Source organism: Amphiura filiformis, chromosome 4 (assembly GCF_039555335.1).
Source record: "Amphiura filiformis chromosome 4, Afil_fr2py, whole genome shotgun sequence".
NCBI lineage: Eukaryota > Metazoa > Echinodermata > Ophiuroidea > Amphilepidida > Amphiuridae > Amphiura > Amphiura filiformis.
In genome coordinates, this window is record NC_092631.1 from 7,224,201 (window position 1) to 7,512,558 (window position 288,358).

The 288,358-nt window shown below is 37.2% G+C and overlaps 4 protein-coding genes and 2 non-coding genes across 7 annotated transcripts; 3 read left to right on the top strand and 3 right to left on the bottom strand.

Annotated features, from left to right (window-relative positions):
* Window positions 1-32,860: 32,860 nt before the first annotated feature.
* LOC140149663 (uncharacterized) lies at window positions 32,861-91,087 on the bottom strand. Its single transcript, XM_072171741.1, has 15 exons — window positions 90,788-91,087; window positions 89,124-89,249; window positions 88,559-88,702; window positions 87,052-87,246; window positions 85,775-85,930; window positions 84,165-84,294; window positions 83,807-83,982; window positions 83,387-83,467; window positions 82,031-82,247; window positions 79,113-79,151; window positions 77,729-77,851; window positions 76,349-76,450; window positions 74,689-74,868; window positions 72,064-72,306; window positions 32,861-33,720 (listed from the first exon to the last, which is right to left on the bottom strand). The coding sequence occupies exons 1-15, from the start codon at window positions 91,046-91,048 to the stop codon at window positions 33,515-33,517; spliced, it is 2,379 nt and encodes a 792-aa protein (XP_072027842.1). The 5' UTR covers window positions 91,049-91,087; the 3' UTR covers window positions 32,861-33,514.
* Trnat-ggu (transfer RNA threonine (anticodon GGU)) lies at window positions 56,751-56,824 on the top strand. The gene has a single exon. It is a non-coding gene; the product is annotated as a tRNA-Thr (tRNA).
* Trnat-ggu (transfer RNA threonine (anticodon GGU)) lies at window positions 57,048-57,121 on the top strand. Its single transcript has one exon. It is a non-coding gene; the product is annotated as a tRNA-Thr (tRNA).
* Window positions 91,088-91,531: 444 nt separating the features above from the next.
* On the bottom strand, window positions 91,532-152,248 carry LOC140149664 (uncharacterized). The gene is made up of 19 exons (XM_072171743.1): window positions 152,150-152,248; window positions 112,585-112,905; window positions 105,656-105,879; window positions 103,953-104,082; window positions 102,862-103,037; window positions 102,097-102,297; window positions 100,846-100,972; window positions 99,387-99,549; window positions 98,593-98,699; window positions 97,152-97,237; window positions 96,662-96,725; window positions 95,761-95,840; window positions 95,001-95,082; window positions 94,545-94,594; window positions 93,951-94,016; window positions 93,376-93,441; window positions 92,734-92,853; window positions 91,811-91,903; window positions 91,532-91,567 (listed from the first exon to the last, which is right to left on the bottom strand). Exons 2-19 carry the CDS (start codon window positions 112,898-112,900, stop codon window positions 91,532-91,534), a joined length of 2,187 nt encoding a protein of 728 aa, XP_072027844.1. The 5' UTR covers window positions 112,901-112,905; window positions 152,150-152,248.
* A 54,110-nt stretch (window positions 152,249-206,358) lies between these two features.
* On the bottom strand, window positions 206,359-219,321 carry LOC140150525 (membrane protein BRI3-like). Of its 2 annotated transcripts, XM_072172555.1 has the most exons (4): window positions 219,110-219,321; window positions 213,229-213,428; window positions 208,927-209,121; window positions 206,359-207,812 (listed from the first exon to the last, which is right to left on the bottom strand). In XM_072172555.1, exons 2-4 carry the CDS (start codon window positions 213,353-213,355, stop codon window positions 207,748-207,750), a joined length of 387 nt encoding a protein of 128 aa, XP_072028656.1. In that variant the 5' UTR covers window positions 213,356-213,428; window positions 219,110-219,321; the 3' UTR covers window positions 206,359-207,747. The 2 variants fall into 2 exon arrangements, with proteins under 2 accessions (XP_072028656.1, XP_072028657.1); XM_072172556.1 differs by lacking the exons at window positions 213,229-213,428; window positions 219,110-219,321 and adding an exon at window positions 212,533-212,639.
* A 12,920-nt stretch (window positions 219,322-232,241) lies between these two features.
* Window positions 232,242-282,923, top strand: LOC140150526 (tectonin beta-propeller repeat-containing protein 1-like). The gene is made up of 23 exons (XM_072172557.1): window positions 232,242-232,495; window positions 253,856-254,044; window positions 255,185-255,313; window positions 256,216-256,338; window positions 257,956-258,136; window positions 258,994-259,091; window positions 260,852-260,974; window positions 262,780-264,062; window positions 264,625-264,812; window positions 268,527-268,660; window positions 269,113-269,268; window positions 269,683-269,836; window positions 270,760-270,901; window positions 271,524-271,651; window positions 272,936-273,038; window positions 273,664-273,760; window positions 274,490-274,569; window positions 277,821-277,883; window positions 278,314-278,488; window positions 279,263-279,491; window positions 280,200-280,306; window positions 281,941-282,048; window positions 282,665-282,923. The coding sequence occupies exons 1-23, from the start codon at window positions 232,250-232,252 to the stop codon at window positions 282,824-282,826; spliced, it is 4,398 nt and encodes a 1,465-aa protein (XP_072028658.1). The 5' UTR covers window positions 232,242-232,249; the 3' UTR covers window positions 282,827-282,923.
* The last annotated feature ends 5,435 nt before the right edge of the window (window positions 282,924-288,358 follow it).

A 288,358-nucleotide genomic window follows, 5' to 3' on the forward strand; every position in this document is an offset into this window, starting at 1 on the left:
ACGGCCCCTAAATAAACCAAACCTGGGTAAATGTGAGCTCTCTCCTGAAGTTGATATGATTCATTTAATATATGGCCTCTATTGGGAGTACTTATGACAGGACCAAAACATACACCATTCAGTTGTAAACCAGTTATTCTAACCAAACCTGGGTAAATGTGAGCTCTCTCCTGAAGTTGATATGATTCATTCAATATGTGGCCTCTATTGGTAGCCTTGATTCAAGGCTTCTGCCTTTTTCCTCTTCTTTCTTCCTTTTTAAAAATTACTTTACTTTTGCTCGAAATTAAACATAAAACCTTTAAATACCCAATTGACTATAAATGCTAGGGTTTATATAGGCCTATATTGCTTATAGATCAATGTTTTTTCTGAAGTATTTCCAAATCATTCTTGGATGTCATTCTATCCATGCATGCACTAAAACATGCTGGTTTTGGCCACAGAGGGGCCTGAGGGTTCATGTGTCTGACCATGGTCTGCCTTCCCTGATCTAACCTGGAAATCCCTGCTGGCTGCTTACAATAGCATCAAGCACACTGTATACAAGAGACAGTGTATTCTCACACTAAAGGACATTCCCTCCAGTTTTGGCAGAGGCATGGGTGGATGATGTTCTGTGCATGTTGTGTGGCCATGGTTTTAAATAGGTCTATATACCAATGGATATAAATGAACAATAATAGAAAAATGCATCAGTCTATAGAAAGCCTGAGGACTTGGAGCAAGTCTATCTATTGGGAGTACTCATGACAGGACCAAAACATACACCATTCATTTGTAAACCAGCTATTCTAACCAAACCTGGGTAAATGTGAGCTCTCTCCTGAAGTTGATATGATTCATTCAATTTATGGCCTCTATTGGGAGTACTTATGACAGGGCCAAAACATACACCATTCAGTTGTAAACCAGCTATTCTAAATAAACCTGGGTAAATGTGAGCTCTCTCCTGAAGTTGATATGATTCATTCAATATATGGCCTCTATTGGGAGTACTCATGACAGGACCAAAACATACACCATTCATTTGTAAACCAGCTATTCTAAATAAACCTGGGTAAATGTGAGCTCTCTCCTGAAGTTGATATGATTCATTCAATTTATGGCCTCATGACAGGACTAAAACATACACCATTCAGTTGTAAACCAGCTATTCTAACCAAACCTGGGTACATGTGAGCTCTCTCCTGAAGTTGATATGATTCATTCAATATATGGCCTCTATTGGGAGTACTTATGACAGGACCAAAACATACACCATTCAGTTGTAAACCAGCTATTCTAACCAAACCTGAGTAAATGTGAGCTCTCTCCTGAAGTTGATATGATTCATTCAATGTATGGCATCTATTGGGAGTACTCATGACAGGACCAAAACATACACCATTCATTTGTAAACCAGCTATTCTAACCAAACCTGGGTAAATGTGAGCTCTCTCCTGAAGTTGATATGATTCATTTAATTTATGGCCTCTATTGGGAGTACTTATGACAGGACCAAAACATACACCATTAAGATGTATCTCAACGTGTGTATATATAGACTGCATTCTACTACTTTTTGCAGTTAACAGACCTTTAAAGTACGCATGCTAGCACCAAAAATGCATCCTACCTTACTTAAACCATTATTGCATTCAACTACTATTACAGTTAACAGACCTTTGGAGTACTCCCAGCAAACACAAAAACGTTTTTAAAACGTTTTAAATAAGTTATATTTTGGCTTTTGGTTTAGGTAAAAACGTTTTAATAACATTAAAATGTCGGGTTATATAAAGGTCATGATAATGTTTTAAAACGTTTTGTATGAAAACACACCACAACAATATTTTTAAATGTTTTCAAAAAATGTTATTGTAAACTATTTTTGCAAACATTTTTGCCAAATATTGTGTCAACACTTAAATAACATTATGTTAAAATATTTGAACCAAGCAAACACAGAAATGTTCTTAAAATGTTTTTATCAAAACCTTTTAATAACATTTAAATGTCGGGTTATATAAAGGTCATGAAAACGTTTTTAAAACGTTATTGAAAATATTTTGGGCAAACGTTTTTCGCAAAATATTTTTTCAACCCCAAAATAACATTCTGTTTAGAATGTTGTGTATCAAGTTTTCAAGAATGTTTTTTGAATGTTATTAAAACGTTTTTATACCCTTTATATAACGCGACATTTAAACGTTTTCTGTAAAACATTTTTGTTTGCTTAGCAGTAGATTATCAAAAATGTTTTTAAGGTTATGAAAACGTTTTATACTCTTAATATACCCTTTATATAACCCGACATTTAAACGTTTTCTGACAACCTTTTATAACCTTTTGCGAATGACGTCGAAATCGTTTTGTGTTTGCTGGGCTCATGATAGGACCAATAATGCATCCTACCTTATATACACCATTAAGATGTATCTCAACGTGTGTATATATACACTGCATTCTACTACTATTTTGGAGTACTCATGATAGATACATGTACACCATTAAGATGTATCTCAACACATGTATTATATAAACTACATTAAACTACTTTTTGCAGGATTATATCGCCTACAGCAGGCACAACTTCAGTTAGGAGTGTCCTACAGAGTTGGTTTAAGGCCGTGTGTCCTGAACTCGCCACCCTTAGCGTTACATGACAAATATTATGAATTTTTACACCAACCGGGTTTCTAATTAGATTATCTCCACAATCATCAACCCTAAACTAGCAAAAGTATACATTTTTGGAAAGCTGAAGGCATAAGCAATTCAAATATATACATTTCAACTCATTATACAGGGTGACCTGCAAGTTATACAGGGTGGAATAAAAAAGATTTTGATAAAAAATGGGCCACTCAATGCATTGCTTATTACCAACTTTCAGTAATAAACTGGAAGTAAACAACATTCATTTGGTTAGAGGATATAGAGAGCCAACTGACTTTGGAAGAAACCAAAATCACATCTGTTTGGTATTCGGAATATAGGGTGTCCCAAAGTATGTTAGATTTTTTTACAATTCAACATATTTTGAACCTAAACATTTTCCCCTAACCCATACAGAAAAAATATGTCCATATTTAGATTCCTCGTCAAATTTCCCTTCAGAAAATCTATACTTTGACTATGATAGGATAAGTAATTAAAATTTTACAGTAACTTTTAGATTTTGAAGACATCTGCATTACTTACTACAGTGTTTAATATGACAACGGGTAGTTTTGTATGGAAAAGTTTGTATTTTCTAGACTAAACCAATCATAAATGATTAAAAACAATTAGTAGAATTGTTTAGCTGTAAGGCCATTAGTCTTTTAGATGCTAAATAGAGTCCAAATTAGAGTCACGCGGTAGCTTGACCAGCAAGTTTTAAAAAAAACGACTGATAAAGAAGAATAAATAGATGCACCGCGAGACTATATTTACACGGAACAAAACGCTATTAGAGTCACGCGGTAGCTTGACCAGCAAGTTTTTAAAAAAAACGACTGATAAAGAAGAATAAACAGATGCACCGCGAGACTATATTTACACGGAACAAAACGCTATTGTTCTATGATATTTTTCGCTGGGTACAAAATATATCTAAAACCATGCTAAATCGTATTTACTGTCCAAAGTGTCATATTTTAATAACTCTTTATTTCAAAAAGTTACACGAATCTTACAGTCAATCCGATTGTTTGATAATAAACAAACATTCTTGCTTTATTTCACGCGGTATTTCATAGCCAAAATTAGTGGCAAATCATAGCTAATCATACTGATATCCACAATCTTTCGACACTGCTACAGCCATACATGGCTGTCACTGTCGCACTAATTTTTCAGATTCACTTTCAAATATACCCAGGCATTTTCCTGGATACCCTACATACAAATTCTGGACCCCATTCGCCAAAAAATCAAGTTTTTCACAATTCTTTTATTCTTTCCGGACCACAGCATATATTCATATTAATAAATACTCCACTTTCACACATCGTAATAACGGGACGTCAGCGTGGCGAAGTGGTTAAGGCCATGGACTTCTAATCCATTTATGAATTTTTGCTCAAGTTCGAAACTTCCCACCACTTTTTTTTAATGTTTTATTAATCAATTTATTGTCGTAAATCAAGAATAACACCATTTCGAACATCCATTGCTATTGTGATATTATTATTTTTTTCATCAAACAAACATGCTTGATTTTTTATTCACATTTAGGCCTAGGCCTTGGGCCTACTTTCACCATCCAGATGCTATCACCATGCCTGACTATCATGGCATCTTCGTCATTTAAAACACCGAAATTTATTTATTATTTATTATTTATTTATCAGTGGCTCTGTTCACAGCTCAGACTGAAATTATATTTGATATAAATATTATAAATCACAAACCGCGAAAGATCGCCAACAACTGCCGCTGAATATTGATATCCAACTAGATTTCCCCACAGGGCTAAAGGGCAGGACTTAATTAGGGGAATTAAAATCACAAACCGCGAAAGATCGCCGACAACCGCCGCTTAATAGGGGTATCCAACTAGATTGCCCCGCAGGGCTGCAAAGAACTACAAACCGCGAAATTTGGATATCCAACCAGATTGCCCGCAGGCATATCGATTATATGGATATCCAACAAATTAAGACCACAAACCGCGAAAGATCGCCAACAACTGCCGCTCAATATTGATATCCAAGTAGATTGCCCCGCAGGGCTATAAAGAACCACAAACCGCGAAATTTGGATATGGAACTATTGCCCCACAGGGCTTCAAAGAACCACAAACCACGAAATATGGATATCCAACAAGCTTAAACTACAAATTAGCTCCCGGTAGAGAGCAGGACTTGATGAGGGAAATTAAAACCACAAAACACGAAAGATTACAAAGAACCACAAACCGCGAAAGACTAGATTGCCCGCAGGCCTATCGATTATAAAGAATCACAAACCACGAAATACGGATATCCAACAAGCTTAGACTATAAACTAGCTCCCGATAGAGGGCAGGGCTTGATGAGGGAAATTAAAACCACAAACCACGATATTCAACTACAGGGTGTATCAAAATTAAGTATACAGTTTGAAAAATGCCGCTAGATTAAAAAGTATGAGGTCTTTGGTCAAAATTATCTAGTTGATAACTTAATCAAGATCTTGTCCTCCTTCAGCTGAAAATTCACTGGCGTGTGACCAATAATAAGGATTTGGTGGCTACTTTTGTGAACTGAGTACAAAAAGCAGTTGCGCGAAGTCAATTAAAATCAAAACAACATGCAAATCCCAATCAAAGTCTCACCGCTTTCTCCACTGTTTACAGTTATTGACAGTTTTAGTCTTAGTCTTCCACATGGCCACAATTCTTCTGTATGCAGATTTCGGCTCTTCTCAACATGGCGTTCACACCACGTCTAATGAGGGGTCTGTCCTGCCTGAGAATGTCAACATGTGCAATTATGCGTCTCTGAAGTTCTTCAAGGTTTGGAGGAGGACATGTAAAAACATTTAATGCAAACACTGCTTCATCGCCAATGATGAAATCTTTCAGGAAACGTAGAGGACGGGCAAGAAGCCACTTACAGAACACAGTGCGACGTTGGTGATCTGCTTGCTGAAGTTGATGTCTCCTTATCATCTGATAGGAATGAAATCGCAAGTCTAAACGAGTTATTCTGTTAAAGGTTGCAGATGGTATTCCAAGTCCATTTCGACGGCAGCTAATTTGACCTCCAGCTTGCCCCGCCTGCAAAGTGTTACGGACTGCTAGGATATTAGCAGCAGATCTTCCAATTCGGGGGGCGTCCACAATGTTCTCTGTTCAGATTACGACTCGTTCCAGTTATCTGATACTTCGCAATTTTTTGTAAATAGCGCCACGTGAAGGGGGACGTGCATTTGGGTACTGCTGACGGAATCTCCGAAGCACATCTGTTGGACTCTGGGTGCGTTGGTACTCTGCAACAAGGAAGGCCCTTTGCTCTGGCGTGTACTGTGGAGTATCCATATTAATGTTGCTATTCTCATTGTCAAGTAAAACCTAGCATATGTAAGGAGATAGTTGCCCAGATTTACCAAAGGTCACGTGTTGTGTAACTCACTCATGCACAGGATTGGAACCCTAACAATGAAGACAAATGATCTGTACACCTGCATGTTTCTCTTGGCAGCAAAACAATAGCAAGCACTGGGCATTTAAACCCAATTGACTTCGCGCAACTGCTTTTTGTACTCGGTTCACAAAAGTCCCCACCAAATCCTTATTAATGGTCACACGCCAGTGATTTTTCAGCTGTAGGAGGACAAGATGTTGATTAAGTTATCAAGTGGAGAATTTTGTCCAAAGACCTCATACTTTTTAATCTAGCGGCATTTTTCAAACTGTATACTTAATTTTGATACACCCTGTATATTGCCCCGCTGGGCTACAAAGAGCCACAAACCCCGAAATTGGGATATCCAATTAGATTGCCCGCAGGCCTATCGATTATTCGATTATAAAGAACCACAAACCGCGAAAGATCAACAACAACTGCCGCTTAATATTGATACCAACTAGATTGCCCCGCAGGGCTATAAAGAACCACAAACCGCGAAATTTGGATATGCAACTAGATTGCCCACAGGGCTACAAAGATCCACAAAGCACGAAATATGGATATTCAACAAGCTTAAACTATAAATTAGCTCCCGATAGAGTGCAGGGCTTGATGAAAACCACAAACCACGAAAGATCGCCGACAACCGCCGCTTAATAGGAATATTCAACTAGGTTGCCCCGAAGGGCTACAAAGAACCACAAACCGCGAAATTCGGATAGCCAAGTAGATTGCCCTGCAGGGCTACAAAGAACCACCAACATTAAAACACGATTATCTGGGGCATTTAGACGCTTCCGTAGTATAGGCTTAAATATATGCGCATTTACCAGTTCCGACATGAAGTAGGCCTAAATCGGATTTACTCTATGTGTGTCTCTCTGGCATTGTCAACATTGGGTGTGTGTTGTTCATATTTACATTTTATTTACATATTTACGTAGCCTTGAATAATTAAAGTATATTAAAATGTTTATTGATCATTGTGTACGCCTCTGGACATTACAGTCACGCGTGACGAGCAAGTTTTAAAATAAACGACTGATAAAGTTTTGTTTAATTATTTATTGTCATGAATCAAGAATGGCAACTTCAAACATCCATTTTTCGTTTTATTCGTTTTATGGTGCACTTCATAACCTGACTTTCCAAGCTTGGAGCTGCTTGGCTACATTCATAAAAAGAAAAAAAATATACCAAAAAAACGTTGACAACGTAAAGAAATCAGCAATTTTAAAAAAACCCACCTCGGCTCACTTTTTGAAACTTGGTCCCATTTGAACACCAATAGCAAATCAGTGTTTTTATTTTATTTCAACAGAAGACGGCGTTTCCTAAATTAGCTAAAAATTTAGGACATGTTACAAAACTATATTGTCTAGAATTTTAGAAGAGTACTTTTAATATTGGCCGGTTATTTTTCACACAGCGACGTTAACTAGGCAATGTACTATTACCTATAACATTAACTAAAACACCAAAGTACGAATATTTCCAAACATCTAAATTAGCTAAAAATTTAGGACATGTTAAAAACTATATTTTCTAGAACTTTAGAAGAGTACTTTTAATATTGGCCGGTTATTTTTCACACAGCGACGTTAACTAGTCATATCCCCATACTTTTAACGTAGGGCTATTTGTAAAGGTCACGCGTCAATGGGAAAGAGCACTGTGTATTGTGTATAGGAAAACGGACAGTAACTGCAGTATGTTTGGAGTACTCATGATATGACCAATAATGCATCCTTCTTTACATACATGTACACCATGAAGATGTATCTCAACACATGTATTATATAAACTACATTAAACTGCTATTTGCAGGATGTATAATATGTAATTAAGGATCAAAAGTCACTTAAAGACATTTTAAGCGCTTTTTACCCCATGTTATAATTAATCAGACATTGGGTTTAAAAGTTCTGATCAGTTTTGTTAGGACCTTTAGTTCAAACGTTGAAATGTCAAGAAATTATATCGCCTACAGCAGGCACAACTTCAGTTAGGAGTGTCCTACAGAGTTGGTTTAAGGCTTAAATTAAAGCTTTTCAGAAGACCAGCATTTTAAATCAAAAACAAAATCATAGTTATGTTACTTAGGCTCATGAATATTAATTAGCGATGTGCGTAACACAAAGTTTTTTCAAAATATTGTTTCTGCCATTACACCTATGTAACAATTTAGAGCTTTAAATCGATTTTCACTGTCTAAATCAATATATAATTGAAAAATAACACTTTGAACTTTTGCGACAGTTCATTCTGCAAATCATATACTTTAACAACTTGCTTGATTGTTGTTAATGAGTTATGTACGTTTTACAAAAGTGTTGTTGTTTCAGCCCTCTTTACCACAGGACCTACAAATGTATATCTGTGATATTTGAATTCTTCTACACACTGGCTATGAAATGATCAATGCAATTTTTGCCAAAGTTCACTACCATTCGCAAGATGCTGTGAACTACCAAATCGCAACAGTTTAAAATAGTTGCTAACTACACATGACACTCCTAACTGAAGTTATGACTGCCGCCGTTTTCAATGTAACACGGCACCGTAAAAAACGGTTTCCATGGCAACCGTGTAATTTTTTTTTGAAAATGTGCATTTTTTCATGCATGTTGTTAAAGCCATATTATAACATTTGCTGAGGAGGACGCCCTCACTGAATTTTTTTAATTAATTTTTTTTGCACGATTAAATTATACTTTATTAAACCAATATAGCCTGCAAAAATCAAGACTCTAGGTGCTGTAGTTTTGTTAAAAACGCTGGATTCGGCGCTTTATTATTACGATGGAATTATAAGTCGAACGCATACACGATGTTCATAACACACAGTACGTACACGGCGTGCGGGACGGTGATATACACAACAAAAGGTCGTAGGGGAGAGCGGGGAGTGTTCGCCCTATTTTTTCTGACCAGCCTAGCGATGTCAATTTTAAGGTTAGGGATGACATGATTAGCTCATGTGAAAGCCCAATGTCTTAGCTATATACTGCCACAATCCCAGAACTATAGGCCTTACAATAGCAACAGGACAGAGCAAACAAAAAAGTTTTGCAAAGTGGCGAACTTGCCGCATATTGGGGCAGGTTCGCCCATATGGTGGGGTAAGTTCACCCTAATCACAAAAAAGGTTTAAACATTGCATAACAATAACATATTCAATGCAAACATTTAGCAAGAGTATACAGGGCATTCATTCTCTTCTGGGGAGTCACTAAATTTGTTGCAGGGGTCGGGTCAGGGTAAAATGTAGGGGTCTAAAGTGAGCTTAAACGTATCACGTTTACAACTTCGGGGAGAAATGGATTAGGACATAAACGGTGGTATGAGTAATACCGATATCACATAACTTTAAAAAAACATGTTTTCAGTAGTTTTACCTTGTTTAATGGTTTAATTATCAATATTTTGCATAATACGCTGATGGGGCAGGTCCGCCCTCCAGTTTGGGGGTAAGTCCGCCTGGGGAAGATATAGGGCGAACATGCCCCATCCTCAAAAGGGCGAACGAGCCCCTTGTGCACATTTTTGTATTTTCTTCGGGGTATGCAAAACACAAATCGAATAAGGAGTTTATAACTGCATTAAATCTTTGACAAATCCCATATGTTCCCAATACAGATTTCCATTAAAACCATCTGTATTTATGTATCAATGATAATACAACATTATGAATGCAAGAAAAAATTACGTTTTGGTGTAATTTTTTTGGTTTGGCTGCAGTTCGATGAACAATTCCCTATATGTCGCGTAGCTAATATGAGAAGTTTACAATGACCTATGTCACCTAATTTTGCCATCACCAAATTCCCTGCTAGCCGTAGTGCTGAGAAACAAAGGGTGGGCGAACCTGCCCCTAGGGCGAACACTCCCCGCTCTCCCCTACTATAACATGACCGAAGGAGTGGTACGTATTGGCGACATGTGCGCTGGTAGTAAATTCCAATTTTCTTTGCTTTGCCGTAGTTGTTGGGCTCAAAAATAAAAGGGGATATATCTGACAGTAAAAGCTAACATTTTATGGCAAAGAAATGCTAATCTATTTTGTTTGAAAATGTTATAATATGGCTTTAAATCAACAAGTTTCAACCATTTTGGGCAAGTAGAATTGGGGTAGAATTGTGTAAACCTGAATTACATATGTTCAAGATATGCGGTGCTGCTGTTATTTGAAGATGTTTATATCTCTGAAAATGCTATAAATAAGTACTCTGGAAATGTAAGATATGTGGTAAAATGTGGTAAATAGACCTATCAAAGATTTTCTATGTGGATTATGTAAAATACATGATCTTGTAATGCGATTCCTGTTTCAGGTGACTGTATTAAGCCATAATGTATGATGATATTGTGTGTTTAGTAAATATTATAAAATAACGATTTACAATGTCTTACATTATTAAAGGGGCAAAATTTCCTGCAGCAGAATAGGCCTACACCATTTAGAGTGCCATTCTGAGGTGCTTAAGGTAGCACTAGGGGTGACCATCCGGGGACTGTATTACATAAAAGTGCTGTAATTTCTTAATTATGCATGTAAGATATATAAAAGTGCGTCATAAAGGTGTGGGTCATAGCTGCACTGTGGGAATCCTCATCAATTAGTGGTGTTCAAGGTCATATACTGAGTTTAAAGGTCATTTGAGGTCAACTTGTAAATAGGCTGAAAATACAAATTCTGGTCTCACATGAACAGTTCACATGCACTTATAACCAAACTTGAGGAAAAGCTGCATGGGAGCTTTCATGGTAGTGTAATGGTAGTGTAGTGGTAGTGTTCATAGTCACATGCTGAGGTCAAAGGTCATTTGAGGTCAAATTGCAAAATTGGCTTAAAGTGAAAAAAAGGTGTTTCACAACCATGCACAAATATTTGTCACATAAATATTTACTATGTGTCGTGGTCACTACCCATATCTTCGGACGACCTATCTGGCACCGCCGTCCCTATTTTTGGAAATTATATTAGCCAAGAAATAGATTTAGAGCAAAAACAACAATTGTGGAGAAGATCACAAAAAACGCACCTCATTTTTTAACATACTAGGCCAATAGAACATGGAATACCCAAAATTTGGCTTCTGTGTGTATTTTAAATCTAAACACTTCATTCTAGGGAGAGTTGTGTTTCTTCATTTTTTTTTAATATTAGCCATATTAAAATATAATATTATATTATTTGGATATTTTGAATTATTGACCAAATGAGGCAATTTTTTTACTTTTTATCCAAAAATGGTAAAAATTATGGTCTTGCGTTTCAAAAAGTACCGTGAGCATATTAAAAACTCTGTAAAATAATATCAAGAAAGTGCACGGATAATCAAAACACATGATTCTAAGTGGTAGAGGCACCATTTGTAACAACTACAAACATAATCCTTCCAAAATTCCCCCCAAACCTGGTTTAGCCTCTAAGGGAATACAACTTTCTCTTTCTACCAGTAACCTAATTTCAGATGCATGTAACAACAGTCATATTTCAAATAATATGGCAATGAAATAAAAACAAAATAAAACATTTGATTCCAAAAGTGTACTACATACCGTATTATTTTGTATTATAAATAATATTTTTTACAATTAGTAAAATCTGATGATTTCATTTCAGGTATTCATATCACACAAATGGCTTAATTACACAAGCTTATTACTGCACAGGTTTATAAATCAATAAAATGTTACAAAGTGCTGATATTGGGGTTGATGAAGTTGTGTAGCGTCAATACATCTTTGTACGTGTGTGGGGGTGTGGGGTGGGGGTGTGCGTGTGCGGGGAGGGAGGGGGGTTATTTTGCCTATATTACCACCAAAATGTGGCTGATAAGAACAAATCAAGGCTCATTTTGTGAAACAGTAGGGTGGAGGCTTATTAACGCCCATGAGTGTAGCTATCTACTGCTGATATCTGTGTAAATTAAGGTGTGCAGTATATGAAATGGAGTAACCATCTACTATCTACTGCTTGCTGATATCAGTGGAGCTAGAAGTGGTGTGTCTATCTACTGTTGATATTGTCAATTACACAAGTTAATAAAATCAATAAAGGAGTTACAAAGTTTCAAGTTGTAATATTGCATATTATCTTAGTGTTTTATTGTGTTGATATAACTTTAGCTATCTACTGCTGCATGATATTGGTATTGATGAAGTAGTGTATCTATCTACTGTTGATATTTTGAATTACATAAATTTATAAAATCAATAAAGGCGTTATAAAGTGCCGATATTAGTGTTGATGAAGTAGTGTATCTATATAATGTTGATGTTGTGAATTACACAAGCTTTTAAAATCAATAAAGGTGTTACAAAGTTTCAAGTTGTAAAATTGCATGTTATCTTGGTGTTTTATTGTGTTGATATAACTCTTGCTATCTACTGCGGAAGTAGTGTATCTATCTACTGCTGATATTGGTGTTGATGAAGTGGTGTAGTATCTACTGGCGATATTGTGAATTATACAAGTTCATAAACTCAATTAAGGCGTTATAAAGTGCCGATATTAGTGTTGATGAAGTACGGTATCTATCTACTGATGATACTGTGAATTACACAAGCTTATAAAATCAATAAAGGAGTTACAAAGTTTCAAGTTGTAAAAATGGCATGTTATCTTAGTGTTTTATTGTGTTGATATAACTCTAACTATCTACTGCGGATATTGGTGTTGATGAAGCAGTGTAGCTATCTACTGTTGATATTGTGATTTATTTATTTATTTATTTCTTATTTAACCTGGGTTGACCTTTCAATGCACTGGCATTGTTTACCCATGATTATTTCCACAAGCTTATTTAACTACACAAGTTTATAAAACCAAAGGCGTTTCAAAGTGCTGATATTGGTGTTGATGAAGTAGTGTAGCTATTATATACTGCTGATATTTGTGTTGATGAAGCAGTGTAGCTATCTACTGCTGATATTGGTGTTGATGAAGCAGCGTAGCTATCTACTGATGATATTGATGTTGATGAAGTAATGTAGCTATCTACTGCGGCTACTTGTGTTGATAAAATGGTGTAGCTATCTACTGCTGTTATTGGCGTTGATAAGGTTGTACGAAGGGTGGTCAATATATAATGAAAGTTGACCTGTGACACCATATATGGATTATTTTGATGAATTTTCTTCTTGATCACATACAGAATGAACTTTTGTCTTTCAAACCATACATGTATGATACCGCATACTTGAAGTAGTATAGCTACCTACTGCTGATATTGGTGTGGATGAAGTAGTGTAGCTATCTACTGCTGATATTGGTGTTGATGAAGAGGTATAACTATCTACTGCTGATATTGGTGTTGATGAAGTAGTGCAGCTATCTACTGCTGATATTGGTGTTGATGAAGTAGTGTAGCTATCTACTGCTGATATTGGTGTTGATGAAGTAGTATAGCTATCTACTGCTGATATTGGTGTTGAACAAGTAGTGTAGCTATCTACTGCTGATATTGGTGTTGATGAAGTAGTGTAACTATCTACTGCTGATATTGGTGTTGATAAAGTGGTGTAGCTATCTACTGGCGATATTGGTGTTGATGAAGTAGTATAGCTATCTACTGCTTATACATACAAAAATTTCTTATAAGGCGCTTCTTACAGAGCGCACAAAAAAAAAGAGAAAACAAAAATAAAACAAAAAATATCAACATTCTGGATACAAATGACATTTAAGCATTTTTTTGAAAGAGTGAAATTATGAAGTCTCCCTGATGTTACGTGGGAGGCTGTCCCACAATGAAGGTGCCGCAACACAAAGCGATTTGTCACCGATGCATTTTTTTACCAACACGAGCTCTTAGTAATGTGGTGTCTTTGGAAGATCTTGTTCTACAACCAGTTGAAGGTATTTCTCTATGAGAGAGTAAAACACATAAATATTGGGGGGGCATTACCTTGTAAACATTTATAGACATACATGCAAATCTTGAACTTGATTCTATCACGGATAGGCAACCAATGGAGGTTATGCATTAGAGGCGACGGGCTTTCATGTCTACCAACTGAGTGAATCACCTTATATTGGTTAATTAGTATACACAGTGTTACCTTATATTGGTGTTCATGAAGTGGGAGTAGTTATCTACTGCTGATATTGGTGTTGATGAAATAGTGTAGCTATCTACTGCTGATACTGGTGTTGATGAAGTAGTGTAGCTATCTACTGCTCATATTGGTGTTGATGAAGTGGTATAGTTATCTACTGCTGCTGGTATTGGTGCTGATGAAGTAGTGTAGCTATCTACTGCTGATACTGGTGTTGATAAAGTAGTGTAGATATCTACAGCTGATATTGGTGTTGAACAAGTAGCGTAGATATCTACTGCTGATATTGGTGTTGATGAAGTAGTGTAGCTATCTACTGCTGATATTGGTGTTGAACAAGTAGCGTAGATATCGTTATGAATTCGGCAGAGTGATTCAGGCGATCTTTCATTTCCACCAAAAATTAATGATAAATATTACTTCCCGACGTAGATATTGAAATTGTGATTTGGACGAATCGCGCCTAAGTGCGATTAATGAATTTGACCAAAAGACGAATCGTATACTTAGCTGTACAAAACATGCTGATAAATTGTATAGTATAGCTGGAAACTCAGAATTTTTTATATTACATGTCATATACTGTTATTTTTGATACCAATGGGTAGCTATAGGTATCTTCTATCCAGTGATAGCAAAATAAGTACAAACATTCCCCACATGATATCGCTATGGCGTAATTATGTCAGAGCGCCGTCGCAAAATTGGGAAATCACAGAAAATTATACACAAAATATAGGCCAATATTGTTATATCTACTCTAAAATTCTTGATTTCAACTGGAGTTTTCACTAAATATTACGGGGATTACTAATTATAACTTATATACCAAGTTTAGGAGCTATAGCCTTAGGACAACCAGCAATTTTAACATAAAATCCCCAAATCAAGGATGAGTGCTATATTTTACACGTAGTTGAATGCGGATTCAAATTATTTGGCAAAAGTTGTTGAAATAAAATTTTGAAAACATTAAAAAATATTGTTGTAGTGTGTTTTCATACAAAACGTTTCAAAACGCTTTCATGACCTGTATATAACCCGGCCTTTTAATGTTTTTACCTAAACCAAAAGCCAAAATATAACTTATTTAAAACGTTTTTGTGTTTGCTGGGATAGCTATCTACTACGGATATAAGCGTTACTGAAGCTATCTACTATTGTTGTGTTGAGGAAGTAGTATCCCAGCAAACATTTTTTGCCAAATATTTTGTCAATGCTTAAATAACATTATGTTAGAATATTTTGTAGTAAGTTTTCGAAAACGTTTTATACCCTTTATAATTATTTCCTTTATAACCTGACATTGAAACGTTTTAGTTACCTTTTCTAACCTTTTGTTATTGCTGGGATAGCTATTTACTACTGATATCAGTGTTGATGAAGTAGTATAGCAATATACTGCTGATATTGGTGTTGATGAAGTAGTATAGCTATCTACTGCTGATATTGGTGTTGATGAAGTAGTATAGCAATCTACTGCTGATATTGGTGTTGATGAAGTGGTATAGCTATCTACTACTGATACTTTTGTTGCTAAAGTAGTGTAGCTATCTACTGCTGATATTTGTGTTGGTGAAATGGTGTTGCTACCTGCTGCTGATATTGGTGTTGATGAAGTAGTATAGCTATCTACTGCTGATATTGGTTTTGATGAAGTGGTGTAGCCATCTACTGCTGATATTGGTGTTGATGAAGTAGTTCAGATTTTTACTGATGATATTGGTGTTGATGAAATAGTATAGCTATCTTCTGTTGATATTGGTGTTGATGAAGTGGTATATATATCTACTGCTGATATTGGTGTTGTTGAAGTAGTATAGCTATCTACTGCTAATATCAGTGTTGATGAAGTAGTATCCTATCAAACACAAAACGTTTTCGTTTCGACATCATTCGCAAAAGGTTATAAAAAGGTTGTCAGAAAACGTTTAAATGTCGGGTTGTATAAAGGATATATTAAGGGTATAAAACGTTTTCATAACATTAAAAAACATTTTTTAATAATCTACTGCCCAGCAAACACAAAATGTTTTACAGAAACGTTTAAATGTCAGGTTATATAAAGGGTATAAAAACGGTTTAATAACATTCCAAAAACATTTTTGAAAACTTGATACAAAACATTCTAAAAAGAATGTTATTTTGGGGTTGAAAAAATATTTTGCGAAAAATGTTTGCCCGAAATATTTGCAATAACGTTTTAAAACGTTTTCATGACCTTTATAGAACCCGACATTTAAATGTTATTAAAACGTTTTGAAAAAAACGTTTTTAAGAACATTTCTGTGTTTGCTGGGTACAAATATTTTAACATATTGTTATTTATGTGTTGACAAAATATTTAGCAAAAATTGTTTGAAATAAAATTTTGAAAACATTTAAAAAATATTGTTGTACATGTAGTGTGTTTTCATACAATACGTTTCAAAACGCTTTCATGACCTTTATATAACCCGGCCTTTTAATGTTATTAAAACGTTTTTACCTAAACCAAAAGCCAAAATATAACTTATTTTAAACGTTGTTGTGTTTGCTGGGATAGCTATCTACTACGGATATAAGCGTTACTGAAGCTATCTACTATTGTTGTGTTGAGGAAGTAGTATCCCAGCAAACATTTTTTGCCAAATATTGTGTCAATGCTTAAATAACATTATGTTAGAATATTTTGCAGTAAGTTTTCGAAAACGTTTTATACCCTTTATATTTCCTTACAACCTGACATTGAAATGTTTTTAGCTACCTTTTTTCTAACCTTTTGTGATTGCTGGGATAGCTATCTACTTCTGATATCAGTGTTGATGAAGTAGTATAGCAATCTACTGCTGATATTGGTGTTGATGAAGTAGTATAGCTAACTACTGCTAATATCAGTGTTGATGAAGTAGTATAGCTACATACTGCTGATATTGGTGTTGATGGAGAAGTATAGCTACCTACTGCTGATATTGGTGTTGATGAAGTAGTATAGCTATCTACTGCTGATATTGGTGTTGATGAAGTGGTATAGCTACCTACTGCTGATATTGGTGTTGATGAAGTAGCATAGCTGACTACTGTTAATGAAGTACAGGGTTCAAAAGAAATACCCTCAATAAAATTACAAAACATTTCTTTGCATAACTTGACATACATTTTGTTGATTTGAAAAATTCAAAAAGCTGTGAATAGAGGAATCGTTTTTCAACCCTCCCAAAATCTTTTCATTTGCAAAAACAATATTATTGGTAAAAAATAATCACATTTTCCAAAAAAGATGCTTTCAGAAAAAGCTGCACTTCACCACATTATGTACAAAACGTTCTCGATATTAATGGTAAGGTTGATTTATTTCTTAGTTTTTTCCTTCACCTTTCTGTTTCTGATCCTTCAGGCACCCATGCAACCATCATTCAGTGCAAAACAAAGATTTGTTGAACTTCATTTTGACGTAAAATGAGATTTTCTTTGAAGTTTTTAATCAGCAGTTGTTTCAAAATGATAAAATCACTAGGAAAGAGAAACGAGCTTTCCACGCACACATGTGACCAAAAGGGTGAACACTTACATGTATTGGGTCGGTTGAGGCATCTTGCATTTTGATTTAAAATGATGGCTTTCTTGGATAAAGGTGTAACACTCATGATGTTGCCACAAGAGATTGGCTGCATGCAGTTTTAACTGCATGCAGCCAATCTCTTGTCAATTAAAATTGACTGGATGCTGCCTTCCAACCTCCAATCTCTCTTGGCCATTTCTTCTTTGTCGTGTACGCCTTTATTTAAGAGAGCCGTTGCTATAGATCTTTGCAACTGTTTCAGTCTACCATTTGCAAGTAAATTTCTCATCTCTTCTAGCCAACGAAAGAAATAAGCATCACACTACAAACCTTATTTCTACCCCTATAGTGATTTTACCATTTTTATAACACCTACTGAAAACCCAATTCATGTCAAAATTCATGTCAATCAATCATTGTTTTATACTGAAAGATGACTGCATGGGTGACTGAGTAATCGGATACATAAAATTAACAAAAAATTAACTAACAATTAAATCAATCAAAACATTGATCACGTTTATATTGAGAACGTTTTTGTACATTACATGCATAGAATGTTGAAAAGTGCAACTTTTTCTGAAAGCATCATTTTTGGAAAATGTGATAATATTTGACCAACAAAAATCATTGTCAAAAAGAAGAAGATTGGGAGGGTAGCAAAAAGATTCCTCTATTCACAGGTTTTTAAATTTTTCAAATCAATCAAATGTATGTCAAGTTATGCAAAGAAATGTTTTGTAATTTTTTATTTGGGGGGGGGGGGGGATTTCTTTTGAACCCTGTAGTATAGCTATCTACTGCTGATATTGGTGTTGAAGTAGTACAGCTCTCTACTGCTGATTGTGTGTTGATGAAGTTGTATAGCTATCTAATGCTGATATTGGTGTTGATGAAGTAGTGTAGCTATCTACTGCTGATATTAGTGTTGATGAAGTAATATAGCTATCTACTGCACTGCTGATATTGGTGTTGATGAAGTAGTGTAGCTATCTACTGCTGATATTGGTATTGATGAAGTAGTACAGCTATCTATTGCTGATATTGGTGTTGATGAATTAGTGTAGCTATTTAGTGCTAAATATCAGTGTTGATGAAGTAGTATAGCTATCTATTGCTGATATTGGTGTTGAAGTAGTATAGCTATCTACTGCTGATATGAGTGTTGATGAAGTAGTATAGCTATCTACTATTGATATTAATGTTGATGATGTAGTATCACAGCAAACACAAGCGTTTTTAAACTGGTTATATTTGGGGTTTTGGTTTTGGTAAAAACGTTTTAATAACATTGAATATCGGTTTATAAAAAGGTCATAAAAAGTTTTTAAAACGTTTTATTTGAAAATACATTACAACAACATTTTTCAAAAATGTCAAAATGCTACTGTAAAATAATTTATGTAATCATTTTTTGCCAAATATTTCGTCAACACTTAAATAAGATGATAATAGAATATTTTTAGTTAATTCTCAAAAACATCTTTTGAATGTCATGACAACGTTTGATACCATTTTTATACCGACATTTATTTATGAAGTAATATAGTTTAGTATCTACTGCTGATATTGGTGTTTATGAAGTAGCATAGCTAATCTAGACCTACTGCTAATATTGCTGTTTATGAAGTAGTTCAGCTACCGTAAAAACTCGATAATTAGCATATGTTCTTACTATCGAGCGCTTTTGAAAACATGGAATTGTACCAAAGTTCAGTGCTTTACCAACTGAGCTAATGGGGTTGAGACACACATTTGCAGGTTTACTTGTTTGTATATAACTACAGGGTGTCCCAGGAAAATTACTGAGTGAATAAAATTGAACGTAAGTCGAGAAATAGACATCAGAATCATAAAATTTAAAATGTAGCGCATAGCCTATTTTGTTGTGCATCACATATGTAAATTTGATTTGATTCGATCGACTGGTTCCCAAAAAATGGACGATTGCATAATGCAGTTCATTCCAAGTTTGATCAACAGGCGCTTTTTTCACACACGCTCACTGCTTCCTAAAGTTTGTGTATCTCATTAAATTTAGTCCACATTATCTTTTAAAATCCGACGGTGCTATGTCATTCATGCTTTTGCTGAAGATGAATAACAGTTTGTCCAAGAAAACTTTGATTTCTGTAGTTGGAAGCTTTCCAACTTTAATTCTTTAGGTTGTGCAAATATATTATATTTTAACTTCACAAAAAACATTTCTGCCAAGAATGACAATGATGAAGCACTAACAGTTTTATGTGTAATTTTGATATCATGCAACATTAATGTTGAAGTTTGAAAAGATTTCAACTTTGCATTACAACTTCTTGGAAATATTCCGAAAACATCAAATGTGTGTGAGAAATTATTAAGCCAGCTGGAATTCTTTATGTAGTTATTCTTTATGCAACATTTATATCAACATTTCGAAAAAAGATGTTTACAAATACCGAGCATCATCTTACATGCAAGTTTTCATTTTCAATATCGTGCAGGTTTTCAAATTTGAACAAAACCTAATTAAATGTTTTTCAAGAAACATGTTGTTTAAAAAGAACAAAAAGGATTTCATAGAACAAAAACAAAATATGAAGCACATTGACAGTTTAACCACTAAGTGCGCAATGTGTTGAATGATCTTTCTTTCAAACTTGGAATGAAGTGAATTGACACATGCGTTATGTAATCGCTAATTTCTTTGCGATCAGACAACCGATTACAGTAAAATTAGCATATAAGATGCAGATTAAGATGGGCTACACGCTGATGTTTAGATATTTGGATTTTGATGTCTATTTCTCGACTTACGTCCAAATTTATTTGCCCGGTAATTTTTTCTGGGACACCCTGTATGTGTATCGATGATTTGCTCAAAACCCTTTGGGCTCATCATGTTTGCATGTTTTAAAAGCGCTCGATAGTAAGCACATATGGTAACTATCGAGTTTTACGGTATCTACTGTTGATACTGCTTTTGATTAAGTATTTCAGCTATATGCTGATATTGTTGTTGATGAAGTAGTGTAGCTATCTACTGCTGATATTGGTGTTGATGAAGTAGTATAGCTATCTACTACTGATATTGGTGTTGATGAAGTAGTATAGCTATCTACTGCTGATATTGGTGTTGATGAAGTAGTATAGATATCTACTGCTGATATTGCTGTTGATGAAGTAGTTCAGCTATCTATTGCTGATATTGGTGTTGATGAATTAGTATAGCTATTTAGTGCTAAATATCAGTGTTGATGTTGCTGTTGATGAAGTATTCTTATTCAATGGGTGCGTCTTGTAAAGAATTCACGTAATTTGATTGGTTTTCAGGTGTATAATATCTCACAATAGTTGATAGTGATATTAGTCAGGGCGCGCGCCGCCACGCAACGGCGGCACGCTTGTTGCTCCTCAATGATCGCGCGATAATGCGTTCGCGTAATACACGTGCGAGAACTAAGAACGCGATTCGGCGGCTTAGATGTTCGTGATGGTTTCGTTCATTTAAAACAAAAGGGATGTCCTTACAAAAGTAACTTTATTTTTTTCTGAAAAAAGGCAGTTTTTCTCGCAAAAATTACATTAAAACTGAATAAGAATGAGAATAAATGCGCCGGCATCCACTACTCAAAATATTGGCCAGCCCATCCATTATGACACGATATTGGATAGGCAAAAGACAAAATCCTATCATTTATTATCTAATTTCAGCTATCTCTGCTGATATTGTTGTTGATGAAGTAGTGTAGCTATCTACTGCTGATATTGGTGTTGATGAAGTAGTGTAGCTATCTACTGCTGATATTGGTGTTGATGAAGTAGTGTAGCTATCTACTGCTGATATTGGTGTTGATGAAGTAGTATCGCTATCTACTGCTGATATCAATGTTGATGAAGTAGTATAGCTATCCACGCTGATATTGGTATTGATGAAGTAGTATAGCTATATACTGCTGATATCAATGTTGATGAAGTAGTATAGCTATCCACGCTGATATTGGTGTTGATGAAGTAGTATCGCTATCTACTGCTGATATCAATGTTGATGAAGTAGTATAGCTATCCACGCCGATATTGGTGTTGATGAAGTAGTATAGCTATCTACTGCTGATTTTGGTGTTGAAGTATATAGTATAGATATTTACTGCTGATATTGCTGTTGATGAAGTAGTTCAGCTTTCTATTCCTGATATTGATATGGTATAGTCCATGTGGTGAATATTGATGGTTTTTATTTAAGGGAACTGGAATGAGCGTTTTGAGCGTTTCGACAGTATTTTTTGTGGGACATGAGAGCACATCAGACCTATCGAATTTCATTCTGAATACGAAGAATGTCTTTTTGATATCAAATAATTTTCATTTTATGAAATTCACGATATAATACAAATTTTAAGACAAATTATTAAAATTTGATATTTTTCACATTTTTGAGATATAACAGTCCTCGAAGTAAATTTTATAAATTTAATGACATAGTCTTAAAGTGTATGTAGCTGGGAGGAAAAGCCGATGATCAATTGAAAATTTTGACCTTTCATATTGAAGATATGGATTTTTTTCCCAAAAAGACCTAATTTTTTTTTGTGTTTTGGGAAAAAAATCCATATCTTCAATACGAAAGGTCAAAATTTTCAATTGATCGTCGGCTTTTCATCCCACCTACTTACACTTAAAATATAAATCATCAGATTTATTAAGTTTACTTCGAGTACTGTTAAATATCCAAAATATCAATTTTTAATCATTTGCCATTACATTCAAAATATCAGAAGGACATTCTTCGTCTTCAGAAGGCAATTCGATACGTCTGATGTGCTCTAATGTCCCACAATAAATACTGTCCAAACGTTCATACCCCACCCCTTAATGAGTTCTATTGAACAACATTGCAACATCTTAAGTAATGAGTGTTAAAGTGCTTTCAGAATTAGAATACATTGTAGACAAATGATTAGGAGAAAACTATATTCGTTTAATGAGGGTTTTTAGCAACTACTACTGTTTCAAACGAAATCTGAGGGATTAAGTAATGGAAATCCTACCACAGGACTCATATGCACTTTAACATGGCAGAAGCTAACATGATTACTATCTCCACCATCCCCTACTAACCTCTTCAATTTACAAACCGCTCCCTTTTACATAAGAAGCGGGTACTCCCGCTAGTCACTGCAAATCATGAACAATTTTAACCATTGATAAATCACAGAAAATTGCGTTAGGCCTACATTTTACGAAAATGCTTCGAATTCTTATCAATCTGCTCAAATCGCCGTGAGTCAATTTCCCCGGGCTTTAGACATCGACCAAAAACAAGTTTAGACCCGCCTATGTTATTTTTTGGCTAAAATGAGTTGAAGCCACTATTATGCCAATGGATGTATACTTTCTCTGCCAGAAGTGTGTATGCCTAATACTGTATTGAAAATGGAGGGTACCCAAGGTAAATTCAAGAGTGTTTATGTCCATACTTAATTTGAAAGCCAAAACGGGCTATATCCAGCGTGACAAATTTTACACTGTGAGTTCAGTGGTGTATTGTGTGCACTAAGGAGGTTGATATGCATAGTATTTGACTAGCTACATGCAGCTAAATGTAGGCTAATATACATAACTTTCACAGGCACATTGAATATAGCCTCGTTTTGGTTTTAAACATATTAAATTGTAGGTTTGTGTTAGACAAACTTGTTTCTCAAAATGTCATTTTTGATGTAGTCGGGTCTGGATTTAAGGCCTCGACATGATAATACCGTCTATCTACTGCTGATAGAGGCATGGATGACTGAACGGTATTGCTACCTACTGCTGATTGATGCATGGATGACATACTAGCATTGCTATCTACTGCTGATAGAGGCATGGATGACATACTAGTATTGCTATCTACTGCTGATAGAGGCATGGATGACATACTAGTATTGCTATCTACTGCTGATAGAGGCATGGATGACATACTAGTATTGCTATCTACTGATGATAGAGGCATGGATGTCATAATAGCATTGCTATCTACTGCTGATAGAGGTATGGATGACATACATTACTAGTATTGCTATCTATTGATGATAGAGGCATGGATGACATACTAGCATTGCTATCTACTGCCGGTAGAGGCATGGATGACATACCAAACTCAACCAATAAAGTATCGAAACGATTATAGATGGTCAGATTTATCGGGAACTGAAATATATAGCAAAAATTTATTTAATGTATATAAAGCGCAGCTTTCTCCTGCGCATTTTGATACCTCATTCGTTGCTCTACGATATCATTTAGTCGAGTTATGGGCGCTTGAGTGGCTTCAAGTCGGATTTTGAAAGTTGCACTTAGCTCCTATTCAAGCCAAACGCGTTCGTCGTGTACACACACACAACCCCACACACCATCAAGACAAAGGACACCGATGTGCTATGTTTAATTAACCATGAACTTTACTTTATTTTACTCCTTCGACTTCCAACTTCAATACTTGCTACCCTTTACTTATCTCTGACTTATCTCATGAACTCTTTCTGCTGACATCTCAATATTTGGTGTGCCCACCATCACTGTCTATCACTGCCTGGATTCGTCGTCGCATGCTCTGAACAAGATGTCTTATCTTCCTTGGTCAGTGTCTCGCCATTTCCTGCGCAAGATGCGCCGAAGGTGTGAGGCTTGATTGATTTGTTAGCTTTGATTTGAAGTTGGAAGTAAAGTAATGTTCATGGTTAAGTAAACAGAGCACATCGGTGTCCTTTGTCTTGATTTTGTGTGTATGTGTACACGAAGAACGCATTTGGCTTGAATAGGAGCTAAGTGCAACTTTCAAAATCCGACTTGAAGCCACTTAAACGCCCATACCTCGACCAAATGATATCGTAGAGCAACAAAATCTGACCATATATAATCGTTTCGATACTTTATTGGTTGAGTTTAGTATTGCTATCTACTGCTGATAGAGGCATGAATGACATACTAGTATTGCTATCTACTGCTGATAGAGGCATGGATGACATACTAGTATTGCTATCTGCTGCTGATAGAGGCATGAATGACATCCCAGCAAACACAAAAACGTTTTTAAAACGTTTAAAATAAGTTATATTTTGGGTTTTGGTTTAGGTAAAAACGTTTTCATAACATTAAAATGTCGGGTTATATAAAGGTCATGAAATCGTTTTAAAACGTTTTGTATGAAAACACACTACAGCAATATTTTTAAAATGTTTTCAAAATGTCATTGTAAACTATTTTTGCAAACATTTTTGGCCAAATATTTTGTCAACACTTAAATAACATTATGTTAAAATATTTGCACCCAGCAAACACAGAAATGTTCTTAAAATGTTTTTTACAAAACGTTTTAATAACATTTAAATGTCGGGTTATATAAAGGTCGTGAAAACATTTTAAAAACGTTATTGTAAATATTTTGGGCAAACATTTTTGCAAAATATTTTTTCAACCCCAAAATAACATTCTGTTTAGAATGATTTGTACCAAGTTTTCAAAAATGTTTTTGGAATGTTATTAAACCCGACATTTAAATGTTTGCTGTAAAACATTTGTGTTTGCTGTGCAGTAAATAACCAACAAATGTTATTTAATGTTATGAAAACGTTTTATACCATTAATGCACCCTTTACATAACCCGACATTTAAACGTTTTCTGACAACCTTTTATAACCTTTTGCGAATGATGTCGAAAACGTTTTGTGTTTGCTGGGATACTGATAGAGGCATGGATGACATACATTACTAGTATTGCTATCTACTGATGATAGAGGCATGGATGACATACTAGTATTGCTATCTACTGCTGATAGAGGCATGAATGACATACTAGTATTGCTATCTACTGCTGATAGAGGCATGAATGACATACTAGTATTGCTATCTACTGCTGATAGAGGCATGGATGACATACTAGTATTGCTATCTACTGCTGATAGAGGCGTGGATGACATACTTGTATTGGTTTCTACTGATGATAGAGGTATTGGTGACATACTTGTATTGCTTTCTACTATTGATAGAGGCATTGGTGACATACCAGCATTTCGGATGAGGACAATCAAACAATTTTTTTTTGGCCTTAACAAAACTGGAAGTGGGCAAAATTAACATCAATATTTGGAACATCATGTGTGAAATCATAGATCATTATTAGATAATCTATGGTGAAATGCATTTAAGCATAGATTATCTATGATTTAAGGCTTGAGGAATACTAATAACTTATTAAAGGACAAAATAGTGTTATAACCTAAATTCTGAAACCAAAAAGGGAAACCAAAGGGAATTAACTAGCAGCAGAGAGGTATAGGATTCAGAGAAACAATTGGTGACAAGTAAATAACAAAAGGAATCATGGCTTACATTTCTGAATTACATTTATTTAATATATTATATCAAGATGAACAAATGTATATCAAGTTGGTATGAAATGTAAAATTACCCGATGGGTAGAAAGGAAAAAACGCATTGATTTATTATGCGCTACGCACAGGCACAATGGCTAGACATTGATCAACATACAGGTTTTCACTGACCACTACGGCCCATTGCAAAAACAATGAGTTTATCTCCATTCGAAGAGAATAATTATTACATTACAAGTTCACACTTGTTGCAATTTTTTTATGCGTATTTCTCCTGAAAAAAGAGAAATTGTGTGGGTAAAGTTCGGGCTCGTACGTGTTCTTCCCCCGTTTGAAGCAAAATTAATTTTCAAGGCTGCGGTTGATGACGTAAGTAAATGAAGCGGACACTATCATGCTCTCATTTACTTATGTGATACAATCACAATCATTTTGACAAGTTTGACATTAGCAACAATGAGTTGTACTATTATTTACCATAACAATGCTGCATAACAATATGCAGACTATTGTTCTCATTTGGGAAACAAAGCCTCACACAGTATTGTTACTGTGCGTTTACTTTGTAAAATTTCATCCAACTGAAACTATAATACCTATATCCATGGAGCTAATATAGAAAGGAGAGGAAATAGATTACTTAACGCCTATTGTTCCTTTGTGCCGATTTGAGTTTCCGAAACGCTATTCATCGAGAGGTACCTTTTGTTCGAGACAAAGGGCTTCCGCCATTAATTCGGTAACTGACCTGACAGTTTATTAACGCTATAATAGGCAGGCTACTGTCAATAAGTGATGAAACGAAAGTCACGTGAAAGCGCCTACACGAACGAGAGGTACCCTTTGTTCTAATCCAACCCAAGGGTGTGCTTGAGTTGTCGCATGCACACTAAACAGAGGTTCGTCTACAATACAAACCTATTGCAGCGCCCAAATTGGTTTGGGAGCTCATTTGATTATACTCAGTGAACACGCTTTGATCTACCATTTCGCTATGGACAGTTCAGCAGCATAGGCAAAGTGAGCGCTCTGTGTGGCGGATAAGAATCTACACAAGTAAGTTGTCTACATTGTTTGCCAATACAATAGGCCTACATATAAGGATTTGAAGTAATTATGATATCGCTCATACTGTAGTATTTTTAAGGACATTAGCCGCGGTCCACATCGTGTTTTATTATGTATAGGCCTACCATAATAATTGACATAAGCACCGCGTATATAGGACTGGCAAGCGAGTCTATCCTGGACCTCAAATGTGATATATTTGCTAATAACTCGAGAAGCATATAGCCATACTATTTCTGAATCAATCAATAAAGCAAAGCAAATCATACTTGTAGGCCTATAATACTATTATTAAATATATATAATTGTGGACCAACCGATGCAGCTCGATACGCCCAATGTATGAATAAAAGCATCTAACAATAAAGTCCCCCAATTGAACAGTTGTAGGTGTCGATCGCACGACTTCATGAATATTGATTGGCAACATTTTCCAATATGTCAGCACTCAAATCGGACACAATAGAACAATAGACCCTTCAGTGCGTTGCCTATAGCATTGCAATATCACATGAGTTTGTGAACTTAACACGGTTTTAAGTTTCAGATTGATCACGCTGAAGTTCTAAGCTCAAAATATTTTATTATTTTTAGTCCAAATAGTTCTCATGATATTGATATACATATGAACTGTAATATCACAATTTACTAATATATAAAAAAAGAAGCGGCTGATTTTATCCATATGTTTAAAAACCTTGTAATACTAAATTCAGAGTTTTTTCTGGGAACAACAACAGTATACATTCTGTGCATTGAGAATGTTTATAGTCCCTTCTCTCAAAGCAGGCACATCTCATTTCATGACTTCAACTTTTTTCTAGGTCAAATCTGTCTCATTCGAAGGAACTCATCGCTTTAAGTTGGTTTTTGCAGAATATCAATTTTAAACGTCTTATTTTCTCAAAAAAGGAGTCATTTTCATTGTCCTCATAATATTAGCTTGTCAATGATATGATGTTGTCCGAGCAATATATATGACCTTTAACAACAACTCAGGGACTTTGCTGCTTAGACGTGCACACCCTAAACATTACACAATTGATCATGGCAACCAGGATGAAAGGACGATGAGGGGGGAAGTGGTGTGCTTACACATACCGCCTTTCTATTCATCACTTATTATAATAATAAATATTACACAATTGATCATAGCAACCAGGAGGAAAGGACGATGAGGGGGGAAGTGGTGCGCTTACACATACCGCCTTTCTATTCATCACTTATTATAATAATAATCTCTCTTTATTGAGGGCAATACCACTTCAGTGTCAAGCACTGCTTTCCAATCAGGCCCTCATACAATTATAAATACATGCCATGTTTATAATACTGTAATACATATTGGTAAGTGGTAAATTTACATTTTATACACATGTTAAATCAATAACATATTGGTTACATGGCAAAGGTTATACCAAATACAAGCCAAAATTAAAATGCCTTTATAAAAAGAACCATTTAAGGGAAAAGAAATCCCAAGTTATTTAGCAGAAATATTTGTTCGTGCTTTAAATTGATACAAGGACATATTATTTAATTCTTTGTGGATTTGGGGTGCAATTCCATTCCAAGTATTAACAGCTCTGGTATGGAATGTACGCTTGCCTGAATTTGAATAAAATCTTAGCACAACTAAAGTATTTGATGTATAATTCCTGGTAATATGCATGACTATCATGAACAAATTCAAATTGAGATGATAGATAAGATGGACCGAGGTTTCTTAAACACTTAAAAACTAAAATAAGAAGTTGATTATTCCATCTATTATTTAGTTTTGTCCACTTTAGTGCACTCATTAAGTTACTTATTGGTGTTCTGCAGATAAATGGCTAGCTAATTTTGAAACACTTGCAGCCTTGTTTGAAATTCACAATTACTCCATACAGAACCACCATAATCAAATTGAGGCATAACAAGTGCATTTGATAACGTAACAATAGTTTCAAGGCAGGAATTGTTTAACACGCCAAATAACACCAAATTTTTAGAAACATTTTTACATAAATAACTACATGAGCTCACCAAGAAAGTTTAGAATCAAGTTTTACTCCAAGATATTAACTCTTTCAATAATAAAATTATACTCATATGTTAAATTGATACCATTAAACTTTTCAAGCATGTGGTTGGTACCAAAGATCATAAACTTGGTCTTATCAACATTTAAAGTAAGTTTGTAAGCATGGAACCAATTTGCTACACTGTGAAGACTTGACTCTAATTTAGCTTGCAATTCCAAAACACTCTTTCCTTTACATATTAAACTTGTATCATCTGCATACATAATAGTTTAACAATTAACAGCATTAGGCATACAATTTACAAAAATAATAAATAACAAAGGACCCAAGATTGATTCTTGTGGAATTCCAATATTAACATTTTCAATATTGACAGTCATCTGCCAGGTAAAGCGTTATTATCTGTTCCAATTCCAGTGACATCTCATGCATATTGTCCTGGGGAGGATTAGGCCAATTAATGTTCACTGGAGGGGCATGAAAACTAGCACTACGGCCCTATTATATTGATATTTCAAAGTAAATTGATATTTCAATGAACCCAAAGGTCCCCAGAAATTAACTAGGTGTTACTGGGGCTGGAATAGATAATAATATGCTGCCGGGTCAATTACCAACTTAATGGCGGAACCCTTTTGTTCGAAACAATGGTACCACTTTTATGAATAGCCTGTCGGCAAATCAATTTGGCACACATGACAAACTTATGTTCATACATTCTATTCTTTAACATGTATGCATGTACATAGGTAGGGCCTATAGTATATTTTAAACTCACATATTCTTTACACAAACTATTTCTCCAGGATCAGCTCCCTGAGTTTCATATGAGTTACAACAAAACAAACAATTAGCAGTAATTTCCTTGTCCAGGTGAATTTCAAGTTAACTCAATTTTTCCATGAGAGTGTACTAAACCACCGCCAAGGGTTCAAACCCACAACCTCTCGTACCATAGTCGAAGGCCTTATCGATTGAGCTAACTTGAACCTAAGAATATGACTAAAATCTTTGCTTTGCTTAAGGAATTAGCTTTTTAGAGGTATTGTGGACATAATAGGATGGCGCTGCACGAAGTGGTTCAAATTTTTTGTATTTGGTGGGTTTTACCCATATTGAATACTGCCCTCCTATTGTGTACGCCATACTTCGAAAAGGCTAATCGGATTGCAATGTTTGCACAGTATTTTTTGTTTGACCTGAGAGCACATCAACAGAGCTAATTCAGTTGAAATGGCTAGGAGTGAGATTCCATCAATTATGACCTTGCTTGCGGTCATGGCAGAACATCAGAGACATGATGGGTGGGTGTAGGATGCACCCCATGTCGCTTGATGCAGGGGGTGTCTGAGTCAGAAGACATGATGGGTGCGTGTAGGATGCACCACATGTCGCTTGATGCAGGGGGTGTCTGAGTCAGAAGACATGATGGGTGGGTGTAGGATGCACCACATGTCGCTTGATGCAGGGGTTGTCTGAGTCAGAAAACATGATGGGTGGGTGTAGGATGCACCGCATGTCACTTGATGCAGGGGGTGTCTGAGTCAGAGACATGATGGTTGGGTGTAGGATGCACCACATTCACTTGATGCAGGAAGTGCCAATTGTGACTTCAGAAGTTTTTACAGTACTGTGTAAAAATATGTTTTGATGGGTTTCGACCACACAACATGGTCATCTACTGACCAATGACACTGACGTTGACAACCACTCACTTCATCAAGCAAGTAAAACATCTCAGGCTATTCAATTTTGCACCGTGTGATCCGATTGAAGCTGCAATTTTTCAGACTGCGCCAACTTAAAATATGATCACTGAAACAAGTGTGGACTTTCTTTTTGTGCTTTGTTTAAAACAAACTGTATTCTGCACAATTTTTGCACCACATTTACATCCAGTGACAGCAGCAGGATTTTTTCTTGGTGGGGGATGAGGGAAAAGTGAAATCTGGGGGAATAAAATGTAAAAAATTGCCAAAAATTTCACAATTTCAACCAAAATGGTGCAGTTTTCAGTGATTTTTTTTGTTCTGATGGGTGGGGGGGGGTAAACCGGGAAGAGAACAAGTCTTCACAGAAAATCCCCCATGGCGCCGCCTGTTTTCACTTTTGCATCCATCAATAACTAAACATTTCAAATGATTCATTAAACAGTGCCTACATAATAGTACTCCATTAATACATTCTCAATGCATAAACCATATTATTTTCCACAATTTCCAAAAATCAACACTTTAGGTGCTGTAGTTGTGACAACATCCGATTTTTAATAATAGTAATAATAAAACAGCATTTATATAGCGCATTGTGAATCACAGATTCCTCAATGTGCTTTACAATATTAAAACTACCAAACTAAATCAATTTACAAAATATGAATATAACATAAACATTAAACCAACATTACCATATGCATACAAAGAGCAGGCCAGCTGCAAGCAAATCAAATAAAAAGTTGTATAAGAGTAACACCACTGAGAGGTCCACCCGGGGGCTCACCCACAAAATTCCCCAGGGGTCCGTCAGTGTACCTCATACAAGCATCGTCGATACACCAAAATTACTACAAGATAAAATCACAGACCAATATTGGAAACCTAAATACAAATTTATAAAAGTGAGCAAGAAACGGTACACAACCATGCCAGGGTATACACAAAGTATGTAGGAGATATAAACACATCCATGCAGCCAGTGGCGTAGCGTGGGTCATCACATTGGGGGAGCACCGACCATGATTGGGGGGCACCGGGTCTGATTGGGGGGAGGGCACAAGCCGTTTTTCGGCACTTTTCCTATGGGATTTTTTAAATTTCAGATCGATTGGGGGGCACAAGCCCTCCCCCCCTTTGCCCATATGCCATGGCAGTCACTTCCCCAGCAAACAAAATGTTTAAACGGGTTATATTTTGCCCCTATGACACTACGCCACTGCATGCAGCCTCCCACACATTCAATACAATACACAACATCAACAAATGCATAAAGCATAAAACCTCTCAATAAGATGTGCAGGCCTAATTATTATGATCAAAATATTAGTGGTGTACGGAATGGTCATAACACATCAAAATGACCGACCTCAGTCACAGCTGACGGAGTGACATGCATTGACGACATGCTGGTGCTGGAATTAAATAGGGATTTTCTTTGTTTTGCCTCAAATTAAAAGGCAGTCAGGGGAAAATTATGGGGTCACCAATTACAGCAAATGCTAGTGTTGCTGTCATTACACAGCATAATATGAAGTCATTTATAGTGTGTAGATTACCACATCTTTACCCCCCCATATTTTTCATTCTCCTTTTTGGGATGTAAAACCTCGCCCCCCCCCCGATATTTTTTTAATACCTTTATGTGATGTCAAACATTAACCCCCCAGATTTCCCTTTTGGGGAAGTAAAATAATTTGACCCCCCTAAATTTTGGCCCCCCAAAATTTATATATTCCCCTTTAAAGGATGTAAAACATTACCCCCCCATATATATTCCCATTTTGGGATGAAAAATATTGACCCTCCTATATTTTTATCCCCATTTTACCCCCCCACCCAACCCCACCCCACCATATTTTTAATTCTCCTTTATGGGATTTACAACATTTACCCCCATATTTATTCCCTTTATGTGATGTAAAACATTTGTCCCCCTATATTTTTACCCCCCCCCCATAATTAGCAACCTCCACCAAGCTATTATAAACCCACAGTACTGCCATCCCCTTTAATGGCTACTTGTAATTAATTTGATGTTGAAATATAATAGTTGCATTTTGCCTACTGTAATTTGTATATCCTCACATTCCCCCCTTGTCCCACAGCAAGGAACCCATCAGATGTCACTGATAAGTTCCTGTAACCCACAAACCCTAAACCATCAATGATACAACCAGAGTTGATATACTCTGGCTTGCCCACCCCATCCCATGTGTATTTGTACACACAACCCTTGCTATAACCCTGATCACAAGCAGCATATATTTGCCTGGCATTATTCCTAAAGGAAACAGCCTGGAATTCCCACCCATCAGGTCTCTCTACCCTGCATACATCCTGCATCACATCAGATAATGCCCTCACTACCATCACGTCATCACCCATTACCAGCAAATAATCTGATGTCATACTCATATGGAATGGATAGAAATCTATTTGTACACAGGATTGATGTGTAAATTGTGGCAATCTACACACTATAAATGAATTGTCACCAGCCATTCCAATAACAGCAACACTAGCATTAGCTGATATACACAATGGGTATTTATTATTACCCTGAATTTCATATTTATTGATTTTTTTATTAGATTCCTTGCATTTGAATTGATACACATACGATCTGTCTTGACATATCACCAGCATGCTGTCTGGCATGCACTCACTCACTGGCGACACCAATGATGATCTTCCCTTTCCATTTCTTAGATGACACTGTGTATGCCAGAGTTGAGTTGTTAGCAGACACAGTGTACACCTGTACACGTCCACGCAGACACACAGCCAGCTGGTTGTGACTTATCATGTGACATGCCCACACACCATAGCCAGCTGTGTCTACTGTATGCAGATATTGCCATGTCATGCCTGTAACAGAAAACAGATAAATGAGATAAAATGCATTATTTCACATTAATATTTGTATTAAATCATGAAATGTGTCAACTACATTATTGTAATACTCCTAAATGATTACATTAATGACATCATATTAATTATAATTATGTTAAAATAGTAATAAAAACAAGAAAATAATTGGGTGTCTGATAATAATAAATACATATTACCAGACTGCCGTCCCCTTTTTTTTGTAAAGAAGAAACTAAACAAAGCTTGTATAAGGATGCAATAATAATACAATGTAATAACAATAACAACAATGTAATCAACATAAACAATAATGTAAACAACAATGTAAACAACAACAACAACAACAACAACAACAACAACAACAACAACAACCATAAATGTAAAAATACTACTAAATTACTGCATGTGCTAATAATTATGTTAACATACCCTCTAAATGGAAGCAAAGTATTTTTAATATTATTTATTATTTTTATCTGAAGATTTCTTTTATTTATTTTTTTATAATAAGAATGATTGGCTGATCATTTGAAATGTCACTTTTGAAATGCTCAATGTACGTATGTACCAAAAGCCTTATCCCCAGTTTTCTATATGGGTCTATGGTATTGCAGCTCAGTCACAGTAATGTTTTCCATGGGGGGGCAGGGGTATTCAGGGTTCCAAATTAGAAACAAGTCAAACCATGTGTCTCGCCTGCTTTCGAGACCGCCTGCTTTCGCGATTACATTTAGTAGAAGTAAATGAACCTGCAACAACCCATGGTGATTTTGCCTGTTCAATTTGAGCTTGATTGGACCAATATTGAAATTTGACCTTCGACCCCTAAATTTAGCTGGGCACGATTACCTGGCTGATGTGACTGTACCCACCAAGTTTCATGCCCATCTGACAGTTTTTACTAATTTGCCCTCAGATGACCCCTGGTGACCCCAAAATGACCTTCCAAAAATGTGGCTCTAAATGTTGACTGTACCCACCAAGTTTCATGCCATGCGACAGTTTTTAGTAATTTGACCTCAGATGACCCTGGGTGACCCCAGATGACCAGCTTCCAAAAATTTATCTTTTAATGTTGTGTCAAGGTCGCAAACTCTTTTGGTGGACCTAGATTGCCTTCAAAATGAGGCTAAAATGAGGCAAAATTGAATAGAAATGGAGTTAAAAATTAAACTCTTGAATTTCTTTGAAAATTTGTTTAACTATCTTAAAAAAACAATAATCTAAGCTAATTGAACAAACAGTAGGCCTAGTGTAATACCATTTCGCACCCCGTCTTTAAACCTGGGATTATATGCCTACCGGAAAATATACCTGCAAAAAAAAAATCACCCCATTCTTAAACCAAAAATACATGGAAATCAGGGCCATCAGTAAACTAAAATGACTGAAAATGCACCCCATAACCATGATAACTAAACTAAATGACCGAAAATGCACCTGAATCTGTCACACATCCTCATACACCTATTTCCACTAAGAACCCCCTGGGTCTTGTCCCCATGGTCATTAGGCTGATTCCCATACACCTATTTCCACTAAGAACCCCTGGGTCTTGTCCCCATGGTCACTAGGCTGATTCCCATACACCTATTTCCACTAGAACCCCCCTGGGTCTCATCCCCATGATCATTAGGCTGATTCCCATACACCTATTTCCACTAAGAACCCCCTGGGTCTCGTCCCTATGGTCACTAGGCTGATTCCCATACACCTATTTCCACTAAGAACCCCCTGGGTCTTGTCCCCATGGTCACTAGGCTGATTCCCATACACCTATTTCCACTAAGAACCCCCTGGGTCTCGTCCCTATGGTCACTGAGGCTGATTCCCATACACCTATTTCCACTAAGAACCCCCTGGGTCTTGTCCTTATGGTCACTAGGCTGATTCCCATACACCTATTTCCACTAAGACACGCCGCGGGAGCGTGTCCCCATGGTCACTAGGCTGATTCCCATACACCTTTTTCCACTAAGAACCCCCTGGGTCTTGTCCCCATGGTCATTAGGCTGATTCCCATACACCTTTTTCCACTAAGAACCCCCTGGGTCTTGTCCCCATGGTCACTAGGCTGATTCCCATACACCTATTTCCACTAAGAACCCCCTGGGTCTCGTCCCTATGGTCACTGAGGCTGATTCCCATACACCTATTTCCACTAAGAACCCCCTGGGTCTTGTCCTTATGGTCACTAGGCTGATTCCCATACACCTATTTCCACTAAGAACCCCCTGGGTCTTGTCCCCATGGTCACTAGGCTGATTCCCATACACCTTTTTCCACTAAGAACCCCCTGGGTATTGTCCCCATGGTCATTAGGCTGATTCCCATACACCTTTTTCCACTAAGAACCCCCTGGGTCTTGTCCCCATGGTCACTAGGCTGATTCCCATACACCTATTTCCACTAAGAACCCCCTGGGTCTCGTCCCTATGGTCACTGAGGCTGATTCCCATACACCTATTTCCACTAAGAACCCCCTGGGTCTTGTCCTTATGGTCACTAGGCTGATTCCCATACCACGGCTGTTTGATGTATATAGAATTGGCTTCATTATTAACTAAATGCAAACTATAGATGGCGCTATTTATCATAAATCATACTTCTCTATTTACAAGGGTTACGTGATTAATACTTCCATTAAAACAGTTGGAATTGGTGAAATAAGCAACAAGGACATTTTAAAAACATATTTTATCATACAATAAAAGGACTTATTTGTATAAAAAGCTGGAAAGGGTAATTTCCAGTAACTAAATAGCGCCACCAATTTTGTCATTAATATATACATTTTATATCCGAAAAAGCTTTTAAAATATACTAAAAAGTGAATAATTTTGTAAAAGAGAGGAAATTAAAGTTGAGAATAACTCAAAAGCATCTGAATACATTAGCATGATATCACTTTTAGCTGTTTAGGCCTAAAATTTGGTTGCACATGATGTTTTGTTTGAAAAATTAATAAATGATCCCATTAAACAACCGTGATACACCTATTTCCACTATAAGAACCCCCTGGGTCTTGTCCCCATGGTCACTAGGCTGATTCCTATACACCTATTTCCACTAGAACCCCCCTGGGTCTCATCCCTATGGTCACTGAGGCTGATTCCCATACACCTATTTCCACTAAGAACCCCCCTGGGTCTCGTCCCTATGGTCACTAGGCTGGTTCCCATACACCTATTTCCACGAACAACCCCCTGGGTCTCGTCCCTATGGTCACTAGGCTGATTCCCATACACCTATTTCCACTAAGAACCCCCTGGGTCTCGTCCCTATGGTCACTAGGCTGATTCCCATACACCTATTTCCACTAAGAACCCCCTGGGTCTTGTCCCCATGGTCACTAGGCTGATTCCCATACACCTATTTCCACTAAGAACCCCCCTGGGTCTCGTCCCCATGGTCACTAGGCTGATTCCCATACACCTATTTCCACTAAGATCCCCCCTGGGTCTTGTCCCCATGGTCACTAGGCTGATTCCCATACACATATTTCCACTAAGAACCCCCCTGGGTCTCGTCCCCATGGTCACTAGGCTGATTCCCATACACCTATTTCCACTAAGAACCCCCTGGGTCTTGTCCCCATGGTCACTAGGCTGATTCCCACATGCACTTATACCAATGTAGGCTAGCAGAAGTTTGGATCTGCAGGTACTGTGTGTGATAATAATAAATAGGTCCGAATCGGGAGGGATCTGTCCAAATTGTTTAGTTTTTCATTTTTTGTTTGTCAGGTCAGGTTATTAGGGAAATGCCAAGAAAAAAATCTTGCCCAGCGGGTGTCAGGTCAGGTTATTAGAGGAATGCCAAGAAAATATCTTGCCCAGCTGGTGTCAGGTCAGGTTATTAGAGGAATGCCAAGAAAAAATCTTGCCCAGCGGGTGTCAGGTCAGGTTATTAGAGGAATGCCAAGAAAAAATCTTGCCCAGCGGGTGTCAGGTCAGGTTATTAGAGGAATGCCAAGAAAAAATCTTGCCCAGCGGAGTACAAATCCACACACACTCATTTGTAAATACCTGCAACCTTGGAACTAACTTTTCAAACTTGGAAAGCTGAATACTTCACAGCTACATGTAATACTACGGAAAATGCACCATATTAGATTGTCACTCATAGGGACTAAAATAGTGTACCTCTGGCATTTTACAGTAAAGGCCTGAATTCAAATTGATGTCAGCTACATGTAATACTATGGAAAATGCACCATATTAGATTGTCACTCATAGGGACTAAAATAGTGTACCTCTGGCATTTTACAGTGAAGACCTGAATTCAAATTGGTGTCAGCTACATGTAATGCTTTGGAAAATGCACCATATTAGATTGTCACTCATAGGGACTAAAATAGTGTACCTCTGGCTTTTTACAGTAAAGGCCTGAATTCAAATTGATGTCAGCTACATGTAATACTATGGAAAATGCACCATATTAGATTGTCACTCTTAGGGTGTACCTCTGGCATTTTACAGTGAAGACCTGAATTCAAATTGGTGTCAGCTACATGTAATGCTATGGAAAATGTACCATATTAGATTGTCACTCATAGGGACTAAAATAGTGTACCTTTGGCATTTTACAGTGAAGGCCTGAATTCAAATTGGTGTCAGCTACGTGTAATGCTATGAAAAATGTACCATATTAGATTGTCACTCATAGGGACTAAAATAGTGTACCTCTGGCATTTTACAGTGAATGCCTGAATTCAAATTGGTGTCAGCTACATGTAATGCTATGGAAAATGTACCATATTAGATTGTCACTCATAGGGACTAAAATAGTGTACCTCTGGCATTTTACAGTGAAGGCCTGAATTCAAATAGGTGTCAGCTACATGTAATACTATGGAAAATGTACCATATTAGATTGTCACTCATAGGGACTAAAATAATGTACCTCTGGCATTTTACAGTGAAGGCCTGAATTCAAATTGGTGTCAGCTACATGTAATGCTTTGGAAAATGCACCATATTAGATTGTCACTCATAGGGACTAAAATAGTGTACCTTTGGCATTTTACAGTGAAGGCCTGAATTCAAATTGGTGTCAGCTACATGTAATGCTATGGAAAATGCACCATATTAGATTGTCACTCATAGGGACTAAAATAGTGTACCTCTGGCATTTTACAGTGAAGGCCTGAATTCAAATTGGTGTCAGCTACATGTAATGCTTTGGAAAATGCACCATATTAGATTGTCACTCATAGGGACTAAAATAGTGTACCTCTGGCATTTTACAGTGAAGGCCTGAATTCAAATTGGTGTCAGCTACATGTACTGCTTTGGAAAATGCACCATATTAGATTGTCACTCATAGGGACTAAAATAGTGTACCTTTGGCATTTTACAGTGAAGGCCTGAATTCAAATTGGTGTCAGCTACGTGTAATGCTATGAAAAATGTACCATATTAGATTGTCACTCATAGGGACTAAAATAGTGTACCTCTGGCATTTTACAGTGAATGCCTGAATTCAAATTGGTGTCAGCTACATGTAATGCTATGGAAAATGTACCATATTAGATTGTCACTCATAGGGACTAAAATAGTGTACCTCTGGCATTTTACAGTGAAGGCCTGAATTCAAATTGGTGTCAGCTACATGTAATACTATGGAAAATGTACCATATTAGATTGTCACTCATAGGGACTAACATAATGTACCTCTGGCATTTTACAGTGAAGGCCTGAATTCAAATTGGTGTCAGCTACATGTAATGCTATGGAAAATGCACCATATTATATTGTCACTCATAGGGACTAAAATAGTGTACCTTTGGCATTTTACAGTGAAGGCCTGAATTCAAATTGGTGTCAGCTACATGTAATGCTATGGAAAATGCACCATATTAGATTGTCAGTCATAGGGACTAAAATAGTGTACCTCTGGCATTTTACAGTGAAGGCCTGAATTCAAATTTGTGTCAGCTACATGTAATGCTATGGAAAATGCACCATATTAGATTGTCACTCATAGGGACTAAAATAGTGTACCTCTGGCATTTTACAGTGAAGGCCTGAATTCAAATTGGTGTCAGCTACATGTAATGCTTTGGAAAATGCACCATATTAGATTGTCACTCATAGGGACTAAAATAGTGTACCTCTGGCATTTTACAGTGAAGGCCTGAATTCAAATTGGTGTCAGCTACATGTAATGCTTTGGAAAATGCACCATATTAGATTGTCACTCATAGGGACTAAAATAGTGTACCTTTGGCATTTTACAGTGAAGGCCTGAATTCAAATTGGTGTCAGCTACGTGTAATGCTATGAAAAATGTACCATATTAGATTGTCACTCATAGGGACTAAAATAGTGTACCTCTGGCATTTTACAGTGAATGCCTGAATTCAAATTGGTGTCAGCTACATGTAATGCTATGGAAAATGTACCATATTAGATTGTCACTCATAGGGACTAAAATAGTGTACCTCTGGCATTTTACAGTGAAGGCCTGAATTCAAATTGGTGTCAGCTACATGTAATACTATGGAAAATGTACCATATTAGATTGTCACTCATAGGGACTAACATAATGTACCTCTGGCATTTTACAGTGAAGGCCTGAATTCAAATTGGTGTCAGCTACATGTAATGCTATGGAAAATGCACCATATTATATTGTCACTCATAGGGACTAAAATAGTGTACCTTTGGCATTTTACAGTGAAGGCCTGAATTCAAATTGGTGTCAGCTACATGTAATGCTATGGAAAATGCACCATATTAGATTGTCAGTCATAGGGACTAAAATAGTGTACCTCTGGCATTTTACAGTGAAGGCCTGAATTCAAATTTGTGTCAGCTACATGTAATGCTATGGAAAATGCACCATATTAGATTGTCACTCATAGGGACTAAAACAGTGTACCTCTGGCATTTTACAGTGAAGGCCTGAATTCAAATTGGTGTCAGCTACATGTAATGCTATGGAAAATGTACCATATTAGATTGTCACTCATAGGGACTAAAATAGTGTACCTCTGGCATTTTACAGTGAAGGCCTGAATTCAAATTGGTGTCAGCTACATGTAATGCTATGGAAAATGCACCATATTAGATTGTCACTCATAGGGACTAAAATAGTGCACTTCTGGCATTTTACAGTGAAGGCCTGAATTCAAATTGGTGTCAGCTACATGTAATGCTATGGAAAATGCACCATATTAGATTGTCACTCATAGGGACTAAAATAGTGTACCTCTGGCATTTTACAGTGAAGGCCTGAATTCAAATTGGTGTCAGCTACATGTAATGCTATGGAAAATGCACCATATTAGATTGTCACTCATAGGGACTAAAATAGTGCACTTCTGGCATTTTACAGTGAAGGCCTGAATTCAAATTGGTGTCAGCTACATGTAATGCTATGGAAAATGCACCATATTAGATTGTCAGTCATAGGGACTAAAATAGTGTACCTCTGGCATTTTACAGTGAAGGCCTGAATTCAAATTGGTGTCAGCTACGTGTAATGCTATGAAAAATGTACCATATTAGATTGTCACTCATAGGGACTAAAATAGTGTACCTCTGGCATTTTACAGTGAATGCCTGAATTCAAATTGGTGTCAGCTACATGTAATGCTATGGAAAATGTACCATATTAGATTGTCACTCATAGGGACTAAAATAGTGTACCTCTGGCATTTTACAGTGAAGGCCTGAATTCAAATTGGTGTCAGCTACATGTAATACTATGGAAAATGTACCATATTAGATTGTCACTCATAGGGACTAACATAATGTACCTCTGGCATTTTACAGTGAAGGCCTGAATTCAAATTGGTGTCAGCTACATGTAATGCTATGGAAAATGCACCATATTATATTGTCACTCATAGGGACTAAAATAGTGTACCTTTGGCATTTTACAGTGAAGGCCTGAATTCAAATTGGTGTCAGCTACATGTAATGCTATGGAAAATGCACCATATTAGATTGTCAGTCATAGGGACTAAAATAGTGTACCTCTGGCATTTTACAGTGAAGGCCTGAATTCAAATTTGTGTCAGCTACATGTAATGCTATGGAAAATGCACCATATTAGATTGTCACTCATAGGGACTAAAATAGTGTACCTCTGGCATTTTACAGTGAAGGCCTGAATTCAAATTGGTGTCAGCTACATGTAATGCTTTGGAAAATGCACCATATTAGATTGTCACTCATAGGGACTAAAATAGTGTACCTCTGGCATTTTACAGTGAAGGCCTGAATTCAAATTGGTGTCAGCTACATGTAATGCTTTGGAAAATGCACCATATTAGATTGTCACTCATAGGGACTAAAATAGTGTACCTTTGGCATTTTACAGTGAAGGCCTGAATTCAAATTGGTGTCAGCTACGTGTAATGCTATGAAAAATGTACCATATTAGATTGTCACTCATAGGGACTAAAATAGTGTACCTCTGGCATTTTACAGTGAATGCCTGAATTCAAATTGGTGTCAGCTACATGTAATGCTATGGAAAATGTACCATATTAGATTGTCACTCATAGGGACTAAAATAGTGTACCTCTGGCATTTTACAGTGAAGGCCTGAATTCAAATTGGTGTCAGCTACATGTAATACTATGGAAAATGTACCATATTAGATTGTCACTCATAGGGACTAACATAATGTACCTCTGGCATTTTACAGTGAAGGCCTGAATTCAAATTGGTGTCAGCTACATGTAATGCTATGGAAAATGCACCATATTATATTGTCACTCATAGGGACTAAAATAGTGTACCTTTGGCATTTTACAGTGAAGGCCTGAATTCAAATTGGTGTCAGCTACATGTAATGCTATGGAAAATGCACCATATTAGATTGTCAGTCATAGGGACTAAAATAGTGTACCTCTGGCATTTTACAGTGAAGGCCTGAATTCAAATTTGTGTCAGCTACATGTAATGCTATGGAAAATGCACCATATTAGATTGTCACTCATAGGGACTAAAACAGTGTACCTCTGGCATTTTACAGTGAAGGCCTGAATTCAAATTGGTGTCAGCTACATGTAATGCTATGGAAAATGTACCATATTAGATTGTCACTCATAGGGACTAAAATAGTGTACCTCTGGCATTTTACAGTGAAGGCCTGAATTCAAATTGGTGTCAGCTACATGTAATGCTATGGAAAATGCACCATATTAGATTGTCACTCATAGGGACTAAAATAGTGCACTTCTGGCATTTTACAGTGAAGGCCTGAATTCAAATTGGTGTCAGCTACATGTAATGATATGGAAAATGCACCATATTAGATTGTCAGTCATAGGGACTAAAATAGTGTACCTCTGGCATTTTACAGTGAAGGCCTGAATTCAAATTGGTGTCAGCTACATGTAATGCTATGGAAAATGCACCATATTAGATTGTCACTCATAGGGACTAAAATAGTGTACCTCTGGCATTTTACAGTGAAGACCAGAATTCAAATTGGTGTCAGCTACATGTAATGCTATGGAAAATGCACCATATTAGATTGTCACTCATAGGGACTAAAATAGTGTACCTCTGGCATTATACAGTGAAGGCCTGAATTCAAATTTGTGTCAGCTACATGTAATGCTATGGAAAATGTACCATATTAGATTGTCACTCATAGGGACTAAAATAGTATACCTCTGGCATTTTACGGTGAAGGCCTGAATTCAAGTTGGTTTCTTAAAGCAGCATTGTAACATTGACTGAGGAGGACACCCTCATGTTTTTTCAAAATTATGGTTTTTACTTGATTGGAATGTACATACATTATATTACAGAACTAACATACTTTGCAAAAATCATGCTGGATTGTGACAAAATTCAATATTTGAAATAAAATAGTCCAAAACAGAAATGTTTTGTAGACTCATAACCGGAGCGATCTTACCTTTCCGATGTTGATTAAGATACTTCTTGCATCGATCCGAGATGCGGAAAAAACAATAGTCATTTTGTCCCACATAAATGAATAAATAACAAAAAACCCGATCCCCGGTGGACTCACCCAAATTGGTGACGCCACACCAGATGATCTTCCTTATCCGACTTGGGATCCCCTACCGAACTTGTAGGGGTGGCGGGAGTCCGGGAATAATCAACATCGGAAAGGTAAGATCGCTCCGGTTATGAGTCTACATAACATTTCTGTTTTGGACTAGACTCAGTACACCGGACGATCTTACCGTTTCCGATGTTGCTTAAGATACTTCTTGCATCAACATCTGAAAGATCGATCTAGCAAGTAACCGACGGATGGAGGTACAAGATTGGTCAGCATCTGATCAGGGATCGGGAGCGGTAACGATGGTTTTCGCGAGGTCAGAAAATATTTTCCCCCAACGGCCGGGAAAACAAAAAAGACCACGCGATCACAGACATAAACCTCCTTACTTATTAAGTTCGGTGGTTAAGAATAGAAACACTGGTTCTTACCATGCTGAGTATTCTGTATAGTCTGAAAACCTGGTACCCGTACACCACCGTATTATGATCGCCCGAACAATGTCCTGGTAAACCTCCCGCCCCGCCTCTGATTACTCACGTAAACGGAAGTATATCGTAGAGAATGGCGAAGGTGGCTTCCGGGACACCGCCTGCTAGATCTCCTCAAGGGACAACCGAATGGTATACTCAAGATGATGAGATTGCTGCGTGTCGAGTGGGCCGTGGGACGCTTGAAACCTTCGCGATCGCCGGACTCCACCAATACCTGGACCAGCCATTGCGACAGCGGCTGGACCGAAAGGCTCTGTAAGGGTGATGAAATGCGGTCGTGAGTCCCTCGCAAGGCTTGTGTTCGTAAGAAATAGTGCTGCAGCGCCCTATCGGACACCCCAGCCTATCTTCGGCTTCAGACGAACCTTGCCCAACCCTGGGGATGGAGAGGGGCGAATGTCGGTATGCACCGCGCCCGTTCAGAGTCACGAGAACAGAGCGCCCGAAACAGTGTCGCTCCAGTGTTTGTGAACACGGAAGCAAACTTCGAGACCGCGTGCAACTCAGCACCGCCGTCCCAAAGCCAACGCCAAACCGGAAAGCCATCTTGAGAGTTACGTTTACGTATTTAAGCGTCCCTTTTTACGGAGGCTCAAAAGGGTGACCCTTAAAGTAATCTAAGACTGTGTTGGGATCCCTTAGGAGGATCACTTTCCTTTTCGGCGGACACTCGTTGAACATACCATCGAGGCGTAGACTGAGGTAACCATCGGCTATGATAGTCGACCCGTCTCGAAACCTCGGTGAATGGAGAGGATAGCTGACTTATAGCTGGCCCCAGTGGCCCGCTGAAGTCTTGCTTGGAACTTTTCTGTCAGAAACTCCGGAACTAGCAGCACAGAGGCTCTAGCGGGAGAGCTATTTATCTCATCGCACCAAGCGTAGTATGGAGCCAGACGCTGGCTATACGTATGGAGGGTAGACTTCCGGCTAGGCCGGGCGGTGAGAAAAAGAGCGTGGGATGAAAAGTATCCCGCCGCTGCGTGTCCCCTGGGAAGGGCCGTGCAGCTAACTGCAGGTGCTCTAGTGATAGACTGGGTACCTCCCCTCTCCTCGGGGAGTGCCCGCGGCCTTGCCGCTAGCAGAATGACAATGCAGTCTTCCCACCCGATCTTGGCCACCACCCTCATGAGTAGTGAGATCGGAGGAATGCATAAGCTGTCATCCTCCCCAGTCTATGGACAGAGTGTCCACGGTGAATGCTTGGGGGTCCGCGACCCTTGAGCAGTACACCGGCAGTGGATGATTGCGATGAGATGCGAACAGATCTATCGAGGGGTGGTACATCCCCTTGAAGATCGTCTGAGCGACCTGCGGAGCAAGGGACCATTCTGTTGGTCCCGACACCCTTCCTCGTGACCGATCGTGCGCGAGGATGCTGGTGACGCCCGCGATGTGTATCGCTCTCATCGTAATCTGCCTGAACTTGCACCACCCTATCAGGTGCCGTGCATGCAGGCACAATCGTGGTGGCCTGGAGTCCCCTTGTCTGTTGAGGTAGGCTACCACGGTTGTGTTGTCCGTCTGGACAACGATATGTGATCCCATGATCACCTCCTCGTAAGCGAGGGAGGTTGATGTGAAACTCTGTCTCTATGGCCACCGTAGGCCCGAGACGGAGTCTCCGTGGATGTGGACCCCCAGCCCCGTTTTGACGCTATGGTCGTCACTACGTGACATACCGGGGGTGCAGGAAAACCTGACACCCTGGGTCAAATTGGGCTGATGGGTCCACCACCAGAGTTCCTCTCGCGCGATCTCCGACAACGGAACCGCGAGGGATATTGGGTGACGACTGGGCCTGCAAGCAGGCTAGAAGGTGCAGTTGGGTAAGCCTAACGTAGAAAGCGGCAGTACGGCGAGGTCTACCATACTGGCCATTAGGCCTACCACCTTCATCCATGCCACAGCGGGTATTGCCCGAGACTCGGCCAAGAGTCGGGCACACCGCACCATGTTCATCACCCGCTCGGGTGAGGGCACCACGATCCCCTCCGTGAGGGTGATCTGGGCCCATACAAATAGTGGTGTCTGCGTCGGGACCATGCTGGACTTTTTGAGCTGATCAAAAAATCCAAGGTCCCGCACCCTACGGACTATCAACCCCACGAGACCCTTAGTCTCCAGTAGAGTGCGTCCGTATATGAGCCAAACGTCCAGGTAGCAACCGATGTTGACACCCCTGTGCTTCAGGTACGCTGCCACCGCTCTGACCACGAGTGTAAACACCCTGGGAGAGGTGGACAGGCCGGGTGGCCGGAATCAAAACTGGTAATTTTGATCCTGTACCTAGAAGCGCAGATACCTCCGGTCTTGAGAGGCGATTGGCATATGCAGATAGGCGTCCGAGAGATCCAGTGATGCTGTTCCCATACCCCTGATGGGGCAGGCTAGCACCGAGGCGAGAGTCTCCAACCTGAACCTCTTGGGCCTGAAGAACTAGTTCAACAGCCTACGGTTCCGGATGGGACTCCCGTCAACGGTCTTCCTTGGAGTCAATAGCTCCAAGATCACCCGTAGAACGGGGGGGTAGACCGGGACAATCGCCCGCTTCGTGAGAAGCTGTGTGATCCCTGTCAGTAGTGCCCGACGCTGGGGGCCGTCTGACGGCACTACTGTGGACCTCTGACATGTGCAGACGAATGTGGGGAGACTGGGCTGCCAGTCTGTAACCCCCACTCACCACTGACCATACCCAGGCGCCCAAAGAGATGGTTTCCCACCTCTGGGCGAAAGCCATAAGCGGTCGTCCACTGGGAGAACCCCCTGTGGACAAATCCAGTGCCTGTCGGCATGGACCGTCGACCGCCGAGCCCCCAGGAATGCTCCGCCTAGCCTCCCTTGGAAGAGCGCTTGCCAGCTGTTCCTGTGCTACCCTTGCGCCTCCCAGAAATGGGCGCTGCAGAGGTAGTGGGCTCGGGTACTGTTGGTGGTGCACGGCCTGCTGGAGTCGGAGTATTCGAAGCCGCATTCTCGCTAGAAGACCTGGTCTCCCTGCGCTTGTGCTTCGACTTGCTGCTCCTACCCATGGTAAGGGCAATGTCCGACTCCTTCAGAGTGCTCCCGTTGGTAGCTTCTTTGCACGGTCCTACACCGTATCGCAAAAGCATCCAACGAGAAAAGGACCTTGCCTTTCCATCGCGTTGAGCGATTGGAGTGGCAGGCCCCCCCGGGCGCTGAGTGGACACCCTATGGGCTAGGCCCATGGAGCTCTCGTTGAGGCTAGCTGTTAGCACCGCTAATAGGCTCACCTCGCGGAAGAGCTCAGATGTTGCCTGAGCGTGATACGCTTGACGACATCTGGGTCCCTCTCGGATCCCCTCAGGTAGGTCCCGTGGTCCTCCCGCGTTACACGCAGAGGAAGCGTGCAAGCACGCGGCGTCATAGCTCTACTGAGCTCGACAGCCCCACGATATCTACCCTGAGGTTTGCCGGGAATGAGAGTGCAGGCGTCCCCTGTGAGGAAGCAGCAGCTGAGCATCCTACTGAAAGGATCCCCTGGTCCTCCTCAACGGACTCCCCCTAAGGGGGGTGTCTGGAGGAAGATCAGTGCTGGTGCTCCCCTCGTGGGGCAGCGGGGGAAGGAGATTGTAGTGTTGTCGTTAGACTCACTACCGGACTCAGCTTCCGACTCCTTTCCCTCGCCCACAGTATCCGTATCATGCTCCGATGATGACGGTAACTGGGGACGGGCATCTGAAAGCGGGTAAGAAGGCATAGCCACCGTGTGGCTCGCCGACTACCTGCCAGCAGAAGAGGAGTACTCCCGAAGACCCTGAGGTACCCGCCATGGCACCACTGGGTCCGCATGCTCTCGCAGCCGTCGCCCTAGCGCTAGCAGCACGGGCCTACCCTGATCAAGATCTGGGTTAGCCCCACGCCGGCCGGCCTGGTCAACAGCTGATGGTACTGCGTGGCCATCACTAGGCGACACTTGCCACGTTGCTAGACCGTGGAAGAAAACACCCTGCGGCGGGTACCACGGGGCAGATGACCCTGAAAGGATCCGCCACCAGGGTAACCCCATGGTACTGCAGTACCAGCACCCCCCCTGTTGTCACACAGACTGTGGCGACTAGGGCGGGTGCTGCGGTACCGGTGCCGTACCAGCGTGGGTACCCGTAAGGGTTCCCGGCTGTGGACCGCTGTACCCTCGCCACACTGCGTTCCCTACTGGGGGATCAAGCTGTGTGCTGGCGTGGTACCGGTTCGGTACCAGCGTGGGTACCCGTGAGGGTTCCCGGCTGTGTACCGCTGTACCCTTGCCTCACTGCGTTCCCCGCAAAGGGATCAAGCTGTGAGCCTGGGTACCCCGTGTTACCGGTTGTTCCTTGGCTAGAGGAAACCTGCCGTGCTAACACCGGCAGCCTGTCGTGTATACCCGCGGCCAATAACCTCGTCACGCCTATTCAGTGAATAGGGTGCACTGATCTGTGAGGACAGACCTTGTTGATCAGAGGGTAATTGAGCATAACGGGATAACAGGTCTATTGACAGCGTCAATTAACCATCCACGCAAGGCTGGTTCTCGAGAACAATGGAGGTCGGTGAAAAGGCTAGCTGTTCACACTACCCTCTCAATTCTTGACAGCAAATATCGGTGCGTGCATAGTGGATACTACTGAAGTATGGCCATGGCCTACCTCGGTTGTTACCACAGTATGCACTGGGTTCGCTGTCCCGTGAGAGACTGCTGACCCAACCCCTGAATAATCGCTAGCCAGTCCCGGAGGACAGCCACGGTTGTTTGATGGGATCATTTATTAATTTTTAAAACAAAACATCATGTACAACCAAATTTTAGGCCTAAACAACTAAAGGTGATATCATGCTAATGTATTCAGATGCTTTTGAGCCATTCTCAACTTTAATTTCCCCTCCTTTACAAAATTATTCACTTTTATAGTATATTTTAAAGCTTTTTCGGATATAAAATGTAGCTATTAATGACAAAATTGGTGGCGCTATTTAGTTACTGGAAATTACCCTTTCAAGCTTTTAATACAAATACTTCCTTTTATTGTATGATAAAATATGTTTATAAAATTTTCTCGTTGCTTGTTTCACCTATTCCAACTGTTATACTGACAGTATTAATCACCAAACCCTTTCAAATATGATTTCGAATAAATAGCGCCATCTATAGTTTGCATTTAGTTAATAATGAAGCCCATTCTATATACATCAAACAACCGTGCAGCCAGCATCTACCCTGGGGCCCGGGGTATCACTCAGAGCTCCCGCTACGGGACGGCCCTGTGTGAACACCCCAGTTGGTTCTGCACTGGCTAATACCACGGTGTTAACCATAGTTTCGCCTATGCTGAACCCTTGTACGCTCCCGCTCAACCCGTGCCCTTGTAGGCTCAGGGAATGAGAGGCGTACTGCGTGCTATGGATCAACCCAGGCAAGCCCAGGGTTCCATTGGCACACTGCGTGCTATGGATCAACCCAGGCAAGCCCAGGGTTCCATTGGCACGCGCTATGCGTGCTATGGATCAACCCGAGCAAGCCCAGGGTTCCATTGGCACGCTGCGTGCTATGGATCAACCCAGGCAAGCCCGGGGTTCCATTGGCACACTGCGTGCTATGGATCAACCCAGGCAAGCCCAGGGTTCCATTGGCACGCTGCGTGCTATGGATCAACCCAGGCGAGCCCAGGGTTCCACTGGCACGCTGCGTGCTATGGAGCAACAGACGGGTGTCCTCCTGTTAAAAACCCGTGAGGATTTTCGCTAAAGGACTGGTATCCTCCTGCTACAAACCCGCTAGGTTTTTCGCCGGTGGTTACCGCTCTGCTGCCTGCTACTTGCTACGACGTAGAGTCAGTGCTTTCGCTGGCTGCTGAGCCTTTGGACGCGCTTAGCAGTCCCCAAAGGAACCGCCTGCTTGTCCGGGGACCGGAGCCCCCTTAAGCAGACCTGCCATGACCCATAGGGGCTGTCACAGCAGAATCTACCGAATCGACCTTACCAGTGCCCTTGTCACTTTTTCGCCAGAAAATGTCGTCAAAACTATCCTCAGCCGAACAAAACCGGTTTGGTTTTACCTAAGGTGTGAAACTACAACCGTTTATCTCGCCTTGGTCGAGAAAATGATACTCAGTGCTATGAACAATCGATAGGCACGTCTGTGTCAGTCGGAGACCAAGTTGGATAAGGGACGATCATCTGGTGTGACGTCACCAATTTGGGTGAGTCCACCAGGGGATCGGGTTTTTTGTTGTTATTTATTCATTTATGTGGGACAAAATGACTATTGGTTTTTTCCGCATCTCGGGATCGATGCAAGAAGTATCTTAATCAACATCGGAAACGGTAAGATCGTCCGGTGTACTGAGTCTGATGTATCCCGTTGTTTAATTCATGCGATCGAAATATTAGTTGAATGATATGCAAGGTTGAAAACACATACATGGCGTCCGTGATGGACATAACCAAAGTCATAGCACATCAACAGGACCAGCCTTGCTGCATGACTGATGGAGTGATACATGCATTGGCGACATCAGCACTAGAATGCGAGGTTGAAAACACTGTACATACATGGTGTCTGTGATGGACATAACCAAAGTCATAACACATCAACAGGACCGGCTTTGCTGCATGACTGATGGAGTGATACATGCATTGGCGACATCAGCACTAGAATGCGAGGTTGAAAACACTGTGCATACATGGTGTCTGTGATGGACATAACCAAAGTCATAACACATCAACAGGACCGACCTTGCTGCACGACCGATGGAGTGATACATGCATTGGCGACATCAGCACTAGAATGCGAGGTTGAAAACACTGTGCATACATGGTGTCTGTGATGGACATAACCAAAGTCATAACACATCAACAGGACCGACCTTGCTGCATGACCGATGGAGTGATACATGCATTGGCGACATCAGCGCTAGAATGCGAGGTTGAAAACACTGTGCATACATGGTGTCTGTGATGGACATAACCAAAGTCATAGCACATCAACAGGACTGACCTTGCTGCACGACCGATGGAGTGATACATGCATTGGCGACATCCGCACTAGAATGCGAGGTTGAAAACACTGTGCATACATGGTGTCTGTGATGGACATAACCAAAGTCATAGCACATCAACAGGACTGACCTTGCTGCATGACCGATGGAGTGATACATGCATTGGCAACATCAGCGCTAGAATGTGAGGTTGAAAACACTGTACATACATGGTGTCTGTGATGGACATAACCAAAGTCATAGCACATCAACAGGACCGACCTTGCTGCACGACCGATGGAGTGATACATGCATTGGCGTCAGAATTAAATTGTGATTTTCTTTGCTTGTTGTTCGGCTCAAAATTAAAATGTGACATATCTGACAGTAAAAACTAACATTTTGTGGAAAAGAAATGCAAAATCTACTGTGTAAATATATTATGACTTTAATTACCATCTTTTAATAGACTGTACACTCATGCTTTAAAAAGCATGTGTGTACAGTGCTATTAAAAAGTGTTGAATGTAGAGTTGTAGGTTAAACATGCAGCAATTAACAGGCATGTCAGTCAGTGCTTGCAAATGGCATCCGATGCAGAGCTGCCAACCTTTTAAAACACTTCTCAGTATTCTCAAGACATAAAATGTTTTATACCGTAGATCAATAATTTCACACTTTCACAAACAAAATTATCCTTTAGCATTTTCTGTACTTATGAAGAGTGCACACCAGTAAATACAAGTCTCCTGGGAGGTAAAAATCATCAGTGTTTCAAACTAGGAAAAGTGCAAAATGACTTAATGTAATACATTAGAAAAGGTTTAAAAACCAACTATTAGGCCCTGATTCACCAGCTGTTGAAGATCTTGCTATCATCACTAAGCCCCCAACTCTTGAAGAAGCAGTTGAAGTAATAGCAGCCATGAAGACCAAACAAGGCAGCAGCATTGGACTGTACTATAACTGCTGAAGCACTTCAGGGAGGAGGGGATAGCATGATTGATATGATCCTCGAATTCTGTATGGAAGTATTCTCAACGCTGACACCGCCACGTCATTGGGTCACAAATGTAATCATTCCTCTACCAAAGAAAGGCAACCTCTCTCTCATGACAAACTACCATGGTATTTCGCTTATGTCCATTGCCACAAAAGTGTACAACAAGATCCTTTTGAACAGGATCGGACCGCACATTGATCCTTTACTGAGAAGCAACCAGGCTGGCTTTAGATCAGGTCGCAGCTGTGCTAGCAAATACATATTTTGAGGAGGATCATGGAAGGCTTCAAGGAGTACCAACTACAATTGACAGTCACTTTTGTGGACTTCAAAGGACTCCAATAGTGCCGTTATGATACATTGAAGTATCTCAGAGCCTTTCCAAGTAACAACTGGAGTGCTTCAGGGTGATGTGTTGGAACCATTCCTGTTCATTATCCTGGTAGACTAGCTTCTGAAGAAATCAACTTCTGGAATTGTTACCTTCCCACGTCGGGCAAGCAGGTATCCTGCTAGGATGCTGAATGACCTGGATTTTTCTGATGATATTGCCCTGTTGGAATCTTCCATAGCCCAGACCCAGTTGCAGCTTACTAGGACTGCAACTGCAGCAGCAGATCTAGGCCTTGTCATCAGCGCACCCAAGACAGAATATATGACTGCAAACTGTAACGCCAAACCAGCACTTGAAGTCTATGGTAGTACCATCAACCATGTCACAGACTTCAAGAACTTGGGTTCCAAGATGGGCTCTAGTGCTGGAGATCTAAAAAGAAGAAATGCACTAGCCTGGGCAGCTTTCTGAAAACTGGAACGCCTTTGGCGAAGCCCATCCCTGCCAATTGAAACAAAAATCAAGCTGTTTGAGACAACCTGTGTTACTGTCTTTCTGTATGGGTGCGAGTCATGGATAATCACAAAGGACATGGAAAACAAGATCAATGCCTTTGCAATATCTTGTTGTTAAACATCAAGCGTGTGGATTGGATTCCAAATGAAACCATCTACAATCGGACCAACCACTCCACTGGTTGTCAGAGTCAAGATTCATCAACTCAAATTTCTCGGCCATATACTGCATCTTGAAGACAACGAGTCTGTGGAAGAATATGCCCTTTATATTCCACCATGCTGCAGCCAAACAAAATTGTTTCGCTTGCCCAAGATCGCAATAATTGGAGAAAGCTTGTAGTCGCCTGCTCCGCAGCCGACTGATGATGATGAGGCCCTGATTCATATTTAGTCCTGATTTAGGCAGGCTGGGCCAGATCCAAAAATGGTCATCACTCAACCTAAAATTTAGAAATTGTTACAGAAGTGAATTTCTCCTCTGGTTTAATAGACCACTTACCAACGATTAAAAAAAAAAAAAAAAAAAGTAAAATTTGCCCGTCAATTTTGGAATACAAGCAATAAAATACACACGTAAGCGCCCTCTCGGTGTGGCGGGACGGAATTGTTAAATTTGATGTTACTGCGAATTAAAAAAAGATAGGATTTTTTTGTTTATGGTATTATAAAGGTCTTCTGTATAGACAATTTAATAAATAAAAAAAATGTCAGTGGACTTTGCAAAATAAAGAAATAAATTAAAATTAGGTGTAAAATTCCGTCCCGCCACATTTTGAGGTGATTTTTTATGTTCGGAAGGGACGAAAAACAAAATTTTAGTCAAAACTTTCCAAAATATCAACTATTATGGTAATAAACATTCCTGAGTACATAAAAATTGAATTCATCAACTTTGCTAGGCTCAAAACCATTTTAACTTCTTCTATTTCAGGCCTTTTGTGGTAGGATGCCAGCAATAATGCTATTTTCAGGGTCTTTGGTGTAAAACACGGCGCCGCCACATTTTGAGATGATTCAGGAATCTATGAAAAATTTCTTTCTCAGTCAATATTTTTTCATTGGAAGTGAAAGAAAAACCAATTTCGTCAGTTTTAAAGTGAATCAATTGCTTTTTTTCTTGATTTTGACATGGTGGACAAAATTCCGTCCCGCCACATTCCGTCCCGCCACATTGACATGATTTAAAAAAATTAATGAATTACTATAAAGAAGGGGTGAATTTTATAATTCCTCCCATAACAAAAGAAGGATAGTTGAAGTTAATACCAATGTTAGAAACAAATGTTTTATCCCAGTACTTTTGATAAAAATTCAACAAATGTACTGTGTTCTCAAATACATGAAGTTTATCACTCCGTCCCGCCACATCAATGAATTTGTGTTTCCGTGGCAACGTGTTGATTCTTAGGACTATTTTTCTTGTGTGTGAATGTAGTCTGTAACTTACTTGTTTATATTAAGAACATAAAGAATCCATAAAATAAACAGGCACAGAGCTACAATTTAAAAGGCCTATCAAAATTCCGTCCCGCCACAAACGGGAATTTTGGCTCTGGCCCGCCTGGGAAATAGATTGTCTGTGAAAAATGAGCAGGATCCAACTTTTTATGACAATTTGGCTAAACTTTCTTGAAACAACAAGTTATTTGTGAGGTGGCGTAATCTGTATGGGCTATAGGGTGCTCTAGTCGGCATTTTTCTGAAAAAAGTCCCTGGACTCCGTATATTTTCTCTACACTGGATGTCTGTATCTGACCTTCAGCTTGCAGAAAGTGTAAGTTTTGAAGAACTAAGTCGCTCCGGAGTCAAGAAAATGATGTTTTCCCGGACCCTGTTTGTATAGAGAAGTCAATGGAGGCTATATTTACTGGTGAGCACCCTGTAGTGTTCTTTAGTAATATCAGTACAAAATACTGGAATCAGTATTAGTAGACAGCTGTGCCAATGGTGTGTTTAGTAGCTTTTGTGTGACATTTAGTAATGTCACACAAATATACTGCGCACAAAAAGTATATGAACACTTAAAAGATACTCAATCTAAAGTACCAAATAAAGTGATCATTTATGGGTAATTTTGTTCTGTTATTTTGATTTGGCATGAGCCGACTTCATTTCCCCAAGTTATACCGAATTGAATGGAAAAGAGAGCTTTTCAAAAGTGATAAATTTGGGCTATTTCCTCCTTCACAGGGGTAGCGCTGGCAGGTTAAAACTAGGGTCACAGATGACCCCTTAACTGACTTTAAATAAAAAAACTTAGGGGTCAAATGATTTTTAAGGGTCAAAGTGAACAATTCTCATGATGTAACTATGCTTATGCTCCCCAACCTCTGGACCCCCACAAGGTATTTATAGTTGGATTTTTCATAATTTTTTTTATTGATTTTTGATTTTATCTATTTCATTTTAAAATTTATGTTATTTCCTTTGTTTTACTATTATTTATATCAATTTTGCATTTTCTTATTTTATTTTGGTTTTTGATTTTATCTAGTTCATTCAAATGTATTTCTTTTATTCTTTGTTTTAGTAATTTTGCATTTTCTTATTTTATTTTATTTGGAGCTTTCATAATTTCTTTTTTTATTTCATTTTTGATTTTATTAACATTTATTTGCTTTATATTTTTTGTTTTACTCTTATTTATTTTAAGTTTGCATTTTCTTATTTAATTTATTAATTATTAGGTTTTTACCCGGGGGGACACTTCAATTTGAAATGGATATAGGTGTTGGGCTGGCGCTTTCGCACTAAGGGGCATTCGGTGAGAGCAACATGTAAAAAATATGGGGTCATGCGGCGGATGACATGATCGAGCCGGCAACCCGTGAAACCGCCCGGCCGTATGGCATTTTCCATATACTCGGTTAGTTTTGTGGGGTTCATTATCGAACCCCAACGGTTTTAGCTTGTATTTATATTATTTATCAACATAGGCCTATTTGTTTGTGATATTTCAAGCGTTTTAAAATTCCAAAAAACCCCTTTTAATTACACGGTTGACGATGAAAATTTACTGAATTTAGGGACTGCACGTCATACACCACCTGATTTTTGGCATTCGGTGAGAGCAAAATGTAAAAAATATGGGGTCATTGGGTGAGAACATGACCTTTTTTTAAATGGAATCTTTGGGTGAGAACCAAAACAGCGCCACAAAAACCTTGAAAATCGAATTTCTAGTTCTAAATGGCTTCAAATTTCTTTATTTTTTCAAAATAAGTAACAAAATCAGTGATAAATGAAAGTTACTGTTCAAATTGAACTTGTAAGGGTCTTTGGGTGACAGATCAAATGGAAAAATAGGGGGTGACAGAGCGAGCATGTGTTCCTAAAAAAAATATGGGGTCTTTGGGTGACAGCGATGCTGAAAAGGGGGTCTTAACAGCCCTACATACGCGTCACCTCCAAAGTTGAGAGTACCCCGGGGTTTTATTTTCATTATTTATCTCTTTAATATTGTTTATTTTATTTATTTACAAGTTTTCAGCACTTCTGATAGAATTATGAATATTCATTAGCTGTTAGCATGTAATGAACCAATCACTGCCCGTTATTGAGCAATGTGTGCATTATGGCAATAATGGCATACAGGCTTGATATAGCAAAGTCTGAAAATGGTCAAATTTTGCTCTACCAACTGAGCTAATAAGTCATGGGTATTGAACTGAAGGCCTATAGATACTAATATCACTGCTCTTCTCCATCTGACTTATTAGCTCAGTTGGTAGAGCATCGGTCCGGTGATCCGAAGGTCCCAGGTTCAAATCCTGGATAGTCAGTGGATTTTTTTCACTGGCTGTCATTTATGTATGTGTTGACTTGTGTTAAAAACCTTTCTCATATTTAATTTACCACATAGATTAAATTTTATTTCTCCGTCTCGAATATGATTTCGGAATGATTTCCAAACCTCTTTCTTAAAGCTTCTTGGATGAGAAGATGATAGAGGGCGGGTATTGAACTGAAGGCCTATAGATAATAATATCACTGCTCTTCTCCATCTGACTTATTAGCTCAGTTGGTAGAGCATCGGTCCGGTGATCCGAAGGTCCCAGGTTCAAATCCTGGATAGTCAGTGGATTTTTTTCACTGGCTGTCATTTATGTATGTGTTGACTTGTGTTAAAAACCTTTCTCATAGTTGATTCTTAATCTACAGTAAAATCAAGCGCGTTCGTCAATATTGATGAAAACCAAGCTAAGAATGATGATAGTTTTGACATGGTTTCATTGTTTACATGTTTTATTTGATACAGTCGGCCCGGAAAGTCTGCGTTATTCTTTGACGCACAGGTTTTACTGAAACAAATTTCTGTGCGTCCGAAGCTCCAGAAACGCGTCCAATGACGCAGGTTAGTGCGACCCTTGCTCCTTCAGGGGGATTCCTGGCGGCTATTCTAATGGGCTCATTATAGCCTGATAGATCAACACTCACTCGCCATGCTCATCATGTTTTGAGAGAAAGTCCTATGTAAATTTTGTCACTTTTGAAATTGCTATTTTGTATTCAAATTGGTATAACTTGGGTAAATAAAATTGCATCATGCCAAATGAGGTATCATAATATGCAGAACAAAATTCTCAATCCATTGAATACTTCATTTGGTAAATTAGATTTAGTGTCTGAAAAATTTTGCCAGACCTTTGCCACTAAATCATGTCAGCTTGCCAGCGCAGAAGAATCTGCTCCTGAAGTTCAGCATTCAGCAACTGCTCAATGGAAAAGATAGCCTTCAAGGTCAAAGATGTTAGGAAGCTTCTCAGGGATCTAAAATCAAGTAAAGCTATTATGACCCTGATGAAATCCTTGCAAGAGTCCTGAAGGAGTGCAGCATAGAAAATAGGAAGTGAATGGGTGGTGTGCGGTCCACTTGCAATTCGCTCTCCTAAAATTTTGTGCCAATTGACCCAAAATCTTATCTTTTTGGAAGCATTTTTGAAGGGAAGGGTTTCTTGTTCATCAAGCCACCTTGCAAAGTGTCTTTTTTGGGAAGAAATCAACGCTGAGCAGACTTTTAGGAGCAATCTTGACCACCAAAGATGGCTACTGTGACAACATCAACATGACACTGCTGAATTTGGAAACCTTGCTCACTTCATGTACACATTGAGATTTGTGTTGGACATACTTTCTGTTTACAACTTTTTTCTGCAATCCCTCTTCACCAGCTGAGGTAGGACCTTTCTTTTTTATCAGTCACCATTCTCTTACTGATGATGGAAGACCTGCTGAAGATTAAGCTTATGTTGACAAGACTTGTGTTCTTTAATCTTTGTTTAGCAATTTACTGTTGGGCTCCAGCCACGCCCTGCCATGAGCTAGAACTAGCATGGGTTAGATCAGGGTCAGAATGTATTGCTGTTTCACTGTTACAACCAGAAACAAACAAGTTTACAACTTTTTTCTGCAATCCCTCTTCACCAGCTGAGGTAGGACCTTTCTTTTTATCAGTCACCATTCTCTTACTGATGATGGAAGACCTGCTGAAGATTAAGCTTATGTTGACAAGACTTGTGTTCTTTAATCTTTGTTTAGCAATTTACTGTTGGGCTCCAGCCACGCCCTGCCATGAGCTAGAACTAGCATGGGTTAGATCAGGGTCAGAATGTATTGCTGTTTCACTGTTACAACCAGAAACAAACAAGGAGGACTCAATACAATTTAAGCTTTCTTCACCTGATGTTTACGATTGTGTAGCAATTTATTGTTGGGTGCCATATGCCACGCCCTGCCATGATGATCTTGAACTGGCATGTGTAAGGCCAGGGTCAGAATGTATTACGGTTTCACTGTTTCAACTAGAAACTAGTAAGGAGGAGACAGTACAATATAAGGTCTCAACACCTGATGTTTACAATTGTGTAGCAATTTTTTTTGGGGGGCGCCGTCAACATTTGCCACGCCCTGTCATGATCTAGAACTGGCATGTGTAAGGTCAGGCACAGACTGTATTGCTGTTTCATTGTTACATTCACATACTAGCATGGAGGACACAATACAACTTAAGAGTAGTATTGCGTACCAATCAAAGAAAATCAAAAATAGTTGGCAGACTTCAAAAATGGAATTTCTTCTTACTTTATATCAGGATGCAACTTTGGTCAAAGTCTACAAAAATCAAAATTATTTCATCACTGCACCTTCGTTACCATAGCAACGGCCAAAACATCAAAATGACCGGTTTTAGACTATTTCGCACTTTTACAAGGCTAAAAAATAACAAGTTTCAGGATTCACCATATAAAGGAAAAATAGAGGTAAACCTTGAGAGTTTCACGACATAATTGGCAACATCAAAGCTTTCTAAAAATACAGTTGTTTTAACAAACAGTCTGTCCTACTTGGGATATTCCATTGTTTCAAATAGGGGTGTTTTTCTTAATTTTTGACTTTCTGAAATATAGCAATATTCAATGAGCTGTAACCCCCAAAGTGGTGCTTTTTATATGTTATATTTTTCAGTGTGGCTGGACCAGATAGTACTGTACCCAAATAAATAAAAAAAAGTTTTGGTAATTTTAATATAGACAAACAGTGTTGCCATAAAGATAGGTATTTTTCCATTAAATAAGAGTTAGACCAGGTTAAAAATGTTACCACACATGAAAGGAAACATTCTCACATAGTTTTTCTGGACCAGTTTTTCATGAGCAACAAGAATTTATGAGGTAAAAATAAAACCATGTATCCTGAGAACTTCCTGTGAGGGCGCTTTATTCAAAATGGCTGCCAAAATCCAATAAAAAGCTACTATACGTTTAAAAAGGTCGCATAAAAGATAAAAGTGACTAGATTTCGGATTTGTATTGATGAAAGTAATGTATAACTATGTCAAGGTATTAATAGAATGGTACCAACATGTCACAGTTGGGAGCGCTTTTTCAAAATGGCCGCTTAAAATCCAATGAAAAGCATATATATGGTTAAAATAGTCACTTATGAGGTATGATTGCAGTGGCGTAACATCATAGGGGCACAGGGTTACATGGCCCCCAATCGATCTGAATTTTAAGAATCCCAAAAAACGGACTGCCACCCATATTGGTTGGTGCCCCCTCCCATATGATAACTGGTGCTACGCCACTGTATGATTGACCAGATTTTGGTTAAGCATTGATAGCAGTAATGTAAATATACGTCAAGATATTAATAGGAAGGTGCCAGGAGGTCACAGCTGAGGGCACTTTTCTAGTACACCGTTAAACTTAAAATAGTCACTTAAAAAGAGGTATAATTGACCAGATCTTGAATTAATATTGATCCCAGTACAGTAAAATTAAGTCAATGTAATAATAGGAAGATACCGGGGTCACAGTTGAGGTTGCCTTTCAAAATGGCCACCAAAAAAGCGGCATGATATCAGCCACAAAGCCACAGATAAAAGTGTTAAGAAAGAAAGTTGTCTTTGATAAGAAAATGTAATAGTTGTCTTTGATGAATCATTCAATAGCTGTCTTTGATCATTGTCACCTCTAAGCAAGTGTTTCAGAGTGCTATATAGCGAGCTACAAAGTGCTATATAGCGAGTCAAGATGGCTAATATGATCACCAAATCTCCAAAATGACCACCAGAGAATTGTCCCTATGTATTGACAAAGGGCAGGATATTTACTTCATACTCTTCTTGGTTTCACTGAATTCTTTTATTGTGTGTTTATCTTTGAGATCACTCACATCGATATCACTACATTAAGAAAATTATTCTTCATTATCTAGCCTATCTGAAATCAAAGCGGCATATAGGTCATATATATCTTCTTTTGTGAAAGCGTTGCATTCTCTGAAAAGAAGATAGCTGCACTTTGAGTCTGCTAAAACCTTTTCCTTCTTTGACACCAATAGACTGCTTTGTTCTCGATGTTGGTAAAGAAACTGTTGAAATCACAAGACAACTGTGATTACCTGGCGATAACTTTGGATGTCATTATTGTCATACCTCTTGTTTTTCTCTCAACATACTTGATGCTTTATGTCAAGGAAAAATGCAACAATGATCAATTGTCTTGCATATAGGCCTACTGGCAAAAGCGAAATCCTCATACATGACTGGTAGGTGTAAATGTCCTGACTAAAGCCATCGGGTCAACGGCACATGCAATGCCAGTTGCCTCTGCTGTAACTTCAAGAAGCAAAGTTAAAAAGTGACACACTGGCCTATTCAAAACAACACGGACTAGACATCTGGTTTGAGAGTGGTAAATGGCTAATTTGTGTGTGCCTTTGATTTAAAAGAAAAGGAACAAAAGAAAACTGAAACAAAAGAGCTGACAAAAATACAAGTTATGAAAAGTACAGAGAAGTAAGAACTGAAATAAATATTGCTTTAAAATAAAGCTTCATTGAAGAAACTGTGTAGTCTCTTTGTTGCGTTTGTTGGAATCTTTTTGCACATCGTATAGGCCAATTTGTCACTTTTCAAAAAATTTCAAAAAATGGGTCATCGGGTAGAAATTTTTGAAAAAATGGAGCAAAATTTGAAAGTTTTGACATTATTTTGTTGCATTTTGATGACGTTCTTCTAGAAAAAAGGGGGCATTGGGTAGCCGCAACCAAAAGGGGGGTCATTGGGTAGCCGCAACTAAAAAAAGGGTGGTCATCGGGTATGACTTTAAAAAAAGGGGGGTCATCGGGTATGACTTTTAAAAAAGGGGGTCATCGGGTATTAGTCGACTTCAAAAGAGGGTTGACAGGCACATACCGTCGCTTCCAAAGTTGAGTGGCCCCCCGGTAAGGATACTTTCTTGGCGCAGTATATTTAGTTAATATGTTGCCCTTCGTGAACATAAATTATTCCTGTGGACATTTTAGTGGTCATCTTGACTTGGTGACTCGTTCTTTTGCACCCTCAAAACGATAACTTAGAGGTGACAATGATTGAAGACTACGATTACATCAAAGACAACTATTTCAATGTTTCAATAACATTATCTGAGGCTTTGTGGCTGATTATACTGTACTTTGATAAATATTAATCCAAATTCAGATTAATTATGCCTCTTAAGTGACGGTGTACCATATATATAAGCTTTTCATTGGATTTGGCAGCCATTTTGAAAAGCGCCCTCATCTGTGACCTCCTGGTAGCTACCTATTGAAATCTTAATTTAGCGTTACATTACTGTCATCAATACTTAAACCAAAATCTGGTCAATTATACCTCATAATTGACTATGGTAACCGTATAATGTTTTTCTTTGAATTTTGGCGGCCATTTTGAAAAGCGTCCCCAACTGTGACCTCCTGGTACCTTCATATTAATATACCGACTTATTTATACATTACTTTCATAAATACAAATCCATAATCTAACAAATTCTATCTTTTATCCACCTATTTTAAGAGCATAATTGCTTTTCATTGGATTTTGGCAGCCATTTTGAAAAAAAAAGCGCCCTCACAGGAAAGTTTTCAGGATACAGGATTTTTACCTTATACATTCTTGTTCCTCAGTTTCTCCTTTCATGTGTGGGACCTAGCTCATTTTTAACCTGGTCTATTTGGCCATTTTTCAGCATAGCTGTATGATAGGTAATAACAAGATGAGCAACAGCTTCACTGAGAGACGTTTTTCTGGCAACACTGTCATTAAAATTTTATCAAATCGTGGCTCACTTTACGGTGTATTGATGCCAATTTCTTTTGGTACATTATCAACCCTAATCAGGATTTTCAGTGCAAGTAAATGCTCAAAATCCCTATTTTTCCACACTACCTTATAATGTCAACAATCCTAAAAAGTTCAAAGTTTCTGGCAACACTGCTCTCCAGTAAAACAATTAGCAGAACTTTTTTTTTCTATCGATAGGTAGACCAATACCTTATCTACCTACCCTGCAAAAAATAATTTAAAAAAAGCACCACTTTGAAGGTTACGTCATTTTTAAAAAGATCATTTTTTTCATAATTAAATTAATGAAAAACACCCCTATTTTACAAAATGGTATCTACCATATTGAAATAATTAATTGTTATGTTTACTTCATTTTTGGAAAGGACAAGGATGGATACTTTATTGTATGGGAGAAGATTATTTTAATTCAAGTTCTTCATACAGAAATATGACCTAATATTTAAGCATTTTTCCAGTTGTGAATAGGGTAAAAATAGTGAAAATTGGGTCAATTCATATTTTGGCCGTTACCATGGTAACCATAGATGAAGAGGTAAAATTTTAACCAAATTTATACATGTTGACTCAATGTCTAACCATGTGCAATGTATAAAGAAAATCGATTTTTTGAAGTCTGCCACCACATCTTTGATTTTTATACACAAGGTCTCTTAAGCTTTCTCCTCCTGAGTTCGATCCCAGACATATGTTCAAACTTGCCTTGAGCCTGACACAAAGTAAAAGAGCATTCTACCAATCAATTTCGTATGACAATTCAAATCTACAAACCAAACCAATAAGAACTGGTATCTCAAGAAAATTTGTTCTTCTAGCATTACTGCTTAGTGGCCAAATTGAATCCAACCCAGGCCCAAAGTTCCCTTGTGGTGTGTGTGATAGGGAAGTGAAGAATACCGATCAAGCTATTTCATGTGACCATTGTGATTTGTGGATGCACTCCCGCTGTGTTGGGATGACAAATGCAATCTACAGTGCTTTGTGTAAGCAGTCAAGTTTTTCATGGATTTGCTGTAATTGTGCATTACCAAACTTTTCATCTACATTCTTCCTCACTAATTCCTCGTTGGAGATAAATAATTAATTTGATATTCTCAACGACACTCATGATTCTTCTGAAACCTATGAGGAAGATCTTGATGAGCCAATAGCAACTTCCACCCCATCCAAGGAAAAGAGTTCTGTTACAAGTAAGCCTGCTATCAGATCCAAGCCTAGAAAACTTAAGCCAATCCAAATCAACTGCAATGGTCTGAAGGGTATAAAAACAGACACAAATTTGAAGCTGAACTTGAAATGTATAAACCTGACATAGTATTTGGATGTGAAAGCAAAATTGATGGCTCCTTTCCTACATACTCCATCTTTCCGAAAACTATTCGGTTCTCCGTAATGATAGGAATGCCTCTGGTGGAGGTGTATTTGTCGCAGTAAAGAATGACATCATTACTGTCGAGAGAACAGAGTTTATTACAGACTTTGAAATTGTATGGACGTCTATTGAGTTTGTGAGAAGTGGTTGTCTCTACCTAGCCAGCTATTACAGGCCCCCAGGATACACAGCAGTAGCAGCTCAGCTTGCCCAATTACAGGATAGTTTTGCATTAATTGTGAAGAAACATCCTCATACCTTGCCTAATATCATTCTGGCTGGGGATTGTAACTTTCCAGATATTGATTGGGAGAACATCAGTGCCACTTCATCTAAGACTAGGGGTGCACACCAGTCTTTCATTGATTTTATCAATGAGCATGGATTGACTCAGCTGACAAATGTTATCACTAGACCAAGCTCCAACAGCATTCTGGATCTGATTATGACAACAAATTCTAGTCTCATTTCAAACCTGTTCACCACCACAGGTATCAGTGACCATGACTTTGTGCATTTTGACATTGATGTGTCTCCACAGCCTCGTAAGATATGGAACTACAAGAGAGCAGATTCTGACCAAGTTAAGTTATCTCTCCAGCAAGCTACAGAGAATTTTTTCTCTTCGTCACCTGATTCAAGATCTGTTGACGAGAACTGGGAGTTCTTCAAGTGTAGTATTTTCAGTGCTATGGAAAACATTCCACACAAATTTTCCAATGGGAAAATATCACACCCATGGATATCTCCTGATATCAAGCGCCAGATGAGTAAGCGTGACAGACTGTACAGCAAAGCTAGAACATCAAAGAACCATGATGCCTGGACGAAATATAAGACTCAACGTAACCTGGTAAAGAAAATGGTCTCCACAGCACACACAAACTACATAAACAATGTTGTAGGTTCAAGCCTTACATCTGACTGTAAAAAGTTCTGGACATACATAAAATCCAAGCGCAAAGACAGTAATGGTATACCCACATTGAGCACTAACAACAGAGTTCATGTCACCAACAAGGCCAAGGCAAATGCTCTTAACAGTCAATTCGCATCTGCTTTCACCAGGGTTGAGTCAAATACAAGTCTAACCAAGGAGGACATCCATTCACCCTATGTACCCATTGCTGACCTCGTAATTGAAGAGCACAGTGTTATCAAACAGCTTCTGGAGCTGAAGACAAATAAGGCGAGTGGCCCAGACGAAATTCCCGCCAGAATGCTGCACGATTACGCCAGTGATGTGTCTGCGATGCTGACAAAGATCTTTCAGCAATCCTACAGTGAAGGGTGTATACCATCTGACTGGTCCAAGGCGAGAGTCACATGAATCTTCAAAAAGGGTGACAAGACCAGCCCTGAAAATTACAGGCCAGTGAGCCTCACATGCATATGTTGTAAAATTCAATAACATATAATTCTCAGTCACCTTGCCAAACATCTTAGTAGCCAAAATATCATCATAGACAACCAGCATGGTTTTAGGGAGAAGCTGTCATGTGAGACACAACTTATCCAGGCAGTAGATGACTGGGCATATACCCTCAACATACATGGCCAGTCGGATGTCCTTTTCCTAGACTTCAGCAAGGCATTCGACAAAGTGCCCCATGAATATCTCCTTCACAAGCTGCTCTACTATGGTGTGACTGGGAAAACAAATGGCTGGATTAAGAGCTTCCTGACAGGCAGGTCACAGTGCGTTGTGGTAGATGGAGAAGAGTCGGACTGGTGCCCAGTGGTATCTGGAGTCCCCCAGGGATCAGTATTGGGGCCAGTTTTGTTCCTTCTATTCATCAATGATATCGCCGATAATGTAACATCTAATATCAGGCTCTTCGCTGATGATAGCATGATCTATCGAACAATCAAGACACCACAGGATCAGATTCTCCTTCATCAGGACTTGCTCACTGTGTTCTCCTGGGCCAAGACTTGGGGCATGAGTTTCAACGTCAAAAAGTGCGTCCATCTCACAATTACCAACAAGCGCCAACCTCTTGAACATGCCTATACCATTGATGAGGATGTTATCCCCAAGGAAAATTCCACCAAGTACTTGGGTGTCACCATTACATCAACCCTGTCTTGAACCAAGCACATAGAAACCATCAGAGCTAAAGCTTCTAGGACGCTGGGATTGATATCTGAAGAAATCTTGGGCCGTGGACGTCTCTGTCAAGGAGCGAAAGCGTACCAGAGCCTTGTTAGACCACAACTCGAATATGCACCTACCATTGGAAGCAGTTACAGCAACAACACACCAGGGCTTCAGTTCGGCAGCTTTACCAGCCATCCGAAGACTGCAGCCTCCTGCTTCCATTAACGGGTGGTAAATCCCACATCAAGTTTTTAGCAGCACCCTATGTTTTTCATCAGCCTTTGTTGTTCACCGTTTTTGTATATAAGTTGCACTTGGACCGCACTGCACCATTCAACATCCGGGACAGCAAGATTTGCTTTTAAGGATGATAATGAATCAAGAATCAAGAAAACTTTCATTACCACCCAGCCTGCTGTTTCAGCTTTGCTTCTGCAAGGGAGTTTTCCCAAGCCAATGGGAGACTGCATCTGTCATCCCTTCCCACAAGAGAGATTTGAAGTCTAATCCGTCTATGTACCACCCCATTTCTTTGCTCTGCATCATCAGCAAGGTCATGGAGGCTGTTGTACAGAACCAACTTCAGGAGTACCTCCTTGGAAACCAACTGATATCAGATGGACAGTTTGGATTTAGACCACACAGAAACACAACTGACATCCTCACCATTCCGACCCAAGAGTGGTTCAATTCCCTGGACAAAGGCAAATAAGTGCACCTGATTGCCCTGGACATCAAAGGAGCATTTGACAAGGTCTGGCATAATGGCCTTTGCTTGAAGCACATGGCAAAAGGCGTATCCACCAAGCTGCTCACCCTGAAGCTATTACTGCTAGACTGAACAGATAGAGACCTGGAGAAAATGAGGATCTGGGCAGACTGATGGAAGGTGACCTTCAAGCCATCGAAATGTGAAGCAATGACAATATCAAGAAAGAGGAATCCTACCAAGCTAGATCTTCTGTTTGGCACCACCAATCTGGCTGAGGAGGAGCATGGGTCTGGAGATCCTGGGAGTCACAGTTGATAGCAAGCTGTCCCAGACAAAGCACATTAACATCTCATCTAGAGCAGGACAGCTGGATACTCTGAGGAGAGTTGCAAATTTATTCCAGGATTACTAGACTCTATCAAGAGGAAGGCCCTTACGAATCATAGGCGTGAGCAAAGAGGGAGCAAGTACAGAAGCTGAACATCACATCTCTCCATCAAAGACATCAAGTGGCTGCAGCAACAGTCCTCTACAAAATGCACACCAGCTTGTGCCCATCAGATCTGAAGGCACTGCTACCAAAGCCATTTGTAGTCAGCAGAGCTACCTGCTCCTGCTTGTCCATGCCTTGCCATGCTCTCACAGTACCAGTTTCTAGAACCATATCTAATGGCATGACCTTCATCCACACTGCAGTACATGTTTGGAATATGTAGTAGTCGGGACATATCTGACAATGGCGCACCATTCTTCATGAGCAGAGTAAATAAGCGTCTTATTTCATGTGTCTGATGCTTTTCTGTACTCTTCACTAAGCTGCTGTGAACCACTGATAGGCCCTTGTGGTTCTCTTTTATAGTGCATAGGTGCCTATATAAGTTCTTGACATGTGTCACTCATCATGAGCTACTGGCATGACCTTCATCCACACTGCAGTTCATGTTTGGAATATGGAGTAGTCGGAGACATATCTGACAACGGCGCACTATCCTTCATGAGCAGAGTAAATAAGCGTCTTATTTCGCCCATGTGTCTGATGCTTTTCTGTACCCTTCACTAAGATGCTATGAACCACTGATAGGCCCTTGTGGTTCTCTTTTATAGTGCATAGGTGCCTAGATAAGTTCTTGACCTGTGTCACTCCTCATGAGCTACTGTTCACTATAGCATTTTATAAAAAAAGCTATTGCTTTTGTTATAAAGTCATATCGTAACATTTCCATAAAAATAGATTAGTATTTCTTTATTTCCATAAAATGTTAGCTTTTACTCTCAGACATCGCCGGCTGTATTCCATAGTGGCGTATAGTGATTTTTGGTCATTTTTTGAAAATTGGCACATATGTTTTTAATGATGTTCTCTTTCATTTTTTCTAAGTCTCATTAGTCATAATTAGCTAATTAATTAGTAATTAATTAATTAAATGTGGCGTATAGTTACAAAGTGACATTTTTGTATTCCATAGTGGCGTATCGACCATACGCCACTTTTTATACACATTTTATAATTATGAAATATCGGCAAAATGAAAAACATCGTATGTCATAGTGGCGACGCGTGATCGGACCTATACGCCACTATGGAATACTGAACGACGAAAAAGTAACGCCATAGGGATTACACGGCGACCGAGGTGGCGTCACGGTTAACGTAAGGTTAGGGTATTGCGTTTTGTTCGTTTTCCATAGTGACGTATAGTTTTATTGTCAGTTTGCCAGCAATAGTATGTATTTATTTCTTTTGAAAAATATATAACAATAAAATCTATTTAGTTTACTACAGAAATGTCACATCATTTACAAAATATAATGAATGTCTGATTTACACAACTCGATTTTAAATTGGCATTTCTTCAAACCCGATTTTCTCGAAAAGTTGTTTATTCGCGGCGCCCCACTATACGCCACTATGGAATACGGACGACGACATATCCTCTTTTAATTTTGAGCCGAACAAATGAGGTAAAGCAAAGAAAATTGGAAGTTACTACACGTGCCGATGTCGCCAGTGCGTGTCACTCCGTTGGTTGTGCTATGGTATGATCCTTTGATGTGTGTGACCATCCCGCACGCCATGTACGTACTGTGTTATGAACATCGTGTATGTGTTTGACTAATATTTCCATCGTAATAATTAAACAATGGTTCCTGCGCTTTATTCAAAATCTCGGATTTTGACAAAACTACAGCACCTAAAGTCTTACTTTTTGCAGGGCGTGTCAGTTTAATAAAGTACATTTCAATCGAGTAAAAAACAGAATTTTGAAAAACACTGTAAAACCGTGTTTGGTGTAGCGAGACAGAGGCGTGAGACAGAAGCATACCAGGATTTTCCGACAACAATGTTCATTTTGACCTGTGAGAATCTGAAAGAGCGGGGGGGAGGTGGTAGGGACAACAAATTATTTGGATGATGCGTGAGATTTTACTCATTTTCCAGCTTTTTATGTGAGATTTACTACCAAGGCGTGAGATTATACTACCTTGGCGTGAGACCGTGAGAAAGTGACCCAATGCGTGAGACTCACGGCCAATGCGTGAGAGTTGACAGCCCTGCATCAGCCCCCAGCATACATGTACTACTGATCCAGAGATCCAGATATACACTATTTGACCTCTCTATGAAGGATATAACCCACTGAGTGCACCAAATTAATCGGCGTAACTTACTAGTTTAGTAGCTTACTTCTTTAGTAGCTACTCCGCAACTGCCGAGTACAGGTATCTTACTAAACTAATATTTTTGGGACTTTAGTACAACTTCTTTAGTATCTTCATTGGAGCAGTAAATCCAAATCAGCACCTTTAATATCACATTTTTAACCACGCAGTCTTACGTCGACAATTGTTATTCAATATTAATAGACAGTGTTATGTCACGAAATACCCGGTAAAAACAAAATCAGTGTATTTTGCGTGCCTTGTGATTTTGGAGTAGGCCTATTATAATAGGTTTGATTATGATATCTATTCTATCACACCATGGCAGAAGGGCATAACCTGCTAGGGTGGGGGACAGTTGTAGGAGGGGGCAAAGACAAACAAAATTCTGGTGGGCATCAGTTTGTTCCTGTGTTATTGTGATAATTGCTTGCGAAACGCAAAAATAATTTTCAATTGTACACCATTTTAGCCCAAAATTAAGGTGCTATTTATTGTTTACTATGCCAATATTCAAGTTTACATTATTTTTTGCAAAAATAAAGGTAAAATTGTGTGTTTACCAGGCCAATTTTCAATTTTACACTGGAGTCAGGGGGTTGAAATTTCTAGGGTGTTTATATTTTCTTTTGTGAGGTTGGTTTTAGGGGTTGGAATTTTTTTTGGGGGGGGGGTAGGTTGTGTTAGTAAACCAACTCATTAAAAGGGGTTCAAAGACCACCTTAGTGCTCAGTTCAAATGACCATATGTCACAATAAGCTGCAAATAAGTGTCTCATTTTGGGGCCTCTTGTATAATAATGGCTCCCCATTTATATACAATTTTGCATTTTTCAAAAACATCACAAATTTCACTAAATAATTTTTTTTTAAATGATATTTGGTAACAATGTGGTGAAATTGTTTTCCATTTGGCCAAAATATCTGACAATCATAGGCATGGTACACTATTCAAGCATTAAGTGGATGGTGTGCCCCAGGGGTGGGATGGGGGGGGTATATAGCGTTTTGTGATATTGTATTGAAGTATGTAGGCCTATATTAGAGATAGAAGATATCTTGAGTTTTGAAAACATGTTTCCCCAGACATGAAAATATTTGTATAGATTCGAATTATTACTTAGTGTAGTAGAATGCAATTGTCATCAATATGTAAGGCATACAATAAACGCATAAAATAACAGGACTTTGACTCTATAGTGAAATTTAAATGGTAGGCCTACTATAACTCTGCTATCTACTGAAGATAAAAATGGAATCCAACATGCATTCGATAATCACTATGTGACACATCACAGGGAATGAATATTGATTGACTGATAATTGATTGATGGATGAGAGGTTATACTAATTAACAATGATCACCCCCTTCCAACTGCCTTGTACCCCCTTCCAGAATAAATGACATCACCGGCATTTCGAGAGATGTTTTTTCATGATGGCAACCTGGATCTCATCGCTTGTGATTTACCATTTCCTCAAGTGTTTGCCATTCTAAATATTTGTACTTGTATATAGGCCTACAATTTAGGGTGATGTCATTTTCTTCCGAAGGTGGGCTAAATATTTTTTCGACCCCCCTATCTTGGGTCGAAAATTTTTATGACCCCCCCTTCCGCCTACACAAACTCAAGACAAATGATACATTGCCGGAACTAAGGCGCGTAGCGCCCCAAAACTTTAGAGCAAATTAAGTGAGCGGAGCACATTAAAGTTTTGATTGTATGTGCAAAGAAGGCGTGCTGAGCGCGTAAAAATGTTGCATTATGTAACTAAAGATTGTGCGCACATTTTGATTGTTAAGGTAAAGAATGCGTGCACAGCGTGTCAAAATTTTGAGTCACCAGCCCTTTCTATAACCCCCCTATTTTGGGTGTTAAAAAAATTATAACCCCCTTATTTTTGGTCTTAAAATTCTATGACCCCCAGTATATTCATGACCCCCATATTCCGAAGAAATTGACAGCCCCCTTAGCAGTAACAAGGTTTCCATAGTTCCAGGGTTAAGACCAACCTTAATTTAAAATGTTCCGTCAGTAGGCCTACACGAACGACTTGCGGCCTTGCATACAATACGCTCCACACACAAAATATGCTCTATTGCCAAATATCTTATTATATACTTTCAAAATCTCATCAATATCAATGATTTTCTCCTCTATCTATGAATCGATTTGCGTACTCGCCAACTTACTCCTCAAAAGATGAAGAGTACGTTGCCTAATAAATAACAATAGCTGCGGTGTAACTTTACTAGTCTAGTAACTTACGCTCATTTGGAAGTCACAAAATTCCGAGAAACTCGCCAACTTACTCCGCAAAAGATGAAGAGTAAGTTGCAGAGTAAATAACAATAGTACTTACTAGTCTAGTAACTTACGCCGATTTGGAAGTCACAAAATACGAGATACTCGCCAACTTACTAGACTAGTATCTTACTCTGAAGTTATTCGGATTTGGTGCACTCAGCGGAAAATACTATAGACAAATGTAATAAACCAACTAGTTTTGCCAGTTGTTGGTGAGGCTACTTGACTCTACTTACTTTTTGCTGTTGTGGAAGCTACTGCTTTGTCATCACTGCCAGATTTGGCCCCCAAGCCACTGTCGTTTCCTGAAGCCAATGTATCTGTGGTTTTACTCCCTGTTGTAAGTGTAGGAGCTGCTGTTTTGTCCTGACCCCCCACACTTCCAGACTTGGTCCCACTGTCGTTTCCTGAAGCCAATGTATCTGTGGTAGAAGCTACTGTTTTGCCCGCATCAACACTATCCAGTCCAGACTGGGCCCCTAAATCAACAAAAAATAAAAATTAAATAAAAATTAAGCTACACATTACAGTATGTGATCTGGCAGTCCACATGAATAGTAAGGCCTCAAGGATTTATTTCTTGTAGATTTTCAAATGGATGTACACAAGTCACATTCATGAGGATCTGGTGCCCCTTTCACTCTCTGGTGATCATGATTATACTAAACAGCTGATTGTGGGATTGGGCAAGTAGCAACCATCCACGCTTTCAGATTGTTGATTATGATTTTTAGTTTACATTAAAGCCACTATACAGTGTAATTTTGAACAATGAAGCAATGATATGTAATGTGTGTGTGTGTGCTGTCTGTGATGACACATTGGCAACTCTTTTATCCCGACTGGGGAATGGGCAATTAAATATTGGGTGTATGTCTGCCGCATTCATGATGGTTTGAGCTCTGATATGGGCGCTGATGTGCATATTTTGTCTACATAACCGGTAACGGTGAGACTAGACTATACTTAGGTCAGCAAGCTTTGAACCAATCAGTTTTGATCAATTCAGAAACAGCAAAAGTGTTGCTGGATTTCAATGGCTCCCTCTAGGGTTGCCTGGTTTTATACTTATTATTGTGCATCGTTCCCTGCCAGGCTTTTTAATTGACGTTTTAATTGTATAATTGACTGAATCACTCATCATTGGGTGAATTGATGTTATGTATAAAAATTGAGTTATAATAATTATTGTTACAGAGAAAATGTTGTGTATTAATTTCTTTCAAATTCAAACAAACAAAATGTGGTTCAAACAGAGTGTTTATAATAAGATAAGAGTACTGGACCTATCTGCAATTCACAGTCATCTGACAATATTGTGAGTATTAGCATACTGGATCCGCTATGTCAAGTTGACTCTACACCCACGCAAATTTGGTATCTCATCAGCTGGAAAACTGAATGATTATTCCAAGGTCATTTTCCCTTTGTTACTTGAGCTACTGAGCAGTTATTTACTCTTTATCAACTAGCCTAATGGAAACAGGACACTTTACATCCGTGCACGATATGGATGTCAGTTATTTATGCAAGCAAGCAGTTATGATGGTTCTCCTTTGAACACATAACCGAGGATGATGTTGGCAGTGGAATTTCCCTCTTGAAAAATGGTAAAAGTGCTGGTATTGATCATTGATGGAATACCAGGTGAAATGTTTAAATGTTGCAGTGACATTCTGGTTCTAATTATCACTAAGATTTCCAGTGCTAATTTTATCATGACAAACATTCCTAATGACTGGAAAAGGGGCATTATAGTCTTTCACAACAGTTTTTTTGAAAGATAACTACCATGCAGTATCTATCCTTCCAATATTCAGTAAACTTTTCACACATGTACTTATTTAATTGAATTGGGCAAATAAGTTCAATGCTATCACGGAAATGCAAGGTGGATTTTGAAAAGGTTTCAGTACAACTGATCATAAATTCACACTTTATATACTTGAGGAGGAAACAAGATAAACTGTGGTTCAAATTAAATAACTCAAGTTCAGCTTGGAATTGCTGGTCTTTTTAAAATATACTTAAAGTCCCATTCAGTGATCCCAGCACAGATGTAAACAAATTGAATTGTTTATAAATTGCTTAAAAGTGAAGTCATTCAAATTGTCATTTGGTATTTTTAAAATGAAAAATTTGGCAAAAAACAGTAGTATTGACTAAGTTGAAGCCCCATGCAAATACATGTAGCTAATTTATATTACATTAATTACAGATTCATATAAATGCCTTATTTTGTCTTAAATACACAGCTTTTGACTGAACCACTAGCAAGCTATGTTAGCACATCTATGATAATGACAAAGGTACCAAAATCTGAATTTTGATGATTTTTACGATCATCCGGATGAGGAAATCACTGAGTGGGCTTTTAAGCAGTACTGCACCAGTATATCATTTTGTGTTAAAACAAGGTTTTTGGACCAGTGGGCTAAAGAGTTTATAAATAAACCACAGTGGGCATATTTTTGCTTAGGAAATTGTATTTGAGGTCATTCATTTCATTCGGCTGCGAAGCAGGCGACTACAAAGTTTCTCCATGTACTACGATTTGAAGCCAAAGTGGTAATGGCATCTGGCAGTAAAAAGTTGTCGAAGTCCCCCAACAGTTTTTGCACAAAAGACAAGTAGGATGTTCTTTGCCTTCCAGGTCTTGCTCTCGGATTCCTGAGGTCTTGGTCTCTGACTGTGAAGCCAAAGCTCCAAAACTGGTAAATGGTATTAGTTGGTTCATAAATGCCATGTGCATGCTTATAGTATTTTCTTCTGCAGCAAAAGTTCTAGTTGAAGGTATTATTGCAAAACCACATGTAGTTAGGCCTATTTAAAAATAATTAATACTTGCTGTTGGTGCCTACCTTCAGGATAGCTCTGGATGTCCTTTATGATGCCAGGCAAGTTTGCCGACATGGAGTTTTCAGTCTGTACATCATAATAGAGTAAGCTGCAGATTAGAAGTCCTAACCAACCGTCAGGACTGTGCTTGTCAAATTTTAAAGGAATTATTGGTTTTCCTTTGTACTTTGCATACTGGGCCTCTGTAAATAATAATAACAATAACAATAACTATAAAGATAATTGCAAAATATTGCACAGGTGGATTGAAGGAGACATGGGAAAATTCTATAACCATAACCCTAAACCTAACCCTAATCTAACACACATTGCAAATGGGAGAACTGGTTGAACCAGAATTCTGAAAGGAGGCAGTTTACATCAAAGTTAACAGGCCAGTACTCAAACAAAAAGGACAGGGAGATATTGTTAATACTTCCAGGAGTCTTGTCTGTGATCAAGTCTAAGGTCATTAACTGAGATCACATACACACGCTCTCGCTGATAAACTTATGTTTGTGTTTGGATCAAAAGTTTAATCCTCAATCAATAATTGATTTGTTTAATGGTGACAGGCACCTGCCACCATATGTGGACACTGTGTATTGCCGGACAACCGAGGATGTCTGAATCGATGTTTAATCACCAAGCCTAGGATCAAAATGGAGGACTTTTAGTGTATATATATATAGCTGTGCAATTGGGACCTACTGCAGACCTAAAACTAAGGAAGGTGCTCGTTGCAGGTAGGTCCATGGTTTGAATACAAAAAGTCTTGTTTGTGTTGCAAGTAAACATGCGCATGCACACACCACCACAAAAATAAATACAAACCAAACACACTGCAGGTATAAACCAATTATGAAATTGGCTTTACTTGCTGATGTAGTACAAAAGCTGAAAAACAGTGTGAAATTGGCAAAACTGACCCAACATTGGTCTGAAAATAACTAAAAACTTGTATATTTGATCAGTTAAGGGATCTAGAATGAGCGTTTATGGCGTTTTGACAGTATTTTTTGTGGGATTTGATATCTTTTCATACCTATCGAATTGCATTTTTAATATGAAGCATGTCTTTCTGATATTAAATAATTTTAATTTTTTGAAATTCACGATATAATACAAATTTTATGACAAATTATTGAAAGTTGATATTTTTCAAATTTTTGATATATAATAGTCATTGAAGTAAATTTTATAAATCTAATGATATAATTATTCTTAAAGTGTATGTAGCTGGGAGGAAAAGCCAACGATCAATTGAAAATGTTGACCTTTTATATTGAAGATATGGATTTTTTTCCCAAAAGACCTAATTTTTTTTGGTGTTTTGGGAAAAAAATCCATATCTTCAATATGAAAGTCAAAATTTTCAATTGATCGTCGGCTTTTCATCCCACCCACATACACTTTAAGTATAAATCATCAGATTTATAAAGTTTACTTGAGTACTGTTAAATATCAAAATATCAATTTTAATGATTTGCCATAAAATGTGTATTATATTGCTAATTTCAAAAATCAAAATTATTTGATATCAGAAGGACATTCTTCGTATACAGAATGCAATTCGATATGTCTGATGTGCTCTAATGTCCCACAATAAATACTGTCCAAAAAGTATAAAAGCTAGACCTTGTGTTAATACAAAAACCAATCAAATACTAGGGCTAGGCATACCTTTTTTGCAGCTTCCACTCTTTTGATAGTCCTTTGAAAAGCAGAGCAGAATGACAAAAGCACCATCAACAGCTTCTGCCATACGATCATCCATGTTCCCCCCTGTGGAACAAAAGCAACAATTTTTATGTTTATGCAAGGTCATATCTGAAATTCTGAATATCAAACATTTGAGTTACCCTTTGTAATTCAAATTGATTCACTGTGAAGATATGGGAGTAACTATAGAACAAAGCATAAAAGCATATGGTTGTAGACCAAGCACATAATTATTTACTTCGAAAATATATACTATCAAAATTTCAAACAAATATTTTAAAATCATTTATTCATTCATTAATGTACTATTAAATGTGCATCTTTAGCAATTTATTTTAGTTGTAAAGACATAGCATGTGAAAATTTCTATGAGTATGTGTGGCCTTAAAAAAATTAAGTTGCATTACGCATACTTTTAAAACCTTAGCAAAACTATGTTGGCTTGGAAATGCACATCTTTCTTTGATATTGCTTTGAAAGGAATAAATAAAGCTCCTGAAGTGACAATATTCTGTTAGATCATAGCATGTATTCTGCTTTTGGCATTTGGTACCTTGAGTCGAGAACCAAATCAAACAGATGGTAGGAATGCTTTTATTCTGTGTTATGAATGACTAGTCAATATAATTCGTCGGGTTCATCACATAGTGACATATCATCATTTTTTGCAATTTTTGTTATATAGGTTTTGAATATCGTTTTCTTCAATTACACCAAGTCCCAGAGCTAAAAGTAAAGTAATTAACCTGTAATTAACTAGTAATTTAATAATTAAAATGGCGTAAAGTACAAAAATTGTACACATACACAAAGTAGAAAAAGCCGCATCACATAGTGGCGTATCTACTATCGTGATCACATGACCAAGATACGCCACTATGTGATGCGCCTTTTTCGTAAAAAGCGTATCACAAAGTGGCGCATCTTGATCACATGATCAAAATATGCCACTATGTGATGCACCTTTTTCGTAAAAGCGTATCACAAAGTGGCGTAGAGTAGATACGCCACTATGTGATGCACTTTTTCCTATGTTTACGGCATTTTTCTGTTTCATATACTGACGTATAACTTTGGAATCCTTTTTACCTATTTAAAAGCTAAAATATGAAGTAAATATAGTACAATAAGGTGCTTTGAACACTTGGGAACAGTTTTCATACAATGAATTCAAAATTATCACAACAAAACAAGCTTGTTGCAAATCACCATTTTTTCAAAATCATTTTTCTCCGAAATGCACTTTACAGTTTTCTTTACAATACGCCACTATGTGATGAACATGATAATTAGAGAATATAGGTCTGTTTTGTTAGGAGAGCATTATAAGTTATTACTCACGCATCTCATCTACGTCAAGCCAAACTTGAAAACCGGCTGTCTGCAATTGATCTCTCAGTGTTATCATCCGTTTCTGGCATTCCTTTCTTTGACCCCAACTGTAGGATATCATGACATGACGTCCTGTAATAAAATATATAGAAAGGAAAGATATCACTTGATAAGACACATTGATGGGTGCTATATAGATGACTACCTGCATGCTAGTCATCTATATAGAAAGGTGTACCTGAATTTATTTGGCACTAGCCAGTTCAACAAGTACTAATAAAAATACATTTCACCTGCCCAACATAAAAGTACAGAGTCATACTAAACAGGTTGAATCCCTATTATTGCAATACTCAAACTACCAGCCAACATTTAACTTAACAGCCACATGGCTGACAGTTAAAGGTCAACAAGTTCCAAGTCACCCACCAAGACTTTTGCAAAGAAATTGTTTTTTTTAAGATATTTTATTAGATATTAAATAATTACTTGTTACTTTAATAATGTAGTTTTGAAAGTTGCACATGCCACCCAGTCAGAGATCTTGACCCCTCCTCCTGCCCATTTGACCCCAATCAAATTTACAATTTTTGCCACAATTTCACAGAAATGTCATGTTATTTCCCCCCTTCACTTCTCTTTACAGCATAATTCCCTAGAACAAAATTTCTGGTGTCCACCCTTCCCCATCTTTCAATGTTGGAGGGTCTCACAACCCTGTGGACAATATGGATTTGTCTAACATTGAGTGGGAGCAGAGACATATTAACCAAAAGACAATGTATGCAAACATTCCTTTTGCAAATATTCCTATGCAAATATTCCTTTTCTGATTGTAGTTGCCAGGCAGAAATTGTAGTTGCCTTGTAGTTGCATTAAGTATACCAGTAATAAGTATTCAAGAACTGTATGAATACCATTTGAAGCCTTATCAGAAAATGCCATACTACCAAAATCTAAATTCAATAACTCTTGAGGGAATTGGCCAAATAACACGAGTGGGTTTAAACAAAATAGCCTGGTCCGCAATCCAGGGACCTCAGAGTCGGCCAAATGAAGCATATAGAATTTTATGACAACCAAGTTGCCTTCAACATGAATGCACATCATATTGATGGCTGGTAGAGCTCTGAAGGTTATCGATGCTGGAGGTATTCACCAATGATCCATGAATGCACATCATATTGATGTCTGGTAGAGCTCTGAAGGTTATCAACGCTGGAGGTATTCCCCAATGATCCACTTCTCTCTCATGCAATATGCGACACATTCCATTTAAAAAAGTGAATCTTATTAATTTGCTTTACATACTGTTGCTTTTGTAGAAACTAAAAATAATAGCTTTCAACAGGACAAGGAACAAATTAACATTCATCCACTTTCATAATCTCACCTTGCTTTGGCTTTGGCTTTTCAGTTGAGGATGATACACCTGTATAGGTACCAAACAAAAAATGATCAGAATAATATCAGTGCAATGTCATATTCATGTTTCACAAATGAAATATTTTGGTAAGATGGAACAGACATCACTGTGAATATAAAGGCAATACCTTTGTCTACTTGGGCTGTATTTCCAGCAGGCCATATTGCATCAAGTTAAATACTAAAATTTTCTGGTGAACAGCCCATGCTTTATCTCACTATAAATAGGGAAATGTTGTATGTGTGTGTGTATGTATGTATGTGGTTTATGTAAAAGGCTCCGTCAGTTTCGATCCACATGTCGCCAAATTCATACGGGAGATCGAGAAATATACGGGAAATTGCCTCGACTTTATTTGGTTGAAATCGGTCAAGAATTGGCTGCAAAAACAGTGAAAATATGGGTAAAACGGGGTTTTTGTTATGAAAATCAGTTACCAGCCCTGGCGTCACTGCAGCTGGCAGGCAGCAGCGCTGGCGCTGTAGCAGCGCACTCAGACTACGCCAATGCGCGCAGAACGGCGCAGAGCCACGCGACTTGCGAGCCAGAGACCAGTGGACATGATAATACAGAAAGAAGGAAAAATAAATAAAAATTAGGCCTAAAGGACAAAAAGGTACATGGACGGGTCACGGGATTATGATAAAGATGAACATGTCCGCATACACGCTCTGAGAGGACGTATACGGGGAAAATATGTGTGCTGTATAAACAAAATGAAGCGGTAGACCTATACTATATATAAAGAAAAATGAAATTAAAATGACAAAAGAGGTACGAGTAATTAGGCCAACGGGTTAAATTAACTAAATGAAACAGGAACGAAACAAAGAAGGAAAGAAACTAATCAGGAAATGTAAGAAAAAAAAGAAGCTATAATAATGATAACAGAATTAAATAAAAAATGAAGCTAAAAGGGAAATGTAACAAATAACAGATTTAGAAAAAAATGGGAACGGGTTTAAATAAATAAATAAATAACATGGAAACGGAAAATCAAAATGTATCTTTTCGATGATTCTACCTGTCCAGTAATTCTTCCTGTTATAGTGAACGCTCCCATTTACTCATCTAGCGGGGACCCGCGCGAAGCGCGGGTATCCCGCTAGTGTTTGATAAATTCTCCTAAAACTGAAGCTATGTTATCTGCCTGTTTTGCCACCAAAGTAATTTGCTTATTGAGTCAACAATGAACAAGTAATATCATATCACAATTATATAACCTATTCACTACAGTTGTTTTCTCAACATGACACATTCTGTGCAAAGTCAGACCAATACTCCTTGTCAAAATTGTGTCATATGTCCCTAATATAATTCCTGTGTAGCATGGTGACCTTGTGAATCCAGTCACCCCACTAAATAACTTAAAGCCTTAATGTACGATCTTTTTAAATTTTTAGATTTTTCTTTTTTTCTTCTAAAATGATAATATGCAATCATTATGAAAGTTCCCAATACATTTGGACGCTTGAAAAACATTGGGAATTTGCAAAGAAACAACATCATAAACTTCACCTCTATCACTCGAAACATCTCGCACTATTTGGATTAGGACAGCGAAAAGTGCGGCTTCAGAGTTAGTCTCCCACGCCAGTTTGGTTACGCTCCCTCCACATGTGGAGGGAGCGTAACTAAGCTAGTTTTGTATGAGACTACGGTTTGCGATCGTGGCCGACATAAAGTCATAATCTAAAAAAATTATGACTTTATGTCGGACCAACAGAAAATCGTCCTGTTTTACGACAAATAGGACGAATTTGACAGTTTGCTCATAGATTTAAGTTAGAACATGTGTAAGTATTACAAATATGCCAAAAAATCGGTTTTGAAAAAAATAAAGGTAAATTTTGAAAAAAGATCGTACATTATGACTTTAACCTAGCAGGTGAATTGGCAGCAGTTGCCCTGGCCAAACTGAAAAAAATTACACTCTATGAATATATGTATTTTGGTGCAAATTCGTAATAAAATCATAAAATAAGGGCCTATTCCGCCAGGACTAAATCAGTGGACATTACTTTCTTAATTTGTTTCAAGATTCTGCTGCAAACATACAAAGCTCTTAATGGACATGCACCCAACTACATCTGCAACCTCATATCATTATCCACTAACATCTCTCTCCGTTCCGCTCACCAGCTCGCTTTAAAACCCGGACCGCTTGTCATAACATCTTCCTATGGCGACCGGGCCTTTGCAGTGCCTCTGGAATAATATCCCTTTCACCATTCGTTCTGCTGTCTCCATTGATCAATTCAAAACCAAGCTCAAAACTTTCTTGTTCAATTAATTGACTCTGTATTTATTGCTTATCATGTTCATGTCATTTTGTAGTAGTTTAAGTTGTAGTGTAAGTTGTAGTTAGCGCTTAGAAACCTTTGTATTTTGCGCTTGATAAATGTTGTTAATTATTATTATTTATAATTATAATTATTATTAATTTTCTGTGTTATATTTACGCAAATTATGTGGTATTTAAGAGATACAAATTTACTGCAGTAAGGTGGATTCAGGTCATGGCACTTACAAAACATTGAGCCCATTCGACGGTTTATCTGTATACTTTTTTCATCTTTTGTGACTACCTATATCTTGGACTTTAAAGCAACCAGTCGATTTACAAAATCACATTTTAATCAGTGGCATGTCCGGGGGCTTTTGTTAAAAATCATGTAAAATCAGCCGTTCTTTAGTGATTTTATCCATTAAGCCCCCGTATAACTCTGAAGCCCCTCTGAGCCCCCCGCAGGAAAAGATCCTGGACACGCCGGTGTTGATAGCTATCTTTTACACAGTAACATATAGACGAATGCATTAGTGGTGTAGACCCTTGTGGTACCATGGTTGGGAATCGCTGCATTTTGAATTTAGTGAGAACTCACCAGTGTCTGCTTTCCAGTACAGTTGTTTTGCAGGAATCTCTGTATCTGTATTCCTACAGAGATATGAGCCACTGCCACATTCTTCCATTGGTATTAGGTGAAGTTTTTGTTTCCCTTCTTCCCTGCAAGCCACACAGCCCACAGTCATTGTGTACTTGATGCCTTTGGCCCATTTGTCTCTTAGCTCATGCAATGTCTTGCTCATGAAATCAAACACCTGAATGACATGTACAACAACAAAATACATTTAATTTCAGTAACATAGATACTGCACACATGCACCCCTACCCACAGAAAACATGCGTAACAAACAAACAAATAACAATTCATATGTAATCATATGAATTGTTTATACAGAATTTCTTCCTGTCATATATTTGAAACAATTCATGCCAAATTGGTACCAACATAACTTAAATACAAATGGTTGAGAATTCTTACACCTGGTTTACATTACCCTATTCAAAGTGTTTCAACACTCTTTTCCTGTCATGCAGGTACCAAGAAAACACCTTGGAAAGATTTCAAAATGCTAGAGATTTCTAATAGAGTACTGGCACCATAAAATAATCTTGTTGGTTGCATCACATATACAGTTTTATTCAAGGTTTTTTTACTCTTTTGGTGTGTAGCAATATGATTTTGAGCTCTTCAAATCCACCAACGTACATACTTCAATTCTTTCTAATTAATCAGATATTAAACTTTGATTTGGACTTTTGCTGTTTTTTTTTCAATTTTGTGTTTCACATACAGCACTATTCAACGCAATAAGCTACATCTACCAAAGACATTGGTACAAAAATCAAATACAGATCTATACAGTGAACGATGCATCACATACAGATCTATTTACAGCTTATTTATGTTCATAACCAATACACTCATCACATAGAGATCTATACGTATAAAGAAGAACATAGCAAGACTGTAGCATCATATATGGCGACAGAGTTAATAAAAATAATCGTTTCACATACAGTCTACAGATCTATAAGTTTAATACCATATTAAACTATTTTACTTCAAAGATGTCAATTTCACCAAAATGAAACTTCCAAGTCACTTCTTTATACCCGGTCGAGGAAATTCTATTGAGAAATAAGTACGTATGAAGCCAAATCCAACAACAGAATTTTCAATAGTGATTTTCTCGAAAAGCGTGTTGCATCAAATAGAACTGTATCAGGCTAGGATATAGGGTTGGTGGTGGGGTAGGTTATGGGTGGGTTAGGGGAGTGAGAACTAGATCATGGAACTACCCCGAATATTCTTCATGCTGCTCCAAAATTACAACTGTCTTAAGATGGTGCTTTGCAGGCTACGGACTAGTCTATAGATGTATTAATTACTTACCGTTGTGCATACTTCTGGGTCTGGTTCACCTGTACTACTTCCTGACTTCTTTCCATGCTCAGCTACTTTCTTGAGCGTAATCTATAATGACAGAAATATGACTTTTTTTGATTTCACCCAATCATACCAATGATTCTGGTACAAGACATCTAAAAGAATACAAACATTTAACCATCAAATGGGGCCTGTTTGTAAGAAAAACCATTCAGCAAAATAACCTGATGCCAGCTTACAAATTACAACTATAAAAAATGATTAGCACCAATGAGTTAGCAATGCTTACTGCTTCTTAAAAATGTATATTTGGTATTTCTTTGTATCAAACATTTTGATACTTTTCTATTATACTAATTGTGATTAATTTGCAAAATCTCTCATAGTTTTCAGTTTTCAAGTTTTGTATGATTAATCAAAACATACCTTGATGCATGCACTGTTCTTTTCACTACTTTGAATCATCTGCAGAGAGCACACATGTCTTTTGTTCTCAGGGCCTACGATAGATTTACAAAATCGGTAGAACAGCTCGGGGGCTTTGTCTGTGTGTTGAGATGACCAACGTGCGAAGTGTACAAGTACACGATGAAAGAAACCATCTAAGAAAAAAACACCAATTAACAGTTCATAGATTATATAGTATAATACACGTTACAAAGTTCATGATGATAAAGTGTGAGGTATATAGAACTTCTCTTAGATGATATAAGATTTTTAAATCTTAAAAGAGTAAAAAGTAAATTTATCAGATAACTGAATTAATTACAACATCAGTGCTTACCAGGTAGGAAGGTGTCAAAGTCCACATAGAATATGCCATCAGTTATATCCACATTCCCTTCTGTTGGATGCAGACATGCAGGCACACAATATTCCTGTTGTCCTTTCTCTTCTGTTTGGCCATTCGTATCCTGTGTACTCACACAAACAAACAAACAAACATATCCTTATGAATAAGGCAGATTGACGAATCAAAAATTTTGAGCAAATTGAGTTAATGCATGCCTTTGTTGTTTTAGATCATCTTCCATTTCCACCAAATATTAATGGAAAATATTACTCCACTATTGTCTAGATATCGAAATTTGGATTTGGATGAATTGCACCAAACTGCAATATATGAATTAGACAAAGAGACAAATCATATACTTAGCTGTACAAAATAGGCAGATCCAGTGCATAGTACAGCTGGAACACCCAGATTTTCTATATTAAATGCTCTATAAATGCTATATTTGACATCAATGTATAGCTATAGGACTCCTCTATCCAGTGATACCAAAATAAGTACAACCCTGGGAGTACAAACATTCCCCACATGTTGCTATGATGCAATAATATGAGTGCGCCCTGGGAAAGTGGGAAATCCCAAATTATGCACAAAATATCTTTTTTTTTGTGATCCTGTTTTCTGCTTTAAAATCCTATAGGAAAATGCAACTGGATTTGTCACCTAAATATGACAGGAAATGACTATTTACCTTTAATGACAAGTTTACAGTCTATATCCATAGGAAAACTAGCAAATTCTACACAAAAACCCTAAATCAATGAGGAGTGCTATGGTTTATACATATTTGACCCCAAATACTACTTTAGGCACAGCAGTTGAGACTTTTTGGATTTGTCATAAGCCAAATAGCTGTAAAAACCTGTTTTCATGGCTATTTCATGGCTATATCAATGGTATTGTAATTAAATAATGTACATATACATTTCAAATGATTGCCACAAAGCGATGTTTATTAAACTGAGTGAGTTTATATTGATTGGGAAATTATTCAACACAACATTAACACACCAATCTTCACATTACCCTTGGTTAACTATCACTAATTCCTATAAAATATATATTAAGGTATATACATTTAAAATAGACTTGGTGATTTATTAAAGCATTATTTACAATATTGTAGACACAGGAAGAAGCATCTCTTGATCAACTACAACTGATCAATATATCAAGTATTGACTGCCTTCATGAACTTGAATTGCTTATATTATGTTATGTAACCATTTTTGACCAGTAAATTTATGCCAATTAAACTGTCTAAATATCTAGCACTAGCTCCGCCGCTTTACGCCGGTGAATGCACTTCAGCGCTCGCTGTCGCCTCCGCCACTTCAAGCGGCGTGAGCATTCCGGGCATCATAATCAGTTTCCAGTGATAAGCATATTCTGATGAGTGTAGGTCGGCTTCGGCTGGCTTGCATGAAACAATATTGTAAATAATGCTTTAATAAATCACCAAGTCTATTTTAAATGTATTCCAGCTCCCTTCTTGGTTGAGCACTTTACTGTGGATGATTTACCTTACTTGGATTTATTTATTAAGGTATAAATTTACTCTATTTTATTGCTTGTTTTCAAACTGAAAGAACTGTGCCTACCTTGGCAGGTTGTCTGAACAGCATGTCAAACCTTTCCATCAACTCCAGTAGTTCCTGCTTAATACCTATCCATTTCACCCACACATGGTCTATGAGTTTGTTGCACAGAATACCATGGTCTCGAAGTTCCTGCCACATCTTGACAAACTTAGGATCCTGTAAAATGATTAGGTTTTGATTAGCATTAAGACTTCACTTCCTCTTACCTATTTATAATTCAATATGTGCAAGAACTGAATGATATGAGATGAAGTGCAAGACACACACACACACCCCCACTTAGATATATGACCAACAAACATATGCATGCAGACACACACATTTAACCCTAACATGGCTAGACACCACAAAACACCACAGTGATGGCCATGGCGCATGCATGAATCCCACGGGATGCGATGACGCAATCACCCTAAGTGCTATTTGCTCAAGGAATCGCTAGCCGGTCCATCGCAACCCATGTGACTACCAGCCGAGGATCGTGTGCTTGGCATGCGAGGGGCCTAAGGTTAGAATCCCAGGGGTGCCAAGTGACTTCTTTGTTCATCTTCTCTCCTTTTTCGTTTCTGATTTAACTTCAATAGCAGTGTCTGGTGTTAGGGTTAGTTAACCAGTATTTTCCTAGATTGAGGCCTATGTTAACCCTAACATGGCTCGAAACCACAAACACCACAGTGATGGCCACCGCTCATGCATGAATCCCACGGGATGCAATGATGCATATTACTTTAAGTGCTATATGCTCAGGGAATCGCTGGCCAGCGCAACCCCTGTGGCTACCGGGCGGGGATTGTGTGCTTGGCATGCGAAGGGTCGAAGGTACCAAGTGACTTCTTTGTTCATCTTCTCTCCTTTTTCATTTCATTTTTTCTTTCTTTCTGGTGTTAGGGTTAATCACTTAAAACTGATTACTGTCTCTTTCTGTTTTAATATATTCTAGGTAATACCTACTTTGTATATACTAAGTCTTTCTGTTTTTATATTATGTATCCTCTTGTATCATCTTTTGATTCTTGGTGTGTTTTGTACCTTGTCCGTTGGAGACACTGTTACCTACTTTGTATATCTAAATCTTTCTGTTTTCATATATTGTAGGTATCCTCTTGTATCATCTTTTGATTCTTGGTGTGTTTTGTACCTTGTCAGTTGGAGACACCATTACCTACTTTTATGCATATTGCATTGTGAGAAGGAGTTTCGGTACAAATTGATTCTGAAGAACAAACAGAAAATCCATATAAGGAAGGTCGAAAACTAACAAAAGTGTCTTGACTTGCCTGTTTTTCATCAGGTAGAACTGTAATAACTGCCTTGAACACATCAATGAGCCACTGCGGGTCCAATATGACGGTATTCCTCAAGATCTTATCTTCTCCAAACCAGATGATGGTTCCCAAATCATGATACAGACCCAGCATGGTGGTAAACTGTGACTCATCTGTAATGTCACATTCAGCTGCTAACTTTCGTGTCTACATAAAATTCAAATATGAATGAAATCACATGAGACTTGTAACTTGTGTTGTGGATTTAGGCTGCAAATGGGAGGTGTAGGATATCGTTATGAACACGGCAGAGTGCCGAATACACAATAGCTGTTATGAGTAAACAGTGTTTGAAAATCTTGGTACCATTTCATTGGTCATTCTAAAAATTGAGAACATTCGTGAGCACTCACTTGAACTGTATATTATAGAAGTGAATGTGCACCAATTATTAATGTTATGAAACTAATCGATATATCCCTCAAAACAGGTATTTACAGCTATTCGGCTTTATGCTAAATCCAAAAAGTGTCCACCACTGCGCAGAGAGTTGTACGTGGGGACGAATCTGCATTTAACACATGTAAACTATAGCACTCATCCTTAATTTGGGGCTTTTATGTAAACATTAACTACTGGTTGTCCTAAGGCTACAGATTCTAAACTTGGTATGTAAGTTAAAATTAGAGCAGAAATATCAATATTGGCCTATATTTTGTGTATAATTTTCTGTGATTTCCCAATTTTGGGATGGCACTCTGACATAATTATGCCATAGCGATAGCACATGGGGAATGATTGAACTTATTTTGGTATCACTGGTATCAAATATAACAGTATAGGACATGTAGTATAGAAACTTCGGAGTTTCCAGCTATACTATACAATATAGAACAACCTGATTTATTTATATTCATTAATCGCACTTAGGTGCGATTCGTCCAAATCACAATTGCAATATCTACATCATTTTTTATGGAAATGAAAGATCGCCTGAAACATAATCGCAAGCATACAATAACTCAATTTGCTCAAAATGCTTGATTCGTTACTCTGCCGAATTCATAATGATATGAACTGCATGACCACCTTCCTGCAAATGGTAGTGTTTATATGATCTGTATGAGCACCTTGCTGCATTTGGCATAGCGTCGATATTCTTCCCCTTAAACTGATTGCTGGCTGTTTTTAAAATTGGACAAACCTGATTCCATTTGATCATGGTTGACTACAATGCCTGTGGCAGCGGAAGATTTTTTTTTGGGGGGTCGGGAGCATGGGAGTGGCGGGCAAATGAATTTCAGGGGCGTAAAATGGGTTTTTTTTTTGCCTTTTAAACCCTAAATCACCAAAAATTTCCACTTTCCAGTTTGGGAGGCAAACTTCCCCAGTAGTGCCGCCACTGTACAATGCGAACTAGCAACCACATGTTCCTCTCAATCAATGAGGTCCAATTAATAACTTGTAATTAATAAAATGTATATGTATACAGCAGAGAAATAATTTAAGTTTGATGTACCTTATCTAATGTCATGTAGGGTGTGTTGTCACACCTTTCAATCACAGCTTTATGAAACTGAAGCCACTTGATGGGGTACTTTTCTTTCATGTGAGGTGCGTTTATTGCTGCCTTCGCGACAGCAACTTTTGTAGCCTTAAATGCCTGAAAATACAAATTGCATCAAATATTTCATATTAAAAACTAATAATTTATACCAGTTTTCTCAACACAAAATGTCATGTTCAATTTAGGCAAAAAGTCATACAAATATTGAATGATTTTCCGATAATTAAAAATTCAGTCACTTCGGTAGGTCAGCTTGATCACATCAGCTAATTGTGTTAAGAAAGTATTGTAAGAAATGCCTGCAGATGCGAATGGTTATCCATCATTCTATATTCAGCATGGTTTCTGAATTTTATTACCTCATTGTAAATTGTTGACATTCAACTCAACTCAAGTCCACTCAAGTCTTGCCTGGATTATCAGTAAATAAAATCAAATCAAATTAAATCAAATCCACATCATCAGGGCTTAATTCCAATAAATCAAAATAAAATAAGCTGCATGTGTTCATATTTACCTCCTCATCAGATGGCTGCTTCTTTGTTGGGTCATTCTCTAGAAAATGAAATTGTCTTCTAACATATTTCTCGTATTTCTTCTCTTTTAATATGCCAAAGATTTTACGCTTCACAGCATCTTCCTCCTGAAACAAATACAGAAGGTAATCACAATAAGAAAACTTGCACCTAAATGGCTGGTAATGGAGGGACACAAATGTGAACATCTTCCTGTACACATTCAAAATATGCTGGTTTACACCACTCATACCAGCTGTTCCTAGCCTGAAAGTAGAATGGAGTGCCCACCAGAGTTTGGCCCTAAGTCCAGAGACCTCAGAGAATTGTTTGATGCCTACCCAAGACAAGGAGATATGCAGCTCAAGAAATACTTCCCGAGACAACTTCAAAGAGGCATTATAATGGAGTGCTTATCTAAGTAAGAGTGAAATAAGGGTATGAAGGTGACTGCGCTGATATCTACCAATGAATTACTTCTCTTCTTTCCCCTGCACATTATACATGTAGGGATCTTTAATATATCAATCCATACTAATTAGTCACCCCCACCCCCACATACAAATGACAACACAATTCCATTATACGTCACATGATACATCTTTAGTAAGGAAAAAGTTTTTCAAGTTCTGTTTTATTTGCAACAAGATAGTGATCTACATTAGGAAAATTATAATCTATCAAAACATAAATTTGTCAAAACCAGGAAAAATCTTTCTAACTTCATAAAAAGTAGTCAAATTCCCCACAAAGAATCCATAATAAAGTACACATTGTGACCAATGAAAAGAATGACAGAGTTATTAAATAGAAAAATAGCAGATCCACATGCAGGGACCCTAAATCTAATATAATACAGAATGAAAGAAAGACCTTCAATATTACAGATTGGGTCACTTAGTTTAAACAACAACAAACAAAAAGGACAACAAAAGTGGAAGCAGGAAGAGAAATACTAAGATTACAGCTATCTATGAATATTCTCAATCATCCAGGTAGTTGAATAAAGTTAGATTAGGTTATAAATCTTTGCAACTGCACTTACTGTTTTTGTTGACTACAGTATTACGTCATATCTCTGATGCTTCATCAAGATTACAGCTGCTCATCTATCTTGTGAGATGAATTGTCACAGCATTATCTAAAACATTATTAACCCTAATCGACTCTTTGGGTGCCACACCCATGCACGGGCCTACCTTGGCACAGGGGTGTAGCTTGCCCGGCCAAACTTTCCGTCGCCATATGACTGTTCGCATGATGACGCAATCGCATCATGTGGGATACCTGCTTGTGCCTACACTTTGTGAATTGAGGTTTTTTGATGTTTCATTTGGTTAGGATTAATATACACATATTATTATTTATTAGCCCTAACGTCCCAGTTGCTTTTTGGCGAGGGGGAAGGAAAGAAGCCTGGAAGAAAGAAAGCAAGAGAAGAGAAAACTTTTCTCGGGTGCGGTGTTGAACCCCTGACCCCTCGGTGCCACACCCGTGCACAGGCCTACCTTGGTGTAGCTTGCCCGGGCCAAACTTTCTGTCGCCATATGAATGTTCGCATGATGATGCAATCGCATCATGTGAGATACCTGCTTGTGCTTACGCTTTGTGAATTGAGGTTTTTTGATGTTTGGTTCGGTTAGGGTTAAAAGAAAGTATATCTTACAACTGGTGAATCTCGTTTGTGTGTCCCAATGATGAAGATTGGTGGATATCCTTTATCATCGGCAGAATCTTGTGCTGCATAAGTATAGATAGACTGCAACCAAAACTTGATGAAGTCTTCCCCATTGAAATCATGGAATCGAGACGTTTCCTCCTTAACAAAACAAAAAGGAAAACAAGACAAAGTGAACAGAATCTTGTGCTGCATAAGTATAAATAGACTGCAACCAAAACTTGATGAAGTCTTCCCCATTGAAATCATGGAATCGAGACGTTTCCTCCTTAACAAAACAAAAAGGAAAACAAGGCAAAGTGAACAGGACATGTCTTAAAAAAACTAGTTAGTTTAAAATGTAAACTTCTTTTGTTGTGATGCTCAAATCAAGTAAAAAACAGGCAAGCACTTTTATGAAGCATGGTCAAACATTATCATTATTTCAGTTGTCCTAAACAGCTTTATAAATGATGACATAGACTTGACAGTTTGTGCAAAGGAGAAATGCATATGCCATAGAGAAAATATAGGATAGACTGCAGGTGTGTTACTTCCCATAGTGGTGGGAAACAGAGGCTTGTACAACACATCATCAGCAATTGCCTGGCTTCCCATGGCAACCCAAATGGAAAGATAAAATCCATCATGGACAAAGCATCCAAAACTGCCCTTACAGTTAGCTACACAATCTCAGAAAACCAGTTTACCAAAATCTGGTCCGTAGTCTCAGAGCATGCACATAATATAATATTATAATTCATAGATGTTCTGTATCTTCACAGAGAACTGCATCAGGAGTTCTAATCAAAAATGTGAAAGACTGGCTGTGAAGATAGCTGGTGATCTATTAATTAATTATTCTCCCTCAATAATAATTCCATAGTGTAATTTTGACTGCTACTGCATATTTGAATTACACTTTTGATCTGTGAAAGTGCCATGACCATTACACAACTGTTGATCGTAAAACATCCTAACCCATTTCTTAAATACTTCAATAACAAAAAACTGTAAATAATTAATACTTACCTCTATGGAGAAATCCCGAACTTCACATGACTCTTCTAGTTTCTTGCTCATATCAAACACAAGGGCAAAGACGGCTCTTCGATTAAAGAACACCTGCAACAAATATATAAAAAGGTTAATAAGGATGAAGACAAGTCCTGAACTGTGTACAACTCTGCTTCCTTGTTGCAGACACTTTCAAGTACATCACATAATAATCGCTGTTGCCCTGTGGGAACTCATAATATTGTTGGAAGTGATTTTGTATAGAAAATGCAGACAGAAAAAAAAATATGTTGATCATGCCATACACCCACCTGCTTAGGAACTTTAAAGGCCCATTCAGTGAAATTGTGTATACATTATGAAAAGGTATTTTTGAAATGAAACATTTGGCAAGAAACAAGGAAAACAGCAGTATTGACACAATTAAAGCCCCATTCAAATACATGTAGTTAATTGTTCTACTTAAGTAGTGATATAACAATTTCATGTAAATTTAATTATTTTGTCTTTTAATATACAGCTTTTGACTTAACCACTAGCAGGCTATGTTAGTACATCTATGCTACAAACAAAGGTGCACAATACTGAATATGTGATTATGGCCCCTGGACCATAACTCACCTGGTGGGTCGTGTAATATAAGTCTTGCCTTGCGAAGTCCCAGAATAAATTGGTTCATAACTCACCTGGTGGGTCATATAATATAAGTCTTGCCTTGCGAAGTCCCAGAATAAATTGGTTCATAACTCACCTGGTGGGTCGTGTAATATAAGTCTTGCCTTGCGAAGTCCCAGAATAAATTGGTTCATAACTCAACTGGTGGGTCATATAATCTGTTTTTCCGTATCACGGAGAAATCGTGGCTTTACCCAAAAGTGAGGAAGAAATAAAGTGGAAAATTGGGGTGGAATACTTAAATAAATTGGTTCATAACTCACCTGGTGGGTCGTGTAGTATAAGTCTTGCCCTGCGAAGTCCCAGAATGTAACTTCAAGATCATCTGCTTGCTCCGTAGCCTTTCTGATATTTTCTGGAATTTCAGCTGGTTGTTCTTTAGCCTTTATATACAAAAAATATACACCTTTACTATATATCTGCTTTGCTGGACCAATAAATATAAATTAAAATTTCAAAACTGCTTATCCCACTATGCAATGATTAACCCTAACTGAACCAGGTCTCTCTCACTAATTCTCACATCGCATTGCCTAAGTCATATACACCCAGGGAATCACTGGCCGGGCAAACATCACCCATGTGGCTACAGGTCGGTGATCTTCTGCATGGCATGCGAGGGGTCCGAGGTTCGAATCCCGAGGCACCAAGTGACTTCTTTGTTCATCTTTTTTTTCATTTCTTCTTTCCCTTCCAAAAGCAAAAAAAAACCTTGTGTTCAGTTAGGGTTATCATACCCAAATATTGGAGACATACTTTGACTGGTCACCTTTTGTTCTGATCTCGGAAAATTTATTGATGATATTACCTGTCTGTTAACATGTTTCTCTTTGTTACTTTTAATTTTTTCACCCTAATTTAGTTCTTTATAAAATCATTATTAACACCCTCTGTAATGTACATACCTTGTTTGGATCTTTGGATTCTTCAATTGGGGTTGTCTCATCCTTTGCAGAGGTAGAGGCACTTTCCTGTTGCAAAATAAAGCCAATGAAATAGATGCCTTTTTATAAATATTCAAAATATATCTAGAAATATTTATATAGTTATATCTAGAAATATTTCATTCAGGTGGTAACCATCTTTACACAATTATACATAGTGTCTTAAATCTCACAATTCTGAATTATTGCTCACCTCACATTATATTATAATAACGATGAATGATTCTTCCCATTTATACAATTTCATGAAATTACCTTCTATTGAGTCCACTTATGTGATCCAGCAAATTCATTATACACTAAGAATTCTCACTTGATCATTTCTGTACATGTCTACTGTCTGTCAAAGTGACAGCCTCGTTCTGGTGAAGAGCATCAACTACTGATCAATCTTGATTTGTCTTAAAGTAGGTTGCTCCAAGATATGTAGCATGAAAGAGTGAAGCTATTACCTGTCTGTTAACATGTTTTTCTGTGTTACTTTTATTTTTTCAATCTAATTTCCTTTATAAACACCCTCTATGTAATGCACATACCTTGTTTGGATCTTTAGATTCTTCAACTGGGGTTTCCTCATCCTTTGCAGGGCTAGAGGTACTTGTCTGTTGCAAAAAAACACACCAAATAATGATATGTGCCTTATTTCTATTTTTTATAAAATTCAAACTATATCTGGAAATAATTCATTAACCATCTTTACACAATCATACATAGATTCTGTAGTATTGCTCAATAATATAATAATAAATTTATTATACACTTTAAATTCCCACTTGATCATTTGTGTACATGTCTACTGTCTGTCAAAGTGACAGCCTCATTCTGGTGAAGAGCAACTATCTACTGATCAATCTTGATCTGTCTTAAAGTAGGTTGCTCCAAGATATGTAGCATGAGTCATTCAGTTGGCAGGGCACAATTCTCAGGCTTTGATTGACCCATTTTTTGGACAAAGGGGCTGTTCTCGGATTTTGACATCAAGGGGTCAGTTGGGGGACCTGCATCCTTATCAGCTCTCTAAATGATTCTTTGATGCTACATGCCAATGTTAAATTGCTACAAAATGTCACTCTATCTTCCAAAAATGAAGCATTGTTATGATGCTGTGTTATCAAGCGATTCTTACTTACCGTCTTCGTCTCAGGCACTTGTTTGTCATCACTCTTCTGCTCTTCTGATTCTGTATACAAAATAATAATAGTAAATTAAATTTCTCATCATAATTGTCAAATTCAAAATGTATTATCTGGCTTCCCTAAATCACAACATTTGTAACAGTTTTACTTTCTTTCTTTTTCGGTAGTTCAATGCTACGAGAATGGGGATCTTATTGATTTATTGATTATCAATAGTAAAAAAAGGAACTTTACCTAATAATTGAACATTGAACTATCCAAATGAACTTATTCCAGAAAATTACAAGAAGGGTCTCTTGAATTGGCTCACATCTGAAAATGGATGACTATCTGGTGGTACATCAGCAAATACTCTATAATGAGTATAATGGTTCCCAGAAGAGTGAAAATTGGGAAGGGTTTAATAGGCCAAAACGGTTTGTCAATTAAATATGTTTTATGGCTGCATACCTTGCTTGGAAACTGTGTCTTTGTTCAAAGGTTCACTTGTTGGTGCAGTTGGCTGTACTGGAGTTTTTGATGATTCAGGTGTCTGATAGTAATAAAAACAAACATAAAAATACATTGACGTCACTAAAGCTCAGATTTCTGGCGTTTAAAAAGTAATGTGATTTAAAATATAACACATACTAGGTGATATAATGCAAGAAAATTGTATATTGTCCATAAATAATTATAAATTGTAAAACATCAATCTTGAGTTAGGTTAGAATACATTGTTTAGCTTATGTGTGAAAGACCCTTTGACCTTTATTTTAAAGGTATAACACATTCAAATAGGATTATAAAGTTCCAATAGTAAACCCTGCTCTTTTCAAAACTGACTACAAATGCAATAATACTCTCATGGTTCATTTAGCAAATTCTAAATACATCATGGAGTGAGCATAAGTCTGATCTAAAATTCACACTTCTTCAAAGAAAATATACCACATCTACTGGCCATTGATAAGAATTGAACCCGTACCAATGTATATGTTACATTGTACATAATGAACTTGAATCAAAATCTGGAAGGGCAATAGAACTGAGTTTGAATTAGTCAGTCATTGATTTCTTTAATAATCTCATCACACTCACTCACCCAAATCCTGCATGTACCATATCACTTATATATTTTGAAGGGAACACATTATACTGATGTCTCCTCTGAACTTGACTAAAAAGTTAAATGATTACAGAACATTACCTATTAAAACTTTTGACTCACCATGATTTTCTTTTCTTTATGACTCTCTTGTTCAGATTCCTGTGGAGGATGTTGGCTGACGTCCGTGTCCTCAGGTGGACCTGTTTGATGTATATTTAAAATTAAAGTAACCACTTTTAATAATCTGCAAGATTCTTATTGGATAGCTGTATGTCAGCCTCAATCATTCATTTCATTCCATGCAAGGGAGATTTGGCTATCATATACAAGCTCAAATTTTGGTAAGAATTTCAAGATCGTAAAATTTGTATGTGAACAAACATGAACTAAATATTACTGAACATTTTCCTCAGGACTGTTATTGATAACTAAATGAAGAGATTTCATCGTTTTTGACGATTTTCTTGGAAAACCAACTGGTAACTGCGTTACTAAGCAACCAGTATCATCAGCGGTAAACAGAAGAACGTCACAACAACATCAGTGTTGAGAAAGAAGTCTGCTAGACTTCGAAACGTCCACAGTGAGTACTGTTTTATTGGACTAGAAATATGAAATCTCTTCATTTATGAACTAAATATGCTACAGAGTTTAGAGTATACAGACTTATTTCCATTGTCATCAACATATGTTACTTTCCATTTGAGTTGTTGAATCACCCATATTAGATCAATCAGGTAACATAATAATGTAATACATTATGATGCATAATTCAGTAAAATGTGCATATAGCCTGCGGCAGAGTTTAGAGTATAGAGATATATTTCCATTTCCATCAACATATGTTACTTTCCATTTGAGTTGTTGAATCACCCATATTAGATCAGGTAACATTATAATGTAATCCATATTGATGCCATGATTCAGTAAAATGTGCATATATATATTATATATATATATAGCCTGCAGCAGAGCATCCTGCTCATTGAACTATTGGATATTACATATTACATTGTCTTACTTGGCGGTGTTCCTGCAACCTTTGGTGGTAAGTGTTCTTGTTCTTCCTCTGGGACAGGAGTTGACTGTTGTCAAATAAAACAAAAGGAAAATGCTGATAAACTCTCTTTGCAAGAGATTTAAAGATCAAAGGCTCTACACAATGCATGTGTTAAGGGGTGGTGCAATAATTATGTGTATCCGGGGTGAATTGGGAGGTGGAGCAAGCAGTTTTTTGGAAATTCAAAAAAATTCAAAGGGAGGCAAAGATTTTTTGGCACATCATAATTGGGGCCACACAATTTTGAGCGCAGATTTTGGTGGCATCGTTTCGATAATATGCCCAAAAAGGCATAGAAAAAGTAGTACATTATTTTTAAATATGCAAAATCTTGCTGCATTTGTACCACATATCCCTAGTCACTAACTAAATGTAACACCCCTTTACAAAGAATGACTTAACTTTATGTATCTCATTACTCGTATTGCAAACAATTCAGTTTTTCTCCTACCTTATCAGCAAGAGTTGGGTCCATCATGGTTGCAGCTGCATGCGCCACTCCCCAGTCATGCTTTTTATCAAGTTGTTTGATATGTTCTAAAGTAAAATTCAAATTCAAAATATATAACACCTAATTACATATATGCATGCAACAAAATGTTGTTTTGTTTTTCTGCATTAATTTTGAAAGTTCAATAGCTATGAACATAAAAATGAACAATTACAGAAAGTTTAAGGTACTGTTTCTGTCTATTAGGTTGTAATCTTACAAAGCCTACCTTCTACCTTACTTGTAGCTAACTGGGTATGGGAAAACCTGTATAAATGACCTACTTTGGGCCCTTTAATTTAAACACTGGACATGAATCAAATTTCTGGTATATAATACTCAGTAAAGTATCAATCAACATCATTGTACCAAAATATGTGTCCTGGTGAGTATTCTAATAAAGTCCATTGCATATGGTGATCCCAATGGGCCTGTTGCAGGTCCACCAATTTTCAGGGCATATGCTCAGCCAGTTTCTGAAATCATTAGGCTCCATCAGGTTGCATTTCAGATACACAGCTTTACCTTAGTTTTAATCCCAAGTAACAGGAGGATAAGACAGCTAAACAACTTAAGCTCACAAAATGCATTGTTGAGGTTTAATCGTGGATGCTTGAAAACAAGTTAAAAGCTGAACGACTCAAAAGCCAAGCTTTTTCTTGATTTCTTCTCTTAGATGTGCAGTTTCTATATCCTACCTTGACTTGAATATCGGAGGGTCTGTAATCACATTTGATTACAGACCCTCTGATGCTAAAATTAAATAAACCTTTTGAAATTCAAATTTCTCATTCAATCCAGAGCCCCTCTATGGGGTGCTACTCTGAGTACATAAACAGGACAGGATAAGAAAGAAAGGTTTGAGATTTCACCACCGGGACGTCCCTTTTTAATGATCAGTAGTTACTTAATCAAACCAGGAAGTACTTGTTAAATTTTGTTGTTGATTTATCTTGCTATCTAAGTGCAGTTCATTAGCATTCAGTTAAAGTTGCCTCTGTGTTACTGACCAAGACCAAGAACTGTTTGCTGAAAGTCTTACACAACAGCCTGTGCCTGCATATTAGCTAGAATTAATAACTGTAAGTGTTTCTCATTGACCAAATGGTCCATAGCAAGCTATAGATACCATGGAATAGTTTGCGAGCTTTAAAAAAAAAAGATCAACCTACCCCCTGACCCAAATAAATTTTGGGCTGAAAGGGCAAACAGACCTTTTATTTGTTTGGCCTTAAATGTACGTAATCAAGTATTCAACATCGCTAATACACATTTGTTTTGAAAGACAAGTACATAAGCAAATGTCATTAAAGTCATGCTTGAGTGGAGATAAATAATGATTGCGGGAACTTATTGACCATCACCCATACTTTCAATCTCCCCATGGTGTATGTATTCTAACCTTTTCGATTACGCTGAAGTGGCTTCCACATGCTGGGGTCTGCAAAGGCTACAGAACAACACTTAGAGGCATCAACACCATCCGTGATTTCTTCTCCTGATTCAAATCTGTAATGATTTGTAAGTTTTGTGTAAATTACTCTGGTGGAATTAAACATCTACACACATTACTTCATGTGAACTTCAGTTCCAATGAGTAAAATATATTTTGGACTTAATAAGCACCCCTTCCTTGTTAATTAGCACCCTGCGAACTTCTTAAACTTGAATCTGTTTAAATGCCCCTTGTAAATGTACTTTTAACAAGATAAAGGGTAAAAATGCTAGTTTTTCTATGGAAATTATTCTTGATTAAGTTTGACTCTCAACAGATGACTTAAGTCAGTGCCTGAGCGCTAATTAGGTAGAATACAGTCAGCAGCAGCAATCATTTGCATCATCATCATCATAATAATAATATTAAATGATTATAAGAGCAAATATGGGGCAATAAGGCAACTGGTTATTATGCTGTTCTCTCAAGCACTGGCATACCAACAAACCAGCTGCTAATGTTTGTTTGTGGTCAACTCATTTATAGATCAGAATGATTCACTTTGTAGTAAACCTACTTTTTGTGTAATTGTTAAGACTGCTATTAATTAAGTTACATTTTTTTGCAAATATACCTAGAAAATTAAGCAAAAACAATATGTCAGTTGCAAAGGGCCATGGTTATATAATATTGCTTTGTCATGAATCTTTAGCTCATGCAATCAATATTTCCCTCCTCTAAATAGTTTTACTTGTTCTTACCTATCTTCCATAAATGCTTTCACCAAGCTTGTCTTTCCAACTCTCTCCTGGCCCACCAGCATCAGTCTTATGCTCCGTATTTCTTTCTTTCCTTCTTTAGATGCTTCCAGATATGCAGCTAAGGCCTCTGCTCCTCTTAGTCTGATTTCTAGTGGTGTTTCATCTAGTAAAGAAAATGGTGAAGAGTTAATTATATGTACTGTAAGTGTGCAAGGCTCACAAAATGGCTATTGAATAAGCCTTTTGATCAATTTTGGCTCCACATGCTCTGAACTTCCATATCTGAACATTGATAAGTAATAAACAAGCAATTGACGGCTGTGTGAATGAACTGCGACTTTTTGGGGATTTCACTTTTCATTGACATTATTGAATTAAACATAAAACTGATCTACTGGACTCACATTTATTTGAGAGGCTACAGTATCGCACCTTATCCAAGGTGCATCTTCAGGCCGTCTGATGATCTGGCGGCAAAAGGTTGTTGACCTGTGACAAGGTGGTGTTGCCAGAGGTCGAGGATCTTGAGTCGAATCTTGAGAAGATGCACCTTGGATTAGGTGCGATACTGTAGCCTCTCAAATAAATGTGAGTCCAGTAGATCAGTTTTATGTTTAATTCAATATTTATTAAACCTGGATGAATGACAACCTTCACAAACGTTTCATTGAAATTATTAGCAACATTGTAAAGTAAACATTAAGTTGTAGTCAAGTTACAAAGGTGCACATGGCTTAGGAAAAGTTTCTTGATCTGTTTATCTTCATGCTGTCTTCATTATACATCAATATTTGTTCCCCAAGATCTCTGGTCCTTGGACAAAACTATATGTTGAGTCAAACATGTTTAATGAGAGCTCTTTAACCCATGTTCCTTCCCTTTTGTCAATATAATCATATGAAGTAACTGGTTCTAAGTGCATTTTGTGAATCTCTGACCATGTTGATTTATCTCTTGCTGATTAGGACTCCTTGAGCAGACAGGCATTTGCTGGGTGACTTGTTATAGCTCTATCTGCTTTCAAATTACAATTTAGAAATTAGAAATCATTAGGTGCACCCTCTAAAATTTAACTTGCACATTCAGTTAAGGTTTGAATATTGAGAATTTGCCAGAATAGCTTTATTATGTATGTACAATGTAAGTACATCAGATGGGTTTGCATGCTTGTGTATGTTTGTTTGTTTTCCTGTTTTTTGGTTTTGTTAGTTTAATTTTCATGTGTATGTTTAGTATTTGTTTATGACAACAGCTAGAATGGCAAACAAAAATAATATTTAGATATTTATTTAGATGGCACAGCTTGGTTTAATTCACAATAGAGCATTTAATTAATGTGCAAGTATAATCTCATATCTAGCTATGCAAAGTCTTTAACTTTCTCGGCACATCACTTCATTTGCAATAACTTCTCAAGTCTCTGTAGAACCTCATGGGAGCAATTAAAAAGAAACCTTACCTTCCGGGGTAATGCCTTCAGATGGTTGACTTGGTTCACTAAGCCCTAGCTTGTTCCTAGCACACACACGGAATTGGTACTCTGTGTCCGCCTCTAAGTCGTCAGCAGTGTAAGTAAGCCCAGGAACCTAGTGAACACACATCACATACAATAATTACTCATACAAATATTACTCAAAAGCGAATTCATTAATATATATCAGAAAAAAATGGTTAATAGAGGAGGTTATCATGATACATGACATTCCATATTTTACTGTGACAACCTGAGACAACTATCTGACGACAAATGGGAATAGAGCAATGGCAGTCAAAGCTTTTCTTAACACAAATCACCATCATGCTGATCCAGCACCAGTTCTGCTCTTGGATCACCACAAGCTTAATCATCAATCCTTAACTAAAAGATGCCACAGAAAAGGCTCTCTTCCCAGCACCATTCTTGGAAAGAGGTAATAGGTAAAAGGAAATACTATCCGCCGAGCGGGTCTTCATTGCCCTCTGGGATGATCTTTTCACAGTAAGCAGTCAACATTAATAGGTAAATTTTCACGGGAAAATTTTCTGGACACGTGACCATTGCGTATCAATGTGAGTGTAACCTCGAGCCTGATCTCTGACCCCCGGCGGTGACCTCGCTATTCAAGTCTTAGTAATTTTGAATTGGAATAGTATTTTTGACCATAATTTTGATAGAAATTTGTGCATTGCAAATTTATTGAATATTATGTTATCTTAATTTTTTCACAATATCATCAAAACGTAATTTCAAAAATATCTATCTCACGGAAAAAAATATTTATCACGGAAACCCTTACCATAACATTATTAACTTGCGACAAGTAACTTATTTTGCATCAAAGGAGGAATTCTTCCTATTCAAATACATTGGAAGAACACCGCTGTGCTCGGGGTCACATTCCATAATGCTAATATGTCTGCCCATGGGTGTCACGTGTCCAGAAAATTTTCCCGTGAAAATTTACCTATTAATTCTGACTGGTAAGGCAGTTATTTATGTACTGGGGAGAGAGCCCATTCAGAGATTTAAACACATAAAGCAATCCTCTCACTGACAGGGAGCCAATGAAGGAAGTTACATTTTGTGATGTGTTTACATACCTTTTCACACAGTACTGTCTGCCATTCACCCCACTGACTGTCTTTAGGTTTACTTCTGTACTCAATAGTATAGCCTGTAACATCTGACCCAATAAAGGGGCAAGTTACTTGTTGTGATGTGTTTACATACCTTTTCACACAGTACTGTCTGCCATTCACCCCACTGACTGTCTTTAGGTTTACTTCTGTACTCAATAGTATAGCCTGTAACATCTGACCCAATAAAGGGGCAAGTTACTTGTTGTGATGTGTTTACATACCTTTTCACACAGTGTCTGCCATTCACTCCACTGACTGTCTTTAGATTTACTTCTGCACTCAATAGTATAGCCTGTAACATCTGACCCAATAAAGGGGCAAGTTACTTGTTGTGATGTGTTTACATACCTTTTCACACAGTGTCTGCCATTCACTCCACTGACTGTCTTTAGGTTTACTTCTGCACTCAATAGTATAGCCTGTAACATCTGACCCAATAAAGGGGCAAGTTACTTGTTGTGATGTGTTTACATACCTTTTCACACAGTGTCTGCCATTCACTCCACTGACTGTCTTTAGGTTTACTTCTGCACTCAATAGTATAGCCTGTAACATCTGACCCAATAAAGGGGCAAGTTACTTGTTGTGATGTGTTTACATACCTTTTCACACAGTGTCTGCCATTCACTCCACTGACTGTCTTTAGGTTTACTTCTGCTCTCAATAGTATAGCCTGTAACATCTGACCCAATAAAGGGGCAAGTTACTTGTTGTGATGTGTTTACATACCTTTTCACACAGTGTCTGCCATTCACCCCACTGACTGTCTTTAGGTTTACTTCTGTACTCAATAGTATAGCCTGTAACATCTGACCCAATAAAGGGGCAAGTTACTTGTTGTGATGTGTTTACATACCTTTTCACACAGTGTCTGCCATTCACCCCACTGACTGTCTTCAGGTTTTCTTCTGCTCTCAATAGTATAGCCTGTAACATCTGATCCGCCATTACTCTGAGGAGCTTTCCAGCTGATTTCAATCTTCTTGATGCCAACATTCTTTACATCAGGTTTGGCTGGTGCATCAGGTTTATCTATAGATTGTAAAGAACATGCAATACATACTACTGTTACATAGCTGGGGGATCAGGGCCTATGATCGGACATGAAGCATATAATTGTTACAGTTTTGTTGTTGTAATACACGATTCGAAATAAGGTGGTTTGTAAATAATACAGCTTTGTAAATACAAAGAATATGCAAATAATGCATTAATATTCATAAATATAAAAATAATTTGACGCATGAACAATTTGAGACCATTTTGGAAAGACCAAGGTCAAAATATGACCTTTGACCTCATGTCTTATAACTCAAGAAATAATTAGATAATTGGAATGGGACCCAGTCAGTATCATTTAAATAATGAAAATTATTGGATTTTCCTGCTTAATATTATATAACGTTATGAATGTAATTAACACTTTAAGTGGCCAAACCGTCCACAGTGAGTAGATGGTAGTAAATGCCTGAATAGATTCTCAGGACTGTTTGTAGTCTGGTTCCAGATGTTTCTATTACATCAATCAATTCTGACTCCTAGAGCAGTGAATTGGGTGACTTGTTGTACTCTGCCTTCAAATGCAAATTACAAGAGAACTATCCTCTAGTTTCAATTTCATTAGTTTTGTCTTGAATATTGGAAATTTGTTTGAACAGTGTAAGTATGTATATAAAGTATTTTGTGTGTGTATGTGGGGTGGGGTGTGTCTATTATATATGTGTGCATCTGTTGGTTTGTTTCTTTGTCTTGGGAGTTAGTTTAAACAAACAATATTTATGGTCAGGCTTAGATTTCACATTGGGATGTTGAATGATCATGTGATATAATTTGGCAAAAAATTCACACATAACATACCTAGATTTCAATTGATAAACCACATGGAATTCTCTCACATTTTCCAAGTTTCTGTAGAACATTATGAGAGCAATTAAAAAGAAACCTTACCTTCAGGGATAATGCTGTCTGATGGTTGACTTGGTTCACTACGCCCTAGCTTATTCTCAGCATACACACGGAATTGGTAGTCTGTAGCTCTCTGCAGATCTCCAGTGGTACTGTAACTATGCGTAGTAACCTAGTGAACACACACCACATACAAACACACAAATATTACTCAGGAGCAAATGCAAGATTTATTAGACAAAATGGGAGGTTGATATTATGATACACAAAATTTTATATTTTACCATGTTTACTATTTCTCAGGTGCTGAATTCCTCTGATTTCCTATTGGTATGCACCTAATTACAACCCCTGATAAATATACCTAGCACTAGTGGACACATGTTTCTTTCTATGAGCGCAAACAGGCCAGCTAAAGGCAATCAAATTGATTCAAAATACCACAAAAGTGTGAGTGTAATCTGACAGGTTTGTAAAATACAAATCCTGAGATATTTGGAACTGTCACAACCAGATATTGTGTTTTCACAGAAATTCCATACCTTATCCTTGCTAACTTGTTTACCAACTACTAAAACATTAAACTTATCGCAGTTATCTAATATCCACAGTCAAGAAAACAATGATGCAATGTCTGACATATTTTGAAGCTCTATTTTGAAGTCTTTTTAGGTCACTAGCAAGAAGAACGATGTCATTGGTCCAAAATTAACAACCTTTTTTTGAAGATCAATTGGAAGAATTCAAAAAGAAAAATCCAATTCTTAAAATCTAAAATGCATAAATAGAAATGATATTCACAAGGTATCAAATGTTGCAGAACATAACTGGGGATTTTGCTGCTTTAGTTTGAAAATTGTACAGTTTGATACATAGATGTTGAGTCATATCTCCCAATAAGGCCAATAAAAAAAAATTCCATAGATCACTTTCAGAAGTTTGGTCGGTCGGTCCGAAAAAGTTTTACTTGTTATGTAAAACACTCACTGACCACAGAATATCCACCAAAAAGACAAATTCAAGGTAAACCTGGTTTTATTTGCATGTACATGTCTGGCAGACTTAAAATGCTGCATTTTAAAGTTCAATTAGAGCCTACAGCGTGTAGACGCTGAGGATGATAATACGAAATAGCCAGATACGACTAGGCAAGGGGAAACCGGCGGGTAGCACTAGGTTTTAAAAGCAGGGGTTCTGAACTCCCAGAAATCCAAAATACAGGGGTACAAACCAAAAACTAGGGGCTTTTTATTTGAAATCCTGTCTTAGGGGCTTTTTATCATGTTTACAAATGTATTTAGCCAGAACAGTGAGAACACCAACCCTTAGGCCTACCAAAAAAAGAGTCCTGACCTTCACCTAACCCTAACCATAGTCCCTTCCAGCCTAACCTCCTGAAAAACTTGCAGAGTTGAAAAATTACAATCACGCTGGATCTGACTATGTTGTGTAAAGTCAAACATTGTCAATGGTGCAGAATTCGGCACCCCAAATATCACACATGAGCCACTAATTTACTGCTATTTTATACCTACATTAAAATATTACCGCAAATTCTTTTATAACTTCAGTTTTTAGACGAAAAGCTCATGACTTTTTTGGGGAAATTAAAAAAAAAAACTTTAAAAAAAAAAAAAGAAGTTTTATGGTCGGGACTGCCGAGACGGTTGTCGGACGAGGACAAGCAAACAACTTTTATTTTGGCCTAAAGGGGGGCAGTTACTTTTTGTGATATGTTTACATACCTTTTCACACAGTGTCTGCCATTCACCCCACTGGCTGTCTTTAGGTTTACTTCTGCACTCAATAGTATAGCCTGTAACATCTGACCCACCATCACTCTGAGGAGCTTTCCAGCTGATTTCAATCTTCTTGATGCCAACATTCTTTATATCAGGCTTGGCTGGTGCATCAGGTTTCTTGATGCCAACATTCTTTACATCAGGCTTGGCTGGTGCATCGGGTTTATCTATGTATAGGCATTAGGTTGTAAAGAACATACAATACATATTACTACAGTTAAATAAATCCAAGTAAGGTAAATCATCCACAGTAAAGTGCTCAACCAAGGAGGGAGCTGGAATACATTTAAAATAAACTTGGTGATTTATTAAAGCATTATTTACAATATTGTTTCATGCAGGTCATGCCTTGTGCTCGGTCACACGCTTCGCGCTCGCCGTCGCCACTTCGCGGCGTGAGCGCTCCGCGCTAGAAATCGAAGCATCATAATCAGTTTCCAGTGATTAGCATATTCTGATGAGTGTAGGTCAACTTCGGCTGGCCTGCATGAAACAATATTGTAAATAATGCTTTAATAAATCACCAAGTCTATTTTAAATGTATTACTACAGTTATATAGCTGGGGGATCGGGCAGCATAAGAGGTGATCATACGCTATACCTTAGTTAGAAATTATAAGTTATAAGCTTCAGAGTGGATTAATTGGAATTTCAGGCACAGTATGCAAATACCTATTCATAAATATGCAAATAACATATTCATAAATATGCAAATAAACTGACACAGAGCTATACAGCACAAGAGGTGACTGTACTTAAGCATCTTAAAACGTTTGAAGTCAATCGGGTATTATATGTGTAGGCTGTAGAGTGGATTACTGAAATGTCAGGGAAATATGCAAATAAGCTCAAAAATATTAATAAATAGGCAAATAACGAGACACAAAACTATACCCTGCATGAATTCCCCATATTCTATCACCTTACCAAATTTGAAGTTAATGAAGTATTGTGAATAGGCTGCAGAATGGATTAATGCAGACGACCAACCATCTGAGTCATAACAACAACACATTCATTTGGGTTTGAAAAATCTGGCAATCAGCATGAAATAGATAATTGGAATTGAACCCCATTGAATCTGATTTCCCTGCTTATAATAATATAGATATGTATAACACTTTTTAAAGTGTTATACATATCTATATTATTATAAGCAGGAAAATCAGAGTGGCCAAGTCAGTTATTTAACTCTAACGCTACTAATAGAATAAAAAATAGGATTTTATCTCTTGTCTATCCAATATTGTGTCATAATGGATGGGCTGGCCAATATTTTTTTATCGTAGTGGATACTAATACAATGACACGATATTGGATAGGCAAAAGTCAAAATCCTATCTTTTATTCTCATTCTTATTCAGTTTAAGTATAATTTATATAAGGAAAAGTGTTTTTTTCCAGAAAAAATAAAGTTACTTTTGTAAGGACACCCCGTTGTTTATATGAACAAAACCAACAAACATCTAAGCCGCCGAACCACGTTCTTAATTCGCGCATGTGTATTACACAAATTATGCATTATCGCGCAATTATTGAGGTTTTACAAGCATCCCAGCAAATACAACACGTTTTTCGACATCATTCGCAAAAGGTTATAAAAGGTTGTCAGAAAACGTTTAAATGTCGGGTAATATAAAGGGTACATTAAGAGTATAAAACGTTTTCATAACATTTAATAACATTTGTTGGTAATAGAGAGTTCCTGTGTTTTCAAGCGGAACGGACTACAATAGTGTTTATAACGTGATTCGCACCGCCGTATTCCTCATTCCTTTGATTTGGTCAATGACCCTATTGGTGCTACATTCTACAAAATAACATTTGCTAATTATTGCTTGCGAGTGTTGGTATTCTGAAAATTGTAAACGGAGTTTAGGTTTCCCTCCAAGATGGCGGGTAACCCAAAACACGGGAACTCTCTATTTGTTATGCACAAAGCGTAAGAGGGGGAGGAGTACAAATTTTGTGCATGTGTGCATAAGAAAATCAGCAATTTGTTTCAGCAATAAAAAAAGGTAGTGAAAAATTATGGAATTTTCCAACATTTTATTCATAACTTAGTAAGCAATTAACATAATAAAATTTCAGTGGAATTGTTCCAATTTGTTGTATCATAACAAAGTCTATAATATGCCAACAGTGATTTTCTCTTTAATGTTTAATTTCGAGTCTATTGTGCACAGCAGTCCTATATTATTTGCTTAATTTATTTCATACCAGAATAGGCCTACATAAAGAGTGTTTCATATCCTGGAGGATGATCAATGGTAGCAAAGGAACGTCCATCCTGAAAATGTAGATTGTCACTGTTCGGCAACAAAAGACATGAAGCCCATAGTTTAATTGCAAGAACATTATACCAATAACATTTCCCCCCCCCCCCTTATATGATGTGATCCCAAGACGTTCCTGGTGAAAATAAGAGTATGGGATGTGCAACAAATTTGAGATGCATTTTCAGTAATTTTACTTAGATTCGAGCTGCATTTTGATTTAATGGTGGCTCTCATTTTCATGAAAATATAGGACGTTTCTCAAAACAATCTGTAAAAAATTAAAAAAATTAACAAATCCACCTTATCATTATTATTACAACACTTTATTATGGCAGTCTATACAGTGTCTTACCTTCATTTTCAACAAAAAATTCCTAAAAGTTAATATAATATTAAGTCTCTCTTTCGTCAAACACATTTTAAGTTAGGCAAAATAAAAAAATAAACATGTTTCACGTCCCCTCCCGCTTCCTTTTTTGAGGTTTCCCCAAATATATGTTTATTTTTTGAAATTCAGTTATAACTTTTCAAAAAGTATGTCTAGGAAGTTGGAATGCTTTCTATAGCCTTGATAAGATACAAGAAACATTTTAGGAAGGTTTTGTGATCATTGGAGGGGGTGTAATGCTCAGAACAACAAATAAAAAGGGCCTCCTCCTTTTTCCAGACATTATTGTATACGCTAAAACAGCTCTAAGTATGGGTATTTACACCAATTTTGCGATAAAAAAATAGAAAATAAAAAGCCCCCTCCTCCTCCTTTTTTTCGAAAACCCGGACGTGAAACATGTTTTATTTTTTACTTGGCCTTATGGGTTACAAGTTTTCTGAGACCTAGCCGATACCCACCCAAACCAAATTCGGGACCCCCTCACCAGGTTTGTGATGCAAAAAATGCAAGGATAGTTTGTTACACAAGTAATATTATTTTCTATATTTTTATTAATATGGAAGTCTTGTACCGAGAAAGAACTGCCACACATGCCATTGGGAATGAATTGGGTTTAATTTTATCCGAAAGTTTATCTGAAAGTTTATCTGACAGGGGAGGGAAGAAAATAACGTTTACAAGGAGACCTTCACATCATTCTTAGTTTAATTTTGATTTATACTAGAGGAGTAGGCTAAATGGGAGCGGTTAGTAAACGGGAGCGGTTAGCTTTAGTCGACATCTGTAACTGTATGTGGGTTTCTGACAAAATTAACCTCATATTTGGCCAAACTAAAAAGTGCCAATTTTTGCGGCCTTCTTTTGCCCGGCACTTTCCAGAAAATAAGTGCACACCCCCTATAGAGGAGTAAATTTTCAAACAAAGAAATGTTCGGATTTCCAAGTCTGCTTTCTGAAACCGACTGGAATTCCAGTTGCCAATGTCACTTGGAAAAGCTTGGAAATCCAATTAAATGAAGGAAAAACCACGCAAATGTCCAAAATGAGCTCTCACATTGAGGATTTCTGATTTTGAATTATTTTCCTGCCAGATTTTTTGCCTTTGGACACTTTAAAAGTCTGGATATCCAACAGTCACGATTGGACAAAAAGTCTGGAAATACGAACTCCTCTATAGGGGTGTGCATCTATTTTCTGGAATAGCCTCCCATATAATTTACCATTTTAGCTTCAATATGGGCATAAACTTATTCTGTCACCAAAAGGTGATGGATTCACTTTAGGCCTACTTCAAGAAATTGATTCCATCCCCATCCCCCATGTCAAAAGAAATCTACGCCAGTGTTGCCAAAAGGTGCCAGATTCACTATTAATATGCCTACTTCAAGAAATATTTTTCATCCCTATCCCTCAATGTCAAAAAGAAATCTACGCCATTGTTGAGATATCATATAGCGGTTGCAGTTACCATGCCAATAATGCCCCACCCTCCCCAAAAGCTTGAAATTCATCACAACATGACAAACAAATAAACTCAAATTACTTTCCAATTATATAGGCCTAGGCCTACCTTGAATTTAAAATCTTCGGAAAGTCATCACAAAGAAGTTTCCGAAAGTCATCACAAACGAATGCAGTTGATTTATTATATAGCGGTTGCGGTTACCATGCCGCATAATGCCCACTCTCCATCGAAAGTCACCACGAACGGATAAACTAATATCACTTTCAAAATATTAGATCACTTAAAATTTTTCAAAAATCACCTGTGTAGTGGTTACAGTACCATTGCAAACCGTTATACAATTTAAGAGCAAATACAAAATGTACGCCCTGAGCAGTGTGTTTGTTTTGAACATGCGCGTATAGTATACACGTATTAAAGCTTGTCCTTAAAGCAACACGTTAACAAACATATAATTATTTGTTTTTATTAATTTATCTATCTATCTACCGTATTGTTTGTAATAAACGCTCCCCCTCTAATAAACGCCCCCTCCAATTTTTCTGTAAAAAATTGACAAAAATGCAAACATTTCCATGCCATATCGTGTAGGTAAGCTTAAAACTTGCATCAGTCATGTCAGTCACGATCGCTAAATTGCATGGAAAAAACCTATTTTGACTCAACTCCCATCCATTTCATTGCCTAATTATGGTAAAATTTCACTAATTCCATGCACTTTACAGCCTTACAGGTGTAATTTTGTTGTATTTCCCACGAAATTGTAATTTTCAGTGGGCGTCGCCATCTTGTATGGTCGTTTTAACAGGAGCACCATCGGAAATTGAACCCGATTTTAAGCTTTTTCACTGACAATTCACTTCCAATAAACGCCCCCTTTTGAAAAATGCAACGCCCTCGGGCGTTTATTACAAACAATACGTACGGTATGTTATTAGTTTTAACTAGCGATCACCCGTCTTGCGCAGTCAGAGTCTTTCGCGGTTTGTAAATTTTTGTGAACATGTATTTGTTTTATTTAATGTGATTAATGGTATGAGAGGAGATTATCATTTAGAAATATAATATGTAGTATCCTTTCCATATAAATCAATGGCTTGAAATTGCAATTACATCGTGATCGAAGCAAGTCTTCTTGCCACCATATCATATCCACCGTGAGAAGTCTTGCCCCTGTTTGATGCTGGCCGCCCTGATATTTAAGATTTTGATGCATTTACAGTAACTTTATAGCCCATTTTGGACAAATTTGTTGTACCTTTTGGCCATTTTTTACCATTTTCGTCCAAGTTTGTCCCCCACCTTGAAATGTACCTTGATGCCCCCTGCAAAAGTCCTGGCTACATCACTGAGCAGATGAACACAATTTTATTCAATTCCCTCTTGGCCCCTGTGGTATGCTGGCTGACCTGATATTTAAGATTTGTATGCACGTACTTGCACGCCCATTTTGGATAAATTTGTTGTACTTTTTAACTTTTTAGCCCATTTGTGACACTTTGCCCCCCCCCCCATGAAATTTGCCTTGCCCCCCCCCCCTCCCTCTCTCTCTCTGAAAAAGTCCTGGCTACACCACTGTGCAGATGAAACAATTTTATTCACATTTCCTTACACTCTGTTTCATATTATTAAGTTATGATCATACAATGCTGATTCGGCGCCTTCGGCAGCGACAAAAATTTCTTTCCCCGACCCTAACTTCCTACCCCCGAGTATCAAATGGTGCGTCCGTTACAGGTATGAGATGATCATGATGGCAATCTTGACCTACTAAAAGGACATTATGAGATGTTGACGATCTTCCAAAAAGGACATTTCATCCTTTTGAGTAAATGTTGACTTTATTGATGTGTGACTAATTAGGTGTTCATACACAGTCCCTGGTAATATATAATACTGTGTGATTGTATAATAGGTAATTCAATGACCATCCAGACTACAGGCATAGTATCTTCACACCAATGCCAAAACAGAAGACCAATTTCAGGCTATTTCAGGCTATGTCAACATTAGTGTATTGTGTTGGCCTTGAAAGGTTTTAGCATGCAGTGCGCTGCCAGTGCTTTTCAAACTAATTAACATAATTTGACACCCTTAACGTAAACAAAAACAAAATTGGACCTTTTATTGGGGTGTGGACAACCTTACTCTCCGCAACAAAATCTGTTTTCCGAAATAATGTAAAACATAGAAGTTTTTAGCCTTACCAATTCGCCAAACTCAGTAATTTATTATAGATAATCAATACTTTGATTTTTAATCATTTGCCATAAAATGTGTATTACATTGCGAATTTCAAAAATTCAAAATTATTTGATATCAGAAGCTTAAGGACATTCTTCGTATTCAGAATGCAATTCGATATGTCTGATGTGCTCTAATGTCCCACAATATATACTGTCCAAATGTTCATACCCCATTCCTTAAAGCATTACAAAAATATGAGGATCATCTTCAACCCTGTGATACAATGATTGAATCTATGCTTTCATGGAAACATGGATGAAGCTTTTAGAAGTGCAGTTTAATAAAAGTGCACTTAAAAGTGCAATGTGGCAGTCAATATCTTACCAATGGGGTAGTTTTCAAAGCTTTGCTGCAACGAATAAGTAGTAGATAAATATTTTGGTTCTTGGTTTTAAACAAAATGCACCATTGTTGAATATAGTTTTTAAAAAGTTTGAAAATTCCTTGACATGATCCAATGACTGTTGGTATTTTACAATAATTTACTCACCTGGTGTTCCGCCTCTGTTATATTGATATTTGTCTTCAATATCCTTCACCTTCTGCCAAAGATCCTTGGCCTTTTTTTGCAGTACCTCCATAAAGTTCTCATATGATGATGCAGGTTTTTCCTCTAGTATGCGAAGCAGCTTTTCAACTTGATCATCTGTACCTTTTGTATTCCTGATGGAATCATATTCCTCTTTGCTTATAGCTCGCTTGACTATCATAGCTCGCAGTACTAGCTTGGGGTCTAATCCATTACAAAGGATCTCCCAGGAGTCCAACAGAATTTCCTTGATGATTTCCTGCTTGTCTTGTGCCATAATGCCTTAAGAAATGGACAATAAAAACAGATATCAATAAGTTACTATATAGTTCTATAAAAATGCCTTTCATCAAAATTAGCTCTTTAAGGTTAAACAAAATCTTTTATGGCTTTGTCAGCTCAAAAAATATATTATCATCTTACACGTAAGAAAACATGCATACCAATCATGTGAAATAAAAAAACAATTGAAAAAATGTGTAAAAATGGCCATTTTAGCTTATTTTGTCACCTTCAGTCATTTCCTATTGTCAAATTTGTTTACCGATGCTTGGTAACAAATTTGATTGACAGGCAATAGCTTGTCATCTGTCATGCGCAACACAATTATCTCTTTCAAACATACTATAAAGATGTCAGCCTCGTGCAAATTATACTGATCATTAGTTGCAAGCGCGGCCCAAGACGCACTTGGCCTAAAAAACACTGCCCTATTGTAATGCAGCCAGAAAAACCCGACCGACCCTGTCAATATTTTTTGAGGCCTGTGATTGGTTGGGTGGGAGTGGGGCACCCAGGGGAGTCGGTGGGGGAACGTCCCCCACAGATAATTTTCATGAATAAATGGGAACAGCAAAGAGTCCTTAAAACCGGGCCTTAAAATGACTAAAAATGGGATAAAAAATCTACAAATTGGGATAAAAATTTGTCTTTTCGGCCTATCCCTCACACTAAAATCATGGCCACGCCGAGGGGGCTGCACTGCTATTTGCCAATAACGGGCTGTGCTGGAGTTTAATTGACAGAATCACAGTGCCGCCGAGAGCCATTACGGGCCCGGGGGCAAAGCGACCTTAGCTTTGATCAGCGATGACGGTGTAGCTAGGACTTAAGTGTGGGTGGGTGTGGGGTGTGCGTGTGTGTGTGTGGGGGGGCAGCAGTGGCGTAAATTTCTTTGTGACATGGGGAGGGAGGTTGGTGTAAAATCCTTGAACACATGTTGAAGCGGAGCAAAAGTAGCGTGTTTAGCTGTCAATAATCAAATATGAACATTGAAGGAGACATATGCGCGCGAAGCTCGCACAAATTTGCAATAATTTGAAAGTGGCATTTTGCTCACTTCTCTTAACAGCTTCCATGCGAAATTAAAAATATTTGAAGCTAAAATGACCAAATATGAACCGTTGAATTGGACAAACGCGAAAATTTGCAATTTGTGTTCCCACAGTAACATAAAGTGAAATATTTATTAAAAAGTGTGAGTCAAAGGCTATCTTGTATTTTAAAAAAATGCGTCTCATTTCTTTGTTTTTTACGGGCCCACTACTTTCGTTTGCCGTTGAGCAGTAAAAGAGCAAATAAAACATACCTTATGATGGACCCGTAGGCCTAAACATGGTAAAGGCAAAGAAAAGAGACCGTAGTGGGCCCATAAAAAGCAAAGAAAAGATACCATAAGCAAAATAGACCTTAGTGAGCATGTAAAAAAAGCTTAATAAGCGAAGAAAAGACACTTGATAGACCCGTAAAAAGAAAAAAAAGAGACCTCAGAGGGCCCGTAAAAAGCAAAGAAGAGATACCTTGGGCCTAATGGACAAGAGGACCCGTATAGTACTAAGCAAAGAAAAGAGGCCTGAATTACAAGGTATCCTTTCTTTACTTTTTTACGGGCCCCTGAGGTCCCTTTTCTTTGCTTTTACTGCCCCAGAGTAAATTATGTTTCTTCATCTTTTACGGGCCCACTAGGACCCCGGCCCTGGGGTAACGTATCCCTTACTACCCCCTCCCTTGTCGGGCGGCACTGCTGAGAATCGCCGAGTAGGCCTATTACAATCATGTTTTATATAGCACGAACGGCCGACAGGCTTGCGTTTCAAGATGTATTTGTTTGTAGGGCTATTCATTCATTCATTTATTTCCATATATAAAAATATACAACTACATCAAAAATATATCAACTACAATAAAGTACAAAAGAAACACAATATGGCGGAAAAGGCAGGAAGGCCAATAAGGCCTGAGAATTGCCTTTCCCTGACGAAAAAAAGATTATGAAATCAACAAATATAAATAAAAATGACTAACAGACATAACAAATTACAGTGCTCGAGAATGGCCTAATTGTACTTGGAGATAAGTTTTTGTTTAAGCTGTTTGCGGAAATGTTTTATGGACTTTGAGTCTTTAATTTTTTTATCTAGAGAGTTCCAAAGTATGGGCCCGCTCGTTCGAATGGATGGTCGGAAAAAACTCTTTTTATTTTTTGTTAACTGGAGATCATTATTTCGTCTTGTCTGGTAGTCATGGATGTCAGAACGTTTTGTAAAATACTCATTAAATGAATTGGGTAACTCATGTATGGAATTCTTGTACATAAATACACCGAGTTCAAGAGAAAACATATCTTCTATATTTAAAACGTTGTATTTGGCAAATAAAGGTCTGGTATGACTTCTATAATGACTATTAGAAATTGTTCTTATTGCCCATTTTTGGAGTTTGGTCAGTTTATCTAAATAAAGTTTACATGTATTCCCCCAGATTAGAATTCCATAATTGAGGTATGGCAAAATAAAAGTACAATATAAGGTATGTAATATTCGATCAGGAATAAAGTGTTTTAATTTGTTCATGATGCCAATATTTCTCGACAAAGTTTTGGAAACGCAGTCAATATGACATTTCCAGGTGAGGTTTTCATATATTAAGGGGTACTACACCCCTGGCCAATTTTGTGCCTATTTTTGCATTTTTCTCAAAAATTATAGCGCATTGGTGACAAGTAAGATATGTATTTTATAGGGCAAGGATTACAACTACTGCACTGAAAATTCAGCAACTCAAGGCAAGTAGTTATTGATTTATTGATCAAATATTGGTTTTCCCTCATTTTTGACCGTAACTCCACAACTGTTGTATGTGTTGAAATAAAATTTCCAGTGCAGTAGTTGTAGTCCTTGCCCCTATAATAAAAATATCTTACTTGTGACCAAAGCGCTATAATTTTTGAGAAAAATGCAAAAACAGGCACAAAATTGGACAGGGGTGTAGTACCCCCTTAAGACACCTAAAAATTTGGTATGTTTCACTCGGTCCAAAAGTGTGTTGTCTAGGACGATGTTTAAATCTTTCTGCACTTTGACTGATGTCATATGAGGCGTTGCTAATAACATATAATTTGTTTTGCTTGCATTAACTGATAACTTGTTTGCTCTAAACCAATTGCTTACTTCTTTCAATTCAGTATTCACGACATTTGTTTGATTCTCAATATTTTCATGCGAGTAAAGGATAGTGGTATCATCAGCAAATAGTATAAAATCCAGAATATTAGAGGTACTAGTGATATCATTAACATATAATATAAAAAATAGTGGTCCTAATATTGATCCTTGCGGAACACCACATACAATATCTTTAAGTTGTGAGTCACACGTGTTGTAGGATACATATTGCTTTCTATTACTTAGATAATTTGTAAACCATTCCAATACCACACCACGAAATCCATAATGCTCTAATTTATGAAGAAGTATTTTGTGGTCAATTGTATCAAACGCTTTTGATAAGTCTAAGAAAATTCCAATAGTTGCTTTATTTTTGTCCACTGCTGTATTAATTTTATCCACCAGCTGTAATATAGCCATATAGGTAGAGTGGGTGGATCGAAATCCAAATTGTTTGTCATTAAGGACTTCGTGAGTATCTATGTAGTTAACACATTTATCAAATACAAGTCTTTCTAAAATCTTTGAAAAACATGGTAAAAGTGACACTGGTCTATAATTGGAGAAGACTTCAGCGTCTTGTTTTTTGTATATTGGTATTGAGATTGACATATTAAATATGTTTGTTAGAGGTTTTACGATTTCATAGCTACTCTTTTTATAATGAAATTTCCTATGTTATCATTACCAGCACTTTTATTTTGGTTAAATTTATCAATAATTTTTATAATATCCATTTCCACAATTGGTTTCATGTACATGCTACTAAATCTTGGATCATGAAGGTAATCATAATATTTTTGTCGGAATCTTGAATACTGGATGCAAGTTCCGGGCCTACATTTACAAAAAAATCATTAAATTGATTTGATATATCGTCAGAGTTTGTACATATGTTGCCATGACCATCCTTAAATTTATTCTGGGAAGATTTCTGCTTTCCTCGACCAAGAATATTATTTATTGTATTCCATGTTTGCTTCATATTATTCTTGTTATGTTCGAATTTCAAGAAATAATATTTTCTTTTAGCTTTACGTATAAGCATGTTTAATACATTTTTATAAGTTTTAAATTTTTGAAGTCCATTTTGACTTGGGGAGTGAAGATATTGTTTGTATAATTTATTTTTCTTATTGATACTTTTTAGTAGGCCTTTTGTGATCCAGGGAGACATTGGTTCCTTCTTTCTATTATTAGTGCATTTCTTAAGTGGTACGCATTCGTTATATGTTTAGTTAGTTCGTTGGGGTGGGTGTTTCATGTTTATTTTGTTTGTTTTAGTAGAGAAAATGGGGACATCTAAGGGAGTGTGCAATACTTATGAGCCCTGGGGAGGGTAAAATTAGGGGGGGATGACTCAGCTAGATGATGGTACTCATTTTTAAAACATGTAAATGTGGTCAAATCTTTTTAAGTTTTATATTATTGAGAACACCTTTTCATGCCCAAAATTGATGACTTTTAGTCCATTGTCGGACCAGCATGTTATACTGATTGTGTATGGTTTTGCATTCAAAAACTCATCTCTTTTTCCTCTATGAATATTACCCTAGTAAGAAGTATGCAATGTGTATTAATACACGATGACGTTTGAGATGATGCTGGATGCTGGACTGATCCCGTATAGGCCTATGTATACCATGTATACTCTAATATCAAGTCAAAAGTCTAAATGGAAGCAAACTTGGGTGAAAGGTTTGATATGGGCCTTTTAGCTGTATCCTTTCGTTTTGTGTGGCCGTCGGGGTGGACTTGGGGTGGGGTGGTGGAGGTTGGATGGGGGTTGGTGAGTGTGTGTGTGTATGTATTTTCCTTAGGATATTTAGTCCCAATTTGCAGTGACATCACTCTGTACATGTTCAACATACCGAATTTTACAAATTACTCTTATCATATACAATGTATTCTTCATGCATATTAGTACCCCCATGTGGGCCCCTCCCACATCCCGAAGGGGGGGGGGGTCAACAATTTGATGAATCATTGATTTTATATTGCGCATTATATACTATAAATTTCAGTCATGTAGGCCATGTTATTAGGTCAAAAAAAAAAATGAGGAATATCTCTCATGTACAAAAGTACCACTTTTTTTAGGATGAAGGAATGATTTTTTTTTTCAAAAAAGTCTAAAACACTCTGGTTTTTATGTCAAATAGTGTCTCTTTTGGGGTGCTAAATCTGCTAAAATGTTTGTCGTCTTGAAATTTTAACTAAAAGCACACTGAACGTGAAGGCCCAGGATGGGTGCCGGTTGGTGGGGTAGGGTAGGAGAGGCAGTGGATACCAAGCACAAAAAAGTTTAATTATTGCCTTATTTTTCTGCTTCAGCATCAGCCATATTGGTCATGTAATAAAACCAAAAAATATTTTTAAGAGTGTCTCTTGTGCATAAAAGTATAGGAAACTCGAAACTTTAAAGCATGTTTTCTGGAAGAAGGAAGTACTTGTTATTAAAAGTGTAAAACCAGGACAAATAATTGTGTAGCTATTTTTAATTTTAATATTATTACGGAAGAAAGTATTTAAAAGATTCTTAGATCACTTCCCACTGAAAAGGCCACTGGCCTTGATGGTGTCCATACTAAATTTCTGAAAGCTGGTGCTAGTGCTCTTGTTACACCTCTTGCTCATATTTTTAATCTCAGCCTTCAGACAGGTGTTGTTCCTGCAGTCTGGAAACAAAGTAGAGTGAGTCCTATCTATAAAGATGGGCCCCGTAATGTCTCCAGCAACTATAGGCCCATCTCTGTGATTCCGGTGATCATGAAGATCTTTGAAAGACTTGTCTATAATCAATTTTATGCTTTTTTGTCACAAAATAACATTTTATGTCCTGAACAGGGTGGTTTCAGACCCAAACACTCAACACTCACCACTCTTGTTGATGTAACAGATTACATTTTAAATCACATTGATCGTGGTAGTTATGTGGGGGCCATCTTTGTAGACCTGAAAAAGGCCTTCGGCACGGTCAATCACCCTATCTTGCTCTCGAGACTTCAGAGTGTTGGTGTTTGTGGACTGGAACTATGCTGGTTCTCCTCATACTTGGGTGAAAGAAAACAGGCTACCAAAGTGGGTAATTCACTTTCTGAACTTGCACCTGTGACATTTGGGGTACCCCAGGGGTCAATCCTTGGGCCTCTTTTATTTACAATATATATCAACAATCTCCCTACAGTTGTCAAGAATTGCAAAATAAACCTTTATGCTGATGATACTGCCATTTTCTTTGCCAGTAGAAACATTGATGAAGTAAATAATGTATTGAATTCTGGTATGCAAAGTGTTGCTAAATGGCTTCACCAACATAGGCTCACATTGAATGTTAATAAAACCAAAACTATGCTGTTTGGATCTGCTCGTAAACTTGCATCATCTGGTCCTCTTACTGTTCATATCAAAGATCAGCCCCTTGAGTGTGTCCCACATTTTAAGTATCTTGGCATTATTTTTGACCAGCGGTTAACTTGGGAACACCAAATTGATAAAATCTGCATGTCACTTTATAAATATATTGGTCTTTTTTACCGTATCAGAAAATTTTTAGCTGTTGACACCCTGAAGTTGTTGTATACATCCGTTGTTTTACCTAAAGTTGATTATTGTGATATAATTTGGTCAAATGCAGGCTTAACTCTCCTGAACAGGTTGGATCGCCATCAAAAACGCCTCGGTAGAGCAATCATTGGTGTCCCAGTGCGCACCCCAACTCATTTTGTCTTTGATTCCCTAAACTGGGAAACTTTTTTCTGATCGTCGTAAATATCATATCTGTCTCAATGTTTTAAATTTCTTGGGGGCTGGTACCCCAAACCTGTGCAATATTTTCACCAAGTGTATCGATGCTTATAGCAATTATACTCTCAGATCATCAACCTCTGGGAATCTGGTTATAAATAAGATGCGCACTGAGACTGGCAAGAGAACTTTCCTGTTCAGGGGGGCTAAGACCTGGAATGATCTTCCCCGAAACATTAAAAATCCCCTTCCTGTCAATGCAAATGTCTTCAAGAACATATATACTAACTTGCAATAATATCTGTAAATGTAATAATCATATGTTATTTAAATTTTTGTACCTAGTATGTATATAATTTATATGGTATTAATTGTATGACTTTTATGTATATTTTTAAATACTTTTAAATACATGTTTGTTGTTTATCTGTGTTGTATCCTGGGCAGCAAGGGAGAACAGTGCTGGTCACTGATTGCATGTCCCAGGTTAAAGAAGAAATAAATAAAATAAATAAAACAAGCCAGGAGCTTTGAAATGTTCTTTTTTAATAGCCTCTGAAATGTCCTTTCCTGTGGTGCGAAATGTGCAAAAACCATCTGGCTTACCCCCACCAGGGTCCTTGAGCGGGTCCCGAACCCCCGGCCGGCCGTGCTGGGCGAGAGCTCCACTTGCTACGCCCGCTACGATTTGCAAGTTCATGATTTTTTGGGGTCAGCCTGTGACATCTCTGAATTTTGTAACAATACAAAAAGTTGAGGGTCTCATTTTTTTTTCAACACCCCGCTTAATTGTTGGACTGAGATTGACAAGCCAGTATATAAGCTCCGAGTATTTTGGTCCATTTTTAATATCATTGAAACTTTTGCTCCATTCGTGCGAATTTGTGCTATTCCTGAATCCGCCACTGCCCTCTCGGCCTACTAAAAATTGCATGGTTTTTTTGCAATGTGGGTGGAGGGGGTATTTTTTCCAAAGGCCATAAACATTTTTCTCCATATTAGGCCTATTTCACAACCCATTAGGTACAGTTTTCACGTGTTTTTTTTTTCCTCATGCATTACTATTCATTAATCGTCATGTCCATTTTGACATCAATAGAATGAAAGATATTGATAAAAGAGCGATTTTGTCGTCATATATTTAATGGAGTGGCCGTAACTCGATAATTGAAAACCGTCACAAAATGACAGCGGAGTGTGCCTAAATTTTAGTCTTGGGTTTAGGGATAGGGTAGAAGTAAGGGTATATAGGTATGGTGGGGGTAAGGGGTCATATTAACATAGAGTGCTGGTTAAGGTTACATACAGTAAGGAGTGGGGATAGGTTTAGTCTTGGTTTTAGGGATAGGGTAGAAGTAAGGGTATATAGGTATAGTGGGGGTAAGGGGTCATGTTAACATAGAGTGATGGTTAAGGTTACATACAGTAAGGAGTGGGGATGGGTTTAGTCTTGGGTTTAGGGATAGGGTAGAAGTAAGGGTATATAGGTATGGTGGGGGTAAGGGGTCATGTTAACATTGAGTGATGGTTAAGGTTACATACAGTAAGGAGTAGGGATAGGTTTAGTCTTGGGTTTAGGGATAGGGTAGAAGTAAGGGTATATAGGTATGGTGGGGGTAAGGGGTCATGTTAACATATAGTGCTGGTTAAGGTTACATACAGTAAAGAGTAGGGAGAGGTTTAGTCTTGGGTTTAGGGATAGGGTAGAAGTAAGGGTATATAGGTATGGTGGGGGTAAGGGGTCATGTTAACATAGAGTGATGGTTAAGGTTACATACAGTAAAGAGTGGGGATAGGTTTAGTCTTGGGTTTAGGGATAGGGTAGAAGTAAGGGTATATAGGTATGGTGGGGGTAAGGGGTCATGTTAACATAGAGTGATGGTTAAGGTTACATACAGTAAAGAGTGGGGAGAGGTTTAGTCTTGGGTTTAGGGATAGGGTAGAAGTAAGGGTATATAGGTATGGTGGGGGTAAGGGGACATGTTAACATAGAGTGATGGTTAAGGTTACATACAGTAAGGAGTGGGGATGGATTTAGTCTTGGGTTTAGGGATAGGGTAGAAGTAAGGGTATATAGGTATGGTGGGGGTAAGGGGTCATGTCAACATTGAGTGATGGTTATACATACAGCAAGGAGTGGGGATGGGTTTAGTCTTGGGTTTAGGGATAGGGTAGAAGTAAGGGTATATAGGTATGGTGGGGGTAAGGGGTCATGTTAACATAGAGTGATGGTTAAGGTTACATACAGTAAGGAGTGGGGATGGATTTAGTCTTGGGTTTAGGGATAGGGTAGAAGTAAGGGTATATAGGTATGGTGGGGGTAAGGGGTCATGTTAACATTGAGTGATGGTTATACATACAGCAAGGAGTGGGGATGGGTTTAGTCTTAGGTTTAGGGATAGGGTAGAAGTAAGGGTATATAGGTATGGTGGGGGTAAGGGGTCATGTTAACATTGAGTGATGGTTATACATACAGTAAGGAGTGGGGATGGGTTTAGTCTTGGGTTTAGGGATAGGGTAGAAGTAAGGGTATATAGGTATGGTGGGGGTAAGGGGTCATGTTAACATAGAGTGATGGTTAAGTTTACATACAGTAAAGAGTGGGGATAGGTTTAGTCTTGGGTTTAGGGATAGGGTAGAAGGGTATATAGGTATGGTGGGGGTAAGGGGTCATGTTAACATAGAGTGATGGTTAAGGTTACATACAGTAAGGAGTGGGGATGGGTTTAGTCTTGGGTTTAGGGATAGGGTAGAAGTAAGGGTATATAGGTATGGTGGGGGTAAGGGGTCATGTTAACATAGAGTGATGGTTAAGTTTACATACAGTAAAGAGTGGGGATAGGTTTAGTCTTGGGTTTAGGGATAGGGTAGAAGTAAGGGTATATAGGTATGGTGGGGGTAAGGGGTCATGTTAACATAGAGTGATGGTTAAGGTTACATACAGTAAAGAGTAGGGAGAGGTTTAGTCTTGGGTTTAGGGATAGGGTAGAAGTAAGGGTATATAGGTATGGTGGGGGTAAGGGGTCATGTTAACATAGAGTGATGGTTAAGGTTACATACAGCAAGGAGTAGGGATAGGATTAGTCTTGGGTTTAGGGATAGGGTAGAAGTAAGGGTATATAGGTATGGTGGGGGTAAGGGGTCATGTTAACATAGAGTGATAGTTAAGGTTACATACAGTAAAGAGTAGGGAGAGGTTTAGTATTGGGTTTAGGGATAGGGTAGCAGTAAGGGTATATAGGTATGGTGGGGGTAAGGGGTCATGTTAACATAGAGTGATGGTTAAGGTTACATACAGTAAGGAGTGGGGATAGGTTTAGTCTTGGGTTTAGGGATAGGGTAGAAGTAAGGGTATATAGGTATGGTGGGGGTAAGGGGTCATGTTAACATAGAGTGATGGTTAAGGTTACATACGGTAAAGAGTAGGGAGAGGTTTAGTCTTGGGTTTAGGGATAGGGTAGCAGTAAGGGTATATAGGTATGGTGGGGGTAAGGGGTCATGTTAACATAGAGAGTGATGGTTAAGGTTACATACGGTAAAGAGTAGGGAGAGGTTTAGTCTTGGGTTTAGGGATAGGATAGAAGTAAGGGTATATAGGTATGGTGGGGGTAAGGGGTCATGTTAACATAGAGTGATGGTTAAGGTTACATACAGTAAAGAGTGGGGAGAGGTTTAGTCTTGGGTTTAGGGATAGGGTAGAAGTAAGGGTATATAGGTATGGTGGGGGTAAGGGGTCATGTCAACATAGAGTGCTGGTTAAGGTTACATACAGTAAGGAGTGGGGATGGATTTAGTCTTGGGTTTAGGGATAGGGTAGAAGTAAGGGTATATAGGTATGGTGGGGGTAATGGGTCATGTTAACATTGAGTGATGGTTAAGGATACATACAGTAAGGAGTAGGGATAGGTTTAGTCTTAGGTTTAGGGATAGGGTAGAAGTAAGGGTATATAGGTATGGTGGGGGTAAGAGGTCATGTTAACATAGAGTGCTGGTTAAGGTTACATACAGCAAGGAGTAGGGATAGGTTTAGTCTTAGGTTTAGGGATAGGGTAGAAGTAAGGGTATATAGGTATGGTGGGGGTAAGGGGTCATGTTAACATAGAGAGTGATGGTTAAGGTTACATACAGTAAAGAGTGGGGAGAGGTTTAGTCTTGGGTTTAGGGATAGCGTAGAAGTATATAGGTATATAGGTATGGTGGGGGTAAGGGGTCATGTTAACATAGAGTGATGGTTAAGGTTACATACAGTAAGGAGTAGGGATAGGTTTAGTCTTAGGTTTAGGGATAGGGAAGAAGTAAGGGTATATAGGTATGGTGGGGGTAAGGGGTCATGTTAACATTGAGTGATGGTTATACATACAGTAAGGAGTAGGGATAGGTTTAGTCTTAGGTTTAGGGATAGGGTAGAAGTAAGGGTATATAGGTATGGTGGGGGTAAGGGGTCATGTTAAAGGTGAACCTCATTGAAAATAAAGTTATATATCAATGGAAAGCTTATGGTGTCAGGAAGCAGAAAAGAATATTTCTTATTTGCCTAACGTACCAGGATAGACATAATCTCCATGCAAAGATTGGATATTGGCACCCCCCTAAATTACAAAACGAAATCGTTCGAATTGAGCGCTTTCGTTGATGACGTCAGCATGGGGACACACAGTTACTTCCGGGTTTGATTGTAAACACAATGTCTATGCATTACTGTGGCATGCAACGGGTCAATGTACGAATTCAGTCATTGCCAACTTACTTTACATGAAAAATATCTTCAATAAAATAAGAATAACATGAAGGAAACATTATGATCAAATCTAGAATGAAGTTCCTGAATAACGTGTGTGGATTCAAAAATGGGAAAAGTGCTGGCCGGGGTGATTTGGGATAGGCCAAGCCATCCACGATATGCAGGGAATATTTCAGTAAAGCACACGAAGAGCTTAAGATTCGCCAAGAACGGGTATGAAAACAGATCTTGCAAAAAATAACTGCTAGTGCTACCAGTTCAGATCGTCACACCAAGTTGAGATGAACTTATCACAATGCGAAAATGAAGGAATAGAATAAGGTATATGTACAGGATTTTTAAATTATTTCTTAACTTTACAACCGGTCATGTATGATAGGCGACATATGGGATGAACTCAGTGATTGACTCCCGGGGACTGACTGTATGACTGAGTCTCCTCAGTCGCCGAGTGTTCGGTATCCGCTACTGCATGTACATACTGTACTTGCAGACAAAATGACCGATTTGATATTCACATTCTGATATTTCCAACTTATTGCTACTTCATCAGCAAAATTTATTCCTGTAAATGTTCCAAATATAAGGGAACGATTGATCAAATCTGCTGAAACACACTCAGCGCAAGTGCTAGGACGAAGCGAGTCGCCGTGTTTGTGCATATCCACCTTCATCGGCTCCCTGCAATTTCTTCAGCAGCAATACGCATCGTGTTCGGTAATCCATAAAACATGAATGTTTCACTTTTTTCAGTACACTGATGGTACTATCATAAAAAGAATCGTGACACAAGTGACAATATTTTAATTTTATTCAGATTTCAGAATTCCATCAAATAACGGTCCACTAAGCCTAAATTGTATTTATTTTATAATAAAGTATCTGTTTCTTTCAATCGTGATTATGTGGAAAGAATGTATTACCGCACTGCGCTAAATATGAAAACCTTTACATGGGCTGGATTTGATGAAATCGGCGGTTTTTTTTATTAATTTTTTGATTACTACATGACGATAGTTTTAAAAATCAGATATTTTAAAATGAATCAAGAATAGGGAATGTCACAAACAAGTTATTTAATTTGTTATTCGATCATGTTTATTCAGCCCATGACATGAACGGTAGCAGCAAGCATTTGCGCATGGAATCGATCCCAGTGCGAAATTCAAACTCAATTACCCAGTTATACCCAGCCAGTTATGACTGATTTTGTTAAAAATTTACGGAAAATGTACGTGTTGACAATAATTCTATTATTTCTAATATATATAGAAGGAATCAGCAATTTGAAGATTCCTCTCATTTCAAGCTTTATTGTGAAAATCAGACTTGCCGGGCAGCTTGCAAAGTACAGGAAGCAAATCTTGTTTACATGTTTCCGAGTAGGATCACGTGACTGCGAACCCTGAGCTTATGTCACGAGCATTCCCAAGGTCATAGACGATTGATTTGAGTGCTTTTTGGGCGCCTTAAAAAAGACCAAAAATTCATTCATTTTTTTAATTTTTTCAGCTTTATTGGTCATCAAAAAAAATCGGAAAAAAATATTTTTAGTATCCTGACATCATAAGCTTTCCATTGATATATAACTTTATTTTCAATGAGGTTCACCTTTGACATAGAGTGGAAGTAAGGGTATATAGGTATGGTGGGGGTAAGGGGTCATGTTAACATAGAGTGATAGTTAAGGTTACATACAGTAAGGAGTGGGGATGGTTTAGTCTTGGGTTTAGGGATAGGGTAGAAGGGTATATAGGTATGGTGGGGGTAAGGGGTCATGTTAACATTGAGTGATGGTTAAGGTTACATACAGTAAAGAGTGGGGAGAGGTTTAGTCTTGGGTTTAGCGATAGGGTAGAAGTAATGGTATATAGGCATGGTGGGGGTAAGGGGTCATGTTAACATAGAGTGATGGTTAAGGTACTAAATGCAAAACTGAACCCAATCCAAAATGCCAATCCCTAAACCTAATCTTAAACTGAGAAGTATTTGAATGCTAAACCGTTATATCTAAACCAAATGCTAAACTGAATCCTTATCCAAAATACCAATCCCTAAACCTAATCTTAAACTGATAAGTATTCTAATGCTAAACCATTATCCCTAAACCAAATACTAAACTGAACCCTAATCCACAATGCCAATCCCTAAACCTAATCCTAAACTGATAAGTATTCTAATGCTAAACCATTATCTTAAACTAAATGCTAAACTGAACCCTAATCCAAAATGCTAATCCATAAATCTAATCCTAAACTAGAAGTATTCCAGTGCTAAACCATTATCCCTAAATCAAGTGGTCAACTGAACCCTAATTAAAAATGTCAATCCATAAACCTAATCCTAAACCAAATGCTAAACTGAACCCTAATGCACAATGCCAATCCCTAAACCTAATCCTAAACTGATAAGTATTTGAATGCTAAACCTTTATTTCTAAGACAAATGCTAAACTGGACCCTAATCCAAAATGCCAATCCCTAAATCTAATCCTTACCAAGAAGTATTCTAGTGCTAAACCATTATCCCTAAACCAAATGCTAAACTGAACCCTAATCCACAATGCCAATCCCTAAACCTAATCCTAAACTGATAAGTATTTGAATGCCAGACCTTTATTTCTAAGACAAATGCTAAACTGGACCCTAATCCAAAATGCCAATCCCTAAATCTAATCCTAACCTAGAAGTATTCTAGTGCTAAATCATTATCCCTAACAGAATGGTCGACTGCAGATCCGTCGGATAACGCTTTTTCAATGGGAAATGAACTTTGCTGCTTGAATGATGTCACAATGAGGTTAGCATTTATTCCGTATTGAAAAGCGTGTTCCAACGGATCTACACTCGACCGGCCTCCTAAACCAAGTGTTCAACTGAACCCTAATTAAAAATGTCAATCCATAAACCAAATGCTAAACTGAACCCTAATCCAAATGCCAATCACTAAACCTAATCCTAAACTGATAAGCATTCTAATGTTAAACCATTATCCCTAAACCAATTGCTAAACTGAACTCTAATCCAAAATGTCAATCACTAAACCTAATCCTAAACTGATAAGCATTCTAACGCTAAACCGTTATCTCTAAACCAAATGCTAAACTGAACCCTAATCCAAAATGCCAATCACTATACCTAATCCTTCACTGATAAGTATTCTAATGCTAAACCATTATTGATAAACTAAATGCTAAACTGAACCCTAATCCAAAATGCCAATAATTACATTACTCTAAACCATTATCCCTAAACCAAATGACAATCTAAAGCTTAATCCAAATGCCAATCCCTAAACCTAATCATAAACTGATAAGTATACTCATGCTAAACCATTATCCCTAAACCATTATCCCTAAACCAAATGCTAAAACTGAACCCTAATCCAAAATGCCAATCACTAAATCTAATCCTAAACTTATATGTATTCTAATGCTAATGATTATTATCCCTAAACCAAATGCTAAACTAAATCCTAATCCAAAATGTCAATCCCTAAACCTAATAAACTGATAAGTATTCTAATGCTAAACCATTATCCCTAAAGCATTATCTCTAAAGCAAATGCTAAACTGAACCCTAATCCAAAATGCCAATCACTAAACCTTATCATAAACTGATAAGTATACTCATGCTAAACCACTATCCCTAAACCATTATCTCTAAAGCAAATGCTAAACTGAACCCTAATCCAAAATGCCAATCCCTAAACCTAATCCTAAACTGATAAGTATACTCATGCTAAACCATTATCCCTAAACCATTATCTCTAAAGCAAATGCTAAACTGAACCCTAATCCAAAATACCAATCACTAAACCTAATCCTAAACTGATAAGTATACTCATGCTAAACCATTATCCCTAAACCATTATCCCTAAACCAAATGCTAAACTGAACCCTAATCCAAAATACCAATCACTAAACCTAATCCTAAACTTATATGTATTCTAATGCTAATGATTATTATCCCTAAACCAAATGCTAAACTAAATCCTAATCCAAAATGCCAATCCATAAACCTAATCCTAAACTAATAAGAATCCTAATGCTAACCCAAAATAAAATAAATAAAATATGCAAAATTACTTCTCAAAGCAAATTAAATTACCTGGAATATATGATTTTATGATGTTATAGTATGCAGTTTAAAGTGAATTGTAAAAATGTGAAAAAAAGAAATGGACCTCTTGCATCATATGACCACTGGGGTCACTTTTATTAAATTTGCTCCTGATCCTCCTCCCCTCCTGATCCTCCCCACCCGGCACATTATGCTAATTAAGTGATAATTATTCAAATGTCAATATAATTTTATAACATTCATTGTGTTTATTGTATTGGATTCATCACAAACTTTAATTTGACACCAAATTTAACTACATAGCCTGCATATTAATCGAGAAAAAAAAAAAAAAATGCTTGCAAATTAAAAATGCTTACCCATCATCTCTAAACCAAATGCTAAGCTGAACCCTAATCCAAAATGCCAATCTCTAAACCTAATCCTAAACTGATAAGTATTCTAATGCTAAACCATTATCTCTAAACTAAACCTAATCCTAAACTGATAAGTATTCTAATGCTAAACTATTATCTCTAAACCAAATGCTAAACTAAACCCTAATCCAAAATGCCAATCCCTATAATAACCTATTCCTAAACTGAAATGTGTTCTAATGCTAAACCATTATCTCTAAACCAAATGTTAAAGTGAATCATTAACCTAATTCTAAACTGGTGAGGGGGGTGGTGATAGAGTTACGCAATCTAATGTTCAGATAACGGTAGGCCTATATTTTTTAGAGAATAGATTGGTATAGCTATATACTTTACCTTCATGCACATTAATTGCTTTGTTTTAGGTAAAAAGAAGCTATGCAAAAAATGCGTATAGAGGTTGTACTATGGGTTTATTCTGTATACGAAAAAAGACACCTGAGTTCCTCTATTTTTGAGAAACTATAGAAAGCTATCATAGGACACGTTTCGATTTTTAAAAATGGTGATCAAGACTTAGTTGATCTTTTTATTAATTAATTTTATTAATTTTGCTAAGCTTAATTTGAAAAAATAATTCTTCATAGCTATAACATAGGTCTAAAATGCCTAACTTTTTGACATTGGCAATTTGGTCCATTTTTAGTGACCGTACAATATCTATTATGATGAGGGGGGTGATTAAATTCATTAAAATGGATGTCTTTTCTTTATTAGAAAAGAGTACACCTGTTAGTAGGCCTACATATATAATGATAATGAAAAATTAGTTGGGTACAATATGTATAAAGTTTGTATTTGGTATAAACTGAGGAGTAGGCCCTATTATAAAAGTGCCTTCATAGTGAATCAAGAAGTAGGCCTTTATGGAATATGCTATTTTTATTCCACTTAATGAAATCCATATATGTTGCGTTGCTTAGTTGCATTTTATAATGGAATCATTACTGGTCTCAGTATAAACAAGATATTCCTGAAAAAAATTGGTGTCAGTTCCAATTTATAATGTAATTATTATTTGAATGTAATGTTAAAGATGGATTTGCATGAGAGGTTTTGCACTGCAGGACTGACAGGAACATTTAGTGGTAGTTCATTTATCATTAAAAAAATATGCAAATGAGGTAGCTAATTTGCATATTTTGTGACAAAAATCACATGGGATCTTAAGACTACCCCCTTACCACCATCCAACCAAGTTAAATCTCTATACGACTCACCAGTTCAAACAAATGGCAAAAAGCCTTTTTTTAAAATAAACAAATATGCAAATGAGGTGGCTAATTTGAATATTTTGCGACAAAAATCATGTGGGATCTTAAGACTGTCCCTTTACCAAAACCCTACCAAGTTACATCTATATACCCCCTAAAAGTACCAGAAAAATGGCAAAAAGCGTTTTTTAAAAATAGAAAAAAAAGGAAATGAGGTGGCTGATTTGCATATTTTGTGACAAAAATAGCATCTGATCTTAAGACTGCTCTTAACCATCACCCCACCAAATTACATTTCTATATGCCTCACCACTTCCGAAAAATGACCAAAATAGGTAAATGTGGTGACTAATTTGCATATCTTGCGACAAAAATTGCATCGGATCTTACGACTGCCGCTTACCACAACCTCATCAAGTTACATCCCTATCGCCTCATCAGTTCTTGAAATGGCAACAAAAAAAAACCACCCAAAAACAATTTTTAAGTTAAATATGCAAATTAGCTACCTAATTTGCGCCAAAAATTGCATCAAGTCTTAGGGCAGCCACTTACCACCACCCATACACCTCACCAGCTCCGAGAAACTGCCGCTTACCACAACCTCATCCGGTTACATCCTTATACAGTTCTTCAGAAATGTCACAAAAAGTTAAATATGCAAATTAGCTACCTAATTTGCATATTTTGCGCCAAAAATTGCATCAAGTCTTAGGGCAGCCACTTACCACCACCCTGCCAAGTTACACCCCAATAAACCTCACCAGCTCCGAGAAACTAACCTGGAAGCCAAAGGCATTTAAAAACAAAGTTCACACAATACAAATTTATAAAGACCCCATTATAGCATAAGGCAATTTATAAGTCATTTTAAATGATTTTAAATGTGACGTATAAAATTTGTCTATAACACAGGGAGATATAAAATGTAGAGATTTGGGTACTTTTTGTTCAATTCAGAAATTGAAGGATTTTGACCCATGTTTTTGTTTGTCTGTTTACCCCAGGGTCGCTGAAACAAAGAATTATATTAATTAAATCACCTAATTTACGATTAATAAAGGACAAAGAAAGATAAAAGCAAAAGTATGCTTCATTTAGTTAAACAATAGTAACATCCCTGTTGTGTACAAAAAAACCCTCTTATACGACAATGCAAATCAAGATCAATTCATGGACTATTAAAGTGCACAGGGAAATGTTGAGTACCGGTATGTAAATTAAATGGAACAGCCAAAATGCCAATGGTATGTAATTTAACTAGAACAGCCTTAAATTGATATCGATATCAATATTGACGTCACAGATTCGATTTGTCATGTGATCGTCAAACCTGTACTAGAAGGTGTCAGTTCTGCAAGAAATGAAAAGTTCACAATAAAGAAATCACGGGCAGTTTAAGCAAAAATAGTGTCATGAAATGTCATAAACACGCCCTTTCATGAGATATTGGATCATCAGCATAATCAGTTTTCGGCTAAAAGATCCAGCAAGTCTTTGAGTGTCAGAGACATTGGGCATGTTTCAGAGCTAACATCCTCCTTGCTTGGCAAGAAGTCAAATATAAGTCATCATGGTCGTTGTTGTTTGAAGTTATCTTTGCTCTGATGCTGATAAGACGTTCGTCTTAATGCAAGTATTATAGGAGGATGTGGAAGATCTTATGCAGGTTATGATTATTAGATAGTAGTGCCAGTTCCTGAGACATGTGAGAAGAGCCTGTTTGATATTAGCATTACTTCTCTGGGGAAGTAATCGGTGCTAAAGACAAGTGGTATATCATCAGAATGCTTGACATCCTCCAGATAGATGTTTCTTCTTTTGTATGAAATATCAGCTAGGCAATCGAGCACTTCTGATTCCTCCTATCCTCTCAACATGCTCAATTACAAGTTTAGAGATGAATGAGTTTAGTTTGTAATTATATTCTGTTTTCCGAACTGGAATTTCGAATATATCTTATTGCTTCACCTTTAATCATGCAATGAAAGCACTAATTTGGGTGAGACGAATCTCTGGAAAGATATTGGAATGTATCACAGGGTTTGCTGAAACATTTCATATCTAGAACCTGCATGTTTTGGAATCTTTTACCTTTGAACAGAGTTAGGTCTAGAAAATTCATTTCTGTTTTTGACCACTAATGAGTGAATTTTTAAGTCGGCTGCATAGAGTTTATTTGACTTATGAAATAAATTAGCTCATTATTCATCTCCTGACCAAAACATAAGAATGTCATCACGATATCTGAACCATTTGAAGATTTCATCACTACGAATGGAACATTATATCACAGAGTTCTGGGGCAGTTTCTTTGCAAAACTAGTTTTAATAATGCTTCCATACGAACTAGTGGCATTCTAGGAAAGTACATTCCAGGATTAGTATCCGATAAGGTTTTCTTTCTCCACTTCGTTTTGGAAAACATTTGTGAACATTCCAATTGTCACCAAAAGACTGTATCTCTTAAATAGGTGCTCTCTAAAAAATATAGGCCTACTGATATCTGAACATTAGATTGCATAACTCTATCACCCCCCTCAAAATAATAGATATTTTATTCAATTTTTAGAAGAAAAAAAACTTTGTTACTAAAAATGGACCAAATTGCCAATGTCAAAAAGTTAGGCATTTTATAGGCAAGTTATATAGCTATGCAGAATTTTGTACTAAGAACAAATATACCCAAATACTAGGTGATCTTAAAATTAAGCGGAGCAAAATGTAGCTGATGAGATTAATAAAAAGATCAACTAAGTCTTGATCACTATTAATCGAAATGCGTCCTACCATAGCTTTATAATTTCTCAAAAATAGAGACACTCAAGTGTCTTTTTTCGTATACAGAATAAACAACCTCTATATTACAACCTCTATACACATTTTTTTGAATAGCAAAAACATAGCTTCTTTTTACCTAAAACTTAGCAATTAATTTGCGGACTATTTCCTGCAAGGCTTGTACACATTGTGGCTAAACATGTATGTTTTTGTATGTATTGTATTTAACTATAGATTTATAATATAACTATGCTTAATTAATTGTGTATAATCTTCATTAACATCAACTCATACATGTTTGTACAAACTTTATTTTATTTTACTATTATTAATTGGATGAATAAGAAGTAATATCAGTCACACCATGGTTTTGGTGTATTGTAAAATAAGTATACAGACGAAATGGGTTTGTGAAATAAGGAAATGAACAATAAGCATCTCACATTTAAAGCTGCCTTGGAGCTCAGTTTTAAGCAAAACTGACAGTAGGAGTGCTGTTGATCAAATATAGCTATACCAATCTATTCTCTAAGAAAACATAGTTCCTCAAAAATAGAGAAACTCAAGCATGTCAAGTGTCTTTTTTCCTATGCTAAACTGCACCCTAATCCAAAATGCCAATCCCTAAACCTAATCCTACACTGATATGTATTCTAATGCTAAACCATTATCTCTAAACCAAATGCTAAACTGCACCCTAATCCAAAATGCCAATCCCTAAACCTAATCCTACACTGATATGTATTCTAATGCTAAACCATTATACCTAAACCAAATGCTAAACTGCACCCTAATCCAAAATGCCAATCCCTAAACCTAATCCTACACTGATATGTATTCTAATGCTAAACCATTATACCTAAACCAAATGCTAAACTGCACACTAATCCAAAATGCCAATCCCTAAACCTAATCCTATACAGATATGTATTCTAATGCTAAACCATTATACCTAAACCAAATGCTAAACTGCACCCTAATCCAAAATGCCAATCCCTAAACCTAATCCTACACTGATATGTATTCTAATGCTAAACCATTATACCTAAACCAAATGCTAAACTGCACCCTAATCCAAAATGTCAATCCCTAAACCTAATCCTATACAGATATGTATTCTAATGCTAAACCATTTACCTAAACCAAATGCTAAACTGCAATCTAATCCAAAATGCCAATCTCTAAACCTAATCCTATACTGATATGTATTCTAATGCTAAACCATTATACCTAATCCAAATGCTAAACTGCACCCTAATCCAAAATGCCAATCCCTAAACCTAATCCTAAACTGATTAGTATTCTAATGCTAAACAATTATCTCTAAACCAAATGCTAAACTGAACCCTAATCCAAAATGCCAATCCCTAAATCTAATCCTATACTGATTAGTATTCTAACACTAAACCATTATCTCTAAACCAAATGTTAAACTGAACCCTAATCCAAAATGCCAATCCACAAATCTAATCCTAAACTGATTAGTATTCTAACACTAAACCATTATACCTAAACCAAATGCTAAACTGCACCCTAATCCAAAATGCCAATCACTAAACCTAATCCTAAACTTTTATGTATTCAAATGCTAATGATTATTAACCCTAAACCAAATGCTAAACTGAACCCTAATCCAAAATGCCAATCCATAAACCTAATCCTAAACTAATAAGAATTATAATGCTAAACCAAAATAAAATAAATAAAATATGCAAAATTGCTTCTCAAAGCAAATTAAATTACCTGGAATATATGATTTTATGGTGTTACAGTATGCAGTTTAAAGTGAATTGTAAAAATATGAAAAAAAAAACAGAAATGGACCTCTTGCATCATATGACCACTGGGGTCACTTTTATTAAATTTGCTCCTGATCCGCCTCCTCCTGATCCTCCCCACCCGGCACATTATGCTAATTAAGTGATAATTATTCAAATGTCAATATAATTTTATAACATTCATTGTGTTTATTGTATTGGATTCATCACAAACTTTAATTTGAACCCAAATTTAACTACATAGCCTGCATATTAATCGAGAAAATTAAAAAAAAAATGCTTGCAAATTAAAAATGCTTACCCATCATCTCTAAACCAAATGCTAAGCTGAACCCTAATCCAAAATGCCAATCTCTAAACCTAATCCTAAACTGATAAGTATTCTAATGCTAAACCATTATCTCTAAACCAAATCCTAAACTGAACCCTAAACCAAATGCTAAACTGAACCCTAATCCAAAATGCCAATCCCTAAACCTAATCCTAAACTGATAAGTATTCTAATGCTAAACTATTATCTCTCAACCAAATGCTACACTGAACACTAATCCAAAATGCCAATCCCTATAATAACCTATTCCTAAACTGAAATGTGTTCTAATGCTAAACCATTATCTCTAAACCAAATGCTAAACTGAACCCTAATCCAAAATGCCAATCCCTATAATAACCTATTCCTGAACTGAAATGTGTTCTAATGCTAAACCATTATCTCTAAACCAAATGCAAAACCAAATGCTAAACTGAATCATTAACCTAATTCTAAACTGGTGAGGGGGTGATAGAGTTACGCAATCTAATGTTCAGATATCGGTAGGCCTATATTTTTTAGAGAATAGATTGGTATAGCTATATATTTTACCTTCATGCAAATTAATTGCTAAGTTTTAGGTAGAAACAAGCTATGTTTTTGCTATGCAAAAAATGTGTATAGAGGTTGTAATATGGGTTTATTCTGTATACGAAAAAAAGACACTTGAGTTCCTCTATTTTTGAGAAACTATAAAAAGCTATCGTAGGTTTGTGTGGCGAATAATGGTGATCAAGACTTAGTGGATCTTTTTATTAATCTCAAAAGCTACATTTTGCTCAGCTGAAGTTTCAGATCACCTAGTATCTTGGTATATTTGTTCAGAGTAGAAAAGTAATTCTGCATACAGTCTGTCCACTTAGAAGTACAAACCAAATCTGTGGCATCGGGGTCGATGCTTTATGCCACACGCGAGCGCGACGCGTAAAAGAGCATGGTGCACAAATCGCGCAGCAGTTGGCGCGCCAAAGAAGCATTGCACTGAAATAATTATTCTCATACCTCCAGTTTCCGAGGTTAATTTACTTTGTACTTCTATGTGGACAGACTATAGCTAAATTACTTAGGTCTAAAATGCCTAACTTTATGACATTGGCAATTTGATCCATTTTTAGTGACAGAGTTTTTTTCTAAAATTGGAGTACAATATCTATCATGGTGAGGGGGTGATTAAATTCATTAAAATGGATCTCTTCTTTATTAGAAAAGAGTATATAGGTCTGTTAGTAGGCCTACATATATAATGATAATGAAAATCTAGTTGAGTACAATAGGTATAAAGTTTGCATTTGGTATAAACTGAGGAGTAGGCCCTATTATAAAAGTGCTTTCAGTGAATCAATAAGTAGGCCTTTAAGCGCTCCACAGACTCCGAGTATTAAGCGCTCCACAGACTCCGAGTATTACATGTACAATATTGTATGCAACATATCTACGGTATTTAATCTATTGCCATTCTATTTCCAGTAATGTTTCAGTTCTAACGAATGTTTGATGACGAAAAATTGATAATATGTTACATATAATATCTAGTAGAAATAGATTATCAATTTTACGTCATCAAACATTCGTTAGAACTTAAACATTACTGGAAATAGAATGGCAATAGATTAAACAACGTAGATATGTTGCATACAATATTTTACGTACAATAAAAAGTCTGAATACTGCTTTAGATGTACAATATTGTATGTATACTGCACCAAGAAAGTATCCTTACACTTGGAAAAATAATCACAATTTCAAAACTGAACCATGTTGGGGTAAATTTGTTTTTTAATAGATGCACTATCTAATCCGCACATTTTGACACCCCATTGAATCCAATGTGACTTCAATAAGCAAAGTTACAAGCATTTTATTAGACGAAGGTCCAGTTTTAAAAGTGACACACTGGCCTATTCAAAACGCCACGGACGAGACATCTGGTTTGAGAGTGGTAAATGGCTAATTTGTGTGTGCCTTTAATTTAAAACAAAAGGAACAAAAGGAAACTGAAACAAAAGAGCTGACAAATAAAATGCAAGTTATGAAAAGTAGGCCTACAGAGAAGTAAAAACTGAAATAAATACTGCTTTAAATAAGGCTTCATTGAAGAAACTGTGTAGTCTCTTTGTTGCGCTTGTTGGAATCTTTTTGCGCCTTGTATAGGCCAATTTGTCACTTTTAAAACTGGACCTTCGTCTATTCAATTGCTTGTAACTTTACTTAGGTCACAATGGATTCAATGTGGTGTCATAATGTGCAGGATTAGATTGTGCATCTATTACAAAAACAAATTTACCCAGATATTGCTCAGTTATGAAATTGTGATTATTTTTCCAAGTGTAAGGATACTTTCTTGGCGCAGTATAACATATCTATGTTATTTAATCTATTGACATTCTATTTCCAGTAATGTTTAAGTTCTAACGAATGTTTGATGAGGAAAAATCGATAATATGTTACATATAATATCTAGCAGAAATATATTATCGATTTTACGTCATCAAACATTCCTTAGAACTTAAACATTACTGGAGATAGAATGGCAATAGATTAAACAACGTAGATATGTTACATACAATATTTTACGTACAATAAAAAGTCTGAATACTGCTTTATGGTATAATGCTATTTTTAGTCCATTTAAAGAAATCCATATATGTTGTGTTCCTTAGGCATAATGTATGAAAAGATCACAATAAAGAAATCACAAGCAGTTTATCCAAAAATAGTGTCATGAAATGTCATAAACATGCACTTTCATAAGATATTGGAGCATCAGCATAATCAGTTTTCAGCTACAAGATTTTTGGGTGCACCTTAATGCAAGTATAGGAGAACGGGGAAAGATCTTATGCAGGTTATGATTATTAGATATGTAGTGCCAGTTCCTGAGAAGAGCTTGTTTGATATTAGCATTACTTCTCTGGGGGAAGTAATCGGTGCTAAAGACAAGTGGTATATCATCAGAATGTTTGACATCCTCCAGATAGATGTTTCTTCTTTTGTATGAAACATCAGTTAGGCAATCGAGCACTTCTGATTCCTCATATCCTCTCAACATGCTCAATAGAAGTTTAGAGATGAATGAGTTTAGTTTGTGCTTATATTCCTTTTCCGAACTGGAATTTCAAATATATCTTATTGCTTCACCTTTAAGTGAAGAGGTATGAACGTTTGGACAGTGTTTATTGTGGGACATTAGAGCACATCAGAAATATCGAATTGCATTCTTAATACGAAGAATGGCCTTCTGATATCAAATAATTTTTGAAATTAGCAATGTAATACACATTTTATGGCAAATCATTAAAATTGATATTTTTGATATTTAACAGTACTCAAGTAAACTTTATAAATCTGATGATTTCTACCTAAAGTGTATAAAATTTAGACCTTTCAGTATTGAAGTTATGGATTTTTTTCCCATAACACCAAAAAAAAATTAGGTCTTTGGGGGAAAAAATCCATATCTTCAATATGAAAGGTCAAAATTTTCAATTGATCGTCGGCTTTTCCTCCCAGTTACATACACTTTAAGACTATATCATTAAATTTATAAAATTTACTTCGAGGACTGTTATATCTTCAAAATGTGAAAAATATCAAATTTTTATAATTTGTCATAAAATTTGTATTATATCGTGAATTTCATAAAATGAAAATTATTTGATATCAGAAAGACATTCTTCGTATTCAGAATGCAATTCGATAGGTCTGATGTGCTCTCATGTCCCACAAAAATGCTGTTGAAACGCTCAAAACGCTCATTCCAGTTCCCTTAATCATGCCGTGAGACAAATCTCTGGAAAGATATTGGAATGTATTCATTCATTCATATTCATTCATATTTTATTTTGCCAATCACCAATCAATACAATGTACAAATGTAATTCAATAATGATAAGCAGAAGCAATAATCAGTGATAATAGTGATAATGATAATAAAATCATGGTAATAAATAACTAATATAATAACAATAGTAACATTGAGTCAACCTGAAAATATAGGGTTAAATCAGGTGATTGACGAGGACCCTGCTAAACGCGGAGCGTGGGGGTGCAGGGCCCTCTTAAATAGTTACCAAACAGACAGACATACAGACAGACACAAACACAAAACAGATGATCCGATTTAACACGAGGATGATAGTTAAGATAGAAGGAATGAAGTTGAAGTAAAACTATGGCTCCTGAAGACTAAGGATGAGAGGGTGTGAGCAAGTACTTACTAAAAAAAATGGATTGAACTAAAGTACAAAAGAAGAACGAAATGTATCGTGAAGGTATTAGATGCCCTCTGTGTAACCACAAATGATATATTTCTTAAAGTTGGATTTGAAGGTAGCAAGAGTCCGAGTCAATTTGAGAGAAGAAGGGAGTTCTTTCCATAGTATGGGACCTTGCGTTTTGGAAGAATTGTTTGCAAGGGCAGTGTTAGAAGGAAAGATAACATGTTCGTGAACATTCCTAGTATTGTAAGAGTGAGACAGAGTGAGAGTGTTGAAAAAGTTGTCAGGGACTAGATCCGGAGGAAGAAGGTCATTATGAAATTGATACATGAATGAAGCCAGTTGGAGTCTATAGAGATCACGAACTTTCAAAGTGCGTAGTGAAGAGAAGAGCGGGTCTGTATGGGCAAGCCAGAGGGAATTGGTACAGCTTCTGATCACTCTCTTTTGAAGAAGAAATGCAGAGTCTAAGTTGCCATTGTTAGGATCAGCCCACACGAGGGCCCCATAGGATAGATAGGGAAGAACCAGAGAGTTGTATAGAGTGGTAAGTGAACTAGAAGGAAGAAAATGGCGGACCTTTCGAATCACACCGTTGTATTTAGAAACAATCTTAGAGACATGTTGGGTATGTGAGTGCCATGAGAGATTATGATCTATTAATAGGCCTAGGAATTTAGTTGTATTAACATTTTCAATTGGGGTATCATCTATTTTAATATCATATTTAATATCAGGCTTATTACTATGTTTATTTTTAAATATAATATAATTAGTTTTCTTTATGTTTAGTGATAATTTATTCAGTTTAAACCAGTTTGATGTTATTTTTAGATCCCTATTTATGTTTTGTTGGAGTATCTGAGGGTCAGAGTGAGAAAATAAAATGTTTGTGTCATCTGCAAATAAAATGAAGTGAGGAGTGGAAGTAGTGCAAGGGAGGTCGTTGATATAAAGTAAGAAGAGTAGAGGACCCAAGATAGATCCCTGGGGCACACCACAGGTTACATTAATGGATTTAGAAAGGCAGTTATTGAAGATGACACGTTGATTTCTACCTGAAAGATATGCTTTGATCCAATCGTTAGCAAGGCCTCGGATACCATAGTGGTGAAGTTTTTGAAGAAGAATGTTGTGGTTTATGGTATCAAAGGCCTTACTCAGATCTAAGAAGATACCAATGGTGTGCAGCTTGTTGTCAAGATTTTGAACAATTTTACAGTAGAGGTCATTAACTGCCATATTAGTTGATCTGTTTGGTCTAAATCCAAATTGATGCTTCGAAAGGATATTGTTTTTAGTTAGAAAATCCTGGATCCGGTATACACTGTTCTTTCCAAGAGTTTGGAAATGGCGGGAAGGATGGAAATAGGCCTATAGTTTGTGAAATCATGTTTATCACCAGCTTTGAAGATGGGAGTAACATTGGCACATTTCAAAGAGACAGGAATAGTGCCCGTTGAGAAGGAGAAGTTGAATATAAATGAAAGAATATGGTTGATTGAGGGAATAATTTGTTTCAGGAGAATGTTACTGATGTCATCATTACCACTACTATGGCTATTTTTCAGATCGGAAGCTAATTTGGTGATTTCTTCTGGTGAAGTTGGTCCAAGGAAAAAACTGTGCGGAAAGTCGTTAGATGAAAAGGAGTGTTTGAAATCCGGAGGGGGGTCTGGGATTTTTCCAGCAAGAGTACTACCAATGTTAGCAAAAAATGAATTAAAACTTTCAGCGATTTGTTTATTATCAGTAATTTTAGAGCCATCATCAGTCATGAAAAAGTCAGGTGATTTAGATTTTTATTACGTCCAAGTAGATTATTTAATGTTTGCCACAATTTTTAGTATCACTTTTATTATTTTCAATTTTATTTGTAATGAAGTTCTTTTTACTTGTTCTTAGAAGTAAATTTAGATAGTTCCTATATTTAGTGTATTTATTTTTATTATCAGGAGTTGGTTTTTGAGTATACATTTTATATAGTTTATCTTTTGTTTTAATTGATTTAATAAGTCCTTTGGTTACCCAAGGTTTTTTAGGCGTATTACGTTTAGAGATAGTTTTAGTTTTAACAGGGCAGTGTAAGTTGAGAAGTTCAGTAAACTTATTAATGAATTTATTATACGCAACATCAGGGTTGGGTGAGCATTCAACAAAGTTCCAGTCGACAATTGAGAGGGCATTCTTCAATCCATTGATGTTATTAGGATGGAACTGGCATCTCTTATAAGTGTATTGTTTTTTAATTGATTCAGTTCTATGGGTCTGTTGTGTGATGAAAACTGGGAAGTGATCAGACAAAACGGTGATGATGATACCGGAGTTTATAATGTTATCGAGGTCATTGGTGAAAATGTGATCAATCAGCGTGGCCGTGGTAATACCATGGATGTTAGTCTTGATGCGGCGTGAGGCGATCGATACAGGGAATGAAATCATGTGAATAAAACAAGTTAAGAAAATCAGAAACTCGAGAGTTGCTTTCGTGAACGAGAAGATCCAGATTGAAATCACCCATCATGTAGCATGTTTTTTTCTCACCAGATATAGTGTCAAGCGTGTTACTTAGCTGGGAAAAAAAGTCTTTGAAAATGACATACTCGGGCTTGTAAATTATGCCGATGATAAAGGTGTTACAGTTATGGGTAACTTCTATAAACAAAGAATCACAATCAGCACAGTCGATACAAAGGTCAGGTCTATTGGAGTAGCTGAGATCGGAATTGATGAATAAGGAGACCCCTCCACCACGCCGCCCTTGCCTGATACTATTTTCAATAGAATAATCACCAATATCCATGAGCAAGGAATCTTCATGAGCAGTAAACCAAGTTTCAGAAAAACCATAGATGTCAAAGTGCTGGTTTAATGTAGCCAGGTAGTTGGTGAGATCATTGGAATGTTTTACAAGGCTACTCGTATTCAAATGAAACAAAGAAAGGTTACAATTATCAATGCTAGGAGTATGATTGATGATGGTACTACTGTCATAATAAGAAGAATTAACTTTCATGGAGTTTGTGACATCGGTCACATCCGATTGGTCATCAATAGGATTCAGAGAGCCATTAAAGGAGAAGGGATTAAAGATAAGATCAACAAAGGGATTAAACTGAGAGGGTGTATGATCGGACATCAAAACAAACAGGACAAGACAGGTATACAAAATATTATATAGTACTAAGAAATGTTTTACAAAATAATATACGTTTACTTACTTACTTACTTTTACAAATTTTATACAATTACTTTATAATGTAAACAAATACAATAAAAGCAAACAAGGAGTGCTCTGAGGCACTCCGTCAATCAAAAAGAAGAAAAAAAAATGGTAACCTAAAATGTAGTTTGGTATAAAACAAAAATATGCCAAACAACATTCCAGGCGATCAAACAAATCAAACCAGAAAAAAAGAAAGAAAGAGGAAGCATTATCACCACCCACCACACATGGTGAAAAACACAAATTTAAACCATCATGATAGAGCAAAATACACAAGTGTTGGCAAAATCAGGTAATCAAAACAAAAATAAATAATAGAGCACTGCATAAATATGGCATATATAACTATGCATAAATATGGCATACATAACTAAGCAGATTCAAAAGATAATATAAAATAACAAGAACCAAATATTTTGGATATAAGATTGCAATGACACATGAAAAATATGATGTTGTGACGTGTGATGAGATAACAATGCCGCACACTAATGAAGGAAAAATGAGATCAAAACACAATGGGGAAAGGGAAGAGCAAGGTATGATAATCACACATCACAAGTTGAGAACAACACAAATTTAAACCATCATGATAAAGCAAAATAATAAAGTGTTTGCAAAAAGAGGTAATCATCAAATAAAAGAGCAATGCATAAATATGGCATACATAACTAAGTAGATTCAAGAAATAATATAAAATAACCAGAACCAAATATTTTTGATATATGATTGCAATGACACCCAAGAAAATATGATGATGTGACGTGAGATGAGATAACAATGCACGCACACTAATGAAGGAAAAATGAGATCAAAACACAATGGGGAAAGGGAAGAGCAAAATGCAGCAAGGTATGATCATCACACATCACAAGTTGAGAAAAACACAAATTTAAACCACCATGATAAAGCAAAATATTAAAGTGTTTGCAAAAACAGGTCATCATCAAATAAAAGAGCAATGCATAAATATGGCATACATAACTAAGTAGATTCGAGAAATGATATAAAATAACCAGAACCAAATATTTTGGATATATTGCAATGACAGATGCAAAATATGATGTTGTGACGTGTGATGAGATAACAATGCCGCACACTAATGAAGGAAAAATGAGATCAAAACACAATGGGGAAAGGGAAGAGCAAAATGCAGCAAGGTATGATAATCACACATCACAAGTTGAGAACAACACAAATTTAAACCATCATGATAAAGCAAAATAATAAAGTGTTTGCAAAAAGAGGTAATCATCAAATAAAAGAAGCATTATCACCACCCACCACACATGGTGAAAAACACAAATTTAAACCATCATGATAGAGCAAAATACACAAGTGTTGGCAAAATCAGGTAATCAAAACAAAAATAAATAATAGAGCACTGCATAAATATGGCATATATAACTATGCATAAATATGGCATACATAACTAAGCAGATTCAAAAGATAATATAAAATAACAAGAACCAAATATTTTGGATATAAGATTGCAATGACACATGAAAAATATGATGTTGTGACGTGTGATGAGATAACAATGCCGCACACTAATGAAGGAAAAATGAGATCAAAACACAATGGGGAAAGGGAAGAGCAAAATGCAGCAAGGTATGATAATCACACATCACAAGTTGAGAACAACACAAATTTAAACCATCATGATAAAGCAAAATAATAAAGTGTTTGCAAAAAGAGGTAATCATCAAATAAAAGAGCAATGCATAAATATGGCATACATAACTAAGTAGATTCAAGAAATAATATAAAATAACCAGAACCAAATATTTTTGATATATGATTGCAATGACACCCAAGAAAATATGATGATGTGACGTGAGATGAGATAACAATGCCGCACACTAATGAAGGAAAAATGAGATCAAAACACAATGGGGAAAGGGAAGAGCAAAATGCAGCAAGGTATGATCATCACACATCACAAGTTGAGAAAAACACAAATTTAAACCACCATGATAAAGCAAAATATTAAAGTGTTTGCAAAAACAGGTAATCATCAAATAAAAGAGCAATGCATAAATATGGCATACATAACTAAGTAGATTCGAGAAATGATATAAAATAACCAGAACCAAATATTTTGGATATAAGATTGCAATGACAGATGCAAAATATGATGTTGTGACGTGTGATGAGATAACAATGCCGCAAACTAATGAAGGAAAAATGAGAGCAAAACACAATGGGGAAAGGGAAGAGCAAAATGCAGCAAGGTATGATCATCACGCATCACAAGTTGAGAAAAACACAAATTTAAACCATCATGATAAAGCAAAATATTAAAGTGTTTGCAAAAAGAGGTAATCATCAAATAAAAGAGCAATGCATAAATATGGCATACATAACTAAGTAGATTCAAGAAATAATATAAAATAACCAGAACCAAATATTTTGGATATAGGATTGCAATGACAGATGCAAAATATAATGTTGTGACGTGTGATGAGATAACAATGCCGCACACTTAATGAAGGAAAAATGAGAACAAAACACAATGGGGAAAGGGAAGAGCAAAATGCAGCAAGGTATGATCATCACACATCACAAGTTGAGAACAACACAAATTTAAACCACCATGATAAAGCAAAATATTAAAGTGTTTGCAAAAACAGGTAATCATCAAATAAAAGAGCAATGCATAAATATGGCATACATAACTAAGTAGATTCAAGAAATTGCAATGACACATGAAAAATAAGATGTTGTGACGTGAGCATGGTGAGATGAGATAACAATGCCACAAACTGATGAAGGAAAAGGTGAGCACAGCACAAAGGGAAAAGGGAAGAGCAAATGCAGCAAGGTATGATCATCACACATCACAAGTTGAAAAAACACAAATTTAAACCATCATGATAAAGCAAAATATTAAAGTGTTTGCAAAAAAAAGGTAATCATCAAGTAATAGAGCAATGCATAAATATGACATACATAACTAAGTAGATTCAAGAAATAATATAAAATAACCAGAACCAAATAATTTGGATATAGGATTGCAATGACACCCAAGAAAATATGTTGTGACGTGTGATGAGATAACAATGCCGCACACTAATGAAGGAAAAATGAGATCAAAACACAATGGGGAAAGGGAAGAGCAAAATGCAGCAAGGTATGATCATCACACATCACAAGTTGAGAAAGACATAAATTTAAACCATCATGATAAAGCAAAATATTAAAGTGTTTGCAAAAACAGGTAATCATCAAATAAAAGAGCAATGCATAAATATGGCATACATAACTAAGTAGATTCAAGAAATAATATAAAATAACCAGAACCAAATATTTTGGATATAGGATTGCAATGACAGATGAAAAATATGATGTTGTGACGTGTGATGAGATAACAATGCCCCAAACTAATGAAGGAGAAAGAAGAGCAAAGCACAATGGGGAAAGGGAAGAGCAAAATGCAGCAAGGTATAATCACCACACATCACAAGTTGAGAACAACACAAATTTAAACCATCATGATAAAACAAAATACTCAAGTATTGTACTCACAAACAATTAATGTCCAGTGCCCAATAGTCTAGGCCTATTGGTACCAATGTCTCATACCAAATAACGCGGTCGACGAAATCACGCGTGATCGGATTAAATCCGAATTAAATTATAAGTGATCCAGGTCCCTTTGATGGGCAAGACTAATTATTTTTTTGTTGTTAAGTGCGCATAGGATTTTACCGTCTGCTGACCACGCCGATGTCACGCTAAGACACTGCTTAGCTGCCTTAAGGAGTTGCGACCTTTTAGCTGTGAGGTTTTCCGTTAGCAGAATACCTGAGCCTTTCAGATCCTTCTTCACTAGAAACACCTCGTTGCGTTTCTGGTAGGAGACAAATTTCACTATGATGGGACGCGGGCGAACTATAGTATCATCGTAAATTAATGCAAGCGGACAGCCTTATTTTACCAAGTCTGTGTGATCTATCGATATCCGATTTATCGGCGTGGATGTTCAGTTTTTGTTCAAACAGGTTGATAGCCAGATGATCGGTGTTCTCCTTAGGAGATGATTCTTTAATCCCGTGAATAAGAAGACAATTTCTACGAGAATACTGCTCGAGGTCATCGGCCTTTGTTTCCATCTTCTCAATAGCTTGATTGATGGTTTCGATCTTCTTTTGGTTGTTTTCTGCCTGTGTTTTAATGGTATCAGTGTCCATGCTAATTGATTCGTAGAGGTGTTGAGATACTTTGGGCTCTATCTCACTGGAAACTGCTTTGATGAAATCTTTGTTTTTGGTCATCTTGGTTGCAATAGTGTCCATTAAGGTGGGTGAGCTGATGATTTGGTTGGCAATCTGTGTAGCTGCTGAATCAACCACGGAGTTGAGAAGCTCGTCGTTGTTCAGCAGTAGTTCTTTAACAACAGATTTCAAATCTGCTCCCTGTGTTGGATCCGCTCCCTTTGCTGGCAGTAGTGTGGTATCTGCCATGTCAACGTTAAGTTGCTCCGATGACAAATCTGATGATGTTTTGTCAGATTTGTTTTTCCTCGACGACCGTTTGCTCTTGGTATCTGCCATGATTTGACTTGAGGCAATAGCTTCAGGCAATTCCAGGGTGTCAAGATTTGCAAAAGGGAACGATGATTAGATGAAATTCTAGTTGATTTGAATGATTTTTGACGGAGCAAAACTAAATCATGTCCGCTCACGTCGGTATTTCTAGGTTTGCTGAAACATTTCATATCTAGAATCTGCATGTTTTGGAATCTTTTACCTTTGAACAGAGTGAGGTCTAGAAAATTGATTTCTGTTTTTGACCACTCATTAAGTGAGAAGCAGTGTCTTTGCAAAACTAGTTTTAATAATGTTCCATACGAACTAGTGGCATTCTAGGAAAGTACATTCCAGGATTGGTATCCGATAAGGTTTTCAGAAATTCTTTCTCCACTTCGTTTTGGAGAATATTTGTGAACATTCCATTCTATTGTCACCAAAAAACTGTTTTCTGGAAGTTTTAGTTGCTGAACCTCACCATAATAGATATAATACTCCATTTTTAGAAAAAAAACTCTGTCACTAAAAATGGACCAAATTGCCAATGTAAAAAAGTTAGGCATTTTAGACCTAAGTTATATAGCTATGCAGATTTATGTTTCTACTGTGAACAAATACACCAAAACACTAGGTGATCTTAAAATTAAGCTGAGCAAAATGTAGCTGATGAAATTAATAAAAAGATCAACTAAGTCTTAATCACCATTAATCGAAATGCGTCCTACGGTAGCTTTCTATAGTTTCTCAAAAATAGAGAAACTCAAGTGTCTTTTTTCCTATATGGAATAAATGGCCTTTCGGTTGGAATTTCGTCACAACCACCCATATTACAACCTCTATACGCATTTTTTACATAGCAAAAACATCACTTCTTTTTACCTGTAAATTAGCAATAAATTTGCATGAAGGTAAAATATATAACTATACCAATCTATTCTCTATAAAAATATATGCCTACCGATATCTGAACATTAGGTTGCGTAACTCTATCACCCGCCTCATCACCGATCCTAAATTCTAATCCACAACTGATCCTGAATGAAACCCTTATCCTATCCTAAATCAGTAGGCCTAACCCATATTCTAAACGGAACTCTAACCAGAAATGCAAAATGCTAATCCCTAAACCTAAACCTTAACTAACCACAATCTTAATTATAAACAATTATCCCATATTCTAAATTGAACCCTAAACCTAATCATACCGCATTTTATTTGTCTTTTTAAATGTTAATTCTTTAACTTAAATTGACCCCTTATCCATGTTATCCAAAATGTATAATCCTGGTTCCTACACCTAATCCTAAACTGAACTGGAAACCCATCCTAAATTCTAAACCCTAACTTTGACCCTCAACTATGTCCTTATCCCAGATGCTAAACCCCAATCCCGAAACCCAAGCCCAAACTAAGCCCTTATCCTACATGCTAAACCCTAATCACTGAAACTAAACCAATCCCAAAGCTAATCATACACTGGACCAACACTAAATTCTACACCATAATCCATACACATAATCCTACACGGATTTTCTATTCTAAACTCAGAGCTAAACCTTAATCCCATAACATAATCCTAAACTGAAACCTAAACTAATAAATAAATGCTCAACCCATAGGCCTATCCATAAATCTAATATAACACTGAACCTATACCGGTCAGGGAAAATAAATTCAGTAACTGAACCATATTTCGGCCCAGTCAAAACAAATTTTGGCTTGTTTTGCATCCCTAACCAAGCCCCAACAATTTTGGACACTGCAAAACCAATTTTCCGCTTTATAGCCAGCTGGTACATCCTAATCCTAAACTGAACACTTTTTCCGAATCCTAAATGTTCCAACCCCTATCCATAAATCCAATCATAAACTGCACAGAAACAACCCTAAACAAATGTGCAACCCTAATCCCTAAATGTTGAATATATTGTATGATAAGACTAAAACAGACAAGAGTAAAACTAAACTATAGTCACATCTACAACATGCAGCCAAACAAAAAATAATATTATAAAAATATGAAAAAATAAGAGCTAAATTACTGCAACTGACTATGGTGTCACCTCCAAGTGGTGTACTATTTCAAATGGCCTATACTAGGTTTGACTTAAATTTGGATGTGCTGAGCTATAAACACCCAAACAGGACTAACTTATTGAAACCAACTATATTAAAGAGTGTATCAACCCAAGTGGTATATTAGATGTAGGCTTAGCTATATACCATGTACACGCTAAAGTAGTGAAAACTGTGTTGGAACCAATTTAGGGTGTTTCTCCTTATTCTGAATGGTATATGATTAGTTTTAAGCAAAGTGGCACACTCGTACTCATGCGCAGTTCAACTTATGAATGTGGCACAGACATGGGCGTAGTTTGCTTCATGTGATTGAGTACTTTCTATGACTGTACATGGTACATAGAATAGGGTCTTTTGGCGTGTGTTTGTGTTCAATCTAACCATGCATAACTAATCAATACAGAGTTAAGTTCAATTGAACAAAGTTGCCACTGTGTGTTCCTAACACACCGATTTGGGCTACTATTACTACCCTAGTGACCCTACTAATGGCATAATTCATTAATTGCATAACAAAATTGGGCTCCTTTTCAACTTTACATTGAGTGAAAGAAGTGGCAACTCTGAAGTCAAAACATTCACAATTCACTGACAATTCAAATGCTACAATCAAAGTTAGTTTCAAGCGACCATACCACTGTGCTTTTTCTTCTTTTTATTATTACACTGACATTGTTGTTCATTGTAATAATTATAATAAATAAACAAAATAATATTTCTTTAGAATTTTAGTATCAAAACATTGCTCATACCCTAAATGAAATTGTAATTATGTAAAACACAATCACTATTTGAAAAGTTTGATTTCTTACAAGGCCAGATAGTGAAAAAATTAATATCTGGAAAGTTTACAATTTGACAGATCTGGAAGTTTTGAACTTCGCTTATAGTCATCAAAATTTTAATTCTGTTATTATTTGCATGAAATGATAGTAGTATTTCTAATAACTGTCAGAAAGGTTGTCTGTCCATTTTAAGCAAAATTAATGAGGTAAAATGCAAGAAACCATGCCGGCTCTATTAGCCGTTTAACTTAAGAACCGCAATACCTATGTAAATGTAAATGATATTAGCTTCCTTAAATCATGTCTTGTAAGATTAGTTTATTAATATAAAGAAGAATACAGCAATTGTTTTAATAGTTAAATTGCTCAAACTGGAACAATATGGCCCCTGCTACCCCACTTGCCTTAAGGCTTGGCTGGAAGGTTAGGAGTTTTAACAATGCTTGTATCTCCCTTCCAATTGGCTTGAGCCTTTTGCTTGAGTCTGGTCCCATCAGGACCCAAGCATGTGTCTGCCCAGACCGATTGGTTTAATAAACAATTGCCACACGGCCTAGTTTGATCAGCTAATGCATCACAAAATTTTTGTTTCATCACTCATTTCTGACAATCTGAGCTAGCACATTACTTGATATTGGATTATAGTTAACATACACGTAGTTATAATAATCGTGATACACAAATTAGAGCACTTACTGTGAATTGGCTACATGTTTATACTATCATGCTAATTAAATAAGTATAACCTTCACTCTTAACTCTGTGTCATAATTATATTGATATCTATTAAACCCTCGAGAAGGATGTGTCCATTCTAAATTTATAATAATTGTGATACTTAAATTAGAAGCACTTACTTTGAATTGGCTACATGTTTATACAGTCATGCTAATTAAATAAGTAGCCTATAACCTTTACTATAACTCTGTGTCATAATTTTAATAATTAATATTCATTAAACCCTTGTCTAAAGAGAAGGCTGTGTCCCTTGACTCCCTTCCAACATTATACATGCTAAACTATTATCAGTCATCAAATAGAATAACTGTGACACTATTATAGTCTATAGGCCTACATAGTACTCATTTTGGTAAATATTGGACCATCATACTCCAAGATAAAACCATCCACACACCATAGTGAGGGAAAGATATTGAAAACCAACAAAATTTAATTTAGTTCCTAAAATAAAAATATTTTATGCTGCACACCATGGCTTTTTGTCAATTTTCCTAAGAAAAAGTGGCCCTATCCATTTTACAGGGGCTATTTTAGAACATACTGTAGAGGGAAATAAACCTATACTTTGATCAGCTTGTAATTGGCGGGTATTGTTAGGCTTTTACCACTACGCTGAAAAGTAGACCAATGTCAAGAGTGATATAGTTGACCTGTATAGTCTATATTTTGTGTGTTAACGAAGTATAGGACTTCAATTAATAACTTGTGATGCTCCTGGTGAGATGTCGCAAGACAATTCTCAAATTAAAGTATATAATTTGATATTAATCTGTGATGTTATAAGGCCTGCCGATTACGAGCTGATCAAACTGTACACAGAGTCCATCCTTGGTTTTGTAGCAATTTCTCAAGTGTTTTAAAAGAAAATTCAAATAATAAAAAAAACCATGAGAAGTTTAAGATATAGAACGAAGCAAAGAAGGCCAATACCAACAATTAAGTAACAATTTTGTGTGTTGCCCTTTTGGTTGAGAGATAAGAAACAGGTTTGTAGGAAGTTCTCAAGTGTTTCCAAAAATTTAAATTTAAAAAATCTTGAAGGGCAATACCAACAATTAAGTAACTTTGGTTAAGAGATATAAAGAAACTGGTTTTGTAGGAAGTTCTCAAGTGTTTCCGAAAATTTAAATTAAAAAAATCTCGATTAATTTAAGCTATAGAACAAAGCAAAGGCCACTACCAACAAATAAATTAAGTAACAATTTTGCTTGTAGCAATTGGGTTGAGAGATAAAAACCTGGAAATTCTTATCCCATGCTCCAATACCAAACCTGGCGCGTGTGTGCTTGTCATACAATTTGAGTCAAATCTATATACCAAAATGTACAAATTCACACTGAAAACTTTAATACTACTTGTTGATTATCAAAGTAAATTACACACCAGTATGGCTTTCCTTATGTATTAAATCTTACAATATCAAATACATACCTGTGATTATTCCTGTGTGATTCCTGTCTTGTGATTCCTGTTTACTCCCGATATATCTGTCGTCTTTTTGACACTAAGGTAGTAGTCAGTATGATGGGTGGGTCTCTTATGATATGAAATTGGTTTGGTATGCCAATATGTAGGCTCTGAATGGGGAAGACATCTAAATAACAATAAGATAGCAATAACCAATGACATGGCTTGCCGTAGCAAAGCAATGTCACCTGACGTACATTTAGATAGCAACACTACTATTAATAACTTATTGAAACTTTTCTTTCCAGTGACTACCTCAGAACAACAGATTACTGCACAAGTTCAGATTCAACATTCTTTCAATCAAGACTTTTACTACAGTTCATAACTTCATGTACATAGTATAGGAAGGCTATAGCAGTATTTGAACCAATACATGTATTAATACTCCCAGCCGATAATAAATCTGTAAGACCAGATCGCTCTGACACTACAACACTGAAAATCAAACTGAAATCAACAATGAAAATTTACACAATAGAAAGCAGCACTGAAAGTAACACTGAAATAGTTCTTTTGTTGTTCTGTATGCAAATGACCATTTGTCCAGCCACACTGAAAAATAATCCTTGGTCATTCATTAATTCCACTGAAAGTAACGCTGAAATAGTTCTTTTGTTATTCTGTATGTAAATGACCATTTGTCCAGCCACACTGAAAAATGATCCTTGGTCATTCATTAATTCCACTGAAAGTAACACTGAAATAGTTATTTTGTTTATTCTGTATGTAAATGTCCATTTGTCCAGCCACACTGAAAAATGATCCTTGGTCATTCATTAATTCCACTGAAAGTAACACTGAAATAGTTATTTTGTTATTCTGTATGGAAATGACCATTTGTCCAGCCACACTGAAATATGATCCTTGGTCATTCATTAATTCCACTGAAAGTAACACTGAAATAGTTCTTTTGTTATTCTGTATGCAAATTACCATTTGTCCAGCCACACTGAAAAATGATCCTTGGTCATTCATTAATTCCACTGAAAGTAACACTGAAATAGTTCTTTTGTTATTCTGTATGTAAATGTCCATTTGTCCAGCCACACTGAAAATATGATTCTTGGTCATTCATTAATTCCGCTGAAAGTAACACTGAAATAGTTCTTTTGTTATTCTGTATGTAAATGACCATTTGTCCAGCCACACTGAAAAATTATCCTTGGTCATTCATTAATTCCACTGAAAGTAACACTGAAATAGTTATTTTGTTATTCTGTATGTAAATGACCATTTGTCCAGCTGCACTGAAAAATGATCCTTGGTCATTCATTAATTCCACTGAAAGTAACACTGAAACAGTTCTTTTGTTATTCTGTATGTAAATGACCATTTGTCCAGCCATACTGAAAAATGATCCTTGGTCAGTCATTAATTCCACTGAAAGTAACACTGAAATAGTTCTTTTGTTATTCTGTATGTAAATGACCATTTGTCCAGCTGCACTGAAAAATGATCCTTGGTCATTCATTAATTCCACTGAAAGTAACACTGAAACAGTTCTTTTGTTATTCTGTATGTAAATGACCATTTGTCCAGCTGCACTGAAAAATGATCCTTGGTCATTCATTCATTCCACTGAAAGTAACACTGAAATAGTTCTTTTGTTATTCTGCATGTAAATGACCATTTGTCCAGCCATACTGAAATATGATCCTTGGTCATTTATTAATTCCACTGAAAGTAACACTGCAATAGTTCTATTGTTATTCTGTATGTAAATGACCATTTGTCCAGCTGCACTGAAAAATGATCCTTGGTCATTCATTAATTCCACTGAAAGTAACACTGAAATAGTTCTTTTGTTATTCTGTATGTAAATGACCATTTGTCCAGCCACACTGAAAATGATCCTTGGTCATTCATTAATTCCACTGAAAGTAACACTGAAATAGTTCTTTTGTTATTCTGTATGTAAATGACCATTTGTCCAGCCACACTGAAATATGATCCTTGGTCATTCATTAATTCCGCTGAAAGTAACACTGAAATAGTTATTTTGTTATTCTGTATGTAAATGTCCATTTGTCCAGCCACACTGAAATATGATCCTTGGTCATTCATTAATTCCACTGAAAGTAACACTGAAATAGTTCTTTTGTTATTCTGTATGTAAATGACCATTTGTCCAGCCACACTGAAAAATAATCCTTGGTCATTCATTAATTCCACTGAAAGTAACACTGAAATAGTTCTTTTGTTATTCTGCATGTAAAGGACCATTTGTCCAGCCACACTGAAATATGATCCTTGGTCATTCATTAATTCCACTGAAAGTAACACTGAAATAGTTCTTTTGTTATTCTGTATGTAAATGACCATTTGTCCAGCCACACTGAAATATGATCCTTGGTCATTCATTAATTCCACTGAAAGTAACACTGAAATAGTTCTTTTGTTATTCTGTATGTATATGTCCATTTGTCCAGCCACACTGAAATATGATCCTTGGTCATTTATTAATTCCACTGAAAGTAACACTGAAATAGTTATTTTGTTATTCTGTATGTAAATGACCATTTGTCCAGCCACACTGAAAAATGATCCTTGGTCATTCATTAATTCCACTGAAAGTAACACTGAAATAGTTCTTTTGTTATTCTGTATGTAAATGACCATTTGTCCAGCCACACTGAAAATGATCCTTGGTCATTCATTAATTCCACTGAAAGTAACACTGAAACAGTTCTTTTGTTATTCTGTATGGAAATGTCCATTTGTCCAGCCACACTGAAATATGATCCTTGGTCATTCATTAATTCCACTGAAAGTAACACTGAAATAGTTCTTTTGTTATTCTGTATGTAAATGACCATTTGTCCAGCCACACTGAAAAATGATCCTTGGTCATTCATTAATTCCACTGAAAGTAACACTGAAATAGTTATTTTGTTATTCTGTATGTAAATGACCATTTGTCCAGCCACACTGAAAAATGATCCTTGGTCATTCATTCATTCCACTGAAAGTAACACTGAAATAGTTATTTTGTTATTCTGTATGTAAATGACCATTTGTCCAGCCATACTAAAAAATAATCCTTGGTCATTCATTAATTCCACTGAAAGTAACACTGAAATAGTTCTTTTGTTATTCTGTATGTAAATGACCATTTGTCCAGCCATACTGATAATATGATTCTTGGTCATTCATTAATTCCACTGAAAGTAACACTGAAATAGTTCTTTTGTTATTCTGTATGTAAATGACCATTTGTCCAGCCACACTGAAAAATGATCCTTGGTTATTCATTAATTCCACTGCAAGTAACACTGAAATAGTTCTTTTGTTATTCTGTATGCAAATGACCATTTGTCCAGCTACACTAAAAAATGATCCTTGGTCATTTATTTATTCCACTGAAAGTAACACTGAAATAGTTCTTTTGTTATTCTGTATGTAAATGACCATTTCTCCAGCTACACTAAAAAATGATCCTTGGTCATTTATTTATTCCACTGAAAGTAACACTGAAATAGTTCTTTTGTTATTCTGTATGTAAATGACCATTTGTCCAGCCACACTGAAAAATGATCCTTGGTCATTCATTAATTCCACTGAAAGTAACACTGAAATAGTTCTTTTGTTATTCTGTATGTATATGACCATTTGTCCAGCCACACTGAAAAATGATCCTTGGTCATTCATTAATTCCACTGAAAGTAACACTGAAATAGTTCTTTTGTTATTCTGTATGGAAATGTCCATTTGTCCAGCCATACTGAAATATGATCCTTGGTCATTCATTAATTCCACTGAAAGTAACACTGAAATAGTTCTTTTGTTATTCTGTATGGAAATGACCATTTGTCCAGCCACACTGAAATATGATCCTTGGTCATTCATTAATTCCACTGAAAGTAACACTGCAATAGTTATTTTGTTATTCTGTATGGAAATGACCATTTGTCCAGCCACACTGAAAAATGATCCTTGGTCATTCATTAATTCCACTGAAAGTAACATTGAAATAGTTCTTTTGTTATTCTGTATGTAAATGACCATTTGTCCAGCCACACTGAAAAATGATCCTTGGTCATTCATTAATTCCGCTGAAAGTAACACTGAAATAGTTCTTTTGTTATTCTGTATGTAAATGACCATTTGTCCAGCCACACTGAAATATGATCCTTGGTCATTCATTAATTCCACTGAAAGTAACACTGAAATAGTTCTTTTGTTATTCTGTATGTAAATGACCATTTGTCCAGCCACACTGAAAAATGATCCTTGGTCATTCATTAATTCCGCTGAAAGTAACACTGAAATAGTTCTTTTGTTATTCTGTATGTAAATGACCATTTGTCCAGCCACACTGAAATATGATCCTTGGTCATTCATTAATTCCACTGAAAGTAACATTGAAATAGTTATTTTGTTATTCTGTATGGAAATGACCATTTGTCCAGCCACACTGCAAATGATCCTTGGTCATTCATTAATTCCACTGAAAGTAACACTGAAATAGTTCTTTTGTTATTCTGCATGTAAATGACCATTTGTCCAGCCACACTGAAAAATGATCCTTGGTTATTCATTAATTCCACTGCAAGTAACACTGAAATAGTTCTTTTGTTATTCTGTATGCAAATGACCATTTGTCCAGCTACACTAAAAAATGATCCTTGGTCATTCATTAATTCCACTGAAAGTAACACTGAAATAGTTCTTTTGTTATTATATATGTCCATTTGTCCAGCCACACTGAAATATGATCCTTGGTCATTCATTAATTCCACTGAAAGTAACACTGAAATAGTTCTTTTGTTATTCTGTATGTAAATGACCATTTGTCCATCCACACTGAAATATGATCCTTGGTCATTCATTAATTCCACTGAAAGTAACACTGAAATAGTTCTTTTGTTATTCTGCATGTAAATGACCATTTGTCCAGCCACACTGAAAAATGATCCTTGGTTATTCATTAATTCCACTGCAAGTAACACTGAAATAGTTCTTTTGTTATTCTGTATGCAAATGACCATTTGTCCAGCTACACTGAAAAATGATCCTTGGTCATTCATTAATTCCACTGAAAGTAACACTGAAATAGTTCTTTTGTTATTCTGTATGGAAATGTCCATTTGTTCAGCCACACTGAAATATGATCCTTGGTCATTCATTAATTCCACTGAAAGTAACACTGAAATAGTTCTTTTGTTATTCTGTATGGAAATGACCATTTGTCCAGCCACACTGAAATATGATCCTTGGTCATTTATTAATTCCACTGAAAGTAACACTGAAATAGTTCTTTTGTTATTCTGTATGTAAATGACCATTTGTCCAGCCACACTGAAAAATGATCCTTGGTCATTCATTAATTCCACTGAAAGTAACACTGAAATAGTTATTTTGTTATTCTGTATGTAAATGACCATTTGTCCAGCCACACTGAAATATGATCCTTGGTCATTCATTAATTCCACTGAAAGTAACACTGAAATAGTTCTTTTGTTATTCTGTATATAAATGACCATTTGTTCAGCCACACTGAAAAATGATCCTTGATCATTCATTAATTCCACTGAAAGTAACACTGAAATAGTTCTTTTGTTATTCTGCATGTAAATGACCATTTGTCCAGCCATACTGAAAAATGAGCCTTGGTCATTCATTAATTCCACTGAAAGTAACACTGAAATAGTTATTTTGTTATTCTGCATGTAAATGACCATTTGTCCAGCCACACTGAAATATGATTCTTGGTCATTCATTAATTCCACTGAAAGTAACACTGAAATAGTTCTTTTGTTATTCTGCATGTAAAGGACCATTTGTCCAGCAACACTGAAAAATGATCCTTGGTCATTCATTAATTCCACTGAAAGTAACATTGAAATAGTTATTTTGTTATTCTGTATGTAAATGACCATTTGTCCAGCCATACTGAAAAATGATCCTTGGTCATTCATTAATTCCACTGAAAGTAACACTGAAATAGTTATTTTGTTATTCTGTATGTAAATGACCATTTGTCCAGCCACACTGAAATATGATTCTTGGTCATTCATTAATTCCACTGAAAGTAACACTGAAATAGTTCTTTTGTTATTCTGTATGTAAATGACCATTTGTCCAGCCACACTGAAAAATGATCCTTGGTCATTCATTAATTCCACTGCAAGTAACACTGAAATAGTTCTTTTGTTATTCTGTATGGAAATGTCCATTTGTCCAGCCACACTGAAAAAATGATCCTTGGTCATTCATTAATTCCACTGAAAGTAACACTGAAATAGTTCTTTTGTTATTCTGTAAGTAAATGACCATTTGTCCAGCCACACTAAAAAATGATCCTTGGTCATTCATTAATTCCACTGAAAGTAACACTGAAATAGTTCTTTTGTTATTCTGTATGTAAATGACAATTTGTCCAGCCACACTGAAAATGATCCTTGGTCATTCATTAATTCCACTGAAAGAGAACACTGAAATAGTTCTTTTGTTATTCTGCATGTAAATGACCATTTGTCCAGCCACACTGAAAAATGATCCTTGGTCATTCATTAATTCCACTGAAAGTAACACTGAAACAGTTCTTTTGTTATTCTGTATGTAAATGACCATTTGTCCAGCTGCACTGAAAAATGATCCTTGGTCCTTCATTAATTGCCACTGAAAGTAACACTGAAATAGTTCTTTTGTTATTCTGCATGTAAATGACCATTTGTCCAGCCACACTGAAAAATGATCCTTGGTCATTCATTAATTCCACTGAAAGTAACACTGAAATAGTTCTTTTGTTATTCTGCATGTAAATGACCATTTGTCCAGCCACACTGAAAAATGATCCTTGGTTTTCATTCATTAATTCCACTGAAAGTAACACTGAAATAGTTCTTTTGTTATTCTGCATGTAAATGACCATTGGTCCAGCCACACTGAAAAATGATCCTTGGTCATTCATTAATTCCACTGAAAGTAACACTGAAATAGTTCTTTTGTTATTCTGCATGTAAATGACCATTTGTCCAGCCACACTGAAAAATGATCCTTGGTCATTCATTAATTCCACTGAAAGTAACACTGAAATAGTTCTTTTGTTATTCTGCATGTAAATGACCATTTGTCCAGCCACACTGAAAAATGATCCTTGGTCATTCATTAATTCCACTGAAAGTAACACTGAAATAGTTCTTTTGTTATTCTGCATGTAAATGACCATTTGTCCAGCCACACTGAAAAATGATCCTTGATCATTCATTAATTCCACTGAAAGTAACACTGAAATAGTTCTATTGTTATTCTGTATGTATATGACCATTTGTCCAGCCGCACTGAAAAATGATCCTTGGTCATTCATTAATTCCGCTGAAAGTAACACTGAAATAGTTATTTTCTTATTCTGTATGTAAATGACCATTTGTCCAGCCACACTGAAAAATGATCCTTGGTCATTCATTAATTCCACTGAAAGTAACACTGAAATAGTTCTTTTGTTATTCTGTATGGAAATGTCCATTTGTCCAGCCACACTGAAAAATAATCCTTGGTCATTCATTAATTCCACTGAAAGTAACACTGAAATAGTTCTTTTGTTATTCTGTATGTAAATGACCATTTGTCCAGCCACACTGAAAAATGATCCTTGGTCATTCATTAATTCCACTGAAAGTAACACTGAAATAGTTCTTTTGTTATTCTGTATGGAAATGACCATTTGTCCAGCCACACTGAAAAATGATCCTTGGTCATTTATTTATTCCACTGAAAGTAACACTGAAATAGTTCTTTTGTTATTCTGTATGTAAATGACCATTTGTCCAGCCACACTGAAAAATAATCCTTGGTCATTCATTAATTCCACTGAAAGTAACACTGAAATAGTTCTTTTGTTATTCTGTATGGAAATGTCCATTTGTCCAGCCACACTGAAAAATGATCCTTGGTCATTCATTAATTCCACTGAAAATAACACTGAAATAGTTCTTTTGTTATTCTGTATGGAAATGTCCATTTGTCCAGCCACACTGAAAAATGATTCTTGGTCATTCATTAATTCCACTGAAAGTAACACTGAAATAGTTCTTTTGTTATTCTGTATGGAAATGTCCATTTGTCCAGCTGCACTGAAAAATGATCCTTGGTCATTCATTAATTCCACTGAAAGTAACACTGAAATAGTTCTTTTGTTATTCTGTATGTAAATGACCATTTGTCCAGCCACACTGAAAAATTATCCTTGGTCATTCATTAATTCCACTGAAAGTAACACTGAAATAGTTCTTTTGTTATTCTGTATGTAAATGACCATTTGTCCAGCCATACTGAAATATGATCCTTGGTCATTCATTAATTCCACTGAAAGTAACACTGAAATAGTTCTTTTGTTATTCTGTATGTAAATGACCATTTGTCCAGCTGCACTGAAAAATGATCCTTGGTCATTCATTAATTCCACTGAAAGTAACACTGAAATAGTTCTTTTGTTATTCTGTATGTAAATGACCATTTGTCCAGCCACACTGAAATATGATCCTTGGTCATTCATTAATTCCACTGAAAGTAACACTGAAATAGTTCTTTTGTTATTCTGTATGTAAATGACCATTTGTCCAGCTGCACTGAAAAATGATCCTTGGTCATTCATTAATTCCACTGAAAGTAACACTGAAATAGTTATTTTGTTATTCTGTATGTAAATGACCATTTGTCCAGCCATACTGAAAAATGATCCTTGGTCATTCATTAATTCCACTGAAAGTAACACTGAAATAGTTCTTTTGTTATTCTGTATGTAAATGACCATTTGTCCAGCCACACTGAAAAATGATCCTTGGTCATTCATTAATTCCACTGAAAGTAACACTGAAATAGTTCTTTTGTTATTCTGTATGGAAATGACCATTTGTCCAGCCACACTGAAAAATGATCCTTGGTCATTTATTTATTCCACTGAAAGTAACACTGAAATAGTTCTTTTGTTATTCTGTATGTAAATGACCATTTGTCCAGCCACACTGAAAAATGATCCTTGGTCATTCATTAATTCCACTGAAAGTAACACTGAAATAGTTATTTTGTTATTCTGTATGTAAATGACCATTTGTCCAGCCACACTGAAAAATGATCCTTGGTCATTCATTAATTCCACTGAAAGTAACACTGAAATAGTTCTTTTGTTATTCTGTATGGAAATGTCCATTTGTCCAGCCACACTGAAAAATGATCCTTGGTCATTCATTAATTCCACTGAAAGTAACACTGAAATAGTTCTTTTGTTATTCTGTATGGAAATGACCATTTGTCCAGCCACACTGAAAAATGATCCTTGGTCATTCATTAATTCCGCTGAAAGTAACACTGAAATAGTTCTTTTGTTATTCTGTATGGAAATGTCCATTTGTCCAGCCACACTGAAAAATGATCCTTGGTCATTCATTAATTCCGCTGAAAGTAACACTGAAATAGTTCTTTTGTTATTCTGTATGGAAATGACCATTTGTCCAGCCACACTGAAAAATGATCCTTGGTCATTCATTAATTCCACTGAAAGTAACACTGAAATAGTTCTTTTGTTATTCTGTATGGAAATGTCCATTTGTCCAGCCACACTGAAAAATGATTAAAAATGTAAATGTAAATGTAGACATTTATATAGCGCTTTAAGCGGGCTTCAGACTCCGTATTGTACGTACAATATTGTATGTACAATACTTTTCATGACGTCAAAAAGTATTACACGTGCAATAAATAGTATGTACCGGGAAAATATATATTTTGCTACAATCATTGGTTGCTTGATTGATACGCAGTTGCCAAATTTCTAAGAGTGGTAAATTTAGTGAGTGCACAGAATGATGAACATCTTTTAATGTCTTCTTGTATTCAACTGTACTTGAGTTATTATATAATCAATGGGCACCTTTTTAAAGTTAATAATATTAATACTAATATTAATAATATTAAAATTGTAATAATAATATAAATGGCACATTCAGTTCTTATTTATTTATTTATTTATAGATTTATCTATTTAGGCCTATTTGTTTATTTATTTATTTATTTGTTTATTTATTCTGGTTCTGATTTTATTGATACTGATATTTTTGGTTTTTTTTTAAAGTTTTGGCATAGCATTCGTTACATTATAACACGCTGTGTTATGAATTTGCAACACCTTTTTACATATTGATATCGTTGAGGCATGTTATGATGGTGTATGTTATAGTCCTACTTATGATCATCACAATACATCAATACATCCATAAACGTGTTAATGCAGTAACCGTAGCGTTATAGGGGCACGGAAGACCCCCGATCTGAAATTTTAGAAAATCCCATAGGAAAACTGCCGAAAACGGCTTGTGCCCCTCCCCCCACATCAGAACCGGATGCAACGCCTTCTATACTTTTTCAATAATTATAGGCGTATTAATAGTAATGCGTTGAGTTTTTAAAAAGTAATATCCGCTTTTTTTTTTTTTGAGATGACATACGGTACTTGTTACAAAAACAAATCGGCATGGAAAACTTTTTTTTTTTTTTTCGTCAGAGGCAGATATTTGGTCTATTCAGTGTCATAAAGCTACAAAATAGACGATCTTTTAAAATCATTTTTAAATGGCAATTTTTTTTTCAACCTTATTGTTTGTATTTGTAATGATCACACAATCTGTCAATGTCCCAACTTATACCTAATATGAATCGAGCCATTTAACATGTGCTTGTAGGACAACGATTTTGAATTAAGCATGTTAATTGTGATATTTTAATGCCCCTAGAACACCACAGTTAAGCGTCCAAAATTGTAAGTGTGTTTTCTTTTATTTTACCTCATATTTCGCTAAAATTACTCGAAAACCCTCCTAAGAGTTGTTGTTACTAATAAACATTTCATAATTTGGGGCAAATAATAGCCAAATAGTTGACCGAAATCGTATAATTATTTGCACCAATATTTGACTGAAATCGTATATTAGCATTACCGCCCCTTCGTGGCTTTATTGCAAGCCAAAGTGCTGCTAAATGTGAAGCGAGATTACTTGAAATATATATTTCAGAGTTGAAAGAGTTTTAACTCTACTGAATATATTTCTGAAATATGTCTCTCTGATTGGTTGATTGTCAAGAGGATTACGGCATCCTCAAAGCCTCTTGCTGTAATTCTCTAATCGATATCTATTATAGGACCCATCTTTTGAAATCCATACAACCGTGTTAAATGAAATAGTCTCGAATCATAATTTGTACGATACAACGTTGATACGTCAGATTTGAATTTTATTAAAATAGGCATAAATCACATTGAACAGGTTTAATGCTGGCAAAAGTAGATAAAATAACTATGGGTCGAATTTCCATTAATCAGTGTCCTGGGCCAGGATAACATTTAGGACTACCCGTGTTAATCTATTTATTTATTAGAATGCACCATCTATTAAATTCCTGTAATACAATGTATAGGCCTATATGTGACGTGTCATGTCAAAAGGAGACACTTTTGGGCAGGTTATCAATTTTGAGGTTTTTACATATCTGAAATATAGAGATATTTTGCTCCAGAATGCCGTTTTCCCCGATGTAATCGGACATTCCTAAACGAAGATATTGAGTTTGTAAGTTGTGGTATGATAAAATTGGAAATTGAGATATCGGGCTTTAAAAATATTATTGACAATGTTGAGAGTAGTAATTACCTTGAAAAATGTCTCAAAAGATACAAGATGCCAGTTATATTCGGGTCTGAAACTATCAGACAATACTTTTAACATTAATAACATCACAAATTCGCAACAAACCAAAATTGTGAAAAAATCACCCTCGGGCAGATTTTTGGCTATTTCTCCATTTACGATCCTGCCCAAAAGTGTCTCCTTTTGACATGACACGTCACATATGTATTTGATAACAAATTAGTTTATATTTTTGATTGGAATTTGGGTTCCATTACACGATTTCATATATATAAAATATGTTTGGGCATGGCGGAATTAGTATATGATTAAAAATAGACATACTCTTAGGCCCCTTTTTTTAATGTTTGTACATTATTAATATTAATATTTATGTACAAAATGCAAACGAATGTATATGTGATTGTTTTGTAAACATTTAATTTGATATTTACTCATAAGTATGTCTGGAAAGTCAGGGAAAAACTAAGGAGTATCGGTATTTAGTTTCCTTGGAAAGTGGATCAGATGAGCAGTGAGTAAAACATTCGCCCTAAATCTTTATTTGATTTTTATTTATTTTTTTATGAATTTATTAGACCTACTGGTAAAGTGCAGAAAAACCTCCAAACGCACTCTAGGATTTTTCATCAGCAGCAGTAGAAATTTCTCTTGCATAGATTTTCTGGTGACCTCGCTTGGATTTAGCAAATAATGAACCGTCAGGGTTATAGCTCGTTATTTAATCTGATTCAACTCGTCGTGGCACATATATTTATTGCACGTGTAATACTTTTTGACGTCACGAAAAGTATTGTACATACAATATTGTACGTACAATATGGAGTCTGAAGCGCGCTTTATGCCGTAAACAGCCTCTACCGCTTTACATTTATTCCGCCGTCATTAGAATATGTCGGAACCACATTTGCAGCCTATACAAGTGGCGCAGTGTCCATCAGTACAACGACTGTGACTACCCCTAACAGCTTCCCATTGCACCTGGGTGGGGTGATGCAAGTGAGGCAAAGCGCCTTGCCCAAGGGCGCAACGGGCGTAACACTGAAATAGTTCTTTTGTTATTCTGCATGTAAATGACCATTTGTCCAGCCACACTGAAAAATAATCCTTGGTCATTCATTAATTCCACTGAAAGTAACATTGAAATAGTTCTATTGTTATTCTGTATGTAAATGACCATTTGTCTGGCCACACTGAAAAATGATCCTTGGTCATTCATTAATTCCACTGAAAGTAACACTGAAATAGTTATTTTGTTATTCTTTTGTAAATGTCCATTTGTCCAGCCATGTAGTTCTTGTTGTTTGCTTTATATTTTGTTGGCTGTCCCTGAAGAAGAGCAGTTTATCTGCTCGAAACGTTGGTTGTTTTTTGTCTGTTTAGTGTTTGACTGCTATGTACACAGTGATTTTCATCACTTCCAGTGTACTGTTTTCCTGACACTTTTGTGGGCTCTGGAATTGGCAATTTTTGGCCATCGAACTTTGCCTGTTTTGTGCCTACTCTGGATGTTTGGTTTAGCGTGTCTGTTTATATGCACAGTGATTTTCATCACTTATTCTAGTGCAGTTTTGTATACTTGTTGTTTTTGCAGGTTCAGCACTTACTTAGTGGGCCTTGGAACTGGTAATTTTTGGCTATCGAACTTTGCCTACTTCTTCTGCCTACATTTGCTGTTTTTGTCCCCCTGCATACTGTCTAGTCTGCATTTTACTTGTTTCCCCACATCAAGTTGGTGTACCTTGCTTTTTTTCTTTCCTAACATGAACTGTTTGATTAATGAAGAAATATTGTGTAAAATGAGGACTGTTAGTACTCTCTGTAGCCTGTGTAATAATCATCTAGAAACAGTTTTTAAAAGCATCTGTTATATGAATGTGATCACTCTAAAAATATTTGGTCCAAGTTTAGACAACTTGGTGGCATGGTCGTCAATCTTGGGGGACACAGGAATGTCCACTTTTTTGGCAAAATGACCCATGATTTGTTGTTTTCAGTCCCTTTTTGACAATTCAGGCCAAATACCACCATCTCCCTCCCCCTCCCACCCACACTTGTCAAGATCGATGGATTGACACCACTGCTTGATGGGAGTGAATATGACAGATATATTATTATAAATTACAAGATTATTATGTTTAGCATGTTGTTGAACTATTTTTTGTTTCCAAATTATAAAAAAAGTTATTTTATTCCTGTAAATTTAAGAATCAAAGGGAAAGTTTACTACAGTTCAATTATATGCTCTAGTTAAAGGAATATTTTGTGATTCTAGCATCCTGTTTTTATGGTTTGTTTCAGTATTAGATATCAACAAAAAAGTTTATTCACAAAATTTCAATTCATTCCGGAGTTATATATGATTATGTGTATTACATAACTGTGTGTAATTTTGTTCTAAAACAGATCATATACCAAATTTTATGATATTTTTGCCAAGCGAATGACCTGCAAGTAATTATTTTTAAGTGGGTGGGAGATGAGGCTGTGGATCACAAAAAAAGTTTTAAAGAATCTGTTATTAGGTAAACAAACAAATATGCACACACCAATGTGTAAGAAACTTGACCAACTTCATTCGCTATGTTTGAAAATAAAGTATGTTTAATATTAATATTAAACATACTGTATTTTTACATGTAACTGAATTTTTGTGTTATTTTTATTTTAGGATCTATAAAGGCCTAAATGAAATTCTTTTGGAACTTAGCATTTTACCTCTTTTCTGATATCACTGACAAGCCCAAACCTCATTTATTAAGGTACAAAATTTTATTCATAGTCATGGGAACCAAGGTTAAAATTGTTTGTGTTTGCCTTAATAATACTCTGTGAAGCAGAAATTATTGGCTACAAATAGTGAATGATCAATTGCATATTATTCTTGACTTCTGTGTTTGCCATTTAAAAGAATTAACACACACTTTGCAGGGTTCAATTTGTCAGTTAATATCTGACACAATACTAATTACTATTTTGTGACAGAGTATGAACATACAATACACTGTTCTTACGGTCTAGTGATCGTGTGTTAAAAGTTATGACGCTATTCCCAGGATAACCAAGAGAACCATGTTTTCAAGAATTTTGCATGAAAATTGAAACAGAAACTACAAATAATTGACAATTAAGATTAATTCTATTGTCTTATGATTCCTAGAAGACAGGAAACGTATACAATGCAAAGGAATGCCTGCTTGTGCTAACTGTTTCAGTTTTCACACAGTGCAGACTACCTTTTTCTTTGAAGCTAAATTTAATCAATCCACCAATATCATGCCTCTCTCTTTCTTCCTCTCCTCTCCTCCCTCCCTCCATTTCTCCCTCCCTCTTCTTGTCTCCTCCCTCCCTCCCTCTGGGGTAAAATCCTTAAACACATGTTGAGAGTAGTGTCTTTCGCTCCCAGAATAACACTACCAAAGTAAACCTAGTCATGGGACTGTCAGTTCAAGGTGTATAAGGAATTGGGTATAGGTCCTAACTGAGGGGACTTGATGAGCACCCTCCCCTCCCCTCACCCCAGAATATCACTAACCCGAGCAAAGTAAACCTAGTCATAAGACTATCAATTCAAGGTAAGGAATTGGGTATAGGTCCTAATTGAGGGGACTTGATGAGCACCCTCCCCTCCCCTCCCCTCCCGCCAGAATATCACTAACCTGAGCAAAGTAAACCTAGTCATAAGACTATCAATTCAAGGTAAGGAATTGGGTATAGATCCTAACTGAGGGGACTTGATGAGTACCATCCCTACCCTCCCCTCCCCTCCCCCCAGAATATCACTAACCTGAGCAAAGTAAACCTAGTCATAAGACTATCAATTCAAGGTAAGGAATTGGGTATAGATCTTAACTGAGGGGACTTGATGAGTACCATCCCCTACCCTCCCCTCCCCTCCCCCCAGAATATCACTAACCTGAGCAAAGTAAACCTAGTCATAAGACTATCAATTCAAGGTAAGGAATTGGGTATAGGTCCTAACTGAGGGGACTTGATGAGCACTCTCCCTCCCCCCAGAATATCACCAACCTGAGCAAAGTAAACCTAGTCATAAGACTATCAATTCAAGGTAAGGAATTGGGTATAGGTCCTAACTGAGGGGACTTGATGAGTACCCTCCCCCCCCAGAATATCACTAACCCGAGCAAAGTAAACCTAGTCATGAGACTGTCAGTACAAGGTGTATAAGGAATTGGGTATAGGTCCTAACTGAGGGGACTTGATGAGTACCCTCCCCTCCCCCCAGAATATCACTAACCCGAGCAAAGTAAACCTAGTCATGGGACTGTCAACCCAAGGTGTATAAGGAATTGGGTATAGGTCCTAACTGAGGGGACTTGATGAGTACCCGCCCCTCCCCCCAGAATATCACTAACCCAAGCTAAGTAAACCTAGTCATGGGACTGTCAGTACAAGGTGTATAAGGACTTGGGTATAGGTCCTAACTGAGGGGACTTGATGAGTACCCTCCCTACCCTTCCCTCCCCCCAGAATATCACTAACCCGAGCAAAGTAAACCTAGTCATGGGACTGTCAATTCAAGGTGTATAAGGACTTGGGTATAGGTCCTAACTGAGGGGACTTGATGAGCACCTCCCCTCCCCCAGAATATCACTAACCTGAGCAAAGTAAACCTAGTCATGAGACTGTCAGTTTAAGGTGTATATAAGGGATTGGGTAGGTCCTAACTGAGGGGCCTTGATGAGCACCCTCCCCTCCCCCAGAATAACACTACCCGAGCAAAGTAAACCTAGTCATGAGACTGTCAGTACAAGGTGTATAAGGACTTGGGTATAGGTCCTAACTGAGGGGCCTTGATGAGCACCCTCCCCTCCCCCAGAATAACACTACCCAAGCTAAGTAAACCTAGTCATGAGACTGTCAGTACAAGGTGTATAAGGACTTGGGTATAGGTCCTAACTGAGGGGCCTTGATGAGCACCCTCCCCTCCCCCAGAATAACACTACCCAAGCTAAGTAAACCTAGTCATGAGACTGTCAGTACAAGGTGTATAAGGACTTGGGTATAGGTCCTAACTGAGGGGACTTGATGACCACCCTCCCCTAATCCCCAGGTTTCGCTTCTGTTTTCATGGTATCATTGAATTTTACTTTCTCCTAAGCCATCATTCTCAAATACATTAGTGTTAATAGAACCTGAATGTAAACAAACAGCGTTTTGAGGATGGCCGGCCAAATACCAACAAACAGAATTTACGACCCTCAGAATACAAGTCAAATTTCCAAAAAATAATTTCAACATATTTTTGGAATTGAACCATAAGTGTTAAAGCATTGGAATATAGAAATATACTAGTGGCAAATGGTGGTCATAGACCACAAACCTAGCTGGGGCATGTTGGTGTTGTGGAGATATCTGACCCCTACAAAATGTTCCAAAAAATGCTCCCCTGGTCATGGGGTTTGTTTTCACCGAGTTTGAGTCCCATACTCCTAACAGATGTCCAAAAAATTCAATTCTAAGATTTGACCCCAGATGACCTTTGACCTGACCTATGCATGATGTTCCATAATGTTCCCCTGGTCTTGAGGTTTGTTGTCACCATGTTCGAGCCCGTACCTCTTACAGATATCCAGAAAATGAAATTCTACGATTTGACCCCAGATGACCTTTGACATGACCCTTGCACAGTGTTCCAAAATGTTCCCCAGGTCAGTAAGTTTGTTGTTGTGGAGTTTGAGCCCCGTACCCCTAACAGATGTCCAGAAAATGTATTTAGAAAATTTGACCTCTACATGACCTTTGACCTGACCCCTGCAAAATGTTCCCCTGGTCATGAGATTTGTTGTCACTGAGTTTGAGCCCCATACCCCTTGCAGATATCCAGAAAATGAAGTTATAAAGATTTGACCCCAGATAACCTTTGACCTGACCCCTGCAAAGTGTTCCAACATGTTCCCCTGATCATTAAGTTTGTTGTCACCAAGTTTGAGCCCGTACCCCTTACAGATGTCCAGGAAATGCGTTTCTAAAATTTGACCTCTGCATGACCTTTGACCTGACCCCCGCAACATGTTCCCCTGGTCATGAGATTTATTGTATCGAGTTTGAGCCCCATACTCCTTACAGATGTCCAGATAATGCAATTGTAAGATTTTACCCCTTAATGACCTTTGACCCCAATTCTGTGTGCAAGGTATGGGCACTGGGTAAAGCCGATGCACATGTGTAAGTGGCGTCATTGTGCTATGTAATATGTGGCAGAAGAAGCATTTTGAAGATATTTGGTTATATACCGAAAATGCCCCTTTAATGACCTTTGATCCCAATTCTGTTTGCACCATATGGGCACTGGATATAGGCGATACATATGTGCAAGTTACGTAATTGTAGGGTGTAACATGTAGGAGGAGAAGCATTTTGAAGTTTGTTGCCAGAAGAAGAAGAAGAAGAAGAAAGAAAGAAGAATCGGAGAGCATTACAGTACCTAGCTGGGGGGTGTAAACCCCCCAGCTAGGTAATAATTGTGTTAATGTACAAGTTGAACTTAAACTTTTTTTCGGTTCACATGAATACAATAATGGTTGTTTTGATATTTTGAGAAAATCAAGCGTGACCGTTTAAATAATATCCTCGCCTTCATTCCTTGCCTTTTTTGGTCATATAATTCACACTACAAGAACAACACACTAGCTACATTTTGAATGCTAGCCAAACATTCAATGCTTGGCCAGTCACAAGTTATTCTTCTAATATTAATTATTTGGTACACCTTAGACAGTCAAACATGCTGGTGCTAAACCTAAATTGGTAGCTAATATCATTACCTTCGTTATCAAAGATGAAAAACAAGTAAATAAAACAATGATGTACGTCATCTATTTCACTACTTCGAAGAAACCGATATCGCATCCACAGGAGACGATATGTGACGTGTCATGTCAAAAGCAGACACTTTTGGGCAGGATCGTAAATGGAGAAATAGCCAAAAATCTGCAAGAGGGTGATTTTTTCATAATTTTGGTTTGTTGCGAATTTGTGATGTTATTAATGTTAAAAATATTGTCTTGATAGTTTACGAACCAGAATATAACTGGCATTTTGTATTTTTTGAGACATTTTTCCAGGTAATTCCTACTCTCAACATTGTCAATAATATTTTTAAAGGCCGATATCTCAATTTCTAATTTTATAATACCATAACTTACGAACTCAATATCTTCGCTTAGGAATGTCCTACATGTATTTCATTGGGGAAAATGGTGTTGTGGAGCAAATTATCTCTATATTTAATATATATGTAAATACCTCAAAATTGATACCCTGCCCAAAACTGTCTGCTTTTGACAAAACCATTAAATTTTTACTGACTAATATTTTGTTCATCACGTCAGAGGACCTTATCAAATCTAAACATCTGATCCACTTTTCTGTGGAAACTGGTTTGCAGCAGTGTCATAGATTTCTTTTTGACATAATATGGGGGGATGGGGTTGGAAACAATTTCTTGAAGTATAGTGAATCCAAGCCTTTTACCAACAGAATAAGCTTATGGTAGAAATGTGCCCTCATTGAAGCAGAACTGGTGCAAATATATGGTGCAAAAGTGTAATAAATTTGTGTGAAGCTTGCAATAATTAGCACTTTTTAGGCTAAAATGGTCAAATATGAGGTTAATTTGGTAAGAAACCCTCATACAGGGCGAGGCGTCAACATTGGGGAGATGATTGTATGGACCATCGCCCCATCAAAATATTTGGGGATTTACCCCCCCCCCCCAATCTACGCCTATGGTTTGCAGTTGTGTGTGGACTCTTTTCCAGTCTTCAAAAGTGGGTCAAACATGATTTGGGTAAGTGCCTTCCATACTGATCAATATCTCAGTTTCAATTCAGAACACCCTCTCCATCAGCTTATGGGTGCAATAAGAGCCCTGTTTGATCGCATGGAGCCACTTATTACTTAAGCCACTTATGACGCACTTTTGAAGACTGGAAATGAGTCCACACACAACCGGAAACCAGTTTCTTGGGAATCAGATGTTCACATCTGATGAAGTCCCCTGATATGCATATGATTTACAAAGTATTAGTAAGTAAAAACTTACTGGTTTTGTCAAGCAAAAATGGTTATTTGAACTTATGTTAATCCTCTGATATGGGCATCTACTTGTTTATACCATGTTTTATGACACTGATGTATTGAGGTCCAGAATTGAAAGGCAGTACAAGTATAATACATAACTTACCTTTTTGCAATGAAAAGGTGATATTGGGATTTGTATCTGGTGTGTGGGGCTGGGAGTGGTGGCTGGGGTCCTCCATCCAACAACAAATTGTCATGTTATGTCACCTTCCATTTGAAGCTTGGGCCTAGTCTTAGATTGGGAACTTGTCTCTTCCATCTTAGCTGTGAATATACAAAAATAATACACATTTGGCACAATTTAATAACTTCACAAACACTATACAATACATGTGTAATTGGGGAAGTATTAACCATAAAAGTGTACCCCCCCATCTGACTTCATACCGAATACGGACTCTTAAATTGGCCAAATGTAATATTTCAATCTTTTAACAATTGATGATAGGAATCAATCTAAATAGATTGAAAAATAGATTGAAATGTTTTTTTGGTTTGACTCTTACTCTTTTTGTAGATTGATTTCACTATCCAATGGTGTGTTACTCCTAATGTACTGTGTTGCATATGTTTGGAATGAGATTTCAAACTTTTTTAGAGTGAATAATTTCAATCGTTTTTCTTTTTCAATTCAATTAAAAAAACCAATGAAAATCAATCCTTTCTACTGAAAATTCAATCGAAAAAGATTTGCCCCTAACATAAATCACTAAAAGATTGAAAATCACTCCTTTTGATTGAAAAAAAGTTTTTGTCTTAAAAATCTTGTATCGTATCACCACCATCTTTCCTTAAATACTAAAGGGAAATCCCCATAAACCTAACTCCGTCGAGGCTTTTTGGCGGAGGGGAAGGAAAGAAGGAAGGAATGAGGGAAGAAGATGAAGAGAATTTTCATTTTCCCGGGTGCGGATTTGAACCCCCGATCCTTTGGGTGCTACACACAAGAACGGCCACACCTTGCCACGGAGGATTGCCTTGGCCGGCCAAACTTTCCGTGACCATATGAGCTTTCCCATGATGACGCAATCGCATCACATGGAATACTCGGGCTCGCAGTTTTTTCTCATCTTGTAGTTTTATGATTGCAAATTATTACACACTCAAAGACCAAGATGAGACCGAGACCAATAAAAAATTGAGGCTCTTTTTGGAAAGTTTGGAAATTTCCCCCAAATTTGGGGGAAAAGTTATAAAAAAAAATCTGCATTTTGATGGGTAAAGTGTGGGGATGAGGCTGTCAATCAGGTCACTTACCTTTAAAGCCGATCTACCATGAACAACAAAACTACACATCATGTAGGGCCTATACACAGACCCTAGAAAAAGTTTAGGGTCTGTGGCCTATATTGCAAAATATTATACATGTCATAAAAAAAGTTAAAAAGTTGTACCATTTTTAAAGCCTTTGGTATGGCCCGGCCGGGAGTCAAACCCCGCGACCTCCCGATCGTGAGGCGGATGCTCTAACCACTAGGCCACCACGCCGGTGTCCAGGGTTCGAAATTTTGGTTGTCCGGTTGCCCGGGACAACTAAAAAAGTCGCCGGACAACCAAAAATACTGATTCAGTTGTCCGCCGGACAACCATAAATCTAGCAAAAGTCACATTTGTAGGCCCTACGGACAACCAAAAACTTAGACGGACAACCAGAAATTGTAATCTGGTTGTCCGTGGGACAACCATTTATTTTTCCTAAATTCGATCACTGCCGGTGTCATACATATACATGTCATACATGTAGGTCTATCCAAAAGGGTGGATTTGTTACAAACAAAATTGTGATTCAATACCAATTTATATTTGGAGACTTGACCTAATGTATAAAAAAAAAAAAGCGCAGTGATTTATAGTGCGCTACACACAGGCACAACGCCTAGACGTTGATCCTCAAGCCTCAGCACACTTTACAGGTTGTCGCTGACCACTACGGCCCACATCATTCCATAAACTATTAAACAACAATTCAGGGACTTTGCTGCTTCAAGAGCGCACACCCTAGACATTCCACAAAAACCTTCGCAACCAGGATCAGCTCCCGAGTTTCGTACGGGTTACAACAAGACAAATTAGCAGTGACTTCCTTGTCCAGGAGAATTTCAAGCTAACTCAATTAGGGTGGATCATGAGGCATTTACCCCCGGTGTCGTCACTTACCATTGACTATGTGTACGCATGATCGTTCCCAATTTCGCGAAAAAAGGGGTTATTTTTAAACTATGTTCGCGAACATTTTATGTTCGCGATGTTTAAAAAATAGGGTTGTTTTTGACGACGGTGTACTCGAAATTAAAAAATAGGGTATATTTTTGTGAATCATGATAAATTGATAATGTTGAAATCCCAATAAATCTTACCATTTCTCGCTCAATTTGCTCCCGGATTTCACTTTTGTGAAACTTTTTTGCCTTCCTAATATCCCGGCCTAAATATTCAGCAACACGCTCGACTCAGTTTTATTTGTTTCATGGTTTGTTTACACCGATTACGTCACTGGGGACTTACCCAGTTTGGCCGCTGATTCCATGGGACTTTTTCATTGGCTTTATTAATGACGCGCCCGGCCTCCGGAGCCTTGACAAACTGGGTACCCACAAACCGGACCACAAACTCTTTTTTTCTGTTATTTTCCTCATTTATATATTAAAAGGACAACAGAGTTCTCCTCAGAAAAGAAAATGAATCAGAACAAGTGTTTTTGTGTGTGTTCTTGAAATGTTACAAAAGGGGTACTTTTGTAAAAGTGTACTTGAAATGCAAAAAATAGGGTATTTTTAAGGCTAATTTGTACCCGTTTTAAGTGTAAAATAGGGGTAAAAATGACGAAAATGTTCTTGAAACCGCGCAAAATAGGGGGGGGATTTTTGACTTAGGGAACGATCATGCGTTACGCCTTTGAATGTTAAGTGACGACACCAGGCATTTACCATCCCCATGGCTCATAATTATTGCACTTTACAGCTTGTTAGAAGCCCATTTCACCTTAAAAAAAACCACAGATAACTTGGATAAGTATTAAAATAGTTAGTGCAACAAATGCCAAGGGAGTCAGGGGTAGACAAGGTTCTATGGGTATGTTTGTCTATTTTCTGGAGTAACATTGATTTGTATGGACAATGTGCAGTTTGACTTTAAAAATATGGAATTATTATTAACCTAATTATTTTGTACACTTTTGTACGCCTTGAAAAAGCAAGTGTTTATCAACCTTTAATTTGCATATTTGCATAAATTAAGACTGAACAATAATTACGAGCCCTGATGATGGTAAATGCCTTATGATCCACCCTAATTGTAATTTTACAAGTGTAATATGTTTTAGGATTTTCTTACCTGTGGTTTTTTCAGGTTTTTTACTTCCACCGCTTGGAGGGGGCGCAGAATCCCCGGTACCCCAGGTCAACATAAAAAGTGGTAACCATGTGTGTTCTTCCTTTTTCAAAACCCCCTTTTCACTGATTTTTCATTGATTTTACCCCCTTTTTTGCCAAATCACTGACAAAATCAGGGTAAAAATACCCCTTTTTCAAGGTTTTCAATGAGAAGATTTCCAGACACCCCTTTTCAATGACTCCAAATATTTTAATATATTAAGTACAAAATGTGCAAGTATGAACATTACTTTGTGTCTGTTGTACTCCCAGATGATCCTGTGTTATTAACTGGGGTAATTACAATGCCTGTATACTGATTTTAATTGAAAATGAACCAAAGAGGAACAATCCCTCGAAGTTTTGTGTACAGAGGTTCCTTTAAAGTATTGTGGTACCCAAGTTTTGATACAAGACCTCAGGCTGCACAACACTATGGGTTGGATACTCAGATCAGATATATCTTAAACACATACAGAAACAGATAGTAGAAATTCAAATGTACAATTTTGTGGTATCAGTCCAGGTTTGGTATAAGTTGGGGGGATGATGTTGTGGATCATGGAATACCCCTTTAATTTATTCATTATACATGTTTTATGAACATCCGAACGAACATTACCGAGTATGACTGATCGCCCGACTGATCGAGTGTCGTGGGTGGAGTGTTTCTTTAAAACTGAGCTTGAAATTTTCGAAAAAAACTCACGGATTGCATGATAGGTTCCAAATTCGGCAGCTTTGTTAGTTTGACACATGTCAAATGCCCCGGTAAGCTTACTTTGATTTATTTACTTCACGAACGAACCGGCGACGCCAAACTTCAAGTGCAACAGGGAAGAGAAACAACGATACAAAATAAAACTTACATGCATCAGAATTGAACAGAATTAAAAACCAAGGAAAAATATCACTCGGTCGGTCGTAGAATTCGCTCCAATCACTGCCAATGTTTCCGCAATGTTTTCAATTCACCACATGGAAAAGTGTATACGGCAGCCAAAACGGTTACATCTGACACCATCGATGTTCGCGTCGCTCATTCAGCTCTCTTCAAAACGTGCGGGAGCATACGTGCAACACCCACTAGACAACTATATCGGGAAACCGCCGTGCCAATAGTAAAAAGCTGCCTTCTGACGCTCTCGCAGACGATTGAGGGCGGAATCAATGAAATGCCAGAGGATGGAGGCTGAAGACTCGGGCTGAAGACATCGATCGCGCGAACCTGTGAAATACCCTTTTTTTTTTAAATTTCGCGGAGACAATGCTCAGAATACCCCCCTTTTTTCGCGATTTCATGGGTCCGCGATTTCAGTCAACAAAACACCCCTTTTCCGCGAAATTTAGAACACACATGGTTACCACTTTTTATGTTGACCTGGGGTACCGGGGCAGAATCAGGTTTATTTTTTAAATTCCACCATCATTTCAGCGCCCCCCTGCCCCCTCGCTACACCACTGCATCATGTTATTATCAGGTATCATGTCAAAACTGGTTGCTTCTTCAGTATCACCCAAATCAATATGGTTGGAATCGGCCAGTTTCAACAGAAATGCAGTTATCTAAAAATAGAATGCATGTGCAACCATAAGTAGATGATAACTTGTCAACATTGATGCTTTTGTGTTATTATTGTATTGAACTGTTATTTTCCTGAATTTGGAACGCTCTATTCAGAAGATTTCTTGAGTTTTTGTGTCACAATTGGAATCCTTTTTTGTATCAACAAATGAGCAGCTCAGCAAAGGAATACATAATTTAAGCTTCCCTGCATCGTAAATTTTAAGGGGTCCATGCAGTTTGATTAGACCTGTTGGTCCGACTTGTAATTTAAGGGGTCCAAACCGTCCAAACAAAAAAGTAAGGCGTCCCAGGACGCGCAAATGCACAAGAATCCAACTGCAGCAAGGGCTACAGTCCGGAGAGGCAAGCTTTGAAACTAGAATTATGAGCTTGTTGTTATTGTTATTTATTCACTCAAAATAGAACAAGGATTTGAATAGTAAATCAGTTCATAGCTGGGCTAATCCAGTTGAAATCCATACACCCCCCTATGGAAGACATGATCTTAATCTCCCACACAGGGAGAGTGAATGTCAAATGGGGTTACCTGAATGGGTAACTCCATTTGAAATCTACACCCCCTGTATGGCAGATTAAGGTCATGTCTTCCATAGGGGGTGTATGGATTTCAACTGGATTAGCCCATTGTCCTCATTTGACTTGATTGGGTCATAAATATTAGATTTAGCAATGAATAAAGAAATGATAAGAAAATTAAACAAATGTGTCGTAAAATGAATTAAAGAGTCCGGTTTCAGCATCAAAAAGTGAAAATTTCACCACAGTGACTAATTTAAATTACCAATATTGTGACTTGAAAGCTCTCGAAATGTTACCATGGTTATGTCAACCATGCATGGAGTTAAACTTGTTGTCACCTGAATCCCATGTCTGATGACATGTCAGATCTGACTAACTCAACCATGCCACAACTCAGTTTAACCATATCTTATACACTATATTTCCACTGTCGGTGTAACATAAATATCAGGATCCGGGATCAGGATACAGGTCCGCATGTTCAATGTATTAAAGTTGTACGGTTGATAACAACTTGAAAATATGAAATAATAATTTGGAAGAAATGAGGATGATTACCAGGATAATTTTTCATTCAGAATGTAGACCAATGAAGTTATGATCGGATGATCATGACTAAAGTAAAGAAAAAAATTATCAACAAAATACCATAAGTTTGCAATATACATGCTATGCATGGTATGTTCAACTTTAAGAGTTCAACTGGGTTCATTTTATTGTAAATGAAAACAAATTTGCACTGCAAATCTTTATACCATAATTTTGTTCAGAATTCCATTAACCTTCCCCAAGAATGACAATGTGTGATGCCTCTCATTCTCCTAAAAAAATAATAATTTCATATTCATAGGCCTCTATAGATTGTATATTACGTAAGCCATTTTTTGGCAATTTTCCTGTAGGATTTTCTAAATTTTCAAATCGATTCGGGGGCATGTGTCACCCTATGACACTATACCACTGCACAATAACCTTGTATTTATGTGAGTAGGGTTGGGTGGATTAAAAGAAACTCCAGATTAAAATAAAGTTATGTGTAGACAAAGTGGATTATTGTCACTTTTATTCCACTCAGCATTCTAATTCTTGGGACTTTTTCATAGTTTAAAACTGAAATGGAAGTTTTAAAAACTATGGTAAGTATTCGTTAGGGTGCTGGATCGTTTTAGTGCACCAGACCACATCTGTTAGGGGAGGGGTACCTGGGGACCAGACCACCTGTTAGGGGAGGGGTACCTGGGGACAGGACCACATCTGTTAGGGGAGGGGTACCTGGGGACCAGACCACATCTGTTAGGGGAGGGGTACCTGGGGACAGGACCTCATCTGTTAACGGAGGGGTACCTGGGGATCAGACCACATCTGTTAGGGGAGGGGTACCTGGGGACCAGACCACACCTGTTAGGGGAGGGGTACCTGGGGACCAGACCACACCTGGGGTACCTGGGGACCGGACCTCATCTGTTAGGGGAGGGGTACCTGGGGATCAGACCACATCTGTTAGGGGAGGGGTACCTGGGGACCAGACCACATCTGTTAGGGGAGGGGTACCTGGGGACCAGACCACATCTGTTAGGGGAGGGGTACCTGGGGACCGGACCACATCTGTTAGGGGAGGGGTACCTGGGGACAGGATTATTAGTGTAGGGGTACCTGGGGACAGGACCACATCTGTTAACGGAGGGGTACCTGGGGACAGGACCACATCTGTTAGGGGAGGGGTGCCGGGGACTGGACCACACCTGTTGGGGAGGGGTACCTGGGGACAGGACCACATCTGTTAGGGGAGGGGTACCTGGGGACAGGATTATTAGTGTAGGGGTACCTGGGGACAGGACCACATCTGTTAACGGAGGGGTACCTGGGGACGGGATCACATCTGTTAGGGGAGGGGTACCTGGGGACTGGACCACACCTGTTAGGGGAGGGGTACCTGGGGACAGGACCTCATCTGTTAGGGGAGGGGTACCTGGGGATCAGACCACATCTGTTAGGGGAGGGGTACCTGGGGACCAGACCACACCTGTTAGGGGAGGGGTACCTGGGGACCAGACCACACCTGTTAGGGGAGGGGTACCTGGGGACCGGACCTCATCTGTTAGGGGGGGGGTACCGGGGGATCAGACCACATCTGTTAGGGGAGGGGTACCTGGGGACCAGACCACATCTGTTAGGGGAGGGGTACCTGGGGACCAGACCACATCTGTTAGGGGAGGGGTACCTGGGGACCGGACCACATCTGTTAGGGGAGGGGTACCTGGGGACAGGATTATTAGTGTAGGGGTACTGGGGGAGGACCACATCTGTTAACGGAGGGGTACCTGGGGACAGGACCACATCTGTTAGGGGAGGGGTACCTGAGGACCAGACAACATCTGTTGGGGAGGGGTACCTGGGGACCAGACCACAGCTGTTAGGGGAGGGGTACCTGGGAACAGGACCACATCTGTTAGGGAGGGGTACCAGGGGACTAGACCACATCTATTAGGGGAGGGGTACCTGTGCACAAGACCACATCTGTTAGGGGAGGAGTACCTGGGGACTGGACCACATCTATTAGGGGAGGGGTACCTGGGGACCAGACCACATCTGTTAGGGGAGGGGTACCTGGGGACATACAGGACCACATCTGTTGGGGAGGGGTACCTGAGGACCAGACAACATCTGCTAGGGGAGGGGTACCTGAGGACCAGACAACATCTGTTAGAGGAGGGGTACCTGGGGATCGGACAACATCTGTTAGGGGAGGGGTACCTGGGGACAGAACCACATCTGTTAGGGGAGGGGTACCTGGGGACAGGACCACATCTGTTAGGGGAGGGGTACCTGGGGACAGGACCACATCTGTTAGGGGAGGGGTACCTAGGGACAGGACCACATCTGTTAGGGGAGGGGTACCTGGGGACTGGACAACATCTGTTAGGGGAGGGGTACCTGGGGACAAGACCACATCTGTTAGGGGAGGGGTAGCTGGGGACAGGACTACATCTGTTAGGGGAGGGGTACCTGGGGACCAGACCACATCTATTAGGGGAGTGGTACCTCCCTTAATAAGACATGGGTTCAGAACATATCAGTAAATAAATAAATAAAAGGATAATGACGTTTTTCAAAGTTGAAAATCTTTTAAAAACCAGATTGTCTCAGCATCAGGGAAACTTGGGCGTTCATGTGCAGCCAAGTCTGGACAATTATCCTATCAGTTCCACTTGAGCCATATCAAGTGCTCTTGAAACTTATGCTATTGATTTGGGTCATGGTATTGGAATGTTGTAGGAGTTGTTGTGTTGTTATAGCAACAATCCCAGATTCCTGGCCATTCAGATGGCACTTTAGTGGGGTGCAGCCAATCAGGTATCTGCTTTAATTCCATTTCTTTTGTTGTGTTCATACCTTTCTTAGTAAGCCACTTGCATTTGCTCCTCCGATCATGCTGGACCAAAAAATTGTTGTGCTCTTGGCAGTTGGAAGAATAATACTGTTTGTCTGATGTGGTATTTCACAAAGTATAGGATTGATAATGATATATTATTTCAACAGTGGATGTGATTAATTTATTAATATTTAAGTGTATAGAAGCGCATATCAACATCCACAGAGCAGCAACTGGTTTTATTATGGTCAAATTGGCATCGCCACGGCTTCATGTCAGAATCAGCCAACGGCTTCAATTTATTTACAAGCAGGCAAGTAATCAACACATTTATCGGTAATACTTTGTATGAGATAACGAACCCTAGTTACAGTCAAGTATTTTATAAGTTGGATGTTATCAATTAAATACAAGTCTGCAAAATTTTTAGCGTTGGCTTTATTGACAAGTATTATAATTTGCTTTTTTACTCCTTTTATCATGATGTGAAGGCTATAATAGATAAGGCAATAAATGGTATGCAAATTGTTTATACAATATATACCATTTCTTTTTGGCATTATTAGATCACATATTGTCATTATGAGAATATGGCAAATTATTGGGAATGATTTACATGGATTAAATATTGCTCGAAAAGGTCAACCTGTAAATCAAGCAGAGTATGCGGACTGCATGCTGGTTCTATTATTGGAGATACAAATTTATATTATTACTGAATTAAGTTTAGTTAAGAACTGTAATCATGGTGGTATACCTTTTAAATCTTTAAGTTGTCTATAGTAGATAAATTCTAGGGTTGCGTATGTTGGAACATCAGGCTTACCAAGCATAAGATATAATCAGGTGCAAAGGTTTCAAACAACGGGGAAAAAGCACATGTAGTTTCTTCTTTTTGCTGTTTGTTTCTTTGTGGTTATATTTCAGGAGTATTGATGTCCTATGCTGATCTCGCACATCAATTGCAGTGAGGTTGTCTGAGCTGTTCGGGTTATCCAAACAATAGAAGGACTCTCAACACATAAATAGGCGATTAAAAGGCTGTGAAGAGTTTCCATGTGCTTCTTTTGTCCAGTTTGCCATCAACATTTAGAAAACTAGTTAAGACCTAGGACACGATCATATCAGGAAGCAAATATTTTGTTGCGAGTCTGAGTTATCCGAACTGGAGTTTGGTTGGCTACGTGAATACTCATAAGTTATTCAAGCTGATTTAATTCTTGCATTCTTCAGCCATGGCAGCTGTGCATCGTCTACATATAATGCGCCACAAAAAGATAAGAAGAAAAGAAGACTGAGAACAATAAATTGCAAAGACCGGTAGAACATTTGATACAATGAATCAAGCAAACTTGAGAATTTAATTAGATTATCATTATTTCCACAATCAAGAAGAACAAGACTTCATTCTAGATGAACAATTTTAATCGGATACCAATGTTTTCTTTCTACAAAACCTCGCTAATTTCTTGTTCTACCTTGGCTTCAATATCAGTCATTATTTTTCTGCAAATACGGTCAGTCGCAAATAATGTTAATGCAGTGACTCAACTAGACTCACAATTCCTAAGACTCTGAAATTTGACTTCACATTATATTTAAAGCAGCTAAATCTGGTTATGTATGTATGTCTGGGTGTAAAACATTCAGTAATTAATAGAAAATGGTAACTGTGTGGTTCTGTGCAAATAAATTGTTCTTTTATAAGGAAAAAAGACAAATTAATGTTAATCGGCACACATTATTTTCTTGATAAATAGATAATGTGCATTGTATCTAAATGATATACAAGATATCTGTTATACTGCATATGTTTGCTTCCGATGAGCTATTGGATTCTATGAAATATCAACAAGGAATGTGCTATTTTAATTATAAGGTATTTTGTTTATACATCAAAAAATTAATTGACCTGATATGACATCCTTATGAAGTTTGAGAGGTAACCTGCCTTTTATAGGTACATGTAAAGATAACTCTTTTTTACAGATCCTAATATGTGGTAAGAATTGCAAATCTGCTCAAAAGACTAGGTCAAAATTAATGCAAGAGACACTTTTCATTATTTACAAGTTGGAAATTGACTTCATAATGACGATATTAATTAATGACGTAAAAATACGTCTTATGTCTCACTTTATTTCAAGTTAAATAGAATTGTCGTAAGTATGTTAAGATGAAATATGTAGGCTCTATTTGATATTACTATTAATAAATCTTCCGTCATTTATGCAACAAAAAGGAAGAAATTGATAAAGTCCAGATTAGAGTGCCAGGTTGCTCGTAAGACAACTATAAGCACACATATCATGTAAGATAGGTTAAAACATTAATAGACCTATAATAAAATTACATTAAGTATTGTTATGGATGGAGTGGTCCTTAAATTATATGGAACATATTTAATAACCTTTCGGTAATTCAATGTTTGTTTTATGTTGTGGTTCAAGTAATTCAAACTTCGTTGTATTATTTGATATTTTCTTTTATACAAAAAGGCACAATGTGTAAGGTGAATGAAAATAAGAAAGGAGAATATAAGATTGCAATTGGTATCAACTATCAAGTTAAAGGAGAGGTAATTATTCATTGAATATTCTCTATTGTTTACATTGATCTGTTTAAATATAGAACATTTAGTTCTTAAACTTTTCATATGCTTAATGTAGACTTTTTCACACAAGCATAGGGCAATTTCTACTTAAGTGATGTTGGCAATGAACCCAGGCCACTTGACCAAAGAAACTTCAAGCAAATGCTTGATTAATTTGTAGTACAGATATTTTTTCAGTTCCTGAAAATATTATTAGTAGATATTAAACAATTCAATTTCTGCAATTTTGCTGTACTACTGGGTATAAAAGGGGCTGGTAAAGTTAGCAACTATTTTTAACTGTGCAATTCTGTAATTCACAGCACCTTGTATTGTATTGTATTGTATTGATCATTTCATAGCGAGTTTGAAGAAGTTACAATGTAAATGTCACAGATACTTTTGTAAGCTTTTTGTAGGTCATGTACTGTTCTTGAGTTATGTTGTAAAGAGGGCTGTAGCAACAACACTTTTGTAAAATGTACATAACTCATCAAGCAAGTTACAGAGTATTTGATTTTTTTGACTTTTACAAAACAACAAAGCATTATTTTTCAATAACATATTGATAGCGAGTGTGTAGAAGTCAAATGTCATGGTTATACTTTTGTAGGTCCTGTTGTCCTTGTGTTGTAAAGAGGATTTAAACAGCAACACTTTTGTAAAATGCAAGCAAGTTTTCAAAGTTTTATAGAAGGAACTTTTGCAAAACAACAAAGTGTTATTTTGCAAAACAAAGTGTTATTTTTAAATAAGATATTGATTAATCAAGATTCAAGATTTTGGCTGCTTGGACCAACAATAATGCATCTACCCTTAAATTGCTTCAACAAGAATAATTGTTGATTATTGTGGGTGAGCAAGCCTATCCAGTGCAATGCAATTAGATTATTTTGACATTATTAGTGGTGGCAACTTTATTTTGTTCAAAATTTAAAAGAGCAGAAAAGATAAATTGTTTCTGGGTTAGTATGTTGCCTTGTGATATCTGTTTCAACTAGTAGTATAAGGTACATATGGGCACTATTCATGATCTTATCATTAAATGTGTCCTGAAATTGGAACTCGAGTTCTGTGTTACTTGAAGGTTAGAGTTTGGTCAGATAGGCATTTTACAAATTCCGGTTTAAAAATCTTACAATGAGCACCCATTTCATGTGTTATTCTCAAGATCAGATAAAGACCAAAATATCTCTTGATAAACATATAATTCAAGGTCGGATGAAGAAATTCCAATAAGATCATTTTGTCAAATTGTGCATTGTTCATTTAAAAATGTTGTATGTTACTTAGATAGTACATTACACTTGATTATATATGGAATTGTTGTCTATCTTTAAAAATATACATGTATGTACATTGTATTTGATAAGTTGTGCTAAACACGCTTGAAGCATGCATGATTGTATTGTATTGTAATTATAGCTTAAACAACATTGCATTTTAATTTTATACATATTTTGTGTATAATAGACATATTGATAGACCTGCAAAATATTTAAAGAGCAAGTAATGTTAAACCGATATATGCCTTTATGCTATGCATGGGCTCCCGATTATTTGTTTCAGAACATAGAGTTTGATGATAAGCATCCGAAATTTATTGTCTTTTGATTCAATAATCTTTGTGTCTATATTATTAGGGTGCACCAGTGAATTTTCTGTGTTTTCTTGTTTTGCCTGGCTATTTTTAGATAATAATCGTTAATAAGTCTATCTAATTCATGTTTGCAAATAGCTTACATGCATGCCTTAATTATTTTATTTTAAATAAACCATTGTTCATACTTTGGTCTATATCTATTATATTGTTTCGCAATAGATTAATTGATCAATAGATTTTTGTTAAGAAAACCCCAGAATGAGTAAACCAATATTTGTCTAGTCTTGGGGCCTACCCCAATGCCTAGGTGATTGTTCACTACAATTATATGGTGGACACTAACAGTAAATTGATAGCCTTCCTTTGTCATCAGAGGGATTGAATTGGTTCAGGGTTTTTCTGATGCATTTTGGTGCATCCTGATCTTTTGTTTTTCCACCTTTGTTAATTTGCTTTTTTGGGGAGGGGGGGGGGGAATTATGCAAGTTTCTCCATTGAGAAACTTGTATGGCATTGTTGCTTCTTTTGGAGATTTCTGTTTATTTAATAATTGCGTTATAAATATTGATTTCCAATTCAATCCTCTGTTTGATCCAAAGAGGTATCTGTATTTGCTTAAGATGAAATTTGGTTAAATGTGATACAGAAGGCAATTCTTGCATGTCCAGCCTGTATGGTTGGCTTGTTGTACACATTTTTCCAATAATTCTTGTATTGTGTTATTAATAATATTTATTGGAAGATAACTAATTCAGTATGGTTATTTCTATTTATATTATGTCAGGTCTTAATTGCTATGAAAGTGCTATGAAATCTATCATTATGTATCTCAATTATATTTATGTATATGAATATAAATTGTTGAATGGTCATAAATAGCTTAATAAATGGTCCTCATGATCGTGAGGGCAATGCGGAGTCTAATCAATGCTTTGGTGTTGTGTTTTCCTGATGTCTTGAGACAATCCATCATTATTATTTCCCAATAAAGGTTTGAAAAGATTTGAAAAAGATTTATTAAAATTTATCTTTCCCACAATCATGTTAGAAAAGAATGAGTCATCCTTTGAAATATTTAAAGATAAACTTCACATTCTTTGAATATAAAATAGACCTATACTTTCACTCTATTTTCTCTGAAAAATATTTTCAAAATTGAAAGTAGCCATACCTTGTTCGGGCTTCAATAAAGCATTGTTAGTAAACTCAAAATGCCGTTAGTTGACAATGGTTGATCCCGGTCCTTTGTTTGGACAAAAAAAAAAAAAAAACCAGAAGTTTGTTTTCAAATATATCATACTTAGCAACAAAGTTTTACATGATACACTTTGCATCATTTATTATCAACCTTTGACTTAGGCACAAAAAAAATTGTTTGTTTGCCCTCCACCGACTAACCCAAACTTGGCCAAAATCAAGGTCAGCCCTTTAATGAATGTCAAGCTAAATTTGGCCAACAACAGTTTTTTTAAGAAGAAAATCATTATTCTAAACTCATATTTACATTTATAAATGTCCATTCCTGAATCCTGCATCAATGTTTCCAAAAACTTGGTGTCTTATGCCTGTAAGTTTGCAATTGTTTTAATTTTATCCATTTCTATGGCGTATCTTGCATATTGAAGGTCTTGATGTATCTTTCCAGATGATCAATGTTCATTGCCTACACTACAGGCCTATTCAGTAGCGAGTCATTAAAAAAAGATTTGAAAAAATATTTTTCCAACTGACTGACCCACCTCAAAAATCCCACTGGAGGGCAAGCAAACAATGTTTTTTGGCCTCACTGACAGCCTAATTTTGTGAGTTACATTTAGATTACATGTTAACAGCAGGGCTTCTAACATTTTGGATGGGGTGGGGTGTAGGGGTGAGGTTGCAAGTGTATTTGACACATCTCCCTTGGGTCAACACAATGAACACATAATAATATTGGAACACAATCCAGACGTAGGGAGGGTGCACACACCACAGGGTTTTCTGAAATCATGCAAAATTGGCCTATTTTAGGCACATTCCGCCCACTCAGCCCCCGGTGCACTCACCCCCCTGCACTCAGCCCTCATTTACATGCTATAATATCATTTGTACCACTCTGGGGTTAAACCTCCATGTAGGGTCAAATACTGAATGTATGGTTAAGGGATCTAGAATGAGCGTTTATGGCGTTTCGACAGTATTTTTTGTGGGACGTGAGAGCACCTCAGACGTATCGAATTGTATTCTGAATACGAAGCTTGTCTTTCTGATATCAAATAATTTTCATTTTTTGAAATTCACGATATAATACAAATTTTTGACATATTATTAAAATTTGATATTTTTCAAATTTTTAACAGTCCTCGAAATAAATTTTATAAATCTAATGATATATTCTTAAAGTGTATGTAGCTGGGAGGAAAAGCCGACGATCAATTGAAAATTTTGACCTTTTATATTGAAGATATGGATTTTTTTCCCAAAAGACCTTTTTTTGGTGTTTTGGGAAAAAAAAATCCATATCTTCAATACGAAAGGTCACAATTTTCAATTGATCGTCGGCTTTCATCCCACCTACATACACTTTAAGTATAAATCATCAGATTTATAAAGTTTACTTCAAGTACTGTTAAATATCAAAAATATCAATTTTTAATGATTTGCCATAAAATGTGTATTACATTGCTAATTTCAAAAATCTAAATTATTGATATCAGAAGATTCTTCAGTATTCAGAATGCACTGATATGTCTGATGTGCTCTAATGTCCCACAATAAATACTGTCCAAACGTTCATACCCCTTCCCTTAAGGGCTTGGTCACCCAATTTTGCACTGTATTTGTTGTTGGACCTGATAGCACATCATATCAGACACACCAAATTGCATTCTGAATACGAAGAATGGATCTGACTTTTTTTTAATTGCGATATAATACAAATTTGATGGCAAATTAATGACATTTTTGAAATCTAATAACATACTTAAAGTGTATGTAGCTATGTATGAAAAGCTGCCCATCATAATAATTATTATGAAAATGTTGACCTGTTGAGGATATGAAGTTGTGGTGGGTGAGCCCTTAAAAGAGTATTTCATGATCCTAGTATCCTCTTTTTATGACATTTTTCAATAGATATCCACAAAAATAGCTTATTCCCAAAATTTCAGTTGATTCCGATTTTGCGTTAGACTGGCTAAACATGGGTTGATAGTCAAGAAATTAACATATTTTGCAAGATCTGGATGTGCTCTGTTCATTGTATACATTTCGTCACTATCGACCTATGTTGCACTAGATAGCAATGTAGCAAATCAGTATAAAAAATAGAAATTGGAGAAATGTATTATGGGAAGTGTAAGATATTTTAATTTCAATCCTATAGATCAAATATGAAAGAAGTGTATTTTTTTGGAAAGCGCTTTTGATGCATTTTTTTTACACTTGAATATTTTTAGCCCCATTCCTAATCCAATGGGGGAAAATTTCATAATGATCATTGTTTTTATTCAATACAAGATTCACTTTTAACATCAAATTTCAAGTCAGAAAAGGTCAGATCTTGACCACTGTCATACAGGGTGAGTCAAAATGAATTATACCCAACTTACAAAAATCTTAAAAAACATTTAGCAATAGTCAAATCATCAAAAATTGCACGAAAATTATAGACTAATATGTTGTCCATTATATGTGAAAGTTTGATGCACCTTTTTCAAATCATTTGAAAAAGACACCCTCAGATTTCAATAGAATTACACTCTTTTCTCATGTTAACCTTGGCATATCCAAGTACAAAAGAACAAAAATCATTCCATTTGAAACCTGAAAGGCATTCAGTATTCATTGGAATAAAGTTAAAGCTAGCTTCATTTAAGTGTGATACATTATAGATATGTAGCATAAAAGAAGCTGTTCTGGTACTTGTTTTGTCATTCCAGTCTATACATGTAGGCATGTTAAAAGTGTCATTGTCAGTGCCATAGATTTCTCTTTGACATTGGGGAGGGGGTGGATTTGGAAAAAATTCTTGAAGCATAGTAAATCAAGCACCTTTTGATGACAGAATAAGTTTTACGGTAGAAATATGCACGAAGTCAGTGAAATATTTTGAAACTATTCATTTTGATAAGATTGTCAGTTCATAGTGACCCGCCCCCCCCCCCCACACACACACACTTACTTTTGAAAACATGCGAATGCCACTGGAAAGGGTCATGTTGGTTTTCATGGTTATGGCTGTATTCATGTATACATCCTATACTTGCATCCAGTGTTCCTGTTTTAGTGGAACCTTATACAAACTGAAATTACTAATATGCAAAATTACTTAAATTAACCATGTGATGTGATCATTTGATCAAGCTAAATGAGTAGTTTATTGCTATTGCTAATAAATAATTTCAAATAAAGCCAGGATATAAATTTAACTTTCTTTGTAGGCCTACAGTTTGTCCACTTTGAAGTACGAAGTAAAGTACGCAGTGAATTACACAGTTTCTGCGCGCCGTAATGTCAAAAGGAATTAACGCACTGCTATTCGCACACAAATGCATGAGCGCCTTAATATGCAACGCACGATACGCTTACGCAAAATATGTATTCCTTACTTCGTACTTCAAAGTGGACAGACTGTATTTCACCGTTCTAAGATTATTAAAATGAACGAAAATAAAAGACCTAAAAAGACCCAGTTTTGGTAGACTCAGGAGTACTCGAGTCCATGGGATCAGAGTCCGAGTCCTTAGCTTCCGAGTCCTTGAAAAAAAGGACTTGAGTCTGGACTTGTTTTCGAATCCGAGTCCTGGGTCCTCCAACACTGGTTATAATGCCAGAAGGATCTGTCAGATCAGCCATTAACAGCCAGAGCTACCGTGGACATCACTTTTGTAAGAATGTTTTGTGAAGGTGTATTCTGTTGTATCAGTAGGTGAAGATTGCACACATAGCCTAAATAGTAAAAGTACATCACAACTTACCATTTTGTGATTTGATCAGGTATTTAGCAGTGACCGGGCTCCTCCCTCATGCCGAGATCTTGTTCATCAGGTGTGGGGCGAGGATCGGGCTCCTCCCTCATCCCTCCCATCTGAAACTAGTCCCTGTTTTTGGACTGCCAAGAGCTTGTCTTCTTCTATCCCAGCTGTAATTTAAATTTAGTAAAGAACATACTTAGCAAAATATTGTTTAACTGAGGCAGTCAGTGACAGCACCGTGTGGAGGGGGGTGGAATTCCCACCAAAGTTGGGTGGGGGCAGTGGGATATCACATACTCCCCAAAATTAGGCTTGTGATAACGAGATTGTTTTGGGGACACTTAGCGAGCGTGGTACCAGGAAGAATACAACTGAGCTATAATTAAGCCTTGATTTGGTAAATGTCACTCTCTTCTCTTTAGAGGGTCGGTGAACATCTTGTTTGGTATGGACACTATAATCTTAAATACCTCAAATCATAACCACTAAGGTATAGGACATTGTTTGTTGTGGCTATAGCCCCCAATTCAGAAGTATTTAATTATACTCATACTAGTAACAGTAACATTCGATGCAAATTTTGTTACACAATTGTATGCGTTTCTCTTTTTATGATCCTTTAAGTGCCTAAAATGGCCTAACATGGCCCAAAATGAGGTAATAGCGCCCTTTCCAGCCTTGTCTAATCTTCATCTCTGTAGACTTTATATGTAAAATGAAAAGGTCCATTGAAAAAGAAACAAAAATAACCACTGAGTCCTAATTAATGGTCATGCTAGTGATTTTACAGTTGTAGGAGGACAAGATGTTGATTCAGCTATAATTTTGGCCAAATACCTCATACTTTTAAATCTAGTGGCATTTTTCAAACTGTATACATTATTTTGATACACCCTGTACAACTTTGTCTATAGTCTGTATATCTACCTCATAGTTTCTTGCGTGTATGTGGCACGTTGATCGCGCACGTAAAATTATGTACACGCACCAGAACACGCTGAACTTCAAGGCTAGTGCAGGTGACTCAAGGTAGATATATAGACTATATTTCCAGTATTTCCCACCCAGTAAACACGCCACAAAATTACCAGTATTCCAGGCACTTCAATGCAAAATTCTAAAACTGATATTTGTGGCATTGTTTTTTTCAAAGACAGTTCTTGTTTTCATTTATGTTATCCAGCAGACTGGTAAGTTAGTCAAGTAATACGCGCTAAACATGTGACTACTTTTGAGTTCTACATTTCATTGTGATAAAGTTTTAACTTGTTAAAATTTGGTGTGCTTAATTGGTTTGATGATTAATGTGTTTGAAAGGTTGACAAAACAGTGATTGTCTTGTATTGGGCTATTCCTGTTGAAATCCATACACCCCCTATGGAAGACATGATCTTAATCTCCCACACAGGGAGTGTAGATTTCAAATGGGATAATAGGAATGGATGACTCCATTTGAAATCTACACATGTACACTCCCTGTGTGGGAGATTTTAAGGTCATGTCTTCTATAGGGGGTGTATGGATTTCAACTGGAATAACAGTTTGGAGCAGACAACACTGAATGGGTAACTCCATTTGAAATGCACACTCCCTCTGTGGGAGATAAAAGGTCATGTATTCCATAGGGGGTGTATAGATTTCAACTAGAATAGCCCAGGAATGTCTGGTGATACCATGGTTGATATCACATGACTAAGAAGTTAAACAACAATTATTCTTTACAAATTGGTTTTGCGTACTGCGCCATAAATCCTATTCATTTTAAGTTCTACCATTATTGTCAAAGTTCAATCCAGGGTACAGTGTATTATTATTATTAGTTTATATCATTAGGTACTGCAGTTTCCTGATTGACAAAATATATAGGAATTCCTCCCTATTAAAACCCGTACAGTATCTGACTCTACTATTTTGTTAAAGTATAGATGCTGCATTTTACTTGAACATATGTGTTAAAAATCTCTCGAACATAAAAAAAACCCAGCTTTTGTGCAAGGTGTACCAGGGTCACCAGTAAAATTGTTAACTTGATTGTTGGGAGTGGCCTTCTTTTCCTAATTGTTCTTTGTATTCAAATCTGTTTCTCACTTCTCTTTCCATACAGTACGGCCCTGCAAAGTACTAACACTTCAAAGTGTTCATAGTTCTGGTCGCAAGGGTTCAACTCCCTGCACAGGCATGGAATACTACGTAATATGTATTAGTGTTGGGCGACGAAGTCGACTTCAGTCGGAGTCGCGACTGTTTTGAACAGTCGGCGACTCAACTTCTTCTATTGTCAAAGTCGACTTTTTACCAGCTTATAAAATGCTTATTTTATGCTGTAAAAAATCTCCACTGCCTTCAAAAACAAAAAATAAAAATGCTCAGAATCATCTAACTATCGTAGAATTTGTTGATATTTATTAGTTTTCTGTACTTACATACTTTGTACAAGTGATAAACCGCGGTGCATTTTTATTGGCTTCAAAAAACCTTTCGGAAAACCCCACTGTTTAAGCACGTACGTCATTGTTATTGACATTGCGTTGTTTATTCCCCTCCCTCCGTGTATTGCTCTTCTTCTATAGCACTATCTCTAACATGTGGCGATACAGTCGGGAGTAGTGTTATTTCCTTCAAAATCGTGTTCATTTACATCAAACATTGATAGCGCACGCTGCCATGTGCAGGCGCTTTAAGCTTCCGATAGGGGTGTGTTTGGACAATATGAAGAATGGACTACAAACAACAGAATGTTTCACGGATGTTATAGTTTGGTTTACATGTGGTCGATGTTTTCATAGATTTATTTAATTAAATAGTTTCATATTTTATTCACATTTCAAAATGTACATTATTATTGTTTAAAAATAATATTAAAACCAATATACATGTAGTACCCCTCCCCTCTGACTCAATGGAATATCCCGATCCGAGTGGACGGCCTGCCTTTGAAATTAGGAAACCTGTTACGATGACGATGAGTGACGTCAGCGCCGGCCATGTGATTTATTCATCGCGTTTTTAATGTACAATAACAACTTGCAGCGTTTGCGCAGTGGCCATGAGATTTTCCCAACTTCAGAACTGGATATTTTTATGAAGTTGAACGGGAAATGATTTTCTGGATCTCCGATCAAAGTGTAGGGATTCGGTAACTTCATACTGCAGTGCATGTAAGCTTAACCATTAATTTTTATAGAAGTTAGGTCACCAAAACATTGCGTGTGCATTGTTTTCATGTCATTTACAACAATCCAACTTCCGAAATTTTTTATCCGCCAAAGTCGCCGACTCAGTCGAAGTCGCGACTTTCAAGCTACCGACTAGTCGACTCCAGAAAAGTGCATGTCGCCCAACGCTAATATGTATCATGTTCGCTTCCATCTAGCGATCAATAACCTGAATAACCCATATGTGATCCAATTTAATGCACAAACTCATCCACCTGTGGTTCTTTGATGTTAACTGCATACAATAGAGACATTGATCAATAATGAACGTTGGTCAAAAGACGAGCTTACTGAAGTGAAAAATTATGTGCATGCAGAATCATCATTTATGAATATTGCCTTGAAAATCATAAAAAGCGATTACTTGATCAACTCAAAAGATTTTATTAGCATTATTTATAAACCATATTTCAATATTTCTAAATGTTTTATATGTCTTTTGACCCAGAAATGTATGAATTTGATGCGAAATCGTGATGAAAAATAATATTTTACCAGTCAGATTCAGAAAGAGAAAACTCATTACACTTGTTAATTACATCACAATCCAAGTTCCAATGGCCAAGTTCATAGAGAATGTTACAAAGTGTTGTATGTTTTGCTATTTCGTTTTCTCTGTAGGGAATGTGTTTTATCTTTAAAATCGGATATGAAAAACTATCAAAAATACAGCACAAACGGGCATCACTATTTGTGTGCATAATACAAATTTACAAATTATTTAGAAGTGAAATATGACACTTATAAAAGCTGTATCTTGAAAAGGAGGTTACTCTGATGCTAGAATCTCGGCATGGAAACTCATGTGAAATGAAGAAAAATATTTCCGATTGATTTTGTGTGTCTTTTGAGCGTTAAATGTTTCAAAATGTCAAAATGAACAAAATTCGAGTAACTATGATGTCATCAACATGACATTAATATTCATGAGGAATATTTATTGCTCCCTCAAGAAAGAAATGATAAACAAATGGTTGGATTTTATCACACGACCTTCTAGTAACTGCATCTAGAAATTTGTAAAAGTTACTTGTCAATTTTTGCCGGAAACAAGCCTTTTCTATGGTTACTCTGACCAGCTCATTAGCGCGGTTCATCAGACATTGGGATATTCTTTACCGTGGGATTACCGCCCTCTGTTGGTGACAGGGCTTCGAACTCTTATCAAGGCGATATAAGAAATGCAGGGCCGTGACAGGCCAGCATGCTTTATAAATAGGTTTTTTAGCATTTTGTTTGAGCCTGGTCCCATCAGGCGTTTAAACAAACAAACAAACCAAGCTAGGGGGGATTTCCAAATTGTTCCGCTCATCCGCTCTCTCACAATCACATCTCTGTTGCTATCTGGGGGGCATATGCACCCCCCCCCCCCTCCGTGAGGCCGCCACTGCCCTTATTATGGACCTATAGTGAAGCTTAAGCAACTATTTATATGTAGTATTCCATGGACGGATATGCATCATTCATGGACGTGGGACGTGCATGGTCATGTCCATGTGTCAATCATGGTGGTGCAAAATTCGACAGGGTTTTGTCATGTTTGTTTACCTTTTTAAAACAATCATTGGAGCCAAGCAAGGCCTTGAAATCAGGTCATCAATCCATGTATTAAAATGTACATACTTACAATTCATTCGGTCATCTTGTTTGCTCCATCTATCATGGTCGGGATTATGCACTTTCAGTTTCTCACGCGTTTGAACGGGAATTGGATTGCGTACTTTTTCGATGTCTAGTGAGCAAATTTCTTCAATATTTTGAGAAAATGATGTCAAATTTTCTATTCTATATTGTTTGGTAATAATGTCTTTTGCCAATAGTATGTTTAAAGTTGTAATTTTGTGTGTTTGATCGCAAAGATCGGATATTTTCGTTCCCGATTCGAATTCTGAACCCTTCGCAAGGGTGCCGATTTCGGCAGAACTTTGACGATAACTTTGACGATAATTTTGCCGAGTCTTAAATTAGCAAGCACAATAAGGTTGGTACCACTTTTATATACATTGATACAATTTTAAAGATTTTTTTTAAAGTTTCTAACCGGCGCAAAGCGTTAAGTGTGTATTTCCCATTGACATCCAAAATGGGAAATACGAGTCTGATGGACATAGGAACGGCGTCCATGAGACTCAGCGAGTCTAGGTGAGCAGTTCTAGAAATTCGTCGACAATTATTACTGATCTATATTGGAATTTCGTACCAATTGCAAAGAAGACATAGCTACTACGCATGTGCAGTTTGCTATTTGATAAGGATAGCTCGTGATCCAAATTATTATTGGCTGAAAAGTTTAAAAGTGGGCGTTACCATTGTATTATACCAGTGGCTCCGGAACCGGGGGCCCGCCCCCTCAATAATTTTGGTGAGGGGGGCCAAGTACCCTAGAGGTCCCCCCCCCCCCAATAATCTGAGGTAAAATTCATAACTTTACTAGGTAAAATTCATAATTTTAGGATCAGATTGATAATTTTAAGGAATCTGGAATGAGTGTTTTGAGCGTTTCGACAGTATTTTTGTGGGACATGAGAGCACATCAGACATATCGAATTGCATTCTGAATCGAAGAATGTCTTTCTGATATCAAATAATTTTCATTTTTGAAATTCACGATATAATACAAATTTTATGACAAATTATTAAAATTTGATATTTTTCACATGTTTGATATATAACAGTCCTCGAAGTAAATTTTATAAATCTAATAATATATTCTTAAAGTGTATTTAGCTGGAAAGAAAAGCCGATGATCAATTGAAAATGTTGACCTTTCATATTAAAGATATGGATTTTTTCCCAAAAAGACCTAATTTTTATTGGTGTTTTGAGAAAAAAATCCATATCTTCAATACGAAAGGTCAAAATTTTCAATTGATCGTCGGCTTTTCATCCCACCTACATACACTTTAAGTATAAATCATCAGATTTATAAAGTTTACTTCGAGTACGGTACTGTTAAATGTCAAAAATATCAATTTTAATCATTTGCCATAAAATGTGTATTACATTGCGAATTTCAATAAATCAAAATTATTTGATATCAGAAGGACATTCTTCGTATTCAGAATGCAATTCGATATGTCTGACGTTCATACCCCGCCCCTTAAGGTAAAATTCATAATTTAGGGTATAATTCAAAATGTAAGGTACAATTTATGTAAAAATGTATGCATTTTTCAGATACCCTCTCCCACATCCACCCTTTTCAGAGTTTCGCGCCTCGGAGCAGACCAAAAATGTGTCCGCCCCCAATATTCAAAATCTACCGGAGACTCTCCATGAAATACAAGTATACACAGCGTTTAGCCCTTTACTTCAAAATATACGTCTAGCCCTCTTCTTTTGTTCCATTATCTATTGTATTTCTTTTGTTCAAAGTCTGGTCAACTGTCGATTATATCAAGTAATGTGGACAGGTCAAGATAATCTGGACAGGTCAAGATAATCTGGACAGGTCAAGATAATCTGGACAGGTCAAGATAATCTGGACAGGTCAAGATAATCTTGGTCAGGTCAAGATAATCTTGGTCAGGTCAATAAATTTTGAACAAGAGGACTACATGTTCATATTTAGAAACACTGGCCACATTATTCGACTTTTTGGACATTTCAACAAACTTAAAATGCATCAAAGTTTAATATATTTTACACGATCAGCATAAATTATTATGCAAGTTTATGCATATTAGATTTAAATGAAGATGGTAAACAATACTTGTGCGTATTGAATGACACCAAGAACACCTTTATTGAATAATGCAAATTAGTTTGTATTATGTCTTAAAGCCTGTATAATTAGGACGAGGATGTCAATCTACCTTTGTCAGAGAAAATAAAGGTAGAGAAGCGACACTCCGTACAATTAACGTGCAGACGGCCTATACCGATGTGAGGACAGAAAATGTGACTCTCCTGCTAGTCTCAGGCGCGGGCCAGACTGTATGCGGTATGAACAAAAACATAATTAACTGGTTGTGTAGGAGACTAGCAGGAGAGTCACATTTTTCTGTCCTCTGCTGTCCTCCGGAGTGTCGCGGTCCTGCCTTTGTCCCCCCTCTCCCAACTAACGCAGATTCCGACAAAGTAGGTAACAAAACAAGAGCCATGAGGTCTTACAAATTAAGTTCAACCAAGGATATTTTGCACCTAAAATGCAGTACATTACAGGCCACAAGACTAGATGTAGAAAAACTACAACAATCTGCGGCCTAAAAAAAAAAAAAAAGGTCGAGGAAGGTACCCAGGAATATGCGTTGATTTGGTTTAGGACATTTGTTCTATAAGTATATAAAAGATAAATATAAATTCTATGGTGTTAAATGAGTTACCGCCATGTCTAGGTAAAACACACCCACTTTGACCTTTGAACTATTTACATATTCATTATTAATATTACGAATATGTATAATCGAGTGGGACATGACCACAAGTGAATTGAATAGAATCTCCGGTTAAAATCAATGCTGTATTGATTTGATTAATTCACTTTCAATTGACACTAGATAAGACTCGTAGACTCAAACGCAGGACACACGGGAAGAATATTACACTGTCCCGGTGTGTTTTTATTTTTGGAAAACCCTAAACTTACACAATATAATCATATCAGCTTTTCCAGTTTGTCTTTTGGAAAATGAATTAACCATAACAAAAAATTCGTTTATTTTGGCTCACCGTATAAAGATAAATGGTTCAAAACAGACCATTACCATAGATAATCGTTGTCATGTTGAGGTATGGACCGCATGTTAGACGCTCGGAAGGCTCGACCCCTTCGGGGTCTCGCCTTCGAGCGACTAACATGCTCACCATACCTCAACAAGACACTCGATTATCTATGGTAATGGTCTGTTTCTCACCCTTTATCTACTACATAGTAAAACGGATAATTCTAAGGCAAAAAAAATAAATAAATGAATAAATAAATATATATAAAAAAAATGAAGGTGATTCTAGCATAGTACACATGGGCATCAATCCCGGGGGGGGGGGTGTACCCATTTTTTGTTCTTTTCAGCCACATTTTGACAATTTAAGCCAATTGTCCCCTACATTTTGAACCGGATTGGCGCTTATGATAGCACATAGCTATATTTTGAATGGTTAAATACATTGTGTAAAGCAATTTCAGATTTATTTGTGCTTTATTAATTTTGTCACAAAATGGTATAGGCCTAGACCTATGGAAAAAAATCCCATTAAAGTTATGAGAAATCTACGCTTTTTATTTCGTCAGGGAGGAGACCAACCCTCCAGTAGCGAAGATTTCTTTTTGACCTTTGGGGAAGGGGATAGGGTTGGAAAAAATTTATTTTGGTATAGTAAATCCAGCACCTTTTGGTGACAGAATATTGTGTATGGTACAAATGTGTGTGAAGCACGCAAAAAAGTTTGCTATTTTCAAGCTAAACTGTTTAGTTGAAATATTGTGCAAAAGTGGAAAAACATTGCACTTCCGGGGCTAAAATGACCAAATATGAAGTTAATTTGATCAGAAACCCGCATACAGGCGTCAACATTGGAAGGGGTGGGTGATGTGTATGGACCACCCCTGGCAAAATATTGGGGGATTTACCCCCCCCCCCCCCCATCTATGCCTATGCAACCCTCCTACTGTTAGTCCTACACAGTGGCGGCACCAGGATTTTTTTGGGGGGGGGGGAGCATGGGGGAAAGTTATTTCGGGCTGTGGCATATTCAACAAATTTTGTGCATAATTGAAGCCAAAAGTGGAAATGTTCGTAATTTGGGGTTCTTATAGGGAACTGTTAAGTTAAAAGGCCCTTTCAGTGATTTCACAGGAACATTAAAAAAAAATGGAAATTTGTCAGAGTCGCTTAGAAATAAAGAATAAGTCTACAGAATTTCATTAAACCACTTTTCCCCTGAATACATCGACAAATTAGTCTAAAAACAGAAATTTTAGAAAGGTTTTCTACTTCAACTCAGATCGACTCGAGAAAATCGAGATTTTCGTACAGTGCGCCACCAATCGACTGGATATAGTCCAGTGTTTCTAACACGGGGGAAGTAGAGTCTAAATTGATTTAAACCAGACGCTTAATTTTTGTAGTAGAAAACAAAATCAGCAATTAAAGGTCACCGAGGCAAACTAACGGTCAATTCAAATATGAAAAACAGTTAAAAGCTGTTAAAATTGTGTATTTTGTTTAAAATAGTAGCTACTGATGTAATAAGTAGTAGAAACAATACGCAACGCGTGTTGGTACGTGGAGAGTGAGCTTCTTTCGATCTCGAGTCGGACTTTTTGTACTGTCAGTATCAAAAGTCCAGAATCATGCAAATGCTTTATTTTGTCTAAAATACACGGCTTTCGACCGAACCACTAGCAGGCTATGTTAGCACATCTATGCCAATTACAAAGGTACCAAAATCTGAATTTTGATGATTTTTACGATCGTCCGGATGAGCAAATCACTGAATGGGCCTTTAACTGAATTTTCACCCATATGCCCCCCCCCCCTTTGTGGCGCCGCAACTGCTCCTACACCCACCCTGGGCACCTTCAAAAGAGGCTAAATATGCTGCAGGACAGTTTGCTCCTGGGACAGGCAAAATTAATACCTGTAAGCGCTAGCTGGTAACATGCTAGTTCTGAGAACTCAAAAAAGACCAGACAGATAACTCAAGGCTAACAGCCAGGGGGGTACTCAGTACAAATGACCATATGGGGACGTGCCGCAAACATGGGTACCATTTTCAACCTTTTGGTATATCAACAACCCCTTTTTCTAAGCCAATTTTGGTATATAGATGGGTCGTTTTTCGAAATTTTCTCTATTTTTTCGGAAAATAGAACAATTTTGCTTTACTGTGTAGCCAACATTTTTGAAATTTCCCCATAATTTTGCGGAAAATTTGTAAAAATTAATACGATTTGTGTTAAATTTGGCCGAAAAATTTTGAATTTTGGAATATCAATGGTTCCAAATTTCTTGACAAAATTGGTATACTGATGGGTCCCCTTTCAAATTCTCAATGGCACACCCCTACCCAAAACAAACTTGAGTACCCCCCAGGTAACATGGCTACAGTAATAGCTATTTGAAGTAACTCGACACCTAGAAGGGGTCTAGTTTATGTTTTAAGGGTCCAATTTTGGACAGGCAGTTTTGGTTAAAATGATGTGGTGCCCAATGAGGGCGCTATAATAGCACTACCTCTACATAGACTAAATCACCAAGACTAGTGAGTGCCCATCCCTGACCACATCAGGAGGTGAAGCCACGTATCCATGATTTATGGGCAGTATCTGTATACCAGTATCTGGGTACCAGTATCACCAGGGACAAAATGGAGTGTGAAATCCGCATTTGCAAAATTTTATAACTTGTGTCTAACAGGTGTGATAGCAAAATAGTGAAAATATAATACCTGCAAAATATTTAATGTAAACAACAGCTTTGGTTGACACTAACTACTCTAGCCTCTTGCAACTGGATTTTGTGGCTAGGGACCAAATTTATCAGTTGCCATTGAGTTTTTCATGCAAACTAGACCAGAGCAAACAAGAGATGACCCAGGTACCTTTATAGGGATGAGCGGGTACTCAAGAACCCAGCCTTACACTAGGCTATAGACCACTTGGCATCATTGTTTATCAACAAAGACGAGGGACTGGTCTATCGATATGCTTGAACGAACCGCTACACTGTTCAATGGCTTTTTTGTACGATATGAAATGTGGTGGGCGATTAAAATGCACGTGCTCTGAGCAAACTACGATGCGTACGCACACTGCTGGGCAAAGAACAATGGAAATTGACATAATTCGCGTGCATACTGCCGGGCAATGACGTCACATGTCAAGTGGACTGGTCTATACTTTGTTCGGCTAATAATTGGCGAAAATAATTTGTTTTTGTTACTGTGCGCGTCAATGAAGCCCTCTAGACATCATTAATGTCTTAGTCCATTCCACAGCTAGAATGAAAGACATGAAAATAAAATTTGTAATTTATCGTTTACTTCTTTATTTACCAGTTTGCCTCCACTTGTCACCAAATATAAATGATAGAAATGAACATAATTATTATTACATTCTAAACATCAGTGGCGTGCGCAGCACATTGAAAGTGGGGGGAGGGCCAGGATGTTCAGTTCCCCCGAATGGAGTCTGATTAGGAGCAAATTTTGATGTTTTTAACGTTTTTCCCCAAATGACCAACAAAAGTCACGCCACTGAAATAAAACATTGCCCCCACCCGGCTACGCTACCTGTAGCTGTGTTGAGTGTGAAGTGTTGAAATTAATGTTCCTCAAAAATATCCACTTTTACAGCATGTCAATGGGCGATTCCAGTTGAAATCCATACACCCCCTCTGGAAGACATGACCTTAATCTCCCACACATGGAGTGTGAATTACAAATTGAGTTACATGAATGGACAACTCAATTTGAAATCTACATGCACTGTGTGGAAGATTAAGGTCATGTATTCAATAGTGGGTGTATGGATTTCAACTGGAGTAACCCATTTTGGAGTAGACAACACTAAATGGGTGACTCCATTTGAAATTCACACTCCCTGTGTGGGAGATCAAGGTCATGTCTTCCACAGGGGTGTATGGATTTCAACTGGAATCACTCAATATGAGACCAGTTCTTACAAAATGAGCAGAAAGTCACCACGGAGATAAGGAGATGGTTCACTGTACATGCCAGAAAACAGTAGAAAACAAAAGAATTCTTCTTTGAAATATTCATGTTTGAACACCCAAGTGAGGAAGCATCAGGGCCATAGATTAGGCCAAAAAAGATAGTTTGCTTGTCCTCCACAACTTTTTCAGAATTGGGTCAGTCGGGATTTTTTTTTTAAGGTCATAGCCAAAACATCACTGTATGCCTTTAATTAGCTTAATAAATAACCCAAATAGTTGTAAATTGGGATATTTCTCTACTGTACCCCTTCATTTATGTTTTTAAAACAGTTTAGATTAGAAGTGTTTAGAAACTGTAAGAACAACTTTTCAGGATGTCAAAAATGTTGAAAGGAAAAAAAACCTTTTTCTGGGATTTCCAAAATTAGGGTTGGTATTCATTTGTACAGTAAAACAAAAAAACAACTTTTTTCCAGATTTTCCAGATTAGGGTCGGTCTGTGGAGGACAAGCAAACAATCTTTTTTGGGGGGCCTTAAAAAGCTGGCCATCACTCAAAAAATAAAGATTTGCAGCTTTCCTATCATTTCATTGGAATAGTTCTTAATCTTATTATAGTTTACTTGCTCATATCATATGCATATCATCCAAAATCATTCTTAAATCAGTTACAAATCACTATTAATACAAAGTATTTTACATATTATTGATTTGCATAATAACACAGGTTTTCCATGTGTATCATAAACCCTATGGGCACTACTGGTCGAATTATCCTGTAAGAGCTGTTTAGATTGGTTACAAAGAGGACTATATCATGTGTTGAGCCAATCAGAGATATGGTAAGAATAGTCAGTAGGGCTGATGGGAATTAAGCTTATAAGTGCTAAGCGATCTAAAAGCCATTTATTGATTGGTTACTGAGATGATTATAGTATTAAATTAACCAATCGGATGCACTGTAAGGAAGGCAGTAGTGCCCATGGGGTTAGCAATTTGCATGCAAATGAGATAATTTATCAGTGTCATTTTTAAAATACAAAATATACATTTTGTTGTTTCTGCTACAATTTTGAACAAATATTTCAAATTAAATATATTACATTTTGTATATTGTATTAATATAATTACATAATCATGGAAATTGTGCAAATGAGAAGGGTTGAATATTATATATGTGACCCGATCCAGTTAACTCAGACTAAAGTCATATTCTTTCAAACTTGAGTTATTATCAGGTTAATATAAAGTAAAAAATTCCCTTTCTATCAGTCCAAACCCCATGTTTATAACTGATTTGGTTGTGAAGTTACACATTTTTATATTCCACTATGACTAACTATTTATATAATAGCCCTAACTTATTTCTGGCTATATCTCAGTTTCATATTTGCTGACATTAGCCTGAGTGATCTTATGATGGTATATACTACACCCCCTGATAAACTTTGTGACTAATTTTGAATTTTTCTTTAAAAAACAACTACACACTGGTAACAAAAGCTATGTATATCATAGGGCAACAAATCCGATTCAAGACAAGTGGTTCTTTATATTGTTAAGAAATGATTGCGGTACATTCTAGCGGTACCTCTTTTCTTATCATAAATAACATACCACCTGTCTTGAGTCACTGAAATTCCAGTGTAGTAAATGGATTCCTTGCCCCTATAATATATAACTTTTGTTACCAGTGTGTTATAATTTTTTGAGAAAAATGCAAAAATAGTCATAAATTTATCAAGGGGTGTAGTACCACCTTAATCGGGTCACATATGATAAGAGGTACAAATACCGTATTGCCACTAAGACCTTATTAGGAATATAACAAAGGCGATTTCACATGGAGGGCCAGATCCGCATCAATGCGCACACCTGGCATGCGCCATCCGGCTACTGTCGACAATCATCAAATCTCAAGATCCTACGTTGATAATTTGTCGACAAATCAATAACGTCATAATCGGTACCTTACCACTATAAAATGAAGTCTATTATTCCCACATATCATTGTCATCTTGTGCTCAATTATTACTTTTTTTTATACCTAGAAGTAAGTAAGTAGTTGGCCCACCTTACACAAGTTTATCATGTGCACCACCCGTCTAGTAAGCCCTTCTGATAAGTGCCCGTCCAAATGCACTGTAAAGCACTTACAAAGATCACCCAAAAAAGGGCTAATTTAACAATAACAATCAAAAGGCTATTCCAGTTGAAATCCCTACACGCAGTATGGAAACTATGATCTTAATCTCCCACACAGGGAGTGTAGATTTCAGATGGAGTCAGGTAACCCCATTTAAAATTCACACTCCCTGTGTACTAATGTGGAAGATTTTGTGGAAGATTTTTAATGTGGAAGATTTTAACACCTTAAAAGGTGTTTTCCATAGGGGTTGTGTGGATATCAACTGTATAATATGTATTTTATAGCCAAATGTTCCAGGTGAGTGAAAAATTGTTCAGTGCTAAGATTAAAACTCTTCTATGAATCAGATAACAAACTTTATGTCAAGTTTCTATGTAGCTGACCTGGCTAGATTTGCCAATGGCAGCATGTATAGGATCCACAACCTATAAGGTACCCCCTAACGCTTTTTGAAATAAATGGACAAAATATTTTATGAAATTTAATGTAAAAATGTAAAACGTATGTGTAGCCTAAACAAATATTGGCTACACATACCACTTTAAATTTTCACATTTCGTAAAATCCCACGTAAATATTCTTGTCACTTATTTCTAAAAGCGTTAAGGGGAACTTATCCTGTATATCAGAATGATAAGCAGCTCGATTTCATAAATTGCCCATATGGTGTAAAAAAGACGCCCTCCAAAAATATAATCTTACATTACAGCAAAAATATTGTTTATGAAAAATGCAAATATATAAACAAGTCTTTGGTGCGGTAAAATGGACTATTCCACTTGAAATCCATGTACCCCCATGTAAGACATGACCTTAACCTTCCACATATAGGGAATGTGAATTTCAAATGGGATTACCTAAATGGGTGACTCCATTTCAAATCAACACTCCCTGTGTAGGAGATTAAGGTCATGTCTTCCACATGGGGTGTGTGGATTACAACTGGAATAGCCCAGTGGAAAGTTCTGTGTTTCACAATAATTTGAATAATTTTAAATTTTAATTTCAATAATAATATAATTCAAGGAATAAGTGCAAGAACGCCCTATCTGCAATAGCTGCCTTATAGCCATTTGATCATTTCTGCATTCTATATTGTACACATATGACACCTGGCAGCTATTACAGATGGGGTCTTCTTGCACAAGACCCTTGATATTGAGGTGTAGCAAGAAGGCCCTATCTGCAATAGCTGCCTTATAGACATTTGACAATTTCTGTATTCTATATTGTACACATATGACACCTGGCAGCTATTGCAGATGGGATAATGTTGCACAAGACCCTTGATATTGAGGTGTAGCAAGAAGGCCCTATCTGCAATAGCTGCCCTATAGACATTTGACCATTTCTGTATTCTATATTGTACACATATGACACCTGGCAGCTATTGCAGATGGGATAATGTTGCACAAGACCCTTGATATTGAGGTGTAGCAAGAAGGCCCTATCTGCAATAGCTGCCCTATAGACATTTGACCATTTCTGTATTCTATATTGTACACATATGAAACCTGGCAGCTATTGCAGATGGGACAATGTTGCACAAGACCCTTGATATTGAGGTGTAGCAAGAAGGCCCTACCTGCAATGGCTGCCCTGTAGGCATTTGACAATTTCTGAATTCTATATTGTACACATATGACATCTGACAGCTATTGCAGATGGTACAATGTTGCACAAGACCCTTGATAATGAGGTGTAGCAAGAAGGCCCTACCTGCAATAGCTGCCCTATAGCCATTTGACCATTTCTGCATTCTATATTGTACACATATGACACCTGGCAGCTATTACAGATGGGACAATGTTGCACAAGACCCTTGATATTGAGGTGTAGCAAGAAGGTCCTATCTGCAATAGCTGCCCTATAGACATTTGACCATTTCTGTATTCTATATTGTACACATATGACACCTGGCAGCTATTGCAGATGGGATAATGTTGCACAAGACCCTTGATATTGAGGTGTAGCAAGAAGGCCCTACCTGCAATAGCTGCCCTATAGACATTTGACCATTTCTGTATTCTATATTGTACACATATGACACCTAGCAGCTATTACAGATGGGACAATGTTGCACAAGACCCTTGATATTGAGGTGTAGCAAGAAGGCCCTATCTGCAATAGCTGCCTTATAGACATTTGGCACTTTCTGCATTCTATATTGTACATATGACACCTGGCAGCTATTACCAATGGGGACAGCTTGCACTAAATAAACCCTTAATATTAACCTCATGGTTTTCATACAAACTCTTATGTAGAAAAGAAACCGATGAAGATTTAAAACTTAATTTTTTCAAATCATTTTGGCATATAATGCAGCCCATACACATTCAATTTTATTGGGCAATATTTTAAGACCCCAGATAGAAAATATACCATTGTACTTTGTACACACAATCATTAATAGTCCACAATGGTAGATTTTGTATCTAAGGTCTTTGATATTGCCCAATAAAATTGAATCGCATACGTTACATATATCATATTTTACATCTTACTATCATATATCGTATCATGAAGATAGAATCATATTCCAACAATAATAACTGTGTGTGCATGCTTTCTGGTTTGAGGTCATTGCAGGAAATTGGAGGGTTTGTTTTGGGCCGAGGTAATTTAATACCGAGGCCCAACACAAATCCCAACAATATCAGTAAAACAGATAGATATAAGTTATTATTGTCATTCATTACCACCATTTTACAAATTTGTTTCATTAGAAAATAACCCATCAACAAGTATGCAAGCTTACTCGCAGTGATTATGATTACACGTGCTTGTTTGCGCAGTGTTAACAAACGATACACAAATGATATCGAGTGAGTAGTCCGAGTACTATATATATACTTTTGGACCAAAACTTATTGTTATTTTAAATGCTAATATTTATTATTTTTTTCCTATAGAAAACATAATATATAAAAAAGATGTAGTATGATACACAGCAGAAATTGGATGTTGACCAGGGCTGGAAAAAATTATTAATTTCCCTCCAACAAAGCAGTATTTCCCAACATCGCCCATGTATTTCTTTATCCAGAATAGCACAATTTCCCTCCAAATGCCCAAATTTCCTGGCAAGGAGATTGACAATTTGCCAATTTTTTCCAGGCCTGGATGTTGACTACATGGATGTATCTACAATAGCTGCTATATATCATATTGTTGGATGTGCAAAACACATGGAATGCAGAAAATGTCAAATGTCTATAGAGCAGCTATTGCGAATTCAGATGCAGCTTCAATATAACATCAATATTTATGTTGCACTAAGATATAGGCCTATATTGTATTTTACAAAGTTCTAAATATATTTACAAAATTCAACTTGTAATATGTACAGAATCACTTCCTACCTTGAAAAATGAAAATTGATCATAATAAAAAAAAATTAATTAAACCCAATTTGATACAGTGACTATATTACACATACTATTCCACTATAATTACAAACATGTTATTGGAAGAATCCAACTTATGAATCTTCTAGAAAAAGAGATTGAGATAGAGAAATCCAATTAAGTTCAGCCATTATAAATATGTAGCAATATCTGTGAATCACACTGTGTGTGGTTTAGAATTATCAACGCGCCTCCGTAAGCCTCCCCAAAGATCCCTGAAATTCACTCGGGTGTGTATTAGATAGGAAAGAACAGATTGTCTACGAATCACTTCCAGTTGTTGAATGGTTAGAGGTAGAATCGCATCTCTCTTATTGTTAGTTGCTTTATAGGTAATCCCACCGCTGCCACCTATGTACTGAGGAAGGATCCCACCTCTGACACCATGAGAGTTGTTCTTTGGAGGAGGCTTCACAAGTCACCCAAAGACGGCTCCACAGTTTGGGCATCTCCGTTGTCTCATTGCTAGGCAGCATAAAATACCTGTGGACAAAACATATCATAAATATAAATAATGTACTACTTACAAAGATTTTCTTACACGTAAGATGAACGAAATAACACATTTTCATAAATCTAGTTCACAAATATAAATGGATGAAGCAGGGTCAAAAATTCAATTCAAGAAACATTTATTTCACAACTTCAATAATACACAATATCTAGAATGACAAATGCCTGAATTAACATAACAACAATTGCATACAATTTTGACTTCTTTTTTTGAAGGCAATCACATGCTTAAGGGTACTACACCCATTGCATTTTTTGTGTTTTTTGCATTTTTGAAAAATAAGAAAAAAAATTGGACAAAATGGTATGCAAAATGAAGGGGCAAATCTTCTCGATCTATTGGTGGCATCGGTATCAATGTAGCTACATGACTGATGTACCGCTTTTTGGCTTCTACCTTGAAAAGTATGTAAGCTACATTGATACCGATGCCACCAACAGAACGAGAAGATTTGCCCCTTCATTTTGCATACCACTTTGTCCAATTTTGTTTTCTCATTTCTTCACAAAATGCAAAAACCGCATAAAAATACAATGGGTGTGTAACCTATAAGAATTTTGGTGAGCACAAAGGCAAAGGCATGCGACACACAAGGTAAATGCAATTGGTGTCTCTGGGTATTTTCTTTCCTGGATGGAGAGTTAATTGAATAGGTTATCAAAGGAGTATTTTGTGATACTAGCATCCTCTTTTTATAACATTTTAGTAGATATCCATGGAACAAGCTTATTCCCAAAATTGCACTTGATTCCGATTTTGCGTTTGAGAGTTGTGCATAAGTATTACACTTCTCCATAAGCTACTGTGTTGTAATTTTATTCTGTTAACCAGAACGTAAATCAATTTTGATGATATTTTTGCTAAACAAATTAATCTCCAAGAAATTTTGTGTAAATAAACATTATGTAGCCAGAGGTTTCCAGTGGTATAAAAATCTCAACTTGAGTAAAGTGGGGGGATGAGGCTGTGAATCACAAAATGACCTTGTTGATTGATGGCTTGCCTCAATTTCTCCCTTGCAAACCAGCCAAATTTGTCATAGGTTTACACTGGCAATAGGAAAACCATGAATTTTTTACTTACCAAGTGGGAAGAACAGAATAGCGCAACACACACCCAGCAATGTAAAATCATCCTCTAATATCCCGACACGACAAGCCGGGCAGCCACCGACTACGACCACATTAGTAGTAGTGACCTGTACTGGTTGACCCCCATAAGGGGGCGCCATAGCTCCTGGCATCGGTTGGTATCCAGGCGGTGCTCCTGATTGGTAACCTGGGGGCATAAATAACAAAAACATTAGTACAAAAACATGTAGTTAAATTGTGGCCTGTACTGCTACAAAATAATAATTTGGTGTGTTTTTTTTGGGTTGGTTTTTTATTTGTTGCAGATTTGGAGAGCCCCTGGACCTAGAGCCAAGTGCTGCAATCATTCATGATTTACTTTAAAAAATTGAAAAAAAAAATACCAAAAAAATTACAAATACAATGTTGCATCCAAAAGGGGCAGAATTGTGACTTGTTTTCACTTCATAATCTATTATGATTGAGTCGGAGCAGTGCCTGAGCTAGCAGTGTTTTTGTGCTCAAATATTGATATGAAATTGTATTTATTGAGCCCATATTTATTGGTCAAGCTATGAGTTTAAAATATTGGACGAGACGTAGTCGAGTCCAATATTTTAAAACTCATAGGGAGACCAATAAATATTGGGTGTAAAACATCCAATTTTATCATTATGTTTTGGATCCAATATTTTCACACACTTGGATTCATCAAAACATAATAATGAGAAAAATAGAGCTCATCACACTCATAGGGAAAGGTATGGGTTCTAAAGGTGAGATCCAAAGGCTCATTGTAATGGGTTTTATTTTCCCCTATGTGCATGATTTTCACTGGGATGGAGGAAATAGCAAAAACTTTAGTTGACCTATTAATTTGACAATCAGTAACTGCAATGCAATACATATGGAAATATAAAATAATGTGACAATTTAAGGCTTCCTTGACTCATTTCCTATAACAGGGGTGTGAGTGAGCACAGATAAAAAAATCTGAAAAAATCTGAAAAAGTCTGAAATTTAGAAAGCTCCCATACTTTTGTACAGAGGATGTGCAGAAAAAGAGATAAAAATCAAAATCAAAAAATCTGAATTCAGATTTTAATCTGAACTCTCACACCCCTGCTATAAGATCAAAGTATTATTCTGCAGAAATTAAAACTGTATTATTTAAAGGGCAGGTCTATAGCAAAAACAAGTTTATCTCTATTCGAAGAGAATAATTATTACATTACAAGTTGACGCTTGTTGCAATTTTTTTGTGCATATTTCTCCTGAAAAAGGTGGAAGTGTGTGGGTAAAGTTCAGCCTCGACGTGTTCTTCCCCGTTTGAAGCGCACGTGTTCTCCCCGTTTGACTGATGACGTAGGGAAATGAAGCGGGCACTTTATCATGCTCTCATCATACAATCACAATCACTTTGACAAGTTTGACATTAGCAACAATGAGTTGTACTATCACTTACCATAACATTGCTGCATAACAATATGCAGACTAATTGTTCTCTTTCGGGAACAAAGCGCACACAGTATTGTACTATGCGTTTGCTTTGTAATATTTCATCCAACAGAAACTATAGTTTTGCAATATACAGGGAAATCAGATACATGAGTTTGTGGACTTAACATGGTTTACATGCTAGTCTCAGATGAAATTCTAAGCTCAAATCATGTATTTATTTTTTAGGCCTAATATTTCTCATATTGATATACTAATATATAAAAAAAGAAGCGGCTGATTTTATACATATGTTTAAAACCCATGATTTTTTTCTGTGAACAACAACAGTTCATACGTTCTGTCCATTGAGAGCGTTTATAGTCCCTTTTCTCACAGCGGGCACATCTCATTTCATGACGTCACCGTTTTTCTAGGCCAAATCTGTCTCGTTCAAAGGAACTCATCGCTAAGTTGGTTTTTTGAATATCAATTTTAAACGTCTTATTTTCTCAAAAAGGAGTCATTTTCATTGTCCTCATAATATTAGCTTGCCAATGATATGATGTTGTTTTTGCTATAGACCTGCCCTTTAAGCAAAAAAAACAAAAAAAATGGAAAATACAAGTGTCACCTCAAGGCTCAAATAATTTACGCAAAAGGCTCCAACTCGCCTCAAAGGTCTCAAATTACATTGGTTTTGAATAAATTTTACCCCCCAAATGTAAAAAAAAAAGCATCTGGACCAAAAATATATGATTTGCGCCATAAATAACGCAATTGCGTAGTTGTAGCAGTCCTACATGTATCATAGACCTTCTGGTTTCTTGAAGAGCTATATGTTACAGTTATCAATTACCATAAATACAGCATCACCGATTATTTATACCATCACTCACATCCCAAGAACATGGGACAGATGGTAACTCCATTTGACTGTCTTCTTTGTTTACCTATTCCTACACATGTATACAAACATAATGGTTCCTTATTTCATATTTCATCAGTCAGGATGGTACAGTCTCGAGCGACTAATCTGCTGAAAATTTACTTCATTCGACTTAAATATGTGACCCAATCTGATGCAGTCAGGCTAAAATAGGAAATTTTGAAAATTTAGTACATGTACTACCATTTAATACTGACTTGCTCAGTACCTACCAATTACTGATGTTGAATCGCAGGTCTCTTTAATATTTGGCGGCAAAGTTATGAACCTTTTATATGTCCATTAAAAATGTTTTTTCTCCTCACTTTTTGATTATATCTCAATTTCATCATAATGGCCAACTTTAGCCTGATTGGACCACATCTGGTCACAAATGTAGGAAAATGTACACTAAGACTTAGACTTGCTGATTTTTACATCTAAAAATATATACAATTATACATAATTTTTAAAAAATCAGATTTTTTATCATGCTCTTTGCTCTGCGCTGGCACCTCCAAAGAACGATAATTAAACAAGGACAACTTATGGTGGTTTGTTCTCTCAAAGTGTCTTAGGTATTGTTTTTCTGAGACACAACACATAACCAGATTTCCCTGAAATACACATACCCATTTTCTCAGAATATTGTGGACAGAGCTATTTAAATACCCACCACTTTGACAATGGGCCATTCCACTTGAAATCCATACAACCACTATGGAAGACATGACCTTAATCTCCCAAACAGGGAGTGTGACTTTCATATGTGTGACTCCATTTGAAATCTACACCTTCTGTATGGGAGATTAAGGTCAAGTCGTCTATAGGGGGTGTATGGATTTCAATCGTAGTAGCCCAATTTGCAGTCCTCACAAGGGGTGGCTCCTTCAGAGCATCTTACCTGGATAGTTATTTGTATATAGGATATGCGCGGTACAGCTCCATATCCTTGTTGGTTTGTAGGAGGGCTATAGGCAGGGGGTGCTTCATAAGGCGTCTGTTCCTTCAGAGCATCTTACCTGGATAATTATTTGTAGGATATTGTGGTGGTACAGCTCCATATCCTTGTTGGTTCATAGGAGGGCTATAGGCAGGGGGTGCTTCATAAGGCGTCTGCTCCTTCAGAGCATCTTACCTGGATAATTATTTGTAGGATATTGTGGCGGTACAGCTCCATATCCTTGTTGGTTTGTAGGAGGGCTATAGGCAGGGGGTGCTTCATAAGGCGTCTGCTCCTTCAGAGCATCTTACCTGGATAGTTATTTGTAGGATATTGTGGCGGTACAGCTCCATATCCTTGTTGGTTCGTAGGAGGGCTATAGGCAGGGGGTGCTTCATAAGGCATCTGCTCCTTCAGAGGTTCTTACCTGGATAATTATTTGTAGGATATTGTGGCGGTACAGCTCCATATCCTTGTTGGTTCATAGGAGGGCTATAGGCAGGGGGTGCTTCATAAGGTGTCTGCTCCTTCAGAGCATCTTACCTGGATAATTATTTGTAGGATATTGTGGCGGTACAGCTCCATATCCTTGTTGGTTCGTAGGAGGGCTATAGGTAGGGGGTGCTTCATAAGGCGTCTGCTCCTACAGAGGTTCTTACCTGGATAATTATTTGTAGGATATTGTGGCAGTACAGCTCCATATCCTTGTTGGTTTGTAGGAGGGCTATAGGCAGGGGGTGCTTCATAAGGCGTCTGCTCCTTCAGAGGTTCTTACCTGGATAATTATTTGTAGGATATTGTGGCGGTACAGCTCCATATCCTTGTTGGTTCGTAGGAGGGCTATAGGCAGGGGGTGCTTCATAAGGCGTCTGCTCCTTCAGAGCATCTTACCTGGATAATTATTTGTAGGATATTGTGGCGGTACAGCTCCATATCCTTGTTGGTTCGTAGGAGGGCTATAGGCAGGGGGTGCTTCATAAGGCGTCTGTTCCTTCAGAGCATCTTACCTGGATAATTATTTGTAGGATATTGTGGTGGTACAGCTCCATATCCTTGTTGGTTTGTAGGAGGGCTATAGGCAGGAGGTGCTTCATAAGGCTTCTGCTCCTTCAGAGGTTCTCTGTCCTGTGACATTTTTGGCACTCTCTTAAGGCACTGATGACAGGAGGATGAGGTCGAGAAAATGTGTAGCGTTTATTTACCAACCCTGTATAAAATGTAATTAAAATAAAATATTAAGAACTATAAAAAAACTATTATTAAACTATACCAGTCCAACCTCTCTTATCCGGACCTTTTTTTATATGGATCTCTCTGTTATCCGGATGTGAAATCTTCACAGGGAAATATGTCTGTGATGATTTACCACAGGTAATTCCATGCTCTGAATACTTAAAATAACATCTATGTTGCAAAAAGCACTCTAAAGCCATCTTTCAGTGTTATTACACCATGTTTAAACAATCTTTTGTTGTCACCATTTCAGTACTTGGGACAGTCAATGCAGAATTACATGTAATTCACTTATCCGGATTTTTCAGTTATCCGGACAATGCTTTTGGTCCCATCATGGCCGGATAAGAGAGGTTGGACTGTATTAGTAATGTTATAAAGACACACTGCCATTTGGAGTTTGTGTTCATTTATAATGCAGGCCTATTGTGGCATTGTTTTAGGAAAATACGAGGGTTGGTCAGTCTGTAATGAAAGTTGATTTGTGACCCCATATGGATTGTTTTCATGGAATTTCTCTCTGATCAGGTAAACACTGTACCTTTGTCTTTCAAACAACAAATACTAAATTATATCACACACTTGATTACGTAACAGCATTAGCATAAAATCAAGTTATAAACTGAAGTTCAAAGAAGTCCCATTTCCACCCAAGTTTAATGACAAGTCTCATATGTTACCAAAGGCAGACCCAGGACCTAGTTTATTCCTGCCCAAAACTAGATTATATGCATGCACTATATACTTTTGCTGTTTTCGGATGTTTAAAACATGTGCCTTCACTGTAATTTAAATGGCCTGCCTTTTTTGTGTGATTTGGCAGTGTCCCTAATATATATTGATTTAATGCTAATGCTAAATTCTTGCTAATTATGAGGTTAATTTGGTCAGAAACCACATACATGTATCAACATGTGGGGATGATTGTATGGACCATCCCCCTATCAAAATATTGGGGGGATTTACACTCCACCCCCTGGATCTACATATGAGTAAATGAGGTACATTGAGGGAAATTGAGATGTATTTGCATATTTTTAAATGCATGAATTGGGTGCATGCAGCAAACTCCCGACTCATTATTGGAAGGTGGAGAATTCTAGCCCTGGCAAAGCAATCGTGTTGTGCCCTTGAGTAAGGTACTGGTACTGTACCTTATCTCGATTACTCCTCTCCACCTAGGTGTATAAATGGGTACTGGTATTCATAAATGCTGGGAAGGTAACAGTCTCCCCCCCCCCCCCACAGCAACATTTCACTGTGGAATCTGGCCTAATCGCTAATGAAAGAGAGATGGGCACTCTAGTCCTTGACTCCTTTACCTTTTTTTTCAAAGGCCTACAAAATTATTTGATTGGCGTAACATAAACAAAATTAGGGTAGGTTGGTTGTCAATTTTTATTTATTTATTGTTTTTAACACATTTTTTAAAAGCTGTAAATTGCATATGATAAAAGCCTTGGAACTTTTTTTCCTTTTAATTTTTTTTACATGTTAAAATTTGTTTTGCAAAATGGCGTCGATCCCGTCTCGCATGTATCAGTAGTAACTGTCCCCAAACTAGCACCGGTGTGTCTTGAGCCTGGTAACGACGCAAGTAATTTTATGTGTCAAGCGAAATGCCAAACTCAGCTTGACAACTGTTCTCGCAGGTGCAATAACAATACATGGACACAATCAATGACATTTACACAATGAATTTAATGAATTGTTTATGACATGCATCAGCTGGATTTTACGATCGAGGTAAGGTTTTTGGCCTGTTCCGGCGTGAATATCCTTAGTTTTCTGCATCAAAGATAACAGGTAACTTTTATACATCACAGGGTAGAAACGATAGCTTTTCTGTCGGTCGGACATCCGGCATGAACCGGCTGACAATAGAGTGAAAACAACATTCGCAATCACTGAAGTTGACTCTGGAGTGTATCACAAGCTATCACACTATTGTGCCAGGTTCGACTCTGCAAATAAAAATATGCGGTAAGCTGTTTTCACGCCAATGCATGAATGGATGTGACGTGGCCCCGACCGAGAGAACACAACTGTACAAAATACACATTTTGTTATAGGCCTAAAATTATGTGCACAAAAATGTGTTTCCATACATTTTACGCAAATCTAGCAGTGGCTTCTGTGCTGTACTCTGATACCTGTATGATGATTTTCCAACCTCGCTACAAGTGTCTGAAATAAGGAAAATATGGAGGTTGTCCCGAGGACAACTAAAGCATAAATTCTGCTTGTCCTCAAAGTATTTTGGTTGTCCCCAAAATGTGTCAAGTTTTTGGAGATAAAATATAGTGGTTGTCCAGGGGATAAGTACATAGCTCAATTTGGTTGTCCCCGGTGATTTTTGGACAAGAGGACAAGAGGATAAGTGCTTCTTTCGAACACTGCTCGCTACGCTCGGTGCTCGCTACGCTCAGTGCTCTCTCCGCTCGCTATTCGAGAGGTTTGTGGAATGGGGCTAGTTCTATGCAAATCAAATAAATATTATTATTATTATTTGGGATGTTACACAATCAGTAGACCTGCCTGCATGTCTTCGGTCCTATCCTTCAACATACTGACATTTACTGGGCCCTTTCGACATGCTGCGGTATATTTTGGTCTTTTTGGCAAAATAAATTTGCCGTCTTCATCGGCCCATAAAATAATTTATATATAAACTCAATACCTACATCATCTATATGTACCTTTAAATCACAAGCTTTCCATAAGCTGTTGTTGAAATTTCACTTCATTCTTCCTTTTCTTGTAAAAAGCAATTATTTCGGCAAGTGTTAAATGCTCACAGAATTGCTGCCCGGGGCAGTGTTACCCGTGTAGCTACCGGTCCGTGATCGTGTACTTGGCATGCAGGGGGTCTAAGGTTCGAATCCTGGGGGTGCCAAGTGACTTCTTTGTTCATCTTCTCTCCTTTATCGTATTTTCTTTAACTTCCGATATCAAAAAGCAGGGTTGGGTGTTAGGGTTAATACAATTTTGTTTGTATACTTATTGTCTTGGATGCACCATTGGATAGATGAGTGCCACTGATGTAAAAGCAATTTCCAAATAAAAACTTGAAACTTAAAAACTACAAAACTTTCATGGCACATGAAATTATTTAAAACAAATAAATAAACACATCCAATTTTCCTGACTTCATATTTCAAGCAGTGCTCCTTCAATCTTCAGAACAGGAAATGCCGCTGGCCTAGTGTTACCCCCCCCCCCCACCCCACTTCCCTGTTCAGACTTTCTGTTTGTCTGTCTGATAGACAATTAAACCCATATATATTCACATTCATGCTGCACCCTTAATATACCAGGGCATGTATGACAAATATCATGAATATGACCTTGTGAATTGGTAATTGTTGTTTACTTTATTGATTATTGACCCAGCACCTGAAATGACAATTGCCTCCTCTCTAAACTGAGAAGTTAACTGTCCTGTGAAAAACGTAACAAATTGAACTTGATAATTTTAATTTTATGTCACTTAACATCCAGAAAATGAAGCAAACATCAAAATAATGTCAAAAAAGATGGTCAAAAAAGATGGTCAGAAAAGGTGGTCAGGTTATGGAAACACCCGAAATGGCCAGTATAAGCTGAAGCTAGCTTATTTGCGAAATGAACTTAAATATGGCGACCTGTAACTCGGTATCCGATAATGTCATAATGTTAAATAAAGATACCGAGACCCAGGTTACAGTTACTGGAACTAACACAATCAGTGGAGGAATAACTCGCTTATGCTTGCAAGCCCGGCTACCAGGGACCCGGGCACAGCGGGGACGTAGCGGGGGAGATTACCAAAGGCAATTGTAATAATCCCGCTATGCCCGGGTATTCTCCGGTACCGGGCACAAATTATGGGTGAAACCCCGGTACTGTCCCCGCCAATGCCAGCCGGGTTTCAACGTCATGTCCCGAGTACAGTCCCCGCCCCTGCCAGCCGGGCTTCATGTCGTATTTCCATACTATCCTGGGTACTGTCCCGCCCCTGCCAGCCAGGCTTCCATATTTTTAATCGGCACTCGGACTGTGTAGGCCTACGCTACGAACTATGATCAACACTCTGGGACAATATAAAATGTCGGCGAAAAAATACCACAAAATTTTACATAAAGGGCAGCGTAGGCCTATTTGATCAGTTTAAAAAGGTACAGTATAATGTTCCTTATTTATTATTTGTTATTTAATATGTATTTGGTTAGGTATTGAATCAAGATTTGCTGAAAATACGGGTAGGAAGTTTGACCCGTGGCCGTGCCGAATATACATATCCATTCTATATCTCGATCGAACATCGTCAAACGCAGCCAAATTCAACAGCCTCAACAGTCGATGTCATCATAGACGATGACAAAGACTAAATACTTGTCAAAACTCGGTACGGGTTCGCTTGTTTCTGATTGGTTACTGGCGATACACCCCCGTTCGCTGCAGCACCAAGCCCACGGCGCTCCGTGCATCAGCATGGAAAGGGTACAATATATCCAGTGCGATTTATGGCTGTCAAGGCGAGAGGTACAGATGAAGAATCAAAACTTATTTAATTCACAACAAAATTTTCTAATAATCAAATTTTGTAAACTGCTAAACAAAACCCTGACGCATGCGATTGTGCATGGATTGATGATAGATTTCAGTTAAAAACATAAAAATATGGTTGGTGAATATTATAAAATTATTTGATGATAGCATGTGTCAAAAAATACGCACCGAAGCACAACCACTGCAACATGACACCCCTGACGCTTCACAATGAAATGCAGGATCATCCGTGTACATATTCAAGGAATTTTAATTTTAAATATAAACATATTCGGATTTATATATTTTACAACTTTTGGAAGCTTGGTGAGTCATCTTTTTTCGCTGACGTTTGCATTATTAGGAATTAATGATCAGTTTGTGTTTGTTTTGAGAAGTAGGCCTACCGCCCTAGTGTGAATCGTGAAAATTCGCGATGGACCAACAAAATCGTGATGGACCCCCAAAAGCGTGATATTTTTTGCGTTTGACATTGGAGAACGAGTTTATATTTTCTGGTATTTCCCGGCTACTGATGGGTAATTTTGAGGTAATATTCCCGGGTACATACCCCCGCTGATTTCCCGCTATGAAATCAGCAGTAACACTCGAGTAACACTTACAGCCCCGGCTACATAACGGTATCATGGCCCTGCTACCGGGACGACCGATTGTACATCCCGGGTACAGTCCCGGGTACCGGGGACGTACTTTCTGATAATTTCAGAGTGACAGTCCCGGGTATTGTGTCTACAGTGCCCGGGCCCTGGTAGCCGGGCTTGCAATTGACGGAAGCATTAGGCTTAGCTCAGTCAGAGCTCAACAATGTTTTTACAGCACTCTGCGAGTTTTGCACTGCCACTGATGTAGTAAACTTACATTAATACCTATTATATTTTGAACCATGACATGTAATTTAAATAAGCTTAAATTTAATAGAACATGAGATCGGAATGTATCAGTACACTATCATTGACTATTATGACATCAGTACATCATGACTCATGAGTAGGCCTATCACAGTGGTGGTTTGGTTTTTGTTGCTCTTGAATTATTTTTTTAGTTTGTGACTCCTGAAATCCTAAGGTAAATTTTTACAAAATACATGGTTAACTTTATACTCACAATTTACACAGCTAGCTCATTTCGCAAGCTTTCATTGAAAACGTCGTAGACAGCTCCTTCGTAATTTGTTGTGGTTCTGTCTCGTCAATGCGATGTGTCATGAAACATGCGATACTACTCGGGGGATACACGCAGCGGTAAATTGGGGACATTGATTGAAAAACCCAAAATTATTCTTGGACTAAAATAATCTTAAATTGTAACAAATGAAACCTTAGCATTCCATAGCTATGACTTTCAAACAATATATTTCATTTTTCAAAACTATACAAGTGAAAATGAATCAATGTTGTAATATTTTTTAATTGAATTTGATACAAAAAAAATAAACAGAGTGTCTACCCTCTGAAACCCGGAAGTCAATCAATCATGTGACTGTTGGGAAATCACGGGTTCATGAAGAGGTCATGCATGTTTTTTGGAGTTTTTCGAGCTTCTGTAACATGAAATGACAATTAAATCGGACTGAATTTTCATAAGTTTTTTAACTTTAAGAATACAGAATATTGAGTTATTTTATATTGTATTTCTTGTGAAATTGACCAATGTTTACACTGTCAAGTTGAAAGTGAAGGTCACAAAAGGTCAAAGGTTATGGGGCTATCTGATGATCGCAATCAGATGGTTCCACAAGACAGGAACTGCTTGATAAAGTGTGCTGTAAATCACAGAAACTTACAGACAGAAATGTGAGTATACGTGAATGTGAAGGGTAAAATGGTTAGTTATTTGTGTGCATGATTTTATGGTGGTCCTGATTTATGATACATATAAATTTGATGATCTGAGATCCGTGTTTTTTGCTAGCTCATGACATTGAGTCATTGACCTGCACTACTTCAGTCAGTAGTTCAGTAGTAGTCATGTCATTGACATTGTTGCAGTCACTGCACTCATGAATGTATACCCTGTGTGGGCAAGTCATACTTCAGTATGACTTGCCCTGAACGTCCATATATGTTCGGAAGAGACGGAGACATTGCATGAGAGCCTGCCAATTTAAGCTTCCTATTATTGCAAATTATATAACATACGAAGTCACAAACTTACAAACTTCATCATGTCCTTCATGACTTCATGTTCATTATGCACTTCAAATACAGCAGACCAGCTGTTAAGGCCGATAAAATTAATGTTTTGGTTCTCGTCCCTCCCTCCTCAATTTCTGGGATTTGTCAGATTTTTTTTTTTTTTTTTTAGATTTTTCAATTATTTTAGACTTTGGAATGATTTATAAATTTTTTATACATATAAATAAGTTTATTAGAGAACAAGGATCACTTCCAAGTCTTTTTGTGGTACTCTAGGGGGTTTATCCCTCAGAATCTCACATTTGAAAAGACCGAAAACTACTGACAATGCTGATTTTACATTGAAAAAAAAAAAAAAAAAACACCTCCTCCCTCATCAATTCATGAAAATCCTCTGGACGAGAACCAAAATATTAATTTCATATGGCCTAATTATTGCCGATCCTGTAGAATAACTTACATAATCGTCCATTTCATGGAATCCTGTTGCTCAGAATTGCCAATTTCATTTTTATCTGTCAAATGTCGAATGCTGGACGGTTCGCACCCTTTCAATTTCGGACCCGTGCACTTTCGCCCCTTTCTATTTCGCACCCGTGCACTTTCGCCCCCTTTTTATACCGCGGGTATTGTGCTGCTGTCATGCTGTTGATTGATGCACGATGCACGATCGATTGCTTGAACTCCCGGCGATGGTGTTCTATATCGTGAGATAAAAGGACCAGAAGATCATGTAGCCTTACAGAAAGACCTGAATGCAGTGTTTGCATGGGCAGACAAATGGCAAATGTCTTTTAATGCCAGCAAATGTCAACACCTCACTGTCACTCGTAAGAAACTGCCGTCAATTTTCAGCTATTGTGTTTCAAACCAAATTATTGAGAAAACGGAAAGTCACAAATATCTTGGTGTAACTATATCTAATGACCTATCATTTAAACAACATATCTCAAACATTCAGTACAAAAGCTCTCAACACACTTGGAATTATTCGTCAGTAACCTTGGGCCATGTTCCAAGGATGTCAAATTAAAGGCATACCAGACTCTTGTCAGACCTCAACTTGAGTATGCCGCCACAGCTTGGAGTCCATACACAGCTCGTGATGTAAAACCCTTGGAAATGGTCCAGCGTCAGGCTGTTAGGTTCATTTGTGGAGAATTTCATCGAAAGACAAGCGTAACACCTCTTCTGGATCAGCTGCAATTAGACCAGTTAGCCACTAGAAGAGTGATGTCTCAATGTACAATGTTTTATAAAATCCATCATGGTCTAGTTAACATCGGCTTTCCACCAAACATTGATCAGGCTTCACCCAACCTCTGGAAGATCACACAATTTACGCTACCTTCCAGTCTTGGCTACTCGCAACACCTACAAATACTCTTTCTTTGTGAGGACAATTCCAACTTGGAACAGGCTACCTGCGGAAGCAGTTGCAGCACCATCTGTCAACGTTTTCCAGACCATAGCTCTGCCAGCAGTGAGGGTCTTGCAGCCTACTGCTACTCACCAAGTCATCTAAATCAGCTCTACAGTTCTTTTTACTTGCACCGTTTGTTGTTCTGCACTCTGCACATTTCTGCACATTTATGAGCATCATCACCTTACTCCTTGGATAAGCTTCGCTTTGTTAGGAGAACAGCACTTGAAGACTTGAAGATGCGGCGTAGTATGTTTATAGTACTGGTATGGTACTGGGCCGTCGGGCATGCACTTATTAAAGTCATAATGTACGATCTTTTTTCAGAATTTACCTTTATTTTTTTCAAAACCGATTTTTTGTCATATTTGTAATACTTACACATGTTCTAACTTAAATCTATGAGCACACTGTCAAATTCGTCCTATTTGTAGTAAAACGGGACGATTTTCTGTTGGTCCGACATAAAGTCATAATTTTTTAGATTATGACTTTATGTCGGCCACGATCATAAACCGTAGTCTCGTACAAAACTAAAGCTTAGTTACGCTCCCTCCACATGTGGAGGAGCGTAACCAAACTGGCAGCCAGTGGGGAGACTAACTCTGAAGCCGCACTCGCTGTCCTAATCCAAATAGTGCGAGATGTTTCGAGTGATAGAGGTGAAGATTATGATGTTGTTTCTTTGCAAATTCCCAATGTTTTTCAAGCGTCCAAATGTATTGGGAACTTTCATAATGATTGTATATTATCATTTTAGAAGAAAAAAAGAAAAATCTAAAAATGTAAAAAGATCGTACATTAAGGCTTTAAGTCATGATAAACCCGGGAAGGAAGGAAAGAAAGGATATTTTAAAACAAAATAGAGGAACGATTTTTTTTTCCTCAGAATATATTACAGGCCAGATATTTTAGCAGCAGGCTTACCCAAAATAATGAAATAATTAGAATTCAATGATAAAAATAGTAAAATAATAATAAATAGTAATAATAATAAATTTATATTTAATTATTAATTATAATATGTATAAAAACAGGGGAAATTTGTTCCAACTGACGACCAAAGGATGGATCCAAAATGATACAAGTGTCAACAAGCAATGGATAAAATTAAAAACAATGAAAGTATGACACAAAATCCAATGGGGGAGTAACACAAAACATATAAACAAAGTTAATTTAATAATATAATATGATGATAATAATAATATGATAATTAATATCTAAGAAATAGATGCTATTACATTATTGACATCTTCGAGTTCAAACATCCTGCCTTAAAATTGTCGGCATAAAGTATTTAGCGGATTAAGATACCGCGTAAGATATGCCGTGGTGTTAATGAAGCATCGTCATAATGAGTCCGTGATTGACAGGCGGTAAACAAAATGAATCATGAACATATAAATGTCAATCATTTACAATGCAGAATTGGATAGCATTTTTTCCACAAATTTGTTTATTTACTTATGCATGTATGTTATTTATTAAAACCATATTTATACAGGGTTACCCTTCAGATAAATCTGCTATTACAGGGGCCCTGTGTCATGAAAACAATATACATAACAATTTGTAGAATTATACATAGGCCCTATATATGTAAGATTTTTTTAAAAACATCAACAAATCATACATCAAATAAATATATCAAAATTCATTAAAAGTATTTACATTTCTTTGTTTTATACAATTTACGTAACACTTGTAGAAATATAAATATTAAATTAATTAAGAACACAGACAAAATACATCATTCATTGAAAGACATAAAAGTTAAAACATTTGGTTCATTATTTACATTTCTCATTAAAACGAACAGAAAGCTTTCCTGATTAATAATATTTTATATTTGGCAAAGAATATGGATGCAATTGTAATATTTCTCCATGTGCAATCGTAACATATTGTTCAGTAAATAAATATCTTTGTATGCATGTATTTCTTGACAAGTTTATACCGGCACTTGTCATGGGCCCGGGGCTTGTCAAGCAATCGATCGTGCGTTGCTAGGCATATGGCACTTTTGCGTGTCTGTTTACGGTACCATTGATTGAACCCACACCATACCCGGTTCTTTCCCGTTGAAGAAGTCACACCTTATGTATACAGTCACGCTGACGCGTGGCTGGAGACTTGTCAAGCAATCGATCCGCACGGGTGGGACGAATATATGCGTGCTACTGCCTAGTCCCGGGCTACCATTGCATTGATTGAACCCATGTCACGCCCGGCGCTTTCGCGTAGGCCTACTAGTGGCAGCTAATTCTCGCGGTGAAGAAAGGTGGCGAAAGTCAGCACAGCATGATCGCAAAGCTGCTGCCAGGCGTTTTTGTTTTGCTTGTGCGCATTTGTCTTTGAGAAATTTGCTAAATATTTTTTCCCATTAGTTTCACGTCAAAGAAGATCAATTCGGCAACATAAAGATGGGATAAAATTATAAATTATAAGTCATCAAATTTTTGGCCATATCAATATTAGGCCCTATATAAATTTTATAGGCCATAAATAATTTAACACTGAATTATATGGCTATTAATAAAGTACGGTACTAATAAGGTAACATAATTAATACATAATAATAATACATAATAATAATAATAATAATAATAATAATAATAATAATAATAATTATTATTATTATTATTATTATTATTATTATATATTATTATTATTATTATTATTATTATTATTATTATTATTATTATTATTATTATTATATAAAATGATAATAAATAGGCCTAAAAAAAAGAAATGAAATAAAATAAAATAGACCTAAGTAAAATAAAATAAATCAAAAACATAATGAATACCAATCTTCAGTCGAAGCACATTTAATATATTGTAATAATATACTATAGGCCTATTAAATTCAATCGAACCGGAGAGTCCATCAACATCCCGGGTAAACATACTATTTGCTTTTGTACACGCTGGACTCAGTACCGCGGGTACCGGTACTGCAAACACAGACAATCAACACTAAACAGTCAACCAATACTATACACATACAACACCCCACTGTACCGCGGGGAGTTGAAGCGATCGATCGTGCATCATCAATCAACAGCAGCACATTACCCAGCGGTTTAAAAAGGGGCGAAAGTGCACGGTGCGAAATTGAAAGGGGCGAAAGTGCACGGGTCCGAAATTGAAAGGGTGCGAACCGTCCTGTTTCCGTTAAGGCCGTATAAAATTAATGTTTTGGTTCTCGCCCCTCCCTCCTCAATTTCTGGGATTTGTCAGATTTTTTTTTTTTTTAGATTTTTCAATTATTTTAGACTTTGGAATGATTTATAAATTTTTATACATATAAATAAGTTTATTAGAGAACAAGGAAAACAAAAAAGTCTTTTTGTGGTACTCTAGGAGGTTATATCCCTCAAAATCTCACAATTGAAAAGACCGAAAACTACTGATGCTGATTTTACATTGAAAAAAAAACAAAAACAAAAAAACACCTCCCTCCCTCATCAATTCATGAAAATCCTCTGGACGAGAACCAAAATATTAATTTTATATGGCCTAATTATTGCCGATCCTGTAGAATAACTTACATAATCGTCCATTTCATGGAATCCTGTTGCTCAGAATTGCCAATTTCATTTTTATCTGTCAAATGCGCTGTGGATGTGCTCCATTAAGAACAGGTGTGAAACTGACTTTATACCACTCGCTCGCTTTCTCAGAAAAGCCAGCCTCGTGGCACTAGGGCATGATGTCATCGTGGACGTATGCAAAATTTCCGACGGGCGTCATATAACCCGTATTGTGATTGGTTGCAAAAGCCATTCTTTGAAATCGTAAGCCAATCAATGAACGCGACGGCCTTTTACGGTATTAATTAATGTGACTCGCCAGTAAAGTACGTCTAACCTGATTGGTTTACAAAACTACTTTGATAATTGCTAAGCCAGTCAGCGTGCTCGATGCAACAACCTCGTAGAGGTTTTCGAGAGGCGAATTCACGTGGTGATCCAGCGATCGAGTATAAATTCAGGTTGACAACCAAGCCTTACATTAGACAGGCGCCGGGGGATTTTTACCCAGTGGTTCTAACCAGGGTTCCCATTAAGGTTTTTAAAATGTGCGTCCGTAATGACGCAAGTTTGCTGACGAGGTTGCAAAAACTTTAGGCCCAGACAGATTTTTGTGTCCATCTGAAATTCACGATTCACGTACCCCGGGTCTACACCTCATCAAATGTTGATTGTTAAAAAAAAATAAAAGTGCATTTTCGCCGTGATATTCCATCTCCATTCGCTATGATAATTTTTCTCATTTCTGTGTCAGTTTTGGTCCGGAATGTGGTCAAAAACAGGTGCAAAAACATGAGCAAAGTCTGTCAATCTTGAGCAATTTTCGTTCGTTCTTTCACTTCCGCATTTCTTTTTTAAAATTAACGTGGTGTTGATGCCACAAAAACTAAAAACACACGCTGCCACAAATAATACGAGAAAGGGTTATCATTTGGATTTTGTCTTTAAAATTGCTTTTATTCATCGTAACAATAATACTAATAAAGGAAACGTAGATTATTTATGAGAAAATAAACTTAAAATATTAAAAATTGAATATTGTCAGGTTGTGATAGATAATTAAATAAACATTAACCGCACGTTAGAGGCACGTGCTTGCTTGAAAACAAATCAATCGGGACTTTCCCAGCTGCCATCAAACAGCGATCGTTCGGAAAGCATGCAAAAAGTGCACGATTTCCTGACGTTGCATTTACAAATATTGCAGAATTTACTTCAATTCTCAGCAGGTGGGTCAAAATTATGGGGCTTTTATTATCTTAAAAATATAAAAGAATAAAAATTTCTTATTTTTATCATCAATTAATGATAAAATTTCGATGTTTTGTCTGCGTCCACATGCATGTGACATTGACGCAAAATACTTGATTAGCCATGTGAACTTGCGTCCAAATTTGTAAAATACGCGTCTGGACGCAATGACGCACACTAACGGGAAGCCTGGTTCTAACCTTTTGGCTCCTGGTTCAAGTGAAAAATGCATGGACCAGGAGCCACTAAAAACAAGTGTTTGGCTGGAAAAGCTTAAGGGAAGAAGGGGTATGAACGTTTAGACAGTATTTATTTTGGGACATTAGAGCACATCAGACATATCGAATTGCATTCTGAATACGAAGAATGTCATTCTGATATGAAATAATTTTGATTTTTTGAAATTCACAATTTAATACACATTTTATGGCAAATCATTAAAAATTGATATTTTTGATATTTAACAGTACTTGAAGTAAACTTTATAAATCTGATGATTTATACTTAAAAAAGTATGTAGGTGGGATGAAATGCGACGATCAATTGAAAATTTTGACCTTTCATTATTGAAGATATGGATTTTTTACCCAAAACACCAAAAAACAAAAAAATTAGGTCTTTTGGGGAAAAAATCCATATCTTCAATATGAAAGGTCAAAATTTTCAATTGACCGTCGGCTTTTCCTCCCTGCTGCATACACTTTAAGAATATATCATTAGATTTATATACGGTAATTTACTTCGAGGACTGTTATATATCAAAAATTTGAAAAATATTACATTTTATAATTTGTCATAAAATTTGTATTATATTGTGATTTTCAAAAAATGAAAATTATTTGATATCAGAAAGACATGCTTCGTATTCAGAATGCAATTCGATAGGTCTGAGGTGCTCTCATGTCCCACAAAAAATACTGTCAAAATGCAATAAACGCTCATTTTAGATCCCTTAAATTGACCAGTATAAACTATAATTGAATGGTTTTGTGCTCAGTTGGCAAGTCAACATACACTACAAACCACTATATTGCTTTTTAAAAAAAGAAAAAAAGAATAGGCCTAGCAGTTTAATTCATCTTACAAGCAACTAAAATGCCCTTAAGGGAAGGGGTATGAACGTTTGGACAGTATTTATTGTGGGACATTAGAGCACATCAGACCTATCGAATTGCATTCTGAATACGAAGAATGTCCTTCTGATATCAAATAATTTAGATTTTTTGAAGTTCGCAATGTAATACACATTTTATGGCAAATCATTAAAAATTGATATTTTTGATATTTAACAGTACTCGAAGTAAACTTTATAAATCTGATGATTTATATTTGAAGTGTATGTAGATGGGATGAATGCCGACGATCAATTGAAAATTTTGACCTATCATATTGAAGATATGGATTTTTCCCAAAAAGACCTAAAAAAATTAGGTCCTTTTGGGACAAAAATCCATATCTTCAATATGAAAAGTCAAAATTTTCAATTGATCGTCGGCTTTTCCTCCCAGCTACTACGTACACTTTAAGAATATATCATTAAATTTATAAAATTTACTTCGAGGACCGTTATATCTCAAAAATGTGAAAAATATCAAATTTTAATAATTTGTCATAAAATTTGTATTATATCATGAATTTAAAAAAATGAAAATTATTTGATATCAGAAAGACATTCTTAGTATTCAGAATTCAATTCGATAGGTCTGATGTGCTCTCATGTCCCACAAAAAATACTGTTGAAACGCTCAAAATGCTCATTCCAGTTCCCTTAAAGTCCTCAGCAAGTAATATAGTCCAGATGCAATTTAAATTGACCTTGGATACCACTTTGACCTTGTTGAACCCAAATTCCCAATAACTTGTTCATTGAAGTTAAATGCACTTTTTGAACGCAATTTTCTTATCTGGTTCAGTTCATGAAAAGAGTGGGTCACTGGGATGCCAGTTTTATTCATTTGTATTACAAATTTAATAATAATATGGATGTTTTTTTCTTTGATTTTGTTTGATTTAAGCTTGGTCTACCATGTAAAAATTATAAAAAAATATTTTTCTTTTTTTTATTTTTTTGGTTTAATTTTGTTTACACTTTGGTATACACATAATGTATATGCTGGAATGGATTTGGATAAAACCTGTAAAACTAATTAATTTCTTCATTTCTTGAAATTGCTCCTGGGTTTGCAAAAATGGCTCCTGGTTCAGCAAAAATCCCAAGGACCAGGAGCCGCTTTTTGGCTCCTGGTCTTGACATACTTAATGTAAGGCTTGTTGACAACTGCTCTTGTGCGAGATCGCACATGCAATAACAATACATGGACACAATCAGTGACATTTACACAATGGAATAATGAATTATTTATGACATGCATCGGCTGGATTTTACTTACGATCGAGGTAAGGTTTTTGGCCTGTCCCTGCATGAATATCCTTAGTTTTCAGCATCAAAGATACTTGCGATGACCAGTTTTTTGCGGACACTTTGATAACAGGTAACTCATTTATAGGTCATAGGGTAGAAACTATAGTTGTACAATTTGTACGAAATATACATTTTGTTATAGGCCTAAAATGTTTACAAAAATATATTGGTCCGTACGTTGTGCTTTTAATATAGTTTTTGTTGTTCGACGTATATCATGAATGCACCATGGCACTATAATGATTGGCAGACTGATATTCTGTTGGTCGGACCTCCGGGCTGAACCGGCTTGCCTTGACAATAGCACTGACCTTGGGGAAGCACCGTTCTTCGCGATGAGCACTGAATGGTGTACTCCATTGACCATTTTCAGCTGCATTATTAATATGTCGATATCGGTCCAACATCTACAAAATGTAATAGTTGGAGCTGGAGAGGAAGGAAACGCTGTTCCTGTTCTTCAACACCAACAGCAACAAGTTCAGCAGCAGGCTCAGCAGCCTGCAGGCGAGCCTGGGTTGACGCTGACTAAGGCTGGCATTTTCGGTCGGGTAAACGGGTACCCGCCGAGATTACATTACCGGGTAGGAAATACCTCCCCGGTACCGAAATTCAAAAAAAAAATTCAAGATATTTTGTTATTTTTAATATGAAAATTGATAATTTGTATTCATGTCATAGTCTATTAATGATTTCAAAATGCATTCAAATTCAATACATTACCCGCCCGAAAATTGCGGCGGGTACCCGGGTACAAAATTACCCGAAAATGCCAGGCCTAACGCTGACGAACATATCAGCAATAATTAAGGACACCGTTGGTAGCGTGAAGCAATGCATAGACGAGGCTCTTGTGTAGAGTCCGAAGTTTTCCGTTTTACGGAACACGGAAGAAAATCACGGAATCAGAGGTACAACACGGAAAATGACATTTTTGTATGATGTGACAAAAATTGTTAAAAGATAAGAGATATAAATGTTAAAAACAATCATGAGTTGTGACATATCAATTTATATGATAAAAACACTGTTTAATAATACCGAAATAGAGGTATATTCCAAGGCATGAACCCCCTATACCCTCCAAACATCGTAATAGTCAGCCTATTTATCGTGAGAATATTCCAATCAGAGCATATTGATCGCGATATTGAACACTTTATTGTGACATTAATATCATTGTTTATACATTTTTTAAGCTTTATTCATGACAGGGATTTACAAATTTTACAACACGGATTACAACACGGAAAATGGATTTTAGAAAACGGTAAACTTCGGACTCTACTCTTGTGTCTACCAAAAAGCAAGTGCCTGAAAGTACCAAAACCGAAATAAAGTGATGTTGGACTGTCCCAGTGAAACGCCAACACTTAGCTGCCCGGTGGCCGCCCAAATACTTTATCTGCGCCCAGTCTTCATTCAATACCTTAATCCTGCCTGTACATATCTTCTAATATAATATGCTAGTTAGCTCTTCTCCAACTTCATCTGTAAAGAAAAAACGTTCTACCTATGGGACCTGCTACAACTTGAGAACAAGTTCTCAAACGTTCGAAATTTGTAGTTACTACAACTGGATTGTGCCAGGTTCAACTCCCGGACCCGGGGTTTGACTTAGACTCGTTCGCCAGTCCTACATCTACGATACGCTGTACTTAAGGACTGGCTCACACCATTTTATGTCTATGGGAAATACACACTTAACGGTTTGCGTAGGTCAGATATATTCGAAACATTTCTTCAAAATTTAATCAACGGTAGGGCCTACCGTATATAAAATTGGTACCGGTACCCACACACCGTCATCATCCCTATATCTTCGTGTCAAAAATTGCCGTGATAGTACTGCGAATCCTCTAGTTTTTCAATAGCGACGCATGGCGATTTTGTTCGAGATAGGCCGAGCGACTCAGGCTAAGCATAGGACGACTATCATATGAGATACCATCAAGTTCTATTCTACACATTATTACGATTTGCGCATGCTCTAGTATCCCATATGGTGTTGCTATTACAAGGAAATTCGATTTGTTTTGAGGTAAAACCAAGGTTTTGTTTTAAATACACTAACTTGAAATTAAATACACTAATTAGCGGCCATCACTGTTTGCTCTGGATACATTTTACTGCATTTTTGGCGTAACGATTTTTAAATCGAAAGTTAAAATTGTGATATATTTAATTTTGAGAATTATAATAAAGGAACACATTTATGATCCAGGTGCGTGTATAATAGAAAATTCGATCACACGTGTATATCACAATGCATATGTAAACTTTCTTTATCTGTGCAATAGAATATTGATCACCAATGGAGTATGAAGCTTTATGAAAAAAACAGGGCTGTCAACTCTCACGCATTGGCCGTGAGTCTCACGCATTGGGTCACTTGCTCACGGTCTCACGCCAAGGTAGTATAATCTCACGCCAAGGTAGTAAAGGTCACACAAAAAGTTGGAAAATGAGTAAAATCTCACGCATCGTCATGAATAATTTGTTGCTCCTACCCCGCTTTTCACATTCTCGAGCGCCATGGCTCAAATAATCATGGTACAAAATGAACATTAGAGTCGGCAAATCCCGCATTATCCCGGTACGTCTCTGTCTCACGCCAAGCAATTCCAAAAAGTTGACAGCCCTGAAAAAAATATTTATAATATAGCATGTTGACACTGTGACCCACCTTATTGTGTTTGCTAATTTAAGACTCGGTTGAAACAAAATTAAGGATCGAATGCATTTTAGTGTCCAAAAAGGCAAAATTATCGTCAGAGATCTTCCGAATTCTGCACCCTTCGCAAGGATGCAGAATTGGAATCGAATAAAAATATCCGATCTTTGCGATCAAAAACACAAAATTACAACTTTGGACAGTATACTATTGGCAAAAGACGTTATTGCCAAACAATAGAACAGAACATTTGATGTCAACTTGTCAAAATATTGAAGAAATGTGCTCCCCAAACTTGTGGCAAGTAGGCAAAATAATTCCCATTCAAACGCATGGGAAATTGAAAGTGTATAACACAGACTAGGTTCGACTCTCTGCAAATAAAAATATGCGATAAGTTGTTTTTTCGCCAATGCATGAATTGAGGTGACGTGGCCATGACCGAGAGAATAGCTGATACTGACTTATATGCCTGTATGCCTGTCCCGGTCAAGCACCCTCACTAAGTAGTTTACTACAAATCAAGAGGTGTGCACTTGGAGGGGGAATATTTGTTATAATTTTTCCTTGCCGACATGTGGGAACCGAGTTTCCTACCTTTAAAGAAATAGGAAATGGTGAACTAAAATGGGGTTTCTCTGCAATGTGAAGTCAGAATTTGAGCTATTATTGTTGAAAATAGACTTTTGAACACATTGGAAATTTTGGCTTAAATTCTGATGTTTATTAAATATTTATCATGTTTTTTATTCTTTTTCCATGTCCAGTTCTTGTAACATGTGATTCTTGTGTCAGTCAAAATGCCATCTCAACATGGTAACTTTGTGTGGGGCGTAGATAGCATAGGGCGTATGCACACACTGTCTACACTAAACCAGCACTGGGATCTGAGAAGTCATGGTACCAATGGTAGATTACTGGATTTCAAGCAAGTTACTGCAACCAGGTACAGCGTGTGGGCTATAGGATGTGATCAGAAGCTATATACCTATGTACACTCTGGAGATGTGCCTATTAGATGCTTGGAATACACTTATGAAAATCAGGTAAAGATCCTTTGTTAGTTTGTTTCATATTTGGTGTTAGATATCCTAACATAATCATAACCCTAACCCTAGATTAGGAGCTCTATACCTATGTACACTCTGGAGATGTGCCTAATAGATGCTTGGAAACTCTAACCCTAAATTACATTGTAGGAGCTCTATATATCTATGTATACTCTAGAGATGTGCCTATTAGTGGGAGCACGTGTGGCCGAGTGGATAAGGCGCCCGACTCATAATACATAGTTGGTAAGTTCGAGCCCGCCCGTGCCAACGTGTTGTGTCCTTGGGCAAGGCACTTTAGTGTGTTGCTTATCTTCGAGTTTCGAGTCTCGAGTCAAATTTTCGAGTCTCGAGTTTCGAGTCTCGAGTTTCGAGTTTTATACTTCGAGTTTCGAGTCTTATTTTTCGAGTTTCGAGTCTCATATTTCGAAGTTTCGAAGTTATATTTTTCGAGTTTGAGTCTTATATTTCGAGTTTCGAGTCTTGTATTTCGAGTTTCGAGTTTCATATTTCGAGTTTCGAGTTAAATTTTTCGAGTTTCGAGTCTTATATTTCGAGTTTCGAGTCTTGTATTTCGAAGTTTCGAGTCTTGTATTTCGAAGTTTCGAGCCTTATATTTCGAGTTTCGAGTCTCATATTTCGAGTTTTGAGCCTCATATTTCGAAGTTTCGAGTCTTATATTTCGAGTTTCGAGTATCGAGAGTCAAATTTCGAGTTTCAAGTTTATAATATCGAGTTTCGAGTCTCAAATTTCGAATATCGAGTGTCAAATTTTCAGGTTTTGACTTTATAATATCGAGTTTCCAGTAATACAAAAAAGTATTTAAACAAACAAAACAAGCAATCACAAAACATATTCACAGACATACATATTAACACACATATTCACAAAAACGTGCATTTTCACGATAATGAAATTCAAATTCAATTTACAACGGACCCTTTCTAATGGACAAAATGACATTCAAAACCCACTCATATTATTTCTTGGTCAAAATACTATAAAATGGGTGAGAAATAGCTGATTAAATTCTGCCTCCTAGAGAGTTATAATCGAGACTCGAAATTTAGACCCAATTTCGAGTCTCGTCATTTTAAGGAAAATTGACCTTTTCTAATGGACAAATGACATTCAAAAGTCACTCATAATATTTCTTGGTAAAAATTATTATAAAGTAGGTAGAAATAACTAATTGAATTTGGCATTCTAGAGAGTTATAATCGAGACTCGAAATTTAGACCCAATTTCGAGTCTCGTCATTTTAAAGAAAACTGACCTTTTCTAATGGACAAATCACATTTAAAAGTCACTCATAATATTTCTTGGTAAAAATTATTATAAAGTAGGCGTAAAAATAACTAATTAAATTTGGCCTCCTAGAGAGTTATAATCGAGACTCGAAATTTAGACCCGATTTGAGTCTCGTCATTTTAAAGAAAACTGACCTTTTCTAATGGACAAATGACATTTAAAAGCCACTCATAATATTTCTTGGTAAAAATTATTATAACACATTTAAAAGTCACTCATAATATTTCTTGGGAAAAATTATTATAAAGTAGGCGAAAAATAACTAATTAAATTTTGCCTCCTAGAGAGTTATAATCAAGACTCGAAATTTAGACCCAATTTCGAGTCTCGTCATTTTAAGGAAAACTGACCTTTTCTAATGGACAAATGACATTTAAAAGCCACTCATAATATTTCTTGGTAAAAATTATTATAAAGTAGGCGAAAAATAACTAATTAAATTCGGCCTCCTAGAGAGTTATAATCGAGACTCGAAATTTAGACCCAATTTCGAGTCTCGTCATTTTAAAGAAAATTTACCTTTTCTAATGGACAAATCACATTTAAAAGTCACTCATAATATTTCTTGGTAAAAATTATTATAAAGTAGGCGAAAAATAACTAATTAAATTCTGCCTCCTAGAGAGTTATAATCGAGACTCGAAATTTAGACCCAATTTCGAGTCTCGTCATTTTAAAGAAAATTGACCTTTTCTAATGGACAAATCACATTTAAAAGTCACTCATAATATTTCTTGGTAAAAATTATTATAAAGTAGGAAAAATAACTAATTAAATTTTGCCTCCTAGAGAGTTATAATCAAGACTCGAAATTTAGACCCAATTTCGAGTCTCGTCATTTTAAAGAAAACTGACCTTTTCTAATGGACAAATGACATTTAAAAGCCACTCATAATATTTCTTGGTAAAAATTATTATAAAGTAGGCGAAAAATAACTAATTAAATTCGGCCTCCTAGAGAGTTATAATCGAGACTCGAAATTTAGACCCAATTTCGAGTCTCGTCATTTTAAAGAAAATTTACCTTTTCTAATGGACAAATCACATTTAAAAGTCACTCATAATATTTCTTGGTAAAAATTATTATAAAGTAGGCGAAAAATAACTAATTAAATTCTGCCTCCTAGAGAGTTATAATCGAGACTCGAAATTTAGACCCAATTTCGAGTCTCGTCATTTTAAAGAAAATTGACCTTTTCTAATGGACAAATCACATTTAAAAGCCACTCAAAATATTTCTTGGTAAAAATTATTATAAAGTAGGCGAAAAATAACTAATTAAATTTGGCCTCCTAGAGAGTTATAATCGAGACTGAAATTTAGACCCAATTTTGAGTCTCGTCATTTTAAAGAAAATTGACCTTTTCTAATGGACAAATCACATTTAAAAGTCACTCATAATATTTCTTGGTAAAAATTATTATAAAGTAGGCGAAAAATAACTAATTAAATTTGGCCTCCTAGAGAGTTATAATCAAGACTCGAAATTTAGACCCGATTTGAGTCTCGTCTTTTGAAGAAAACTGACCTTTTTAAAGGACAAATGACATTCAAAACCCACTCATATTATTTCTTGGTAAAAATTATTATAAAGTAGGCGAAAAATAACTAATTAAATTTGGCCTCCTAGAGAGTTATAATCGAGACTCGAAATTTAGACCCAATTTTAGTCTCGTCATTTTAAAGAAAACTGACCTTTTCTAATGGACAAATCACATTTAAAAGTCACTCATAATATTTCTTGGTAAAAATTATTATAAAGTAGGCGAAAAATAACTAATTAAATTCTGCCTCCTAGAGAGTTATAATCGAGACTCGAAATTTAGACCCAATTTCGAGTCTCGTCATTTTAAAGAAAATTGACCTTTTCTAATGGACAAACCACATTTAAAAGTCACTCATAATATTTCTTGGTAAAAATTATTATAAAGTAGGCGAAAAATAACTAATTAAATTTGGCCTCCTAGAGAGTTATAATCGAGACTCGAAATTTAGACCCAATTTCGAGTCTCGTCATTTTAAAGAAAATTGACCTTTTCTAATGGACAAATCACATTTAAAAGTCACTCATAATATTTCTTGGTAAAAATATTATAAAGTAGGTGAAAAATAACTAATTAAATTTGGCCTCCTAGAGTTATAATCGAGACTCGAAATTTAGACCCAATTTGAGTCTCGTCATTTTAAAGAAAACTGACCTTTTCTAATGGACAAATCACTTTTAAAAGTCACTCATAATATTTCTTGGTAAAAATTATTATAAAGTAGGCGAAAAATAACTAATTAAATTTGGCCTCCTAGAGAGTTATAATCGAGACTCGAAATTTAGACCCAATTTCGAGTCTCGTCATTTTAAAGAAAATTGACCTTTTCTAATGGACAAATGACATTTAAAAGCCACTCATAATATTTCTTGGTAAAAATTATTATAAAGTAGGCGAAAAATAACTAATTAAATTCTGCCTCCTAGAGAGTTATAATCGAGACTCGAAATTTAGACCCAATTTCGAGTCTCGTCATTTTAAAGAAAACTGACATTTTCTAATGGACAAATCACATTTAAAAGTCACTCATAATATTTCTTGGTAAAAATTATTATAAAGTAGGCGAAAAATAACTAATTAAATTCTGCCTCCTAGAGAGTTATAATCGAGACTCGAAATTTAGACCCAATTTGAGTCTCGTCATTTTAAAAAAACTGACCTTTTCTAATGGACAAATGACATTTAAAAGCCACTCATAATATTTCTTGGTAAAAATTATTATAAAGTAGGCGAAAAATAACTAATTAAATTTGTTCTCCTAGAGAGTTATAATCGAGACTCGAAATTTAGACCCAATTTCGAGTCTCGTCATTTTAAAGAAAATTGACCTTTTCTAATGGACAAATCACATTTAAAAGTCACTCATAATATTTCTTGGTAAAAATTATTATAAAGTAGGCGAAAAATAACTAATTAAATTCTGCCTCCTAGAGAGTTATAATCGAGACTCGAAATTTAGACCCAATTTCGAGTCTCGTCATTTTAAAGAAAATTGACCTTTTCTAATGGACAAATCACATTTAAAAGTCACTCATAATATTTCTTGGTAAAAATTATTATAAAGTAGGCGAAAAATAACTAATTAAATTCTGCCTCCTAGAGAGTTATAATCGAGACTCGAAATTTAGACCCAATTTCGAGTCTCGTCATTTTAAAGAAAACTGACCTTTTCTAATGGACAAATGACATTTAAAAGCCACTCATAATATTTCTTGGTAAAAATTATTATAAAGTAGGCGAAAAATAACTAATTAAATTTGTTCTCCTAGAGAGTTATAATCGAGACTCGAAATTTAGACCCAATTTGAGTCTCGTCATTTTAAAGAAAACTGACCTTTTCTAATGGACAAATCACATTTAAAAGTCACTCATAATATTTCTTGGTAAAAATTATTATAAAGTAGGCGAAAAATAACTAATTAAATTCTGCCTCCTAGAGAGTTATAATCGAGACTCGAAATTTAGACCCAATTTCGAGTCTCGTCATTTTAAAGAAAATTGACCTTTTCTAATGGACAAATCACATTTAAAAGTCACTCATAATATTTCTTGGTAAAAATTATTATAAAGTAGTCGAAAAATAACTAATTAAATTCTGCCTCCTAGAGAGTTATAATCGAGACTCGAAATTTAGGCCCAATTTCGAGTCTCGTCATTTTAAAGAAAACTGACCTTTTCTAATGGACAAATGACATTTAAAAGCCACTAATAATATTTCTTGGTAAAAAATATTATAAAGTAGGCGAGAAATAACTAATTAAATTTTGCCTCCTAGAGAGTTATAATCAAGACTCGAAATTTAGACCCAATTTCGAGTCTCGTCTTTTTAAGAAAACTGACCTTTTTAAAGGACAAAATTTAAAAGCCACTCATAATATTTCTTGGTAAAAATATTATAAAGTGGGCGAGAAATAACTAATTAAATTTTGCCTCCTAGAGCGTTATAATCGAGACTCGAAATTTAGTCCCAATTTCGAGTCTCATCGTTTTAAAGAAGACGGACCTTTTCTAATGGACAAATGACATTCAAATGCCACTCATATTATTCCTTGGTCAAAATACTATAGAATGTGCGAGAAAAAGCTAATTTAATTTTACCTCCTGGAGAGTTATAATTGAGACTCGAAATTAACACCCAACTTCGAGTCTCGTCATTTTGAAGAAAACGGACCTTTTCTATTGGACATATAACATTCAAAAACCACTTATATTTTTTCTTGGCCAAAATACTATAAAGTGGGCGAGAAAATTACTAGTCGGGTCACGCAAGTAGGGTGACATTTGGTCCTCACTCCTCTTAAACTTCACATCATTTCTTGGGTTATATAAACTCGGACCTCAGATAACAACGCAAACTATAAGAACACATATCAAGATAATAATACAGCAAGTTTATTCTTTAAGATGAATCGACACTACTAAAGAATCATGACCTGCAAATAATCATTTTTGTATCACCCAATACTGTACCAAACAAGTTTCCTGTCCATATGACAGTTTGTACTAATTTGACCTCAGATGACCCCTGGGTGACACCCAGATGACTCCGAAATGACCTTCTAAAATTTGGCTCTAACTTCCGGTCTGCGACGAAAAACCTTCAAAATGCCCCTTCTGCCACAAGTAACATGGCAAAGTGATGCCACGTGCACACATGCGTTGACATTAGCCAACGTCTATGGGCGTTTTCATATATTTTGGGGTCAAAGGTCATTAAGGGGTAACAACACGGCTGTGTTCGTGGTCTTAGACCACAGCTAAGTCTAGTTCTTTACACAGCCGTGACGATAGTCTTCTGTCAACATCATAATCAGCCATCGTAACCACATGCTTTCGGTGGAAGCTCTATAGTCCGACGGTTCTTTATTCCGACGGTTCTTTAGTCCGAAGGTTCTTTAATCCGGCGGTTCTTTATTACGAAGGTTCTTTATTCCGATGGTTCTTTATTTCGAAGGTTCTATAGTCCGAATTTTGAAAACGGTTCTTTAGTCCGAATATGAAAATAGGTTCTATAGTCCGAATTTTAAAAAGGGTTCTATAGTCCGAATATGGAACTAGGTTCTATAGTACGAATTTAAAAAAAGGTTCTATAGTCCGAAATTGTAAAAGGGTTCTATAGTCCAAACGGATACCGTGTTCTTTAGTCCGAATTGGTAAGCAGGTTCTATAGTCCGAATTTTATTTTCATCATTTGTTTCAGTGTCAAATCATCATTCATTTATTCATTCTTGATTTCGTTCGATATTTTTTTCATTAGCTCTTTCTTAAAATCCCTTTTTTTTGTTTGTTTTATATTCCTATATTCAAATTTCTTTCGTTCTATCTTTATTATATTCTTTCTTTCGTCTCCTTGTTCTTTCTTAATGTTCATTATTTTGTTCATTATCTTTTTATTCGTTGTTCTTTCATTTGGACTTCCTTTTAGTCTTTATTCAGTTGTTTCATTTGTTCTTTCATTTATTTTCTTTCATTGTGTCTTTTCTACTTTTGTTCTGTTTTTTTTTTGTGTGTGTATTTTTTTGTACTTATTCAGGTTTCTTTATATTTTCGTTCCATTCATTAATTTTCTTTTCGTTTCTGATGGCGTAAAAACATTTTTGGAGCAAATATCGTATTTTTAGGATCTTTGTTTACAGTAAGTTGGGGATATCATGCGCGAACGCAGGATTTTTTTTTTGATGGGGGGGGGCAAAAGTAGCGTCATCCCGTTTACCATAAACTCTGCTATTATCTATGTTATAAAACAAATTCGGACTATAGAGCCTTTTTACTGATTCGGACTAAAGAACACGGTATCCGTTTCGGACTATAGAACCCTTTTGCAATTTCGGACTATAGAACCCTTTTTTCAATTCGGACTATAGAGCCTATTTTCATATTCGGACTAGAGAACCGTTTTTAAAATTCGGATTAAAGAACCTCTTTTAATATTCGGATTAGGGAACCTTTTTTAAAATTCGGACTATAGAACCTTCGAGATAAAGAACCGTCGGAATAAAGAACCTCTTTTAATTTTCATTTCGGACTAGAGAACCTCTTTTAAAATTCGGACTAGCGAATGCTATGAACACATGTTCGGACTAGCGAACCTTCGGACTAAAGAACCTTCGGATTATAGAAGCGTCGGATTATAGAGCAGTCCCCATGCTTTCAGGCATGTTGACCATACTTGGTCAGTAGAACCGTTTGGTGGTGCCACAGATGTCACATGATCAAAACTTAAAAAAAAAAAAAAAATGCTACTCCTCCCACATATTACATAGCATCGTGGACGCCACTTACACACATGCATCATCTATAGCCAGTGTCCAAAAGTTATACCATAAAATTGGAATCAAAGGTCATTAAGGGGTCACTTCGGTAAAAGTCTGAAAAATTTGTAAAAAATATTCAAAAAATCACTGTCTTTACAAATTACATAGCAGAGAGTCGCCATTAGCACACATGCATCGCTACTAGCCAGGGTCTTTAGGATGTCTACAGTTTTGGGGTCAAAGGTCATTAAGGGGTTACGTCCGTCAAAAACCAAAATTATCAAAAATGTTTTAAAAATTTTTATCTCAAAATGTTAACAGACCAGAGTAATATAATCATCATACATGAATCAGTGTTACCTGATGTATGCATGGTATTTTTATTTTGGGGTCAAAGGTCATTAAGGGGTCACTTCCTGTTTTTAGCTAAATAACTTCAAGAATTTTATCTCAACAAATAAACATAGTAGACTTCTTTAATTGAAATTGTAACAATACATTTTGTCGGTGTACATCAGGTTTTTTTTTCATTGAGGTCAAAGCTCATTAAGGGGGTCAAAAGGTCAATCATAAAAAAAATCAAAATCCATATATAAATTCCGATTAAGCTGGAATTCACCAGGAATATTCATTATGACATCCTAAGCACTATGTAATATTTTTATGGGTCAAAGGTAATTAAGGGATCACTTCCGGTTATCAACAAAACCGAAACATATCAAACATCACTGGCTAAGGGTCGTGCTCTGTGAGCACAAGGTATCGTAGATCTAGTTACACAGCCGTGACGTTAGGATCTTCTTCTTCTTTCTTCTTTCTTCTGTCGACCTTTACATTTGCTCTAGCACTGACATGCGTACACCGATTTTGACCTAACTTGGTCACAATCATTATTGACCATGCCCCTACATGTCACATAAAATTCGTGGGGTCAAAGGTCAAGTAGGGGTCACAGGGGTCAAAAACGTGATTTTGACTCAAAATGCTGCTTCTCCCACAAATTTCGTAGGACAGTAACACCACTTGCACACATGAATTGTTATTACAGCCGTGACGTTAGTCACTTTTAGTTCTTTCTTTCTTCTGTCAACCATTACATTTGCTCTAGCACTCACATGCTTACATCGATTTTGACATAACTTGGTCACAATGATCATTGACTGTGCCCCTACACGTCACATGAAACTCGTGGGGTCAAAGGTCACGCACGGGTCACAGGGGTCAAAAACGTGATTTCAACTAAAATGCACCTTCTCCTACAAATTACGAGGACAGTGACGCCACTTGCACACATGCATTGTAATTACCCAATGTCTATAAGGTGTACACAAATTTGGGGTCAAAGGTCATTAAGGGGTCACTTCCGCATAAAACGGAATACCTTCATTAGCTAAGGAAAACATAGGACAGTAACGGTATATTCACATATGAGCTGCAGTTACCCAATGTATATGTGGTATTTTTATATTTGGAGTCAAAGGTCATTAAGGGGTCCGGTATAGAACGAAATACCTTTAAAATGCATCTTCTCCCACACATTACGAGGACAGTGACACCGCTTGCACACATGCATTGTTATTACCCAGTGTCAATGTCGTGTACACAGATTTTGGGTCAAAGGTTATTAAGGGGTCACTTCCGGTATAAATCGAAATATCTTCAAAAAATGTTATTACCTAAGAAATGGAGAGTGATGGTATGTTCACACATGAATTGTATTTACCCAATGTATATATGGTATTTTTTATTTGGGGTCAAAGGTCATTAAGGGGTCATTTCCGTATAAAACGAAATACCTTTAAAATGCATCTTCTCCCACAAATTACGTAGGACAGTGATGCCACTTACACACATGCATTGTTATTACCCAGTGTCTATGGGGTGTACACAGATTTGAGGTCAAAGGTCTTTAAGGTGTCACTTCGGTATAAAAGCGAAATAACTTCAAAAAACTTTATCAGCCAAGAAAAATATAGCACAGAGACGGTACATTCACTCATGAATTGATGTTACTCAGTGTATACGTAGTATTTTTTATTTGGGGTAAAAGGTCATTAAGGGGTCACTTCCGGTCTGAGACAAAAAAGCCTTCAAAATGCCCCTTCTGCCATAAATAACATGGCAAAGTGATGCCACGTGCACAAATACGTTGACATTAGCCAATGTTTATGGGATTTTCATATAAACTCCTCAACAAAAGTTTGGAAAGTTTTTTCAAGCATCTGTATCCCCAATTATTTGTGACATATTCATATCGTGTTGCATATCACTGGATAGCTACAATACTCCCCTTTACAATGACACCCCATTTGAAACAATAACATTTTTTACGGCTGAGTACATGCCTTGTGATTGTAGTGGGGTCTCAAAATGAATATGCCAAATTGACCATTATTCTGTGCAGCAAGCTGTAATCCCATAACTTCACAATCTGGGACCTAATGCAATCCTCCAAGATGACACCGCTCACCCCACATAGCCATGGTAGTCAACGACTACCTACAGAATATGGGAGTAGAGTCAAAATGGCCTGCCATCAGGCCAGACCCGGGGGCCAGACCTCAACCCGATTGAACACTTGTGGGACCAGCTTGATCGTGCTGTGCGTGCCAAAGAAGCCCATAGGCAACCACATTGAATGACCTGCAACGAATCCTTGTGGAAGAATGGAATTCCATCCCACAGTAACGTGTAACCAGGTCAGTGAGCAGCATGAGGAGAAGGTGCCTGACTATTGTGGCTGCCTGTGGTTTTTCCACCCGCTATTGAGGTTAGTGGCTAGCTTTGTTTGAGCACAGAATAATGGTCAGTTTGGCAAATTCATTTTGAGACCCCACTACATTCACAAGGCGTGTACTCAGCCGTGAAAAATGTTGTTGTTTCAATTGGGGTGTCATTGTAAAGGGGAGAATTGTAGCTATCCAGTGATATGCAACACGATATGAATATGTCACAAATAATTGGAGATACAGATGCTTGAAAAAACTTTCCAAACTTTCGTTGAGGAGTTTATTTTGGGGTCAAATGTCATTAAGGGGTCACAAAACGGCTGTGTTCGTGGTCTTAGACCACAGCTAAGTCTAGTTTCTTCTTCTGTCGCCCATTACATTTGCTCTAGCACTCACATGCTTACATCGATTTTGCCCTAACTTGGTCACAATGATCACTGACCGTGCCCTACATGTCACATGAAAGTTATGGGGCCAAAGGTCACACAGGGGCCATAGTGGTCAAAAACGTGATTTTAACTCAAAATGCATCTTCTCCTACAAATTACGTATGACAGTAATGCCACTTGCAGACGTGCATTGTAATTACCCAGTGTCTATAGGGTGTACACAGATTTGGGGTCAAAGGTCATTAAAGGGTAAATTCGTATAAAAGCGAAATACCTTCAATTTTTTTATTAGCTAAGGAAAACATGACAGTAACGGTATGTTCACATATGTGTTGCAGTTACTCAAAGTTGGAAAAAGAGAGGATGGAGAAGAGTGCACAATTGGTAAATTTGGGAGTGGAGAACGAAATGATAGGGGTGACCGACTCATCGAATTCTCAATCAGTAACAAGCTGAAAATAATGAACACTTTTTTCAAAAAGCCAGCAAGTAGGAAATGGACCTGGAGAAGCCCAGATGGAAGCACAAAGAATGAAATTGACTTTATTCTCACAGACAGTCCACACATCATTCAAGACGTAAAGACAGTCAACAAAGTGAACGTAGGTAGTGACCACAGGATGGTAATGAGCAAGTTAAAAATCAACACCAGACTAGAGAGACATAAATTACTAAGACCAAAGCAGAGCAGCATCAACCTAGAGAAGTTGCAGGAAAAGAGAATAGAATTCCAACTGCAGCTGCAAAACCAGTTCCAACTTTTGGCAGATGAATGTCCAGAAGAGAGGACTCTAGAATTATGGAATGACCAGATAGTGGAAACAACACAAAAACTGGCCATGGATATTGCAGGAAAGAAACCAAAGACCGAGAAACAAAGATATCAGATTCGACCAGAACACTCATGGAGAAGAGAAGATCGATGAAAGCAGAGGAACAAACATACAGCGGGTTGAATATACAGAAACCTGCAAGACAATCAGAAAAAAGCTACGGGAAGATATACGGAGCTACAACACCAAAATAATCAAATCCACAATTGAGGAAAACAAAAGTCTGAAGAAAACATATAAGAAACTAGCGAGGGGAAACAGAAAATTACAAGCCTCCTCGATAGTAATGGGCAAGAAATCACAGACCAAGACGAAATTCTGAAAAGGATAGAAGAATTCTATGAACAACTATATGCCAGTGACACAGAAACAGATGAACCAGGAGAACCACAAGAAGAAATACCCAATGTCACAAATTGGGAGGTACAGCATGCTGTAAACCAAATGAAGAGAGGAAAGTCTCCTGGACCGGACAATGTGCTCATCGACACAATCAAAGAAGGAGGGACATCATAACCAAAGAACTAGCAAAGCTGTATACAACATGTATGCAAAAGGAGAGTGCCACATCAGTGGAAAGAAGCCACTATGATCATTTTGCACAAGAAGGGGACAAGCGAGACCTTAAGAACTATAGACCCATCAGTCTCCTCTCAAACTTGTACAAGCTGCACACAAGGTTACTAACAAACCGACTTGAAATCATCCTAGACGGAAATCAACCAAGGGAACAGGCAGGCTTCAGGAAAGGCTTTTCAACCATGGATCACATCCACACCATCAACCAACTAAAGGAGAAATGCCAGGAGTATAACATTCCGCTCTGAGTAGCTTTTATAGATTACGAGAAGGCATTTGATTCTGTTGAAACCAGTTCAGTCCTGAATGCACTCAAAGAACCAGGAATCAACAACGCATACCTGAAGATCTTCAAAGACATCTACTCAGATTGCTACAACACAGTCAAAATGCACAAAGACAGTGACAGAATTATGATAAAGAAGGGCGCGCGTCAGGGGGACACTATCTCACCGAAGCTTTTTACAGCCACCCTAGAAGGAATTTTCAAAACACTCGACTGGAGCAAGAAAGGAATCAACATAAACGGAGAGCACATGAGCCATTTACGCTTTGCAGATGACATTGTCACAGTATCAAGCAACTTAAATGAACTTGAGACAATGCTGCAAGAGTTGGATGAGGCAAGCTGGGTAACCGGATTGAAATGAATATGAAGAAAACAAAGGTCATGATAGGATTAGAAACAGTCCCAAAGACAGTGAAAGTAAAAGGGGTTGAAATTGAGCAGGTCGAGGAATATGTATATCTTGGACAACGCTTCTCTCTTGAGACAAAACCAAGACTCTGAAATTGAAGGAGAATTAAAGCCGGGTGGCAAGCTTTTGGAAGATACAGCACCATCATGAAAGGCAATCTTCCAATATGCCTTAAACGAAAGGTATACAACCAATGCATCCTCCCAGCTATTTCATATGGGGCAGAATCATGGACCTTAACATCAAAAATGGAAAGAAAACTAGCAGCAGCCCAGCACAACATGGAGAGAAGTATATTAAACATCACCTACAAGGACAGGAAAACAAACAAATGGATCAGGGAGCAGACCCAAGTTCAAGACATCTTGGAAAGCAGAAGATGGACCTGGGCAGGGCATATCAGCCGCAGACAAGACAATCGTTGGAGTTCAACACTCACACATTGGACACCTTATGGGAGGAAGCGAAATAGAGGACGCCAACGGAAGCGATGGAGGGACGAGCTGCAAAACTACTGGGGAGAAGTGAACTGGTACCAACAAGCACAAAACAGAGACACATGGAGACATCATGCTGAGGCCTTCATCCTGCAGTGGATTGATAATGGCTGAAAAAGTAAAAAGTAAAAGTACTCAATGTATTTTTATTTGGGTCAGAGGTCATTAAGGGGTCACTTCGGTATAAAACGAAATACCTTCAAAAATTATATCAGCTAAAAAAAACATAGCACGGTAACGGTATGTTCACACATGAATTTATGTTATACTCAGTGTATACGTGGTATTTTTTATTTGAGGTAAAAGGTCATTAAGGGTTCACTTCCGGTCTTTGCGATTGCTAACTTAATCCTCAGTTGATCGGATCGGATCGGGCCTGGTTCCATGTACAACAACTTTATTGCATTGGTTTCATACCCTTTGAAACTGATATGGCAACAATCTTTTTTTGGAATGGAGGTCAAATTTTGGTTACACGTTAAAATCTAAATGAAAATTTTGTCCTGACAACACTTAAGTAAAAATCTTTGACTTTGACATGTGTATTCTTAGAAAGTTGATGTATGCGTTTTGAAAATTTAATTAGTTATTTCTCGCCTACTTTATAATATTTTTACCAAGAAATATTATGAGTGGCTTTAAATGTCATTTGTCCATTAGAAAAGGTCAGTTTTCTTTAAAATGACGAGACTCAAATCGGGTCTAAATTTCGAGTCTCGATTATAACTCTCTAGGAGGCAGACTTTAATCAGCTATTTCTCACCCATTTTATAGTATTTTGACCAAGAAATAATATGAGTGGGTTTTGAATGTTTTCTGTAAAATGACGAGACTCGAAATTGGGTCTAAATTTGAGTCTTGATTATAAGTCTCTAGCAGGCATAATTTAATTAGCTATTTCTCACCCACTTTATAGTATTTTGGTCAAGAAATATTATGAGTAGGTTTTGAATGTCATTTGTCCATTAGAAAAGGTCAGCTTCCTGTAAAATGACGAGACTCGAAATTGGGTGTAAATTTCGAGTCTCGATTATAACTCTCTAGGAGGCAGAATTTCATTAGTTATTTCTCGCCTACTTTATAATAATTTTTACCAAGAAATATTATGAGTAGGTTTTGAATGTCATTTGTCCATTAGAAAAGGTCAGCTTCCTATAAAATGACGAGACTCGAAATTGGTGTAAATTTCGAGTCTCGATTATAACTCTCTCGGAGGCAGAATTTCATTAGTTATTTTTCGCCTACTTTATAATAATTTTTACCAAGAAATATTATGAGTGGCTTTTAAATGTCATTTGTCCATTAGAAAAGGTCAGTTTTCTTTAAAATGACGAGACTCGAAATTGGGTCTAAATTTCGAGTCTCGATTATAACTCTAGGAGGCAGAATTTAATCAGCTATTTCTCACCCATTTTATAGTATTTTGACCAAGAAATAATATGAGTGGGTTTTGAATGTCATTTGTCCTTTAAAAAAGGTCAGTTTTCTTCAAAAAGACGAGACTCGAAATTGGGTCTAAATTTCGAGGCTTGATTATAACTCTCTAGGATGCAAAATTTAATTAGTTATTTCTCGCCTACTTTATAATATTTTTACCAAGAAATATTATGAGTGGCTTTAAATGTCATTTGTCCATTAGAAAAGGTCAGTTTTCTTTAAAATGACGAGACTCGAAATTGGGTCTAAATTTCGAGTATCGATTATAACTCTCTAGGAGGCAGAATTTAATCAGCTATTTCTCACCCATTTTATAGTATTTTGACCAAGAAATAATATGAGTGGGTTTTGAATGTCATTTGTCCTTTAAAAAAGGTCAGTTTTCTTAAAAAAGACGAGACTCGAAATTGGGTCTAAATTTTGAGTCTTGATTATAACTCTCTAGGAGGCAAAATTTAATTAGTTATTTTTCGCCTACTTTATAATAATTTTTACCAAGAAATATTATGAGTGGCTTTTAAATGTGTTTTGTCCATTAGAAAAGGTCAATTTTCTTTAAAAATGACGAGACTCAAATTGGGTCTAAATTTCGAGTCTCGATTATAACTCTCTAGGAGGCAGAATTTAATCAGCTATTTCTCACCCATTTTATAGTATTTGGACCAAGAAATAATATGAGTGGATTTTGAATGTCATTTGTCCTTTAAAAAAGGTCAGTTTTCTTCAAAAAGACGAGACTCGAAATTGGGTCTAAATTTCGAGTCTTGATTATAACGCTCTACGATGCAAAATTTAATTAGTTATTTCTCGCCTACTTTATAATATTTTTTACCAAGAAATATTATGAGTGGCTTTTAAATGTCATTTGTCCATTAGAAAAGGTCAATTTTCATTAAAATGACGAGACTCAAATTGGGTCTAAATTTCGAGTCTCGATTATAACTCTCTAGGAGGCCGAATTTAATTAGTTATTTTTCGCCTACTTTATAATAATTTTTACCAAGAAATATTATGAGTGACTTTTAAATGTGATTTGTCCATTAGAAAAGGTCAGTTTTCTTTAAAATGACGAGACTCGAAATTGGGTCTAAATTTGAGTCTTGATTATAACTCTCTAGGAGGCAAAATTTAATTAGTTATTTTTCGCCTACTTTATAATAATTTTTACCAAGAAATATTATGAGTGACTTTTAAATGTGATTTGTCCATTAGAAAAGGTCAATTTTCTTTAAAATGACGAGACTCAAATTGGGTCTAAATTTTGAGTCTCGATTATAACTCTCTAGGAGGCCGAATTTAATTAGTTATTTTTCGCCTACTTTATAATAATTTTTACCAAGAAATATTATGAGTGGCTTTTAAATGTCATTTGTCCATTAGAAAAGGTCAGTTTTCTTTAAAATGACGAGACTAAATTGGGTCTAAATTTGAGTCTTGATTATAACTCTCTAGGAGGCCAAATTTAATTAGTTATTTTTCGCCTACTTTATAATAATTTTTACCAAGAAATATTATGAGTGACTTTTAAATGTGATTTGTCCATTAGAAAAGGTCAATTTTCTTTAAAATGACGAGACTCGAAATTGGGTCTAAATTTCGAGTCTCGATTATAACTCTCTAGGAGGTAGAATTTAATTAGTTATTTTTCGCCTACTTTATAATAATTTTTACCAAGAAATATTATGAGTGACTTTTAAATGTGATTTGTCCATTAGAAAAGGTCAGCTTTCTTTAAAATGACGAGACTCGAAATTTGGTCTAAATTTCGAGTCTTGATTATAACTCTCTAGGAGGCAAAATTTAATTAGTTATTTTTCGCCTACTTTATAATAATTTTTACCAAGAAATATTATGAGTGACTTTTGAATGTGATTTGTCCATTAGAAAAGGTCAGTTTTCTTTAAAATGACGAGACTCGAAATTGGGTCTAAATTTCGAGTCTTGATTATAACTCTCTAGGAGGCCAAATTTAATTAGTTATTTTTCAGCCTACTTTATAATAATTTTTACCAAGAAATATTATGAGTGGCTTTTAAATGTCATTTTTCCATTCGAAAAGACCAGTTTTCTTTAAAATGATGAAACTCGAAAGCGGGTCTAAATTTCGAGGCTGGATTATAACTCTATAGGAGGCCAAATTTAATTAGTTATTTTTCGCCTACTTTATAATAATTTTTACCAAGAAATATTATGAGTGACTTTTAAATGTGATTTGTCCATTAGAAAAGGTCAGTTTTCTTTAAAATGACGAGACTCGAAATTGGGTCTAAATTTCGAGTCTCGATTATAACTCTCTAGGAGGCAGAATTTAATTAGTTATTTTTAGCCTACTTTATAATAATTTTTACCAAGAAATATTATGAGTGACTTTTAAATGTGGTTTGTCCATTAGAAAAGGTCAATTTTCTTTAAAATGACGAGACTCGAAATCGGGTCTAAATTTCGAGTCTTGCATGATTATAACTCTCTAGAATGCCAAATTCAATTAGTTATTTCTCGCCTACTTTATAATATTTTTTACCAAGAAATATTATGAGTGGCTTTTAAATGTCATTTGTCCATTAGAAAAGGTCAGTTTTCTTTAAAATGACGAGACTCTAAATTGGGTCTAAATTTCGAGTCTCGATTATAACTCTCTAGGAGGCAGAATTTAATCAGCTATTTCTCACCCATTTTATAGTATTTTGACCAAGAAATAATATGAGTGGGTTTTGAATGTCATTTGTCCTTTAAAAAAGGTCAGTTTTCTTTAAAAAGACGAGACTCGAAATTGGGTCTAAATTTCGAGTCTTGATTATAACTCTCTAGGAGGCCAAATTTAATTAGTTATTTTTCGCCTACTTTATAATAATTTTTACCAAGAAATATTATGAGTGACTTTTAAATGTGATTTGTCCATTAGAAAAGGTCAATTTTCTTTAAAATGACGAGACTCGAAATCGGGTCTAAATTTCGAGTCTCGATTATAACTCTCTAGGAGGCCAAATTTAATTAGTTATTTTTCGCCTACTTTATAATAATTTTTACCAAGAAATATTATGAGTGGCTTTTAAATGCCATTTGTCCATTAGAAAAGGTCAGTTTTCTTTAAAATGACGAGACTCGAAATCGGGTCTATATTTCGAGTCTTGAGTATAGCTCGCTTGGAGGCCACGTTGAATTAGTTATTTTTCGCCTAATTTATGATATTTTTTACCAAGAAATATTATGAGTGGCTTTTAAATGTCATTTGTCCATTAGAAAAGGTCAGTTTTCTTTAAAATGACGAGACTCAAATCGGGTCTAAATTTGAGTCTCGATTATAACTCTCTAGGAGGCCAAATTTAATTAGTTATTTTTCGCCTACTTTATAATAATTTTTACCAAGAAATATTATGAGTGACTTTTAAATGTGATTTGTCCATTAGAAAAGGTCAGCTTTCTTTAAAATGACGAGACTCGAAATTGGGTCTAAATTTCGAGTCTTGATTATAACTCTCTAGGAGGCAAAATTTAATTAGTTATTTTTCGCCTACTTTATAATAATTTTTACCAAGAAATATTATGAGTGACTTTTAAATGTCATTTGTCCATTAGAAAAGGTCAGTTTTCTTTAAAATGACGAGACTCGAAATTGGGTCTAAATTTCGAGTTTCGATTATAACTCTCTAGGAGGCAGAATTTAATCAGCTATTTCTCACCCATTTTATAGTATTTTGACCAAGAAATAATATGAGTGGGTTTTGAATGTCATTTGTCCTTTAAAAAGGTCAGTTTTCTTAAAAAGACGAGACTCGAAATTGGGTCTAAATTTGAGTCTTGATTATAACTCTCTAGGAGGCAAAATTTAATTATTTATTTTTAGCCTACTTTATAATAATTTTTACCAAGAAATATTATGAGTGACTTTTAAATGTGATTTGTCCATTAGAAAAGGTCAGTTTTCTTTAAAATGACGAGACTCTCGAAATTGGGTCTAAATTTGAGTCTTGATTATAACTCTATAGGAGGCCAAATTTAATTAGTTATTTTTCGCCTACTTTATAATAATTTTTACCAAGAAATATTATGAGTGACTTTTAAATGTGATTTGTCCATTAGAAAAGGTCAGTTTTCTTTAAAATGACGAGACTCGAAATTGGGTCTAAATTTTGAGTCTCGATTATAACTCTCTAGGAGGCAGAATTTAATTAGTTATTTTTCGCCTACTTTATAATAATTTTTACCAAGAAATATTATGAGTGACTTTTGAATGTGATTTGTCCATTAGAAAAGGTCAGTTTTCTTTAAAATGACGAGACTCGAAATTGGGTCTAAATTTCGAGTCTCGATTATAACTCTCTAGGAGGCAGAATTTAATCAGCTATTTCTCACCCATTTTATAGTATTTTGACCAAGAAATAATATGAGTGGGTTTTGAATGTCATTTGTCCTTTAAAAAGGTCAGTTTTCTTAAAAAGACGAGACTCGAAATTGGGTCTAAATTTCGAGTCTTGATTATAACTCTCTAGGAGGCAAAATTTAATTAGTTATTTCTCGCCTACTTTATAATATTTTTTACCAAGAAATATTATGAGTGGCTTTTAAATGTCATTTGTCCATTAGAAAAGGTCAGTTTTCTTTAAAATGACGAGACTCAAATCGGGTCTAAATTTCGAGTCTCGATTATAACTCTCTAGGAGGCCAAATTTAATTAGTTATTTTTCGCCTACTTTATAATAATTTTTACCAAGAAATATTATGAGTGGCTTTTAAATGTCATTTGTCCATTAGAAAAGGTCAGTTTTCTTTAAAATGACGAGACTCAAATCGGGTCTAAATTTCGAGTCTCGATTATAACTCTCTAGGAGGCCAAATTTAATTAGTTATTTTTCGCCTACTTTATAATAATTTTTACCAAGAAATATTATGAGTGACTTTTAAATGTGATTTGTCCATTAGAAAAGGTCAGTTTTCTTTAAAATGACGAGACTCGAAATTGGGTCTAAATTTCGAGTCTCGATTATAACTCTCTAGAATGCCAAATTTAATTAGTTATTTCTCGCCTACTTTATAATAATTTTTACCAAGAAATATTATGAGTGACTTTTGAATGTCATTTGTCCATTAGAAAAGGTCAATTTTCCTTAAAATGACGAGACTCGAAATTGGGTCTAAATTTCGAGTCTCGATTATAACTCTCTAGGAGGCAGAATTTAATCAGCTATTTCTCACCCATTTTATAGTATTTTGACCAAGAAATAATATGAGTGGGTTTTGAATGTCATTTTGTCCATTAGAAAGGGTCCGTTGTAAATTGAATTTGAATTTCATTATCGTGAAAATGCACGTTTTTGTGAATATGTGTGTTAATATGTATGTCTGTGAATATGTTTTGTGATTGCTTGTTTTGTTTGTTTAAATACTTTTTGTATTACTGGAAACTCGATATTATAAAGTCAAAACCTGAAAATTTGACACTCGATATTCGAAATTTGAGACTCGAAACTCGATATTATAAACTTGAAACTCGAAATTTGACTCTCGATACTCGAAACTCGAAATATAATACTCGAAACTCGAAATATTATGCTCAAAACTCGAAATATGAGACTCGAAACTCGAAATATAAGGCTCGAAACTCGAAATACAAGACTCAAACTCGAAATACAAGACTCAAACTCGAAATATAAGACTCGAAACTCGAAAAATTTAACTCGAAACTCGAAATATGAGACTCGAAACTCGAAATACAAGACTCGAAACTCGAAATATAAGACTCAAACTCGAAAAATATAACTCAAACTCGAAATATGAGACTCGAAACTCGAAAAATAAGACTCGAAACTCAAGTATAAAACTCGAACTCGAGACTCGAAACTCGAGACTCGAAAATTTGACTCGAGACTCGAAACTCGAAGATAAGCAACACACGGCACTTTATCCTCATTGCCTACTTGGGGGATGTGGTTGGGTTGGATTGGATGTTTGTATAGTTGTTTGTTTCAATGTTGTAATATTGGCGCTGATTAAGCTGCTGCCTGCAAATTGCATTGTGTCTGTTTAGATGTACCGTATTTAATGTACAATTCTAGCAATTTGACCTGCGGGTCACCATTAGAGTTTGAAATAAAACCTTCCTCTACATGTATTAGATGCTTGGAATACACTTATTGATCAATATTGACAAGTTGGTTATAAGAGGGTGAGTAGATGCACTATGTGGAAGAATGTCTGGTCCCATTCTGCTGGGTGCATGCAAGCACTTGATTCCAAAGTCCACTCAATTGATCTTTTTGGTAAATCCCATAAGCCTTTGCGAGTACACCTGAGATGTCATCATTTGACATCACGCCGATGCACACATCGTTTATCGAACATCATTACTGCACAAGGTCATTCATGTATATTGAGCTATTCCAGTTGAAATCATTACACCCCCTATGGAAGACATGACCTTAATCTTTCACACAGGGAGTGTGAATTTCAAATGGGGGTTACCTAAAATGGGCAACTCCATTTGAAATCTACACCCCTTGTGTGGGAGATTATGGTCATGGGTGTATGGATTTCAACTGCTATACTCTTTTAAATAATTACCATTTTTACATTTTTACGCTGTTCCAGAGATGGAATCCAGTCCATGGATTTTCCCACAAATCCCTGCTATTCGCAGACCGTACCCCTTGGAGTGATGAGAAGGGTTTCCATCTCTTCCCCAAGCCTCATGAAATCAAGCTGCCTTCTGAACATTGGGTATGGGAGAGTGACTGGCATGTAGAAGAGAACATTAAAGGACAACCAACTGGAAAAGGTGTAAGTAAATAACACATGTTCTTATTAAAGTCCTTGAATAAATTCTTCAGGTCTGTAGATCCATAACATCAAGAATTTCATCACTTCAAGACCAGTCAAAACTTATGTTTCTTAGATGCTTCATCAGCCGTTGATTGATTTCATGAGCAGTGCTACTGTTTTGAAGTGCTGTATGATATTGATCTTGCAACAAGATGGATCAAAGAAGCAATCTGGATCCGGAGGAACAGTGGCAAGCTCCTAAACAGAGATGAGGGGGCTTACCAACTTTCACACCTATACGATCGTGTGTTGTACTGGAACTTTGACACAGAATGATGCTGTACAAACTCTGAGGGTTGCCAGATCAATATCACACATCACTTCAAAACAGCAACATCAGCTGTCTGCTGATGTCAACTGATGGTTGATGACTTTTGACTGGTCCTGATCATGATGATGTGATAAAATTCTTGATGTTTACACATGTTCTTCTTTGGTTAACATTTAACATAAGATTTTATTAAATGAAGTTTAATGCTGAAAAAAAAAAATTGTAATTAAAAACTTGTCATTTCTTGGATGTTGCAGCCGGCATTGCTTTGTGTCGAGAACCGCGCAACCCGAGAACCGCAAATTTCTAGTAATATTCTTATAATGATAGAAATTATGATTACTCAAATATGTATGGACTTTGTTTTTGTTCAGTGTTCACAGCAAGTTTGTATATATACTTGCAGAGGTTCATTAGGTCTGTAGAAATCAAAACTCATTCTTTTCATCTTGTCAAAATTGTATTTTACTAACCTGACCTAGCCATCTTCAGAGTACCACAGATAGTAATATGTAATACCTTGTGCAAATTGTCATAGGACTTTCAAGTACATGTAGGTGAAACTGGGTGTGGAGACTGAAAGAGCACAAAAAAACCCAGAAAAAGTAAATCATAGTATTAGTAAAGAAACTTTTACTTGCCAAACAAGCAAATCAGTCAGTGAACAATCCAAATCAGCGATTGTGGACCATGTCGTTCAACAAAATTATGTTATCAATTGGGAAAGTGCTCTCGAAAGAATGAAAGATGAAATTTCTATTATAAGTTTGTATAATGATATATATTTTTGAGCATTTTCTTTACCCGTCAATCAATTCCGTTACCAGGGTTGGCAGTACAGTGTTAATTTCAACACAAGAGAAAGCTACACGCCAGACAAAAAATGGAACTCTTGTGTGAGGAGAAGAAAATGGATTCGATACAGGAAATATAATGCTACTGATGTCTGGGCTAAGGTAAGCTTATAAGAATGGCCACTCTATGCAGGCAGGGCATTTATATGAAATACTGTACCCACAGACTACTACAGACCATGTCGAAGTCCCCATGCATTGTATGCTGTGAATTCTCGCATATTCACGAGGGCCGATTGTTCCATTGTGCCATGTCTAGCAATCACGCCAGCGTTGCGTGTTTTCACGTAGCGATTACGTGATAGACCATAAAAATATGCGGTAGGTGTGTAGCAGTTTTGCCTGTTGCATTTCATGGAACAATTGGCCCTCATTGGGTGATGCTGAGACTTTGACTGCTTGTACGTGGTCTGTTATCTTTTCCGTCCATTACTGTATGGTCTGTACCACATTAAAGGATAATGTCCTGTTTAAAATATTATTAGGAATAGCCGCAATCCAGAAAACTGCTTATTTTGTGTGTCCAAAACAGAGCTGTTAGTACTTTAACACCTGTGTGAATGTGTGTCAAAACTTTGCTGTCAGGCAACTTTACTGTCGGACAAGTAGAATTTAAAAAGTACCTCTCAACTGGTGGGTTAAAATTGATCCTATGGCTGTATTTTTTAGATAACAATTTTTGAAGTGCATTTATGCTACTTTATTTAGAGGATAGTTTTATAGTAATTAAATAGTTTTAAATAAAAACATTTCTTGAAATTAGGCACACCATACATTGTTTGGCGAAAGAATTTAATTAAATATGAGCCAATTCCAGTTGGGCTAGTAACTTTTAACAGTTACCGGCCCAACTGGCTAATACTTCAAATTTATGGTACCAGTACTGCCCTGTCCATCAGTGTCCAAAAAGTCAATTATGGCCAATAATTCTGGCCAATAATTCTGGCCATAATTTGTCATATAGTATAGCTATGTGAAGATAATTTAATATTGATTGTTTACAGGTTCCTGGCCTCACTGAAGACCCAATGATGGAACCATTTATGGACTTGTCTATTGGCGGTTATGAGTTACCGGGGCAACCAGATGGATATCTGTCTGTCTGGGCTATCACAGCACCTGGAAAAGTAAGATTTTTTGTTATTTAAAAAAAATTATTTGTTCGAGTTTTGACAACCCTAGATAACCCAAGAAAGCCTTTATTGAAGCTTATTTCCATTGGGGTTCATTAACGCTGTGACGGGTTGGGAACAGTCAGGGGTTAACATCTTACTCTTTTCGAAACTGGCTGCGAGATACATGTACAGGTTTGGCTCCCTGTACACGAGACAGACAGCTTAACATCCCCTCCAAAGGACACATGATTCTTTTACCCAATTCTAAATGAACCATGGTAAGAGTGGAAGTTTAAATTTAATCTACAGAGGTTGCCAATTAATTTCAGAAATTTTTTCCCAAAATCAATACCCCAGCAAATCTCCACCGCCGGGAATTGAACCCATGACCTCATACACTAAAGGCAAGTACCTTAATCATTAGGTCATGCTCACCACTTTGGCATAATTCGGATACCCTGCACACACTTGTGTCCTGATTCCAGTGACCTGTCATTTGTCTATACCTGGTCATGTTCCAAATTGATAGAGTCATGTGCATTAACTTGTTAGCTCCAATTTACTACCAAAAGCTCTAAATTGACAAAGATTTATACCAGTAAATGAAATTTTGTCCATTATCAAAAGCTAAAGTTGCAAATTATCAGGAGCACATAGAAATATTATTGCAGAGCTTGACCATGTCATGACCCGAAACAATCGCTAGGTAATATTGATCGCACCAGCCAAGATGATCTATCCTTTCTGCTTTCAAGAAATGTTGGGTTAATCATGCATCTTAAATGAACAATTGAATAAACCATGCTCTGTACGGGCACTTGGGATATTCGACATGGGCTCATAATGGGCAATCTTGACCATGCCTAGCAGTTTCCTGTAATCGTTTTTATTTGCAACTTTTGGAAACGTACCCAATGTCAAATACTGCTATCAGTCTTTGTCAATTTAGAGCTTTTGGTAGCAAAATAATGTGGTATTATTAAAATAGAGCTAACATAATTCTACATATGACCGAATCAGTCAAATTGTTGTCACATGATCAGGTTTAGATTGATGGATCATAAAAAAAAGCGCAGTGATTTATAGTGCGCCACGTGACAGGTACTAACGCCTAGACGTTGATCCACAAGCCTCAGCACACTTTACAGGTTGTTGCTGACCACTATGGCCCCACATCATTCCATAAACCATTAAACAACAATTCAGGGACTTTGCTTCAAGAGCGCACACCCTAGACATTCCACAAATAACCATCGCAACCAGGATCAGCTCCCCGAGTTTCGTACGGGTTACAAGGAGACAAATTAGCAGTGAGTTCCTTGTCCAAGGGAATTTCAAGCTAACTCAATTTTTCCACGAGAGCATACTAGGCACCACCAGGGTTCGAACTCGAAACCTCTTGCACCATAGTCGAACGCCTTATAGATTGAGCTAACCTGACTGCTGAGTGAGAACTTTCTTTTTGTGTTGTGTTTAGTTAGTGTGGTGCTCAGATTTCACCCTTTGTTTTAGGGTTATAGCTAGTGTAGTGCGCAGGGTATTTGCAAATTATTCCAAAAGTTAATTTGATTTTAAATTTGATTTTGCCGATTTGATTAGATTAGATATGATTTGATTTGTCTTCGTCAGGTGTATTGTCGAGTTGGTGTTACACGTAAATGCCCCGAGGGCTTGGCATGGAAGAATATGGAAACGCCAGACGGTAAAGCTGTCGTGCAACTATCTGTGGGACCTACAGGAATGGTGTGGACGGTGACATGGGATGGGTGTGTTGCAGTAAGAGCTGGTGTGTCAAGGGACAATCCTGTAGGTATGTTGAAGGAGCTGCATATCGAGGGTTGAGAGTCAGAAATTCCTGAACTCACAAAGGATTCGTAAAATACAGGAATGGTAGGCTATGACCAGGGCCGGATTTACCAAAATTGCCTTGTGCATCTTTCTTTTTAGCCCCAAAACACTATGTTTTAGGCCAAAAAAGTATGTTGCAAAAAATGTGCACACTTTGCACACACTGACTTGCTGACCAGCTTCAATTTGGGCTGAAATAGTCTAAAATTGAAAAAAAACAATTTGCACGCTTCGCACGCAACTGTCCTAGTCAAATCTATTCTTGTCTCCCTCTAAATTGTAATGCTCCCGCCGACACAGTCCATCTTATACCTAAACCAAAACTTGGCTACTTGAGTGCACATGCCTTCATCACGGTGCGTTTGGGGCCTTCAAATTTTGGCCTGGCCCAGGGCCCCCTAAAAGGTAAATCCGGCCCTGGCTATGACTTTTATTTGTTTACTTTAAAGGCCCATTCATTGATTTGTTCATTCAGAAAATTAAAAAAATCATCCACCTTTGTATAGCATGTTGATGTGTTAACATAGCCTGCTACTGGTTAAGCCAAAGGCTGTGAATCAAGCAGATTTAGAAGACAATAAGACATTTTACATGAAACTGTAATTGGCTTCAACTTTGTCAATAGTGCTGTTTTCCTTGTGTTTTTGCCCATTTTTTCATATCAAAAATACCTAATGACAGTTTTAATCCTTCACTTTGAAGCCATTATTTTACACACTTCAACTGGGATCATAGAATGGGCCTTAAAGGTGACTTATTTTATTATCAGTGTTGTAAATGAGTAAATATTTTTTCAATCCTATTTATTTCACGTTGCAGGTACAGGCTGGGTTGATGTAGAAGCTTTCCCTGGCACTGGACTCAGTAATGTTGTAGTTGGGACTAATGCTGTATGGGCCATCACTAGAAATCACAAGGTGAATAAAATGCTGCAATATCTTATTGTGTATTAATGCTCTGCATGCTATCCATATCAGCTTCAATATAAAAAGTTCCAAGTTTTGAGATATATCCTCAAATATCAAGACCTATCTTAACTATTACTGACCCAATACGAGGCTTGTTTGTACTCATTTCAATGCATTTTTCATACTGTTTCCAAATGTGGTCATGAAAATTTACAATTCTGAAATTTTTGATTTTTCAAAAAAAAAAGAACTTGTTGTCTGCAGTCGACACCTGTGTGGAGAGAGTTAAACTCTTGTAATTCTTTCATATCATTATGAGTTTGTCAGAATGCTAAATATCTATTTTGTCTTTGTTCAATTCTTGTCACATATCAATTCTCTTGAATTATAGAACGTGGGCTAGTCCAGTTGGAATCCATACACCCCCTATGGAAGACCTAACCTTATTAATCCTCCACACAAGGAGTGAGACTCTCAAATTGGGTTACCTGAATGGGTGAATCTATTTGAAATCTACACCCCCTGTGTGTTAGATTAAGGTCATGTCTTCCATTGGGGGTGTATGGCTTTCAACTGGAGTAGTCTGTTAACTTACCCGATATGCTGATGTTTTTTTTTCGCTCACTTGTCATGCTGAGTAATTGATTTGCTGCCCTCTCTGCCATCTGATCCCAGTCCTCAAATTCAAGATAATTCATGCGTAACATGAATACAACAAAGGGATGAATCAAAATCCAGCATTCTGTCAATTTCATAACAATATTTTTAGTTTAATGATACCTTTTTGCACACATGTCATATATTGTTTAACCCCCTGGAAACTACTGGTCATCTAACAGCATTTCTAATTGGTTGATAACTTCAATTGCCAATTATGACTAGGCTCTAAACTATTTATGGTCAAACTCGCATTTGCAGATGATCTTATTAATACCCTCCTTGATTGGTTCAAAATTGGACACAATATTCATTTTGGCCAATCAGCAGGTAGTTCTCATGGGGTTAATGCTTGTTAGTGATGAAGGATAAATGCAGCATTCCATAAGTGACTGACACAGGAAATTGTCAATGCTTGTCTTTAGGTCCGTTCATACTACCACCGCATTTGCGATGCGTTGCTTTGCGATGCCGATATATCGATTACTTTTGCCGCAACTCAACGCAACTCGTCGCATTTCCAGGTTAAAATGTATTTAACTTTATTGCGATATCGCAATGCAGTAGATGCGGTGCGACAACGTACCGCATCGCAAAGCAACGCATCGCAAATGTGGTGGTAGTATGAACGGACCTTTTGCCTGCTGCTGTGACCCAGAGCATATTAAGTTTTATAGTTTCATTTCGACACAGCTTTGCAGAATCATCTCCCCAGATTTTGTGGGGTAAAGTCCGGCACAAAAATCAGTCGGCCAAAAGCTGCTCTTGAGTGACTGAGAATACTAGTCTATTTATGGTGAACCTTTGGCAAATCTCATATCACAGAGTAAAGCCCATGAAAATTACCTGCCGATTGGCCAAAAAGAAGTTTTCATTATCAATCGGACCAACCAGCAACATTGTTAGAATAATTTCACCATGCACAATAATTGGGGTGAATTATTTGCAAAGCTCCAATCTGATTGGTGATTAAAGTGAAGAGATCATGTAATTGACCAATCAGGGGCAATGTTAGATCAGCAGGTAGTGCTCAGGGACTTAAGCTGTACACTATGGTGTTTATTCTGCCTTATGTGTCACCATTATGTCATCTTTTATGTCATCTTTTGCAGGTTTTATTTCGTAAGGGATTTGAAGCCATCAGAGCATACATAGATGCTAAAGCTTGTACAGGAGAAAGCTGGATTGAAATGATAGGCAAGATGGCAGCTATATCAATTGGTCCTAGTGATCAGGTAAAAGCAATCATGTGACACACATAGGACTCTTCCAAAACCACTATTGAATCCACTTTACATGACAAGACCTTTAAATATATAGTAAACATCTCAAAAAAAGTAGCTAACCCCCCTTAATCCCCTTAAAGAATGACCATTATTCAAAAACGGGTGATTGTATTACAAATCTGTAAAATCCGTTGGAAGCAGAATTTATTTCTGCGCATTTTGACACCTTATTTGTAGCAATTGGCTAAATATTGATGCCGCAGCGTACATTTAAATCAATGTAACCCAAGATTTGAAAGTTGCAGTAAATTCTATTGATTTGTATTCGGTATAATGGAAGGAAATCTGTGTAATGATATCTGAGTGTTTTTGTATTGTTGTAAGTGCAACTTTCAAATCTGGACCTCACTACATTAAATTGACCGGTGTTTTATTGTTTTCTAAGCTATCGTATCAAATGAGGTGTCAAAATGGGCAGAAATAAATTCTACTTCCAACACATTTTACAGAAGTAGACTTCAAATGGAACCCACATTAAGGTAACCCTATTTGAAAGTCACACTCCGTATGTGGAAGATTAAGATCATGTCTTCCACAGGGGGCGTATGGATTTCTTAAGGTTGGTCTGAACCCTGGAATTATGGAATCTTTCAGGCCTCATAACTGCTAAATTGTGGGTCTAAAGTATATAAAAGTATACATATTTAGAATGGCAAAGACTTAATAAGTTCATCTGTGTGGTCAAATTTGGGCCAAAATATTTTTATCTAGTTTTTAAAAATTAATAAAAAAAATTTTTGGCCCAAGAATTTTTTTGTCACGTTGTACAAAAAAGAAGTGGGCCAAAAAAACAGTTTTTTGGGATTTTGGGCCAAAAATGAGCATTTTGGCCCAAATTGGACCTCACAGATGAACTTATCAAGTCTTTGCCATTCTAAATATGTATACTTTTATATACTTTAGACCAACAATTTTCGCAGTTATGAGGCCCAAAAGTTTCTATAATTCCAGGGTTCAGACCAACCTTAAATAGCCTTTAAATATCAGAGTGCCTGATGTCCTTGGTTTTACACATTACAAAGCTTAGTGTCAATTGTGAGGGAATGTTGCAGGTGACTGATATATCAGCTTATTTATAAATGCACTTCACTAAGCTCCAGGCACTCTAAAAATTATGGTCCACAAGCCTGGAAAAATGTTAGCACACTTTGCCTGTCTTTGAGTATCTCACCTGCCGCAGCTCCCCCAGTTCAAAGTTGGACAAAGCCACATTGTCGGCAGGTCTGTGGGACCCTCCAACATTGAAAGATAGGAAGTGGGAAGGGTGAAAAACAAAGGAGATTCTGTGCTGCACATAATATTCCATGCATGTTTCGCTCACCTCTCCAATATTGACAGGGCATGCATTTCAATTGTTCAATTAGGGATGTAAGTTTTCTGTTTTTACGGACTTCCTGGAATTTTTTTTTTTTTTTTACATTTCTGGAAGTGGATTATGATATTTCATCATAAAAAGAGCAAAAAAAAAATTTAGGGGGGTGATACCCTCATAGCCTATTCCCCGATCTCTAGTGTTCACTAAAAAGGTAGTGCTCCAATCAAGTATTCGGCTTACTCGCTTCGCTCACACTGTTTCAGTTTTTTTTTCCAACAGCTACTTACATCTCTGGTTTAATACAAGCGTACAAACTATTTTTTTCCAGGATTGCAGATCTATGTGTAAATTGACATTTCAAAAATTGGACAAATAAATCTGGCATTGTTTTAGTTTGGAACTAGGATTTTGAGTTCTTACACATTTCAATTAATTTCAGGTTTGGGCTATTGGTTACGATGACAGGAAACTGTACCTGCGAATCGGCGTGTCGTACATGGAACTGAGTGGTCGAGGCTGGAAACTTATTGATCTACCAAGCAAGAAACATATAGATGAAGACGTTGAAAGTCTAAGCGAATCACTCTCTAGCATCGAAACAAGTTCAAGTATTCAACAGAAATCGACTTACGTTACGGACGTTGCAGCAACATCGCGATCAATAAGAAGCGTGACTATGCCAGGTATGATGCCACCGACTCTCAGGAAGCATAGCGATGATAGCATGGGTGATGATTACGTGCACGAGAGTAACGGAAGAACTATGAGAACTATCGCAATACAGACTGACCCACCGCAAAGACCGCAATCAGAAATGCCCGCTGGTATGGCGCAGTTACTCTCAGATAGATTAGGAGAATTGAAAGGCTTCCCCACAAATGGAATTAATGCACCAGATATTGTATTAGATGGTAAAAATGCAACCGTACTAGAACCAAATGTACCTGAAGGTAATGGGATAGATGGTACAGGGAAAACACTACAGAACATAGATACAGAGGGATTGACTTTAGAGGAAGTTGAAGCTAATGTAAAAGCACCCTCTAGATCACGCGAAGGAAGCTGGTCTTCCAATTATTCAGATACTATTGTAAATTTTGTCTTTGATGGCGATGATAGCTTAGAACCAGTGCAATTTTTAGATGCTGAGTGTTGCAAGGGTACGCAGACGGACTGGAAGGATGCGGAGCTTCTGCGATGTCAGAAGGAGGAATTGGAACGAATAGCTCAGGAGATTGTGGACAAAAAGAGAAATGAGGACGGACAGGATGCAAGCAATAACCAATGCAATAATAGTAAGCAGGAAAATCTGAACGATAATAATATGCAAAATAACACAAATCAGGACATCATTGAAACTAGATCCTTGTGTTCGGTAAACAGTAGGATGAACAGCGAGGATAACCTGAGTAGAACTTCTGACGACAGAACAAGAGTTAGCTCTGATCATGTGTCGTTACAATCGGAAGACGACGAAGGTGGTATTGATGACGATGTTTCTTTTTATCAGCATATGACTCTGTGTGATAGTACACCGGTGAGCTACACTAAGCATATACACGGCAATAATACCATCCCAACTACGGGGAATTTGAACAAGTTTAGGATCAGCGGATTATCGGATTCAGGAGTGATCACATTATCTGATCGTAGATTGAATAGATTGATTGAATCTAGAGTACATAGGAGTGCATCGGAACCTATGATAGGGCCAGAAGAAAGGTAGGTACAGCATTTCCCACATCAAGTTCAAGATGTTTTAAGGTTGGTCTTAACTCTGGAATTATGGAAATTTTTGTTTGGGCTTCATAACTGCTAAATTGTTGGTCTAAAGTATAGGAAAGAATACATCCTATAAAAATCCTATAAAAGTAAAAAATGAATTTTGGACAACATAGCAAAACATTCTTCAGGAATCTTTTTTTTTTTATTAATCTAGGAACCTGTTTTTGATTTTATTTTGAATTTGGACAATTTGGGTGAAAATCATACTTTTTTATGATGTATCATTTTTCAACAGTTTTTGATGAATATTTTTCAAAGGTGGTCAAAATTCATACAAATAAAATATGGGTTCCCAGATATTTATATCTAGTTTTTGAGAATTAATCAAATGTCATTGGGCAGCAAAAAAATCCTGTGGGCTTGTGGCCCCTGAACATGTTTAAACAAAATTGCCAACAGGTTACATGGGAAGTTTTGCTATAAACATGTTCAGGGTCCAATGACACATAGGAGGTTTTCCCTGCCCAATGACGAGAAACAAAATTGTTTTTGATTCCAGGTTATCAGCTGAAATGAATACACCCAGTTTAGAGAAGTTAACCGATGAGGAAGGGTTGTCTTCTAGACAGGACAGTGGCATGGAACTCAAGAGTCTTGTAAATGATCCTGAAGAATTGATGTGGCTATCTATTTCAGGGGGAGGATGTAGAGTAAATCCATCAACCTTGCCCAAATGGTTTCATCAAAGTAAGTATAATGTAAAGAGCTGATATAAAGAAATGTGAGTCTTTGTAATGAGCTTGATTCCAATTGACATGGCTATCAATTTCAGAGGGGGAGGGGTGTAGAGTAAATCCATCAACACTGTCCAAATGGTTTCAACAAAGTATATATCTGGAGAGCTTGTAAAAGAAAATTGCAGTGATTTATAGTGTGCTACACACAGGTGCAATGCTGATCCACAAGCCTCAACACACTTTACCACTACAGCCCACATCATACCATAACATATCATACCAGACTTGCTGCTAAGAAAGTTCATGTAAGGGGTTAAATACAAAAAGAGTCAATTCACAGAAAAACATCAAAAAGAAAAGATCAAACTTGGCCATCTTGGCTAAAATTGACTATCAAAATAAATGATTTAACTTAGTTCAAGTATTGATATTATTGATAACGTTCACTTTGTTTACTGTTCGTAAGATTACTTTGAAGCATTTGTCTTGGCTTGTTCCTGTGGCTCGGGACGCTCTTTGTTAAATGGTGTCTTATTACTACGTTAATCATGCCATAATCCTCCCACAAAATGCAGCTTCACTCCACTTGCGTATAGTTTTTTCACTTCATGTGAGCAGCATTTTTTCTCATCAAGATCCACTTGGGAGAGCTCGTCAACCACTCTATAAGACTCTTCTTCAAGACAGTCTCCAGCCTCCTAGGATTTTCACTTTATCAGTGTATGTAAGAAGCCTGATCAGGATATGACGGGGATGGGGGGCTCCCTTCGCTTTGTATACTTTCCCATCCTGATGAACTCGTTCGACTTCCACATCCTCCAATACAAATTTGGTAATGAATTTGTTATTAACTATAGCTCTTAAGTCTTCACCTTCAGTTTCTGGGTAGTTTATTATGCGAAAGTTATTACGGCGCGTAATGCATTCAACCTTGTTGTTCTTGTTAAACAGCTCTGAAATGTAATTCCTGTGGGTAAAGGTTCTAATCTAGTTTTGAGTAGTTAACTGTTTTCACGCATTACCTTACTACCCGGGGGGGTCACTCCCATTGTGGCCTGTACACCATCCGCGATAATCAACTTTTGAAAAGCACCATAAACAAGGATAAAATCCTTGGCTAAAACGATACCCTAAACAGGGATTTTATTCCTTGCATCAAATTTCATACCCTAAATTTCATTTCCGCATATTATAGCCATTGCAATTTTGCTACCCTTTTTCTGTTTTTTTCATGTTTTTGATACCCTAAACACGATCACGCGCGTGATCGTGCCTTTCCTCGAAAAAATATTTTACGGCGTTTTCATTATCGCGGATGGTGTACAGGCCACAATGGGACTGACCCCCCCGGGCCTTACTATCGTTCTGTAGTTCCTTAATTTCCTCTGCCTGGTATTGTACAGATGCAGTAATCTCAGCTTTGAAGCAATCCAGGTCATGTTTTAGCGATTTCTGTCCAGCTTTTATTTCCTTAGTGAACCCATGTCTGACTGTTCAAATTGAACATATTTCTTGTCTGGCATGTATGACTGACCAGCAGATTGTAGTGGCTCAACTTCACATGTACTGTGCATACTGACCAGTGTATTGACCTGGCTGACCATAGGTGATGATGCGGGTGACAATGCCACACTACACGGGGTAGCCATGGTCGACACTCCTGCATTTGAATTATCCGCCATATCACTAGATTTCTCACTCGAAGATCTTTTCACTCTGGTTTTCATTATGGATATAACTAGTTATTCTGTCGGTCCAACATCCGGGCTATCTCTAGTCTCGGGCCCAAACTGCATGTAGCTCACGGTTTGTTATGAACAACAGAAACCGGCTGTGAAGGAGGCTACATAGCGATGTTGTTGGAGTGACATTCAATTTCGGAAAAAACAACACTCGACCATGGAATTTAATTTTAAGTTTGTCAGTATATAAACAGTAAATCAAGTAAGTTTCTTCCACTCTGAAGACTTAGAAACGGTTGTTTGATTCCACTGACTATTTGCGATCGAAATTATTTACATAACACCAATGACAGAATTCATCAACAAAAATCGAATCAGGGACTTGTTTTCACTCGACCGTGAGTCGCATCATTAACCGGAAGTGACGTGACACGGACCGACAGAATAACTTGTTCCTGATAAATTACAGTTCACAGTAGTAATAGTTGTAAGCGATGGCACTAATAAGATAAGCTATAATGCTCTCAAACACTCTGCAAGTCCATCACTGCGATGTCCAACCTAGCTATCTGCCATTTTGCATCAATATGAATATGAAACACACACCCTAGACATGCCACAATTGACCATCACAGCCAGGATCAGCTCCCCAAATTTTGTACGGGTTACAACGAGACAATTAGCAGTAAATTCCTTGTCCAGGGGAATTTCAAGCTAACTCAACTTTTACACAAGAGCTTACAAACTACCGCCGGGGTTCGAACCCACAACCTTTCGCACCATAATCGAATGCCTTACCGATTGAGCTAAAGTATAAAAAAAACTTGCATTAATTTGAATCTTTGTAATGATCTTGAAGAATTGATGTGGCTTTTTATTTCCGAGGGAGGATCAACACTACTGCCCTACAGCAAAACCTGATCTTGTTAAAACAATTTGATTGATAAGGTTGTGTGCAGAATATTGTTATCTCCAATTTGATACCAAATGTGCTACACCAAACACTCAAATTTGAAAAAAATTGATACCATATAAAATTTGGTGCATTTTGAAAGGTTGCAAATAAAAACGATGCATGGGGTCGAAATAGCTAGGCATGGTCAATCTTGCTTGTCTGGGGTAGGCCCCTGCTGACTATATATCCCAAGTGCTTGTACAATGTGTGGTTTGTTCAATTGTTAATTTAAAACGCATGGATGATTGATGAGAATGAATGTTTAGTACATCAAAAGGAAACATGCTAAGAAGCTACTTGTTATGATAACGGGGAAAACAGTTCAAATAAATTCAAAATAAGGTTAAGTCCAGGTTAAAGTTTAAACAGCTTTACCCATCCATGCTAGCCAAATTAAAACCTTAATACCTGGGCTCTAGAATTGTTCTAGACCTTATCAATCAAATTGTCATAACAAGATCCGGTTTTGGTTTAGGAGGGTTTACATAAGTGGAGAATTTCTTTTTGTGTTGTGTTTTATATTATAATACTAGATTTCGCGGTTCTCGGGTTGGGTGGTTCTCGTGATAGAACTATCTCTAGGGGTAGGTAGTTTATAAGTTTCTCCTATTCAAATGTTGCACCCCGGAAATAGTCATGTTCTGCTGCAATAGTCCTCTGTACGTGTGCCGTATTGAAATATGTGTTGAAAATAGGCCTATGATCCGATGAGATGCACCTGCACGATTAGCCACACTGTAATAATTTCCGATGCTCGCACTACACCGGTCGTCGGTACTCCGCGCACTACGCGATATCGCACTGCACGCACGCGATGCGCACCGCAAGCATGCGTTAGCGAGCCGTTCGCACGCGATAGAGCGCGGACAGAGAGACGGACACGCCATGATTAGTATTATGATATCTAAAGAGCTTGTATGCATTTGAGTCTTTCAAATGAGCTGGAAGAATTGATGTGGCTATCTATTTCAGGGGGAGAATGTACTACTCAAAATATTGGACCTGTCTGTTGTTTACCACACGGTAGAGGATAGTAATAAAACAAAGATTCCTATTGTTTATTCTCTATTCTTTTGTTTTCCATCAGGTACTGTGAATAATAATGTGTCAGCATTGCGCCTTCAGGAAGGCAATTGGAGAGGCATAATTCTTGATCTATTAAAGGAAAGAAGAGAAAGAGAAACAAAGAAATTTGGCCATTATCCCCTGGCTGTTGAAAGGGTAAGTGTAGCCCTAATATGGTAAATTGCTGTCCTTATATGGTGCAAAGGTGCTCTAACATGGTAAAAGGCTGTCCTTATATGGTGCAAAGGTGCCCTAATATAGTAAAATGGTGCCCTAATAAGGTAAAATGCTTTCCTTATATGGTGCAAAGGTGCCCTAATATGGTAAAATGACATCCTTATATGTGATGCCATCAAGGAAAATCAGTCGGAACTCGGAAATATAAAATATAATATTAAAAAGCATTTACAATGCTGGATTTTGCAGAAAACCATATTTAAATTGAACAACCAGTTTCAAAGATACGTGCAATTAAAGAGTTTCTAAAACAAGGGGAAACAAAAGAAAATATTTCCTTTGTTTGCCCATATCTCAAAATCAATATTGATACTTATACAATCACACCCCTGTGTATGATAGCTGAATACATCTTTTCCCTTCAATTTCAGATGTCCTGGGTGAAGGTCGGTCGTATCCAGTGGTTCTGTGAAGGCAAGAGACGGCAGTGGGTCGACAGCACGGTGGAACTAGAGAAAGGACTGGATAGCAAAGGCATGCATCAAAGTAAATTCACTCTACACTATAGGATGAGTGGGAAACTTAAGGTATGATAGAGTCATGTATACGCAATTAAATAATATATGAAGAGATCAAGCAAAAGATGTAAATGAGTATGTATGTGAAGATGGAGCTGTCCCCATGAGCCGATGCATCATGTACATCCCCTTGGCTAGTAACACACCAGGCTGCCCTAGGTGAAGGGTCCCTCCAGATTTAAAAAGGATCCAAATTGGGCAGGATCATTCCAAATTATTTGGGCCAGGTCGGTTTGATACTATTCGGGAAATGCAAGGATCAGAGGTGCAAATAGTCTTTGCCCAGTAGGGCACTAATCCCAGCAGATATCTTAGAAGGCATTAATTGACAATAATAATGATCCATGTGATGATGTGACATGCCAAAATGATTCAATCCAGATGTTATTTTTATTTATTCAAAATGTTATTTTTACCAAACAGGCTGTACGTGTGCTACTCAGTGAAGTTACATGTGTAATGGTGATGGATAGTCAGGACAAACCTACAATGGGGATCTACACGGCAAAAAGAGTGTTGGAAAGAAAACCGATCAAGCTGAGATATAAACAGGACAATGAACTGTGTGACTGGGTAGGTATAGTGTTATCCAATAATGATAATATAATAATAAAATGGCATTTATTCACGCTTTCTGGATGGTCACATCTCTCAAAGCGCACCACAGGTCAATATGCTGCCAAGCCCCTAAGGGCAGCGCAAGTTGACCTCAATGCTGAGTGTGACAGACAACAGGCCCACCCTGATCACCTGTTCTTTAAGAAAAGGCCTGCAACTTATACATGTCCAGATATTGCTTGTCTGGTACATGGGACCACCGTTTTATGTGACTCTCTGAACCACCTCCCACTGTGGTGTCTGTACGATTATGGCCACAATGAGTGGGATAGAGGAGAAGATGAGAAGCTAATGATCTTACATGTACAACCTTAGCCTAGCACATTAAACTGCACGACCATCCTCTATCTACCTCCAGTGTTGCCAAAACTTTTCAGCGTCAAGGCGCGGCGCATTGACTTGCCAGGCCGCGGTAAAGGATTATCAAGTAGCCCAATTTTTTAAGCTTCCAAAAAAGCGCCCAATTGACCGATCAATAAATGGTCACAAAACCCATTGTAATTGCAATTTGGAGCTCCAGAGACTCAAAACCTTTATGAATCGGCTAAATTGAAAGGAAAATACATCAAATTACTGCGCGGCCTGAGACTGGCAAAAGTAGCCCAATTTTAGGCAAGTAGCGGCATGCTTTTTTGAGTAGCGGCAAGCGATCGCCAAGTAGCCCAATTGTGTGCCTAAGGCGCGGCGTTGGCATCACTGTCTACCTCTATCCAAATTCACACCCCCTGTGTGGAAGATTAAGGTCATGTGTTCCACAGGGGGTGTATTGATTTTAACTGGAATAGCCCAATAGCTATTCAGCTAAATCATAAAGATATGACGACACTCCAGATTGAGTAATCAATTTTTACTAATACTGTGTTATTTGTATTTTGCAGATAGCAGCCCTAAGTCTGGCATGCTGTGAAGTAAGGGGCATATGGGGTGGCCCGTCACCTTGGGCAGCCTGGTGTGTTACTAGTCAAGGGGATGTATTTGTGCATGATGCATCGGCTCATATGGAGACCTCTCCATCTTCACAAATGTAAGTAGGTTTATTTCATTTGTCTTATTTGTCTGTTATACTGATATACGAATATGAATGACAAAAGGTAGAGTTTCAAAATTTCCGCTGCCTATTGTTATGAACTCATTACAGCTTGACAGATAAACACTCACTCAACTGTGTTCAATATCTGTATACTTTGAGGGCAAATTAATTGTATCAAATGCATAAAATTGACCAAGGTCTATCCAAGAATATAAAGCAATACTGTTTCTTTCATGATGAGACATTGCTTTTATTTACAATCATAAAATGTCCTTGTACACAATGTATGTAAGACTTGGAGATAGTCTATATATACTGCGAATGTTGATCGTGTAGTCAGAGTGCTGGCAACGCAATCTCAGCACCACAGCTACACGATCTCATCACCCAGCGCACACCAATGGCAGCCTCCATGCATCAAATTTTGTGATTCACTGCAGTTTCTTTTCAGGCTCCATAGCCTGGCTGGTCCATGTTTCACAGTCGGGGCCTTGATAAGAAATCTGAACTATGAATTTAATTGACCAGCTTCTTGGACTTATTTGTGATCTTTTCAAAGACAAAAACAAAGTTCACAAAGGCTGACTGTAACTTGGTTTTTATCTGTTTGATTTAGGTACTGGCGTCAAATTGGTGGCCACATGGCAGTAGTAGCCACATGTCCTGGTGGTATAGTGTGGGGTCTAGGCATGGACCATACACCATGGGTCTATACAGGAGGATATGGAGGGGGTCTGTTTAAAGGTAAGACTACTGGCTAGATGTGTGTCAGTATGTATGTGTGTATGTCAGTGGTCATCACATGGCAGTAGTAGCCACATGTCCTGGTGGTATAGTGTGGGGTCTAGGCATGGACCATACACCATGGGTCTATACAGGAGGATATGGAGGGGGTCTGTTCAAAGGTAAGACTACTGGCTAGATGTGTGTCGGGGTGTATGTGTGTATGTCAATGGTCATCACATGGCAGTAGTAGCTACATATCCTGGTGGTATAGTGTGGGGTCTAGGCATGGACCATACACCATGGGTCTATACAGGAGGATATGGAGGGGGTCTGTTCAAAGGTAAGACTACTGGCTAGATGTGTGTCAGTATGTATGTGTGTATGTCAGTGGTCATCACATGGCAGTAGTAGCTACATATCCTGGTGGTATAGTGTGGGGTCTAGGCATGGACCATACACCATGGGTCTATACAGGAGGATATGGAGGGGATCTGTTCAAAGGTAAGACTACTGGCTAGATGTGTGTCAGTATGTATGTGTGTTTGTCAGTGGTCATCACATGGCAGTAGTAGCTACATGTCCTGGTGATATAGTGTGGGGTCTAGGCATGGACCATACACCATGGGTCTATACAGGAGGGTATGGAGGGGGTCTGTTCAAAGGTAAGACTACTGGTAAGATGTGTGTCAGTATGTATGTCAGTGGTCATCACATGGCAGTAGTAGCTAAATGTCCAGGAGGATATGGAGGTGTTCTGTTAAAAGTTAAATCTAATAGATTACTAGCTATAGTTTATATATGAACTTCAAAGTTAATGCGGGTGACTTGAGGTAGATATGCGGGTGACTTGAGGTAGATATATAATATATATCTACCTCAAGTCACCCGCATTAACTTTGAAGTTCAGCATGTTCTGCATTAGCTTAGCATTACTTGGTGCATATACATACTTTAAAATGTGCGATCAACGTGCCGCATATATATATGCAAGAAACCACACTAAGCCAACACAGCACACGCTGAACTTCAAAGCTAGTGCCGGTGATTTCAAGGTAGTTAAGAGTTTTAAATGGTCAATTTGTCAACCAGTATGCTTTCCATATTTGTTCACTTGAAATTTTTCACTTCATTTACTGTTGGACATACATTCGGTAGACATCACAGTATTATAGACCCTTTGAATGCATCAATTTACCCAGAAATTAATTTAACTTAAGAAGTCAAAATTTTGAGTTAAGCTGTTGTGCCATATCAGGACAAATTGATAGGGAATGACCGACTTTGCTCATGATTTTTACACAGGAATTTATAGCAGTACAACAGGCATCTATCCTCAGACAGACAGCCGTAATATCTACATCTATGAGAACCAAAGATGGAATCCTATTGGTGGATTCAGTGATAGGTAAGTTGCAAACCAGGAAAATAACTTGTCCCTTGGAGGGGTATGATATGAATCATCCCCAGACTGACAGCTGGAATATATACATCTATGAAAACCAAAGATAGAATCCCATTGGTGGATTCAGTGATAGGTAAGAACCAGGAAAATAACTTGTCCCTTGGAGGGGTATGATATGAATCATCCCCAGACTGACAGCTGGAATATATACATCTATGAAAACCAAAGATAGATCCCTATTGGTGGTTTCAGTGGTAGGCAAGTCTTGAACCAGAAGAATAACTTGTCCTTTGGAGCCACAGATGATTTTTAGTAGACGTAAACACTACTAAAATTGCCCTCTTTTGGACTTAAAAAAAGTGGACCTTTTGTCAATTATTCTCCTACTTTTTCTTGGAAATAATAGCAACATATGGGCTTTTGCTGCAAATTACAACTTTTGGTAAATTTTGTCCTGGTTTTTCAAGCCAGGGGGGTCAACTTTCCCCTGCCCCCTGGTAGGTATGCCTCTGCTACCAGCTTGAAGGAGAAAGACAGTGGCAGGTACTACTTTAAAACCTGAGATTGCCATCATTTGTGGCAAGAATAGTGTGAAGATTCCTTATTCTGTCTCATATTATATTCCTAGGCGTTTTCCCATTGATCACTACACATGGACAGATGAGAACGGCAAACAAGAACAAAGCAAGGAAAGTGTTAACCCACCCTCAACTCATTGGCAATGGGTATGTATGTGTGTTGGGGTGGGTGGGGGTGTTTGTGGGGTCAATGGTAATGGGTATGTCTGTGTGTTGGTTTGGGTATGGGTGGGTGTTTGTGGGGTGTGGTGTTACCCCACCCTCAGCTCGATGGCAATGGGTATGTCTGTGTGTTGGTGTGGGTAGGGGTGGGTGTTTGTGGGGTGTGGTGTTACCCCACCCTCAACTCAATGGCAATGGGTATGTTTGTGTGTTGGTTTGGTAGGGGTGGGTGTTTATGGGGTGTGGTGTTACCCCACCCTCAACTCAATGGCAATGGGTATGTCTGTGTGTTGGGGTGGGTAGGAGTGGGTGTTTGTGGGGTGTGGTGTTACCCCACCCTCAACTCAATGGCAATGGGTAAGTCTGTGTGTTGGTTTTTTTTGGGGGGTATAGTGGTGCATGCAGGTGTGGGGTATTAGTCAGGTGTGCTTGCATTGTGTTTGTGTGCGTGTGTAAAGGCCGGCAAATGAGGACCCGTACCAGAACACACCCTACACAAACGAGGACGCACACCTAACCAAGGACGTCCTTGGTTGAACTGACCTTACCAGGAGATCTCAAATAGCATAAAAACATGTTTAAAACGGGTCCTCTGTTGAGGGGTTATGGACAGATATATCGTTATGTTAGATATAACGTTTGCATTCAGTGTTTGTTGTTCTATTCTAGTTAAGAAATGTGTTTTAAAATAATTAATTAATTTCCATCCTGCAGGTAACTGATTGGCGTATAGATTTCACTGTACATGGCAGTACAGATAAAGATGGCTGGCAGTATGCCAAGGACCATAAGAAGTAAGTATGTCAGAAATATGTCATGATATTCACTAGCAAATTATAGTTCTTGGCAAGGTCCTTTTGTGCTCGTTTGATTATACTGTGTAGAAATAACCAGTTTATGCCTTAGTCACATGATGCTATATGGCAGCTTGTTCAGCGAATGAGGTGTTGATATTTTGTGATGTGATTCAATTAGCCAATCAGAACCGTACTAATGTGTTTATGCTGTACCAGGCTATATACACGCTTACAACATGTAGAAAGAAAGCTGCTGGTAAATAGCCTTGTAATAAATGTATAGATCAGATTGTTTTAGATGATTGTTTTACTGTGCTTTATAATTAATATAATTAACCCAATTTTGTGTATGGCACTAACTAATTTTTATTTTTGCCTTGTTATAATAATACAATTTAGTGTAAAAATCTAAAGACTGATGGTATCGTGATTCATGACATTTGTTGACCTCCATTTTGACCCCCTAGGTTACTGAATGATATACCGCTCACTGTACCTGGCTTTCCGAACTTTTCTTTTAAAGTTGTCTTTCAAATTGAGGAGCTCATAAGCTCCACAATATCCAGTGCGCTGTTGGAAAAGGTCAATAATTATTGAGGTTGGTCTCAGGAGACCATGCACATAGCTTTTAAATTTCACATTTTAACACATTTTGTTCTTCTTTCATTTTGGGGGATGGGAGGGGTATTGGGAAAAAAAGAAAGTGGCCACAAAGATGCAATAAAAAGACGGTTCATTTAAAAAATTGACTACTACATTTTTTTTTTTTTTTTTTTTTTGCTTTTTCTATGAGACAAATCTTTTTGGTTTGGGGATGGGGACCTTATGTTAATATTATAATCCCTATTTAGGGCAATGCTTGAGGCCTAATGCTCTTTAACGTGTCCCAAAACTGAAGGATCCTAGGAATAAATAAGCTGAACGCAGTGAAACATTTCTGATTCAGAAATGGCTTGTTTCTTTTTTTAGGTTCCACTTGTTAGAGATACCTCTAGTTGTAGCATCATCACTTATGTATGTGGAGGAAAAGAGGAGGATGCATCCACCAAAAAAGTAAATTGGTTGTATAACATGGTGGTTGAAGTGCACTAATGTTAACTGACTTCTGTCGTCATCATTTACTATTGGGGCTTCATATATGGCATTGATTGTACCATATATGGCATTGATTGTATCATATATGGCATTGATTGTGCCATATATGTCATTGATTGTGCCACATATGGAGGTTGAAGTGCACTAAATTTAACCGACTTCTGTCATCATAATTTACTTTGGGGTTCCATATATGGCATTGATTGTACCATATATGGCATTGATTGTGCCATATATGGCATTAATTGTGCCATATATGGCATTGATTGTGCCATATATGGCGGTTGAAGTGCACTAACTAATAAGATTTCTGTCCTCATCATTTACTTGGGAATTGCATAAGGAGGAACTCTTTTTGTATCTTGGTGATGGCATTGATGGTGATGTTGTCATTGACTACCTGGGTTGCCATATATGGCATTGACATACGGCATTGATTGTGCCATATATGGCATTGATTGTGCCACAGCACAGCACTGCACAACATTGTGGCACAGCACATACAATAATTATAATAAACATTTCAACTAACTTTCTTAACAGAACTTTATTTCTTTAATTATTATATATTTTCTCAGGCATGAATCCTCTGGATCCTCGCATTTAATATTTAATATCTCATATTGACTGATGTCCTGCTAGGGCACAGCAGATAGGCCGCCCTCTCTAATTATAATAAAAAGAACTTTAATATATGTTATCTCTGTTGGCCACATTCCATGAAGAATACTTCCATGCTAAAATTGGCTCTAAATTGGGGCAAGCAAGCGATGAGAGTTTCTGCACCAAGTTTTATGGTATGACATTCACATAATTAGGCAACGGCAGGTCTTGCTATAAAGGTCCTTTGTCACATTTATTTGTCCTGTTTTCGGGCTTGGAAAGGGTGGGGTCAAGCCAGTGGTGTAACTAGGGTTGGTAGCGCCCGGGGCAAGAAACAAAATTGGCACCCCTCCTCCCAAGAATATCTTAGATGCGGACAATTCTTGAAACAACTGCGCGTGAAATTTTGGACAAAAGGCCTACCACTAATTAATTTTAGTTACTAGAAGTTGTATATCAGATTTCAATTGATATTTTGACTTTCATCACTTGTAGGGGTGCAGAATCGAAGCCTGACGGTCAATTCCCCCCCCCCCCCCGGACACGTTGCCCCCCAGTTACGCCACTGGGTCAAGCGATGTTACTGGGCTTAATTCCATCAGTCAGTCAGAATTTTTTTTGCTGTGTTTATGCAAAGCAAATCTTCTGCATCAGTAAATAATCTGGATTCTGAAAACTAACTCAGAATATATACCAAATTTGATAAACAATACCAAAAAATGTATCGTTTTCTGGATTTGAAATTATTTTTGGTTCAAAATTCAATTAAATATGACAAGTATTGGTAATATGTGCAAATTTTGCACAAAAAACCTGAAAATGTAGATTTTAGAGGGGATTTTGGAAAAGTACCCTCTTCTGTAAAACCAGTTTTCTGAAATTTGTGGCCTGAATCTATTTATCACCCCCCTCCCGTATTATCAGTGGACATTTTCGCGCTACATTATTTTTGCACTGTTCACGTTCCAAGCTGGTACCGTGAAAATAACAATGTGTTAATATATTCCTTTTGTGTATAGTTCAGTGTATGGCAACTTAGAATCATGAATTTAAAAATAAGTGAAACAGTTCCAAATTGGCAAAGCACAAAAAAATACACATGTGAAAATTTCCACTTTTACAGTATCTGGTACAACCACAGAATTAGAGAAGGAGAACCAGGACTCCCTATACTGCCATATACAATCGCGCCTACAGCTATGGGGAGAAAATTGGGGGTATTCGGGTCCTTGTCGACGGTGTGCGGAGACGAACGAAAAACAATTCTGCGTCTCATCTGAAGCGTCTTGATACTCGCGTGCAGGTCCCATCAGGTGCGTCTCTTAAATGCGCCCATTATCCATGTCGCGCTTGCATGACAACAAATGCCTCTAGTACATTCCGAGAGAAACCGAATACCCCCAATTTTTGCTCCATGCCTGTATCAAGATGGCGGTCGAGTCCTGGTTCTCTGGTTTTAATTCTGTGGGTACAACTTCTTTAACCTCGCACACTTCACAGATGGGCAATGTAATAGCCAACTGATCAACTGCATTTGTTTTTGATTACAGTAACCAAGCCTTTCATAAGGACAAGAGATGGAATGACTATGTGAGAAGGAGAAGATGGGTCAGGTAAGCTAGCACCTTATGCATATAATTAACTCTCTCCATGCGGGGGTCGACTGCAGACAACAAGTTTCAAATTTGTTTAAATTTCAGGATTGTTAATTTTTATGACTATATTTATATTGCCTACATTTTCATTAATCCACTCTGCAGCTTAAACGCAATAACATATCAAATTCTAACTTGGTATTGTGATAGTATATAGTAGCCTAATGTGCTGTATAGTTTTGTGGCATGTTATTTGCATATTTATGAATATTAATGAGCTTATTTGCATATTATTTTTATTAACAAACCTTTATTATTTACACACCTTTGTGTGGAGGCCATCTTAATTTCGAACTGCGTAATTCTAGTTTGAGAACTCAAAACTTTTTATGTTGAAGCCTATGGATAGCATGCAGAGCATTAATTATAAATTCTTCTTTCACTATAGAAAATGTCAGTTACTTACCACGGGCCCTTGGAGAGAAGTTCCCAATCTGCCTCTGATAGACTTGTCCCTACAAGTCGACATAGATCAGAAATGGGATGGCCCCATTGCATTGTGGGCCGTAGGTGCTAATGGGGACGTGGTAACTAGAATGGGAGTCACCAGAGAAAGTCCGCAGGTAGGTATATTTTTTTTAAATTTTAAATTAAATTTTTTTTTATTTAATCCCTTGCTGGTAAGCCATATTAGAGCCCAGCGAACATGACACCTCGCAGATTTCATCTGAACTTATATTGAATTTTGTGATGTTCAGAGTATGGTAAATTCACTGAAATGTAAATTTTATTGCTTGTAGGTTTTATATCATGAAATTTGATTTACATCCCCCAAATATTGGAATTTATTTGATGTGCATGAAAGTCTACATGTCAGCGTTATCAAGAACGATTCTGATGATTGGCTGGAGTACCAATATATGGATATTTAGCTCCAATCGAATTGTATTTTACTTTGATGAGTTAGGTATGTGAGGCAGGTCACATTTTTTTTTTCTTTTTCTATCCATTTGTAACCCAAAATTGTTTACTTTCATTTAAAAGTGTACATATTGCACTGGGAAATACATTTTGTTTCCTTTTCTTTCTGAAACGGTACTGCATGGATGCGAATAAGAGACAAAAATGCACCTTGAAAATTGCTTTTTTTTTAGAGGTCGAGAGAAACTTGTTTACAAATGAAACGCTTTCTGTAGGTTCTAAAAGTAATTGCATCACATATAACTTTTTTGTTTGTTTTTTGACCATATATTTGGAATCAGCATGAAAAATGCATTATTGTTCTTGAGATAGCTCATAATATTTTGAAAAAATATCTCTAAACTTTAAATTCTAGACTTTTTATGTTGAAGCCTACGCCTAACATGCAGAGTATTAAATTGTACCATTTCCTCCAGGGTACATCATGGATTCACGTCCCTACCGATCAGCCGTTTATCTCTCTCTCAGTAGGAGGTAATTACCGTGTCTGGGCAATAGCCAAGGATGGATCAGCGTTCTATCGTAACGGCGTGTCATCGTGCAACCCGACTGGCGATACGTGGTTTCATATAGCGCCACCACCCATTGCGCCTCTCAAGCAGATATCAGCGGGGAAGAATAGTGTATGGGTCATAGATGCATTGTGTAAGTGTGCTTTTTAACCCCCTGAGTACTACCTGCCGATCTAACATTGCCTCTGATTGGTCAGTTACTTGATATCTTCATTTAAATCACCAATCAGAATGGAGCTTTGCAAATAATTCACCCCATTTTTTTTGTGTGGTGAAATTATTCTAACAATGTTGCTGATTGGTCCAATTGATAATGAAAACTTCTTTTTGGCCAATCGGCAGGTAGTTCTCATGGGGTTAAATGAAATTTAATCTTAAGACCTAATTAAAACAGCTAGTTTGCATCTAACGTCGCTGTCAATCAAACTCCCTATGACCCCTGATTGGTTAATAGCTCATGAAAGTAAGGTTGATTCATCTGGTGCCGATTGGAGGAAAGGAATCACAGAAAATGGCGAAAAATTTCGGTATTTTTACAAGGCAAAAAGCAACTTTTCTTCTAGGCATTGTTGACATGCTGCCTTCAAGAAAGAAAGCAAGTTTCCTATTTACCAAGACCTAACTTTAGAGATGGTTATGAAAAGTGCATTTCTTTGACTATTTCTCTTCTTCTTTCTTTCTTCCTTCTTTCCTTCCCTCTCACCAAAAAGCAACTGGGCCGTTAGAGTTAACTAATCTTGATGCATGATGGGATATTACATTCAGCTGCTGTGGCCTGTACTACTGTTTGTTGCAGGTGTTTTACAAACTATGATATTTTTTGGTTAATTTTCTTCAACAGTAAATCTTTGGATGCGAGAAAACATCACCTCAACTTTTCCAGAAGGAACTAAATGGATTCATGTCAGTCCTAAAGTCAGGAGAGTGTCTGTCGGACCACAGAGTCAGGTATGTACAGGATATATGTTATCATTCTTATGGATTCATGTCAGTCCTAAAGTCAGGAGAGTGTCTTTCGGACCACAGAGTCAGGTATGTACAGGATTTATGTTATCATTCTTATGGATTCATGTCAGTCCCAAAGTCAGGAGAGTGTCTGTCGGACCACAGAGTCAGGTATGTACAGGAGTTATGTTATCATTCTTATGGATTCATGTCAGTCCTAAAGTCAGGAGAGTGTCTATCGGACCACAGAGTCAGGTATGTACAGGATATATGTTATCATTCTTATGGATTCATGTCAGTCCTAAAGTGGGACCACAGAGTCAGGTATGTACAGGAGTTATGTTATCATTCTTATGGATTCATGTCAGTCCTAAAGTCAGGAGAGTGTCTGTCGGACCACAGAGTCAGGTATGTACAGGATATATGTTATCATTCTTATGGATTCATGTCAGTCCCAAAGTCAGGAGAGTGTCTGTCGGACCACAGAGTCAGGTATGTACAGGATTTATGTTATCATTCTTATGGATTCATGTCAGTCCCAAAGTCAGGAGAGTGTCTGTCGGACCACAGAGTCAGGTATGTACAGGAGTTATGTTATCATTCTTATGGATTCATGTCAGTCCCAAAGTCAGGAGAGTGTCTGTCGGACCACAGAGTCAGGTATGTACAGGATTTATGTTATCATTCTTATGGATTCATGTCAGTCCCAAAGTCAGGAGAGTGTCTGTCGGACCACAGAGTCAGGTATGTACAGGAGTTATGTTATCATTCTTATGGATTCATGTCAGTCCCAAAGTCAGGAGAGTGTCTGTCGGACCACAGAGTCAGGTATGTACAGGAGTTATGTTATCATTCTTATGGATTCATGTCAGTCCTAAAGTCAGGAGAGTGTCTATCGGACCACAGAGTCAGGTATGTACAGGAGTTATGTTATCATTCTTATGGATTCATGTCAGTCCCAAAGTCAGGAGAGTGTCTGTCGGACCACAGAGTCAGGTATGTACAGGAGTTATGTTATCATTCTTATGGATTCATGTCAGTCCCAAAGTCAGGAGAGTGTCTGTCGGACCACAGAGTCAGGTATGTACAGGAGTTATGTTATCATTCTTATGGATTCATCTTAGTCCCAAAGTCAGGAGAGTGTCTGTCGGACCACAGAGTCAGGTATGTACAGGAGTTATGTTATCATTCTTATGGATTCATGTCAGTCCTAAAGTCAGGAGAGTGTCTGTCGGACCACAGAGTCAGGTATGTACAGGAATTATGTTATCATTCGAATTATTACAGTTTGTTTGTCTGTTTCTGTGTCTGTTTTGTTATACATGGAGTCACCCATTCAGGTAATCCCATTTGAAATTCACACTCCCTGTGTAGGAGATTAGGTCATGTCTTCCAAAGGGGGGTGTATGAATTGCAACTGGAATAGCCCATTTTGTAGCAGACGACACTGAATAGGTGACTCCATTTGAAATTCACACTCCCTGTGTGGGAGATTAAGGTCATGTCTTCCATAGGGGGTGTATGGATTTCAACTGGAATAACCCATTTTGGAGCAGACAACACTGATTGGGTGACTCCATTTGAATAACCCATCCAGGATAAATGACTTATCTTCATTACTTGATTTCTTATTATAGGTGTGGATATTAGCTGAGCATGTTGACGGTGCTAAAGGTGTTATATGCAGACGTGAAGGGATTACATCTAAGAATCCATCAGGAACAGCATGGGACAAAGGTGCTGGGGTAAGTATATATTGCATTTTTACTACTGAGATTGGGACCATCAGTGGGTCAGCGTTGCTGTTGAACGAGGGACAAACTAAATAAGTGTAATTTCTTTGATGGCCAAAAATCTGGGGGAATGTTCTACACAGTTGTGGGTTCAAGTTAAACTTGCAAGTTGTGTCTACATTAGAGGAAGTGTTGATGATGATGATTACAGTGATGATGATGATGATGATGGTAATGGATGGTGATGATGATGATGATGGTGATGATGATGATGAAGGTGATGATGATGGCAATGATAATGGATGATGATGATGATGGCAATCATAGTGGATGATAATGACGATGATGGTGATGATGACAATGTTGATGATGATGATGATGCTAAGGCTGATGGTCATGATGACTATGATGATGACAGTGAAAGTGATGATTAGGCTGATGATTATGATGTTTCAATGACTGATGATGATAATGACAACGAAAATGGTACAGTGATGACAACGATAATAATAATAAGGCTAGTGATGATAGTGAGGAGGAGGAGGATAGGCGAACAAAAACAACGATGGTGTTATTTATATTGCGATGATACCATATTAAATTAACTTGGGTTTTTTTCCCCACACAGGGTGGAATCATTCACCTGAGTGTCAGGAGCTGTACCAAGGATGAGAATGCCCAGGTACCCAAGATGGAGGACGGTGCCATGGCAACCATTCAAGGCAGCACATTCTATGTCAATAGACATGAAGACAATACCAGCAACTCACAAGGGAATGCTTTATGTTGACATGACGCATATGATAAAGGTATCATTGGAATTATTGTGTATTCCCAAAACATTTGGGTGTATTCTCAAGACATCTGGGTGGATTTTAGAGACATTTGGGTGGATTCCCAAAACATTTGGGTGTATTCTCAAGACATCTGGGTGGATTTCAGAGACATTTGGGTGTATTCCCAAAACATTTGGGTGTATTCGCAAGACATCTGGGTGGATTCCTGACACATTTGGGTGTATTCCCAAAACATTTGGGTGTATTCCCAAGACATCTAGGTGGATTCCTGAGACATTTTAGGTGTATTTAGAGAATTAAATCTGTATTCTTGTCAAGAGTTCTGAAATTTTGTAATCAAACTTTTATCAACATCGAAAACTGATGTCTCAAAACTTATTGCAATAACTTATATTAATGTGTTATATTTTATGTGTCCAACTTTTGATATAATTGGAAGAAACTACTTCCTGAGATTTTAAGCCTCATTCCTAACCCAGTGGACACTATTGCCTTTATTACAGTGCCTGCGATTGGTTACTTGCATGGTAGAATCATCTGATCAACCAATCAAAATAGATCTCTTAGCACTTTTAAGCTTAATATTCTTCAGCCCTACTGACTATTCTTAGCATATCTCAGATTAGCTCAATATATGATTCACAGCTCTTTGTAACCAATCAAAATAGTTCTTATAGGTGCCTAATCCCCATGGGCACTACATCCTTTTGTACAGTGTCCATGATTGGTTAACTACATGATAGAATCATCTGAGTAACCAATCAAAATAGAGCTTTTAGATCCCTTAGTTTTTCGGAAGCTTAATCTCCTTCAGCCCTACTGGCTATTCTTACCATGTCTCTGATTGGCTCAATACATGATTCACAGCTCTTTGTAACCAATCAAAGTAGTTCTTAGATGCTGATCATTTAGCCGGTAGCTCCCACTGGGTTTAGAACCTTATGTATAGCAATAAACTAAAGTTTTCTTTAATGTATCACACACAAAACTTCTATGCACTTTGGTTGGACCAATCTTCATTTTCAGTCCATTCCATTCCATAGTCTTTCTCTGATTATACAGGTATATTGTATAAGAATTATAGATAACTTTTTCAACGAATATTGCTTAATTTGTATTTCTGATGGTCTTCCTATTTTTTGTAGAAATCATTTCATGATTAAATACTAATTTTATACCACAGGAGGGACTGTATTCACTGATACCTTTATACTCCAGTGTTGCCAGTCTTTAAGAAATTTCCTAATTTCAGGAAATTTTACTCGGATGATTCTGTACAAATGTATAGGCAAAGTACATTTTTCAGGAAATTTTTCCATTTCAGGATTTTTTTAAAACACTGACTGGTATCTCTGATACTCAATTACGATTCACTTTGATATATTTATTAGTAAAAATATGCTTATCACTTGTTGCAAGAGAAATTAGACTCAACAGGGCATGCGACCTGAGCCCGTATGGCGTTTAACGTATAGCGATTGTTCGTGAGTACCCCTCCCCCGGGCCCTGAGATGTTGATATGCACAATGCACAAGCCCTGCAGGGGGAGTGCCTTGGACGCATCAAGCACAAGTGCATTACTTTGTCCAATCTCTAGAGCAACAAGGGATCTGCATTTACCAACCTAATTCATACACAACAAAGAATTGTGCTGTTTACTAAACAAAATACTAAATATGTTGGAAAATTATATCAACAATGCACCCACCTTCCAAAAATGAATCGATCCTGCAAGACACAAACGCACAGTACAATTTATAATTGACAACAGAGATAAAAAGACTAGTTTGCATCCGACATCACTGTCAATCAAATTCCCTAGGATCCTTGATTGGTTAATAACATGTAAAAGGAAGGTTGATTTATCTGGTGCCGACTGGAGAAAAGGAATAGCAGAAAATGGCGAAAAATTACGTACTTTTACAAGGCAAAAAGCAACTTTTCTAGGCATTGTTGACATGGTGCCTTTGGGAAAGAAAGTTTCCTACTATAAAGACCTAATTTTTGAGATGGTTTGCATGTTTGAAGATGCAAAATTAACAATAAGGCGCCCGGTTTTACCGCCGCGTTCTGCAATTCATATCATCACGACACTTGTAAACAAACCGTGCTCGAATTTGATTGACAGATGACGTCAGACGCAGACTAGTCTTTTCATCTCTGTCTTCCATTATACATGTATTCACACTCCACATATTTTTATGCCTCCACCGCGAGGCATACTGTTTTTGCAAAGTCCGTGCTTCCGTACGGAGGCAATATCTCGGACATGGATGGGCGGATTGACTTCAGATTTTCAGGATAGGTGGGTCATGGTAAGAAAGTCTGGTTACTTTTTTTTGGGTGACTGCTACTTTTTTTTTTTTTGACTGCTACTTACCGACGCTAGGTGGATTTCCAGCACTGATCTTACAGATTCAAACGCTGGATAAAAAGGAGGCTATAGAAATAAGAAAGAGGGACACCGCTGTGAATAGACGCAAAGGACAGTATCAATTATCATACATTTCTGATGAGTTTCTGAAACAGGGATCAAGAAAATCCCCAGACGAATAACCAACTGGCAACTCTAAGATCAGCGCTGGAAATGCATCTATCATCTACTGCCAGTTGCAATTACAGCAAGCAGAATCCAGAATAAAGCAATTCTATCGTGGTAACTTTGTAACTCGGCAAAGATTCGCCTTTCTGCGTTGCAATCACTTGCTGAAACGTACACAAGTGAGTGCAATTTCTGAATCGGATTCAGAGAACCGTGTTTACCAAATATATTTTTAACATTCACACTATTTTACCTGTATGATGCACAAATATATATTTATAATGTAATATTTATTTAGTGTATATGCTTGCATAATAATAATGCAGAAGATTCAGGTACCGTATTTGTCCCATGCCCCTATAAGCGCCCACCCAGTGACTTTAGTTTATTAACTGCCCATGCAAATCTGAATCATGGTCTGAACATATGACACACTGATGATGCAGATGGATGAATATTTTGGGCCTTTTTTACATCTTGTTGGCCTAAACAATGTAAAAAATAAGCCCTCATCCAAAATGATTTTGTTAAGCGCCCTGGGTGGTTTTAAATGGAACAAATACTGTAGTATGACTAGGATCCACAACATGTTCATCTATCAGGGCACAGTTCTTTAACCCCAATACATTTGTACATTCATTGAATGAACTTTGACAATTTGGGTACAAAAAACTCATACTCTGCAACTTGAGGTCAAATTTTGCACTATGATTGTTTAATTGAGGTTATTGAACTATGCCATTGGGATGAGGCCATTGTGGTCCATAATGTATGATATCCAAATGATTGGTACTCGTTGGTTTTCTAGTGATTGTGGGGGAGACTGCCACATCAGTGATATTCAACATGCGCATAACATGGACCTAATATTATTAGGTATTAAATATGCGCATTGTGGTAATTTCAAAAGGATCCAATGTTGCAGATGGAAAAAGCAGATGTTTTATTAAATTTTGATGGGTTAAATTTAAATTTTGATCCTTCTGACACAACCTGTTTTACAGTAAGTTAAACTTTATTTGAGGTTTTACAAGGAAAACTTTTTGGTAACATTTATTATAGCTTATACTATGCTCAATATCATACATATCTTATAAAGAATTTTTATTAGGTGCCAAAAAAGACTAACCGAGATTTTTTTTATTTAGCTATATGCAATTGTACTCTGATCAGCTCCTAATAGGTGAGACTTATAACATCTTGGATTGATATATAATAGCTTGGCGCACCACCTAAGCGAACCGCACTTGGCGTATTGCTTGACTGGCGCGAGCTTTTGTGATATACACAGGCGTAAGTTGGGACTATACCCAGGACTTTATTGACGCGCGCAGTAACAAAATCCGAATAATTCTCGCCTACTACAAGCTGATCATAGTATAAAATCAGCTGTTTTGACCGAAGTGGGTTGATTCTAACATCACCTCTGATTGGTCAATTACATGATATCTTCATTTTAATCACCAATCAGAATGGAGATTTGCAAATAATTCATCCCAATTCTTTTGCATGGTGAAATTATTCTAACAATGTTGTTGATTGGTCCAATTGATAATGAAAACTTATTTTTGACCAATAGGCAGGTAGTTCTCATGGGGTTAAACAAATCCACCAATAGAACAGGGATTTTTTTGATGCCTTAGTATATACATAGTGTTATGTAATATTAACTTCATGCTTTTGTATAATATAAATTTTATCCATTTAAGTACAAGTTTTACTAATAACTTTTTATTTATTTTAAACATATTAAGCTTCTAATTAAGTGCAATAATAAACTAAGTGTGCCAAATGTATTTAGAGTAATAATAGGTTGCGCTGTTCCTGTTGAAATTCATACACCTCTATGGAAGACATGACATTAATCTTCCACACAGGGAGTGTGAATTTCAAATGGAGCCACAAGGCAATTTCCCAAGCAATGTTGCAGGAACACCCCAGAGCACCTTCTAACGGCAGAATTGCTTCATGTGTTTTTAACTTGCAGAGTGAAATTGATACCCTGAGCAAATCTGTTGAAAAGTAGAACATAAGCCTTTTTGAAATATGGCGGGCACAAAAGGAGAGGGCGCACTTTGAAGTGAGTAATCTTTTGTAAATATATAGTAAATAAATTTTGGATTAATAAAGCGCCTTTCTCCAGATCTTAGAGGACTCAAAGCGCTGTAATTTCGCTGCAATGGTGAATCATCACAATCAGATCACATCAACTAGGTTGCCGAACGAGCAGCGCACACCTATCCGCATTTAGATTGTAATGTAACATCCACCAATTATCTGTGCAGCTCCCCAAATTCCATTGGGTGAAGGAAGTTTTTGATAACCAAACAACTAATCACCGATTTTTGCGATACAGGAAGAAACCAGAGATCCCGGAGAAAATCTGTGAGAGCGAGCATGGAATCGGGATAAACCAAGAGTCCTTGGGCCGCGCCGGGGCTTGAACCCGGGACCTCAGTGGTGCAAAGCGAGGGAATTACCGCTGCGCTAACTCGCCCTTGTATACTTCTCAGCCAACAAAAGATTACTCACTTCAAAGTACGCCCTCTCCTTTTGTGCCTGCCATATTTCAAAAAGGCTTATTGCTCTACAAATGTACTACCAAGGACTATGAATCTTAATTTAAATTAATGTAAACTGAATAAACAGCGCAACTGAATGTATTATTTATGTCTGTCAGTAGGTTCATATGAGCCTGGTCCAATCAAGACCCAAGTGTGTCTCCGCACAGAGCGACCGTTTACATAAAGCGCCCTCTATGATTGATGGGCCATGCAAGTTCCAACTGAAATTTCTTCATGTGAATTGGGCAGTAAGTATACCATTGAAAAGGAGGTCAAAGGTTTAAATAAGGTTTAAATCGAAGAACCGCTTGACCTACTGGATTCAGCGTTCATTAGGCCTAGTTGCTGTTTCCTCGATTTGCTCCTAATCAGTATGTCTAATAATTATAGAATTTGGTGTTGTAACGTTGTTGTTTTTA

Coding starts and splice junctions, on each gene's coding strand:
- LOC140149664 (XM_072171743.1), bottom strand. CDS start 112,900: ATGGCACAAGACAAGCAGGAAATCATCAAGGAAATTCTGTTGGACTCC. Junction 95,841..96,661: donor GGTTGCAGGAACACCGCCAA/GTAAGACAATGT, acceptor TACATCAAACAG/GTCCACCTGAGGACACGGAC. Junction 93,442..93,950: donor AATCTAAAGATCCAAACAAG/GTATGTGCATTA, acceptor ATTTTGCAACAG/GAAAGTGCCTCTACCTCTGC.
- LOC140150526 (XM_072172557.1), top strand. CDS start 232,250: ATGCCATCTCAACATGGTAACTTTGTGTGGGGCGTAGATAGCATAGGG. Junction 259,092..260,851: donor CCATCACTAGAAATCACAAG/GTGAATAAAATG, acceptor CATCTTTTGCAG/GTTTTATTTCGTAAGGGATT. Junction 277,884..278,313: donor AGAAGGAGAAGATGGGTCAG/GTAAGCTAGCAC, acceptor CTTTCACTATAG/AAAATGTCAGTTACTTACCA.
- LOC140149663 (XM_072171741.1), bottom strand. CDS start 91,048: ATGATTTCAATGGGGAAGACTTCATCAAGTTTTGGTTGCAGTCTATTT. Junction 85,931..87,051: donor TTCTACCTGATGAAAAACAG/GCAAGTCAAGAC, acceptor ATCATTTTACAG/GATCCTAAGTTTGTCAAGAT. Junction 83,983..84,164: donor CTTTGACACCTTCCTACCTG/GTAAGCACTGAT, acceptor TTTTTTTCTTAG/ATGGTTTCTTTCATCGTGTA.
- LOC140150525 (XM_072172555.1), bottom strand. CDS start 213,355: ATGTCACAGGACAGAGAACCTCTGAAGGAGCAGAAGCCTTATGAAGCA. Junction 209,122..213,228: donor TCCTACAAATAATTATCCAG/GTAAGATGCTCT, acceptor TTATGCCCCCAG/GTTACCAATCAGGAGCACCG. Junction 207,813..208,926: donor TATTCTGTTCTTCCCACTTG/GTAAGTAAAAAA, acceptor TTTTGTCCACAG/GTATTTTATGCTGCCTAGCA.